The following is a 260,128-nucleotide window of genomic DNA, read 5'->3' on the forward strand; positions in this document are numbered from 1 at the left end:
AAACTTAGTAAATGTCTATGTTGCTGTTTTGTAACAAAAATACTCACTCCTTTCTTCTGAGTAAAGAGGTGCGTGGATTTTTGTTTAAAGAAAACATATTTCTTAGATGAAAAACCTACCCAAAACCAGCAAAAGGAGTCAATTTTCAAAACTGCAGAAATTAATGACAGAAGGATGAGATTAGTATGTTTCAGAATGGTTATTTTCATTAGTCATTCTCTACCCCAATCATAAGTTCAATGCACTAAGTTGTGTGAGAAGCAAGTGAGAAAACAGTACATTAAATAGATGAATATCTAATAAAACTCAGATCTTCTATTTTCTATCTTCTCTGAATCGCCCAAACTGCCAGTTAAGCTCAATACTTTTTGTCCCATCATCCACTCAGGGCATGAAAAACAGCAGCCTTTCATTTCTTGGAAATTTTGAAGTTCCCCTAAGTCTTCTGTCCTAAAGCTTATCTAAAGTGTTTAGCCTCTCCTCATAGCCTGTTTTCTAGAGATCTCACCTGTCAACTTACCCACTGCTATTTTCAGCTGCAATTTTGAAAACTAAACTCATTCTAGCTGTGCATTTACTGGTGTTCATTATTGCCTGACAGTTTTGTAGGACATAGTAATGTTTATGCAACTTATGATAGCAAGGATCCTTTCCATAACCACATGTGCAATTAACATTCATTTTCAGCATAAGAGGCAGTTTGGAGCCTAGATACTGAACTTGGGAATAGATCCATAGTCAGTAGCTAACTTGAATTTCAACATATGATTAAGTAAGCATAGTACTTACTGAATAATATCTCTGTTGAATATCATTCAGTAATTTTAGACCATATCTCTATTTCCTAAAATTAATTTATAACTTTTCTAACATGCTTGTAAGTGCACTCTATACCATCATTCTTAACATTAACGGATGTGCTTGACAACTTCAGCTAAGTTTCATTTGGTAAATCTTTGTTTAGAGAGAAAATCATCCATGTATAGGAAGTAAAACTTTCTGGTTCGTTACTCATGGGTAAATATTACTATTCTACACTAGTTTTCTCTGTAGCCACTGCCCTGGATTACTTAGGAATGTGTTTTTCAATAAGATATGAAAGCCTTCCTAAAGATACTCAATTACCACTTCTCTGTCTACAGAAGCTGATATATGTTGCAGAATTAAATTAGATTTTTCTGGCATGATTTGTTCTTGATAAACCCACATTGACTGCTATTCATTTATTTCTTATCTTCTAGATATTTACAAAAACTTAGCTTATTTCTTTCCCCTGGCTTTCTTGGAATTTCAGTAGACTGATTCACTGCTAAACCTTGGCTCTTCTTCCACTCACACCACCCCACTTTTCTAAAGGGGTATTCTGTTCTTGCTGTTTTCTCATCTTATATAAGAACATACCCAGAAAAGTGATTCCATCACATTTTCTGAACTCATACAACAGCTTACAATAAAATCCACAAGACCACAATAATAAGTAATTTTATCCTTTGTGACTTACAAATAAAGTTAAAGTCACAACTTCAGAGACAATCTTAGCATCTCAATTAAAATACTCCTTCAGCCTACTTTCTAAAGCCCTGTCTTGCTATCATTATATTGCAAGAGCTCTATTGTCATTTTATTACAATGGTTCTATATTGCTAGAGTTTCATACCTCCTTGATGGTTCTTGCAGGCAGCTCCTCCAGGCATTGACTCTTCCTTGTCCTCACAGCAGCCAACAGACTCCAGTTCCCCTCCAGCAACCAATCCACTCTTTTATAACACTCTTCTGATGATTGGCTACAGCTGCGGCCTGTTAACATCAGGCCCGCTCCTAATCCTTAATAATTGGCTCAACTGCAACTCTTTAGGGGATAAGATTACTTTCTATACTAACTTTATTTACTTATATTGTATGCCCCTACACTGTCTATTCAGATAGATACCTTGATCTGAATAAAAACATTAATAGGAAGCATGATCTTGACCTTTTAGAATAAGACAAAGTATAGAATATCTGCAACCACTTCTGAAATTTTTCGCATTCCCATTGCTGAAAAAAAAAGGCAATGGTCCTGTGTAGGTCCTTTTGGGCAACACTGTCTTAGAATGCACAATGGTTTCATATTTTTACATATGATCCCTACTCACCAAAGACAGAGCAAGCACATGTATCATAACCCTGTGAGGCCCATCTGTGGCACTGCTTGCCTGCACCAAACATTCCCGATTTCCTTTAACTTCTCTGGTCTATTCCCTCAAGATCTCAGTATTCTTAGTCACAGTTAAACTCTTACTTGAAAAGGCAGCCCTGATGGAGAATAGAAAATGAAGATTTATGGATGTGCTTGTCACACGTGCAGAAATAACACATTTTGAATCTGATAGCCTCAGTTTTTTCATATAGTTAATAATGTACTTCTTTTTCCCTTTAAAAGAGATCTTAACTCTAAGAGAGACAAAGGCAGCTAAGCTGAATCCCAAAATTCATGAACCGTGTACGCAATTCAAAAATTTAGTTAAACCTTTCTTTCCAAACCATGTACAGCAAAACAGGAGTGAAAACTGACAAATAACATTAAAGAGTTCAGAAAAGACGGGCAAGAGTGACATGGGAATTGGGAATATGTGAGACCTGAGTTCAGAATTTTTTAACCTAATTGGAAAATTGATAAAAGTATGGTTTTGATTTCAATCTTGTCAATTTTTATGTTCACAGGAGACACAGACACTTTAACAGACATTTTGACTTTTGGTTCATTTTCTCTTTGGCACTGTAGCCCCTTGACCATTCAAAGTGTGCACATAGCAGTTTGTAGCCAGCCCCATTATGACTGAACCAAGCTGTTACCTTGACTCAGGAAAAGCAGCTATGGATGAGAAGATAATGCAGGTTGGTCTGCATGGTGAATACAAGTCCTAGCTGGCTTGGATGCCTGGGTTTGTATCCTAACATATAGAATAGAATAGAATAGGATTGATATAAACTGAAATATCTGTTCTTGAGGAAGAGACATTTTGAGGAAAGAGGGAGGAAATTAGAACTAAAATGCAAATTTTGAAAGTTTAAGTTTTGTAAATATTGAAACATTTTACTCATTAATAATAGTGAAACTTAAGTCAATATTGGTTGTATTTCAAAATATGTTCTATTTCAATCTCATGTTCTTGAGCTTGATGCAATTGCTCAAAAGAGATTGATCACATTTGTGATGCAACCAGATCTTAATGGTTCCTCATCTGACTTTAAAATCTACTTAACCACTCTTTCCTCCTCTTACTATGAACTCAGAAAACTTCTTCTGTGGGATTTCAAATATGCAGCCTTTTTCAATTGATCACACACTCTCATATAAGTCATATATGTCACTATCTATGTCCTAATGATAAATTAACAGCCATTTAACTGAAAAGTGAGATATATTTGAAATTAACTGTATGTGAGTACTTTTCACAGCTACTTAAATATTTAGAGGGTAAAAAAGATGTATTGAAAACAAAATAAAGATTGCATTCTACACACGAGGCATATGTTATGTTAATACAATACCACCACCACAAAATTTAAATCTATTTCAAATGCATACTATATAGATATTTTTAAATTATAATTAATTAATAACATTATGTAAAATTTTATGGGGGTTTATGTGCCCATTTTTCTCATGAACTATCCAAACAAATCTCTGTAGTTTGCATAGCTAAAACTATGAGAGTCCTTTTTTAGTTTGCTTAAAATTGTTTCAGCATCTCTGATAATAGCTGTAATACAAATTATGTGATACAATGTAATACAAACAATGCCCTTCCCAAATAAATGCAATATTTTCTCACAACCTGCATTGACTAAAAACAGTAGCACTGCACAAAAGGAAGGGCTACATTTAGTAAGACTATAAAACTACAAAACTACTGAACTTCAGAAGGAGAAATTAGCAAATTCTTCCAAATTATGAGAAAAGAGATCTTTTTACTTTCTGGAGAACTTGCATACAGTGGCTCCTATTGCAGCTCAAAGAAACCACACCTGGTTAGTATATTACTTTAGATAATGGACCTGACTTCTGCAAAGAATATAAGCACTCTAGGCTGACCTATAAAAAGCACAAAAAATTACTACCTAATTAATTACACATAATGTTTCTCATTGCTAATACAATAACACTGGAGAATAACACTGATTTGCAAAATGTTCGCAGAACAGAAAGCAGTGCTAGAAGTACTCTGCCATCTTCCACAGTTCTCAGAAGGAAATAGCAAGCTCTTTTGATTTCAATAAAAAGACATTCTATAAATAAAATGTATTTATATCTTCGCAAATAAGCAGAAGAGTTGCACTGATCATGGCTTTAGAAATCTTGCCTAATTTTTCTAAGAGTCTTCAAAGCTCAGCTTAGCATCTGGATGTGCTGATTTTTATGGCTTTTATAGTGATAACAGGGTTTCACTACTTAAACAAGATCACCTCAGGAATGAAGAACAGCTGGTGCAAGCTGAACAAAAAGTAAATGGGCACAAGAGACCACTTTCTGTATCTCTATTTTGTTGGACATATATATTATCAAACTGTTAAATTAGTCAATTTAGTCAATCAGAATTCAGAATTCTCTTGGAATTCCTCCTGATAATGGCTTACCATACAGCACCTCCAGCAGTTTTCTCCTTTCCTCATTTGCTAGGAAAGGTTGCTATTCATCTTTAATTGTGCCAGTATTTATCAGCTGCCATTATCCTTACCTACCTCACCACAGTAATCCAAAATTCATCAGCAAGAAGCCATCAGCCATTATCACATTCCCTTTAACGTTTTTCCACCATAAGCACTGTGGCCTACTTTTCTACTCTCTGCATTGATTTTTAAGAGAAGAGAGCATTGAGCGGTACATTTCAATTCTTATGTTCAAAATGCTCAGCACCTTGTGTCCAACATGTCCAAGATAAAGATCACGGTCAGCAATTTCCCTCCTCAGGCATAATAATGGTTTTAGTCTATATGAATGGAGACAGAACTTTCCCACAACAATCATCCACTCCTAAACCATTCTGTCTTTTGTTGTAGGTGCAAAGTGCACTGACCTCACCTCTTCTAATATGAACACAAATATACATATTTTAAAAAACCCCCTCCATGTTATAACAAACCCCACTAACTGCACATGAAATTCCTCCCCCAGGGAGAGAATGTGAGAGAACAAATCAAATGTAACAGATGTTAGTCATATCATTTAATGCATGACTGAAAGACTAAAGATATATGTTGATGAGGACAACATAAGAACCTCCGCAGAACAGCATGGGATTAGCACTTCAGTATCTATTGTTAAGATAAGGGAACAGTATAAAATAAAAAACAAAGCCAAATCTCTTTTTCACATTTAATTAAATTGAGAACTACAGAATGAGCAACAAAGGCACATCAGAACTTCTAATTTGCCATAAAGCCTGTCAAAACCCCAGAAGCCTATAATTCAAAATGAACATTAAATCTGCCACAGATGACCACACCACAGCACTGTGGTCAAACTTACTGACACTAATAATACCCTTTGTCTCTTGTTGTTCCTGTGTATAGTTTCAGGATGCAAATGGGTAGACTTCATCATAGGCATTATCTTAATTAGTTACTGAAACAAAAAGTGAATGCCAAAATTCCTATAATTATTGTATCATTAATTACAGATATTATTACAGCAGGTCAAAAAAAATGGAATTTGTTCTGTACATCACTAACAGTAGCTTTGAAAAAGCTATAATAAAAAAAAACATTAAAAGCTATGTCTAAAAAACCTGTATAATAATTATATTTATTGGCAGTTACTTAAAAACCTCAGAACTCAACATGAACACCCATAAAGAGAGTACATAAATTTTAAATGTCTTTAAATATCCTTAAGAATATTTTTAAATGCTAGCCATTTTCCTAAATATTAGTTGAAGTTAAGAGAATTATTAAAGCAGGTGGTCAACTAGCAATTAAAAAAATATGTATGATGTCAAATATCCCTGTGGAATAGCCACAGTAGCCTTTCCTGTTATGAAACTTCAAATAGGCAGGAAATATAAGCTATTTTCTATAAAATGGGCCAGAATAGTAGCATCTGTGATGACACTGTTATAATTAATGTATTTTATCTAAAAATGCCACCTTCATGATAACGCTACAAAAATATATTCTGGTTGGAATGTCAATGACCACTTAAAATTTTTATCGCTCTTTAAATATAAATCAATTTTGGATACTGCAAGTCCTTCTAAAACAAACAAAACACAAATTATCATTCATTCCCCAGGAAAGAAGGGCAAATTCCCTGTAATCATTCCTGGAAGGAATCCTACCCCAGGATTACTAGTCTTGTATACAATTGATAGCTTAGACCTTTTAAGCGCTCAGAGACAAAAATCTTACTGCAAGAGCCTTACACTTTTCAGGTTTCTCATTTAAAAATAACAGCATTATTTTATACGTCTGGTATTTTTTATTCCATCACGGACATATCCATTTGCTGTGGCCATAATACAGACACAGCTATCAGGCAAGCAAATACAAAAGTCTTACACAAGGCAAGGCTAAATCAACCTTCAAGAAACAGAGTTAGAGTTCCAACAAAAAATATTATTTCTCTGCATAATGATATAACATGGAGGCCACAGGCAACTCCTTTCCTCCACTTATATGTTAAAGCCCATAGATACAGCAAAAGACTGCAAATATTTAGGAACATCCCTAACTTCACACAATTATCTGAACAGACAAGGACTAAATAGCAAGACTTAGCACCTATTGTGCTGCACTCTTATGAGGCCTAAAGAGTACCCAAGAAAACCAAATTATGCACTAAGTATAATAAAGGAAGTATCCTCAAAACATAATGCAGACACCCAAAATCCAAAAAATAAGCTTTATGGATCTAACCAGCAGAAAGATAAGGACACTACTCTTCTGAATTTCAGTCTTTTCCATGAATTTGGGTACCTGACTGAGGCCTCTCTACATGTATGAACTTTTAAATTATGTGCAATAGTACCACAGATTATCTCTTCACAGAATATTCTTGTAGAAGTCAATATTTAACTGAACAAATTCATTTGTTTTATAAATATGTTATTGATCCTTTGGCTAATAGCTTCTCTGGCCAGAAATAAAATTAATGGGACAGAAATCCAGATTGTTTTGCCCTCTCAGATGAAGTCTGTACTTGTAGGACTACAGAGCTTGCTTTCCTGTGAGTCTCTGCATTTTCTGCATAATATCATAGGTTCAACACCGGGGAGCATGAAGGTAAGGACATGAAGGCTATCAGACATTCATGGAAGGTTTTGGGACATATCCTGGTGGATGCCATTTCCAAGCACAGGAGCGTGCAAACATGTTTGAATTATCTGACTGCCACCTCTGGCTGTGTGAGGGGACTGCAAAGCCTCGTGACCTGGTCTCCCATAGCATCCTCCTAGACAAACTGGGGACACATGGATTGGACAAGCAGATGAAAAACTGCCAGGCTCAGGGGGTAGTGCACAAAGATTGAAGTCCAACTGGTAGCCCAGAACTAGTGATGTTCCCCCAGGACCTTTTGTTTTCTGGGCTTGTATTCTGGTCACCTTCTTTCATTTCCTTATCAAAATACATTTTATGACAGACTCAAAACCATAGGTTTTCATAAGGTGAGCCTGCTGTATGTCTGATGATACTCAGACAGAGTTTAGGAAATTTTCTGGCTGTTTTTTGATTGTGACAAGCTGAATCTACTTTTTCTTCCTGTTAAGACACATCTGTGCACATGCTAAGGCCCAAACTTAGACATGCAAGGAGCTCTAGAGCAAATACCAGGTTGCATGGTGATAGGTAGGCATAGGTCAGAAGATAAATTGCTTAGACATCCTGATCTTGCAAATATTCCTAAGACTGTGAGTAACCCTAGAAATTTTGAAGATTATTCACTTTTCTCAAGTTAATCATGGCTGTTCAAAGCAAAGTAGTACATTCATTGTTCCCTGCTGGTATAAGCATTGCTTTCTTTCTATTTGAACAGAAATGGCTCATTCCACAAACAAGTATCAGCTCCACTTTTTAAATTACATTTTTTTGTGTCATCATTCATTACACTACCTATCCATTTCCAAATATTATTGCAGTCTATAAAACCAAATACTTGAAGGAGGATTCAAAGAAACTTCTAGAAAAATAAGATTGGCCATTTTTCTAAATTATAGGTAAGTACTAGTGTAAAAAAAAAAAGTTATTGTGCTTTTCATTTAAGTACATACTGTCCAAAAGAAAGAGTTGAAGTATCACCTTTACTTTGTCATCTGAAAAGCTGAAACAGCAAAATCTATGCAAGTTCCTTTTTTTGATTGTTGGAACTTATTACAAAATGTACTAGCTGTAAAAAAATTAAATAGGGTAATGAATATTTGTGCTGAAATGTGCAAACACAGTTCCTGTAATTGTTCTTACCTAAAGCAAAACACATCTAACAAATAACTATATCCAGTAACATGACAGGTGGGTTCTAACAAATGCCACTGATCCTTTTTTGTTTAATACAGAGCAAATTATCACCATGTGACAAAGTGAACATAACACTCCTAAAATCATTTAGGTTGGAAAAGGCCTTTAAAATCATCCAGTACAACCATTAACCTAACACTCTCTAGTCCACCACTAAACCAAATTCCTAACATTTGCTTTGCAAAGGATTCACCATAACTGACAACAAGTGGACTGGCTACTTCCATTTTAAAATTATTTTTATTTTCAAAATCTGCTGTACAAAAAGGATAAATTCATCATCTTGATGTTATGGATATCAAACAGGCACTTCATCTTTGACTGTTCACAGAATGTGTTTCAATTAGTTGATCACAGAAGGTGTTTCAATTAGTTGATATATAAAAGACATCTTCCTTTCTAATAGAAAACAAGAGATTTAGAGCTCCAGCAGTTGTCCCACTCTGAAGAGTTGCTCAAACCTAAGGATTAAAATAAGCAGGCAAATGAAACATGCTCATGCTCAGGAGATCTGGACAAATTTTTAAAGACTATGATGTTTCATGATTTTTTCAATTGACCAAATATGTTTAAAATATGGGCTTACACTAATACCCATTTGGAAGACAAGAGATCCTGTGATGTGTATTCATAAAAGTATAAGTACTGGTCTTTATCAGTATTTCTTTTTAGTTTTACAATGAAAGGACACAAATTTTGCTAATAATCAAAGCACAAAGTTCAGTATCCAAAGAAAGGTGAAGATACAGAAGACTAGCTATATAATTTTTAACTAGTTCTCATAGCCAAAGTTTTTATCACAGACTACTACAAAAATTCTGCAATATGTTATACAGAAGTTAGACCATATGGTCATAATGACACCTCTTTAGGAGGATCTTCTCATAGCTGTAAAATCGATGACCGAACACTTTAACTACAAAATGTTAGGATGCATGCTGAATTAAGTTTACAGCAGCTTGACACTTTTGGGGTAGATCTGACTAGTGACAGCAATTTTGTATTTCTTTCTGAAGAGGAAGCCTAAAGTGTCACATGAAAAAAAACTTAACCCTGTCCAACAATAACTATTGTTTCAATAGTGATTTTTTTTTGATAAAGCACAAAAAATTCAATTCTCTCCTACAATAGAAGTCATTCTTAATTTTTATTATGATTTAGTTATGACACAAAAGGATAATGATCTTTCATTATGAATTTATTATAGGACTGAATTTTGAAGTAATGACACTGATAAGCAGAATGTTTAGAAGTTATCCTAAATAAATCAGTACAACTATTTGCCTCTAAATTTTGTTTGAATTAACTTATTTCTATCAAATGTTTTTATTTCCACTAAAATATATTTATTTTTGTTTTGTAATTTTTCATTAAAAATAATGGAAATCAGCAAAAAAAAAATGAGTCCCACCTTGATTAAGTAATAATTACACTATATATAATTAATTTATACATTATTTTGTTCTTCTTTTATGTTGACTGGTACAAGAATAAAAAGAAGAAACTCTGAAGGATGAAAAAGTTCTGCTTACACCAATGCAAGCATGCAGTTTTCTCTGTCTTGAGTAGAAGGTTTATGTGACAACTGATACAATGACAACTTTAGAGTAAAAAAATACCAAAAAAAATTCTAGGTGTAAGAGTAGTGTACATATGAATCTGACAAGATTTGAAGACCTAAATTTCAATTTCAAATAACTAGTTAGGTTATTGTATTGGGATTGTGCTTCTTGAAGTCTCAGCTGTTCTGTCACTGTGCTTCATTCAATCAACTCAGGACATGAAGATACTGTACAAGAAGGAATCCTACATTTGCAATAAATCATAAGTCTTCCATGTTGAATTACTCTTAAAATTTTAACTGTCTTAGAACAATTGATATTGACAGGAAAAGATACAGTAGGCAGAAAAAGCAAGTTAGCAGCGAAAAGAACTTTTATTTCAAAATATATTTCTATCACCAAAGGACAATGTGTTAATGACACATGGTAAACTAAACAGAAGATCAGAAATTAGCCTTAAATGATGGGAAAATACCAACTGAAGGATGGGCTATGTTGGATTATGTCTTTAGTAAACATTTGCCAGAGGACTATTTGCATCCCTTCATCTCCTGCAACCTACTGACCAAAGCATCAGTAACAAGCATTCATTGGACTGATCCTAAGAAATATCCCAGCCAGTCCAAAATTGTCATAAAAGGCATCTCAAACAGGTGTTCATAAATCACAGAAAAAACTTTGAGGAATGACATATAACCTGTCCATCTCTTCTTTGCCTTTTACTTCCTCTTTCATTTCAGCTCCCATTGGCACCAGGTCAGAAACCTCCTCCAGAGCCCCAGACTCATGACTGGAGCACCCCCATGAGCCAGCACCGAGTACAGCAGCGAGTACCAGATACTCCAGGCCAAGCTGTTGTGCTCTGCTCTGCTGTTAAATTATTTGCTAAACCCATTTATCCCCTCAAAATTGACTGAATATCACTCCTCTATGGCAGCTCAGCTAGTCTATTATTATTAACCTTAGCTATGCCAGCTTCCTGAGTGTTGAATGTTGTATGAAGTATAAGACAGCATGACCCCTCCTACACCAAATCACAATTTTCAATCACTAAACAGAAAAAAAAGACAGGGGAAAGTAATTCAGTGTTCAGTAATTTAGTCATACCATATGAAAACAGGGTGGGTAACCACCATCAGATCAGAAACAAAACTTGCTAACTGAAGAACAAGCAGCAAATTGATTGGTTTCATAATTCTATTTGAGAAAATCGACACAATTTAGTGAACAAAAAAGTGAAATTGAATTTATTCTTCCTAGCAATTACATTGTGATGTAGAAGTTATTGGTTTTCTGTGAAGACAGAAAGGCCCATGAACTAAAGTTATTTAAGGCTTCCATTTTATCAACAACTACAATATTAATAAAGTATTCAAATGATCTATTTTTACACTGATATAAGACAGTGGAAATACAAAATACATAGTATTATTTAATTTTTATATAAATACTACATATACTTCAGAAGGCTAAGTCCTTTAAATAGAAGTTTCCATCTCAAATATACCTTGACACACTGCAAAAACTTTTCAATAAAATTTCAGGATTATTTGGAATATTAGAAAGAAAATCTGGCAATACATTTAGCTGGACATACTGGTTCTTTCTGTGCTTTAAACAGGCCGTGTGCATCACAGGTGAGATACAGCACTGCCCCTCTAACCAGGAGCCATCCATGGGAAGTGACCATTCCTGGTCCACATTCCATAGGGCACATGAGCACATGCCAGGTAAAACAGAACCTCTGTAAGCACAGGCTGCTGTGAGAGTGACACTGATATGTGTCCTAAAAGTAAGAGTCAGCAAGTCAATTATTTTATTCCATGTTTACACCAATGAAGCTAGGTGCTCTTTTAAATTCAAATCTGATTATACCTCCCTCACTTGGCATTCTTTAAAAATCTGGCACACTTTCTTGCTTTGTTCTCCTCAAGAAAATTTTATATAAACATAAATTAATGAATGTAATGCAGACGTTTAAGTGTACTATCTTACCTACTCTCCATAAAAACTTATTTCATTATGCAAAAGGTTTTCTTCAATGCACAATTGAAAACAAATTGTAATTCTTTTTTACAAATGTACATTTCATTTCTGTAATACATAAGGCATACCATGTTTGTAGTATAAGTGTACATTCACAGACAACAACCTCCCAAAAATACATTTACAGTGGGAAAAAAAAAACTTCCTTTACAGTTGTGAGTTGTTCTAGAGTTCTCCCAGTGTTGTCAGAGACCATAAAAATGGCAAATTTTTGTTAATAATGTATAATTTTTTTAAGTTAAAATTGCTGTCTTAATATGTTTTCCCTCTGTTTTTAAGTCACTTTCCTACATTAATAAGTATGTTTTCATGAATTTTTTACCTCCACTAATTTACCCAGCATTGTTCTGACAGTGAAATAAACTCTATTTCAATTTACAGCCTAATTTTTCACTGTGCTATATTTTATAACTGTGCTATATTTTATATATTTTAACCTCTACTCATTTTTAGGAAAATTATTTACTGACATTCCTTTTCCTGATACAGGAATTTTCATATGATAAAGAACATGAGTGAAAAGAGCCATGAGTTTAATTTAAAAATTCCCAGAATTTAAAGTCTAGCAGCTATAAAGCACTAAGATTTTGTTTCAAAGGTTTTGTTTTATCGTTTTTCTGTTTCCTTAAAGACGACAGACTCCACCACACGTACGTGGAACTCCATACTGTCATTTCCACTTAGCCATTTTTCAAACATAACCATGTGATCGGTTGCCTTTAGCCTCTCCTGTTCTCAAACACTCAACAAGAGAGATACTATTTCATACAGAGAACATCAGCCCCTACATCCTACCAAAGGTAAAATTAATCTTATTGAGTTTTCAGAGTGGATCGTGGACTCTTTTTTTTTTAGCAACATCTGTGCCCTGCCCCTAAATTATTTTTCTGTGGTAAGAAACCAAAATTAATACACTATAATTTTAAAGAAAAATATATATATATATATACACATATACGAATTCAGGTGTGTTTAGTTTAGCCAATTAGTTTAACAAATATTCTTCATTATTAATAGACAAGATTGATAATGGACTTCCTGTTATAAAATACTGTTTTCAATTGCATAAAACTTTGTCACTTTTCAACCATTCAACCTGACATTCTACACCACAGGTTTTCATTCACTCTTTCTTTAAATACCTCTATAATGGCCTTTATTTACATAAATAAAGCTGCAAGAGAACAAACTACTTTATTTTTTTAAAAAAAATTTTAAAAAATTTAAATATTATATCATATTGAGCAAAAATCTCTTGTGGAAAGCCTTAATATTTAACAAAGGATGTGCCATTGGACATCATACAGAATCCAGGGGGAAAAAAAAAAGTTACTCTGAGAGTAACTTCAGATCACACATACTAAAGAGAATTCTTATATTTTAGAAGACAAATCCTCCAGACATTTTGTCTGCAAGGAGAGTCTTCTAACCTGGGCTGAACACAACCATATCCATAATGATAGGTCTGAGCTTCTGTGAGTCATATCAGGTTTTGATCCAGACAGTTGAAGTAAGAACAGAAAGACTTTTTCCTGAGCTCCCTGCTGGGTTCAGGCATCTTACAGGAGGTGCATTATAATCCTCTATAAATCCTAATATGTATTACATTTATTTCCCAACTCAGCTAAACCCAGAACCCACAACCCAGAGCATTCCTCTCCTAATACTATTGAGAGTCACTGGCAAAATATCCCATCATATGATTTCTGTGCATTCAGGAGAAATCAAGAATAGTCAATGCTAATTCTTCATTAGCTCCTGTTACAGAGATCAGAGCTGTCATTCTAGAGGTTCCATCCTTATGAGGACCAGTGTAAGGCAGCCTGATGTAGTATCTTTGTACACCTTCACTTTTGTTTATAAAAGGAGGACCTGAAGAGTTAGAAACCATATTAGAAAATTAGTGGTTTTTCTGTGTTCTTAGTGTTTTCATACTAGTCAAGAATTTTTATGTGCTTTACTGTGAGGGTCTTTGTTTGCCTCCAGTTCAGAGACAGAAGGGCAAAATAGTTTTGTTTAATATATATATAAAATGTAAATTATTCTATACAACCCATATGGGAAAGTGACATCCAAGATGTGAAGCCATGTTCCAGTTTTGGAACAATATACAATTTTCAATTATCTTAATTAAACAAACACTTTAGAATTTATCTTGGATCCTTTTCTAAGTGAAATCTTATTGAGAAAAACCTATAGGGATAATCTTCTATAAGACTTTCTACATTTCAGACAAAAATTGCAGCCAAAAACCAAAAAAAAGCAGCACTGGTCCAGAGATGAAAGAATTACTGTATTGCCAGAGAATAAAACACAGTGAGGCACACGGGCACCAAATGAACCCACCATCAGTGATACAATTTATCAATGTCTAAATGGAAGAGAAAGGTCACCTCAGGGTATAGTAAGGAAAAAAGAACTGTTGAGGAACTTGAAGTAGAGCAAAGGATTGTTTCTTCAATCTCCAAACCACCTGAATAGCTGTGTGTCACACGTAAAAGGCACAACTTTGTTCTACACAGCACTAGGGGACTCCAAATAATCCCCTATTCTCCTGCTCCTTTTGTGGAGTTTTTTTAGATAGGATCTCTGCAGGTGTACTGAGTTTGGCAGGATGGAGTAAATTTTCTTCACAGCAGCCTCTATGGCCCTGAAGTTTTTTGCATTTGTGACTAACACTGTTGATAACACACCAGAATTCTGGTTATTGCTGAACAGGGCTTGCACAGTGCTAAGGCTTTTTCCCAGTCTATCACTACAGAAGCAGGCTGGTGTTGGCAAGAAACTGGAAGAACACACAGCTGGAAGAGCTGATCCTATTGATCAAAAGGATGTTCTATACCATATAATATTTTGCTGAGCCATAAAATCCCAAGAGAGGGGCACGGAAGCAGGGAAAGTCATGGTTACACCCTGAGGCCACACTTACCAGAAATCGGTTAAATATCTGGCTGATAGTGGAAAGCAGTGAATAAATTCCTTTACTTTGCTTGCAAATATAGCTTTTGCTTCACCTATTAAACTGCCTTTATCTTGATTCACAAATGTTAATGCCTTTCTTTTATTTTTCCCCTCATTCCACGGGAGAGGGGAAGGAGTGAGCAGCTGTTTTTAGCTGCTGGCCAGGGTCAAACCACCAAAGCAGAAGAGGAAGAGTATCTACTAATGGCTACGTGCAATGGGAAAGAACATGATAACAGGGTCAAAATTATGCTCTAAAGACTAGTTCTGTGGATGAAACACACTAGGTATTAAACTAATCCTGAAAATTCCTCACTTATTCAAGCAAAATTCCAGAGAGAAGCCCATATTCCAATTAATAAATTCATTTCCATTCTGACCTAAGCTGCCGGAGTGGAAAATATCTGCTGAAACTCTCAGACAAGAAGTTTGGAGATTTTTTTGCAGTTCTTTCCTATTTCTGAGCTCAAACATCTGGCAATCACTGAACTCTTCCAAACATGTCTGCTCCCAGACACACATCCAAGAAGGTAAGAATGGCTGTCTGACAGAAGGTTGCTGTACTGAATGCCAAGCAAGGCCAGAAGCCAGAGCACTTTTTTAAGAAGCAGATTTGTGAAGAAAGTAAACTAAAGTCCAGGGAAAAGTTGTCAGAAATTAACTTTCCAGGGAAAAGTTATAAGAAATTAACTTTCCCACTGTTTATGAACAGACAGGAAAGGAAAAAAGAGTAAATAAAACATAAGTAAATAGAGCAAATACAGGGGGGAAAAAGTAATGAAAAAAAAGAAAGAAAAAAATTATCAAAATTAAGATAAATTTTCCAGCTTAAAGACACGACATCCACGATGTGCCTCATTTATTTGGATTTCTGAGGAAAGTATATAAGTCTGAAGAGGAGTATGCTGTACATAAGTCACTAAGGATAACAAAGTTCTTGAGACCATTATCAAAATCACTCATGGCCAGGGACACCTTCCACAAGACCAGGCTGCTCAAAACCCCAAGCAGCCTGGCCTTCAAGTCTTCCAGGTGTGGGGCATTTACAGTTTTGTGGGCAACCTATTCCAGTGTCTAACTGCCCACACACTAAAGAATTTCTTCTTAATATACAATCTAAACCTGCCCTCTTTCAGTTTAGAGCCATTCCCCCTTGTTCTGTCACCACATGTCCTTGTAAAAAGTCCTTCTCCCTCTTTTTTGTGAGCCTCATTCAGATAGTAGAAGGTTCTATAAGGTGTCCCCAGGGCTTTCTCTTCTCCAGTTTGAATTACCCCAAGTCTCTCAGCCTGTCTTCTGGCTCCAGAAGTGCTCCAGTCCTCTAAGCATCTCTGTGGCCATTCTCTGGACTTGGCTCAGCATGTCCATGTCTTTTATATGCTGGGGACTCCAGACTGGTTGCAGTTCTCCAAGTGGGGCCTCACAGGACAGGAGTAGAGGTATTGACCTGCTGGCCACACTTCCTTAGTCACAGCCCAGGATGCATCTGGCTTTCTGCTCTGCAAGAACACATTGCCAGGTTGTGTCCAGCTTTCCATGCAGCAGCACCTCAAAGTTTCCTCACAGTTTCTCTCAATCTACTCCCCGCCCAGTCTGCATCTTTGCATGGGGTTTCCCTGACCCAGGGGCAGGATCTTGCACCTGGACTTGTTGAATTTCATGGGTTTAGGAGCTATAGAATCACAAACTAAAAGGAAGTAATTGTTTCCTCAGTCATCAGTATTATTCTGATGTGGAGCTGCTGGAGCAAGTCCAGAGGAGGGCCACAAAGATGATTAGAGGGATGGAGAACTTCTCCTATGAAGACATGCTGAGAGAGTTTGGATTGTTCAGCCTGAAGAAGAGAAGGGTCCAGGGAGACCCCATTGCAGCCTTTCAGTATTAAAGGAAGTTTGTAAAGCAAGGAGAGCAACTTTTTGCACAGTAAGACAAGGGGAAACAGTTTTAAAGTAAAAGGTGAAATATTTAGATGTTAGGAAAAAGTTTTTTAGTGTATGAGTGGTGAGACACAGCAAAAGGTGAATTACAGAATTATAGGGAAATTATAGATGCCCCTCTCAGAATTGTTCAAGGTGAGGTTTCATGGGGCCTTGGGCAACCCCATGTGGTGGGTGGCACTCCAGCTCTTGGCAAGGGGGTTGGAACAATACACCAATGATTTTGAAGTTCCCTTCCAACCCAAACCATTCATGACTCTATAATCTCTGCTCACAGAGGATCATGTGAGGCACTGTAGTGCTGACCCCCAGCTTTGCTCCTAGGCCTTGCCCTCTACCTGGTGGAGCAGGGAGGTCATGTAATTCATTAACATCAAATATATCTGTGATTAAGTATGCTGCTGGTATAAAAGATCATTTAGTCTCCATGCTCCTAGTTCCTTCTCAAAGTGCTACAGACGGTTGTACCCAGTACAAGATCAAGCCTTTGGAAGCCAATGTACAAAAGTCATTCATACTAGAGAGCAAGCAGAAAGGGCAAATAATTTGCAGAATAGAAGAGGAGAGTAACTGGAGAAAGATAATTAATCCAGCCACTTATGGTAAAGAAAGAAGCGTTAATGCCAACACAGTGGTCCTGTAAAAACTTGAACACCACACACAGTCCTGTTTATCTATCTTCAAGAAAAATGAAATTAACACCTGGAGAGTTAGCAGGATGATTAGGGGATACAGAACATGATTTAAGAAGTAGGAGACATCTGAATTGTAGCAAAATAATAAATAAAAAGTTGGAGTAAAGGTACAGCCAAATATCAGAGAAAGAAGAAAAACAATAAAGAACAGGCATAAATTATCTGGGACTGGTTTAAGCAGGAAATTAGAAGATGGCTTCTAGCTGTAAAGAGAATGGTATACTAATACATCTTCAAGTAAGAATAGTGAGAGCAGAAGACAGTTAAACTAATCAAGTTCTACCTATAAAATAGTTATGAAAGAGGCTATTAAGACTGCTTGACTGAGATCTAGGGTTTGGACCTTATGACCTAAGAATCATCCATCCTGTCTAGGGATTCATCTTCCATTCATTCCATACATACTAAAAGAGGAGAAATAAAGAATAATTATCATGTTTCCTCTTAAAATAAAAAAAAAAAAGAAATTTTTATTTGGTACTAAATATGTGTATACCAGTAGAAACTTGGCATTTCTCCCTTTTTCCTCAAACACTTCCAAATATTTTTAAGTACACATGCACCCACCCACCCACCCCAAAAAAATCTACATTTTCAAGAGTCAGCAATAAAGGTGGCTTGGATATTTAAACATACTGGTGAGACTTAGGGAATAGTCTTCAATAGGTATGTCTGTGTTATGTGGAATCCTCTGGTTGTAGGAGCCTTGTACATTTTGCAAGCACGGCTCTCACAGAATGCAGTGTAACTGCAGCACAGCAAGTACATTATAATCTTCCCAAAACTATCAGAAAGCAGTGTAATGCCAAATTTTCTAAATGTTACCAAAACAAACCAACCAACCAACCAACCAATTAAAAAAAAATCCTTGAAAACCCAGAGATGAAAATGGATATTAAATAAATAAATTTTAAAACCTTAACCTGAAAAGAACAGCACTCCATCTGTTCTGTTATCTAAATTACAGTCACATATATCATTTTAACAGGAATTCCAGCTAAGTAAATAAATCTTGTACTATGACCATATACACATATGTCTATATTCTCTAAATTGTTCCACTTAGTAGAGCTTTGCTCTTTTTAAGGCAAACCAAATACTTGGCAAAAAATTCTAAACAAAAAAAGGGGTAAGTTTTACTGCATAAAGTCATATTTATGTTTAGACCATTTTTTCAGAATTTCCCTTACATTTGCATATATAACTATTAAAGTCTAACACTAATAATAAAATGATGTCTTCTAGTTCTGAGGTACAAAAAGATTTATGTTCAGTAACTGGATCATTAGAAGGCAAGTGAGTAATATTTGTATTCAAATCTACTTCAGGTCGTATCAATTTAATAAAATTATCAAACTACAGGAATTTCTCATCCAGACTGTACATAGGACAAGAAAAATCTGAGAAAACCTTCATTGGGAGCATTACAAAGTTTTTAATTAAATATATGTGTTCAATTCCATATCTAGCGCATTCTCATTTCAAGAGGGCAGTTCTCAAAGCATGAATATTGTCATCCAAACACAAGGCAAATATGAAAATACAAGTTTTGGTAAATGAATTCCCCAATGGTATAGACTTGCTGTAATTTTGTAACTAATGCTAGATAACAGTCAGTGTGGGTACATAAAAAAGTAATGCATGTGACAAAAATAACCCTAGCAACAGATGTAAAGCTCTCTCATAAATTAGCTATTATATTTCAGGAAAAAAAGTCAGTTTCTAGTAGTAATCAAGAAAAGCAAAAGCAATAACTTTGGAGCTTATTATGAAAGACAATATACTACTATATTACTTGATAAATATGTGGTATTCTCATATCTTTAACCTTTCAGATCTAGTTACCACCCCTCAGAAAAAAAAATGTATTTTAAAAAACTTACAAGAAGGACAGTAAGGGTGATCAATGGCAGAGAATTATTTCCACATTGGAAAAATCTATGCTTGGTACTTTTAAGACCCTAAGATCAAACTGAGATAAACTGAAAATATCTAAGCTGTAAAATCAAACAATTCAGGGGACATGTAGAAAATTCTATTTAAACACAATGAATTTGGTCAAGGCAAATTTGTTTTCATATAGAGCAAAAAAGGCTATAAAACTGCGTGGTGAGATATTCTTTCTTATATATTTATGCCTGGCCCCTGTCAAAGATATCACCCTGTATATGAGTGCAGGGGACCAGTTTGGTAGTTTGGACATCTTAATCATTTAGTCTGTCATTGTACATGTTAGTCTTTTAGTCTCTCATTCGCAAATAAAATTATTTTGTCTGTCTTTTGCATTACTGAGAAGGTGAGGCAAAACAAAGCATTTATTACAAAAATTCAATGAGATTTACAATCTACAGGGCTATCCAGATCATTCTCCACTCTGTAATTGACTGTAACACCAGTGTAGATCAGCCTCATTTACAGTCAACATGGACTAAATGATATTTCATTCCAACTCTTACAGAAAAACTAGAAAAACATTGAAAAAATATTTTTATTCCTGTTCTGTGGAGAGGGGGGAAAAGACAGGTCTCCTCTAGTATTTAAAGATTTGTTCCTGAATTCCACTGTAGGCTCTTACTACATCAGAGAAATCAGGGAAATTGGGGTTTCTCTTACTATTTCAACTCCTGATGTCTCTGACCTTTGCAAAATGTACATCAGAAAACTGAGAAAGGCACAGTGCACTCTTTCTTTCCCAGCATATTTATTAATGAATGATCAATAATTACTTAGCACAGGACTTCAGATATTTATCTACATAGTAAATCACATCTGTATTAACCTCATTTTCTTATTGCCCATCCATTATTCTCTCAAGAGAATGGCTAACTTAGCACCTCATATTCCTGCAGAAGTTGACAAATTCTACTTATTTCTTCACCACTATTTGAGGTGAAAATATTAGAAGTCTAAGGATGCACTCACATGACATCCCTCATGTTGAAGGTTGTTTATCTTGGTGCACATGACTGTATCATTTACTGAATTACTGAAAGCCTCCTTTGGCCCCAAGCCAAAACAAAGTCATATCTGATTCTTCTGCAAAACCTTGCTTTCTTCCCCAATACATCTGTTATATTCTATAACATTTCTCTTGAATAAAATATTCCATAGCAAATAGCATCCCACTATGAATACAATATGTGTTTCAAAAATCATAAACAGATATCTATATTCCAGCTTCAATCAAGAGGTTTCACATTATTTTTAATTCTACTTCTCACCAACCAGGGGAACAACTGTTCCCTAACAGGCCTACTGTTACAGGCCTGTTACCAAATGATATTGCAAATGCATGACTCGTGCCCAGAAAAGAGATCTGTTGATAGGCATTACCAAACATAATTGGGTTAGAAACCCCTTCATTTGTAGTGCCAAATTGTAAAGCACTGTAGGAAGTGAAAATAGCAGTCTGGAACAGGCAAACTTTTTCTCAGCATGCATTTACACATCTGTGACTATTTTGCCCCATAAATTAGTGTTTTGAATCTCTCCCATGTTAGCTTCTTCTATCCCCTTTACCATAGCATATCCTACAAAGTTTGAAAGATGTCATAACATTTCTTTGGTGTCATGTTCCTCAAAACAATTACCTATAGCTTTCCCCTTAGATTCTTCAATCTCTAATTTTACTATATCCCTTTTCACATATATTTTCTAACACAGTCCTGGCAATATTAAACCAAATTCCTAGCTGTGACAGCTGTCTTGGGAATGCATACTAGCAAATGTGACTGCTTGCTCTATCATCTTATACCTTTAGCTTGGAAAATAATTACTTATAAAAATTAGAAACTGAAATTCCTGATGTTCCTGAGACACAGGAGCCTCATTAATTGACAATTTTAAATTTATAATTATTTTAGCAACTGAGGAAAAATTAATAGCTTAGTTTTTTACAGGTATTACAAGCCTATGAAAGCAATCCCAACTCCTACATTGTGCATTTGGCAAACAGAAAGGCTTTTCTGGTTCTGTAATCAGACAGAGGTAAAACAACACACCCAATCTGTCAAGGCTAGAACTTACAAGTGAAGCTAGGTCCATAGGGATCCCAGAAGTGGCAAAATAGCATTTAGGAAAGACCCACAGAGTCATTCGAACATGACTGGCAATAATATGCCAGTTGAGCTTTGGATCAATAATGTAACAAAAAGCAAACAGGTGAAAATGGCCTAAATACAGGCATAGCTATAGCAAATAATAAAAAAAAATTATAAAACATGCTTGGTGACTTTACATGGCCATATTACCAGCAGACTTTCTGATCTATGCCACTTCGAAACACAACAAAACAAAACAATCCAAAACCAACAATCTCTCTAAAAATCTATCTTCTGAGAAGTTCTTTAAAATATTTGTGCATAACATAGCACAAAATATTCCTTGTAGGTGGTTATGACCATAACCTTTTGGGTTGCCTCTTTTCTAAATGTTCTGTAGATGAAATAGGAGACACCAGATGAACATAAAATTAAATAGAAATCCTGATTTCAATAGATGTTCTCAAAAAGTTAGCCTATAAAATTTTATTATGCTAACACTTCATAATGATTGGATATCCTCAATTTCTTCATTCTCTTCCTGGAAATGGGCAGAGACTAGACTCTGCAAAGGTTTTGGTGAAAAGCCAGAGATATCCCACTGCTCTTCTGTTACCTTCTAACTTGTACCTGGAGGAAAACCACCTCCTGGAAAGGAGGAATCACAGAATCATTAAAATTGTAAAAGACCTCCAAGATCATCAAGTTCAACCTTAGACTGAATACCTTAGACTGAATATGAGTACCACCAGACCCACAAAACCACATCATGAAAATATCCAAACTGAACCTCCCCTGATGTAACTTGAGGCCATTTTCCCTTGTCCTATCCCTAGCTGCCTGGGAGAAGCGGGACAACCACCACCTCAATACAATCTCCCACCTCATTGCAACAAAAAAGGACACAAGGAAATTTCAAATATTTTACTTATTCAGAATTCTCCAAATGTCTCTTTGTTCAGCCTAATCTTCTGACATTTACCCCTTCAGACTTTTTGGTTGGCATGCCATGTTATAATAGAAACTAAAGAAAAAGGAGGAATTTAAATAACCAAAAACTGTGAAGGACGGAAAGAACATTATTTCAGTTCCATCGCTACATTGTTGTCTAGAGAGAAGCCCTGAAAATCTTCTTGACAGACTTTCCATCACAGAAGACACCATCAGGACACATAGCCCTTCCCAGAAAATCCAACTCTTATTTAGAATAAGCAAGGAATTCCATATGTGAATTCAGTGTCAGGCTGAAAGGTGAAAAGTCCGGTTTGATCCAAAATTTCTTTGTATGTTTTCAGTCTGCTATGGATACAAGGTAAAGAGATTAATGACAAAAACTTTCAGAACATCCAAACTGATCACCACTCCCCAAATTAATTCCAAGATAATAACAAATTCCTCCTGTTTCAAGGATTTCAGACTAAAACCCACTTTTCTTTCCAAGAAAATTGCTTCTATATGAATGAAACAGTCTGGCAACAGCAACACAGCACTCCAACATTTCATGCAGATTTGCATGTGTAGCCTGCAACATAGAATAAACACAATTCTGGAAAAGCACGCCATAAAATCACTCAGGCTTAAAGCAAGAATGGTGAAAAACAGAGGGAATTAGTTATATTCCTCCAAGTGTAGATGAGCACTTCACTTCACCCACAAGTCAAGCTTCAAGATTTCTCACTTGGAATGTTAAATAAACTCAGAGAAAAAAAATGAAAATAAAATCTTCCAGTTTTTTAGGATGTTGTGATCATTTCCTCAATGGAAAGAGTCAGTAGACTGCAATTTATTCTTATCCTATAGATGCAAGACCACACCTTCAGCATCTTCCAAAGCATTTTTCTGACTAGAACGCTTGCTCTTCATCATTTAGAAAAAATTCCAAAGATAGTACAGAAGAATTTTCATTTTTCTCCAAACTGTTTATCTGTGAATACCTCAGAGATCTGCCTCTTATTCTCTTATTCTTTTACCTCTTCTTCTGCAGCTACCTATTCTTTTTTCAGAGATTGACCCCCTGACTAAAAGGGCAGCTGTCTGAGTGTGTGGAATTGCTCCAGTAAAGTAGTCCTGGGAGAATAACCCAACATGAAATTCAGATGGTAGAGGAATTTATAAACCAGGAAACAGAAGGCTGTTGTTCTCTGGCCCCAACCTTTTTTAGTGAAGAAACAAAAGTAAAACCCCTAAACTAAAAAAAAAAAAAAAAGAAACAAAGAACACCCTAAAAAACAGGTGAAAGTGTGAAACTACATACTTTTTATCTTAATATCTTTGCATATCTGATGATAAATGGAAAAAGAAAAAAAAATCTACCATGTGTCTGACTTAGCAGTTTGCCTCCATCATATTTTAAAAAACTGTTTAACATGGATTCACCCTTCAATAAATTTAAAGTTGAAATTTGTGTTAATTTTGTTTACTATTCTCCTTTTACATTTATAAATTTTTATTCTTATCTCTTTGTATGCTTTCCGCATGAGATCTTTTCCAGATTGCCCAAAAATTAATGAAAGCAGAGGCTTATTTAAGATTAAATCCTTTGGGGAATGCCAATCACAGTTATGTTTAAAAAAAAAACCTTAAAGGCAAATGGTTACCACAAATTTAGCATAACCCAGAGTAGCCATGAACATCTAAAATAATAAAAACTCCTGTGAGCTGCCCCCAAATGCTAACAATATAAATTAGACAAGGAAAATAAGGAAAGGCAGGCAATTAAATTTTTTCTCTACTATTCTATAAGGATGGTACTAATTTAGTTTTCTGAGGAGTTAAAGAAGTTTCTTGTTCTAAATTAGACAACAGAAGGCTACTTGTTCAGTAATAACAATAATTAGAAGTATGTTTTGTTTGTTGTCTGTGTTGAATACACAGAAAAGTGTATTTAAATACTATATGGTATAGGAAATATCAAAGTTTTCATAGCAGAGTTTTAGCCCACTACGCTGCCAGATTAATATAAGAATGAACCATTGGTTCATTTTAATCAAATATTGGAACAAAATCAATTTAAAATTTTATGCCTATTCAGGATGAAAACTTAGTTGGTTTATGCAGTTTCAGTGGTTATTTCAGAGACTTCAGTCCCCAGTAAAGAGAGAGGCAGTCAAACTTAATAAGAATCTCTCACTGTATAGACTAACTGGGTTGAAATTTTCATCTTATCTGAAAAACATGTCAGATCATACATTCTTATAATTTCAATACTTCATTTATGAAAGTACTCTTTAACCGTAAACATTGTTCTGCCACCAACAGAAGAGGGAAAGGTAAATGAGAGAAAGGCATTACCTTCATTTGAGATACCAAAAAAATCCAGAGAGAAGAGCATTCAAAATTCACATAAGGAAAGGAATATACAAGCTGCAAGTCTAGCAGTGATTCCTGTTTTATGGAAGAATGAGGACCACATATTTAGAATTTTTTCACAAACTGGAATTACTTTTTTTTTACCCACTTTAATTGGGAGTTCGGGTTTTGCAAAAAGCTGCCTGACATGCTGCCCAGAATTAAGGGTCCTGGAAGCTCCAGCTGTCTCTGTTGCTGGAGAACCAGGAACTGAACAAGTCAAAGGATGCAGAATATGGCTTCCCACCAGCCTGCCAGGGAGGCTGCCAAAGAGCTGGGGAAAGGACCTGGCAGAAATTCAGGTTTCTTCCATCAGAATCCAGATATCAAAACCTGTCTGGCTTTTAGCATCACATGAAAAGTTCTGTCAAAAAAAAATCCTGGCAAAAATTGAAAATAATCTTTCATTACTTCAACGAACATGAAAATTCCCAAAAAAGTTAAGAAGGGGTAATGAAGCTTTGAGTACATCAAGACCTTACTGAGGAGAAAAGATCCCAATGAGCTTAGAACATGCACAATACACTGCAGTAGAAAAATCTGTCGGTAGAATTTGAAGATAAATAAAACCCTGAAAACTCTACAGAAAAGAAAGGTACTTTCTCCTCTTAAAAATTTCCTAATATCACATTTTACCTGGAACTGCCTTTCAGTGGTTCTCCTCCTGCCTTCCCTCCTGCCATCTCCCAAATGCCATATCTGATGCTGAATTCCTCGTCATTTTAGGAGTGGAGTAAGAGCTGCACTAGACAAAACCTACCTGTATCATAAAAAGCTCTTACAAGGAATAAGCACAACAGAGGGAAGAAAAAAATCAATCTGAGAAAGAAAACAAGTGCTAACAAATTCTTTTGAAGTCAAAATAGACATACCCATCTACTCAATCCCTAAATATTACGAATCAAATAAAATCTCGTGTTTATCCTATTTAAAAAGTATACAAGGAATTTTTGTTCCTATTTTAACCAGACAGACTTAGAAAAATAATATATATTGAAATTGAGTGTTAGCCCATAAAAGAAATGGACAAATACATGGAAACTTCCAAGGCTCACTGATGAGATGAGAAAGGAGTAATACTTTGTCACAGATCACTTCTTTAATCACTTCAAATGAAACCTGAGGAATTGATAGCAGCTGAAATTTCTCCTTTCCTTGCCCTTTTTTTCTTTATTTTTTCTGTTTTATTTCCTCCAATGTTATATCACCTTTATTTCTGAACCGAGGAAATTTATGACAGCAAGCTAAATTCATCTATCATAAATGTCCTTGCAACAAATTTCCTGACATATAATAACATTTTTTTCCTGGAATGTAAAAGGCCTGAAAGAACAGGTCAAATAAACCCCACCTAATAGTATTCAACAGCAAAATTGTTGAAACAAGAATAAATGTCATTATTTGCTCTTAGATTACAGCCAGGGGCAGAGCAAGCTGATTGCTTCATTACAATGGACAGATTAGATTATTAAGAGTGAAATGATTATCAAGTGCACTATCATAGATTTATACTGGATTCCTCATTTCTCCTGGTGGCACAGTTGTACTGATGGCAAAATAGTATTTTTAAGACCATAAGTATCCAGGAGGCTGAAATTTCCGTTTTCAAATGAGAACAATGTCACTTTTTTCATGCTTTAATCATTTTCTATGTAGAGTATTTCAACTTTTCCTAAAAATATGAGAAAACATAACTTGTATAAAATTCAGCAACCTCCATGTCCAACAAGAAACAAGAACAACCTGAGAGAACCACATCACCACATACTACAGTTAAAAACATGACTGCAGGGCAAGCTACAGGTTTTGCTGCAATAGATACTGCTATATTACATGGGTAATGGATACTACAATGCCATGCACCCTGCAGGTAATAGAATTTAGGAGGGGACCGAAGGTAAACCTAAACAAATCCTTTGTGATGCATCAGGACTCAGATATCCTCACCTCTGTGATCAGCTATTTTTTATAGTATACTATAACTGTCACAGAGAGGCTTCCTTTTTGTGGAAACCAAGACACAGGAAGCCTGGAGAGACTTGATAGACACTTTAATTTGGTGCTATTATGGAGTAATACCTCAAAGTTGAGTTGCATATCTGAATCCAGAGAACATGGAAGATGCACCACGCTGCAGGTACTGGGAAATGTGTTCTGAGAAGCTCTTGGATTCTCAGTACTCAGTAGAGAATAGTATTCTACCTGAAACACAAGTTTCTCAACTTTATTTTCAATGACTAGACTTCCCAGTGAAAACTTTTGCAATAATAACATCCTTCCTCAAGGACAGAAAATAAAAGAAGCAGAAAGAGAGAGACAAAGATGAGCACGCTAAGATATGAGTCTCGTGGATGATGCGCTTTTGCTCTATTTTTACCAAAAGCCCAGAGAAAGGAACAAAACCTACTTGTGCTGCTTCAGGGGCAACATTTGTTCAAGGCAGTAAAAATGTATTTTGGGAGTGCAAAAGGATAATCTAAGTCAGATTTGTTCTTGCTTCTAATCACCTCCTTCTTTGTGAGAGTGTAGACAATTACAAAACTTGCTAACAAATGTTAAGGTCAATTCCCTCTCCACTTTTGTCCAGGAAACACCCACATAACAGCTGGAGATGGAAAGTAGCAGTCCTCAAAAAAACTTCGCATTCCTCTTCAGTACAGGCAGAAACAGGATTAGGTGATTTCACTGTACCTTCAGCATTTTGGTGTCATTCTTACAAGCACCTTGACTCAATCTATCCACCCTCCAAAGAACGTAGACCAATCTGCACTAATCAAAACTGGAAAAAACAGATTGTTAAAATAAAGAAACATGGGGAAACAAAACTAGGGTAGAAATGTAGACTACAACTTCCTTTAAGTGTATCTGACAGATTGAGAAAGCACAAGTAGGTTGTAGCAAAGCAAGGAAGTGAATAAGCAAATGAACAGAAACTGATAGGAACCAGGCTCGCGCATTTTGACTGGCACGGCTGTCTGTCAGAAGCAAATTAAAAACAGTACTTCAGTTGGAAATGGTGCAGCTGACAGCACAAAAAAAGCTTCAACTATCAGATGCCAGCTCTTAGAAATAACATTAAATAAATTGGCCCTTTTAGGATATTGTTACTTTGATGCTTACTTGACAAAACTGGATAAATTTATCAGGACAGCAGTTAATTTTGTTAGCACCCATTTCTTTGGTAAGAGAAATATAGGGATTTTCCACCAAAAAGAGCTAATAGAAAGCTGTAGGTACAAAGATTATTCTAGGCAATACGACAGCTATATTTACATATTGTCTACTACAGATAAAATAGTGTTAAGACATTTTAAAAGGCAAAGCAAAAAACTTTGGATCAGAAAGATTTTCTTAATGAGACCCCAAAGGATACTGAGTAGCTACTTTTTATTTTTCAAAAATAGCTGTAGTTTTTTATTAAAATTGTGTGTAGAAACATACAGAGGATATTTCAGATTTTTAGTAATAGTCAAGTGCATTCATAACTTCTATTTTGCACTTTATTATTGAAATAACTTTCTTTTAGCTTTAAATCAGAAATGTTCTTCAAATATTTTTTTATTTCCAGAAACATTTGTATAAAAATTGATTCATGTAACTCAAATAGTGTGCGTGCTCTTAAAGGTGAGCTAACTGTAGAGAGACAACAAGAACCACCAAAAGCCCTACTGTCCTCCCTTTATCTGCTGTAAACAAACAAAAACCTAAAGCTGTATCTACATAAAAGCTGATGTCATAAGTGAAAATATCAATTTGCAATTTCCTTCAGCTCCTTCACTTTCTATTACTGTAAGCAGAATACTTGCTACACATCTGATTATTCTTGAACTTTAGCCCAAAGCTTTATCATGTTTGTGAAACACACACTAATTTCAGTTTATTAAATTCTGAACCTTTATACTGTGTGTATTGCACAAATTAATGTTACACAAAAATATCCAGAGGTAGCAGAGTAGTCAAAGATGTATGAGATTAATCAAGTAATTAAGTTTAAAAAAAATAAAGGAGCATGCTCTAGAACCAACAGTGAAAACCACTGAGTGCTGATACTACAAGGCTTGCTAACATCTTCACCTTTTACAGGTACAGTGGATAGCTGGATGAATTTCAACAGTTATAATGGATAACTGTAATTTTACTCTTGCTAGGCTATTTCTGGACTAGGTGGCTCAATTTTCATTTTATCTATTTTATATTCATCATACAAATATTTACATATAAATATATAAAATTATATAATAAAATTATATTATCATATGAATATTCACATATTTTATCTATTTATCTACATTCGGTGAAACACTAGATATTATGATATTTATCCACTTCTTAGAAGGGAAAATAATATCAATCTTAACAGAAATTACCAGAAAACACATTACTGTGTAAGAAAAATAAAGACATCTGCAGAATATTAGGAGTCAATCTACAATCCATGCTTTCACTACATGCACCTCCTGCTCCAGCAATGGTAACAGTAAATGTTAATTTACTGCTAACAGAAACTTCAAAGCCTGTACAGTGAATATGAAAATGAAATAAGTATCCTTTTTATCAAGTAAGAAGGCAAAAGATCTTACAAAACCAAAGAATACAATTCCAATGTGACAGACTGTGTTTTCATTTGTTTCAAGATTTCACTAGGATGGGCACTACACCTCACTTCAGATTTCTGTTCTCTCACTCTTCCTCAGGCAGCAAAGACAGTTCAGGAAGTACAAATTCATGGCTTAAATTCTACAGGGCTGGAACAAGGTGGTCTGCAGTCTCTCACTCCCGCCTGGCCCTTATAGGTTTTGACATAAATGATGAAAATGATGGGTGTAATTACTTTTCTTTCACAGTAAGATTAAATCAGAAGTGATCTAATGAGATTAGTAGACTTCTAACAGAATAAAAGAATTCAAGTTAAACCAAAATTCAGCTCTATTGTTTCATTATGGAAACAAAATTTTCAGGAAAGCAAAACAAGAAAGCCATGAAGTGTTTTATTTGCCAGTGAAAGGGTCTAAACCAAATATTTTCTTACAAGCTTCACTATGTCTCTAGAAAATGAGTTGGAGGAAGTGAACAACTTTAAATAAGTGTATTAAAATACAAAGAACTGGCAGACTTAAATGGTCATCTCCCAGAATTCTTTTACATACAAAATGGATTTTAAATGAAAAAATTTGGAAATCCTATCTTGTATAACTTAAATGAAAGTAAAATAAAAATATTAAACTAGAATTTACTTGATTTAAAACTTATTTGTAGCATTGGAAGAAATATATAACTTCTTCTGTAGAAAAAATTCTTGTTAAACATGTACATGTCTTTCACAATATCTTTCATTTTTCAGAATAATCCCATTATCATCTCAGGTAGATCTCTATAGATGTTCTATTCTCATTTTCTAGAGAGAGAAACATCTAATATAAGTGCTCTTTTTTTACATATAACATTAGGAGGAAAGACCTTTTGGTATTTCACTTTACACTAACACAGACATTCTAGGCACCAGTACTACAAACCAATAATGGAGTCACCGTACAGTCAGACACTAGAAATTTTTAACCAGCCACTGAAACAGTCCAAATATTAACCTGTGAGAAGGTAAAAGCTCACTATATCCTCCAGAAATGTGTGTCTGACATTGATAGGAAGAAGTTCAAAACAAAATTGTAATAAAATTACTGGCTTCTGAATGAATATGACTTTTTTTAAATGTATAATTTATTCAGATTTGGGGGCAGCATATCTTTCCAGAAGAGTGGGCTTTGATTATGAAAGGAGGACCATCACAGTCATTTGGGGATATTACACATGTTAACATATTAAAATATTGCTTTTGTAGTAATTTTTACCAGGACTCTAGAGGGGAGACATAAGAAAGGGGACAGCTGTTTTATTTTTCAATACAATGCAGATCAAAGATGAAAGTTCCAGCAATCCAAGAGAAAAAAAATTCTAACCAATAGTAGAATGTAGGTCCTTATGAATACTGGGCTAATATTAGCAACTAAGTAGTACAAAATATGTGAATATTTAATATTCCTACATAATAGTCCTAGTCCTGATAGATTCATTTCTCTTCTGAAAGAATGAAATGTCCTTCTAAATATAGCATTGCTTAAAAATAAGAATGCTAGGTAGGCATTCAGAAAATTGCTACTAGCATGGCAATATTTTTAATTGCTACATTTCTCAGACATTTTTTTAAATTCAATTAAGCCAATGAGGCTACATCTCAAATGCACAAGTAAGTCTGCAAGCCTGCAACTTAGGAGAATCAATTACTTTTATTGTGATTATAAAAAAAATAAATGCTTTGATGCAAGGTTTATCTTTTTATTATGTGTTGGCATAGACAGCAATGATAAGTTCACACTTTGTATTTCTCTACGTAATCTTAAAAACATTCAGTAGTTAATGAATTCATGACCCTAGCATATTGAAAGTCAATCATAATTTTTGTAATCCACAAGATCTCTATTTAAAATTATGTTTCAGAAACAGATTAAATTAGAACAAAAACTATTTCTGTGTCCTCTTTTTAAAAATATTGATGTAGCCTATATTTCAAGTAAATTGCAAACAAACTTAGAGCCAAAGCCATCACACAGTTTAAATGATCAGAAGATCTTCCCCTACATAATCTGAAATACTAGGGGTGAAGCAGCTCTCCCATTTTACACCACAAAAAGACTGTCCAGTCACCTGTGAAAATACAAGTGTGCATGTGTGCAGCAATTACAACTATGGCCTTTGCTACATATCTGTCATTATTTACGTCCCAGATCGCATTGGAAAATGCAACAGCTCTTTCACTTAACCTGAGTCATCTGAGGTATTTTATCTTGCCTTTTTGTCTTTTTCCTATGAGCTGAACTAACTTATGTCTGAAAATCAGAGCTATAAAAGTGTTAAAGAAGAAAACCTGCTGTTTAATATGGAGATAAAAAACCTAGTTCTATCTAAAGTAACAACACTAATGACTTTCCAACTCCAGTTATTCAGCAGAAAACTTTTAGGAGCATTTTGTTTTCTTCACCAAAAATTTTTTCAACACTAATTTTGGTGGCATTGATTCACAGACCTTAAACAGCAACTTCAAAATCAAAACTTAGTTTGTACATGTTTGTCCACTGGTTTTCTCAATGACAGCAACATAACCAGTCTTTGCAGACTGTGGAAATAGTGGTGGAATAATTTCATTGCTCTCAGAGACTCCAAAAGAACTGGAGCTAATCTCTCTCAGCCCCTCAGCTGTGCTAGCTCAGGATTTTGTAGGACTGTATAGTAAATCAGATGAGTTCCTTTCTGTACCTTAAGAAGATGCTCTGCCAAAGTGATGAAGGGGGAAAATTTTTTTCATTAGTTTAACCTCCCTGAAACAGTTTCACTAGGCAGCTCAACAGATACTTGCACCAGGGCCATGATGGTGTCATGGAGGCAGGAAGGAGCAGCTGGGCTGGCAATGGAGCTGCGGGTGCTGCACTGACAGCACAGAATTGCCTGGGGCTCTGGAGCTGAATTTAGCCTCTCAGATCTGCATTCTAGAGAAGCCTCTCTTTTTCATACTGTATTGATTCCATAGGGACCCAGGAGGAGTAGTATCATCTATGCTCAAGTTAGACTTTGCAAATAAATTTGCTAAATAAATATTGTGGTGGATTAACCTTGGATGGCTGCCAGACACCCAACAAGCTATTCTTCATTCCCCTTCCTCAGCAGGACAGGGCACAGAATAGGATGGAAAAGCTCATAGGTCAAGATAAAGACAGAGAGACCACTCACCAGTTACCAGACTCCAATTTTGGAACATTAATTCAAGTTTTTGTCACTTAATTACAGGGTAGAACAGTGAAAATAAAAAATCTAATAACAATTTCTCCCCCTGCCTCTTCCTTATTTTCAGGCTCAGCTTCACTTATGAATCTTCTACCTCCACACTTGGAGCAGTGCAGGTGGAGGGGGCGGGGACATTGTGGTCAATTGAGTGCTCTTCATCTCTGTGACTCCTTTTTCCTCATACTTGTCCCCTGGTCCAACATGGGGTCCTTCCCATGGGATACAGTCCTTAGTGAACTGCTCCAACATGGTCCTTCCCACAGCCTACAGTTCTTCAAGAACTGCTCCAGGTCTCTTCCACAGGGCACAGTCCTTCAGGAACATCTGCTCCAGCATGGGGCCCCTGGAGAATCAGAAGTCTTGCCCAAAAACCTACTTCAGTGTGGGTGCCTCTCTCCACAGGCTGCAGTACCTGCCAGGAGCCTGCTTCAGAGTGGGCTCTCCATGATGTCCCAACCTCATACAAGGTGCATCCGCCTGCCCTGGCACGAGGTCCCCCACAGGCTACAGGGGCACATCTGCCTCACCATGATCTTGACCATGGGCTGCAGGGCAATCTCTGCTCTGGTGCCTGGAGGCACCTCCTGCCTCTCCTTCCTCACTGACTTTGGCACCTTCAGGGCTGTTTCTCCCATATTTTTCTCACTCCCTCTCTCTCACAGCTGTTGCACAGGATTTTTTATCTTCTCTTACACATTATCCACAGAGTTAATGTATGACTGTCCAGCAGTGTCACTAATGGACAATACAGCCAGTGGCAGATCCATTTTGGAGCTGGCAGAAACCAGTTTTTTCTGACATGAGGGCAGGTCTTGGTGTGTTCTGCAACCCCTGCAGCTTCACCCCAATATCTGGACATGTCAATGCAGCACGAATACTTCCTTCACACCAGAAGTGATACCATTTTTAGTTATTAATCTAGTGAGTTACACGCTTCCATATAAGTTTCTATAAGTTTTGTAAGTTTCCATTTATTATAGCAACATAAAGTTAATTATTAATTAAAAGGCAAAGAATAGTTGGGTTGGTGAGCATCAGTTCAATAACTCCTTTCCTTCCTTTGATTCACATACTGAGAAAATTTTTGAAGAAAATCTTTATATTAAACTGAAACTAAGGGTAGAATATGTTTTCGGCAATGTAATTACAAAAGCTATTATGCAGATGTTCAAACAGTCCCTAAAAAGATATTAACAATGCCCAAACATACCAAGCAGTAGAAAGGCACTTTAGAATTTAAACCTCCTTCCACATCCTAATACCATTCAGGAACTAAATAAAATTTACTTATGTCCAAAATAGAAGATTTTTAATGGCAATTTCCCTCTTTTAACACAAACCAACATCTTTCTTTTGGGCAGCTTTACTGAAAATCCAGCAGTTTCAATGGCAGGCAAGAGCTGTTTTAAAATAGGTCATCATGTTTAGTCTTATTCATGTTAGGACCAGCAGTCCCTTTGAAATACAATTTTTTTGTGGATTACTATAATAAAGCACTCCTAAGCCCTTATCAAAGAAAAACCTTGTGGCTATGAAGTGACAAAACATGTTACCAATTCTAAACTGCTCTTTCTTATTTAACCTAAAAATAAAATTAGGAGCATATGATTAATTACTTTAATAATAACAAGAAAAAATAAACATCAGTGCTTTTACTTATTATAATGACCACACGATCAATACCTATTGAATTGTGACTTAGTTTCCATAGCGAAACTCTAGATTCAGTGAATGATTTTTGATTATTAAAGTTTTATTAGGAAAAATTATAAATCTAAACAAAGGCACTATTTTAACCCATATTCCTTTTAATAAACAAACTTCTTACTTGTAACTAACTGGTCTTACTAATTAAGCAATAGTTATTTATATCTGAGACATTAAGTTAGGACACAGTGTTATCATTGACTAATTCTATCCTTTTTATCACTCTTCTTTGTGCAGAACAAATATGATCATTCATACTAAAAGTTAAAAATGTAACTAAATGTTTATTCTGTCTTTCTCCAAACAAAACCTTCTTCTATACATGAGAATATCTGTGTGATAGAAAGCTTGGGAATACATTACTCAGACCAAATTTTAGACAAGAACACTCCACAAATTCTGCAGAAGACAAGCTCATGTAAACTCTACAAAGTAGCTAAAAACACTTATCTTCCACCTTGTCTAAATAAATTCAGAATACATAAATGTACATTAGTGCTCAGCTATAGCACATGAAATTTCATTCAGCTTTGGCCACCTGCATTTTCAGATATCAAGCAGACAGAATTCAAGGCTTTCAAATAACAAGTACTTTCTCTGTACTCTACCCTGAAAGCACCTTTTCTTGGCCCAGTGCCTTCAGAGCATCCTCTACAGCAATTTTTCAGATGAACCATAAACAGGGCAGGAAAAAAATAGATTTGGATTTTTTATACATATTTTTGGAAGCTACAGTTTTTAAAGAGAAATATGGATACTAGGTAAAAATACAGTTTTCTTTCAATCATATTGGGATTTTGCTTAACTTTAAAATCTGGTGGAATCTTTGGTAAAGTTCCACAAAGAAATTAGAATTACTGCTTCACTTGAAATGTCTTCTGATGTAATATGTATTAGCATGGAAGTAATATCAACACTTCAGAAATATTTACCATTCACTTAAACTTAGCCCATCAGACTTACTACTTATATGTAAATCAGATTATCATCAAAATATCAACAGGCATAACTTTACTACCAATCCAAAAAGCTAATACATTAATAAAAAGCAGAACAAGCTGCTTCATTCTATCCATAGAATAAAATTAAGTTCTTAATTTTAAATAGTTTATAGTGTTTGCTATGTTATTTCATCACTTCATTACTGCAATGTTACAAGTAGTTTGAAAAAATATTATATTTTCCTGAAGCATTTTAACTTTAGTAAAAAATATGTGTTCGATAAAAGCATAATCCTCAGCCTTCTAGAAGTGACAGTGATGTTAGTTTTCTAGCTGTTGGATAATACATAGTTCAGCTGTCATTTACTGTGCAGCAGTCGGTTACACAGAATGAAATGAATCATAATCACAATGACTAGCCAAATTAATGAAAGCATGCTGAATCAAAACTCATGCTCCCAAACTGTCTTAGGGCCTGATTCAGCAAAAATATCTTTGATTTAAATACCATACAGCATATTCCATAGATACCTGTTTATCAAGATTTTCAAAGCAAGTAAATGCTGAATTCAGAATGCATAGCAGGACAACAGTATGTTTTTAACACCCTACCATCAAAAGAGACCTATCAGCTTGTAAATACACAGTAGCTAAACAAATCCCATTAAAACAATACATAGCAAAAGAGAGGTGGTGTGTGACTTAAGGAAAGAAACTGTCAAACTTTATAGAGTTTATAGAGCTTTCTTTGGGTCTTAATGTTACATTGTTTTAATCCTACAAGTAGTAGACAAATCCTGTTTGTGACTTCCCATCTAGCAATCTGACTTGCTTAATCTATGAGATTCTACCTTAAAATATCTGTTAGTCATTCTTATTGGGGAATGGCATTGGAAGGTTTTCTTTGCAATGTTCTTTTGATGATGGGCATGCTTAATCCCACATGCTGGAAAGATTTTATATTCCAAGGTCTTCTTTTAGATCTCATTCTTCAAAGGCTTTCTGAATTCAGTATAAAAAATATACCAAATCCTAAGAATAACCAGGGACTAGAAGGGAGGCATACTCAGGTTCCCAGCAGAGAGTCTCAAATGGTAAAGTTATGGATAAATGAGCATATCCTAATTAATAATTGATAGCAATATAAGCAAAATATGCAGATTCACAAACAGCTTCTAGGGAACCATAAACATCAGTGTCAGCTGGCAGTGTCCATGGCATTCTTACAAGACCAAATATATAATGAAGAGTTACTCTCAAAGGCAGAACTCTGCAAGGCAGACTCAACTTACCTAGCTCCAGAAGTCTGTGAGATAGACCTCTACATCTGACATATTCACTCTATCTTATTTTTAAGTCCACAGCCAGAAATAGCCTCTGCAATTCATCTGCCCATTTGGAATGTCTAATTTAAGATGAGATGGATCACATCCTAAAGGCACCTCTTTATTTCCATTTGCTTCAAATTGAACCTAAGTGATTTCAGAAATGGATGTCTTCCTCTGTAGGTATTCAGATCTGGTCAGAAGAACCCCAAAGAGTTTCTGGGCTCAAATAGTGTAATTCAAGCTTTAAACGATGTAGTGTGGAAATTAAAAAGATACCAAAACTGAGGCAATGATGTTAATTAGCCAAACAGTTCTATGCATGTTGAAGTTAAAGAAGTCTGATTTTGTGGGGACTCACACCTCATGATGGATTTATGTTGATGCCAGTGTTGGTTCTCCCCTGTAAGAACTCCTCGGTATGTAGAATGGTGTGAGTAGACTTTTTCAATCAGGAGTATGGACAATCACTTCCATTACCATCTTCTTATCTTCATTGAACCCCTAATAATTATGTATTTTTGGGACCTCAAATTTTTGTCAAATTTTTTGTAAGTCAACCAACATCTTGCACCTACTGAATAAATATGGCAGCAGATGCAACTGTTTCCCTTAAAATAATATAGCATTTGTGTATTTCCAAGTTGGTGAAAGACCTCCTTTATCAGGAAGAGATTTGAACACAGCTCTCGCTTCCCAAATGAACCAGTTATGGGTTCTGGAAAAGTTTATTCTGCATCCTAACAATGAAGGTATACAAGCGTGCAGTCAGGAATGAGAATGGACAGGCAAGAGGAAGTCAAATATCTCTATGATTAGGATACTCTCTCTCCAGAGGCAAGTCCTCATTCCTGCTCCAAGGGCTGCTGTGCATTTTATTTAAGCAAATTGAATGCAAAATTCATAAGAGGCATCTGATATAGACAGAATACAACTCAATGGCACTAAAGACAAACACTGCATAGCTGAGGTAATCAAATTCAAAATACAAAATGAGGAATGACTGATTCAACAAGAGCTCTGCAAAAAAGCATGGTGAAAGGATAGTAGATCACAAGCTGACCATGAATCCATAAGTGCTGTACCACAACAAAAACCCCAAACACATGTGACATTGTCTATACAAGGAAAGAGTTCCATGCAAGACAGTTTTATCATCATGCTCTCCCCATACTTTTGGAATATGTGTCTGGGTTTGGACACTGTATTAAAAAAAAAAAAAAATCAGTCAAAAAGTATATATAAAGACTAGCAGCAAGAATGGTCAGAAGTCTAGGAAATATGACTTGTTGAATCCACAGAAAGGAGTGATGAAAATACACAGGAGGAGATATTACCACATTTATGAAATACATAAAAGGTTGCTGCAAACCGAAAAATAACAGACTGCATTGCACTTCCATTGTGGACAGAGCAAGCAGCAAATGGCAGGAAAGAAATTTAGGTTTAACAGTAGGGGGGAAATTCTAGTGGTAAGGATAAGGACTTTGAGTAACTGAGACAAATTATCTAGGGAATTCAAGAAATCTCCATCCCTGGTTAAGTAGGTAGTGTAGTCATTCTTCTCACACCTTTCAAGAGTAATCTATCATTTGAAAAATGTAAAATTTTCATACTGTATACAAGAGCTTTACCCTAAGATCTGCTTGGCCCACTGTTCACTCTCTGCTACATAGGCAACACAGCACTTGCAGAGATGATTAGCTTGAATTCAGTGCATTGTCTGCTATGTGCCCTTGCCTCGGCCAGGAAAGCTATTTATTTCACTGGTTAGGTGGGGTCTCACAATTGCTAATCACTACTTTATATAAATAAGTGTCAGAAACTTCTGTCTTGAGAGCCGGTCATGCCTTGAGGCAAAGGATGGACTGGATGACCTGTTGAGGTCACAACCAGCTATGTTTTCTATTATTCCATGTGCTCTCTGGGCTTTAAACAGCTTTAAAATCACTTCTTCTCACTCATCCTTTCTGTAATCAGAAAAATGTATAAATGCACCAAGAGTTAGATAAACACTATATGGAAAAGGATTTCTTGATAGCACACTGGAGTACACATTTATGAAAAGTCATACAAAAGATGGTTGTAAACCATTTTCCAAAACAGGTTAACTTCTTCTAACTCACAATTTTATTTAAAGGTGAAAAAATTTTATGTCCTTCATATGCTTAAGATAGTACACATTCTAAAGTAAGTCAGCCCTCAAAAATACACAGAACCAAAATGCCACGTTATATTGAATACCTAGTAATGTTATGACCTGTTAAATAGTCTGAGAACAAATACAATATCATATTTGCTATAAGAAATGATTCACCTTAAAAATATTAATGTCAAATAAAGAATAGGTCATCAGGTAGTATTTAAGCAACCTCATATGAGATTTAAGAAGAAAAAACCAACCCCATAGAGACAGTAAACAAAGAAAATAATGGGCTTTATGTGTTGTTTAAAGTTTAAAGATTTTTCTTATGAATTTTCAAAATAGAAGCACTCAGACTTGTTTGAAACACGAGTTCAACTCTTGCTAACTCCTGCTAGAACAAACTCACTATATTTTTAATAAAAAGTATATCTCACTATATTTTTAATAAAAAGTTTAAAGTTTAAATCAAAGATATTCTTTATGGCCTCACATCAAAACTTAGAAACTCCTAAAGATACAGATACATAAAGTCAACTATTATGACTATTACTTTTCCTCTATCAAAATGCATGAGTTTGATTTCTTTATCAAAATGCAACTGAGATCACTCTGCAAGCATGTACTGTGATGACAGCCGATACTTAAATTCAAGACTATAAAAATACTGTCTTCCACTTTCAATGACAGAAACCAGCAGAAATTGCTTTGAACTCTTACTATCCAAAAATTACATGCATTTACTTCTTATATGCTCTGCTATTCCCCTATACAATCTCTTTCTGTTTGTCACATTAACTCTTACAGTCTCAGTCCTTACTGACATCTTCACAGCTTCAAGACCATAGCTTGGAAAAACTACATAAGGACACAGCCACCACATGATATCATGCAGAGGCAGCTGTTGAGCACAGCACTGATTTTGCAATTGAATTCAGTGCATTGTCTGCTATGTGCCCTTGCCTCGCCCAGGAAAGGTATTTATTTCACTGGTTACATGGGGTCTCACAATTGCAAATCACTACTTTATACAAATAAGTGTCAGAAACTTCTGTCTTGAGAGCTGGGCATGCCAGCTTTTGGATCACCAGAAGTACAAATAGCTCCTGAGATGAAGTTGTTGGAGTTTACTGAGTTTACAAATGCACCACCAGATTTGGTGTAAACTGTTTTTATTAATAAACTATAACAAACCCTCAACAGAGTTCCTTCAAGGGTGTGACAGCTCCTCCTGTTACACCATGTAGTCCTGCAAAAGAGTCTAAACTCAGTAAGCATTGAAAACAATATAGTTTAATATGAACTTCAGATTTATAATATGAATAGCTTTGTCTGAACAACGACTGCCTTTGAATGCCATTTGTAGACAACTAGTATTTCAAGAGATTCTTCCTGCTTATGAGTTTAAATTAAAACAAAGACTTGGCCACTCCTAGAGAGATGAGGTTTTCTAAGGTAAATTGTAGCAAATAACCTTGATATAGTAAAACATATTATTGAAACAGCCCTTGTGATCTAAACTTAACGTAAAAAATCATCCTCACCTCAAAGCTCATTGTTAATGTATAATGTCTGTTGCAGTAAAATAGGAATAGATGAGACCATAATGTGTTCACTTAATGTGTTCTTGGGATTTTATCTCCCCAGGTTTCTGTCAAAATGCATCATCAGTGAAGACATTGGGGGAGAAGGAAAGATCATACCAAAATAATCCTTCTTGGAAAAAGATGGTCTAATGGTCTTAGAAACTACCCTAGCATTCTGACTGACTGTAAATATGATAAAACTTGAAGGAAGCCACTAAAGCAAAAGGGTGAGGGGTGGCATTAAGCTGCCATTCTTAAAAATCCCATTCCACTGGCTTAAAATTGCAAGTTCAAACTATCAGTTTACTTTTTCCTCCTTATTATGGAACTTTGAATATGTTGCAAGTATTTTAAAACTTCACTGGCAGGGTAAAACCACATTTTACACCAGTTCTGCAGTAACCAATAACTTCTGTGTATTTTGACACTTACAATATATACACTAATTAGCCATTGTTTCAATGGAAAAATCAATTATTTGACATTCTCAGTTATTTAAATGTTACCCAGCTCAGAGATGCATGCAGACAAAATCCAGAATGGACCATTCAGTCTCCTAACCTCACCTCCAGAGACCACTGCATTTCACCCAGTCACTGCTTTCTAGGATACAGTCCCAGCACCTTAAAATTATGATCTTTACTCCTCTCTTTTGGATGTAAAATTAAATGGTTTTTTCTCTTTTTTTTTTTCAAAGAAGTGCAGAAAGATATTTATTTGACAAGACTGCAGAAAGCACATACTATCTGGTGTTGAATGTCTATTTTGGGGTTCTTTTTTAACTAAATCCTGTATCTGTTAGACAGATATTTTTCAGCCCTGTATGATGTCAAGCCTTTCTACATCCAACCAATCCTACTTGTATTTCCTGAATGTGGGAATGTCAGCACTATTGCAGTCTTCTAAAACTTTACTCAACATAAAAATTATCAAGCCAAATAATTAGTGTAACTGGTGCTCTGTATAATCTCCAAATATATTCTGCTTAGTCACTAGGAGGAAGTACTGCTTTAATCATTTGTAGACAGTGTCTAAAAGTGAGTTAGGTTCTTTAGAGAACAATTGAAAACACTGAGTCTTCTTGAAGAGCAAATGGTACCAGCCATAACAAGCTGACAAGTATTATCTACAGTATAAAATCTGTCATCAATCTAAGCATGTGATAAGAGTGAAGAGCAAGGAACAATGACAATTTTGAGAGAGGCCCAAAAAGCAGTACAAATTATTAAAACAAAAGAAAGGGGAGACTATAAAGAATATTACAAGGGAGCAGAATGAGGTGGTTGGAAGGGAAGAGGACCTGGCAGGGCATGAAAGAGGGCAAGTATCCTCCTCAGCTATATATATATATATATATATATATATATATATATATATATATATATATATATATATTTGTGTAACTTCCACTATCACTTATTTTATACTGCATAAAGTTATTACTTTTAATGTCACTTGGACCATATTTGATTTTATAAAACACAGAAACAAGAGCAAAATTATGAGTGGTGTAGCAATGAACCGTTCTAATCAGCACTCCAAATTCAGACAAAATGCGGTGCAAAATTATGGGAGCATAACATAACTAACATTGCCTGAAGTCCTAGTTTACTTTTTAGTCAAAAGCAAATCTTTTTGCCTTTTACTCTAGAAACTTTAGGAATTCCTATACATATCTCCATTTTCCAAAAGCAAAATCAATAATCAACACATATATCTTCTTTCCAGCCCTGAAATCCAAATCCAAAACATACAATACTTTTAAGACAGTGTAAATCAGAGCTGATTATTTATAAAGTAGGATAATTATTTATAAAATAGTACAATAGCTTTGTGAGTCTGATATTTACACTTCTGTGAGTCATGGCCATCGACTTATTGCTTCCTCTTCCCCAGGTGAGCATCCTGCCCCACACCTCACCCACTCACAGTGTCATACAGAGCTCACAAAGCCCAGCTTCCTCGGTTTTGTTTGTCAGAGGTTTTGTTTCATTCAGGGTTGCTACCCCATTTTTATCACATCTGTGCAATCACCGTCACAGTAACTGAGCCTGCAGTCAGTTGTGCCTTCCTAAGTTCACTCTGGACTTGACAGTGGTGGTTCACAGAGAGCCAGCATCCTCTAGCTAGCCCACTGTGTTTCCACCTTTCTTAGGTAAATCAGCTGACAAAGCCACACACTTCTTTTAAAAGAAATCTTTTACAAGGACCTCATGGCAAACCTGTAATGCTTTGCAAATATATGAAAAGTTGGATGATTTCATTAAATATTTTTTTCTTGGGAAAATTTGTCTACTACTGAGCCAGACTCTTGTGAAAAGTTGAAATACATGTCTTTTCATAGCTATGAGTTTGACTTTATGAGGAGAGCATTTTATCTTTAGAATACTTGTGATATTTCAAGTAGGAAAGTGTAGATGCACATCACACAGGCTGAAACAGAAGTCTTAATAAATAATGGCAGCATCCTAGCATCTATTTTTATTCCTGTGTCCATTCTCTCAACGCAGTTCTTTGATACAGAAATGAAGTACAAATTAAAAGTAAAAAAGCACAAGACTGATCCCATAAGTCAGTCTGTATGGAGGAAATGTGCTGTCTAAAATCTGTTAAAAAGCTTACACACACAAAACTGGATTTTATAAGAGGAAGGATGTGCATAATTTAAAGGAAAAGTGATCATCAAAAATTCTATCCTCTATCCAAGACTGTAAAATATCCACAAAGAAAAAAGTTGAAAATATGTAAATATTCTTTAAACAGCAAAGACTTACACCCAGAGTACAGACATAAATTCATTCTGTCACGCATTATGCATATTAAATATTATGCAAAATTTATATTCAATAACCTTGTCAAAAAGACAACTTCTTAGCCCATAACACTCAAAATGCACTCCAAGGGTCCCAAAAATTCCAGAAGAGAGACAGCCAAAGCAGCAGAGTTTGCCACCCATCCTTTTTAAAGCAGAAGCTCCACCTCAGGAACACAGTGCACAACTGTAGCTCAGCGTATTTCACAGACCAAACCAGGCCAAAGGACAGAGCAAATCTGGAAAGCTTCTACTTTCCATGCCATCATGTTCCATCAAATCCTGGCAAGAATTCATGCTGACCCGATCACTATTAGTTGCTACAGATTACAACTCAATACCATCTGTATTCCCTTCCCCAAAAAGAGTAAAACAGGCATAAGGAGAAATTATGTATCTATTTTAAATCCACACATCTTTACCCCAGGGACTGAAAGGAAAAGAATAAATAGTCCACATTACAGATGTGAGTCACACTACTTAATGCTCTTTTGGAAAATGCTCAAATACCACAGTGATGGGAACAGCATAAGAATTTGAAAAACACAAGATAGAAACAGAATGGAGAAAGGAAGTAGAGCCCAGGGAGAAGCCATTCATGCTGACAGTCAATCACCATAAATGATTTAAAAATAAATAGAGGGAATACATGCTTGCTGCTTTCTTCAACATTTGAACAGTTCTTGTGTTAATATCTCTAAATGTCAACTCTTGTTTTCAGCATTTTTTAATCCTGCTATATGTCTCCATGGAATGAAATGACACAATTTTATTGCTGAGGCAAAAATACCTTCCACTTCAAAAGAAGCTTGCCTTCGAGGAGAATTACACTTGAACAAAGACTGCAGGATTTAGCTCTATATTTATCTCTATGCAATAACAGTAGTTCATTCATATAAACATGGGAGGGTTTTTTTATTCTTTCTCAGAAGGAAAATATCTCTAAAGAGAATTAAACTCAGTAATATCTACATAAAGATGCTGGTATGACTGGTGGAGGGTTGTGCTTGATAAATCTGTAGATATTTTTAGAATAAACATGTACCTGATGGTTCAAGGAGACACTTCATATTAAGAAAAATGAAACTGATGAGTTATTCATCTGACACCAGCTCACTTCTCACTACCCTCTAAAATACTGTGCGCCATCTATTCAAATTCCATTGACAACAGCATTTTCCTGATAGCACTGCTTTAGGCTATCCTTTATGTATAAACTTTACACCTTACCATCTCCCTCACAGCTTACACAGAACTCAAGAGGACACGTTTAGTGAGACATAATGAGAAACTAAACCCTACATAAATTTTATCCTTAGATATGATCAAGACCTTTTATTTGCCCATTGTCTGCTTCCAAGATTCTCACTATTACAAATGAAAACAATTCTGCTTCATTTCTTAAGTTAGTTTTACCTTACCATTACTTGAGAACAGTTTATTCTTCATTTGCAAGCTTAACCATTCAAGCTCATCCTGGTATTGTACTGATGTTTTACTTCATATTTGATCATAAATATTATTCTCCACAGCAAAAGTTGACAGGAGCCTTCTTTAAAACTTTAATGTTATTATTATATATTTAATAAAAATAAATGCAACCTTAATTCCTTGAATTCCTGCAGCTTCCAACTCGAACTTCCATTTTTATCAATGATTTTTAAGAGTGCAAAAATTTTAGGCGAAAATTTGCATTTATTTTGGTATATAATGCAACTTAATAAAATAGTCTAAATGGTTTCAAAATAAAGTATTCCAATAGCAAACAAACTGTAGAGCAAGAGACTAAGATGTGGTGACAAAAGAAGGTATGGTACTTTATTTCCAGTGCTCACATTACACTGTCGTGCTTCAGAATGTTCATTCAACAAAAACCTTTTTAAACAGACTTTGAAATGTTTTTAGGAGATCTCCTCAACATTTAGGAGCTGTCACACAAAGTATATTTGAAGTTTTTGGTATGATGCAGTGAATCTTGGAGACAGACTTCCAAAGTCAGCAACTAAAGCCCAGAAGACAGCTTCCAGGTGCTGAGTGTGAAAGACCAGCTGCAATTAACATGTCCAAGACACAATGCTAATTTTGGTATTAAAAAAAACCCACTTAGAGCTTAGAGCTTCAGCTTCACCACACTCATCAAAGTCACATCCACGACAGCAGTAGCTTTGCTTATTTTTAAACCACTAGAAGTCAGCGTGGTTACTCCATCACTAAGGGAGAACAGTTTTCTCGACTTTACTCAGTGTCTGCCAGCCGACTGAGACGGGCGTGACCCACGCCGTGCACAGCAGCGGGACCCCCGGGCCTGCAAGGAGACCGGTGTCACCCCGGGAACGGGGCACGGTGCACGGGGAAAGCTCGCGCTTCCCGGGCCCCGCGCTCCTGCCCGGACACTCCCGGTGCCGAACCGGGCGGCCGAGGACAGCTCCCGGTGCTGAGCTGGGCCGGGTGGCTGTGGACAGCTCCCGGTGCTGAGTTGGGCCGGGCGGCTGTGGACAGCTCCCGGTGCTGAGCTGGGCCGGGCGGCTGTGGACAGCTCCCGGTGCTGAGCTGGGCCGGGCGGCTGTGGACAGCTCCCGGTGCTGAGCTGGGCCGGGTGGCTGAGGACAGCTCCCGGTGCTGAGCTGGGCCGGGGGACTGTGGACGGCTAGCTCCAAATGCTGAGCCGGGTCGCTCCGGACAGCTGCCGGTGCCGGTGCCGGTGCCGGTGCCGGTGCCGGTGCCGGTGCCGGTGCCGGTGCCGGGCTGGTGCTGGGGCCGGGGCCGCCCCCACGCCCGCGCCGGGCAGGCGGAAGGCGTCCCGCTTTCCCCGGCGCCGGGGCTCACGCTTGGAAAGAGCAGCGGGGCGGGGGCGGGCGGCAGACACGTTGTCGGGGGAAGATGGCGGCTGTGGCAAACCCACCCAGCCAGGCGGCCGGAGCCCAGGCCCCGGCGGTGCCGCTCCGCCCGGCAGGGCCGCCGCCGCCAGCACGGAGCCCGCCGCGCCCCCGGCACCGGGCCCGATGCTGCCGGTCCGCCCCCTCCGGCGGCGCCGACCGCCGCCCCGACCCACCCGCGTCCTCCCGATGGAACACGCCGGGTGAGGACGGCACCTGTGCGGCCATGTTGGGCGCCCGGTTCCCGCCGGCGCCGGGGCGTGCGGAGCCGGAGCCGCCTCGCAGAGCTCGACTAAGGCAGGCGCCGAGAGCTGCCGCGTCCCTGGCCGCTCCCGCGGGTCCCTCCCGCCGTGCCCCACACTCGCCCGGCGCCGAGCACCCCTGCCCGACCCCGGCCGCCCGACTCCTCTCTCCCGCCCTGGCCGTGCGGCCCCCGGGGCCAGAGGAGAGACTTTCGCGGCCCCGGGCCCGGGAGGACGAGAAAGGGATGCGCCCGCCCTTACTTGAGCACGGATTGCTCCTTCTCCTCTTCCTTCTTCTGGCGGTCCATGACTGCCAGGATGATCTTCCGCTCTTCCTCCGTGAGGTGGCTGAGGTCCGGCATCTCGGGCTGCGGGGCCGGAGGAGGCTGAGGAGCGGCGGGGCCGCTCCGGGGCCCGGCGGGAGCCGACATGTTTGGTAGGAGCTGCCGCCGCCGCTACGAGAAGCGCTGCCCGAACTCCAGCAGCACCAGCGGGAGCGGCCGGCGCCGGGAGAAGCACATACAAATCAATACCCTGTAATCAACCGGCAGCCTAATGACGGCCCCGCCGGGGAGGGGCGGGGTGCCCGGCAGCCCCGACCTCGCACCCACCCGCCGGGCCGCCGGCGGCAGCGGGAGGACGGGGACGGAGGGGCCCCGGGGGGCGAGCAGGGGGAGCGGGGAGGGGAGAGGGCAGCAGAGGAAGGGCCGGGGGCGGGGTGGGGAGGGAGAGGGGAGAGGGCAGGATTAGCCGCGGGAGCGCTGTGGTTTGGGTGCGAGCGAGATTATCCCAACCCCGAGCGCCAGGCAGGGAGAGGGGGGACGGAGCGAGCGTCGGGGGGTCAGGAGACGGGGGCAGCGGCTGCCGCCGTACGAGAGCGGAGCCCCGGCGCCCCGAGGCGCGCAGCGGGGAAAGCCCCAGCGGGCGAGCGCCAGTCCCGGCCGCCGGCCGCGGCTCATAATTCCTCGCCGCCGTCCATGGAAGGGGCCGCGGGGCGCCGCGCTCGCCTCCCGCCGCCGCCGCCTCCCGCCGCTCTTCTGCCGGACCGCGCCGCTTCCTGCCGCCGCCTCGCTTGGCTGGTGCCCTCTCGGCTGCGGGATGGAGTCCGCCTAACCCATGGCATGGCGGAGAGCCGGAGTCACGGGAGGGGGCTCCGCATCGCCCCGCTGCCTCCCTCTCCTGAGCCGAGCGGCGCGGGGCGATGCGGGGCCCGGCTGCCGCCCCTAGCGGCGCCGCGCGGGCTGGCGGCGGGGGGCGGCGGGCGGCAGCTGCCCTTATTTATTTATTTATCCCCGCACAAAAAATGGACGCGATAAAAATCACGCGAGGAAGGACAAGGAGGAGCCAAGGCGCCGGCGACGCGCTGGGAGGACCGAGCCCGGCGGCCGCGGGGGGGCAAGGGAGAGGGCGGGGAGACGCTGCCCCTGCCGCCGCTCCCGCATCTCCCGCCGCTCCCGCTGCCCATGCCGCCCGCAGGGCGACCGGAGAGGGGCACCCGCTCGGCCGGGCCGGTCCCCAAACGCAGCCCTAGGGAGAAGGATCTGGCGGGGGGGAGTGCCGGCCCCGGGAGGAGGAAATGGAGGCAGAGGGAAAGGCGAGGGCGAGCCGCCCGGGAGGCCAGCAGAGCACCCATATCCCTGTCCCCTCGTAGGCCCCACGGCACGGTCCGCAGATCGGGCAGAGAACCGCAGAGCACCATCAAGGGAGACGCGGGGTGTGCGCCGGACCGGCCTCCGGTTCCCCCGAGCCGGGAACCGCATCGCTGCTCAGCCGTGCCAATCCAGCCCAACAGACCTGCTGCTCCACGATCGCCCACATAAGGTCCTGCTGGAGTGTCCTTCACCCCACGCAAGGCGTGAAATCTACCCCAGCCTCTGTCTGGACAGATTCCTCTAACCCAGAAGAGCAAGAATATGACACCCATTAGAGAAGATTGGAGAAGAAAGTCCTCCTCCCACATGGGCACCAGGTAGTGGTGAAATAAACCTCTCAAAACTCTTTTGCTACCTATAAATCCCCCACCTGAGTAGTCATTTTGTTACAAGAAATAATTTCTGGGAAAAGCATCCTACACTACCCAAAATGCCATTCAGACCAAATAAATGGGAAATACCCTATCCAAGAATGCCAAAGAAACAATTCAATCCAAATCTGTATGTTTTACTCTGTAAGAGACAAGAGTTCTTCTTGCTGTTTTCTCACTTGATGAGACATAACATCAGTGCTGGATAACATGGAAGTGTATACAGCAATAATAAAGTGATTTTAAAAGGTTTCATTTCAGCAGTTTGAAATCTCATCCCAGATCATATAGTCTTGGAGCTGGTGTTGTTATCTGCCATGACATCAATTTATAACCACATGCAAAGACATGGGGGAAAAAGTAATGTTCCAGAACCTATTGTGGTCCTCATTAGCTGTATTTCCATGGAGAATAAACTCTAGGATGTGGGTCCACAAACTAAAGAGTTCTGCCTGCATGTGAAAACACCATTCCTTTGTGGAAACAAATTCTAGAGGAACAGATTGTTGGAAGGACAGGGGAGGTTTGCTGTGGTAAAGCAGGTCTTAAAATAATCTCTACCTATCATCAGGCACATAATTTCATTGAATTTTAATTTTTTCTGAGAAATGTCACTGGCATCCTTAGCTAAAGGAGACCATTCCATTTCTTGATGTAAACTTGTTTATAGTAGACCCTATGATAAAAACCATAAACTATTGCGTAAGACACTGAGTGTAGTATATTTAAGCAGATATCCTTGTAAAATAAACTGTGTAATTTTTCATTCAGTCCTGAAAACATTCTGCTCCTCCAGTTCACATCACCTTCACCTTTCAGACTGGATTCCAGCCAGCTGGCTCTCACCGAATTCCTGGTTTCTTCCAGGCACTAGATAAATCTGGCATCAAAATCAAAAAGAAGAGGAAATTTAGAACCATGTGTCATCAGATTCCCAAAGATAGTACATTCTTTATCAATCTATGAATGTTGAATGGAAGAATTAACTGTAGAGAAGCCTTTGGAAAATACATTTTATCCCAGGGAAGTGAAGAACAAGAGAAATCAGTCAATCACTTCTAAGAACGATTACAAAGAATCAGACCAATTGAAAGTAGTCACTCCTGTCAGGTTACACAGTTGGTTCAAGAATATTTCATGCCATGCCTCAACCATTCAGGCTGTAGTTTTGGTTGCAAGACATCACTACGGTTTTTTGTGCATTGCCTCATTCAGCTGAGATTCCTTCCAATGGATATTTACCTTTGAACTCTCTGGATTTACAGTGCCTGCTTCTTTTCAATGTGCCTGTGATATTTCATCCACAAATGACAAATACTTGCTCTCAGCATTACTGTAGAATTTCAAGAGCTTTCTTTTCTCCTTGGTATTTGCCTTGTTTCCACTAAATCCCCTGCCATTACTGTAAACAAACAAATACAGGGACAGGAACTGTAATCCCCATATGTTATCTAGCTAATTGTTTTGAAAAGAGAGAGAGCAGATTCAGAGTGGAAGACATCCTGTCTTGATGACAACGAAAAAATGGATCAGCTTAACCTTTCTAAGCTTCTACCTTCCTTTCCCATAATCAGTTCCACCTATCATTCCTCACATTTTTCTGCAATTGATAACAAACATTTTTTTGTTCATGTTCCTGTCAGCCTGCACAGCATTGTCTCATGTTGCTACTGTTATTTACATTACTCAGGTGATATATTAATGACAACATACAGCACAGACTTCCCTACCCACTCCAGTGTAATGGGGTCAACAGCAGTTTATAATCGACCAACAAATGATCATACTATAATGAAGTATGATCAAAAATTATTTTTAAGGAGCATTCATTTTGAATTCTGACCTTCCCATTCATGTGTCTCCAGTTTCCCTGCCCTTCCTGTTCTTTTCATTTCTCATTCTGAACTCACTACCACCCTCCAAAAAAACAGATTCCCATTCCTGGTTTACAATCCTCTGCTGAAATTGTTCTTTACTGCAAAATCTGTAAATGAAAATTCACTCTAATTGTATATCAAAGTCATGTGATGCTTTCTTTTAGTGGCTTCTGTAAGTCATCTAAATGTACTGACACCAGCAGTGTTATTAATATATTTTTTCTGATACCCTTTTTTTATCTGTTCCTTTTCAGTTCTGCTAGACATGAGGGGTTCCCAAGGAAACAGTGATATTGTAACCTAGTTTTATATTTCATCACAAAATGTCTTTCTCTAAGGGTCTCATTACACTTACTCCCATTTCCTTCCTCATAGCAACTACAAGAGTAAATGAGTTGGTAGATTCATTGTTTAATCGTGTCAAGTATAAGTCTTCTCTGAAAAGGAAGTGCTAACATCTGCTTTATAATGTTTTGTATAAGGGGAAAAAATCCAGTGTAACTAATTATTTATTATTTCTGTCCCAATTTGAAGCTCAGAAAACATTTTTATGTAGCTGACATGAAGGGAACTTTTAAGCATTCTATTATGGATCAGTGAATGGAGGAAATTAAAGACATATTCTTGGTTGAAAATGACCAGTACTCAGACTCTCAGTGGATCAAGTCAGATGTATAATCAGCAAGAAATGTTTCCTGCAGGACACTTCATGGAATCAATCTGCAGGGAACTCCTCAAAGTCCCATACAGGAAGGAAAAACTACACTGCACCAAATTGTGTTTTCCAGGTCCTGTAATAAATGCTATCCAACCATCATGGACTGGTTTTCTGGTGCAGTCTTGGATCATTCCCAGCTTCCTCCTGTCTAAATTGAGGAAACATATTATATAATATCATCAAATTGTCATTTGATTGCTTTCGGGAGGATTTTGCTACTCTCTATGCAATTTTTTTTATGCTCCAAGCAAAAAATACTTGGATACTTCCCCACAAGTGATTTGGACAATACTAGATATTTATGGGTAGAAGTTAGATTTTTTTAATTTGTTAATCTCATTCCCTATAAAAGAGTGTCATCCATAGTATACACAGTACTGGCCATAACCAACTATATTAGTGAAATACTTCCTCCCAATTTAACTGGTGTTAAGGATCTGTCTGCAGCAGATGGAAAGGTATTGGTCTTTTATCTACAGAACACATTCTTTCCTCCAGACTATGAATATGATCAGCATCTTCACTGAGCCAGAATGGTAAATTTCTTAAGTTGCTCTGAAATGTGTAACTTAATTTTTACCCTCTACCAAACCCTTTCCCTGCTCAAGGAGAACCATTAACAAAACCCTTTTGGATTAGAGGACTGGGGGCTCTCCATGGGCATCATGGGAACTGCTTGAGTTATGGAGGATGTCCAACCTTATTCCTAAATTAGCTTTGCTAGGAAGAGATTTATTTGCCTTCTTTCAGTGGACTGAGGAGCTGGGATCCAGGTTGTATTTTGAAATGCAATATAGTAGAGGCCTTAGCACGTATGTCTTCTGTAAGCACAGCTGGCTGAAAACTGAAGAGAGGTTCAGATCAATTAGATAGTTTTCTGGTTTAAGGTTGGGAGAGTTAGGGCAGCTCAGCCTGGAGAAGAGAAGGCTCTGGTAACCTTAATGTGGCCTGTAAATACCTTAAGAGAGTCCATAAGTTAGATGGGGAAATATATTTTAGCCTGTTGCAGACTAAAGTAGATATATAGAAGGAAGAAATTTTTTTATCATAGGGGTAATAAAACTAGAACATGTTGCTCAGAGGAGTGGTGGATTAGATGACCTTTAAAGGTTCCTTCCAACCTAAACTATTCTGTGAATGGGATACTTGCTAAATATGATTTCTGTAGCTTGAATGTTTTGTCCAGAGCAGTTATACACACACACAGGGTATATAAGTTTGTAAATATGATCAATACTACTAACTTTATTTTGTCTCATTCCTGCAGTTCTGTTTCCATGCTCAGTTTGAAATATTCTGTCATATTTGTGACACAAAACAGGCTGAATTAAAGGTGCAGGTTAAAATCTTTATAGGATCTAGGATCTTAAACTCAGTATTTTCTGTCTGAATTTGACAGTTCAATTTTGATTATTCAGTTAGTTGATTGAAAGACAAAGGAGGAAGTTTTGAAAGAACCTAAAAGTTCCCATGTAATGACAGTTCTTTGGCTATACATTTCTATTTGATTCTCTACATGTACCAGCAATGTTTCTAAGTAACTGGGCAGCAAGTTTATTCTTATAATCTAACAATCCTGATTGTAATAAATCAACAGTGTTGAAATTGTCCAGCTAAAAGAATTGTAGAACCAAGAATCCTAGCAAAACTATACAAATCTATTTTTTTAGTCCCTTACAGATCATTTCTTGATATTTAATACCTTTATTGGTATTAAAAATTGTCCCCAGCTTGAGCACTCTGGTTTCTTTTCCATTGTTCTGAGTTGTCAGATACTACACTGGTTTCTAAATGATGGATATATAGGCATTATTCAACACATAAAGCACAGGCTAACATTAGCACAGTTGGTGCTTAGAACATTATCATATGTTCCTGTAAGTTATGGATGCAGCATTATCTTCCCTCTTTGCTGCCTTCTAATCCCTCTTCCATGACCCCTCCTGCATTTATGAAACTCAAGCTGTTTTAGAAGAAACACCAGTATTCTTAAGTCCCATGTGATTTTTTTTAATTCAGTCATAAGATTGTCCTCCAGAGTTGGTACAGAATATCCTGTTCCAGATCTCAGGAATATATTCATTCCTATTGTAGTGACATCTTGAAAGTCCCCAATCTCCTGATTTTATACAAGATAGAAATGACTGTTTGCCCTTTTTCTTTTCTTCTTTTTTTCTTTCTTTTTTTTTCTTTTTTTTTCTTTTTTTTTTCTTTTGTGGACTGCACTATGTGATTCTGTCTCTCAATTTATTATTCATTATTAAAAGTATTAATAACGTCCTGATTTGTTGTTGTTGTTGTTATTGTTATTATTACAGTCATGCTTAGAAAGCCTAATCGTGTATGAAGAGTCTAGTGCCCTAGAAATCAATAGAAAAAATAGCACAAGAAACAGCCTATTGCCATAGAAAACTCAGAGAGCCACAGACAAAACACAATTCATGGGTAACTCAGACAAATGCAATTGAAATGAGAAGACAGCAGTAAGATAAAGGTAGCAACACTAGAGAAGTGAAAGATTACTATTTTTTCATGGACATTATTACAAGATGGTGTTAAACTGATCTTTGAAGAAAAATGAGACAGAATTTGGGAGACAGAGCATCTTTGCTGGAGTAGAACTGTTTAGAGTTTTCCCAAAGTAGCATTTGAGTGGAAAGTTCTCAAGGTAACATCCATTAATGCAAAACCAGTCCATTACTGAGGTTCCTTTTTTACTGCATCCAGTTTAAGCTCTGACCTCTCTGTTGGCAAGAGATAGGAAATACTGGTTTGACTTTCTGTTTTCCTCAAAATCCAAAGGAAGCAGGGCTTTAGCTGTTTGGATTTTCAACTACAGTATATTCTCACAGACCCAGACTATAGCAGTTTTGATAATGAAAACATGCCTGAAAGGGATGATAATTAAAGTTTAGCATCTGGTATTTTCTATCTAGAAATGTACCTTTCTAGGTTGCACATCTGTCAAATGACCAAAAATTATCAGGAAGTTCAATTAATTCAAATAATAGATAAAGGCAGAAGGAGTAGCATTGTGAAACTGTTCCTAAAAGCACAATGCTACAGGCAACTTAATTTTTTTTTAAATTCAAGTAAGCATACATTACAATTTTAGCTCCAGTACATGAAGAAAGGAGCCAGTATCTTGTGAAAGTTCATTTTACACTCCAGAGACAGAAGGCACTAGAATGGCAAAAGCTAAAGTCTAATTGGAAAACAATTTCTTTCTTGTACATTGAGATCATTAGCACTTATTTGACACTTTCTAGCACTGTTTCCCTGAAAAGGCTCCCCATGAGATCCTAGTTGACATGCCTCAGATAAAATCAAACTGTGCAGCATGAAAAGTTTATGAACAGTCTTAATCAACGTTAATCAACTTTGGCATTTTACTAGGCTAAGGGGAAAATTGCATTAGGCCAAATGAGAGTCAGCAAACGCGTAGTAACATGATGATGGCTGCTTTGTGTTCTGCTCTCCAGACCAGGATTCTGCCATACTTAGAAGTACAAGTATGATTAAAACAAGATTCATTCACTAGCTACATTAGTATAATTACATTCATAATGATTTTCTAATAAGTAGAAAATCAAAACATTCTGAGAAGGGATTCACATGCACAAAAACCTGGCTATTTTTACTAGCAATATTTGTCTCCGAAAATACACAACCTTTGAGTACAATTATTACCTTTCTCATGCTACAGCATCTTACAAATTGATACAAAAACTGTATGTTAGGATTGCTGTCAGACAAAGGTATTTAAAATATAAATGGATTACAAGTTACAATTTTATTTCCAGCTTTCCTGATGATAGTGAAGTATAAGCAGCAGCACTTGAACAAAGTCTGTTTTTATAGTGGACAGGAAAAAATTCTCTGTAAAGAATGGTCTTACAAAGGAAGGATGGAAGGAAAGGAATAATAAAATATGAGATCATTTTTGACATTTGCTCTTGCATTTCAAAGAGGTATATCAAAAAAGAAGGTGCAAGGAATCTCCTACTTTGAATGCAAAAGGAGTTCTTCCACTGCCAGTGTGCAGAGAATCTTCTAGAGAGACAATATTTTAGACTATCAGCTGCTAAAGTCTGCCTTGTTTCTTATAAAAGGGAATACATCCACCATAAAATTAGTAGATGACACTTTCAAAAACAGAGGGTTTATGAGTTGGAAAAGAAAAGAACAAGACCAGTAACTACCCTAATAGCCACAAAGTATGAAACACTGAGTTAACACAGCTGCTTAGCCTAAACGTCATTAACCACTGTACTACAGTTCGGATTAGTGCTACAGAATTTATAAACTACAAAGCCAAAGAGGATACACTTGTGCAGAAAGACTTCCCAGCCTCGTCTCTACTTTTCCATAGGAAATATTTTCACAGCAATTGTTCATGCTCTCCATGGAGCAAACTGAGCAGGTATTGGCAAGTACCCAGCTGCACTAAGGGGCACATGTCTATAGTTGCTTCAGTAAAGCAGCCCTGTCCTTACAATGCTTGTCTCACTACTGCTGTACTTCTTTCCATAACAGTGGGCAGATTAATAACCTTTCTTACTTCCCACTGTATGTCTCAACATTAAATATCCAAATAATTTTTTCTAGTTATCTGGGTGCATTTTTTCCTATATTTCTGTCTTGAATATGACCTGGTCTGATGAGTAGCCATGTTCTGTGTGCAGTCTCCCCTGTGCCAACTATTTCAAAGGATACCAAGCAAAAAAAATCAATAACAGCTGATGGCATTTTGTTGGTGATACTGTGGATTTCATAGGTATTCATCCATCCATCATTCACAGTTGTTTTCAAAAGTATTCATGGCCATCAGGAGTTCAAACCGATTCAAAACTCAGCCATAAAAATACAGAAAACTAAGTTATACACTAAAATAAAGCATTGCTTCTTATGTCCACAAGGTGTGTAGGACAAATCAACATTTGACAATTCTGGATGCAGAGGGAAACAGTGACATAGGATGAGGACAAGGCTGAGGTACTTAATGGCTCCTTTGCTTCAGTCTTTGACAGCAAGACCGATTGTTTTCTGGCTATCCAGTCCTCTGAGCCAGAAGACAGAGATTGGGAGCAGAATGAAGCTCCCATAATTCAAGAGGAAATAGCCAGCAACCTGCTATGTGATTGAAACACCACAAGTCTATGGGGCTAGATGGGATCCACCTAAGTGTACTGATGGAGCTGGCAGAAGAGCTTGCCACACTGCTTTCAGTCATCACCAGTAGTTCTGGGTAACTGTAGAGGTCCCAGTTGACTGGAAATTAGCAAATGTGTACAAGAAAGGCTGGAACAAGGTTTCAATGAGGTTTCAGCCTGACCTCAGTGCCAGAGAAGTCATGGAGTAGATCATCTTGAGTGCCAACATGGGGCATGTACAGGACAAGCAGGAAATCAGGCCTGGCAAGGTTGGTTTTATGAAAGGCAGGTCCTGCTTGACCAACCTGATCTCCTTCTGTGATGGTGTGACCTGCCTTGTGGATGAGGGAAAGGCTGTGGACATTGTCTGCCTGGGCTTCAGTAAAGCCTTTTAGCCTAGCCCCTAACCTGCAGTAGCAGGTGAGTGCAAACAAATCCAGCACTGCTGACTCACATCCTGAGAGCAAACAGGACATGTTGGACACATACCTCTTTGCTTCCCTCACAAGGAACTACTTCTCATTTCTAGTCAGAAAGTTGCTTCCTGTGACTTTGTCCACCTGATGTAACATCTTCGGCTTCCATAGAGTTACCTGCTATTGCCCTACACTGTTACTGTCCATAATTCCATATCCAGCAAGCATTTAATTCCATTGTTTATGTCATGTTTCTTTCTATCAGTTCATAGGATGAGAAGTACATGCAAGGATGTCTCAGCTTTGCTTTATTCTCTCACAGAATATCTTAAAAAGAGGAAAAGGTAAACCTGTTCACTAGCTGAGGAGAAGTACTTTGTCTCCCTAGTAGATGATGTCCACATGTCCTTCAAAAAGACATTTTGTTGTGATCAGACCTTTGAAGCAGGAGAAAGGTAACATGAAGGAAGCAGCACAAATTATTCTGTTCGTGTATACTTTTTTTTTCGTATTTGGTTCTACATCATGTATATACTGATTGCCTCTTGTACTTCTCCAATTTTGGTACAACAAATTCTATACTATTTTTGAAAAAGAAGAAAAATTAGCACAGTATCTTTTCCCCAAAATGGTGAAGTTAGATGAAGTAAAAAATATATGAAAACAGTGTAGGGTGAAACAGAGCTAATCACTCAAGAAAGCAGTATCTGGGGTGATAGGAGACAACATTTGCATGACTCAAGAAGGTATAGAAATTTCTACAGGGCATGAATTCATGAGTCAGAATCACATATTAAAAATAAGGAATGGGCAAAGTAAATACTTTTGATTTATAGAGGTATTATTCCATTGAGAGTTTCTGCTAAGTGGACCATAAATTATCTGAACTTTACTCCTGTGCTTTATAACACCACTGAAACCTCCTCATATAGTCCATTATGTGTCTTTATTTTCCCTTATATTCTCACACACACAAATGCAGCAGTCTGCATAACCTGAAAGATTAAATACTGAAAGAATTTATCAGATTTCTAATCACATGCCATTTAGAAATATTTTACATCATGTGAAGAAAAAAAAATTCAAAAAAAACCCAATCATATAATAGTCCACCAGATAACATGTAACAGTTGTTGTAGGTTCTATGAAATTAGCTGATGGCTGAGAATAGGATTTTCCAAATCCTCTAAGCACCAGATATGAACAAATAGAGGAAAAGCTAAATTAACCTGCTTAATTCTAAGTACAGTAGAATACAAATTGCCAGAATTATGCAAAGTACACACACGCACGCGCATGCACACGCACCCCACACAGAGGTAAACCCACATTTTCCCCCATTTCTGAACCTGGTACCTTGCTCTGTTGGGCTGCTTAGGAGACTCTGATCCAAAGTTATGTCAGCAGGATTATGGAAGCTCCCAACACATCTACCAAGGCTGGGTAAATCAAAGATAGAGGCCAGACAGAAATTTCTCTCTTGATTCTTCAAGCGTGGGAGCTGGATGCAAGGTTGACCACCTTCCTCTTCAGAAATATTACTGGCTAAGCCTTCACTTTGTCTCCATAACAATATCTATCTCAGTTCCTTGGATTAGTGGATAGCCCCAAGTGAATCTGTGCAACAAGCATCAGTCCAATCCCATCTCAGCAAGAAGCTCAAACCTTGAAGTATCTGCTTCTCCATGTTACGTATAAGATCCTGGCATGTACATCCAATGCTGCAAGCTGGAATAATCAGCTCAAGTTATGAGGGAGATGGAAAATTACAGTATTGATATTCTCAGCATGAGTGGGTACAGATGGTCAGGAACAGATTGTATCAAATTGAAGAACAATAATAAAATCATGAACTACTGAGGTTCCCCTGCTGGAGGAAAACAGATAAGTTGCACTGATTGTGAGTGACACCACATAAAAAGCCTTGTGAGACTGATGAGGAACCAATTAGCAGCAAAGCAGCAGGTACACAGTTCAAGTAAGTGAGGATGAAAAGCCTCCAAATGGTACCATGATACAAAACAACTTCTTAAAACATCTTACAGAACCTTATTAACAGTAGCACACCCTCATCGACATGGCTGGGCATAAATGGGAAAGTAGGGAGGACTAATTATGGATAGAACATGACTGGGGATCTGGAATCTGTTCACACAGCAGCACCAATAAAGACATTATCCAACTTTGGTAAGTAAATTATCTCTTGATGGCAAGAGCATGTTCTTCTGCCCACAAAATCACATCAGACTAGTGATAATAAAATACGGGCACAACATGGTTTTAACCTGTATTAATTTTTGTTTGTTCCTCTGAACGTTTGAGTATGTAAGTTTTAGGTGCCAACAGTGATGTGACATATATGCTGCCATTGTGGAAAATAAATAAAATACTTGCAGGAGTAAATAAAAAATAGCCACTCAAATGCATACTGTTTAAATGCTTTTCTTTAAAAAGCTATTTTTCCACTGAAAGGCATAATTTTCAGGTTTCACAAAAACAAAACTTGAGTATCCTCAGCAAAATATGTTAGTAGAACTAAGACTTTTCTGGTATTTTTCAATAAAAATAGGGCTGGGTCACTGCAATGCTGTGGAGTAGCATTGCCAGAAAGGGACCAGCAAAACAGTACTTCCCAAATGGTCAGGACAAAGTCCCATTAAAATGGAAAAAGTGAATAAATGTTTATGAAGAAAAGACATCACATTTGCAGATAGCCAAAAGGGGGCTCCTGATTTTAATAATAGCTAGAATTAGCTAATAAAAAACGAAGGAGGAAATACCACTACCATAAAAGAAACCCTACCCCAAATTAAGGAGGAGACTTCCACTTCATAATGAAACTGCCCTATCAATTGAAAAATAATCTATGTTGCTAATTTAAATAAGACAAAAACTGTGAGAAAATAATCTTCCATTAACACAAAAATAGCTTAAAAGCGAAGAACTGGAAGGCACAACACAGTGTAGGGTAAAACAGATCAGATCAGCTCAAAGGCAGCAAAAAGAATCACAAAATGATGCTCTAAACCTTGAACTGAGAACAAGAGAATGGATCCACTTTAGAAGAAAGTAGAAGAAAAAACTACAAAACTACCTGAAAGACAATTTTAGTGACTGTAAGGCTGACATAGCATCACAGTCCTCTCCAGAAAATTATCCTACATACTTACACTGAATTGGATTTGCAACATCACTGCATCATCAGGTACCTCAAGAACAGCAGATTACTTCTGGCAGCTGCTCTTGTGCTGACTGCATGTTCACTGTCACTGAACAACCAGTGCACTGTGGGACACAGGGCACATTCCAAACATACCTACACTGTGGCCTTTGGTATTGACTTTCAGGAAGCTTTCAAGAGGATCTCTGAAATCTTTTAGTGAATCTGTACAATACCCAGAAAATGTTATGGTTTTCATTAAGACACCAGATAGATGGACCAAGATCTCTAACCAGCTGGCTTGAAGTTAATAGTGAATTTACTGTATTTTGGAGGTAACACGTCATCAAGACAATGAAATTCTGTGGTCATGTCACGCACATGTAGGTCTGGACATTGCTGATGGTATCTGCTTCCTGGAGACATTGATAAAAAACACGCTGCTTGGGAACTGTCAGAACTGAATAAAATGTCCTGAAGTCAGAAAGTTGATAAACAAAGGTGATAAAAACCAGTGTGACCTCAGAGAATTGTATTGCTCCATAAGAGGGAAGTCGAAAGTATCATTACCTCACTAAAACAGCAACTTTTGCACGATTTCGACTGTGAGCAAATGACTCAAGTGGAAAGCTTTGCTTTGCCGTGGCTGGCCTCCAGCAGGGAAATCTAACGCCCTCCATGACAAGCTAAGAGTCTTTTGTAGCTATGCATTAAACATATATCTGCAGGTCAGGAAGGAACAGATGGAAAACTGCTGTCAGCATTGGTATTCCCCTTGGCTACTCAGAAACAGTTGCACAGAATAAAGCAGGCCCTGATCTTGGACTGGACATTGTGGCCCAAAACACCTGACCTCTGGCATCCCCAAAGACAAGAAAACCAGAGACATTTTCAGCACAGTATTCACTAAAGCAGCAGTTTTGCAAGAAAATTTGGGAAACTGTGATGGCGTTGGCTTCTGATAGTACTTCCTCAAGGCAGCTGAAGTCTTATGCTTTTGGTGATATGAAAAGTAGGTTGAATTAAGACAGATAAAATGAGAACCTGACAGATTTGCAGTTTCTTCCTTCAGGTATTTCTCACTGAAATATGTAACTGCTTAGTTTAGCAATCCACTGCGTACTATTTTAGCTTTTCCTATCTTATGAATAAAATCTTTGGTTACTAAACATTTTAACGAAACTCATTTAAATAGGTTTTTTAAGAATTTAGTTCTGATCTGTTCTGCCACATTTTTTCTGTGTCTGCTACTGTGACTCCATCCTTTAGTGTGACCATCCATTTGAATTTTGGCTCTGTCCAAAATTCACTATGACATTTCTTCAACATAGAGAGCTCTGTGAAAATCTCTGTCTAGGGCTGTTCACACAAAAGATTCTCTACAGAGTAAGGGACAAAACACAAAGGTATTTGTCTTTTGAAGCAAATTACTACACATTGTCCATAATTTAAGGAATTGTCACTAAGCCAGATTTCTGGTTTTATTCCTTTATTCCTGGAGGGGAAAAAAACCCTCTTCTGACTAAACCTTAGTTTCAAATCACATTTGGGCACCCAATTACTGAATTAAGTTTATTCCACAGTTTGACATCAGTATCATAATCCAGTTACCTATCCCATGCTGCTTTAACTTGTGATAGTGAACATTTTCTGTTCGAGATATTGTACCACAGCTACTGGACAGCCATAACTGATAGGATTATGTAAAAACAGCAGCTTATCATGAATGTCCTAACGTTTTCTGATGTTAAATACTCACTTGAGAATGATGCAACTGCAAATATTGCCAGTGGTTTTGTTTGCCAAGGTTATATTTTGCCTTAAGTGATGCAAAAGAACACAGGCTCTATTCCTGAAATAGCTGGTCTATAAATATGATACCTTTAGATACCCAGCTGAGCCAATGATTCTTTTGCCTTCAGACTTAAATGCTGGATTATCCCATTTGTGAGGAAAAAAAAATAGGTGTTTTTGATATTTCACCTTACATTCTTATAGCATAAGAGGGATTGAATTTTCCCTTTCATCTTCACTCAAACTGAGCAAGAAAACTGCTGACATGTTCCTTTCTTTTTGATCTGTGCCTCATAGCTCCCCCATCTCCTGCCATGCCAAACTGCACCCCTTTGGCCAGTTTGCAATTACATTTTGGTAATAATCTTTCCCCTTTGGCTCTCCTGGCTTCTCACCCTCCATGAATTTGTGAGTCCAGGTTTCCTTTCCCTTAATGCATCCCAAATACTGCGCACACCATAGTGTAGATTCACAGGCATCTGCAAATGATTAAAGCAACCATAGGTCTTTAAAAGCAAAACTATCCTCATTTTTGGAGGGATTAGAAGTAATATTGCCCCAGATATTATACAGTAGAAATAGCCTCAAAAAAGAAGTATTTCTATTTTCTGATTAGCAAAACCTAAGTCATTCAGCCAAGTCAATGATAACCACAGAGAAAGCAAGAATTTCTGAGGTGCTATTTTGGGAAGCAGGGATGTGAAGAGAACAAAAACAGAAGAGAAAGAAAACCATAACGCTGGAAAATCTGGAATCCTCAGATCAAAAGAGTTTTACAAATAGGAAGAAGTGATTTCATCCTCAGGTACTGTTCGATCTCTACCCTAGATCTCAAAGTGCAGAAAAACAGCAAACAGCTGTTCTCACAGGACAGAGTGAAAGGGAAATGAGTAATGATGAATGCTGCTGCTTAGCTACCCAGGGATGTTTGCCCCAGATAGCAAATGCAGGAGTGCCCAGACTGGGACTCTGCAGCTGTTGATAAGGCTTGGCTCTGTCATGAACTAGTGGAGTTGTTTTAGGCAGTTGTTTGATGCAATGGCCTCTCTTAGCAGGTGTAACAGATCCCCTATCCCTTGCTGCACCCCACAGCCCACTTGTTCTTTACACCACTACAGCTTTCATATATTGCTTTGTAAGTAATTGGCATTTTTCAGGTTGCTGAAAAAAATTGTCATATTCTACAATAAGGCTCTTAGATAAAATCCCACATCTTCAAATAATTCCACTCTGACTGAATACAAGTTAGAGGCTTGGATGTCAGTATTGTAATAAATACATGAACACAATATGTCTACTGAATCTATATTAAATCTGTGGTTTTCTATCATATTATGGTTTTTAATCACATTTTTACAATGACAGTCAAAATACCATCTCCATCCCTTTATCTTCTTAATAATCAGCAATGCTCTTTTGTCTGCTGAAAGATCTTTGGTTTTGCCCACACAAGCCATAAAAGTAGAAAACATGATGCAACATGCTATAAGCTCACACTTTTTGTACCTGCTGACACTGCTCCAGCCCTGGACAAAATGAAATCATTAAATATACTAATATTCATTAATAGAAAAAAAAATTAAACTCAAGATATTCCACTTTATATTCTAAAAACTTCAGAGATAACAGATCAAACTTTGAAGGCACTGGAAAACAGCAGCTCTGCCTTAAGTTAGTCTAACAGTAATTACTCACTACCTTTGAAATTAAGTCCTTAAGGTTGTTTCAAACTATTTATAAAGCACACAATATCCAACTGAGAGAAGTGTATATTTTTTTCATTTATTATAGTAAGCAATGACACTTTCAGCAGTTTCAGTGCTGAAATTGAAGTTTCACTTCAGTTTTTAGTTGGTGGTATTTGAACTGTGATCTTTGATTTTGTGCTAGAATTCTTCGCACACCTTCTAAGGCCCCAGAAGTCTTGGGTGAGCACATCAGTCTTTTCTTTCTAATTAAAGTCCCTCTTCTTCAAACACCTTTCCATCTTTCTCTAGTTTAACACTGAGCTTGTTTCCCACAAACCATTATCCACAGAAATTTCTTTGTCTTCAGTTACAAAACCTCATTCATCTCTCTTCAAACATTTTTAGACTTTTAGGTGCAGAATTGCAGAAGGTGCAAAAGGTGTGCATTTGTCACTGGTTTTGCTCATCTTGAACCTCATTGCCTCTGTGTGCAATTGTGTCCAAACCTAGACAGATAGTCATAAGTTAACTAGTCATATTTCACATCATAATGTTAAGTATAAAAATCAAGTTTTAACTAAAATACAAATGTCTGAAGCACGGGATAAACACCTCTTGAAATAAGCATTTACCCCCACTGAGTACAGATCAGGTATGCAAAGCTGTGCACTAGGCCTGCACTGCATACATCTAAGGTTAAGATGAAATCTACTGCCTCCACCACATTCTTGGTCCAGTCACTGGGAAAGTACTGCAGAGACACTTCCATATAACAGAGCATGTTACCTGACTAAAGGTTACCAATTAAACACAAAGTCACGGCAAGGATCAGAACAATTAGCAAAAACCAAGTGCACAGACCAATCCAAAAAACATGGAAGGGGAACGATACAGATGACTGCTCCTAATGCAAAACCCACTAAACAAGTGTAGGAAACTCCCTAGAAAACTCTGCAAACTGAGGGATTATCTAAAGATTATAAAACTTCAGAGGAATAAGAATATAGGGAGTGTGTAAAATTTATTAGAGGATTATTTTTTTAGTGGATTGCAGCAGTGTGCCAAACTTCCTCTGGGATGTTTAAGGTAACCACAAAAAGTGTGTAAAGGGAGTGACTAAAGTAGACTGGAGAGAAAGAGGCATAGGAAAACCAAGGACAAAGAGGATAAAGGGGACCAGTCCCATGTAGACAGCTTACCAATTACACTGCAGTCCATCCCATATTAGTATTGCACCGTATTTCCAGCTAGTCTTGTGTGCATGTACCTGTCAAGGCTAGCAAACCTCAAGTGAGACTAGCCCACAAGCAGGACAACAGGAGCATGATCCACTGGAGCAGGACCACATGGCCAAGGCACTTGAAGGTCCAGGGGCCTGCAATGGGAAACATGGCAGTCACTCCTGGAGGGTCACCCAGAGGAGCCACCAGAGCCCCACTGCAGCTGTGTGGACACCCAGAGGTGAGGCTCAGCCTGGCCAGCCGGAGAAGGAAGAGGGAGGAGCAGCAACACCCAGCCCAGTCTCTGTTTACACAGGTGCCAATACAGGCACTGCACTCTGCCCCTGGGATTTGTGGCTGGCAGTGTTTATTGTTTGTATTGTGTGTAGGTGTGCACACAGGTATTGTTTTATATTGTTACAAGCTTGATGATACAGGAATCACAACAGCCTGGGGTCCTCTGGCTTGGGAGGGGAAACTAAAAAAAGCCCTCATCCCAAAAGCCAGGGTATTGCTAAGGTATTGCTATCATGAGCAAAGTGAAGAAGGGTCATGCAGACACAGGCAAAAAACCATCCTGTTGAAATTTTCAGTTGGTCTAAAGGTTTATATACTTCCACATACCTGAGTGGTCATTTAGTTTGTTTTAGGTATCTGTAACATATGGAGAGTAAAAGAAATTACTTTATTCAAATATCAGTTTCATTACATAATTTGGCTATGATGAAATAGAAATAAAACATTGATGACTCCATAGCTGCTGTATCATGAAACACCAAGGCTATGAATTCACCAATGCTATGAATACTGTTCTACGTATTTATGCAATAAAGAAATTATTTTTATTTCAAACCACTTCTTAGGTATCTCCCCAAAGAAAGAATATACACAGAAGTCTGGAGGCTTTTTTAATTAGCAGGTCTGTAGGCATTGGTTTAGAAAATAATGTCATTTTCCTTTTTTTCTTTAATCAACAACATCAAAATTTTTAAGGGAAACATTACCAGTTTCCTTTAATTTTCAGTATTTTATGTGGTACTAAGGATTTTATTCTGCATACACTTGGGTACACATACATGCAGATGCATGTATCCATCGTCTTTCTACATACAGTCATTTTGATAAATCTAGGTAGCACCATTAAGGTGATTAAGATGAGGTCTGATTACACCCCTCAAATCACTGAAAGGAAAAAATAATAAAAACCTCTGCCAAATAAGAACTTATTAAGGGCTCCAGCTCCTTTATTTTAATTTCTAAACCATTTCAGCAATGGCCTGTAACAGACCTACATGAGCACTTCTTGCAAGCACAGCTACCACCTGGCAACTACTACATTTAAATAAATGTTTTTGAGTGTTGTTGCATTATGCACTTCAGGTGGATGACCACAAAAAGCACCAAAGACAAACTGTAAGAGTTTCCAAAAGGGATAAATCAACAGCAGATAGCCCAACAGCATATAAATCCATGGCCATGGATCCTCTGAACTGAAAGAGTATCCATGCAAAATTCCAATTAACTGATTTCCAAGCAGAAAGTCCCAGCTCAGAGCTACACTGATTTTACAACTAGCATGTTTCAATAAGTCACAGCAAGACTTGACTCTGGAAAACACTTTTTCCTGGAATGATAAGAGGGTGCGCCACTTGATGCCAAGACAAATCTCTGTGTAAAACTACATCCACAGATTTTGGAGAAGGAATTCATAACTGAATGCACAGACTCTGAGTACTCTCCTAACATTAAAATTCCTTTTTTCAGCATAGTTACAATCTTTCTACTAATTTTTAGCCAACCCCAATCATTTGAGTTGCACCACTCGGATTCTCTCTGAAAGCAACAGTTCACAAAGGTGTTAGAACATGAGGAGATCCTTTGGACATGGCTCACACCCACTGCTCCACACCAATGCCACACCACAACCTAACCAACTCCACAACCAAAAGCTCTCAGTACATTCAGAGTTCTGCAGCAAAGCTAATAAATTCCAAGCAGCAGGGCTTGTTCACACCAGAGGTTACCATGACTCAACAAATCAATAATCAACAGCTTCAACTCACGCAAAACTGACAAGGCTGAAAATTTTTAATCACATTTCAGGAGATTAGTCTGGTTTTGCAAATCGTGCAAGACTTGACTACAGCTGTGTCACAAGCCATATTTTGGACTGCATATTCTCCCTCAATTTTTTCAGTATTTCAGGAAGAAAATAAACTGTATTTGGCACAGAGTGCACTGTATTAGTACAACAGGCACACAGCCAGCATCAGCCTATTTCCTGATCTGTTCCACTTCTTCTCATCATCCTACTTATAGCTCTTCAGATCTGCTTCTCTTCCTGCATCACCCCATAAAGGTAAGTGATCCAGAGAGTCAAAGATACATTATGGCCTCTTATCACTAAAGAGCCATAATTTTGCCATGATGATTCAGGAATCTTGCCCAAACAGTACTGCAAGAGACAAGTTAAAGAGTAAGAACCAGAAATGCATATGGATTAGTGTCAGCAAAAACATTAAACAGGATACTATATGAAGGCAAGTGCTCAAAGTGCTCAATTTCCAGATTTAAAAAAAAAAAAAAATTAAGTTTACTCTAATTGAGTTCACATTTTTTTTGTGCATAAGCTCAGGGTAAGGGGAGTGTCATTACACACTGTAGTGTTAAGACTTAAAAAGAGCTTTTTGTAGAGATGGTGTTAAGCAATTACAGTTATTACATATCTCATATCTCTCTTCAGTCTAGACAGCCTAGTTTAATTCCAGCAGAGTTTTCTCATCACCTTGGCAACTTCAATAAAAGGCTGTTTATTGCATGGGAAGAGAAACAGGGTGTTTTCCCAGGCAAACTGTAAAGGAACTTTGGAATACAAATACCTTTTAAAGTGTGAAACTTCCATTTTTCTTCTATAAATGTAAAATAGAAAGCTTATAATAAATCTCATCCAAAGGAGTTTCGGTGGTTTATAAAATAGATGTAATTTTTAAATCCAGATTTTGCAAGTTTTAAAGAGAAAAAAATTATTCAACTAAGTAATTATAAATATTAGCAACTTAACAGTCTGAAGTTTGGTCAGCTTAGATAACAATAGTTAAAAAGACAGAGCAAAACTATAAATATTTATAGATGTCTGAAAATCCTGTTGAATTTCTTTCTGGATAAAAGAAAAATAATACATTGTACTGTAAGAAGTATAATGCAGACATTAAGAATAATCAGTTGAAATAATCAAAATCCAGTCCATTGCTTAATGTCACTTTATTAAATTTGTTTAAATAAAAATTTTTAAAAAGGACAGCATAAGGACAATAATTTTTGTAACTCTATATGGAGCAGGTTTTTTTGCTTTGGCAAGTATTAACCTTTTTTGTAGTAACAGTACCAAGGAATATAACTGGAATTACAGATATTTTCCACCAAGTTATTTGCTTGTATCAAAAGGGTCAAACTCCACTGCAATATGCAGTGTTGGGCCAGTAACATCAGACAAATGGCAAAAAAATATTACAGGGAAAATTCTCATAACTACTCAAAACAGATGATTTAAGAAGTCAGAGGATGAACAAACTTGGAAGAAAAGTCAGGTTTCTGGAACCACATGCTGTCTTAGCAAAGTCCATCAAATTTTGTACAGTGTATTATTTTAATAGTGACATTTTTCTTTCATTGTGGCATTTTGTACATGTGAAAACAATTATTTCACTACTGCCACAATATGCTTCTTCCTCTCTGGCACGAAGGGCACGGATCCTGGCTTGCTGTGCTTACGACGATTCAGTTCCCTAGAAACAAAACAGAAAAATGAAACTCAGTAGTCAGCACAAATGTTTAAGAAATCCTGTCTTCCTCCTCAAGCTACTGATGAGGTCATCCTACAAAGAAAGCCAAAAAAGTTAAGAATTGCTCTGTTTCTAATAACCAAAAGCCATATACTACCTTGGGAAAAAGGACCATCCCTTTTGAAAATAACTTTAAAGTTGGCTGATTTAGAAAGGTTTCAAATTAGCCTTTCTTTGGGAGCTCAGCTTGGTTTTCATGTCAACACAATCAGCTGCTCAAGTTTGTGGAGTTTATAGCTAATAAATATGACTATTACCCGCCACTTTACTGTTAATTCAACAGCCACAGCAAAGTACACCACCTTCTACCCCTAGAAATTCCAACATAGCAATGATCCAGGTGGTATAAAACACTCATCCTGGAATCTGGCATTATCAAAAAAACCAAAACCAGAAACCCACGAAAAGCCAAACAAAAACCAAAAAACCCTTCACACACCCTGTAACAGTCCATCCTATTTCCACTGCAATGGGGCACCATGTCATGCTTAACTCAGCACTGTGGCTCTTTCCAACATGGCATCTGTTGCCATGTCTTCACTGTACTTCTGGGAAGCAGCCAGCCCTCACTGCCACTGGCACTCATCTGCGTTTTCCTTAGAATCAATCCAGTAGCTCATGATCCCTCATTGAGATGCTCAAAGGAGCTCTATCACTCCCACGGGCCACAGCAGGGATGGGTTTTATTTAGAGGAAGAGAAAGTGCAGGCAAAGAGGAGCACGCACTTGCGGCGCCGAGCCTCCCTCATGATGCGCTGCTCCTTGATCTGGCAGTAGATGCTCTTGGGCAGGTGCCGGTGCTGAGCTATGCGCCGGATCTGGGGGTGGAACTGGAACTTCTCCTTCAGCTTCTGATTGTAATTCATGGCTGCCTTCTCTCGGGGTGCAAGCTGCAGGGAAAATAACACAGACGAGCACGTTATAAAGGAACAGGGATTTAACTGTTAATCTCCTTTACGAAATAAAATTTTAACTTTTCATTCAAATGGCTTCTTTCTAGTAAACTCCTCCAGAATACAGGAAGGTAAGTATTAAAAAACCTAAAATTCCAACAATATCCCAATGCTCAAACACAAAACGTTATCATTTTAAAGCTGAGTGAAGTAACCAAATTTAATTCCAGAGAATCAGATTTTAATGTGCTGTAGAGTGACAAATGAGAACCTAAATAGCTGACAGTAAACACTCTTTGATTAGTCTTTCCTAACCTCGGATGACAACCAACTTTCCCTGTAAAACAAAGATTTTCAGGCATTTTAATCACTAGGCAGTGTAATTAAAAATGCTGTAGAGGAACTGCCCTCATGAACAGCTTTACAGAAAGCTCTTCAGGTGGCCTGAATCTTACCCAGCTTCCCTGATCCCTTGGGAAGCACAAAGCACGGATCAGATTTCAAGTATTAGCTTGACTATATAGCACACAGAGCTCCAACTTTCATCAAGCAGCTAAAAAAAGTCTTGGTATCACAACCACATGAAATACAGGTGAGCTGGTATTGCCATAAAAGACTAATTTTCAATTCATGTTTAAAATTCTGTCCAAGCCACCATCAAAGTAAGAAACATGTTCTCTTGACAGTCAATCTACAGAAGATTTTTTTTTCAACTAGGCTTTTTCCCTCTGGTTCTAATGTCTATTTATCAAAAAGAAAAAAATGTGTTTCCTGTGGTTTTGTTTAAAGCATGAATTGCTTCATGAGCAACCTCTATGTATTTTGGATTTACTTGGATCTTTGGGAATTTCAGCTGCATTTCAGTCTAGTGAGTTTTCATATAAATATAAAATCTGTAAATATAAATTTAATATGATTTTAATCCCATCCGCTTTTTCCTAACCTCCTGCCCAAACTCTGTAACTCCAATACTTCAGACATCTTAAAAACCCTTCATATCTTCCATTAAACCATGGCACCAGTCTTTTGCCATCCCACATTTATGTCACAGTACTATCTCCACCTAAAACATTAAAAGTAAAACAATAGTTCATGCAACTACTAGTTATTCAGCTTTGCAAATGACTTGGTGTCACTAACTTCTCACTTTCCAGAAAGGACAAACTGATTCTAACCAAAAAAAAACAAAAAACAAAACAAAACAAAAAAAAAAAAAAAAAAAAACAACCAGTAACAAAACCAACAACTTTATTACACACACAATTGGAAATTTCACTTACAATATAATGAGACACATGATTCCCCCCCCCCCCTTGAAATCAGAAATTGGCTACTTATTCTCCACTCTGGAGATCACTTTTGTGTGTGCCTTCTGCTAGAATTTTTCATGACTTCCGAATAAATAATTAGCACACTCAGATGATTTTGGTCCAGAATACCATAAATGGTCTGAAAACAAGTATTAAAAAATTACCCCAAAGGAGCTTCTGATTTGGGACATTAAGGAAACCAGGTACCAGATACGGAGTTGCTCATGGCTCAAAAAATTCTTATTCAAACATCAGAGATACATGATGCTCTTAACCTGTTTCTCCACACCCTCTTGTTCATAAAATCCAAATCCTTCTGCTTTACTTACACTCATTGTGGCCTCTGAAATTGAAATTGAGTATATTTTACAGTCTTAGCCCACTAAAGTTACCCTCCCCCTTTTACTGAAATTCCTTCTTGTGAGCCAGCCTGTGAATAGCTGGTTCACTCTCAGTAAATCCCAGGTGTTCCCACTTTGCAGAAAACTGCCAACATAATCCAAATTAAAGAGCTTTATTTTAATTAAATGCAATGATTTTTCTTTAATTTTAGAAGAGCAAATTGCTGCCTATTTAGTATAACCTTGATGATTCTACAGACAAGAGGTGATTCTGTAAATTAAAAGATACATCCAGGACATCTTATTTTAAAAAATAATATAGATTAAGAGATGGTGGAGCCTGACTCCATTTTTATGGGTAATGTGGTATAGAGAAAGGGACACAGCTGGTGACTTTCCACCCAACTACCAGATGCCAGCGGCCAATACACCCTGTGTGCCAAGTGCACCCTCATCCACACAATGGGAAAAGAAAATGTTGCAGTAATGACAAGTTTCCTTCATGAGAGGTAGCAGATAGCCAAGAAAGCACATTGCAATAATGCACTGAATTCCAGCTTTCTCTTGTAAGTCACTTAATGAAGTTCAGTGTGAACAGCTCAAGAGAACTGTGTTACTTCCCATTCTGTTTTGGGCTGGAGAAGATGCACAGCAGGATTAGAGATTTCATTTATAGGGACTAGAACACTCTCCAATTTAATATATGTAATAAATTAGGATTTATGTGACATCATGAGGGGAAGACATAGTTAAAGGTGATATGACTGTTTTTTCCTATGTTCAAATAATGAATGTGCAATTTCTTTCCTACACGAGAAAAATAAAGATTATGTGGCAGAAACACATCTGATTTGTGTCCCTTACACAGGAGGACTTCACAGCAAATACTTAGGGTGAAAAAAGGGAGAAAGAACTCTTAAATGCAACCAAGTTGTCAGCAATAGGAAAATGCCTCTTCGAGTAAACTGCCCATGCCTCTTCTCCTCCCTCCTGATGACATAGACTGCTTATTTTTCCATCTAAGCAGAAGAAAAGTAAGCATTTTTGCAGAGCCCTGATTAGAAGCTAAAACCACCCTTAAAAAATTCTTCTCTTCAAGAGGGCTGTATTTAAAACTCCACACTATTAAGACTTCTGTAATTCAGCATGAGAATATGAAATGAATGTTTATCTGTCCTCTTCAGGTTGCCCTTCTAGGATAGGGCAGGCAAGAGCACAGATGCAATATATTTTTAGAATCCAGATATATCCCAGCAATTTTCTACACCATAGCTTGTCTTTATTTATTTTTCAATTGCTCTGCGGAAAACACCTTCTAAATTTATAGCCATGAAGTTCATTATTCATTCTTTCCTGGACCAAAAATTTTGATCTCTTTACATCTAAATGGATGACAAAAGCAAAAAAACAGAAAGGTAATGTAGGGCAATGTAGATGTTAAGAGCATAAAATCATAGCTACAGGGCTGAAGTTGCAGGTGCACTGAATCAAACTGAAAATCACTATGAAAAGAATGCCATGACCCATAGTGTCTGGTACTGCTTGTTATCAGCATTATCTCAGAAAATGGAACCACATACTAGAAACAGACTGAAAGGATAAACAATTGCTTAAGACAGTTTGGAGTGCTCCTGCTAATGCACTTTGCTAGATCAAAACCAAGACTTCCAACAGCACTTTCTCCTCTCTCTACTAGCCCATACTCAAAATCTGCTATTTCTGCATTTTTTAAGAAAGCAGTAAACCTATGCTCCACTACTGTTCACTCATTCATCAATAGTTTCACTAAAATTCTAAGCATCCTAACCCACTGCTCTGTACTAATTCATAAAAGTAACAGAGACAAAATTTTGCAGCTGTTACTCACAGAAGTTACTAAGAATTCACACTCTAAGAAGTGCAGGTATAGTTTCTTTTTTAATGTGGCAGACTGAAGAGCAATACAGATTCTACAAGTTTAACTGATGGTTCATTACTTTCAGTACAATTTGGAGAACCCAGTCTATCCCTTTCTTTCTGTCAATTACATTAATTGTACACTATTAACTGAAATCCACTATATTACTGCTGCTTTTTCAGCCTTTCCACTCAGACCAGGCTCAATTTTCCTCCTCAAAAGTCAAAATCATTTTCCTTTTCATAAATCCCAAACTTCTTCAAAAGCACAGGTTAAAAAAGCATCAAACATACTTAACAAGCCATATATTATGTATTTGAACAGTCTAGAGTTTCCCAAGTCTTAACTGAGTATTTTGCTTCTGGGCATAGAAGATAGATGCTGAGATAGATGCTCACTGCTTTAAAAATAACACCTGTTACATCCTATTTAATAATACATACTAATCAATTGATGAAAATTTATTAAAAGCTAAATGTAGAAAATTATTTTGAAGCAACCTCTGCAGTAGCTCCAACACAGATATTTGGGTTTTGTTACCCCTACGTAAAATCTGTGCAGACTTAATTCTCAGTGGAGCAGAGACACAAGATGCCTCTGGCTCCTCCAGAAACTTTTCTTCTTTCTTTCATGTTTCACTGATTTTGAATAATGAGTGCAGTGCCAAATACATTAAAACCCAAAAGAAACATGCATGTCAGAACTGATGACTGCTTGGGTACAGCTCAGAAAGTACAACTTTCCAACTGGATAAATGTTCACCAGCCACAACATGAGTATTACATATTCACTATAACTTCCTTTGAACTCAGCAATGTGAAAAAACAACTAAGTACTCACCAAAGGAAAAAAAACAAAGTTTGATTACTATTTTTCTTTCTCAGTCAGGATGTTGATTTTTACCCACTCCTGGCACAAAAAATATCCATCTTAAAATACAATGTATTGCAAGATTTTAGCATTATATCAGAAATACAGTGACCTTTGGATGAGTCATTCAAAAAAATCTTCTCAGCAAAGAAAAATAGCAGACCAAGCAACTAAGCATTTAAGACATATTTTGACACTTCTGACAGAATTACTGAATGTTCAGCTTTGAATATTCAAAACATGCAAAAAATAGCCACAGACTGTGGAATGACTGGACACTTATAAAATAAGCAAGCATATGTCTGTGAAGATAAGAACACCAACACTCTAAAAAAGAAGCAGATACTAAAAAAACATCAGTGGAACCTGCTAAATAGCCATTAACAGTTGCATTCTTAAGAATCACAGGAACTACCAGGCTGGATGAAACAGGGATTCGCACTGAATCCAAGCAACATTCCCAAGATATATCCAAGAGCCTGATAAGCCATGAGGACTCCTGAGTCCTATTAGCTACAATTGCTCTCTAAACATCTGAAAAAATAAAACTTCATAGTGCTTCTAAGAAAATTTTAATCAACTATAGCCACTTCAGACAGCTTCAAATTCTGTGTCTTGCTAAATTCATGGCTTCAACAACACCATGCTTGAACACATTACCACATAAGATACAGAGGTGTGAAATGTTCTTTTCTCATTATAATGTAATTCTTCACAAATTCTTCTCTGTTCTGTGAAGTGAGAGCAATTTTTCTATGCCCCTTTTAAGTTCTTCCTGTATTTCTAAATAGTTTTGCCTCTTAAGATGACTTTTTGATGTTGCGAGGTGTTTTCTCTAAGATAGGATGATAAATTATGGGAGGATTTTCACTTCTGACAGTAAAAAAAACCCCAACCAACACAAAAAAAAAAAAAACCAAAACAAACAAACAAAAAAAAAACAAAAAAAAAAAAAAAGGAAAAAAAAATCCCCCCAAGAATAATTTAAAAAACAGAGAAAAAAAATCAAATAATAAACCACATATCCCTTGACCTGTGTCATAGATAGCTATTGATTTGGTTCTCTTGGGAGCCGACAGCCCAAGTGCTGTGACAGAAACACACACCCTTACAGATGTTACAACAACTTCACTGAAATGATCCCACAAGAGCAGAACCATATTGTGGGTGCAGCCCCCAAGGGCCACATCAAGCAACAACACTGTACTCTGTGTACAAGGGAAAACAGCAAAGGCTGTTTTTTGTAGGACTCCTGTAAGGTGAAGGAACACAAGAGTATTAACGTGCAGACCATATCCAATAGCCAGTAGTCACAACTAAGTACTGTCTTTTTTTAGGCCCATCCATGGCCAGTTTTCACTGAGCAAATACTACAGAAAAGAGCAGAATGTCATTTACCAGTCTGTGTTCTGAACACTTAACAGCTAAGTTGTCCTTTTGGTACGCAACATTTCTGCAATGTAGGAGTAGCTGTGCTTGCCTATTACTTCCCAGAGTCAACTATCCTTACTCTTTCATAACAAAAGCAGCCAATGCCATCTAGTAGTAGTCAGTGCAGTGAACTTTTTGTTCACATCTGAAAATATCAGGAACGCTTCTACACGAAAATGATATTTGTGACATTTTTTTACCCACTTGTCCTTCACACGAAGGGCTCAGAGTAAAGATGAACATCAAAAATACCAGACAATTCTGTTACAGAACAGCATCTTAGAGAAACATCATGATCTCTTGCTAAAAATATAGTGAGCAAATGGAGAAAGCGTCAGTTAATACAATAAAATTAGGTGAAAAGGGTGTTGCCACGGGCATACGGATATAACAGAAGGAACACAGGCAATATTTCTACCCAACACTGCACTATCTAAACAAATTCAACATGAACATTAAATCCAAAAGTAAAGTCTCAAAATAAGCAACTATGGAATTGATAATTGTCTTTGACCAAAGCACCAATGGGAAAATACCAATAATCAATGCAGAAGAGCAGGGGGGGAAAAAAAAAAAAAGAAAAAAAGTATCCATTAAAAAATTAAAATAAAAAAATTCAACATAAACAGTCATTTGTAATCAGAATTACTGCAGAGACCACAAAGCTGTGCGGTTTTTTTATCTACTGCTCTGTAGCAAAACTGGGAATACTAACAGGACTTCCCAATACCTATGGTGGGCCATGGCTAAAGATATACATGTTATTTTAACTGTGCTACTCCACATCCAGTGCTTCAGAGAGCACAGCAGTCCATGAATTATCCTGTGTGCAGTGTAGCCCAAAGTACTCCTCCACTCCCTCCACCTGCCACCTCTCCCAGCTCTGTTTCACTTCCCTCCTACAGATAATTCAAGTTGATAGAGCTTCAGGTAATTACAAGCAGTCCTAGACATCAGTATGCAAGAGATCCAGCATCTCAGCTGTACCGCATTGTTCCCTGAATCACAGCTTCCCTTTCATCTCCCCACAACCTTTCACAAGACCAAGCAGAAACTCCCCCAGACATTATCTGACAGCTCTGCTGATGGGCTAAGAAAAGGCAATCTAAGCACCTCCAAAATACCATAACAATATAAAGCTACATAAAGGGATTACTCCCAGCACACAAAGTGCCAAATTCATTCTCCAAAGTCACTCAATACTTTGACTCAACTGTGCAGATGAACCTATGCAATTGGTAACTGAAAGGGAACATTTGGGTTTTGTCTGTACACAAACATTTGAACAAGTATAACAGAGAAGTCTTCCCTAATGAGGCTGGTGATCGTTCACACTAGGAACACCCCGACCAAACAGACTTACACTGAATTAAGCAGACTTCAGATAGCACCCTAGTTTTCCCACTTCGTATCTGAGAGTTACAAAGCTTAACAAGAATCTCGGTGTCAAACTACACATCAGTGCAAAGCCTACTTTACAATACATATGCTTATCATTGCATGATTTTTTTTAATATACTTTTTTTTTAACAAACTGCATGAATGAATACGAACTAATCACATTCCAGTCAAAATCTTTAAAAGTAGTGACTCTAAACTTCAACAGAATTACTTAAGTATGGCTAAACAGAATTTATTACCTTTTTCCCAGTGGTAAAGGATGAATTCTAACCATTAGCACACATGTAAAAAATTCAATTCTAGTTTAGATAGAACTGATAATTATTGTTAACATTAAACAAGACCAAAAGAAGTCATCTTGTATAGCAATAATGAGGCATCTCATTTTCTTATTATAAGCTGCAGTAAATGCAATGAGCTGTACTGCACATGTCAATGTACAAATTAAACACAAATGTCATAATATTATTTTATCGCTTCCCTTCATAAACAAGTTTTAAAAGTTGAAACGGCTAACTGGTTGTAATAATAACAAAAACCCCCAAGCATCTTGTGATAACAAAAAGCAAAATGCAACTCTTACCACTCCCAGTTTTTCAGAGGCATTAGCTTTCCACAGGCGAATATTCATCTCATCTGAGCCACACAGAATGTATTTGTTATCTGAAGTCCATTTTACAGTGATGACGTGCTGCATTCGTTTGGTATGATAAACCTCCCTAGAGCAGAGACACATTTTTAAATTATCTATCATCACTTTTCTCACCATTACCTTTCAAATAGCACAGAGCATTCTGTTCAAGGCAAAATATTTTTGCATTTTCTTGCTGTTGTTTTTAAAAAAATCTGACCTGTTTAAACACTGCTGATCTTACCTTTCTATAGATAGAGATTCAAAAAAAGTGTGATAGATTGATAAAGGACTACCTAGGATAAGATGCTTTTTAAATAAGTGCTTTCACAGAAATCATAGTACTGAGTTAAATAATAACAACTCTTTTTGCAAACCATGCTAAGGGTATACAGTATGAAATGCATACTGTTCCTGAAATAATTTTGATTAATATGCTTTTACATTCAGAGTATTACAGAATGGGAATGCAGAAAAATAGGTGCCAAAGAATCTAACACCAAACAGCAACAAAACACCTCCTAGCTGTCCATTTATGATATGGCAATGGATTTGCTACTCTTCATTGTGATTTCCCTCCTTTACGCAAAAATGGACTCCATTTCTTTTTTAATTTCTGCTGATTAGACTCCTGCTCAACAAGTGCTGTTGAAAAATGTTTCTGAATGCTGCATTTAAACCAATATTTAGGTTAAACTTTAGTCTAAACTTTTGTTAAATTTTTGTCTAATTTTTAGATGTATCAAACAAGTTTATTCTTTTATTTCTGCTATAAAAATAAAGGACTAAATACACTTTTTTGGGAATTCTAGTTATTTATTAGCATTCTGAATTAGCATTCTGAAAAGAAGGAAGAAGCAAGGTCTATTTATTGTCTACCAATAGTCATTCCTTTGATGCATCAGTCATGCACTACAGCTTATTCTCTTTCTTCCATTCAGTTATTTTTGCAAGGAAGACCCAAGTAATAATGTAAAAGAAACACAGAAGCAACAGCTATTCAAGTGATGTGGAGAAACTTGACTGGGGTTGAGTTGAAATGGTTGCAAGAAAAGTAATCAATATATCAGAATAAATAAGCTTCAATAAGCTTAATCACCTCTTTTCATTCACCAGCAAGCAATACTCTACAAGAACAACTATGTGGAAGACTAAGCACACCTACCATTAGAAAACATTAATACTCACATCGGCTTTTCACTGTTTAATGGCATGTGTGCACATCTGCACTTTCACAAGAACTTCTGTGTTTTACTTTCCTTCTACCACATGACTCAGTAACAAAGCTTTTCTTCACCCACCTTTGGGGAACTAAGTCATTTTCCTTTTCATACTTTGAATTTGCAGCCTTTGCCTATCCTGTGGCTGTCATCACAAGGTATTAAATGTCATTTTTCAGGGACAGGAAAAACAGAAAACATGGCCAACTAACCTGGATCTGTCATTTAGAAGTTTGCACAGAAATACAGTTCTGTCTGCTAAGCATTTACTAAATTTAATCAACTTCATAAAAAACCTTATTTCTTAGGGCTAAACAATTTCACTATTTGAATTTTCATTTAAAAATAAAATAGAAAGCAATTGCAGTTAGGAGTTTTTCAGATTGGGAGGACATCAGAAGTAAAAACTAGAATAGCACCAGGATCCTTATTTACAGTTATTCCTAACTGTCCTCTCAGTTTTCCAAGCAGGATCAGATCTTCTCTTTAGAGACTTTCTCCATTCTGTGAGATTAAAATGAACTGTGCAATTCTAAAGATGCCCAGCTTCTAAAAAAATTTAAGTGTACCAGAACACTCTAATCAGCTTACACGAGGCAAAATTTTTCATTTGTAAAGCTTCTCCTCACTAGATTTATGGCTACAATACAAAAGGGGGAAAAGTGTGGACAAAGAAAAACCCCTTCCACAGGCCTTGGCAGCAATCTGCTAAAATGTGAAATAAAGCCTTTTACTGTTGTGCTATGGGGTCTGAAAACCTCTCTGCAGTGATGTGTGTTAACTTTACATATCACCACTTCTGTGAACATTCTTAATTCATACAAAGAAGCTGCTAACCATATTGTTTAATAATGCAAGTCAGAAAAAACTCCCAAACCTACAAAGAAACTGCACCATCTAATCACATTTAAAGTATTATTGCAAGACAAAAAGAACATGAAAACTATCAGCAAATTAGATATAGAGGGAATGTAAATAGCCCCTCCCACTATTTAATGCAGCATAGGAGCACAAACAGTTACTCAGCATGCACAATTTCATCAATCAATAATAAAAATATACTCCTTCACCAAATCAGTATTTCAACGTTTTCACCCTCAAACCACCTAGAACTTGACTCAGTAACAACCTTCTGGGAGGACAAGGCTGGAGAGAGGAAGTCAAGCAGAAGTAAAATAAAATTAAGAATAAAGAAAAAGGAGGAAGAACTGACAAGAAAGAATAATGAAGGCAGGTTTATGAAGATCAAATGATACCAGAAAGATCAGATAACTTGCCCCAGTTTTCATGAAACTGAAAGAAAACAAAAAAATAATGGAGACACAGTAGATTCAATCTCAACTCAAGCAAAATATTTAATATACTGACTTATGAAACCTTACATGAAAAACGAACTCCATGTGAATTGTATTCAAAGCACTGTATTACAAATCAAAACCAGGTTAACAAAATATGAACAAAAGGTAGTAAATACACTGAAATAGATCACAAAACGGTCCCAAACTGATCCTCAGGAATTCATACAGCAATCTATTTTACATAATGTCTTCAGCAATCATCCACCTAGGATGAAGACAATCCCTAGGAAACCAAATGCTACAATGCTGTAATATATGGCAAACTCAAGTGGTGACAAAAACAGAACAAAGCAACCTAAAATCACTAAAGATGCATCAACAGGGAAATCAAATGGGATTCACCATGGTGAAATACAAATGACACGAACACAGTAATCCACTCTAATTTCACCTCCATATTGTGGAAGAAGTGCTACTTGTTAAATAGTTCTACTCTTGATCCATACTCCAGAACTAAGTCAACTACACAGCCTGTCAGTTTCAAGCTACCGACAGAATAAGATTTCAACACTCACAGGAAGCAAATGCCCCAGTGAAGATGTTAATGAATGAATTAGTAATTTTGAGGATTTGGAAGGAAGTCACTGGAATGAAGAGAGAGAAAGGTGTAAAACTACTCACCTGCTGTGACCTTTGTCTACAGGAAAAATGCGGATGGACTTATCAAAGCTGGCAGACACAAATTCTTTCCCAGTGGGTGAATAATCCACATCAAGGACAGCAGACACATGATCCATGTGCACCATCACAGGTGATTCAAGAAAGCGCATATCAAAAGTATATAAGCTTTAAAATAAATACATCACTAGCTTAGTATCAGAACAAGTCCTAAGTAAAGAGTACATTTTACATAAACCACACTTAAGGATAGAGCCATACTGCAGAGGGAACTCCTTAAAACAGCTCATAATATGTGAAAAGAAAGAAAATGGCTTTGTTTAGGGTTTGAAAGAAGCTTGTTAATCAAAGGATCTAGTTATTGGATCAGGTTTCTTTCTCCCTATCAAAGGACAGATAGGCTCCACTTCATCATCTGTCCATGGGTCAGATTGCAGGCATCACACTGGCCTCCTTTACTCCATCTTCCCATGTAAGTATGCACCCTGAACTTGTAAAAGCACCTCTCAATCATTACAGAAAGCCCATCAGTTCTGAAAGGTTTCCTAATATTCCCCTGCTGTGAACTCCTAGTAATTCAGAGTCTACTGTAAAGTTCCATTTGGTTGGCATCCTTTCTTACTGCCTAATTATCTTAGGTAGACAAGTGCAAGGAAAGCTTGGTGTAGCAAGTCTAGTAGTGCAGGGAAAGCTTGGTCCTTACCCATGGAGATGCTAGTTCAGCAGAGCACACTATCCATAGAAAAACATGGAAGGCAGGTGTTTTATGTTAAAAGTAAACACCTAGCTGCTGGACCACAGCTGGTTTGCTCTCAAGGACTTGAAAGCTCAGATAAAGCCTACCTCTACTCCCTCTGAATAAAGAAGCCAGGCCTAATCGAATATGCAGATCATCAAATAAGCGTATGTGCTTTACAGACAATGCATTTATTGGAACCTGATTAAAATATACCATTTAGTAGGACTATTATGTTAAAAAAGTTTAATTCAACAGATTTCTCACCTTTCTTTCTGCAGATGAATGCATAACTGAAATTAAATATATCTTACTGAATACTATAATGGTGATTATTGCTTTTTCCTTCTAAATTCCCCAAGTATGCAGCATCTTATTCAAAATTGCTACTCCATATAACCAGCAAATACTTGCATATGCATTGTTGATGTGTGCATTTGCCTTTGCATACTAAATGCTTCAGGCTACAAGAGAACAGTTGTCCCTAACAAAAACAGCTATAATTTTTAGTTTAGCAAGAGGAAGAAAAGAAAATTGAAAAAACCCAAACCAGCCAAAAACCAAATTCATAAACAAAAACCTCAAACTTATAAACAAACAGATTAGGTAGTCTAATAGTTTTACCATAACATAAATACTAGAAAAACAGCACATTGAATATAACACCACTTTCAAGGTCTGAGCCAGATTCCATTTCCTTAGAAAAACAGCCTTAAGATAAGTGATAAAATTCCTATGTTCTAGAAGAAAACAGTGATCTATTGTTAGATCACTGACTTCCTGGAAAAAAGGATATGGAGCATATTTGCAATGGCCTAGTTTTGAAGAGACAGCTTTTTCAATATCAGATTAGCTGTTCATATGAATAGTATTGTTGAAAAGTAAAAAACTGCTCCGAGACATTGAAAGGATAAGTACTGCAGTCTCCAGAACTGTCTCACAAAAGATTATTTTTTTTTAAGAAATGTTCTCATGAAAATAACTGATCAGTACAATGTATCAAGCTTCACAAGAGCTGGCAAGAAAATAAACACTTATATTGCCTCAGACTGGACCAATAGTACTTATTTTCCAGGGCCTATCTCAAGTTATACTTGCATTCAGCTGCATTTATTCTAAGTTACACTGCTTTTTACCCCCCAGGTACTGAGACACACAGAAAGTGGCAGTCTACCATCAATTCATATTTCTTAAAATCAGTATTCCTATAATTCTCTAGATTGTAAAGCAATCCAAATTTAGAGTTTGAGTAGTCTTTTAAAAATTTATTTTAGCACAATCATAAATAACCAAGATACAGATGAAAAATATAATCTGTCCAGGATTATCAAAAATCAAGGTTACACTTACTTGTAATCTTCATTGGCTGCAGTAAAAATGAAAGCTTCCATAGGGTTCCAACACAGTGTATTTGTCCTCATGTTCAAGATAACCTGAAATATATTTACACATTGCTACCTTGTTAAAGGCAGTAAAATATTCACTGCAGTTCAAAACTTCCTACATTCCCGAAGACAAGGACTTAGTAGACAGATAATTATGGCAGAGGAATAGTACATGACAGAATGTTTCCTCAGCAGTGTTAGAAGTGAAACCCAAGAACCTCCTGTCCCTCATTACATACTTCTGCTTTGGGCTACACAACAATTAAATCTTCCTCTGTAAATCACCTTAGAATCAAATTCTTCTAAGTGGTCATTTAACATGGCAACCTGTTAGTAGTCAACAAGTAAATCTGGAACTTCCAAAAAACTTCACTTCTCTGTCCTATTTACAGGAACCTTTAGTTAAGTAATCTATAGACACACCTAATTAAATGGTTATTTCAAGGGACATAGTCATTAATTGAAGCTGTGAACTAACATTTGCAAAGCAATTGTAACATGTTTATGTTCTCCCAGTTATTACTCCTTCATTATTTTATGTCTAAAATTGCAGTTCACCAATTCTCCTGGCCAGCTGCCATTTCTTGTGGAAGTGCCAAGCAATGCACACACAAGTTACTGTGTTGTCAGGTACTCAGCACTCTCACTGTACCAGCAGTGAATCATTCCTCACACATTTGTAAGATTTGCTTGCTGCTTGTAAGCATATGGCCAACAAAGAGGCCAGCTGGCCCTGAAGTGGGAGGAAGGCAGCTGATAACAGATTAATAAAACCCTTCTGCTTTCTAACTGCAGACTAGACAAGAGGCACTAGCAAGCTGTATGTTGGATGTCCCCACCTTGGAGGACAGCTGGGCCCCTGTGGGACAAGGCAAGGCAGGGACAAAGTCATCTGACACATCAGACACTGCAGCTTTGGCTTCTGCCGAGTCTGAGGGGAACTTCCAACCATTTACTTGAAAAAAAGACCTATACAGTATGCCTGACACAAAGTGGATGTGTAATTACAGAGCAACTGATTAACAAACTGAACAACTCTATAAACAGGATTTTCTACAATGCTCCAGGCCAGCTATAATCCTACTTAAAAATCCTGAAATTTGTTTAACGGTATGGTATTCAAATCTCATTTTTATTCTTGGCTTACTACACTGAACACCATAAATTTACACACCTATTTCAGACTATAGTTGTACAATTATAACCCTTACGGTAATGAACACAGTCTCAAACCAAGTTAAGTGATGATTTTACTGAACATCCCTCCAAAAGATTGCAATGAATGTGTGTCTATTCCTGTAATTCTCATTCTCCCTAAATCCTCATTCCCTAGGTGACACCATCCTGTTCATTATAAAGTCTGTGCTGCAGAACACTGCTTATTTTCAGGAACTGCATGCAACCAGAAGGGAATGTAACCATCAGATGTCTAAAGTGATCTCTAGTTTAAAAAGCAGACACTGAGATGTCCTCTGTTTACTCTAATGCGACAACTAGAATTTGCTCAGATTTCAGTATTGTTCTAGTTATAAAACTTGCACAAAACTGGGAAGTTAATAATCAAGGACCGTTCTTTATTCCTTCCTGGTTCAAGTTTACCAGCCACTGCAAAATGAGCACACAATCAATGTTAGCCCACCATATCTATAAGTAATTTAAGTCATTTTATAAAATAACTTCAATATTGCTAAAAATCCAGCTCTTTCAAACGGAGTCAAGTCCTGTCATGCTCCAAATCTCTATTTTTACACCAAAATTTACAAGCCTTCAGTTGATTTCAGCAGTGGCTTTTGGAATTAAAATAGTACCTAAGAAATGAGATTGTATCTACAGTTCTAGCATTAGGTTTAGTAACAACTATATAAGGCAACCTGGGCTGGAAGTGATTTAAGTTGCTGTAAATACATTAATAATGGCATTTCAGAACTATCTAAACCCATGCCAGAGCCATTTTTAACTGCTATTTTTAATCTATTGTACATCTTCTTAGAAATGGGTAAGTTTAAGTCCCCATTAAGACAAGTCAAAATTGTGAAGTACCTGAAGACTTGGTTCTCTGGGTTTAATTATTTTAACTGTGAACAGTTGCTTACAAAGAATGTCAGTCTGGAAATGCTGACATTATTTTAGTACAGAAACATTACCCAAATAATTAACCTGTCTTCCCTTACTATCAGCAAGGTTTTTGGTTGATGAACACCTAAGAATGTAACAAGCAAGAGAAAACACAGCTCCTGTCAGCTGTTAAAATGCTAAAGTCTATCTTTACAACACCCTAAGCTTTCCTGATCCCACAGGTTGCACAAGAATGACTTTTAAAGTGTACCAATTCCTATCAAAACATTTTCCTCTTGTCTCTGAACAGAATTGCTTTCATTCATCTTTCCCAGCTTTTTTTAGACTAGTTCTTCTTTTGAACCTAGGTAGCATCTCACTATCTCATCCCTCCCTTTTTAAAACTAAAGGCTTTGAAATCCACACTCAGGACAAACGGGCAACAGTGTGAGAATTGTGTGAATAGGAATGCATGTGTGATGTACTCCTATTTCCATTCATGAAGGGACTGCCACCGAGTTCCAACTGCTCAGCTGATCAAATTCCAGGAATGCAGCAGTGCCAGAAACCAGTGCCCATACATAAGAATGGTAACATTAATAAGCAAAACCAATCCCTTAGGAGTTCCAAAGTTCTTAGCTCTCAATGCAAAAATGGACATTTCACCTCCTCTCCACAGGAGAATTATCCCTATCTCAGGAGGAAACCCAGTACTGTGCCCATGGAAGCAAGGAAGTCCTAACCAGTGTTTTATTCCTACGGCAGGAAATGCATCTCAGCATGCTGCTTACATGAGATACACATACACAAACATGTGCACACAGTCTACAGTAATTCTATATCCACACATATGTACAGTCATATATTTAGCATATATACATAAGTAAAACTCTGTTAGATTCAAACGTAGTTCACAAAGGATCCAACTGCATCTTTTGACCAGATGCTGCAGCTCTACAGCACTGGCTGGGTTAATTTCAACATTCAGGTCTTTAGTTGGCATCACTGACAAGTTTCTATAAGCACTGCCTCAGTGGCCCAAATGAAACTTCACTAACAATTATTGGGGCACGGGGAGAGAAAGAAACACTGTTATGCCAACAACATTCCTTTTTATAACTAAGTACCATTTTAATGTTGTAGTGTGTATCAGCTCAATGACACCGCAGGCAGTATGTAACACTGAGTGCATACTCGCAAGCCAGAATATTGTATTTCAAGAAGAACATAGTTAAAATAGATCTGGGGCTTAGAACTACTGAACTTGATTGAGGTTTGATAGGTGGGTATGAATTACCAGCCTCTTATCTGAATAAATACAAATATTCTGTTAAATAGGAATCTTTAGGTCATCAGTATGTTCCACATACAAATATTATTTTGATTACACTGCAAAGGATTTCTGAATGTTTATGGTGGGTGTATAGGGAAGGGTTTCTCTTTGAAAAGGGGTTTTTTTTTTCTCCCTTTGAAAGAAAAACACCTTTTCAAATACAGAGCAAGGCTCTCCAGTGGTGAAGTTAGCTTGTTTCCTTCTGGTAAGGAAGAGAAAAAAAAAATTAAAAAAAAAAACAAAAAAAAAAAAAAAAAAAAAAAAAAAAAAAAAAAAAAAAAACACACATACATAGACAGAATGCAATACAGGAACATAAAGTTCTTATTGTGAAATTGCTGTCAGGTCAGGCACTTGATCAAGAATTACAACAGAGTGAGCATGACAGCCTGTCTGGATGCAGAAGAAGGCCCTTCTAACTCTGCATTGTTTAAATCCCAACGTTAATTCAAACTCAGAAGACTCAGACAATGAAAACTCAGTTAACTCAGATTTCAGAGCTTCCCATTCTCTACTGTCACCAACAGTTACATGCTATTAACATATTCAGTATGATTATTAGCACCAGTAATTAATCTTAAAAAGAAAAATATTACCTTCTTTAATGGAGTTGATTTTCTGATATCATACAGCACAATATTTCTGTCAGAAGCACAGCTTCCCAAAAGGTAAGTCTGAAAAAAAAAACCAAAAACCCCAAAACCAGTGTGTATGGTCTTCTGAATACTTCTAGAGTGTGGTTAATAGCTTACATCAAATACCTAAGCTGTTTCACAAAGCTGGTCATGAGTTTCTTTTTCAGTCAAGGAAATACCTTCATCAATTTTTCTGTGCAGCTAATTACCCAGCACAAAGATTTTAAATAGCTTTCCCTGTAAGATCCAGAATCCATGCAGCGCCCTCTACTTTAAAACTAACAGACAATTCCTCATAAACACTTTTTCTATGAGCACAGCCCAGTCAAGGGGTATAACAGAAGTGCTGTAAAAGATCAAATGCAATTGTTTTGCTGTGGGAAGAGTGAGAAGTCTCAGTCACAGGGAGTAGAATACTGGAACAGATGAACTGGCAGCTCCTCAGCCACTTAACTGCTACACTGCATGACTGAGGTACAAGGTATGTTGTTGTTGTGGGCAGAATGGAGATTGCTCTGCTTTTGTTTCTCCTCTCCCACACTAGCAGAGACAAAAGATAGGAAGATAAATTTGTATGGTACTACATTCCAAAATAATATAACCATCAAAATCTATATATGCATCTCCTTACATATTCCATTAAAACATAAAATCTAAATTTGGAAGAAAAAAAATCAAGATGGTGTAAACAGAGTTTACATTTCATATTCTTCAAGAAAAATACTAATTTCCAATAAATTACATAATCATTACCTCAATGGGATTAAATTTTACACTGCTTATGCTATCAAAACCCCAAGTCAGAGAACACTTGGGGCTTGTCCTTTGTTCATCCCAAATGTCCACTTGATGGCCACAGGTAGCAAAAACAGGCTCCTTCCAGTGGTGATCAATTCCTGTATACACTGTCTTTAAGGGAAAATAACAAAAAAAAAGCAAAAATTTTAAAACCCAATTGTATGCATAAATATTCAATTATGTTCTGTTAGGAAAAAAAAAAAATCAACAAATCTTTGCATGGGGAGTCTCACATGGTTTTTCTCATTTATATTACTGAAAATTAAGTCACCATTGCTACTAGAAACTAAACCTTATCAGATATACCCCTGCCAGTAGGCAAGCTTTCTTTTCCATTTAAGGTGCATGTATGCATTTTTTGGTAATTTACAATGGAGTTGGCACTAAAGGCATATTTACAAAATCCTGGCTCATTTTAAAGCAAATGAAAAATTTAAGAGCGCAACTGTATTTTCAGTAGGGACTTGAACGGATTTCACAGACATTACAATAACTAAAGAGTTTCAAACCATCAATTTGAAAAAAGCATTTAACATTTTTCTTAACACAAGCTTATCATAAATTCAAAGTGCCAAAATATCTATTTTTAGACTGCTTTTGTCAATAAGGAAGATGTAAAGTTAGTATTTTGTATTGAATGGTTGTGAGATTGGTATGAAAAGTAACTTATTTAATGCAGACTAAGCACTGACAATACACATCTGAAGAGACTACAGAGAAATGTGACCAGTTTGCAGGAAAGGGATAATTAGTACAGACAGAGCTAAGCAGTCTCTGGTGGCATTCAAGGAGTCCTTTCTGGTTACATGTAAAGTAAGTGCAATAAAAACATGAAGATACTTTAAAAATGCCACAATAAAACTTGATGCCAGCAAATTACAACCCATTATGATAATAAGTGATATCAAATTATTTCTCTCTCCTTCAAAAACTAGATAAGAAATTATTCAAACTTAATTCAAAAGAAGAGGTGTGGGAAAATCAAAACTCCTATTTTACTACCTTTCCAAGAATTGTATGAACAGGTTCTTCTTCTTCTCCGTATTCTGGGCTCTCCATTTTCCACTGCTTTATGGTTTTGTCATCACCAACCTGGAAATATTGGAGAATTTATGTACTGTTTTATGTAAATATATTCCCTTTTATTTTGCTAGATGAGCTTTGCAATTAAATACAGGCATCCTTTCAAAAAAATATTCTGTAATATACACACATGCTTCCTCCTGTTTATTTTTTGTTCCATTTTATATCTCCAAGCTACAGATTAGCTCTCCTGGTCATAACATGTCATTAAAACATGTACATGGTCCGGCTGCAGTGAACATTCTTCACAGCAGCCTACCTGGCACTGTGTTTTTGATGAAAAAAACATCAGGGCTGAAAAAAATATTTGCGCTGAAACAGCCCTGATACAGCCCCCAAGCCTTGGCTGTGCATTTCCCCCTGCTCCCACTCTGTCTCCATCATCCCTGCCTCACCCACCAGCAACAGGCTTGGGGTGGGCAGCAGACTGGGAGGGGACACGGGCATGACAGATGTCCTGAACTGGCCAAAGGAGTATTCCATACCCCAGAACAATGCTCTGCAATAAAAGCTGCAGTACTGGGAGCAGAAAGAGGAGGTGGGGGCTGCTCAGAGATTGTCTGGGGATCTGTCGGCTTCTGAGAGCCGGCGATGGATTCCCAGTTTGTTGCTTGTTTCCCACCACCACCTTTCCTTCACCAATTTCATTGTCCATCTTGATTCACAAGGCTTTTCCAATTTCCAATATAGATAGCTGAATAGGAAAAAGGTGAGCTGGAATGATGGCTATTTTGTAAGGCTAAATTTTGTGGTTTTTAAACTGCAAATTATCTTCTGGAAGTGACTTTGGTGAGCCTGTAATCAGTTAAAAGGCACTTTCCACCTCAGTTGCTCTGGTTGCCTGCTCCAAATTTTGTTCTACCTCTTGCACTAATGCCAGCACAAGCTTTTGCAGGGCTGTGCAGTGACCTGGATAATGAAAAAAAAGGCCTAAAAAAATATTAGCTTTACAAGTTTATCCTCTCCTCCCTGACTGCACTATTACTATTTCTCTCCCTCTCTCAATTTTCAGGCAGACATTTCAAAAGGGGAGTAACTAACTTGGAGTCACTTAGGGTTTTTTACTGTGACTTTCCCTATATCCTAACTACTGTCCCTGTGACCTAGTCTATACCTTAGAAAAAATAAATATACTGTAGTGAAAATGGCTCTTTTATGACCAGTTTAAACAAAGCACAACCTCAGGACACTTCCTGTTTTCAAAAACAGTTCTTGTTGTGATATCTCAGAACTGTTTTAATGCCAACAGGAAGACATACTATTTCCAAGCAGTTTACATGCAACTGAATCTGTTGTGGTTTTTTATGAATCAATAAAGCTTTATTCACCTGGAATGGTCTTAACTTAATCAGATTACTTTTAATCATAGTATATGCAAATGGTTACTTTTTTACATGGAATATGTGTATGCAAATGGTTACTTTTTAACTTTTTTAAGTCTTGCAATGAACTACTACTTTACTACTTTAACAAAAACTAGTTTACTGGAGTTTTAATTACAAGACCATCTGTTAGCTCTTTGCTCATATTTATCTCTTCCATGCTCTTGAACGATATCCATATCCCAGCATCAGAAAAAACTTTATCCTAAATAGAACTGTCGGGTTCACCGACACATTTAATAAGTGTATTCATACAATATTTACATGTTCTATGGCAGAGAGCAAGCTTCTCAGTGGAAAACAGATGGTGAGCAGGTACTCTATGCTGCTGCACTGCTAAGGAGCCACATAATACTCACAGTGAAGAATGATGTGCCACAGAAACGGGCACACATGCCTCGAACAAAGCCTTCATGGGCTTGTATCGTGCGGATACACTGTCGTTTGGTCAAGTTCCAAATCTTAACCTGATAAAAACAAAAAGCAAATATTCTGTAAGCTTTCCACAGCTGCAGTTCAGTATTCAAGTACAAGAGACCACACATGTTGTAATGAAATGGCAGAGTTGGCTTGGACACCGGTCAGAATTTATCATGTTAAAAAATAATTATTTCTTTCTTGAAAAATAATTTTAGAAGTGAGGCTCTTTTGTTCCTACACTCCCCCACGACCTAAGCTGTATACTTTCTGCATTTTGCACTCCCATGTTTTTGAACTAGAATTCTTGCTAAAAAACAGCAGCAGTTATAAAATTAGCAAAAAAATACCCTTTTAAAGACAAAAACACAAAGAAATTTGGAATCAACAGAATTTTTTCTGTCCAGTTGCTGTACTACATTGTCTATAGATGTCCACCTCTCACAGAGCTTTCTGTTTAAAAGCTTTTGGGCTCATTTAAAAACCAACAACAAAGAAATGGAGTTCACTTTTTATATTTTTAATTATTTACAGTACCCTGTACTTCACTTGCTCTATCAGTGAATAAGAAATTTGGGTAAGAACTTTCATAGAAATTTGTTCCACTTTCTCTGAAAAGGTTAACCTCCCTTATACTACTGCATGACATGAGCACTTTCTATAAAAAGCAGAAAGCAGCCAACTGCCTAGAAGACCTTTAACCTGCCCTTGATTATCTTTAAAGTATTCAAGTACTATATCAAATGAGCAATGTAAGGGTGAGAAAAGACAGGTAATTCAGAAAAGACAGGTAGTTTTTTCAGCCACTAGTTCCACTAGTCCTTGATTGCTATTTATAATAGTTACATAAAACAATAAAATATATATATATACATAGGGTTAGCCTTTTTTAGGCAATATGAAAGCCTGCTATTCCAAAAATTTTTGGCTGTATGCCCCTTCACCCTAGCTAATCTGGCAGTTTAACTTCTTTAGGGAAAGCCATCCCAATGTGTATTGGGTTTGCGCGGCCAGGTTTTGGTAGTGGGAGTCTACAGGGGTGGCTTCTGTGAGAAGCTGCTGGAATCTTCCTCCACGTCCAACAGAGCCAATGCCAGCCAGCTCCCACACAGACCCACCCCTGGCCAAGGCCAAGCTAATAAGAAATGGTGGTAACAACTCTGTGATAACACATTTAAAAAGGAATAAAAGTAACTGCACTCAGAGAAGAGAGGGGCAAGAATACATGAGAGGAATAACTGCAGACACCAAGGTGAAGGAAGAAGGAGGAGGAAGAATGAGGTTCCTCTGAGCCTCTTGTGAAGACCATGGTGAGGCAGCAGGGCCCCTGGTGCTCATGGAGGAGGTTAATGGGAGTGCAGAGATCCACCTGCAACTGTGGAGAAGACCGAGACCAGATGCACCCAAAGCAGGCTGTGATCCATGGCAAGCCCTTGCTGGAGCAGTCTCCTGGCAGGGACCTCAGAACCCATGGAGAGAGGAGCCTACACTGGAGCAGGTTTCCCAGGACTTGTGACCCTGTGGGGACCCACCCCGGAGCAGCCTCCTCTTGAAGGACTACACAATGTGGAACAGCCACCAACAGCAGCAACTCATGAAAAGCTGCAGTCTGTGGAAAGGACTCACACTGCAGAAGGACATGGAGAACTGTCTCCCATGGGAGGGACCATGGTGGAGCAGCAGAGCATCTCCTCTCCTTGAGTAGAGGCAGGAACAACTTGTAATGAACTGACTGTAACCCCCTCCCCCCGTTTCCTTGTGCTGATAGGGAGAAGGGAGAGCCTGGGGAAGGAGGGAGGGGCTGGGGGGAAGGTAATTTTAAGGTCTTATTTTACTTCTCATTATTTTGTTCTGAGTTTGTTAATATTAAATTCAATTATTAACCCCGTGTTCAGTCTGTTTTGTCCTTGGTGGTAATAGGTGGGTGGTCCCTCCCTGTCCTTATCTTGGCCCATGAACCTTTCACTACAGTCTGTCTCCCAGGTTTATCTCCCAGGTACAGTGACAGAGTTATAGAGCAGCAAAACTGCGTGAGGTTGGAGGTAACATGCTGAACAGAGGCAGAAAAGTAAGGTGTGACCAAACCAACCAAACAACCCAACAAAACGCAAAAGAGAAAAAAGACATGTGTTTGTGGTGGTTTGCAAGCTTACCTCCCCATCACAGGCTCCAGACAGCACAGTAGACAAACTTTTTGGATGTTTGGCCATGCAATTAACTCCATCTCTGTGGCCATCAAGTGAACTAAGAAAGGGTTTTGCAAACACACGTTCTAGCTTTGTGGCATTCAGAGCTCTTACATACTCTCGTGCAACCTCAAATGGATGCAATGCAGGGTCATAGTTCCTTGGAACTGCAACAGAAAGAACACACATTAGAAACCCACGCTGGAGCAGGTCCAGAGGAGAGATGAGCAGAGGGATGAACTACCTCTCCCATGAGGAAAGGCTGAAAGAGCTGGGGTTGTTCAGCCTGGAGAAGAGACAGCTCAGAGCAGACCCCACTGTGGCCTTTCAGTATTTAAAGGGGGCTGTGAGAAAGATGGGGACAGACTTTTTAGATGGTCTATTATGATATGACAATGAGTAACAGTTTTAAACTTAAAGAGGGTAAATTTAGACTAGATTAGAGGGGAAATTTAGACAAGTAAGAAGTGTTTTACAATGAGATGGCACATGCCCCATCAATGTTCTGAGCAGCCTGATCTAGCTGAACATGTCCCTGTTCATCACAGGGCAGGGTGTGGGGGGTTGGACTGGATAACCTTTAGAGCTCCCTTCCAACCGACAAAACTCTATTATTCTATGAGTAAAATCAACACCATTTTTGGCAGTTTAAATAATGATTGTGCAAGAAGCAGAACTCCATATACCAGGAATAGAACAGCATTAAGCGCAAAAAACTGAAAAGGGTAATCTAGGAAATACTAAGCGCAATCTCGGGGTACCAAATCAGTGATTAAACCCCCAGCCCCCACTCCTGCTCTGACGCCGCTTCCAGACCAGGCTCTGGAAGCTCCAGGCTCTGCCGCCCCAATGGGAGCTCCCGGCAGCCGCCGCCCGGGCCACGGCAAGGCAAGTTCAGCCCCCAAGAGGCCCCGCACGCGAATCCCCGCCTGGGAGCGGCACCCGCGGGGAGTGCTCCCGGTGCCCGCAAGGAGGGAAGCCCAAAGCCCCTGCCCGAGCTCTCCGACTCTCGCTGGCTAGCGGTCAGCGGCGGAGGAGAGGGGACCGGAGCGGAGCGCGGACGACGGGCGCTCGAACGCCTTCCCGGGCCGCCGGCCTCATCTCTTCCGGGCGGGCCGGGCCGGGCCGGGGGCCGGGCGGGCCGGGGGCCGAGGGCCGGTGCCGGTGCCGCACTCACCGCGCTGCAGGTCCAGCTTGGTCTCCCTCACGTAGTCATCGGGGTTGCGGCTCAGCACCTTCACCCGCATCGCGCCGCGCCGGCACCGTGCGCCCACGTGACCGGATGCGCCGCGCGGGCCGTTCTCGCGCGAGGCCGCGAGCCCCGTCGAGGCCCTGGCCCCGCCCCCGCTCCTGCGCGCGCGCGGCCGGCGATGGGCGCCGCGGGCCCCGCGTGCGCGGCGCGCGAGCCGCTGTCACGCGAGCCGGCGCTGCGCTCCGTGCTGCGGCACGTGCGGCTGGAGAACCTGGCGGCGGGAATGAGCGGCGGCGTCCTGTCCACCCTGGCGCTGCACCCCCTGGACCTCGTCAAGATCCGCTTCGCAGGTGAGGCCGGAGCGGCCGCCCGCCGCCGTCCCGCCCTAAGCACGCACCGGCGTGCCCGAGCCCGCCGAGCCCGGCCCGGGACCTGCCGGGCTTCTCGCCCACAGCCCGCGCTTGTCTGCCCGCCCCGTGCGCGGCTGCAGCGCCCCGGTGCCGGGGGCAGCCCCACGGCTTGGAATAAACTGGCCGTGAGCCGGGAGGGTCTCCCGTTCTCTTCCCTGCTATCCCCAGGTGCTCCTTGTCCCGTGTAGGGGCTGCAGCGTGTGCGGTGGCCCCGAGCTGTTTGCCGGCAGGTCGGGGAGCTGCCAGCCTCTCCCCCCTGCCGTGGCCGCCAGTGCCAGAGGCACCCGAGCGCTGCCCCTTCAGCAGGCGGGCTGCCCAAGCCCACGTTCAAAGTTCACCTCTATGCCAGAGATTTTTAACACTCAGAGCTAGCGGTGGTTTTGGAATAACCTTGGTTGTTAACAATAGTGGTTTTGTCTTGCAGAAAACTCTGTGACTGGTTTGTTTCTCCACAGGGAAACATGGCAACTTCTCTTGACTTTTCTGCTGATTTGAAAAATTTGTCCACCATTTATCATATTTTCTTTCAGAGAGGTTGAAACATTTTACTGTATCTTTGGATTGTTTTCTTAAATATGGATGTTTATTCTTAAAAATTGATGATCTCAAAACCAAACTATCACAGAGACATTTTTCAGAATGCAAAACGTTGCATGTCCTAGTTGGGCACATCCTGGGCTGCATTATGAGAAGCACAGCCAGCAGAAGGGCTCTCTTCTCTCTTTTTTCCATTTGTAAGACTGTCAGAAGTACTGTGTTTATTTTGGGGCTCTCCAGGACAAGGAAGGAAGACAGTGACACACTGGTGTGACTCCAGTGGAATTCACCAGACTGGTGAAGGGGCTGGAGCACATGGCACAGAACAGGCTGACAGAACAGGATCCCTTTGGCCTCAGAAAGGAAGGGCTGAGGGGAGCTAAAATTGCAATCTATGACAGTGTTCTTGGAAGACACAGAGAAGGTAAAGCTGGATTCTTGGAGATAGTTAGAAGGACCCAAAAAGGAACAGGCACAAGCATGGACAATTCCAGTTATTTTACTGTGAGAATGGTCAAATACTGGAAAAGGTTACCCAGACAGGCTGTAATCTCTTCAGCCATGGAAACATTCAGGAGTCAACTGGTCGTGTCCCTAAGTAACCAGGTCTAATTAGATCTGGTTTGAATACAGGTTTGGATTAGGTGGCTTTTGGAGGTCATGTACTTTCACATGCTTCTTTGGGTTGAAAATAATAATTCCTGTGTTTTGTCTTCAATGAGGGAGCAGGAGCTGATATCAGAAATGAATGTTGTCAAGATTCTTGGCAGCATCATTGACAGAAAGACTTGTGTTTGTGTCTCTGATTTCCAGTGTTGTTTCATATGTTTATAAACTTGACCTAGTGTCTGCATGGTAAAAGATTTCACAAATGTCTTTGGAAAGGTCTAGCAACACTTACTCAGGAAGGAGACAAAAGGTTGTCAAGGTGTAGAGACGTTGTCACACTGTGCTCAGCAAAAGCATTTTGTCTGTAGTGCTGAAGTCTGTCACAGTGTCTATGGGACAAAGAGTTCAAAAGGAATTAGAAATAATGTGGCACTGAACAGAAGATGCCTGTTTACCAGGATTCATTTTGGTGGGGACACAAAAACTACAGTTCTTGTAAAACTTTGAGATCAGTTTTCAGTAGAGTTGCAGTCTAGCCATACATCTGTAGTAAGAATGAAAACTGCTGCTATGTTGGCATCACAGAGTAATTTAGCTTAGAAGAGAGCTGAGGAGTTCACCCCCTACTCAGATAAGCTCTGCTTAGATCAGTTTGTTCAGTCTTGTGCACTGGAGTTCTGAGTAGCTCCAAAGATGCTCTTCAGGCAACTTATTCATGTATTTGGCCATTCTGCTGGATAAAAAGTTCTGGTCAAAATTCCCTGTATTTCAGCTTGTGTCTGTTACCTCTTGTCATCTCACCATGGACTGCATCACATACCCCATCAGTAATCAACTTACTCCTTTGTTGTTATGGTAGGAGCAATAGTAGTCACCACTCCGAGCTTTGTGGACATCCATGTTCTACATGATCTGTCAGACAAAAACTTGTCGTTTTCTGTATTTTTGAAGTGGTATTTTCTGAACATTTGGACAACCAGCTGTTAGGTTATTAGGTGGGAGAAGAAGCCTTTGTGTATCCTGGTAAAAACTGACTTGGGAATCAGTAAGACATGAGCCATTGCTTTATAGAACATTTTAAGGAGAAAATTTGAATTTAAGGGTTGTTACTTAGGACTTGTCTAAACAACTTAGAGAAACATGTCAAGGGTGCCATCCATATCACTTGAAAAATGATGCACAATTGCTGGAGTGCTAAAAAGAAGAGACAGAAAACTTCAGATCTGCTGCTCATCAAAAATGTACAAAAGTGCATTTACTTAGCCTTGTCAGATTAATAGGAACTTTCCTCTTACTGAGCTAAGTAGTTATCTCTGGTTTTTATTTCTTTTTCCCCCCTTATTTTCCCTAAGTTCTTCAACTCTAAGCTTATAAAGCTGTAAACCTCAGCTCTTGCATACTTGTGAAATAACACTCATGTAATACAGTTGATCAATTATGTTTCATGTTCATTTATTGCTTTGGAGGCTGTGGACTCCTGGATTGGCTTGGAGGCAGTTGAACTTTATGCTTCCCGAAATGTTTTCCAGTATCATTTCTCTCTTTTGTAGTAAGTGATGGATTGGAGCTGAGGCCAAAGTACAATGGAATTCTTCACTGTATGAGCACAGTCTGGAAGCATGAGGGGCTTCGAGGCTTGTACCAAGGGGTAACTCCAAACATGGTGGGAGCAGGGGCCTCCTGGGGACTTTACTTCTTCTTGTAAGTAGAGCTGTAAAATGTGTCACTCGCTGCCTGCACAATGTAGTGTTCAGATATACATTGCATCTTCTTTGTGAGGTATAAAAATGTGCTAAGGGACTTACAAACTTGTCATTCTCTTAGCTAGTCCAGGTTTGTTAACGTTTATTATGGTTTGCTGCTTTAGAATTTAAGCAATTTGAGTCAGAGAGTTGTTCTTTTGTCAGGTACAGTGCATTCCCTCGCTGCTGTGAAAATACTAAGGAATTTGAGAGGTGGTGATACTATTCAGAAAGAATTCTCTAAAAGTGCCAATACACTGGTCTTAAACCCCATGAAAAACAAGAATCTAAATTGATTTCTTGAAAATAAAGAGCGTGAAGTTTTCTACTAAAACTAAATGTTTGATTGTTTTTAATCATTTTAGTGACAGTTTTTTCATTGTTTTTGTCAGTTCATGGGCTTTGCTTTTAAAGCCCATTTTGAAATATTCTACTTTATTAACTCTGTTAGTATTTATCCCTATTAATTCAAACATTTTAGGGACTCTGGGGACTTTACAGTTAGCTGGTATGCCTATGCAGAGCTCACTTGTCAGTTGTCTAAACTCTATTATTGTTGTACTTTGTTGTATTGTACTTTGTTGTATTGCTGTTGTATTGTTGTACTCCTTAAGCTTTGCTGTAGATTGCTATTGACACTTCATCTTCTGTTGACAATTCCTTAATTCACAAAGATTGCAAACTGGATCAAGAGAAGAATGCTCAGTGTATTTCTGAGCTAGAGGGTCAATACCTAGCACTGTGGGTCCCACTAAAATTCTTTTAAAAGTTAATTCTGGATATCTGATAATTTTCAAGATGCAGTCCTATTGATACTGACTATTTAATTTTACAATTTAAATATATATTACCATAGTTCACTTTAAAGAGCTGACTGCTCAGAGACAATTAATCAATTAAATAACAGTAGTTTGGATGCCTTTTCTTCAAAGGCTGTGTATCACCATGATCTTAAGTCAGGTATGTCATTCTGGATTGGGTTTTTTTTGATGTAGGTCTGTGTTCACCTTCACTAAACTATGTTGTACATTTTCCAGTTACAATGCCATCAAAGCTTACAAGAAGGAAGGGAAGATGGAAAGTCTCAGTGCGAGCGAACACCTAGTGTCAGCTGCAGAGGCTGGTGAGGTTAAATGCAAAAATTAATGTTCACTTGTAGCCTTTCCATATGCTGTTACTTGCCTTTCTGTGTCAATGCAGCTTTTTCTTACAGATGGCAAGGGTAAGTGTTCCAGCCCAGATGCAATAGTTTGTTGTCTGTAAATAAAACAAAGATGTCTAGCACAAATAGGTGGGTGACTGTGGTCTTCAGTTTTGTGCAGAATTAGCAGTTGTCAAAATGTCTTTTGTCCTAGTTTTCATTCTGTATAGGCACTTTACATATTTAGTACTGTATTGGGTCCCAAAATGTAACTATAGAAATCTGCTGCTATCAGATTGTTAACTTGTTAAATATTTAACACCTGGACCTGGAAAGGAGGTAGCCTGTTGAATCATGGAATGGTTTGGGTTGGAAGAGACCTTAAAAATAATCTAGTTCCAACCCCCTGTCTTTGGCTGGGACACCTCCCACTAGACCAGGTTGCTCAAAGCCCCATCCAGCCTGGTCTTGAACACTTCCAGAGGTGGAGCATCCACAGCATCTCTGGGCAACCTATTCCAGTGCCTCACCACTGTCACAGTAAAGAATTTCTGCCTTGTATCTAATCTAAACCTACTCTCTTTCAGTTTGAATCATTCCCCCTTGTCCTGTCACTACATGCTGTGCAGGCAATTTGGAAAACTTCATTAGGCTTTTGAAGCATTCATTTAAAGTTGAAATGTAAGGCATATTGTTTGAATGAAATGTCATAATGGATTCTGTCACAATGGTATTTTTAATAACTTATAAAGCTATAAGAGGTTCTTGCTATTAACCTGTCAAAATTATTAAGCAAATCTCACATCACTGAGGTGTCCATTAAATTTTGAATTATTGTGTATTGAAGAATAACTTGGATAATCAGTTGTACATTAAGAAACTGCGTTTACTGTCTACTTCAGATTGTTCTACTAACTGTGGAAAGGTGAAGCAAAAGAGGGAATATGCAAAAATACTTGTGCCCTGCAAAAGTACCACAGCAGGAGTGAATTGACTGGACCGTGAGCTTTGAAGGGAGAGGGAGGGAGCAATGGAGGGCATAAACTTCACCTGTTTTGAACAGTATGAGTACTCTGGTAGGAGAAGTAGTTTTGTCATTGTAGAAGCCTGTGTTATACTGGACTGAACAGACTGGGACAATCTGTGGAGTTGGCATAACAACGAGAGTAACTTCTGTGTGTTCTCAGGAGCCATGACCCTGTGCATTACAAACCCAATATGGGTAACCAAGACTCGACTTGTGCTGCAGTATAACGCTGGTGTGGATCCATCCAAGCGGCAGTACAGAGGAATGTTTGATGCTCTCATAAAGATATACAAGACAGAGGGCATCCGTGGCTTATATAAGGTAATCACATTTCAGAAAAATTCCATGATTACCTGGCACCACCCAGTAGCATGGTGAGACTTCTAAATATTTGTCTACAAAAAAAAAATTTAATAGCTCACTTTCATTCTGTGAGTCTTCCCCACTGAAGAACTGCAGCAAAAAGGCTTAGTCAGAAGAAAAACCATTATACTGGTGATAAACTGCTTTGTAATTTTTTTAATCTTCTTATAATTAGAATTTGGATAAGCAGGGCAGCAACTATGTTGCTGGCAGTACTTCCTTGCATTTTATCCCTTATCTCTGTATCTCTAACCTCTTCTGGAAGATAACATGACTAAAGTACTTGCTAATTTTTTCTTCCACAATGCATGGTTTCACAACTGCTTATTTTGCCTCTGGTTATTGATGTCTGTAATCTGTCAGCTCTAGATACATTAAATTTGCAGACTTCTAAATAGGGCCTGCATAGGTGTGGGGTTTTTGTTCCCTTTAATTTAGGGAAACAGATGGCAACAAGATTTGGACTTTTTGCCTCCTCCTCTTTTCAGGTCATGACATCAAGATGCATTCATCAGTGCCTGGAAGTTGTGAAGAAACCTATTTTAGTTCAGGCTGGCTCTTCTCCTGCAAGTCGTGCTGCAGAATCATAGAATGGCTTGGGTTGGAAGGGATCTTCAAGATATTCTTGTTCCAACACCCCTGTGATGGGCAGGTGTACCTTCCACTAGCCCAGGCTGCTCAGAGCCCATCCAGCCTGGCCCTGAACACTGCCAGGAATAGGGAACAAGACCACTTTCTCTTAGTGACTGACTTCTGAACATTAGCTTATTCTATTTTCAGTGAAAAATGTGATCCTTCCTATTCTGTAAGACTTGCATGCTTCATGGCAATGATTGCCAAATTCTAACACCAGGAACAGGGCACCTTACTTATTCCTAAATTGAAATTGTCAGGTTTGCCTGCCTGGATGTCTGCTCTCTTCCATGTAGATAAGTTCTGATTTCTTGGATCTGTTAGGTTTTAAGATGTCCTTCCACCCTTCTTTTCAGATTATTCCTGCCAGTAGCATGTGTTGCCTTTGGCACTAGACACTTCTTTGTAGTGTTAATCTGCAAATGTGGGACTAAAGCAGCTACTTCCTTTGAAAGAGCAAATTACTTGCTTAAATCTGCAAAGAAGGTGACCTAAATAGGTCCTGAGTGACCTACATAAGTATGCACACTGTGCAACTTCCATTTGACGTCAGGACTCTCTCAACCTTGTCTGTACTGGGGAAAAAGGCACCTCTTCAGGTGGCTCTTGGACTTGTACATGGTTTAGCTTCCTCCATTTCAGTGTTTGGGGGAGCTTTTATTTTTCTTGCACTATTTGAAATTGTACAGCTAAAGCTTTGTTAATTGCTCTGAGTCAGGAGTTGTAGTACACACAATTGTCTTTTTTCTCATAATCTTCATTTCAGATAGCATTCCTTGTAGCAGATAAGGGGATCTCAGGTAGTACCACCTTATAGTAAATGAAGGGATCTCAAACAGAGCAACTGTCTCAGATAGAATTGGAAATAAAATCTGGAAGCAGTTTCTTTCTGTTTGAGATTTGTCTCCTTAGACAATAAAGAATGGTATTTCTGACCAAGCAATTCAATATTGCTCTTTACTGCACAGATGCTGTTACTGATCTGAGCAAATCCTTTCAGTCCTTTGAGGTACAAATAGGTTATGTCAGGCTACATCAATCTTTCTAGCAGGGATCAAAGCTGTCTTTATTAGCTCTGCTGGGTATTGATTGTTCATCAAACATAGTTTGTCTGAATCTGGGTTTCTCAGTAAGTTGTTCCTCTTGAACTTGTCCTGGTTCTGAAAAGGCAGGAGGAGTCCCCTTTGCTCATTATCCCAGTCATCATCCAGTCAGTGATCTTCCACACCCTCCATCCACTGGGCTTTGTCTTTTGGCCCCCTGATGACAGAGCTGCTCTGCTGCACACCAGGCTGAATTAAAAAACAGCTTGGGGTTATGTACTTTGAACACACCCATGGATCTGCTGGATATTTGAGCTCTAAAAATTACCTTGCCATTAATGAATGCAAACATCTCCATTTTATGAGTGCCGTGTTGTTCTCTTCAAGCATAAGGTAGGAGTGCCCAAACAAGGTAAAATAGTTTTAAGATTGTAGGATTGGTGCTCTTAGGAAAACCTAAAATATCTCTGAGCTGTTGAGAAACTGTTAGATGTATATTCTAGAGTGACTGGCTACTAAGACATCAGTCAGGAATGCAACTAGCATCCTTCATGGCCTCTGTATTTCTGTATGTGCATTTTTTATTCTCTTTTATTGATGATATAGAAGCAGCAGTTGGAAATAGAACAATGCTTAATAATCAAGAGTAAAATACACAGGAAATGTATAAAATTTAAGGAGATTAAAGTAAAATCCAGGTTCATCAAGACTGAGAATAATAATGTAGCATGCTGACAACAACAAAAGTCATAACAGTAATGTCTGCTCGTTACCAAGTGAAATACGTTTGGGCACTTCTGTGTTGGCATTTCACTTTTGGTAGGCAAGATTCTATGCTCTGAGGATAAAGAACTTTTCCTGGTCCCTCAATGGCTAAGGCACTTAGCTCTCTTTATTTTGCATGCTTTGCTTCTGTTATTTTTCTTCTTGTAAATATGAAGCTTGTAAGCTTTCTATATCTTTGTACTTGTACATAGCAAAATCCATTGAGATTTGGCCATCTTGATTTTAATTTAAGTTGCAGGTTCTACAAAGAGACATAAGCATAAGTGGCTTTCACATAAAAGATGGTAACATTTTTCACCATGAGGGAATCAAGATGATAGTGGCAACTTCAGTGTCTTGTCTGCACAAGTTGTCAGAGCAGGGCACTCAGATGCTGCAGGTCTCTGACACACTGAGAGCCCAAATGAAGGCAGCACTGGAGAGATTACAAGAGGTATTTGCTGCATTCTTTTGAAACAGCAGAGGCTGTTCTGGCTTAAGTGCTGTCAAGCACTTCAGGCAGTGATGTGAGTACCACATCACCAAATGAACCTTGTTCCCTTCTTTACTAAGAAGCACAGGTTTTCCAGTGTGTATATTTGCTTGTGTTTCTTTTTATTGTGATGGGTAACATTTGAAACACTGACCAACAGGACATTTTCTTCTTGTCTGGATTTTCAGCACTTAAAATACTTTAAGCCAAGTTTAAAATATTTCTTTATTCCCACTGTCTGCTACTCAGAATTATATGCATTTAAATTTCTAATTATAGAATATAAATATAGAACTATATTTAATTCCATCTGTTGTTTTAATCCATTGAAAGAGAATTCAAGCAAGACTTCTTTGAGGAACCATTCATCTTGTCATGTTTTCATTGGAAAAATCTTCTAAATATATATTTCAAATATTAAAGTAGAAAATAACAAGAAGTATGTGAAGTTATTATAAAATTTCTTTTTACAGTCATATTATGTATTAAAAAAAACGTTAAATTCTATCAAATTTTGTGGCAAGAAAGAATTTTGAATTCAATTATTCTAAGAATAAGAAAATAGAATATGTTTCAAAAACTTCCCCAGCCAAGATATTTCAGTGCTGCGAAGAAATCAGTTTTGCTTTGAAACATTTTTCCATAAGAGTACATTATTTTCTATGATCAATAAAGGTCTGGGTCAGCTCCTATTTTACTGAGGCACATTGGCTGACAGTTGCCTCACTCCCTTCTTGCATTTTTTAATATTGGCCCAACATTAAAAGTCCCTTAGCCCTTGGAAGCTCAGCACAAGACTTTAAGCCTGCTGGTATTTGTGTACGAAGTACAACCAGTAGATGCTTTAGGACTCAAGGGTGCAAGTTATCCAAATCTTCTGGCTTAAGTTTTAAGAGTTTAGCTCTCTTAAAGGTTGTTTAACATTCTTCTTTTGTTGGCAGGGAAAGTATTACCTCATTTTTCTATGATATAAATACATTGTTCTAATTCTTTCCAAGTAGAGAACAATTACTTCCACTGTCCTTTAGTTGTTTTACTGATTAATCACCAAGAAATGTTTGTGAAGTTTTTCCCTGCTATCACTGTCCATAAGTTTCATACTGTTTTTGGTGGGTTTTTTTGCTGACCCAGATAATTTTTTCTTTGACATTTTTGTATAGGTTTTTTTTCTTCTTCTTCTTCTGTTTTTGTATTGCTTTTATTTTCTTCTCTGATCCAGGATTTCTGAAAACCAAAGGTGTCCTTTTCCCTCTGTTGGGGCCCTTTGGCTTCAACTTCACTTTGTGCTTACAGCTGACAAAATACAGATAAGTGGTTTAATTCCACTTGTTCTCATTTGGGGAAGGTTTCTTTCCTGGGACTTTCACTAGCCTTTAATGCATTTCATTAGTTTGTGATCACTGATGTTGAGTTCATGACCATTATTTCTTACTGTGAGAAGAAGAAATTCTAAAAAATCATTTCCTGAAAGACTGAAAAACTTTAGAAATCTGTATGTAGCTTTTGGAAAGCTGATCCCTGAAGTGGTATTTTGTGTATTATCCGTGCAATTTTTATGCCTGCTGTAGTTTTAGTTGTTGGCGTTTTTTCTGCAATTTAGGAGTTTTGTTATTTTGTCTTGTTAACACTAATTCAGTGGACTCCTTCAGGGATCTCTTCTCCTTTTCACCTTCTCCAGGCTTTTAATCATATTCTGATTAAGTCAGACTAAGTCTTCAACATTTTGGGCTTGACTTTTAGTCTAACACAGACTTTGGCATCTGAACACATTTTTTAATTCCTTTTTCTTGCCTGAATGGATCATGGGAAATAAACTTTGGTTCTTTGAGTCCTTTTACCCACATTTTGAACACTTTACTCTGTTATAATTGTACCCTAATAGTTTGCAGCAAGCTTTTGAGTCCCTTTCTGGCCAAGATGATTAATCATCCATTTATTTGTGTTTTTCAATGCAAGTGACCAACTCTTCAAAAAGAATTAGTGCTTTTCAGAACCCCTGCAGCTGGCAGCTCATTTTAATGGAGCTGCCAGCTGCCGGGGGGAACTCCTGTCTTCTCTTCTCCTGCTCCTAGGGGAACTCCTGTCTTCTCTTTCTTGGGGAGACAGTTCAGAAAATACCTGTTTTCCCCCTTCATTTCAACTTTTTTGAAACTAAACGTTGATGTGTATTTTCATGTGTTTGTGTGTGTATGAAAGACAATGCTGGAGCAGCTCAGTCTCTTCTCCCACAGAGACATGTTATGGTAGTGGACATGGCAGTGTCAGGTTTATAGTTAGATTTGATAATCCTAAAGATCTTTTCCAACCAAAATGATTCTGTGATTCTATATAGGCACAAACATTTTTAGTCTAGAAATATGTATATATATATCTCATAGACACACATTTTTGTAGAGGCACACATGCAAACACATGCATATCTATTTCCCAGGCTCAATCACAATAATGTTTTGTATCTCTGCTCCTGGTGGCTCTTCTCTGAGTTGCCAGCATCTGTCATTGCTTTAGCAGTCTCAGGTGGAACCAGACCCCTCACTGCCAGTCTCTGGAAATGTGCACTGAGCTTGATTTGTGATCCTGCAATCCTAATCTGTGTTACCAGCTTGTGCTCTGTGAGGTGGAGTCCCTGGGCCACTTGTTTTATCTCAGTGGCTCAGGAGGTGACTTTAGGCTGTATGTCAGAAAAGTAGCATTTTTTGAGTGTTGGTGTGATGCCTGCCCTTAAGGATACTGAGTCAGACTGCAACTGCAGTGCAGGCACAGTCTGTACATTAAGGGAGGACAAATGTAGGGGTGTGAGCTGTGCTCTCTCAAGTTGTTTAGATTTTGTGCATTACCTTTTAACCTTGTTTTATCCTTTTTTTAGGGATTTGTGCCTGGTCTGTTCGGAACATCACATGGAGCACTTCAGTTCATGGCCTACGAGGATTTGAAAGAGAGATACAACAAGTATAGAAACAGAGTATCAGATACAAAACTGGTAGGATGCTTGAGAATAAAATTGTGTTGTGGCATGTAAATAATCAGAAGTAGATTCCATTTGTCAGGTTATACAGCAGCCAAATGTGCAAAGTATTGGTACATTCATTAAAGTGCAGAATATATAGAAGGAAATAATACTTTCTCACTTTTTAGGAACAAGCAACTGGTTTTCACTGGTTTTGAAAACCAACTTCTTATTTTGGCAAGTGTTTTGAGAATTTTAGAGGAGGGAATGAGGGTTTTTTCTTACATTGTGGAACCATAGGGGGTGGTATTAAACCCTGGAAAACTGTTTGGATGCAAGTTGGGCAAAGGTAGCTACCATTGGAAGAAGTGTTTGTTTTACAGTCAATTACTTGTAACGCTGCATGTAGTAAAAACTGACATTTCTTTTAATGTGTTGTATCATAAGAGGGAAAAATCTAGAGTATTGTTTGGTTGTACATTTAAAAATCAAATAAGATTTTGGGAACTGGCTAATTTAAACTATACCTAAGGCAAGCCTGACAATTTTTGTTGCTTTCAGAACACTGTGGAATACATAATGATGGCAGCTGTATCCAAAATATTTGCTGTGGTAGCAACATATCCCTATCAAGTTGTGCGAGCTCGTCTTCAAGACCAGCATAACACATACTCTGGGGTGTTTGATGTGATCCACAGGACCTGGAGGTAGGTGTGCAAAATTAAAAGCCTGCATGTTGCAGACTGAGTTTTACAGAATCAGAGCTACCTTTACTGGCTTCTTGCTGACTTGCAGAACCAGTACAGTTCAGAGCAATCAAAGTGTTAGTTGTACAAAGTCATGTTGTGCAAGATGCCACCAACAGCAGTAAGCTAAGGAGAGAGGAGGAGATGGGAGAGAGCCAATGCCCCCTGCAGGTTCCTGTTGTTTATTCTGTCTCCCTTTTCTCTTCTCCAGCAAATTTCACAGGCTTAAAAATAACATTGTCATGGCTGGTTTGGGACACTAAATGAAGTCTCACTTGAACTGCTTTGGCTTATCACATAGGACAGGAGCATTGTGCTGCTGGGAGTTGTGGCTAATCCAAATTCCTGGCAAGGTGAAGTGAGCTAGCCAGAGCTGATTATACTGATGTCCCTGGTTACCCTGGGGCCTGATGGCACTTGTTGTCTGGTCCCACCTTCCTGTAGGACCTTTAGAGACCTGTGACCTCACACCTATTCATATCTTCTCACAAACCTTCCCTGAGCTGCACAGTGCAGGGGAGAGTTTGCACACAGAGCTGTGTGTTTACCAAGGGTGGCCATGTATGTGCATGTGCATCCTTGGCTTTGGGCAGTGCTTCTGGGTTGGGCCATATTGCTGCAGAGGTGGGAATGGGCTCCTGGCTGTGAAGAGGAGCCAGCTCAGTAAGTGCAGTAAGTGCCAGCTCTGTTGTTCCAGGAGCACCCCTGGTTCAGAGGCTGTGCAACCATTTCAACTGGAGGCAATTCAGAGCAAAAGTAGCTCTGATGTGTCTGTGCTGAGCCCTTCAGTGCTGCAGGCTGCAGGAAGGCTTTTTAGTTCTGGTCAAGTGTAGTGCAGCCATTCTGGAGCCACTGCTGAGCTCATGATGAAACAAATGGGACTTAAGGAGGGTTGTGTAAACCACACCCAAGCATTTCTTTGGATCTCTGTTTGCTCCTCCTTCCAGGTGTTCTATGCCTATGAGGTCTGCACCTAAAGAGCTGAGATTTAATGTCTCTAAAACTTTTTAACAGCCCTAGCATGACACACTGATTCAAATTGGGTGAAATTAGGTTCTTATTTATTGGCCAGTAGAATCAAAATTCTGGAAGGGGTGCTTAAAATCTCAAAAAATGAATGGTGAGTTTTCTTCGTTGTTTAGCCAGTTGTTGTAGCATGAAGAAGATGGTAAATTGCCTTACTTAGACAGTACCCACAAAAAACACTCAAAGCCTGGGCTAAATAACTGATCTACTTAATGCTATTATATGTTCAGAAGAAAAAACAATGGGTTAATACTTGATGCACTTAAGCACTGTCTGAAATTGTTATTTCTAACCTGAAGTACATCTCTCAATGGGAGTGTGAGAAATAAAATGCCAGGCTTTGTTTTATGTCTCATTTTTTTCTATTAAAAGACATTAATTAAAACCTTTTCTTTTTTTTTTTGTCTTTAAAGGAAAGAAGGTGTTCATGGATTTTACAAAGGAATTATACCTAATGTAATCAGAGTGACTCCTGCCTGCTGTATTACCTTTGTAGTTTATGAAAATGTGTCTGGCTTTTTACTTGGTTTTAGGAAAGAAAATAATTAAAGGTATGGACTTGTATTCCTAGGAAGGAATCTATCCTTTATTTTTTATATTCATGATCTGGGAGAAATTTACTTCAGCAGTCTTCTTTGACACTGTGAATTGATCTGGTATTTTAAGGAAAGAATGTAGAGACAATAAACCCTGCCAACATCTCTCCTTTTGAACGTTCCTGCATTGCTGCCTTCCTCTCTGAATCAGCTGTGTCTGCTTGAAGCAGATGTCTGCAACCGTGAAATAAGAGTGCTGTGACTGGGTGAAGGCAGCTGCACAGCAATTCCATTCATCCTGGCCTGCCTGGAATAACTCACTAAGCAGTTTCAGCAAGTCTCAAGATAACAGTTGGTGCAATTCTGCTCCTGCACAAGTGGAAAACTTCATATGAAAGCAACCCTGGGGGCTGTCAAAACTTTCTTAAATATCTGAGTCTCATTAAAACAAGGAATGTCATCTGAATCCACCTCTGTGTTATTCATCAGATTTTAGGATGTGGAATGCTCCAGACTCCATTGTTCATCCAACACAAAAATGTGTGTCTCAGTGGGGTGCAGTTTGGAAACAAATTGTTTTTTTAAAACAGCTGTCCATTCTTGGGTTTGAATAATTGCAAGTCTAATGAAGCTCAGTTCTTGTCTCATAGCAGGCCAGGTTTGCACTGTGGCACTGTGGTTTTTGACTTGGTTTTAGCAGCAGACCAACATGCTGAAAGTGCGTACGTTGCTGGCAGCTTAATTCATTTTCTCTCTTTCATTCTCTCTCCATCTCTCTCTGTGCCAGTCTGTCTCCATTACTGATACAGCTGACCACATATTACTAAGTAAATGCATATTTTAAAGTAGGCTTACATTTTAAAGATGAGGATTTTTTTCTAGTAATCCTATAGTGATGCAGTGTTCAAGCCAGGGTAGCAAAAAATAGGACCACACTTACTTTCAGTAATATTCTCTGGGAAAAAAAAATGTTTCTAGTCTAAAAAAAACCCCTGTGCACAGGACTTTATTTAAAAAAACAGAACAATCTGTTAATGTCTTCTGATTTGGTTTAAGGAAAAGATTGTTGATATATTGATTGCTAATTTACTGATAAATTAAATTATAGTACATATCAGTAATTTTTTATAATAGTTATGGGGTTTTTTTCCACACCAATAACTGCCATCAAGGATATGTACTTTTTAGAGTTCTGGGTTTGGTGGTTTTGGGTCTTATTTATTTAATAAAGATATTACTGACCCTAACATCTGCCTCCTGCTGTTGGTAAGAAGATACTAAGAATCTAGTAAGTATCATTTAACTAGGAAATAAGTTAGCAAAGGCTATCAACGGGGGAAAAACATCGGTTTCATAGGGAGCAGAGTAATCACTTAGAGAAGTTTCCTGTTTACCAGGCTAACCTAAAGCAGAAAGAACAATTTTTAATAAAAATTTAGCAGATTAGGGACTTGGTTTAAAGTTTAAGTTAGAAGCCAGAAAGCTACAGAAACTACTCAGTATTTTGAGTCTTCATTTCAGTAATCCACGCTCTTGTTTTTGTAGAAACTGTTGCCAAATACCACATATTGTGTGTAACTAAACTTATTCATAATTTACACTTTCTCTTCCACAATCCCATCCCTCTACTGATAGAGTTGATAATCTCATTGGAAAGAATAATCTCATCTGGGGCCAGCATGGCTCGCTTTGGTTTTTATTACGGAAGGTTCTGTGTGTATTTAGCTGAAGATAAATTTACTGGAAGTTTACCATGTAAATAATGTAGATCCAAAACAGCAGCTTCTGCCTTTGGAGGGTGCTTACTGGGGTTTGTGTGTTTGGTGGTACACAGAATGAATTTAATGGAACACTGAGTTAACTCTACCACCCAGGATCCAAAATATATTGTGAAGACATATGAAAACATGTTAAAAGAGGAAAAGCTGTGCACGTACTAGCCTGGATTAGTGTGCTCTGGGCCAGAACAGCTTACCCATGCTTCAGGATAAATGCAGGGGCAGGCTGTGAGCATGTGCACAATCACTCACTGTGTGTTAGCTGACGTTCTCTAAGTTCACACCACAGCTCAGCTCATAGTAACTTGTTTGTGTTCAGGTACCTTAAAACCATCCTCCAAGCCAGTGAAAACATTGCAGTTCTTCAGAGACAAAATACCAGCTGTGTAACTTGCTGGCTTGCAGCAAATCTCACACACCATCTTGCAGTTGGGCAAGCCCAAGTGCTCCCCTCACTGCAGGTGTCCTACCCAGTATCTGCAACAACAGCTACAGGCAAGGGCTGCCCATCCTGGGGCAAATCTTACAGCTTGTTCATAAAAGAAAATGAGATTTAATTCTAAATAGCTGAAATAAATTCATTATCTCAGATTTAATGGGTTTTTTTCCTTTTAATTTCTGGGAAGAGTGGAGATTTTTGCATGTTGTACATGCTTTTCATGAGTTTTTTTATTAATGTAAAATTGGTTTTGTAATACAAATATGATTGTTGTTTCTCTTTAGAATATGTAAAAATTTAAAAAATGTTTGAATATGCCACTTGCAGCATTTGAAAGAAAATACTTAAAACACTGAAGCTTATGGTCTGTTGGCATGATCAGTGTTGTCACTTGTCAAACAGCTGTGACATCATTTTTTCACTTTACCAGTTCAGTTTTGGAAAGCCTAGGCATTTCAACCTGTCTTATGTCTGTATCTTCTAAACAGTTTAATACATCTAGCTTTTAACTAACACCAAAGTGATTCTGTATAACTGAAAGGCTAAATCCAGGAGAATTATTTTATTGGAGCAATGAAATTAAGTGTTGTAACTGTAAATTTATTTAGTGTCTGCATCTTAGTAGTGGAGACCAGTCATAGATATTACACTGAAATCCAGTCTATCAAGAAGCGAGAGAGGGAAGAAGAGCTTAAATAGTCTGGTTTTGCTCAGTTATTCATAATGAGGTATTTAACACTTACCACATTGTCTGGGTCACAGTTAAGTCACCAGGAGTTCATTGAGACAAGACTGTAACAGCAGAGCATCCAATTCTGCAGTCAGGTTTACAGGAGTGCATTTTATGTATGTTTTCTGAAGGCTAAAGCCAACACCTGATTTTACTTTCTTTGAACTTTATCTATAAAGCCTTCTAAAGAAATCGTGTATCACAACACCATGTAAAATACCTTAAACAGATTAATGTTCAATAAAATAACCCGGATTTCTTTTTTGTAAAAGGTCTTATTTATTTGATACAAAAAGTTATGGTTAATTCTAAAAACAGTGGTGGTATAACATCAAAAAAGAAATTTAAAATGTTAATGAACTTGGTTTTGATATTTGTATTCTAAAATGATTATTATAAAAAGCCTCTGCTGTGTACAAAACAAGACAAAGGCTACAGATGCAAGGCTTTGGTGCCTTTCAGTCCAGAACTTGCGTCCAACTCTATTGAAATAAATTCTGAAAAAATAGTACAAAATTTAAAAAAAAAAAAAAAGGTATTATAAAAAGAGAGGGAAGTTATTTTGGCAGTTCTTCAATGATGATTCGGGAGACTGAATTCCATCCAGTAGAAGCATCTCCCCGTGGATAATCTGAGCATGTCCCCACCCAGATGGCAATATCCACCAAGCCAGCGTTGATCCCTTCACACAGACCTTCCACTGGTTAAAGACAAAAGTCAGGTTACCTCAGCAGACACAATCCCTTTGTATTTCACAACTGAAGGTGGAATCAAGTGCATAAGAACAGCAGCTTGTTGCAAGCTTGTGCTATTAGTTAAATGTGAAAAAGTTTTAGAATTTTAAAACAATTTCAGCAATAAAAACTCTTATGTAGATATGTGGCAAATCAGTTAAAGGCATGCAGTGCCTCTGTCTGTGCTGCTCTTTGACACTCACTGCAGTACCTGAAGCAGATCACCATCCACAGGATGGCAAAATGGGAGGTATAGCTGCTGCTTTAAAACCCAAATTTACACACTGGGGGCTGGAATATGGCTTCATACCCTTCCAGACATCTTTCTAGCAGTGATGGGAGGGGGTGGGGGCACAGCCCAGCTCTGTAAAGGTGATTGCCACCCTGTAAGCTTTTCCAATGTCCGTCACTGCTTCTGCATGAAGTTGCACTCCTGATGCCTCACTAGCACCACTAGATGGAGGTGGGGTAATGAAGACAAGTCAGCTCTACCCCCTATGCTGAAAAAATCCTATAACAACTCTAGACATTAGATTTCATGCAGTCATGCAGTACAGGGAGAAAAATGGAGAAAGGACACGGACATTACGTTCCTTTTTCTTAGTATCACATCCTTTTATCTTGAATGAATTCACTAATTTGCCTCTGCTAAGCAAATGAATAATTGCTCCCAGATTGCTCCCTACGTTGGAGGTACTTTTGCACCCCTCCTGAAATCAGAGTAGAAATTGCAGGAGGAAAGTCTCATTTTTGCACTGATAATGTGCAAATACCAGTATTTTAAGCCAGGATGACACTGTCTACTTGGCAGTAAGGCTGTTTCTCCATGGGTTAATACAGCACAGAATGTCTCTGTAGTCATGTTGTGGCAGAGATCAGTAGACCTGTCTGGACAGAAATCTCTTCCATTTCTAAATCTCAGGATATAGTACCACAAAAAGTACCACAGCAAGAAAGTACCACTTAATAAATAATTATAATACTGTCACTTATCAATAGCCAGCTCTGAGACAGCAGAGTAAGAGAACAAGTGTGAGTTGGCCACTCTCTGTGTTTGCTGCTCCCTCCTTCTGCTCCATCTCTGCTCTCCCGGCATACATACCTGAGGAAGTTCTGTGTATGTTAATGGTAGAGTTCAGCTCTGGGCTTCCTTGATCCAAGTATATTATGGCTTCGATGGGCAGTGGGCCAGCACACTCTGCCCCGTTGAAGGTGAAGTACCAGCGCTGGCAGCAGGCGCTCCTGCACTTGAGCCGCAGCGAGCCGCTGAAGAGCACGCGCAGGGCGCTGTTGGAGCGCATCTTGGTAAACGTGCATTCCTGACAGGAGACAAAGGTGCTTTGGCACAAACCTCTGGGTTTGAGCCCATTTATTTCCTATATATTTATATTTAGGACATTGATTTAGGAATGTATTTATTTCAAAATGTTTTGGCTATTCTCTTTAGGTTCCTCTGGGGGGAAAAAAAAAATTACAGCCTGGGAAATCCCTTGTGGTGCAAAGATGCAAATCAGAACAGCACCTCATAGATGGTAAAGGAGAAATGGATTATGGAAATTCTTAACTTTATTTAGACAACACCTGCTGTTAAATTGCTAGCCTAGTCACCTTCTGGGATTTATGTAAAAGGATATAAGCTCTCTGAAAGCTGCACTCAAGCCATAGGATCACACAATCATAAGGGTTGGAAGGGACCTCTGAAGATTATCTAGTCCAACCCCCAAGTCCTTGCACAACAAGACAGCACAGTTTCTGTTTCTGCTAACAGAAATCCTGGACTTAACGATTATCACAAGACTTCTGAGCAGTTTATACCCAATAAAAGCTCCACAGCTGAAAAATACATACTTTCAGGTTTTTAAGTGGTTGTTAACCTGTCTTCAAAATGCTTGATATCATAGGGGGAAAAAAGACCAAAAAAAGACCAAAAAAAAGAAAAGAAAAAAAAAAAAAGACCAAAAAAGAAAAAAAAAAGACAAAAGACAAAAAAGAGGGGAAAAAAAGGAAAAAAGAAAAAAGAAAAAAAAAAGAAAAAAGCTAGGGACCGTTCTGCAAGTACAAGGCAGGCAGTAAGAAAAGTCTACTGAAAAAGTTGATTCTCTCTCTAGCCACAGCACAGCAGTTAAACTGCTATAATCACTCCGGGCTTTGCTTCATAGCTGGGATTGAGCAGGGATTTTTTCTAAAAGTTTTACACCCAGGGCTGCAGTGAGGACAGACTGTTCGTGTCAGTCTGGGTGACACTGGCAACTCTGCTCCTGAGCAATGCTGATCCTTTGCAGTAGCATCCTGCAACTGCAACTGAGTTTCAGTGAGTAACCACTATGAAGCAAGAGTTATAAAGACGGGTACAAATAGCCGATTAAAGATGTTCATCCCTTCTTAGCATTGAAATGGTGAAAACCTTGCCCTGTTTTGGGCAAGTTAGAGGTACTTTTTTGGTACTGTGACTTTCAGCCTTACAGTTACAGATCTGGTCTACTGAACGTACTCTTACACCAGCTACAAAATTCTTCCGAAACCCTATTCCAGGAATGAAAGAGGCACAGAGCTGAAACACAGCTGAGAGCAATCCAAAGTAGCTAGGCCTTTGAGAAGGTCGCCCTTGCATGCAGAAAAGCAGGAAATCTGTGAGGCTGGAGCAGTGTTAGCCCGCGGTGCAGCGCCGCTTACCGCGATCTTGCCCAGGTCGATGCCGTAGTTGAGCGCGCTCCACGAGCACTGCTTGAAGTTGGGCGTCCAGGACTCCTCGATGCTCTCGCGCATGCACTCGCCCTTCTCCCCCTTCAGCCCGTCCCTTCCCGGAATCCCAGGTGTCCCGGGGATCCCATTGGCTCCCGGGTTTCCATCCCGTCCAGGAACGCCGCTGGGGCCTTGCAAGCACATGCCATTATACTGGAAGAGAGAAGAGATCTTGCTGCTTCCACCCCTCAATTCCGAGGCTAACCAAGTCAAACACAAGTGAATAACAACAAAGCACACACCCCCTGCTGTGCCACAACGGGCTATTTCTGCATCTCCCAGAAAACGGTTCCACTGAAGTAAAAAAAAAAGAAGAATGAGCAGTGCCAGCAGAATTTGCTGTAAAATAAGATGCCTTTTTAAATTAAAAGTTGCATAAATCCTAGCATTAAAAAATTACCTAGTCCAAGAATTAAAACCTGTTGGAAAACCTCACAAGAGTGAAAACAGAAACAAAAAAAGAAGTCACATGTTAATAATTACTTTCTCCTAACCCACCATCACTTGTATAACTGTCTATGCTAATACATGTTCAGTATTATTTTTCCTTTTTTTTTTTTTTAAGAAAATTTTCCATTTCATAGAGAGCAAAGTGTAATGCCACTTTTCTTCTCTCACTGCTCCTCTGGTGAGGAGGTGACAACCACATGGTGATAATCAAGCCCCACAATTCAGTCTCCAATATGCACACAAATGGATAGTGATACGGATGTGGGAAGCTGCATCCTGGAATAAAGCTGAACTCAGGAAGCTGTTTGTAACAGTGGGGAAAGCAGACATGGGAGGAGGGCACACTCACATCCTTCCTAACATCACAGCATTAGGAAAGGTCAAATGTTGCTCTCCCAAACTCCATGTTAACACACATCACCTTCCCACCTTCTGCCCACCTTGGAGAGTAGGTTTGTGAAGCCCAGAGCTCCCTCCCTCAGCAGCCTAAGGGCTGGGATGTGGGAGGAGCACTGGGCATGGGAATGGTGAGCAGAAACCTGCAGGGGCTGGCCAGGGCTTTTACTTCATGTGCTCTGTCCTATCTGGTGACTGACTGCTTCCTCCAGTCTTCATCCCAAATCCTCACAGATAGCTGTATTCTGCTCTTCCACTTTTTCACATTTATTTGTCTTCATCTAGTTTAAACCACTTAATGCCCATCTGTTTCAAAAAGAAGCAGTGCTGCAGCTATTCCCCCTCATGCCAGCCATGCCCCTGTCTGCACTGCAGGAGCTGTAAACTACAGCCTCTGCCCTCTTTCCTTTGTCAAATTGGTGAATTTTCTTCTCTGAGGCTGTGCCTTTTCACAGGTTCTGGTGCAAAACCAGCAGAGCCATCACAGGCTTAGCTGGAGCCACACCAAAAGTAAAATCAGTGACTACATGGAGAGGTCTAGTAAGAAGTCAGATGAGGGTTTGACTAATGGTTGCTAGCTCTCTCTTACTACCTTCACCAAAGAAAACCCTGCTGGCTAAAGGTAGTGGAAATATTGGAATATTTTCACAAAGAAAACCATGTTTCAGAAAAGTTAGCTGAGAGAGGGCTGGTTGGCAAAGCACCAACCCAGGAGAACAATGCAAGGACATTTCTATTTCACACAGCAACAGTTATCTGGTTTTGCTCTTGCTTTCCCACTGGACTCCATTTGTAATAGTGACCGGCTCTGGCTTTTGCATGTGGTTCCTCACCACAGAAATCCTGCATGTGGAAATAGGCAAGAGCTGAGTCAGGCCAAAGCTGTGGCCTATTGCCCCCATCCCCAGAGACACCAGGAAGGGCTGGCCTGTCCCCACACAGGAGCTGCCACTCACAGCCAGACAGGGAGAGCACCTCAGCCATGGCACGTCCCAAAAAATAAATGAGAGCACAAGAATCACCTGGGCTTTGGGCTCTACTCCAACTAAAATGGTCTGTCTTGCCAAGTCAAGTCTTTTTCATGTTTTCTTAAGCTGGAAATGCATAAAACATACTTTAAACATCCACTGAAGGTAGGATCCCCCCTCGGTTCTGCCTCCGCTCTGCCCTGGCAGAGCTTCTGCAGAAGCATCTGTACAGCTGGGCTGTGCATGAGTCAGCTGCCATTGATTTACCCACACTTTGCTGCTCACTCTGCTGCACCCAAAAAGCACCGAGCAATTTCAAAGAAATGAGGGACCCTGAAACACGGCTCAGAAAATATTAGCTCATCCAAGTGTACAGGTTCCTTATTCTCAATGCAATTCAAATTCCACAATAAAAGTGAAAAGGCAATGAAGTAGTGTGAAAGGGAAGAAGCTTTGCTAGCAGTGGTGCTTCCAGCACATTACTTTAGGGGATCTCTCTGGAGATCATGGAAGAAATGGTCATACCACTGACAGTCCAGCAACTCACAGAAATACCTTCACATCTGCTTTCTACATTCCAAGGACTGGAAAATTTCCCTCCTGTCATCTATCCCTGAGATGGGATAGTCCCAATGCATTCAGGTTTCTAGTAGCAGTGGAATTGCAAACAATGGTGTGCAGTCCCTGCCGCCAAAGGAAATAGTGCATTCGCGCAACTCCAAGGAAAAGTGTGCTCGGTGAGCATGCAGATAGTTTTTCTCATTACTATTTATCCACTAGCACTTTAGGAGCGAAACAGCAGTTAACTGCTTACGTTGGAAGGAACTAAGCAGCATTCACTGCTGATGTTGGAAGGGCTGGAAGATTCCGGCGTTGCCCCTGCAGTGCGCGGAGCCAGCCCCGGCACCGGGCACGGCGGGGAGTGCGGGCTGGGCCGGCTCCAGCCGCCATCCCCGCCCGGGGCCCGATGGGGAAGCCCTCAAACACACACCGGGCCGCCGAGACCCCGCGGTTTGTGTCAAAGCCCGTGCAGCGCCTTCTCCGCTTTTTCCTGATTCAGCACAACAAGGGCTCAATTAACTGAACCGAGAGATGCCCAGCGGCGCGGGACCGGCGCTGCTTTGCCTGAAGCGGCCGCCAGGCTTTTCGAAAGCCTCTGATCTATCGCTTTTTTCGTATCTTTGCAATAACAAAGCGGCTGCGTGGCTCGTCCAGCCACCCCCCGCCCGCACCGCTCCCGGCCCCCGGCCCGCCGCTCTCACCACGTCCACCACCTCCCGCTGGCGGAGCGCCTTCTGCTTCCCCCTGGGGCTCTCGGAGCCGCCGTGCGGAGGGGCCGCCGCCAGCAGCAGCGCCAGCAGCAGCAGCAGCGGGGCGGCGGCGGCGGCCGGGCCGCGGGGCATCGTGCGGGGCGGGATGCGCGGGGCCGGCGCGGCAGAGCCCGGCTCCCCGCTCTGGGCGGCAGCGCGGCGATAAATGAGCCTTTCAGAGCGCGCAGCCCGAGCTCCCTCCCCGGGGAGGCCGGGAATTTCCATCCTGTAACCGAGCGAGACAGCCAGGCAGAGCCACCCCCCTCAGCCATTGGCACGGGGCCGGGGGCTCCCGCCCCCTCGGGCCGGCCCCGCCGAGCCTTCCCCGGGCCGCGCCGGAGCCCCCGGCCGCGCCGAGCCGAGCCGAGCCGAGCCGCGCCGAGCCGAGCCTTCCCCGGGCCGCGCCGGAGCCCCCGGCCGCGCCGAGCCGAGCCGAGCCGAGCCGAGCCGAGCCGAGCCGAGCCGAGCCGAGCCGAGCCGCGCCGAGCCGAGCCGAGCCGAGCCGAGCCGAGCCGCGCCGGAGCCCCCGGCCGCGCCGACCCGCGCCGAGCCGAGCCGAGCCGAGCCGAGCCGCGCCGAGCCGAGCCGAGCCGAGCCGAGCCGAGCCGCGCCGAGCCGAGCCGAGCCGAGCCGAACCGAGCCGAGCCGAGCCGAGCCGAGCCGAGCCTAGCCGAGCCGAGCCGAGCCGAGCCGAGCCGAGCGAGCGAGCGGCGGCAGCGCTGCGGGGCCATGCCCGGCGCTCCAGGATCCCCTCCCGGCTCTCCTCCTGCACTCCCGGAGCCCCAGGCAGTTCCACGTCTTCAGGTGCTTGTTCGGCGCTCGGTAGCTCCTTTCCGATGAAGGAGCTGTGTCTCAAGACACCGCCAAACGCCACAGCGAAATGCTGATGCACCCCGAGGGAAACTGTGATAAAGTATCCGCTGGGCATCAGTAACAGATTTCACTTTAACAGAAGTTGAGGTAAGGACGCAAAATCCTTCTGAACAATAGAGGATTTTTGACTTTTTCGAAAAACCTGGTATTGCCAGACTGAACATTGGCAATTTAGTAACGAAGGGAAAGTTTTTGGCTACCCAGTGTAAACCATCCCATACTGCTTTCATTCCGAATCAGACTTTGCTTTTCATCATTCTAGAATAGAAAGCGCTGTAAAATAAAGGATGTGATATGTTCTCAAGAATTCAAAATAGAAATAACAAATGTTTGAGAGGTAGCTCCTGTATACTGCAAACTTCGTGGTATTTGTAGAGGTAGAGTCTCCAGAAGGGGGAGATAAGCTTCAACACTTTTTTTTTTTCCCTGAAGTATTTAACAAAACCACACATTTCTCCTGCAGGAAAGAATGCTACAAGAAGTTGAGTCATTCAAACAGGCTGCATGGAACCATATTTTTGTGTAGGCTGAACCCCTTCATGCGGCTCTTCACTTAAGCCACTTCTCCCCTTTCCATGTCTGTGCCTGTGGAACAAGAGCAGTGAAGTGGGAGCTACACCACAGGTCAGTCACACTGCTGTCATCAACCCCGTCACACGCTGTCCTGAGAGCTGGGACTGACGTCAGCCACATTGCTGAGGTGAGGACTCCTACCTTGTGAAGAAGAGCAGCATTACATCCTGCCAACCTCAAAAAAACAGCTGGTAAATTATAATGGTTCCCTAAACCAGCTGGGAAATTTTATGGAATGATGTAAATCCTTAATTGTAACAATTGCTTTGATGACAGCCTCAGTCAGCATCCACAAACACAGGCAGAGGCTTCAATTGAGCAATGGCTCAGTGCTGTCAGCAAACCCTGCTGCCTCTGGGCTGATGGCCGTGCTGTGAGGGCGGTGATGTTTGATTTCTGTGTCACCTGCATGTTCACACAAGCGTCCTTACCGAGGGCTGGGGATCCTCAGCATCAACACAGGCTGTTGCTAAGGTGTGTCCCTTCACAGGGTGCCAGACTTCTGCATTACAGAATTAATTTCCTCAGGCAAGGTGCAGCAGCTGAAGTACACAGTGCAGCAGCACTGCACGCCTTCCTAAGGCAATCACTCAGGGTTTTAGAGAATAAAATTTCCATGGACGTTCACAATTATTTCCCCACCTGGGTTTGCTCACCATATGTTTGAGTGTGGTTTAGAAGCTTTGAAATTCCAAATGGCTTTGCCAGAGGAAGCAAACTGAGGAGCACTGTAAGAGAAGGTCTTAGCAAACAGCGGTGGGACATCTGCTTTGAGCTCTGGTGAGTGCACTGTGCAGCTCCTAGCCCTTGTTTGACTTGCAGTGTGCATTTCCATCTGGAAAACAGAAATGTCAACATCCTCCTTAGCCTTCTTCAGCCCAAGCAAGCCTTGCCATCTGTTAGGCTTATGTTTTGTGGTCTTCTGATATATTTAAATGCTTCTGAGGGCACAAACCACTGCCAAATGCCGGTGAGATACTCAAATTGAATCAGAACTACTGATCTACTTTGCCTTAACTATTTTGCAGTTCAAGGGAGTGATAATAAACTTGCCTGAGCATCCTCTGACCATGATCCATATTACATCAACTAGTGATTCTTTCATTTTATCCATCCTGCCATATGATATAGGCTTTATCTTTTATATCAGAACATATTAGGAGTTGTTATTAATGTCACTAAAATCTCCCAGATGGCCAGTCTGTTCCTGCACAGCCTGGGCAGGCTCACACAAGGTCACTGTGGCACAGTCAATGCATCTTGCACCACAGATGCTCTTAGATGAGGCTGGTACCATGAGTGCAGTCTCTCTGCTGCAGCTTGAGCTGCTTTCCCCCTCACACAGCCTCTCAGCATCCCAAAAATCCAGACACACAAGTCTGGAGAGAAGGATGTTCCCATACACACATGTGTTTCCATTCACCTCAGCTATAACATATTTAAATTCAAGGGACTGCCCATGGGGTCACTGGGTCTCTCTACCTTTCCTGTCCAAACTATTCCAGTTTATGGATCCTGTTTGTTAGCACACTGGTTTGACTTCATCCACTGAGTATTTGTTATTCAATTTAGTTGTTATTCAGTCCTCAGTCTTTACAGTGTGAAATAACTGCAGGGAACCAGGAGCACCAGACTTAGGTGTCTATAAACATTACAGAATGTTCAAGGCTGAGGATCCTGAGACAAAAGAGGCCCAGTAAGGTAAGTGCCAAGACTTGGACTTTTCATCTGCCTTTAACTCTTATTGCTTCATACATTTCCCTGTTCTGAGGAGTCTGGGGATTTTGACTTTGGCTGGCAGCCTGATCTCTGCATCACTCTGGGGAGCATGTTGTTATACCCTGGGTAACAGCAGAGCACAGAGGTTAGCGCTGCAGTGCTCAGCACCAGAACCATCAGCATCCTTGCCAACTTGTCCTTGGTGCTTTTAACTGTGGAGTTCATAATTTTAGATCTTGTTCACTTTAATACTGACATTTCAGGGTGAGTTATAATAAGTTGGTGTAAAAGGCTGAGATCAGGGAAAACTGTTGAATTTTTCAAATGGCTCTTTGCAGGCTGCCTGTCTGATCAAGGAGACAAAGAGCTGTCTGTACTGCTGTGGAAGAAAACCAAAGTAAGATCTCTCATGTAATTTATTACAAATTTAAGAAATTGATTCCAACTTCCACCAAAGAAGCCTTTGGATCTGCATAAAAATCAATAGGATTGTGGCCTTAGTCCCTTCTAACACCTCTTAATTTAAATATATGATTGATATGAGTAAGATTTTTTTAAAAATCCAAAATTTCTCTCTGTCTATTTTATTGCTTTACTAGCACATATAGACCTATTTAAAAAAATTCCAGTAGCTTCTGCATAAAATTATAAAAGCATTATAGCCCCAGCAGTGCTTTGCAGGTACACATATTAACATTTGAATCTTAAAATCTAATTAGGGGCATGTGCTCACCCTTCAGAGGCTTGTCTGCAGAAGAGAATTCCTGTGTTCACACACATGAGGACAGCATTTTTTGAGTGTGAGAAAAAAAAATTCCGACAGTAAATGTTAATTCTTTTTTTCTGAATAAGCACATGGCAGTTTTAATGTTACTATAGGAAATGTATTTTTACAAATAAAAAAAAACATGAGAGAATCAACACTTTTTGTTATTCATATTAATTATGTTTTCTATGGAGAGAAATATTTAACATTGTCTCTGACAAGTCAAGACCAGGACATAGATCAGATACCAATGAAAACTTATGGAAACAGTTCCTTCCATTGCCTGCTGGGGTTCCAGGCAGATCTGGTTTTTTCTGTCCAAGTCATCAGTTGATTTATAGTTGCATTTGTTTGTAGCTGTGTTTCTACAGTAATAATGGAGGCACCGAATATTTTAAACTAAACACTATTCACAGTCAGAGAGAGATAAACTTTAATAGAACTATTTGGGAGAACTGTCTGCCTCACTGACAAAGGATAAATCAGGACATCCAGATGTTTCCATAGTGCAAACTTTATGATGAAAAGCCCATCCTGCTTCCATTAGCTGCTGGTTGCAAATTTCAGACCCTGAAGGAGTCTGGTCTGTGCCTCTGCAAGGCTGCTCCCAAGAGCAGCTGGCACAATCCCAGCTGCAGTCACGGAAACATTTGGGTCTGCAGGGACATTAGAAGCACATCTGGCTGAAGCAGGTCCACTTGGATTGGGTTGTTCAAGGACTTGTAGAATGGTAAAATTATTTCAGTCCAGTTAAAAATTAAATTCACTGGGTGACCAGTGAATCATCACGTGCAAGGGGAGAGCTGAGTCTCAGGAGGAACATTTGCTCATTAGAGTGGCTGGGAATCAGCCAGTGGTAGAAAAATCACTTGGCTACCTCATGAAATCTCAATGAATAGAAAGGCTTATACAGAACTGAAAAGCTAACTTTCCTTAAATCCTGTGCTAATAAATGGCTATTAGGATGTGAAATACAGTGCTCTATTCAGACAAGAAGGCTTCTTCAAATGAAGGGCACAATCTGCATTTTTCTACACCATTCATCAAATGCACTGCCAGAAGTTTGTTCTTCCAGTTTTGAAAGGTAGTAGCTCGAATTAGTGATAATCCTGAAATTAAAGGAATAGACTTTAACTTTGAAAGTTTTATTTTATTTGTGTCCAGTAAACCCTTTGAAAAGAAGTTCCTCAGGATAAGCAAGCTATGAGCAGGGCTGAGGCAGGGCTCTGCAGCCCTTCAAGGTGGCTTACAGAACCAGAGGTCTATAGCCACCATAACAGACACACACAAAATGCACAGAAGTACATGAAAGATTTGGTCAAAGAAACAAACTAAATTTGCTCAAAGAAACAAACAAATTTTGGCCCATTTGTATAAAACTCAGAAGAGAGACAGATGAGCAGGGCCAAACAACAATGACAGATGGGAACACACGTGATCACTGCAGCTCTGCCTCTTGGATGTAGTGGTGGATCTTGAAGCCTGTGGCATTCCTGTCACCTGGCTCCCCATGCCCACACTGACCTCAGTGAAAAAGTGCCATGGCTTGAGGCAAGCAGGGCAGTGGAGCTTCTGGGCACCACCTCCAGCATGTGCTCACTCATGATCCACTGTCACTGAAAGGGCAATGCATGGACAGGGGCTGCTGGGTCAGGCACAGTGAGGTTCACCACAAGTGGCTCAGTGGGGTCGTCCTTCAGCCCTGCGGATACTGAAATAGGTAAACTCTTGTATTTAAGTTGTTTTATGTGCTAATATAGGAATAATATTTGACTTACATCAACAAGTGACTGGTACAGTAGCACTGAAAAGGATCAAGCACCTGAATCCCTGGCTTATGTGGAGATGAAATGTGTTTGGCCAGAACAGCAAAAGACCCGTCAGGTTCCTGTGAAGAAAAATGTGGTTTTGAGCCCTTCTTTAAATTATATTTTTACAGCAGGTGCACATCTAACTATGCTTTTGTGAGGCATAACTTAGTGCTGGTTTCCTTGCTTCTATCCTTGTAACTTTGCTGTAATTACAGCACCTCTTGGTTGATTACAGATCTTATTTATGAGTCCATCATTTCCCATTGTCAAGTAGAGCAACTTTCAGGATTTGTGCCCTAAAAATGCTGTTGAAGTAATATTAATTTAAAAGGCAAATTCCTCCTTTTTTTTTTCTTTTGTCTGTGTGTGTGTGTGTGTATGCATGTGTGCTTTCTTGGCTTTTCCTGCAGGTTTGGTGACTGTCCATTTCTCTCCATAGAGAACCTCATCACAGCTATCAGCATCTTTAAGTTTTCCTCAGGATAATCTTAGGAAAAATAAATTAATTTGCATGGTGAGCCCTGACTTCAGCCAGCCCAACACATTTGCATCTCATCCACCCACTGGCACATCACACCTATCAGTGCCACATCTCCACATTTCACAGATTCATGTGTCTAGATTATTTATCCCTGCAGTGCATCCACTTGTTCTTTACTTGGAAGTCTGGATCACAGCCATGCCTGTAGGAATCTGGCAGGAGGAGAGCAAGTCCCAGATAGGACTGTGTCCAGTGGGCAACACCAGTGACTCAAACCTAGTGCTCAACTGCTTCAGCTTCCTCAAAGCCTCCATATTCAGTCATTCAAGACTTACCTGCATTCCTGGATAGTAGGTATGATACTACTGGATTTGGGTCTGGAGGGAATGCTTCCCAGAGAGCTTAAGCCTTCAACTGATAAATAATTAACTAATAATTTCTTGTGATCTAGTTTCATGTGGTAAGGTAGAACATCAGGAAGATAACGGGGACACGCATTCTCTTCTTAGTCCTTCATACACAACCAACATGGAACATCCTTTTTCCTGTTAATCCTTTGACGGCCATGTCTAATCATCCCCCCCTCACCTAACAAACCTACTCAATGGCAACAAAATGTCTTCTTGCTGTTTCTCTTCAGCTTGTATGGCAAAAATGAGTCCTAAAATACCTTTCCCCTTAAAATACCTGATGTTCTCTCATGACTATCCTGCTGTACATGAGAGTGCTCTCTGGGAGGGAAGTCAGTGTCCCTCCACATCACCTCCACCCAGTACTGAGTGCCTGTTTAGCACTGCCCTTCCATAAAAAGTGCTTTCTTCCAAACAGCAGGAACTACTCGCCTTTCCAGCTCCTGTCTGTGCTAAGAAACCAGCTCTGACCCGTTTAATGAAGGTAATTTGCTTAAAGAGCTCATTGGCCATTACTTTATTTCGAATAATAAAACTTGAAAGAAAGCAAACTTTTATTTCACATTTTGTTTCAGTGATCAAAGTTTGAAATGCAGGGAATAAACATTAACAACAAAGAGCTCAGATATAAATGTCCTGGCTTGTTTTTAATTATAATTTAAATTATTTTTTAAAATAATTTTAAGATTATACTTTTAATCTCAAGTGCTTTTTAATAGGAACTAAAAGCCAGTCAATAAACAGAAGTGGATTTCATAGACATACATCAGAAATACATTCTGAGCTCTACTTCTAGGTATACAAAGCAGAAAGCTCATGAATGCATGGTATAAGTTGCTTTAATTAAACTCCAGTCCATTAAAAAGTACAAGTATGATAAGTGTAAAGGCATGAAAGAATAAGTGCAAAAAAAAAAAAAAAAGAAACTTGCAGGAAATAACATCTATACTCATGAGACTCTGAAATACCTTTGGTGCCAGCCATGTCAATTACTGCAAATACCACTGGTTAATACTGGCAGTGAGCTTTACCAGTGAATGCAGGCAGAGAGCAGCCAGATGCCTTCAAAGACTGATCCAACAAGTGGCCAGTGTGAAAGGAAGGATGCAGAATCTGTCCTTTGATGTGCAGCCTTCTGAAACAGCACGTTGAGACTGGGTGGTCAAACTCCACAGCAGAACAGGATTTTCATTCTCTTCAGCTACTGCATTTTTCAGCATTTTGCAGAATGCTAAACTTATTCTTATTAAAGAAGTTCAACTTTTCATATTGCTTTTTTTCTATTTTGCTTCTGAATTTCAACTGGATTTGACTGTTTAAACCAAATATATTCTGTATTCTGTAAGGAAAAAGGAGCTACAGTTCTCTGTAAATCAGCTGAACAGTTGTCAAAGAAAATTGTATGATACTTCAGCTTGTTAGTGCTCCATCACTGAATTGTTGGGATTTTTACTCTAAAAAAACCAGTAAGTTTTAAATAACTGCAGGTTTTTGTGGGTTTTTTTTTTCCTTTGGCAATAGCACATTTTAAATGTTACAAACATAATTTTCTTTATATTTTCAAACTTAGACTTATTTTTTCAACTATATGCAGAGATTTACACTCTAGGTAAAGTCTACCCTGGTTTTCACCAAACACATTTAGCAAAACAGAGCAGTAAGATACAGTATAAACAACATGTACCATAAAAGTACCATATTGGTAATTTCAGGTGCTGTTTATTTCACAAATCAAGTATTATTTGATATGCTAATTTTATCTTGTCCTTTGAAAGATTTTCTATGCAACCTGAAAACTCAGTGCAATGCATAATTTGAACAGATTTAAGACATCTTCATTCAGAGAAAGACTATTTGGCACACATAATTCCAGGTTTGGAGAAGCTGTCAGTATCCTGTGATCTAGCTTCTTGCATACAGTGGCAGCAAACAAGACTAAAATGGCTGTATCAGTGTAAATAGCTGGATTTACAGCACATCTTCCAGAAGACTGCTAGCCTCCATTAAACAACTTCAGCTGATGGAGATCAGCTCCCTTCTTCCCAGGGAGAAGTCATTCTCACAGGTTCAGAAATGCCCTTTGAACATGAATGGTTTAACTTCATTCAGATAACAAGAGGAAAGCAAACAAAAAAATACCTTTTGTTAGAGAAGCTGCTTATGATATTCTGCATTGCCCCTCACCATAAGGCAGTCGGTCTTCCAGGCCCTGACTCATCTCTGTGCCCCTTTTCTCTCAGTTTCCTTCTCCTCATCACTGCTGTGAGCATTCAAACAGAACTTTAACTTCCCATTCACTGCTTGAGTACTTGGTTAAAGCACCCAGAGAGGGCACAGCCTCTGCCTGCAAGGATCACCCTGGGAATTCTGTTTTTTCTGGTGCAGCTGCCCTGGAACACAAAGTGCTACAGTCTCAATCTACCACTGATGAGTTTCATTCCCAGTCAATGTTTTGATTATTGCTTTGTATTTCACACTTTGATAATTTACCTATTTTTAAGCCCACAGTATTGCTGTAACTTCAAAATTACTTTACTTTTTGTAGAGCAGAAAAGTTACCACAAAACAAATTTTTTTCCAGAGCTTTGTAAAAAGGGGGAATAGCACTAAAAATTAAAAATCAGTATTTTAAGAAGGTGGCAGCATGAGCAGTCTGGAAATACACATTCTACATAATCTAAAGGAGGTCTTTAGAGGTCATGAAAGAAAAGATGCTGTAAATATTAGGATGAAAGAACTAGGTCAAGTTCCTTACTCCTGCATAAGTCTGTGTTCATGAGAACAATTTCCAGCATTGTTCTGTCTCAGTTTCTCACACAGGAGAACTAAAAGCATTGCAATACTTACTAACTCACACAGCCCTACTAAAAAATACTTGTGTTTTAGGTGCAAAAGTACTACAGTAGTGGGTAGAGCAACAAACATGCCACATCTAGTTACTGAGAAATATCCACTCAGAAGCTCATACTATACAACAGCATATTTTATTACCAACAAATACAGTAATAACAAAACTACTGAACATGTGTATAAAGTTACCTGGTTACAAACAGAACTAGAAAAATGAAGGGTATTTTGTGCACCTTTTCACAGGAGGTTTTTCATATCTTTCCTACTGTCCACTCAGTAGCAAGAATTCTGTGTACTTTTAATGGGAAAATTCTAAAAGAAAGAGCATATCCCATTGATAGCAATAAATTACAAATGCTAAAATGCAGATACTGTAATATAAAGGTAAAAAAACTTCATTTTTAATGCATGATGGATAAAACAAATAACTTTGGTTTATCAGAACATAGTTACTTTTGTTCCAGCATTTACATGTCCTTTGTACCATGCAATTTTCATTGTTCAATGCATCACCATGAATGCTGCCCCAACTCACAGTCATTCTCTGCCTAATACCATAACATTGAGACACATTCTTATTAGTGGTCAAATGCAAGATGCTGGACAGTTTTACAAAATGCACTGACATTTAGGTTTAGAAAACAGCAAAATCTGTCTCCAAATTATCTCAAGTAACAAATCCCATTGGCTCTTAAAAAAAATTGACTCAAATGAAGTCAGACAATGAAATTGTCATCCACATCAGCAGTACTTGCTCCTGAGAACCACCTAGCATAAGAAAGGCTATATGTATTAAGGCCTTTTTGATTTAGAGAAAATATATTGCTGTAGCATAATAGAAAATTAGGCTTTGTAGAAAACTAGATTTTGGAGGAAAAGTACTAAGGCTGTCTTCTCTGTAAATAGATTGTTAAAGAAACCTGCATATTCATAACTCACCAGTTATTCGCAGCAATTATCTGCAAGATATTTCTTTATAGAATTTTTTAAAAAATGAAGTTACTCACTTAGAAACAGCACGAGATGAGCTCTCACTGCAGCTCAGGACAAAAGCCCCAAGCCTGCACGTCAGGCTGTGCCTACTGAGCCCAGGAGTCTGAGGTGTCCCCTTTGTCACCATGCCCTGGAACACCAGGCCAGGAGAGGCTCCAGGAGGCATTTCTCTGAGACAGAGCTGCACCTTCTGCAGCATCCCTAAAGCAGGGCCTGTCTCACCCCAAACATCAGTGCATGATATGGGTAAAGGTCCAGCCTGCTTTTCTCAGAACTGTGTCACGTTGGCTGATCACCAGGGGACTGCTGGCTTCAGCAACACCCTAAGGGAAACACAGGAACTTTCCCAAGTTTGTACATTACATACAAAAGAGCAATTCTAAAGATTTACCTTATGCAGTCACTTATTTACAAAATTCATTTTTATGTACAAAATAAACTGCTATAATTTCAGATTCCTTTTCATATTCAGTGTACAAGCTACCATAAACCAGTGCTATAATTGATACAACATGATGCATCATTTAGAGTATTTAGAAATTTGTGCATCACTTACTTAAGTGATACTGTTGTTTAAGAGACAGTAAAAAAGAGAAAAAATTACAAATTTTGAAAAATATTGAAGAGGCAGATGGAATTTTATACCTTGAGAAGTAACAGTGCTTTTGAAGCATTATTTTAATGCAATTCATTACAAAGTGTTCTTTATATGAGGAATAATATTTGTCTCTCATCTTTTTCTTACATTATTGCCATGTCCTACAGAACTTCAATTTCCATTAGTCCTGGACAGGATTAAATACAGTACATTATTGCTAGCTGTCCCCACAACAAAACATACATTTTTAAGTGCAAAGCAGGATATATGTGTTTTTAATAAGGCACAGAATATCCATTATTTCCAGTGTAACAAAGAACTCATGTCAGTTCTATACAATGCAAATGTTCATATAAATTTTCAGTCTTATGCAATACAAATGTTCATATACATTTTCCATCTTTCAAGGATTAGAACTGTTTCCTGAATCCAACTCTCTTCTCGTGTCTGAAGCTGAGTAGACAAGTAGTGATATGGAAGGTGACTGTGGGACATCAGGTATTTGGGAACAGCTCCTTTGCAGTGAAGGAGATTCACTAAAATCATTTTTAGGAGTTATTCTGTAAGTAAAGAAAAATAAAAGACAGTAACTTTTAAGCACAGTTTAATTTCCATTACACTGGGAAAAAATTGAGTAGTGAAATCATAATATATATTCAGCTGTATTCTTTTCAAAAGAATGCAGTAGAGTTCTGTACACTTTTCCAAGCCTACAATCATCATTGCTCTTTTTCAGACTCATCACCTCTCAAAGTGATTGCAGTGCAGACACAGGTTTCTTGAGGGTCACTGTTCAGCAAGGCAAGAATATCCTACAAGCTGAAGCTCCAGCACACAATGCTTAAAAGAAAAAGAAGAACCCTACAAAAATACAAAACAGCCCAGAAGCCAAACATACATGGCCACAGTCTGCAAGTTCTCTTGACAACTACTGAAGGTCAGGTGCATCCTGAGAGTACCCTGATTCTTCAGAGAGAAGAAACAAAACACCAACAAAACCAGTGGTAATATGTAGAAACAAAGAAAACACTGAGTTCAGGAGCCTTACCTTCCTTCACCTACTCTCTTAATACTCTCAGCCAAAGTACTCATATGGCAGGTGCTGTCTGCTTTGTTTCTCCTTTCCAGCTGATCCACGGTCAGTTTAGCACTGGGGAACATCTGATCTCCGCTGGTTTCACCTTCCTCCACTCTTCGCGCGGATGCTCCATCTGCCTCCATCTCCTTCTCAGATGTCTCTGGAGAGCTTTTAATTTCTGCCACAGTTTCTTGGCTCAAGTAATCATGATTAGTGATTGCTACTGCAGAAGTTCCATGATTTGTTGTGCCACCTGTACTGGTCCCCATTGACTTTGAAATGACTTTCAGTCTGTGTGAAGTTGACTTGTAGTGCTTCTTTTTATGTTTAACTTTGGAATTGTGCCTCAAGAAAAATTCACATGATTCTTGCAGCACTCTTCGACTCTCGCTGATTGGACTGGAAGAGAGTACAAGCACATCACTGAACAAAGAGGATAATGTTAGCTATAATATAATAAAGAGTAGTACACAAAACCTTGAAAGAATAGCAACCAGTGATGCAATCTGAGCTGGGTGTTAATGAACACAGGGAAAAAATTATATGTGAAAAGAGGAGGAAAATCATAACGGCTCCAAAGTAACTGTCTGTGGAACAAATAAATACAGCAGATTTCTACATTTCTTACTTCTGCAAATAGGTCCAATGACTACAGTGAATTAATGATCTACTAGAGAGAAAAGAAGAATTAGCTCATAAGCAGTTGCATTACCAACTCTATATAGAGTCAACCTCCTCCAAATGAAAAAATATTAGCATTGTAAAAATAACTTCATTATTTTTAAATCCTTGTAGCTAAAAGCAATTGACATCTGAAACACAAGCAAAAATTGTACAGGAAATGGAAAAAGAGGGGAGAGGGAAGGGAAGCTATAGATTCACCATTGAGGAATGGAGATGTAAAATAAAAAGACCTTAGAGACTACTGCCTTGGGAAAACCGAAGAAACAAAATTATCTAAAGCCACAATATCATTTATAAGTAACAGATAATCTGAAAAGAAATAATCAAGACATAAAAAAGAATTGAAAAAAGCAACAACTATAAGAAATGGAGACAATATTTATAAGCTATTTAAATCCACAGATATAAATTTGCTTAAATTAGGTAATAAAACGGAATTCTTCTGTTTAATTAAAAAAAAAAGGAACACTAGATTAATGCAATAAAAGTGGTAGTAAGGAGGGTTCAATGAATATTAATTTCAAAAGAAGACAAGCCTGGCAGAGGAGAAAAGAGAATATTATTATTGCATGACAGTAAACATAGTACTAAGTACTGTGTCAAATGAGGTGGTCACAACACCTGAAAAGAACTAAACTGATGGCTGATACTATCTTTCCTCCTTTGACTGTGAACCAGATCTGTATTAGCCAATGCTAAACACAGCAACACACCTTCTGCTCTACAAAAGAGAAATCAGCAGAGGAAAATATTTTCTGTCTTCTTGAGACTGTTGTTAAAGGGTCAGTGCATATTTAAAACTTCCCCAGATTCCAGTGGAATTCTGCTGATGCTCAAAGCAGCATTTATAGTCTGAGGACAACATTTTGATTATCTGAGCTATATATAAAAACACATGTCTGAAAGCCAAATTTAAGTTTACGCTTTAAAAAAACAGAGAAAAAAAAATTCTTACTCTCTTTTGCGGTTTCTGTTGAAGAAATTGGCCCATTCGGAGCAGGTCTTTTTACTTCCCACCCAGAACACTGGAGATATGCCAACAATTAATGTCAGCAAATATTTCATCAGAAACAAAAATATTTCTGGTCTTGCTAGTGCTTTTGCCTAGAAGATAAAAAAAATTAATAAATGCAAAGAAGAAAATATACTCATTGATTTATTTTTTTAAATGAAGAAAACAAATACATTTCTTAAATGAGAGACTTTCTCCTTATGACTGTTGCTCTTTGTTGAGGCTTGTACTGTGGACAAACATCAGACATGTACAGACAAGTCAGATGTGTTAAGCTGAATATACACACAGAAGAGATCTGTCAGAAGGAATTGCTTTTCTTTTAAATTGAAAGGAAACGTAATTTTGGGAGTAATAGTATTAATAAAAATGTTCTCCAGAGGTAAATATGAAAGATTTATCCCTTCAACTTAAAAGAAACAATAAGTGGATCACAGAATGGTTTGGGTTGGAAGGGACCTTAAAGATCATCAACTTCCATCCCAGATGCCACAGGCAGGAACACCTCCCACTAGACCAGGTTGATCAAAGCCCCATTCCAGCCTGGCCTTGAACACTTCAGGGATAAGGTATCCACAACTTCTTTGGCAAACCCGTTTCAGTGCCTCTCCACCTTCAAAGTAAAGGATTTCTTCCTAATATCTTCCTAATCTAAACTTACTCTCTTTTCAGTTCAAAGCTATTCCCCCGTGTCCTGTCACTACATGCCCTTGTAAAAAGTCTCTCTTCCTCTTTCTTGTAGGCTCCCTTCAGGTACTGGAAGGATTAGTTGGGAGTTAATCTGATTAGACAGCATCTTCAAGGAGCTGCAGGGAACTGCACAGTAGCTGTTTATTGCAAATTTAATCCACCTATTTGCAGAGCTGTATCATAGGAGCTGAGACATTTAACCCAGTGAGAGATCATTATCTTCAGCAGTCATGCTGCAAGTTTAATTTATGCCACTTGTCTTATCTGCCAGACCCATCTATGAAAGCCACTATTTTTGTTAGCCAGGCAACATTAGCTACTTCAGTCTGGTTTTATTTGGTTTTCATCTGGCAAATGTAACAAAAGTCTACAAGCCAGCTCAGATAAGCCAAGGCCAAGCACACCACTTTGAGCTATTCCACAATTAGCACACGCTGTCTATCATAGGGACAGATCCCATAAAGTAGATCTTTGTGTAATATTTAATGTTGATATTTCTTCCTTCCAATGGGTTAATTAAAGGCTAAAAATACATGCTCTGTGTTATTATGCCAAGCTGTTATATTTAAGCACCACAAAACAAATTTATTGATTATTTTTAAAGCATAAAAGTCTTGTTTTCAAACTTGTATATTCTGAAGCATTTAGGTTTATACAGAGCTCAGAATAAAACCCACTGAAGTCAAAATACACTTGTTAAGAAACAGCATTGGAAGCCAAAATAACTAAGTAGTCTGTGAGCTGCGCTGCTCTCAGCCTACACTGACTTCAATCCAGAGGATACTAAATGGTGTTTAAGAATGAAAAAGGTCAATCCTGATCATTCAATAATGCCTGTATTTCTATTCCTCATTTTTAATGATAGTTTATTGCAGCAAAAAACATAGATGGGAAGTGTAATGCAATAAAAGATGACACAAGACACTTGCATTTTTAGTGATGCTGTCTTCTTATATATTTGTTCTTAAATAGAAAGAAATAATACGTGTCAGTATACAAAACTCCCTGCAACTGCAGAAAATTTATTCTACTGAACATAGGCAGATTTAATTTAAAAGTCTTTCCAAAGAAGTTGGATCTTAAGAGGCAAATATTAAACACAATCACCTCCACAATTTTAGTTGAGGTTTTTTTCTTTATTTGCTTTTTGTTTTGATTGGTTTTTTTAATAAAGAATTCTTTGCATTTCTGAAAATCAGCCTGCAAACTATAGCTATTGTGGAAAAAAATATATGGGAAATTTGTTCTGTAATTTCACATGGTTTACACTTCTACACTTTAAAGAAAAAAAAAAAGTGATTCTAAATCTGTGGTTATAAGCAGCATTTAAAATCCAATTTAGTCTAAATTTTTAAGAATCCTTATTTCAGCTTCAACCAAAATTGATGAAAATTCAACTTATGTACTTTGATAATGAGCTTGGCACTGAAGTACTAAGCAAATGCTTTCAGAAACAAATATTGTGAAGAACAACCCTCCTCCATCACAATTGTAACATCAAGTTCAAAGATTGCAAAGAGCTATATATTCTGTTAGAGATGCAAGTTGAATTTAATTGCTGAATGCTACCAATTAGATTAAAATTTTCAAAGCAAAAATAATATTCCATTGTTTTTTGACTTGAAAAGGAACTAATCACTCCATGTTTTTGAACTGATTACTCATTGCATGGCAGATATGCATAAGGGTTTTTGCTAATTAACTTTATAAAGGAAAATGTTACTTGCCTGATAAGGGCAAGGAATATGGTACTGGTCACAGTGGTCAAACACCCAAGTAGTTTCCCAGATCTTCCGATTCACCAGTTCATAAACGTAACATCCGAGAAGGGCTACAAGAGGCACCAAGTACAACCCACTGAAAACTCCAATTCGGATCATGAACTTCTTGAGCTTCTCCTGGTTCCTGCCGTCGTGCTGAATGACCTGCCGCACGTGGTTCAGAGAAATGATGCCAGCTAAAAGGAGAGAGAGACCGAAAAACACACAGAGGCACAGCGGCAAAAGCACGAAGTACAGCGAGGCATCCAGGTCGTAGAGACCCACAAAACAAACTCCACTGATATTGTCCCCTTCCACTTTGTTCATTGCAAGGAGCATAATGGTTAGAAAACCAGGTATTCCCCAGGCAACTGCATGGAACCACATGGCCTTCTGTGCAATAGCTTCACAGCTCCATTTTCTTCCTGCTGCAAGGAACCAAGTGATGGTCAGAATCACCCACCATATAGTTCCTGCCATAGTGAAAAAGTACAAAACCATGAAAAGGACAGTACAGGCTTTGTTCTGGGAGCCAAGAACAACTGTTTCACCAATTTCTAACTTCTCATCTGCCTCATTACAGGCAGTTCTGTTCCCAAGTAAAAATCCAATAAAGTACATTAGAGAGACTATGCTGTAACAGACAGAATAATAGATGATTGGCCTCTCTGGGTATCTAAACCTTTTAACATCAATCAGAAAAGTTAGGAACGTGAACAGTGTAGCACAAAGACAAAAGATTGAAACTATTCCAATAAAACTTTTTGCCACATCCAATTCATAATTCTTGAAGTACATATTGGGACATGGGGGTGCACACTGATCAATTCCTAGAAACTTGTAGCCTTGTCCATTGGTAGTGTGTAGGTGTCGGGGACACCAGAATCCATAATCCCTTCGGATCTGGCTTGGGGTCTTCTGAGTTCCATGTATGTTTGTGGTTACAGCAGCAGTGGCAGGAGCAGCCTCATCACAGTTGATTAACCTGAATAAGTAAAGAGAAGAGGAAATATCTCAATAGCCCTCATCCTCAACTAGAATTGATGCCTTAGGTTTTAGCTTTTATATTTTTCAGACTCTGTACTGCTTTAGTGTGTAGTTCTGAGCTTCATATTATGAGATGGTAAGCTCTCTTCACAGAGCAGCTAGACAAAAACAATTCCTTTCCTAGCTTGGAACCAAGGACAACTACCCAAGTTTCAGGCCCCAGAGCATAAACAACGTGGACTGAAGAGAGAAAAACAAGAAGGATGAGACTTCATAACCTAAATCTAAAATTGGACAATTAACTCCAATATGCTAATGGACTAGAACTTATAAAAGTGAGAGACCTCGTGACCAGTTGTCCATTTTGTGACCATTTGGGTTCATCTTGGGTGTAGCCCTGGCTGGGCTCTTGTGCTGCCCAAGGTGTATCCATTGAGGCCTTCTAATAAATACCTGCTTTATTCTTTAACTCTATCTAGCCTCTGTTCTAGGTCAGCCTTGATAAGGCATCAGAATCACTTCTTATAAATATGAGAAAAATCTGATCCTAAGCACTATTAAATTTTATAGATGATGCAAATGTGAAATGATGTGAAAAAAAATCAGATGACATTACAAAATCCAAACTTCAACTATTCTAATTTCAGAAGATTTCAATTGCATTTAACTGTTGCTCTCTAGCTTTATAATTTATGAAACACTACTCAAATTGCAATCATTCTACACTTTAAAATTAAAATTATTATTATGTAAAATTTTACATATGCACATAAAATATTTACAGTATATCTTTTTTAAAAATGTTTGATAACTGACTGTTTGTGACAGCAAAAAATCTTGTGAAAATACAAGCTTCCAATTAAGGAAGAAGACAGACATCACACTTGATGACTAGTACATGATTATTAGAATTTTTTGTGTTGTACTGCTATTTCATTACCAACAATAAACAAACTAACTGAAAAAAAACCTAAGTAGAAAATGCAAGCACTGTCAAAATTATTAGTATTGTCACAATTTTCTAGCACTGTGCTGTTAATTTAAAAACTGCTCCAGGGTTTAACTGGACACAGGATGTGATCTTTTTATAATACTGCCATATTAGTAGTGCTGGATGTATCTTCAAATAAGATTATGTAACTCAAGCAGGTAAGCATTTGCTCAAAATGGGATTGATGGTCACAGGCCTTCCAAGTTTAAATGTACATTAAAAGGAACAAGTTTCGCATTCTAGCTTTTAAAGTGTAATTCTGTTACGTTGACATTCTTTGTCAAACACTATTACAAGAGCCTCTCAATTCAGTGTCCAAGCTCAGCTCCAGCTAAAAACTTCTTCAGTTCTGTGTTTTACTGCCTATCATGCTGTCCAACTAAATCCAGACTAATTGTTAAGAAAACTGATTCTATGGCAGATTCTCTCATTAACCACAGGCTGGAGCAGTGCATGTGGAAAGAGAGTGAACTTCATTCACTCATTGTCTTAATCAGCTTCATGTTCATCTGTAAGAATACAGAAGTGTGGACTTCAGTATTTCAGTTACATGCTCACACCAGCTCTTCTTCCATGGGCTGCAGAAGCAGGATGTCTGCTGCTCTAACAACATCCTGGACTTCTCAGAACATGGACTTTTCAGTACTGGCTACCAGGGAGGTATAACTTCATATATGAACAGGAAAGGTTCATTTCAGTAAACAGTATTAAAATAATTTGAAGTTGCACTAAATCTTGCAAAAAACATAATTTGATTTTAAATGTCATTTTAAAGATATATTGAATAATTGCATTCACTTGTAATTGTCATACTTTTTCAAAATAATCCTTAAAGATATCTGCTGGCTGAGGGGCACTATTGTCACATAGAACCCCACAAAAGACGGGAGAAGTTAATGCCTCCTTGTCTTAAAACTCCACAACTTCTATTTTTCTGAAGAACTATGGGAAATGGCATTAATGTCACTTGTCATATTGACTCCAGTACTGATCTCTACCAGAAGTCATCCCCAGGACAACTGTCCCAGCTCTCCCTCAGCCCCATCACAGATTAGCAACCACTAAAAATTGAGTTTCCAGTCTCTGCTCCTTTCCTGCACCTCTTGACTGGATGCATGTTAACAAAAAAAAAAATCTGGCCTTAATAATTTATAAATATCCACAGTTGGAGGTCATAATCTCAAAAAGATTGCATTGGAGTGTTTCCAGTGGTTTCCATTTAAAATATATAGAAATCTTTTCCCCAAATGAAGTATTAATTGTCCTCTATCTGAAACAGACATGTGAACACCTTTGAGGAAAAGGTGACACTTCAAAAAAGGGAGTTTTGGCAGGCAGTACAGGAAAAGCAACACAAGACTATGTTGGCACACTTAAACAGGGGCAATGGAAAGTTTCTACTATGCAATGTTCTGGGTCTGTTGAAATACAGAATATTCTACATTCCATCATCTTATGAGCAGTTACTTCTAAAACCCCTAATAAAGTAAGCATGATCATATCCCTAGTTTAGAGATCAGAAACCAAAGCAAAATCTCTGCTGTAACATATAATATTTAAAACTTTTAGAAATGTACAGTGAAAAAGCTACCTCTTGCCAGGATGTGATTACTGAAAAGAACTGTCGCAGAGCTTTGTTGCAAAAACTGTCACAGGCAGAAAATGCAGGTGATAATTTGAATAACAAAAAAGTTTTAATAAAGAAATAGTCCCATGCATAAGCACTGCAGGGTCAGCATAGTAAGGAAATTACTGCGAGGTGATATTTAATAGTCTGCCTCAGATTTTCAACTCAGTCTGTGTGAAACATGAAAATACCACTCCCACCACCTGTCAATATGAAAAATACCTGGTACATTCCAGCTCTTCAGGCCATGCAATTCCAAAAGTGTCCATCAACTGCTTGCAGTCAGAATACACTTTCTCACAGAGGCTTCGACAGGGGTGAATCACGTGAATCTGATCTAGGCAGGCTGGGACAAAGGCTCTGCACAGAAATGTGTGGACGTCTGGTGAACAGTGAAGATTCATAAGAATAAGGAAAGGCTACAGGGAAGAAAAAGGCTTTGGTTAGCAATTTTTAAAAGATAATTCAAAGCATCAAAACTAACTTTCATCACTAGGGCTTACATTTAATCCTATATAGGTTTTGAAAAAATACTAGAAAATAGTGTTTGTTCAGCAGTTCTGAAAAAGCAAAACCCACTGGCTTGAGTGGCAAGAGGCTCTGTTGGCACTTCCAGCCCAGCCCTTGTCCCAGGATCTTGGACAAGGATCTTTGGATTTGGCTATCCAAACTTCATGTTTCCTATGTGACAACATTAGAAATCTGAAAGGTATTATGAATGCCCAAGGTATTTAAAAATAAAGTAAAACATTGAGTTTCTTTGTACATCAGTCAGCTTCTAAACAAATGCCCTGAGGTTTTCTAAGGTGTGTCTGTTCCTGTAGTTCCTGTTAGGTTACATTTTCAGTCCTAAGTGGTGTGATATACTCATCTCTCATGCTAATTAAATTTAGAGCTTTTTTTTTTTTTTTGTTAATGAGGTCTAAACTCATTTTTAAACATCTCATTTAAAATCTCTCTCAACATGACTGAGAATTTCTTTGCCTGGATTACCAAGTACCAGGCAGTGAGTAAAGAGAATGCATAGAATGAAGTTTAACTTTTTCTGCTCAATGCATTCAATTGCTTATTCACAGTCAGACAGGCTTTTAAGTAAAAAAACCCCAGCCTTTCTGTTCTACATTTTCTCAGCTTTATTGTTAGGGCAAATTATTTTGCTCAAAATACTACCATGTGTGCAAATGTTATGTGTGATGTTAAACAGGAACAGTGCATGCAATTTTCAAAGTAGGTCAAGCTTTTAGTAAGATTTTTGTTTAGTAAGAATTTTATTTAATTATTTCCCATCAGTATCTATGTCTTTCAAACATTCAACCAATGGCTGTAAAAGGAAAGATTAGATTCTGAGTCCAGAACAGTATCCTTACTTTTTCTAGCTTTTAAGCATTGCATATCTATCTATCTGTCTATCTGTCTATCTATCTATCTATCTATCTATCTATCTATCTATCTATCTATCTATCTATCTATCTATCTATCTATCTATCTCCTTACTCAAGAAGCAAGTATTGCTACTGAACGTGCAGTTTAAAAGAAAAGACATTGCTAAATAAAATTCCCTTACAAAATGAAATACCTACAAGTCCTTAAAGGACCTTGGTAATAAACACAGGAATGTATGGGGAGGAAGGAAGAAGATAAGGCAGAGCAAGAATAACATACAAGTGCTTTATGACAAACCAAAAAATGCTGGCAGTACCCTTCAGAGCACTCCAGCTCTGTGCTGCATCTGCACAAGCCATTACAAGAGGCATACATTAGTCTGACCCCCTCTCTGAATGCCTCCTCTTGAGTTGCCTTTGCTGGAACCCTATATTTGAGTATTTCGTGACAAGGACAGAAATGCAGTTCTGGTATACTGTGTTCCAGTTCCATAAATTGGATTATTTCCTAAAGTCTGCATCGCTTCAGATAAAAAAAGTACTCAGGAGTTTACCTTAAATGAATTAAATTCCCTTTGCATAATTATGATGCTTCCTTTCTTCTCAATTCTTAATTTGTATTTGCTCTGTTCTTCCCGGAACTTAGGATAAACAAAATAGCCTGGGTAGTCATATTCAATTGTTACAGAAATTGAGTTTATTTTTGACATTGTCTTGCAGAATTTGTCTTGATTGTTCTGAATTCTTCCTTTTTGTCACCCACAGTTCATCTCATTCAATAAGAAGTAAAATTAATTTTCTAGAGCAAATTTTGGACTACCAGCCAAAAACTTTTTCATCAATCTTATCTAGAAAAGTAAAGATTTTTTAAAATCTCAGTATTTATATCAATGAAACTGAGTTTACCTACAGTGATATTTTACCAACTATTTTCATAAGCAACTTGACAGTTTCTAAATCGCATTTTCCAATACAGAAAATAGGCTTACATATTTTAAGCCTGTTCCTTTGATACAGAAAATGAGCATAAAGAAAACATCCAGAGAAGAAAGTCAGGACATAAAACTAACCTCTACCACTCTAACAGAGTTTCTGTCATATGAAGCTACCTAAAAGCTAAAATAGCACAAAAATCACAACATGTATAATGGTATTGTATATTAGAGGCAGATAACGAATGACAAGCAAGAATAAAATGCTTGCATTTGCATAAAGAGTTTTACTAAAGCATGTGGTCATTGTCTAAACACTCATTTAAAGAGTATATTTTATTTAAATGCAAAACCACCCCAACAGATAAATTTAAAAATTTTTAGGAAGAATGCCATGTTTAGCCTATATTGTAATCAGAGCAGTATTCCAAGGACTTGGCTGCCAAGAGTAACTGTCCTTACAATATTTCTTTTATTTCTTTCAGCTTGCTAAAAATATTTACCTTCTGACACCTGAAAGTATGAGCACAAGAGCAAGAAGTTTAATGTTCTGAAAACACAAGCTGACCTCCTGAGTCAGACCATCCAGCTGGACACCTCATTCCCCCTGGCTGGTAGCAAGGGGGCTGTAATAAGACAAGCTGACATCTCTTCCAGTTTCCTACTAGCAAGGGTTTAGGAAACATGCTGCACATTGCAACACAACCACTGTGTTGAGAAGAGTGACAAACCTTTCTTCCTAAAATGCATCTTCTCCCTTTTTCAATCATTTATGTTTGAACCCTTTGTAAAATACTACAGCAATAAATTGTCCAGCATAATTTAAACAGACATTGGCAAGAAAATAATGCACTTTATCTGTTTATTGTAACTCCTGGTTTTGCAGCCCAATGTGTGTTTTGACAAACAGGTAACAGATTGCACTATACTTTTTCCTTTCCATTTTGTCTTCCTGCTATAATTTTTATAATATATTTATATATTAGTATAGTAATGCTTTAAATTTTGATTTCTGCTCCTTTTCATAATATACTTTGTCTTCTATTTGCCTTGACTAAATTTGAAGACTGACATCACATTTCCAGTGACAACGAAGACTTTCTGAGTGACAGTAACTGGTAAAATACTGTGCCCACTCACTAGTACAGATAATGGGTGTTACTCTTCCCCCATATTTATTACTCTGGGGGTTATTTTCCCCCAAACTTATTACTCTGCATTTCCCTACCCTAGATCATACCTACCATTTTATTGTCCAGTTGCTTCTAGTACATGATCTCTCTGCAATTCTTTCATCCCATTTTGTTTTCTCAGCACATTCAGTACCTATCCCTCTTCTAGATCCATTTATGAATTAGTTTGTTATCAGAGGTTTCAGTACAAGTAACTAAGGGGAACCACTCCAGTGATTTATTTGGTATAGCATGAAACTATCAGCTCAGGATTTAATACCTCTTATTGGGAAAAAAACATTTATCTATTTATTTATACCTACTTTTCTTCTTGTGCTTTAGGCAGGCATTGGAAAACAAAGTCTACAATGGGTTACCAGCATAGTTTCTTAAAAATATATAGGCTGTGAACATGTTTTTGGAAACTGAAGTATATATAATCTGAATTATCCCTTTCAACAGAAGCATGGAGTCCCTCAAAAAACTAATAGATTTTACAGCCAATGAGTTTTCTCAACCAAAAAAAAAACTCTATAAAACGTAAAACTTTGCCTCAAGCACACACACATGGAATTTGTAAATACAGATTTATTTTCAGCAACTGCTTACTTTTACCATTTAAGAACATCAGAAGTGTTAGTGAATTGTGCCTGGAACTCTGCTAAAATGAAGTATATTTAAATGTGGGCTTCACTTCCAGCTAGCCAAAATGGAAAAGTCTGCTCATAGAAAATAGTATGTCTGTGTTTCCATAAAAGCAAAATCTTACCAAAACCAAAGTATTTGCTCCTCCAGCTTCATAGTCTGGAAGCACAAAGTAAAGCCAAGATCACAAGCTCACTGACAGTAAAATTCAGTTCTTTCAAGGACACTTTATCTGAACCGTGGATGTCCCAACCACAAACCACATTTTACCCACGTGGTCAGCTGGGTAAATTGCATGCATGCACATGCTGGCGTCCTAAGCATGCAAGTCTGGGATTAAACTCACAATCTTATACCATAATCCTCCTCTCTTCAGGAAGTTCAGGGTCTGCATGTGGCACAAACAAACAAAATTCGCTCTTCCAGGAAACCAAGGCACTTGGCATTTTAAGCATTAGCAACCACTGCCCTGTCATATGAAGAAGAGATGAAAATCTGCACACTGGGTGATGAGAATGCTAAAAATAGAGTGAAACTACACTCTTGAAAAAACAGAAAGGGAGCCTCACACAGTCAGTGTATGTTCTAAAATATAAATTCTCATCTTCTTGACAATGGGAAACAAAACTCAGTAAATATAAGACAAACTAGAATACAGTAACAATCTTTTAAAAAAAACAACAACAAAAAAACCCAAACTAACAATCTAATAGCAGCTGTAAAGACAAAGATGATGTAGCCTGTAACAGCAAGAGGGGCATGCCTCAAGCACTATCAGTGAAGAACCAAGGAGTGGGATGCAAACTTTCCACTAACAAACATGAACACCTTATGAAGTCTAGAGTCCTTACAAGGTGTGTCTATGTTAAATTATCTCCAGCAGCAAAGACAAGCTACCTCAGAAATCCAGTTATGGTGTGGTTCTACAAACAGTAACACAACAGAGACAAGTGAAGACAAATGGTGCAAAACACAGAAAGAATGTCTAAGTGCAAACATGTCCTTAAATGTGCTTTGCCAACAAGTAAATTGCAACCTAGAACTATATATGGATCCTGTCTGTGCTCACCATGCTTCTCTGTTTTGTGCTTAGTAGGCTTACAACTGCAAGACACAAGAGAAACAAGTTCACTATTCCATGCAAACATTTCAAATGCTTGTTGTACCTCACCTCAGTCTGATCCTAGAGAGAAGCATTACCAGAGATGAACAGTCTCTGGGGTTCAGATGTATGATAACTACCAGCATATACCAAAACAAGTAAGTGAAAATACTCTCCTGTACTCTGCTGATCAGTGTCACAGAGACACTTTCATAATATAGAAAACTGTGGACTGAAATATCAAAGTCTTTGTTACAATCATCCATTGCAAACCTTCATTGTAAAAGACAGGAAATACCTTGAATTGCACAGAGGACTTGAGCCTTTTTTCAGCCACTGGAGTCAGATACCGTAGACAGTAAGAACCTGCTCTCCTAACCACTGGGCTCTACCTACCATGTGAAAGCATTTAGCTTCATTAATCTAGTTAACATTGAGGTTACCCAAGTTAAACAATGACAGACACTAACTGTTGCAGTGTTAAGCCATGTCAGCTCTTTGATACATATGTTTTGATTAAAGGAACACTACAACCTTGTTGCTTACAGAATTCTGTATTTCAGTCACCGAAGCAAAGGCAGGCTTAAATCTGTATTTCTACAATTTTACTCCACTGTGTACCTCAGATTCCTACCTATACTAAAGATATACATTGCTATTCATGTAACTATGTATCTGCTTTAAAGGAAATAACACCCACCTAAATAATGAATAATTAGAGTCATAGAACATCTCAGATTGGAAGGGGCTCAGAAGGATCACCAACTCCCTTGCTTATTGCAGGGCACTTTCATGATTAATAATTAAAAATTAATTGTTAATAATTTACAGTACCATACAAACAAACCTACTATCCAGTCACTAGAGAATTGAAGTATAGCCTCAAACTCTAAACCAAATATATTTAGAAACATGTAAGTTTTCAGATGTGATAGTCAGGAAATATAGCCACTGTCAATCACAGTGCATATAACCTATCTCAGAAGAGGAGACAGTAATTACTCTTTCTACTCACAGAGCTACACTAACAATCTTCACCGTATCTTTAGCCACTTTTACAATGATAATCTGTTTCCATTAAAAACAGTGGAGCAAGTATGGCACGGCTGATTTAATCCTACACTATTGTTACAATGGAGTTATTCTCAACTGGATGCACACAAGATTAGCATCACACCCTGAGGGATTAATGCCTTCATGCAATTCCTAGACAGACTGGCAAGGGTGGCAATTTGCTGATGGCCATAGTGAATCAGCTGCCAAGAACCTCCGACTTCTAGTTCATGCACAATTAACTAAGTCATGATAAATAAATGTCCCAACACATGAAACTAAATGAAGGATGAAATGTACAAGTCCAATAGATTCAAAGCAAGGTTGAGAAAAGACTAGCTTTTTCCCATTGGAAGTTACATTGAGGAATTTAGATCAAAGGCAAGTTAAATACGCTTAATTTGGTATGTAAGGATTTTGCAGGAAGCTGAGGCAGTTTAAGTGTCAGTGCCTTGTTGCTACATGCCTGTTAAAAGCTGCTACTTAACAGAACTGCAAAACAGGAACATGGGAATGCACAGAAACATTAGTGCAATGTAAACCATCCTTTAAACCAGCAAGGAACATGGTATGAGCTCATCTGAGAGCCCATATACACCATGTCTCTACCTGAGCTCTGAGTAATAATCAACTACTGCTGCCAGCAGCAAGTATCAGCTGTAATCTGTATTTTCTCAATTCAGTTAAAATTACATGGGTAAACCAACAAAAGTTATTCAGGACTAAAAGTCACCATTTATATTTAGCTATAATGGATATAAGATGTATAGTAAATCTGAATACTTTTAAGTTTAATACGCATTATTAGTGCATCTTGATTTGACAGAGGTAAAAAGAAAAGCATCAAACATACATGAATTTGACTTCTATTTTAAAAAGTTGCTTTAAAAAAAACAACATTACTTTCTGCAGCTTCCACAATAAACTAAAAGCACATGAAGTTGTGTTTAATCTAAAAGCTTTTCAAACATTTTAAAAATGTAATCAACTTAACATTTACATAGATAAGAATGAAGTATTTTGTCAGAGTACAAAGTAGGTTGCCCCCGTAGTTTAAAAGACAATAGTTTAAGTTTCCTACTCCAGGAAATCTGAAGTTCAAAGAGCTGGTAGAGGCTAGGGGTGGTGCAGAGAAAGAAATGGGCAGTAAACAAGCAGTGGGACAAACGATGCCGTTCTGCAGAAAGATGTTTGCAAAGATATAAGCTTATTTTTGTCCTTCAACCGAACAGCAAAGGCAACACATGCACTTAGACTGTCAAAGGGCTGTGAACAAAGCCTGGGCACAGCCCCGTGCAGTGGCTGATAAACCCGACCGTGCCCAGCAGCGCTCCTCCCACAGCCGGACGGCCGAGCTGCCTGCAGCGGATCAGCGTTCAGAGGGCAAAGGATGGCAGCTGATCCCAAAAACCCCTGTGCTGTGAAGTGCCCCGGCACCGGCAGAGGGCAGCCAGGTGCCCCTGGGGGCGGGACTGAGCTTCATCATTCATCACCCGTCCAGGCAAGAGTGCAGATGCCGGGCTGGGCAATCGCTCAGGGAGCCCCATCGCTCAGCAGTTCAATGGATCTGCAGCAAGAACGAGACTGACTGCAAACTCTTCACCATCCCTCCTCCAACACAATATAATATACATACATACATCATATATATGCATGCAATATACATACATACATATATATTATATATATATATATATATATATATATACACACACACACATGTGTCTGCATACACATCCTGGTCTGAACTTTCATATTAGCTACTCAAAGGTTATGGGAATATTAATCAAAAATCCTACCAGGGCAAGGAGAAAGCACATAGGGGAATGCTTTCAAAGGTTGATAGGACAGCAAGGCACTCATGCACTTTCAAAAAAAGGTAAGACAAACTCCACAAAACTACTCCAATGCCACACCTTGGCACTAAGGTTGCCATTGACACTATAAATGGGCACAGACACAGAAGGATAAAGCAGGCTATTCTGCTTCTTTACTTTTATACACTCTGAATGGTTTTGTACTAACTATACAGAGCTGCAAGATATTCTGAGTTGGAAGGGAATCACTAGGACCAAGTCCAACTCAAGAGAATGGCCCACACAGGGATCTAGCAACAGAATTTCTTTCTGTAGTAAAACAACTTAATTCCATATTTTCTCTTTAAGTATTTTCACATGCAAAATAAAAATACATATATGCCTATATTTTTAAGTATAGCAAAGGTTATAAACAATACAGACAGGAATTTTACATCTCACTATCTGAAACAAACTAAAGTACAAGTATTTCAAATACTTTTCAAAATAGCTTATGACCAAAATCCACTGCACTTTTTTGTTCTAACCTAAATTATAACTTGACCTAAATTATAGATATTCCAGCCTCTGCAATTTACAGTCTTTAACAAACATGAGAGCTTTTTCCCAAGTGTTACAGAACTGAACTATTTTTACAAAGATTTTCAGTTATACATTGTATCTGATTTAGGTTTTGCGTAAACTAGACAGCATAAAAGACAGAAAACTATGAGTTAACTGAAGGAAGGTATAACGCAGGCCCTCAGACATCTGAAGTCTAGACAAAGCTTCATTACATCTGGACTGCAGTAGCATAAGAATCTCAAATCTTAAATTCTCCTTGTATTTGCCATGTGTTACAAGAGTACATGGATTTATTGCTAAACTTTTGTGCAGCATTCAATGTAAAGCATTACCTGTAATAACGTTGATAGACAGTCTTATCTTTAAAAAAGCCCCCCATTTCTAAGAAATTCCAGCAGAAGTCATTACTGCTCTGGTTCCAAAAGTCATCCAGATTTATGCTTCCCCCTCTCTCTGTGAGCAAGGAGACACACTTCAGCACAACAGCACCGCCCAAGTCACCAGAGTAGTAAACCTGCACCGTTTCTTTCTTCCCTACTGCATTTTTGAGCAGTCTTAAATGAAAACTTTAGTGGTCTTTAAAAAAACAACTTTGTTATGATGTAGGAGATATCAGTCAGGCATGCACAAGTCATTTGACCAAGCTGAAGCCCATGAAGCTGCAGTCACCTACCTCAGCATCTGCAATCATTACCTCTGTCTGCTGCTTTCACTACTTCCAGCTGGTCATACTTTGAGACACTCCCTAGCTTTAAAAGCCTGCATCAGACACTGTTTCCTTATTGTTAGCCCACAGTGCTCATCTTGGTGACACTTCCCTCATTACCCTCCCTATTTCTCCTGTTCTAAAAACCTAAGGCCACCTTTCCTTTCTCCCTGTCACGTTACGATTTGTGGGCCGCGTTAACCTTCGACATTTAATATTCTGTTTGTAGCTCTGTGTATAATCCCCAGCGAGATCCCCCACCCAGCTGGATTCTTAGAATGGTGCACCTTGTACCTTCCTTGCAAGAGCATTAGCTCATGTGAAACAGTATGCAGCAGGGACATGGCATCCTAGCAAACAGGTATTGCTAGGTCACCATGAGCTGGATGGGTACAATCCCTCTCCAGAAAAGAAATGCTTTTAATTTTGCATGCAGGAAAACTGTGTAGAGAGTTTGGCCACTAAGTGCTTTGTGGCAGTAGAATCTGGTTATGCAGGCCCTCTGGGGAATACAGCATGAGACAAACTTGGAAGGATGTGGTTATTCTTTGAAATAACTTGATCTACCAGAAGTTTAAGTACAGGAAAGGTGGATTTTTTTTTCTTCCCAGGAAGCTCTTGTCTAGAGGAAAGGTATCTTCAGTAAGAGGACATCCTTACTGTCCTACAAAGATTGATCATCCAGGCCTCTCTCCCCTCATCTACAGTAGCTTCTCACACAGCTCTTACACACCCCTGCCCGCCTCTCCCAATAGCTATGCAGAAATCCAGCAAGTCTCCACTCGTCTACACTACACAGCTCAGAAAAAGAGGGCAGACATATGCATCTTTTACTCTGGCAGACAAATTACCAACGTGTTACAGCAATCACAGATGCACACAAATACACAGAGAAGACCCAAAAAGGCAACCATGTGACAAAGGAACTATGTTTGCCCCTAGGGGCTGGTGAATCAACAGTCAGCACCGAGAGAGAGAAAAAGGCAGCAAATTTTGTGGTGCAGTTACTCCCACCCCCTCCTCTGGAATACAGTAAAGAACTAAAGAGATGACACAACAGTAGTCTTAGAAATTGTCAGCTTTAATCACTGCATTGTCAAACTAGAAAAGAAACCATGGACATGTGACCACATTCCCCATCCAATGTGGTTATTTTCTGGACCATTTGCTTTTATGGTCTTTATCAAAGAAGGCATAGGTAATATCTTGTAGCCAAGTTATCACTTTGAACATCCATCCTGCAAATGGAAAACTAAGCCTCCATTCCACCTCCACCAGCAAAAAAAGGCGCCTGAGCTCCATCCAGCCTCCTGACCCATGCAGCACTGTGGGCAAAGAGCATCTCACACCCAAACACCACAAAGCTCGCTTCAGAAAGACATCAGGATCCTCTGCCATTCTTAGGCTAGATTCGTAGATGACAAACATCAGGAGCCTTGCAAAGATGTCCCACAATGTACCTTGCTTTACCACATCCTTCAAGACTACCCAGTTGCTGTTGCCAGAGCTGCTGTGGGCCAATGCACTGGGTGTGAGTTGTTACCCAGTTGTTGATCTCACAGTTTGACAGCTCACAGACAGCAAAGGACAAACAGTGTGGACCACCAGCACACAACAATATACAGTTCTGTCCTACTTGCCTACTATTCAAAGAAAGATATGTGAAGATGACCTTCAAAATCATGGTCACCACATTACCCTCAGCAGACCTATCCTACCTAATCTAATGCTCGGTTTTACTAATGACCAGATGAAGTTCACAAGGTTCCACTGGGCAGCAGCCACTTCCACAAAAACACTAAGACAATATGGAAATTGCACCTGTGTCTCAAAGCTTTGTACCCACTGCTGACTCTCCCCACCACCAAGGATTATGTGTTCTCAGCAGACAGCTCAGCTCCCAGGCCATAACTGTCTTCTATCAGTGAAGGCAAAGCAGTCAAACTCAGTAGCTCTGTTCCTGCTTTCATTCTCTATATAAAAAGTTTCAGGGAAGCTGTTCTGTTCATCCACGGGTGTCCTCTAGGAGTAGGCTACAGCCACAGGACTAAGTCCATCACTGCCTTCATTTACCCAGTAATTGCAGATTTGAGTGTGGAGAAGAGGGAATTGGAGACAAGGCTGCACAGCAGGACTAAGAAACCACCTACAGCTTGCAGCTGCACTTAAATATTTACCAGGGCACTGCAGAAGGGACAGACATCCGCAGGAGACAAACAACAAGATACCATGGTATTTCTCAGAAGCTGCCAAAGATCTGCAAGACAGCCTTCCATAGGCCAGCTTCAGACCCCATGCACAGTGAGACTGGCCAAAATCTAACCCAGAGTAGAACTCCTCTGTCTCAGGCAGCAGACAGGTAAGAAGTGTGCTGACAACTTCACCTAGTGATCCACTCCTGTAACACCAAATTATTTGCCAGAGTAAGCATAACCTCTGAAGATGGATAAAGAGGAGGCTCTTGGAATCACACTGTCAACACCATCTTCAAGAACCCCTGCCACCATCTCTTTGCCAAGCAAGCAGTATTTTGGACCCCCATGCATTCTAAACAGTATCCTTGCAGAACAAAGAGCAAGGCAGTGCTATTCACATTATCAAGCAGGCAAGTCCTGCTGCTCAGAGAAAGCAGCAGCAGATTTTGCAGATGACTGATATGCTCAGAGCCAGGATAATGGGATTCACAGATTTGCCTGTCTGCTTTCAGTCAATCTGCACAAGCCAATCACACTTGAAGGGCCTCAGTACTACAGGTAGTAAACACTTTTTTAGTGGCTGTAATTTACTGTACCCATAAGAATCAGCAAAAATGGTTTATGAATGTTGCTATAAGCATCACTCTAAGAACTAAACATGATGTATGTTTCCTTGGAATACCTGAGAGCAAGAGAGTATAAAAAATGAACACACATCCCAAATTTTTATGTTCTTTTACAAAATTACACAGATAATTCACATGTTTTCAAACCCTTAGTCAATGCTTTTCTGCAACTTCCAAGGTGATGCTCAAAAGAATTACTCATGTCCACTATATTTCTTGAGACATAACAAACAGAGAAGTCGGTTGTACTATCTTGTATTTCCTTTGATCCATATGAACTATGTATAAAAAATACTTTGGCATCTGCCAACTTCCATTTAACAAGCATCAATTCAGCTGTTTCATCACCACAATCTTTTGTGACATGCACTACATTCTGAGAAGCTAGAAAAGTTTGTAAACAGTAACACATGATGTTCTAAATTTACCACTTTTTACAAAAGCCTCCCCTGCTCTTTAGTACCATGGTAAAGCGACAACAAAAATGTTACAACCAAAATATGAATTAAAGACTCCTTTGTGCTTGTTCCATTGGGTCAATGTCCACACCTCTGCACACATTTCTCCACTTTAGGGTCTGAGGCAGCACCAGGGACAAAACATAACTCCAAGCAGATCAAGAATACTGACTGTTTTCCTAAAAGATGCTGAGATTTAAGCTGCAAGTTTCAAGTACTAGTGTTTCATGTATTACACTGAGCACTGCTCATGTGGAGCACAAGCAGGAAGCAAAGATGGCTGTCTCTAGAGATTAAGTAAATTCACACCTGTGATACTTTGCAGGCTATCCCAGTAATAACCTTTTCATAAAACAGCACTTATTTGCCCTAAACTCCCAACCTACAGTGGTAGACAGCTTTTTCCTTCCTGTGTGTACACACACACATGTACCAACTTAAGCTTGCAGACACCAGGTTTGCAGGTTTTTATAAGTATTGTTATATTGAATTAACTGTAAATTTGGATTTAGTGGAAGCAAATGAAGCCACTACATTACAAATTTTAACTCACACAACTTCAGTATTAAACTTTGGAAGGTACTTTTTAACCCCCTCTAAATGGCTTTGTTTCAACTGACCCCAGTTCTCACACAATTTCTGCCACTGCTGCAGCCAGCTGCATTTAACCCTCCACAGACACGCACACACATATTCTGGCACATGGCCATGAACTCACAAGTGAGTGGAAAACTCACTACTGAATCATTTTTTCAGTCTCTCTGAGGTACTTCATTGTTCTCTGTGCAACATTTTCCAGTGTTTTCTACAGTCTCCTCTAAAAGCTCACTGGCAAGCCTTTTCCCTTTGTACTTCTACAGACCTGGATCTTGCCCACAACAGGAAGTCTTAAGGGCTTGTCTCCTGTGGACACATTCCAGAACTGCAGCAGAACAGATTAAGAGATACGAATGTAAGTTACAACACAGTAACTCTCTGCCTTGATGGAATAATGCCTTCAGTTGACAACCTATACCAGGATAGTTAAAGTAGGAATTACTTTGGAATTAGAAGTGACTTGTTTTTGTGGACGACCACGAGGGGGAGTTACACCTATTTAAGTACAGCTGTAATGAACCAGATCTTCTGTTATGTCCACTCATTTTCCTCATCAGACAAACCCTACATCTTCCACCTCCCAATCTGAACTAGTAGTAACAAGAACAGTTACTGATAAACTGCTTTGAGATACAGAGATGGTAGGCATCTGCAAATAATCAGATTCCAGAGTCATGTAGCTGTTTAGCAAACATACCCAAAACTTCACACCACAAAACCATGTGGTTTTACTTTCCTAAAGCCACCATTTGTTGTGTAAACAAAATGAATCCAAATATAAAGTAAAACTCAAGAAGCCAAAACTCGGTCTGTCAAGTTGAAAGCTCAAAATTAAACTAAATAATGGAGGAATGTGAAGGGAGGGAGCAACTAGAAATTACATGTTTTTTATTGCAGAAAACAAGATCCCAGAGGGACTATCCTCACTAGCCAGAACATCCATACAGAGGCCCTAGGACTGAGTTAGTCATCTTCCTGTTCTAGTGTTGCAGTATTCTGGTTTATAGCACATCTTTATGAACAGCTGATACATGAGGCAGAATTGTAAAACCATCTATCAGCTGCTTTCCTCAAAGACAACCACTACCTGAGACAGTAGCTCCACATCATCCTCTTCTGGAGGATTACTGTGAAGACACCATCCAGAAATACCAATTTAACACATCCCCAGCACAGCTCTTCTTGCTATGCAACACTCCCTTGCAGCAGAACACACCTGTAGAGCCTTCAGAGTGGGGCATTGTGAGTTACCACTGTTTTGGTGAGTGAACTTCACCTTGTGGTGAGACTTGCCCCCTTGACAAATCATCATCCTTTTGGGGAGCAAACACTCCCCAAAAATTCTTAGAGGGGGTAGAAACATAAACCTGCATTAACGCTAGGGCTCTTTGCACAAAATATTTTTGATTTCTGGAAGAAGGCCCTACCTTGTTCCTTAGGATTGCATGATCCTACTAAAAGTCAGTTATGATACAGGGAGCAAAATACTGCAGGCCTCAACCTCAAAACCCTGTGAGACCTTACATGCAAATATGTAAATCTCATGCCCAATTTTGAGAACAGGGGGAAGGGAGGGGGAAGAGCAAGACAGAATTAAAAAAGAAAGCCTTTAAGCATTCCTACTGAGGATCAAAGGAAAGCACTTCTATAGAGTGAAAACATGCCATTAAAATTCTTTCTTTGGTATGAATGAAGTTTGGACTGAAAATTAGAAAAAAATTTAAGCTCTTAAAACAACAGAAGTCTCCTCCACCTCCTAACACACTGCCTTGTTATGGCTGCAAACTGAAATTAAACACTATTCCAGAAGTGAGTGACTCCTCCTCCCCTGCTGCAACACTGAAAATCCCCTGAAAAGCAGAATCCTTTGACAATCCTGAGAAGGTTCTCAGTTGCAATCAACTATGGACAAATTGGCACCATTACTGAATGATATGAAGAATGACATCAAAACATGTGACACTGGTACACACTGGTCCCTCTCAGAAAGAAGGCCCAGCAATGAACCACGGTAAGCTTTTACCATTTTAATGCCAAATCTAACCACTAGCAGTGGATTCAACATGAACTTCATACAGAATGGAGCAAAGACCCTTTCACCTGTAAAGCAGCTGTCTTAAAAATTCTCTTTGACCAAGTAATCCATCATCACTGCTGGACCACAACAAAGGCAGGCAGCCCACCACGCAAGAGGCAGCTCAGAAATGTCTGCGCAGCACCACAGTAGTTAGGAATATCAAATTAGAGGCCAGGCAGTGGGAATGACAGGAGACTAGGAAGCAAATCAAAGAGGGTAGGCAAATTAAACCCTAATAGACACTGCTGTTCCCTGCAGCCATACAGCCAGTTGGCTGAGTAGTAATCCAACACTAGTAGTCAGGTTATAAGGGTGACAGGATGGAAAAAGAGAGAAAACAAGAAAACTTCTCACTACCACACAATTTTTAATGAACTAGCTATACAAGAAGGTAGGTAGCTATATGTAAGGCAAGCCATGAATACTTTCAGGAGGAACTCCCTCCACACGTGCACTAGACACAAGTTACTGACAGTTGAGAAAAGTCAGCCATAGCAACCTAATAAAAATGGCTCTGTGGTCTTTCTGCCCTAGCAGCAGCATGACTGGAAGGCACAAATACTGACAAGTGCTGGCTCAATGGCTGCAGTTAACACACACCGAGTCAGAAGCAGCAGCATATCTGAGGAGATAAAGTGGCAGACACTGCAGGAAGCATTCCTGAGAAGTGATGGCTAGAGAAGCACTGCACAGCTCACACCTGAAGCCTACAGCCTGCCTTCCAACTAAAAAGCCTTCGATTTGTCAGAGATCTGCAGCAAATTCAGTTGCCTGCATACAGATGGCTTAACATTTGATACCAGAATTTCTCACACATCTACACTGGGTTGACAAAACCAACATGAGACCAAAGCCTGTGCTATTCCAGGCTGGCAGGGAATTGTGGTTATCCCGAGCAACACTAAAAACATGTTTCGGCAGCTGAACCAAGCTCCTCCTCCAAGCTCAGTAAACAGTATGCAAATAAGATTTTAGTAGCAGTACCTTCAACAGCACATATAATTTTTTTTTGAAACAGAAACTTAATATTCACCGTCACTTCTGTTGCACTCTCTGCATAGCACAAGACACTGAGCTTTTCAAGACCTGTGTTAAGTTTTTCCCCCTCCTCTTACCACTGAAAAGCCATTATTAAAACAGGTTTAAAACTTGTTTTACAAGCCTCTCACCCAGAGAGGCTCTCACCCTTCACAGGTATTGCTATGGGCAAAGCCTTTCCACAACGTGGCATATTCTCAGGGGAGCCACACTTAGAGTCAGTTCAGGTAAGAAAAGTGCTTATTTTCAGTTTAAAAGAGTAAAGTTGCTCTTTCAGTCAGAAGTTTCAGCATCCAGTCAGAAGACATCAGAATGCAAAAGCCACAATGGAGAACAGGGCTAAGAATAACTTCAGCTGATCCTCCTTAGTAGATGTAAGGTGACAGAGGAGCAAAGAGCATCTTCTAAATATGATTTTTGCACTGAGTTCAGGCAGGCCAGGATATCATAAACTATTTCTCCTGAGAATTTCAACAATTGTTCTGTATAACAGTAAAGTGCCTGAGCCATATGTGATCAGCTCTGCCAAAATGCTCTGAATAGCCACATTGCTGTGCTACACCCATTCCTCTTCCACTCTAATACAGGATCCAAGGCAGGGCGGAGGGAGGAAGTTGGTAGCTCCCCTTATATAGTGCTTTACCAGGAGCTCTAGAACACTCTGTTTGAAGACACATCTACTCACTAAACATTACCAGTCTTGTCATTCAGTGCAACAGGTATCCCAAATAGTTTCTTAATAACAAATTCGTTACATACAATTTGGGGGGGGGAGACGGGGGTGAGAAACTTACGTCCATTTTGCGAGCAGCCGTGTCCTGATCATAGTGTCCCATGAGGTTTGGGAAAAAAGTCATATTGTAAGGCATTCCTGAACATCTGGAAATAGTAATTGGCTCACAGGTGAATAAGCTGTGCCCTTGCACCAGAGCTAGAAGTAAACTGCAGGTCGCAGAGAACACAAGTGCTCCCATTTTGTCAGGATCTCCAACTTCAGCACATCGCTCTGTTCAGTAGTTAGACAGACGGCGTTGCACAAGGATAAAAACACGCATCTTCCTCTGCTAGCTCCGGCGCGAGGCAGCAAGGCACACAATCAGACTCCTCAGAGCTGCTTTAGCTATTGTCCCATTTTAGCTGAGCGCGACTTTGCTAAATCCCTTCTTCTTCGAGTCTGGACGTGCAAAGACGGGACAGAGAAGTGAACAGCAGAAACAACCCGACCGCGACCACCCGTCCGAAGGCCGAGCTCGGCCTCCCGGCCGGCCTGCAGGCGAGAGGGCGGCTCCGGCCGGGCCGGGTGCCCCCGCGGCGCCTCCCCGACCCCACACACGCCGCCGGGGCCGCGGCTCGCCGCAGCCGCGCTCCGAGAGCGGCGCGTTCGTCCCTCGCTCCCGCCCGGGCCCCGGAGCCGCCGCCGCTCCCAACGCCCCGTTCCCAGCCCCGCCCTGGGAAGCGGCGCCCGCGGGCTCGGCAGTGCAGTCGGCCCAGGACCCGGGGCTCGCCGGGCGCGGCCCCGGCGCCGCATCCCCGCCACGCCCGGGCCGCGCCCCCGCCGCCCCCTCACCGGGACCCGCCTCCCGGCGGCCACCCCGCGGCAACGCTCCGAGTTGGAGTCGCTGCTCCCTGGGACGAGACGGGACGGGGCCCTGACCCGCCCGCTGCACTCACCGGTGGCGGCCCCTCCGCGATGGCCGCCCCGCGGCACCTGCAGGATGTGGCGTCTGGCGGGCGGGGCGGGGCGGCTGCACCTTCCCGCCCCGGCGGGGCTGCGGGCCGGTGGCGGCGGGCGGGGCTCCGGCCGGGGCTCTGAGGAGCAGCGGGGAGCAGCGGGGAGCAGCGGGGAGCAGCGGGGAGCAGCGGGGAGCAGCGGGGAGCAGCGGGGAGCAGCGGGGAGCAGCGGCCCGGCCATGCGGCCACGGCCCCGAAGTCGTCGTGTTGTCCCAGCGCGCCTCACGTGCCGGGGGACCCCCGGCAGAGAAGGGCTCCGGGACTGCAGTATACAGACGGAAACGGCGTGAAAATCCCTTCAAACTGACTCGGCACTGGGGTTTTCCTAAACATGTCTGTAACGCACTGTATAAATTCTGAAGGCAATTTACAGACATTCGAGTGTCGGGCCGTGAACCTGTCCCGCCGTTGGAAGCGATCTCGAGGATTGTTTCCGAACGCACCTCGGCCTCTGCCAGGCGGGAGGCCCCGCGGCAGAGGGCGGCGGGCCCCGCGCTGCCACCTTCACCGCCACCTTCACCGCCACCGTCACCTTCACCGTCACCTGCACTAACATCTTTGCTGCCACCTTCACCGCCACCTTCACCGTCACCTTCACCTTCACCGCCACCTTCACCGCCACCTTCACCGTCACCTTCACCGCCACCTTCACCGTCACCTTCACCGTCACCTTCACCTTCACCGACACCTTCACTAACATCTTTGCTGCCACCTTCACTGCCACCTTCACTGTCACCTTCACTGTCACCTTCACTGACACCCTTGCTGCCACCTTCACTGTCACTCTCTCTGCCAGCCGTGCTGAGACCTTCACTGCCACCCTGGTTGCTACTTTCACTGCTACTTTTGCTGGCACCCAAGCTGCCATCCTGCAAAAGGCCCGAATCCTCAGGACATGATGAGTGCAGACACTCAGTAGATGAGGCTACAGCTGAGGAAGAGATTGATATTAGAAGTCAATGTTCAACAATTTAATTTAATGAAGGAAAGGGAAGTAATCAGAAATATTTGGTGAGGAAAGGGATGCTGTGGTGAGAGCAAAGGGAAAGAGACTGTTCAAGTGAAGGAGGAGCATTGTAGTGACTTTGGTGCTCAGACTACTGCTGTCTTCCAGAAATGCAGCTGGAGGATGTGTGAACTGTCCTCCCACTGCTCCCGCACCTGCTGCTGGCTGAGACCACACATACCAGACAAGTACTGGCCAGTAGTGCTCAACTGTGTTCACAAACACAGACCTGAGCTAATGAGACCTAACTATAGAAATTTGGAATGTTACTAAGCAGAGGTGACCAAATTTCTCAGCATGGAGCCATCCAAGGTCTCATCAGGCTGTTGTTCAGCCATGCAAGTTGCTCCATGCTCCAGGACTGGAACAGGAAACACCAGATGCCGAGACATGCAAACCAGATTTAGGAATGGTTTGATGATGTTCAGGCAGCACTGCTTCTCTTCTAATGAGCCCCTGGATAGTCTGTGCAGTCTGGTACATTCATCCAGAGAATCCCTCCATGGATTGTGTGTGGAGAGCATGAAACCTGCATGTGGTTATTCAAAAGACAATAAGTATCTGGAAGCTCTCTATTCGTGCAGATATTTTGTGTGTCATTGCCTGTGTCACCCTAAAGAAACATAAAACTGCTCCATGTTCCCTTACACCATACCATTTCAGCACCTCTATGAATCATGAGGAGAATTATATCTACCTGCTGCATATCCACATAGTCCTGGCACTTGAGCACATGGAGTAACTTGATACGTGGAATTAAATTTGCTGTACAAACAAGCAAATGATGCTAAATTAAATGTTATTTGCAGGTTGTGGAAGTTAATGTACTTTACTATTTGATAAACCTATCTACATTATCCTTTGTCGTTGCTCCATTTCTCATCTTCCAGCTGTCTTCTGTCCTAGTCTCTCAGTAGCTCTTCCTATCCTGGAAATACTACATATTTCTTTTCATGAGCTCTGAGAGGCCACATACTCTAGGGGTGTGGAAGTGAGAGCCCCAGGAGCATGCAAGGGACAGTTTCCCTGCTCCACTTCTGCAGAAGTTCTTATTGGGAAGTTCTTGATCAGCCCTTGCTGAAGTTCCAGAGTTGCACTCAGCTCTGGGAGCAGCATCAGACACACTGAAACCTTGCAGAGACAAAGCATGTTCAGTGCAGATTCACACTCCACCAGATTTCTAATGAACTCTCCTTTCTAGTTGCATTGACTAAGGCATTATATAAAGTCGTCGCATAGTTTGTTCCATCAGAATGCATTTTTTAACATGAATCTCTGAAAAACAGATATGGTTAAGTAACATTCTTTTCCTTCCCTAAAGACTCTCATGTTTTTATTAGATGACAGGAAAAGGCAGAGAACAGGAAGCATGAACCCTTTCTTTCTTCAGTCACTCTATTAATATACTTTCTTTGCTCAGAACCTAGTTGTTAAGCAAGTTATTCCAGAGGCTGGTTCTCAGAGTGTGATCTAAATATATTTGTTTCTGGCTCTATTAAGGTCTTGACTAACCAGAGGGGGGAGTGTGAGCACTCTCTTTGGTATCTAGCAAAGCACCTTCAAGTATGATTTAGTATTTTAAGCATGTGCTCAGCTGTATTGCTGATTAGGGATGCAGCTACTCAGATGTGTAAATACTTTTCTTACCTGGTACTGGAGATATTGTTAACATTCCAGTTAATATTGATTTGCTGATCTTCCCTGGTACTGCCTCAAATAATTATAGTTTAAATTTTTTACTGCAGAGAGTATAAGTTATGTAAAGCCTTATTTAAATCCTAGGTCATCTTCAGATGTCTTTCAACAAATTTAGCAGAAGGGAATTCAGCAGTCACACACAGCAGATCCCTTCCAAGCTCTGCTTGCTCCCACCATCTTTGCAATGGATGTTCTGGAACAGGCTTTGTGCCATCCCCTCCATGCCCATGCTCCCTCAGCTTGCTTAAACCCACCCTCAGCAGAAACATTCACATCTTGCCTGGGCTATGAGCTAAAACACCATTTTCTCCATCCAATTTTTTTGTGGTGACATCCCTCGAGCCAAGGCAAACAGCAAGGTGACCATGTTTACCTGCTGCATGAACATGTTAGTGCCCCATGTGATTTGTGGAGGAGGGATCTCAAGCGATGGCAGTTGTCAGGAAGAAGCCTTCCTCTCACACACCAGGGGGATGTGTGTGGTGATAATGCTTGGAGTCTGCACACGAGTACTTGTACATGAGCTTTCTCCTCTTGACACATCTAAAAGCTTCATAATTGAATTGCACTGTTGGAACATTGTACTGAAGTTTCACCTAATGTTATTTAAATGTTACAGATTTGCCAATTACATAGCTTGATGTTGGCTGATTCAGTTATAAGGCTCATAATGTTCTTATTATTCTGCATTTAAAACACATTATTCATAATTTTTTGGAATTTAAAAGGACTAAATAGCCAGTAGATGGCACCAGTCAATCCTGTTGTGAGACTTAGAATGGCAAAATGTAGTTCTTGTCTTTTTTACAAATGCATTTTGGAAATGAAAAAAACTAGACAAAACAGCATTACTGACAAAATTTTACTTTTTAATTTACAGTAATAGTTTTTGAACAGAATGTTTGTCTGAAGTCAAAACCCTACCGTGTTATTGAACACATAAACTTGTGAGGAAGAACACAAAAATGTCTTACACTATTTCCCACTTCTTTAGAAAATCCAGTCATTGACGGGTTAGTCCTTTCTGAGTACTTCTGCAGTCTCATTCAGCTGCATCAGCTTAAACCTTGTTTATAACATTTTCTTCCATAAAGCCTTTAAACTCTAACTCACCCCCCTCAACTCATTACAGCAATGAAGACTAGAGAAGGAATCATATAGAGAAAGCCAGAATGTTGGTGCATTGCTCTGTATTAATCTCATTACTGGGTACTTGGAACCCATGTCATGTTCCTCCCCGAACAAAGAATGTTATTTAGACTTTAGTCCTTCAAAATATTACAGCTGTGTGGGTTGTGACACCCACACACAAGAAGATGTTGATTTCTTTGATGTAAGAAAGATCTCAAGAAAGATCTCATCTTTCATTTGTCTGTAAATGACAACACCATGCCTTCACAGCATTGCTTTAATAAAACAGTGATTATGCTAATAGTATTTCTTTCCAAACAGGTTACCTCGCCTAGGCTCAGATATTAAGCACGATGCAAACTAAACAGGAAGTACGCTTGTAAAGAGTAAGCTGTCCTAACAGTTTAAGGCCAAGGACACTTCATTCCTTGTGGACCTTTAGCAGCTGCCTTCACTCCTGATAAATCTGCAGCCCATCTGGGTGGGTGACAGTAATGGTAGCAGCAGCATTGAGTGTTTTTCTTGACAGAGCCTCTCTAGTCCCATTGTTCCTGTTGCTGTAGTGGAACTCACCTTAGACAATGTCACACAGGCTGGGGAAAAAGAAATCTGTGTTTCAGAGCATGAGTGATTTCCTATGGAAAAGACTGATACAAACCAAGTGATCTCTTAGAATGGACAGGCAAGGTATAGGTGATTCTGACAGCAAAGCAGAAAATCCTGGCTTAATGAGGTATATTGTAGCTTTGGGTTTTACTCCCTCCAAAAGATCAACCCATTAATTTGAGGTGAACTGTCCATTTTAATACAACAAATTATCTGTAATTATCAAAGCAGAAGAGTCACACATAGGTAAAACCTTACCAAAAAAGGCCTTGTAAAACCATGGTTCAGGCCTTGTTACTTTGGCTAAGTATAGCTAACAGCTAGCCTGTTCTATGAGAACCTGCAAGCACATCAGCCATTGCTCATGAAAACCTGTGAAAATAAGAAGTCTATCCTGTGAGAATCCATGAAGAATAAACGTGAACATCTGTTGAAGAAGATGGCCTTAACACGTACACACACGAGCACCTATGAACCAATTAATTGAGTGGCAAGAAAGTTACTAACCAATTAGAATTAAACACAAGGCTTTTGAAAACTGTATAAAAATAGGCTGTGAACATTAAAGTGCAGTTTTGGCTGCTTGACTTTGAAAGTATCGTGTCCATCTTTATCTTTCTCACAGCTACACAGGAGTGACTTCAGATACATTTCAAATGCTGTTCTTTAAGTTGGTAGTTCAAGATATTGATTGAAATGTGAGCATGCTAGAGAGATACAAGAAAACAATAGCTTTGGAAGTTCAGAGGCACCTACTACAAGGTGATTCATGTCAGCCTCTTAAAGGCAGACTAATGAGCATCCACAGCAGTGTTCCAGGACATTGATAATTATATCCATCCCTTAACCAGCTACTGTATCATCTCTCCTCCTCATACCACTCCTGTGCTGAAGGGATTTCCCAGGTTCTGGTGAACTACATAACAGAGTACCTTGTAAAAATAAAACAGATCTGCCTGTAAATACATCCTCTCAACACCTTCTCCCAGTGGGAATTCTGGAGTAGCAGATTCACTATTTGCTAAAACGTGAAGAAAGAAGTGCAGATAAGAAGCACAAGTCTTTCATTATTATTGCTTCTCAATTTCTTTACTAGCATTTCTTTTAAATCCTGTGAATAAAGTTGTGTTAATGTGTGGAAAATTAATTGGAAAGTGTCATGATCATTGTATGCATCACCCTTACAAACAGAACAGCAAGTCATTTTCTGTCTTTTTTTAGTCACTGTTTATGACAACAAAAACTTATTTTAATAATGGTTTTAATGCTCAAAAATAGTGTCTTTCCTAGGCTTGCTTGCAGGTGCTCCTAAACCATTATAAATAGAAGCATCATGCAGAAGTATGTTTTCAGCTGAGACATACAGTTTTGCCTGAGATCAATGCACAATACAAAAATGAGTCACACTTTAGATCTTATAGTAAGTATAACCACATAAGAACTTATTTCTCAGGTTAATAAAACCTGCTACACTCCAAGACTTGTGTCAGCACAACTGTTTTAAATTAGGATTTGCAAAATAGGGTTCTGAAACCAGTTACGCCGTGTTCTGGGAGATAGTGCTGACCACTTTTAAGGCTTCCAAATTATATAAACCTAATTTTCTTAGTCTCCTTCCATGTTTTTTCATCCTTGATGTTTAAGATCAACCATCATAGAACCAGTCAATCTCTGGAAACTAAGACTTTCCATCCAGGCATTTGTAGTCAGATGATGGAGACAATTGTGTGAGTGTGAAAGCATCTCAAATACACATTATAGCAGAAAATAAAATCATGGAATTATAGAATGGTTTGGGTTGTAAGTGGATCCTAAAGATCATCTCATTTCAATTTCCCTGACATGGGCAGGGACATCTCCAAATAGACCAGGTTGCTTAGAGCCCCATCCCACCTGGCCTTGAACACCTGCAGGGGAGGAACAAGTGGAACATGGAATATTGTCAGGCAAAAAAATTAAAATAGACAAAGCCAATAAGGAATGAAATAGGAAAGATTTTAGTATGCATCAGCAGTAATCACAGTAGGTCATAAACAGAAAAAAAAAAGCTTCATTAGTGAGGGATTGAGTCTACCATAAAAATGTTTTTCTGACTACATCTAGTTAACATTCAAATTTATCTTCCCACTTGGCATGCCAGAGTTTCAGTAATTCACAGATATCATCAACTGTGACAGCAGACAATTTGGGACACAAGGAGGCAGACAAGGGGCTAACCACTCTCATGTATTTTTACATGACTTTTGTACAAAGTGTACTGATTTCATGTTTGTGCCTTCATTTCCCTTCTCAGACTTTCTGACATATAACTGAGTGTGTTCAACTTGAAGGTGAAATAGGAGGCCAAAAGTCAGAAATTAAAGCTTCAGATAGAGAAGGAAGGCCAGGAGCCAACAGGGACAGAGGGGCACAATTCTTTGATGCCTAAGTATGAGAAGCAGAGGAGGAAGGCCAGGAGGTTCTTCGCTTCTCTGAGAAGAGTGTATGGCATGCTGGGTGAGAGATTACATGCTGGATGGAGATGGAAATTGTAAAGCTCAGCTGTGGGCAATTCCTAAGGATCTTACAAAGCATCTAAAATGGCAAAGCAAAGCAGAAATGTGGCATATAAGCAAGAAGAAAGGGGAAGCCTGAGATACCAGGCGGGATTTATGCTTTTCTGTGACACAGGAATCCTAATCCACCCTTCTCAGAGCCATCAGTTCCTGGATCCTAGACACCTTCTGAGAAAAAGACAGGATCCATGGGAAAGTTCTCAAGGTTTCCTTCCCAACAGCAGCCTAATCATTGCTGTCATCTTTGTCCTGAGAGGACCCAAATTGCCCTTGAATGAGAGAGATGTCCATGTCCTCTTCCATGGAGCATGATGTGATGCCCTTGTCCTGCAACAGAACACAATTCAGAGCCTTCCAGTAGCAGAGGACAATGACTTAGCAATGGATAACTGCTCATTATTGTATTTAACTGTTTTCCAAGTCCAGCTCAGGGCTTTAGTTTTAGTCCTGCACTGCAATAAGTTGCATTCCTACCTGTGCTGGGCCATATGGGCACAAAAGACCACAGTGAGTCACCCTGTGCCACCAATTGCCACCTCATGCACTGATGATCCTTTGCTCAAACTTTCTAGCAGTTTAAGAACCATCCAAAAGGTTCAATTTGATAATGATATGCTGGAAGTACACATTCTTCTGGAGCATTGTTTTTCATGGTCGTATTTAGAGGTAAGTTTGGAACTATTTTCTATGTCTGGTCTAATTTCAGAGTGGTATCATTCTGGAGAGCTGATACTTTCGTGGTGGAAAGTGAAGAAAGGCAAAACAATCCCAGTGTAGTAGCAGAGGCCGTAGGTCTGCTGAGCAATAAGATGGAAAGATTAATCATGGCTGGGAGCCACTCCAGAGCTAAGGATACTGACAACACTTAAGGGAATAGGCCAACCAATCCATGTAAAGAGGAGCATGGACATCCAGAGATGGCAACCCTGTTTACAGAGGTCAGAAAGATATTCCACAGCAAAGGTATTGTAATACACATCCTGGGACCCTTTCAAAATGTCAGTAGAGCAAAATCAATAGAAGTAAAAAATCAGTTTAACTCACCCAATTCAATTTATGATGGAAATTCAATTGGAATAATGTTACTAGAATTTGTCAGTTTGGCTCTTGGATTCATAAATCCTTCATAAATTCAATTGTCCTGTCTCTTCTTTGTGCATCACCACTCAAGCAGTTATTTGCTCTTGAACAAAGGGACTGAAATTAAATAACAGAAAGACAGCATTTTTTTTTCTATTCTCCTCTTTGCACTTGCATTATATGAACATATGCCTCATATTTTGCACCAAATTGATTCAACTTCCTTAGAAAAACTCAGGTGAAGCTGTTTAAGCAAGTGTTGTGCAGTAATTTATCCTAAAAACAGATACTAACAATTTCAATAGAAGTTAATTACAAGTTCTGTTATCATATGAAAAATTTAATGTATTAATTGATTTATGCAGGTATAACTAAAACAACAATTTAATCCAATGGACTGACATTCCTTTAATTTCATAATTTGTATGTTTCCCTTGTTCCATTCTCCTCTCTGGGCCTGTTCTGGCAAGATATACATGTTTCTGCATCTCTGCCAATTGCATTGTGTCTTTTCTTCAGCCACTAGCAAATACAAGGTTTCTACACTCCTGTGAGTAAAGTGAATAATTTAGCTAAGCTTTTGTTTGAGCTTTACAAGGACTGTGTGAGTGAAACTGTTGAATGCCAGGAACAAGTTCTCAAATCTCCACCAATTCAGAAGAATCTAAAGTTGCTTTATATTCAGGAGCTCTAGCTGTGTCAGCTGAAGTGCTGCTTTTAATCTGTATCTGAATTTGAAAGCAATAAAAAGGGCAGAAAATCAAACCTGCATTACTAGGGCTTTCTGCTTTCATACTAATTTGTAGTGAAGTAACATGGTTTCTTCTAGATTGTGGACTATTGTAGGAGAACAGCAGCAGCATAATCCATGTGGAATGAATGAAACCAGAGGCTCACTAATGAACAGAGCAAAGTAATTTTTGGTATAAAAAATGTTTATAAAATATTGTCTAAAATTATAGAAAAAGTTATTTTTATGTTGTATAAAATTATATAAGCAAAACCATAGTAAAAACTACAAATGCACTGATTTGAGCCCACAGTTAAGTCACTGTATGTCACAGTGCCAATAGAAAGTGTATAGAGTGTGCAAGCCATACTCACTTTAAAGTTTTTATGCTAACAAAGTAGACAATGGGGTATGCAATGGCTTTAGTAGTAGTGAAAATCAGTGTCTCTTGAATCAGAACTTACCTTTGCTAAATGCAACCAAAATGGTTAGTTAATGGAAGGAAAAAGATATCACATACACCTATTGCCACAGAGTTTTAGATATATGGAAGAAAATAACAGAGTAGAAAAAATTTATATTAAATTGCACTGGTGTAAGCAAAGCTTAAACTTGCCTGTCATGTGAAGATGGAAATCATTATTTCTTTTGATCTCAAAGACATCCCAAACACCCAGCTGAGTTGGAAGGTGCTATTACTTTTCTAAGAGTACAACAGGCAGTCTGAGAGCACTGTCAAGATATATTTTATTATACTACACATGTCAAAAAAGTGGTCACCTGGAGTTGCTCCAGCAAATCTCCAACAGGTTCTTGAGAGCACAGAAATATATCTGAGTGGCACTGCCTCTTCAAGTATGTGGGATAAACCCCACATGAATTTGAAGAGAAACAGTTCCAAAGAACTGAGCAGATATAAGTGAGGGTATACTAAGCTAATCATAAATTTGCAACTGAAGATGTCCTGGAGCAGCACAGTTTTATTGCAGAGGGAACTGGTTGTTTTCTTCCTGTGTGTTCACCAGAGGTGGACTTGCACATGTACCACGTGTGCACAGATGGTCTGGGACTAGGATCCAGGAGCAGATATTGAAGCTAAGAGATTTGGCAGCATAAATTCACCCTGTGATAAAAATGCATCTGTAACATGAAATACCAGCAAGAGCTTATTAGACAGAAGTTAAAAATACCTATATGGTGAAGGCATAAGAAATTATTTCTCACCATGGATGCAAGTAATCAATACACTGTGAGAAAAGACAGCATGCAGACAGATGAGCAGCAATGATGACACCAATTTTGTGCTGGAAAAAAAAATAAATATATATACCAGTATATATTCTGGAAGTTATTCTGTTATACTTGTTAATTACTCCTCTAAATTGTCAAAAGATATCAGGCACAGACCAGGGACAGAAAATCCTTATCAGGTATGAAATCCCAGCTAGAGCAGGAATAGGTATAAAGTGTTGGCTTCCACCATGATTTTAAACATGTTAGTTCATCTGAAAGATGGTTTTGAGTCAGAAATACGGATAATGAATATCATTTGCATAGGAGACTGTACATGTACATTAATATTGCACTCCCTACATCCCAACAGTTCCCAGAGGTGATGATACTGCTTGGGTGGGGTTGTGGCTGTTCAGTGAGTTAATGAGAATTAATTTTGTCCCTGTGCTTGGCAGTTGTGCTCATGAGCTTTAGTTTTCAGACCCACGTCTGAATTGGTAAAATTATGCTCTCAATAATATAATCATGTGTCTAATAATGTGCTGCAAAAAATATGTCATATTAATAATAAAGAGGAAAATAATAAAGTGGAAAAAATCTTCTAGGAGGGAACTAATTTGAGGGCAAAGGAAATGCAACTGCACTGCAGAAGGGCTGGTTTAGGGACCTGCACAGGCCACATCACCCAATGTTTTAGGTTCAAATCAGTCCTTGAGTCAGGCAAACTGAACATAAAGCCACTTAACAAGTGTGACCTGGAAAGTTCTCCCCCCTTACATGAACAACCCCAATATTTAATTTCCTGGTAAAACCAGATGAACATGACTAATTTCATGCCTTTTGTATCTGACAGCTCTTCATAGCTGATAAAGAATAGGCTGCTGCTTAGCTATGGTGCCTTTTCTTAAGCTGCTTTTTGACTGTGAGCAAACTGTTTTTTCTATCCATGCAGTAATACCCCAGACACGTTTCCCTGTATCCAAACATGTGGGTGTTTTGCGGAGGTTAATGGAAATTAAATTAAAGCTGAATAATACTAATTATAATGCTAAAGTGTCAAGCAAAGCTAATGAATACAACTGGCAGCATAGCTCAGTCTTGCCCTGTGACACCACTCTCTCTCTCTCTTTCTCCCTCAATCCCATTTTTTTTCCTAAGCAGGGACCCACAGCAACCTAAAGCTACTTGTTTTATACAGTCTTGAATGGACAGATACACAGCAGCATCCCACTTTTTGCACTCAGGACTTAAATGACATTCAGTCCTCCAGAAATGAATGAAAAGCTATTATGTTCTCCCTTTTTTCTTCTTGCTTATGAACATCCTAGTTCTACCATTAGGATTTCAGTATTTCCTAGATTTTAGTGTTTGCTGAGATTTTCTGTGCAAGGAGCTGTTGCAAATAAACTTGGATTTTATCTTGATTAAGTGACATATGTCAACAAATGTAATTTCTGGTGGACCACCTCACTTTTTATCTTATATTAATGACCCAACTTTGCCATTAGTTTACCAAAGGGCAGAAGAATGACTTTAAACTATGGATAGTATGCACAGGCTAGCTGAAAAATAAAAAATTGAAAATCAGAAGGAAATATTTGAAAACTAGAGGGTGGTAACAGGGCAGAATGAGATCTTGCATCCCTGCATCTTACAGTACACCTTATTTCTTGCTAGCACCCTTTCCACATGCCTCACAGAGACAGTCTGGAAAGCAGGCACCTGAGAAGGCATTGGTGCAATGAGGGATGCTTGGCCTGAGGACAATGAAAGTTTAGTCTTTCAAAACTAAACAGTGTATTGAGTTCAAAGGCTCCACTTGCAAGGTACTGTCTGATCCCAGATTTTGAAGCATCCTGTTTGTAGGGTTCCCATGGGCTGTTACATGCCTGAGTCTGGACTACAGCTTCCTTGTGTCCCTAAATCCTTCATTTTTGGCACATCTGAAAGCCATTCCTTTGATACTATTCTTCCTTTTCCACAGGAAAAAAACCAGTTGTTGTGTCAGCATCCTGGCCAGGAATCAAAGAGAACAAGCAACTTGTCAGGCAACACCAAGGGCACAGACAATTAGGATGGGGAGAATATTTCAGCAATAGCCTTTCTGCTAGTAAGGAAAAATATAATGAAAATTTCATGCAATTTTGGAAAAAAATAAGAAGCATCATCTGTAAAAGTTATGAGTTTATTTCTATGGCAGAAGTCAAACAACACCACAGCTACTTTTCCATCCTGTGCTCTCCAGTTCAGGCAGGAAAGAGAGCTTTTTTAGCTAGGTATTCTAGTTGCCTCATAGCTGCATCATGGCATCTTAGTAGACAAAGTGTCTCAGATTCCCACTGTCTTCCACTTTAGCCATGACAGCAACCACAAACTCTCCCATTTCTAATTACACAGGTACAACTGGTATTTTGACCTCATAATCCCTCTTCGGCAAATACACCGATTTCTTATTGGAATATATATATTTTGCCTTCTTTCATATGAACAAACAGTCCATGAGCCACAACCTGAGGACATCAGATACAGAAATATTCTGATTCCATGAATAGCAGGTGTGCCATTCATTACACCTTTGCCCTCTTTGATCTCAGCTTTAAAAGCTAACCCAACGACAAACGCAGAAAAGTGAAATAAGTGGAGTAATAAACAGACACTTTAAAAATGTTCTCTATTTTTATTTTCAAATTTAAGGTCAATCTTCATTAATTTGTAGAGAGTACAAAAATGTTCCCGTTAGTCTAGTTTGAATCTAGATGTATTTGTAAATAAAACTAAGCCTGCTTTTTCAAATACCATTTCTGTGCACAAATGATATATCTCATTCTTTTCATAAAGCATGTAAAACAAATTTCAGTTCAAACATTAAAATATTTTACACTTGGGCATCAGAATTACAAACAGAAATTAAAGGTTCTCAAAAAAATGTGCCTGAAGTGCAGAAGTACACACTAAAGACATTACAACATACACATGCAGAGGCATGCACAAATAAATATGTATATGAGCATACTAGGAAGATCAAAACTACCTGTGTCCTGTTTTTTATGAAATCTCAGTAAGTCTACTAACAAGAATGCATGTTTAATGCAGTACTCATATATTGCTTACACAATAATTATAGTTTCCTATTTATGTCAGTAGAAAATCATTTCAGTCACACATTAAAATTGTGTGTCTTCCTTCAGTGTCCTACAGTGATGCTGAAATGAAGAAATATATTAAGGAATCGTAAGGGAGAAGATGAAGGAATAGTGCAAGATAAAGCTGTACTGAGAAGATTAATTTGCCTCATGATGAATTGGTAACTGTAAATCCTCTCTCTTCTTTAGACAATATCCTCTTGATTTTGAATGATTCCATTTGTCACATAGTGAAAGAAAATATATCAAGATATATAGGAAAATTCTATGTATTTATGTATTTATTGTGTTGGAATTGTGGAAATGTGACAAAGTTCCTTTCTGTTTAAAATCTGAACTTAGATAAATCACAAGAACTCACCATCTGTTGGCAAATCCCTCCAGCAAAAAGTGTGTTGTTTCAGTGTACCTGTAGAAATCTTCACGTGCAGCCAAGGGACATCAAATAAACTATGTGGCAATAATGCCTTTTTGGGGAAAATTACATTTAAATAGTCCTGACATATAAGACAGAGATGCCCACAGGTCCTTCATCTGAAAGTTCATGTCTTTTAACATGGTTATTTTATTTGATGTCTTTGAGCCATTTATATTTGAAAGATGATACTCAAAGAACAGACCCTGTAAATAAGACTCCTCATTTCTAGGAAGGCCACCTGGAGTGAAAATGTCCAGATGATTCTTTGGGCTTTCTTCTTCCACTAAAACTAACATGGGAATCCATTATGAGGACTTTAAATTGTCTGAAGTAGTATAGACTAGATTCTGTCACTCTAATTATACAGAGTGGGGTATTATTTTATAAATTGGTTGTTTCTACTTGTGGTTATCTCTAGTCGAAGGAAAGTAAACATAAGTATATCCCAATCTGTGTACAGAAGCAAGATCTACATATCCACAACATGCTCTTAGTTTTGTTAAGGTCATTGGAAGCTTGCACATCAAACACTAAGAAGCCACCTAGGACATAATGTAATTTCTTTTCAGTTACTAATGCCTAATGATAAGAACAGTAATGTATTACATGGGGAGTGTGGATAAAATTGCTTGTTACTAAACATGGCTTTTACCACAGAAGTTGGATCCAATCTTTGAATGTCATAAGGTTAAGTTTCAGGATATAAACAGATTCAGGGGATCTTGGAGTAGCTCAGGAACATTATCATGAGCAGTGCAGGGCAGGCAGCATCCAGCACACTGCAGCTGCTGCCCTGATGGGGGATGTGGTCAGCATGAGCAAGGTCTGTGCTGTTGCCCAGATAATTGTGTACCAAGGCCATCTCCTGCAAGCCATCCTGTCCCAGCTCATGCTGGGAATACAAGGCTCAAGAGCTGCCTCCCTGATGGCTGCTGCCATGAGCCAGGGCAGCTTCATGTGCCATGCAGCTCATGGCCTTCCTTCTGTGGTGTGACCCGAGCTGTGTGACACATCTGCTCAGCACATCATCACTAAATAATTTCTTAGCTAATAAATACTCTCACTGCCAGGACTCCTTTGTTCTTGCATCTACTCACTCTGATGTGGTATCCACCCAAGGCCACAATCTCTGGAACAGCTTCTTACACAACCAACCTTCCATTTAGCCTTCCTTCAAAATCCTGTTTATCCTTAAACACATCAGGATCATTAATCACTTTCTGTAGCTTTCTTGTATCATATAAGTTTATACTGCACTCTCTCTGCCAGCAAATCCTTTTAGAATATGCTATGGTATACAAAATTCTGGCTCTAACTCTGGATTCCAGTTTGCCTTTTTGTTGGAGTAATTAATAAACAATTCCTATTGCATAGACTTGTTGTACAACAAGGAAAGTAACTCACACACCTAAGCAGCAAGCTATTAAAATGATCCTAATACAGAATAAACTAGGGTTCCATTCACAATTCTATTCTTTTATGCTTGTTTGAACAGTTAAATGGCCCTTTAAGGATACTAATATACATCCATATATATATATATATATATATGTATATGTATGTATATTATAGATATATGGATATATGTCTGAAGAAAGAAAGTTAACTTTTTGAACTGACATTAGAATATGACTTTAAAAATTGTGGTTATTTTCTTGTAATGTTAATGGTAACTTTTTTCCTAGTCAGACTGGGCTTCAACATAATCAAAGGGGCATTTATAAAACAACCAAGTAGCCACAACTCTACTTACTAGTTGAGACTAGGACCTTCAAGTAAGGCTGATCAATATGAAAGTTACTATTTTTAAGACCAAAATTATGTCAATACAAACAATAAATTAAAACTAAGTAATTGAACATTTAATATAGAAAAACATTACTGTATGACTTAAATATATATAACCTATATATATAATTGAAAAGAGATTTTGTGGAAGACTAGACTTTAGTCTCACTTTCTTCAGATGTCTGGGTTTGTGTTTTAAAATATGTGAGTGCTTTAAATGAACTCTGGGTTTCAAAACAACTTTATGATTAAAAATTCAGATTCATTTGTTCATTTCCTGGTTTTAATTGTGATGAGCTGTACCCCTTATTATCCAGCCTCATCTTAATAGCAATGTGGAACAGGACATACACAAGGGATAACATGGAAGTTGGTAAAAACCAAATATAATGAATTTCTGTGTATGTCTGTGCAGTGCCACTGCTTTAGACAAATGACTATGTCTGTCTTTAGACAAACACTGTAATGTCTACAGTGCTTGCAGCTGGTTTCCACAAGACCTGCTTCTGGAGGCACTCAGTAGCAGCTGCCTGCTGTATTCAACCTGGAACACCTAGAGATCTTCATGTCTTCAGTGACTGACATTTAAAGTGCAGCGAAGCTTTGTTAAGTCCATCCTCTTCTGCAATTTTCTTCATTAATTGGCACAATTCTTTGTTTTTCTCCTGTCACTTTGTCTGATGCTTTTTGTAACATTAATGGCAACTTCTTGTGTGGACGTTTTCTGTGTGTCCCATTTACTCTGTGAGAGTTTTAAACAGTACAGTGAGTTCCACAAGGACAACAGAGTCACTGATGATTAACCCCTAATTTACAAAAACAGTTCTATGTAATTAACAGAATGTCTCCAGCATCCTTCATACAGCACTGTGGTGCAGAGCAACTGTCTCATTCAGCGTGGACACAAGCTTTTATCTGCTGCAAAGACAGCGGATATCAGTAGGCTTTGGATCAACATTCTTGCCTATAATTATCATCTCTGCATGTGTGTACTGTAAAGGCAGAGCAAATAAATCTGGTTTCAGTCCAGAAGTGAAAATTAGAGGTTCCTTTTCATGTCGCTGTGAATAGTGCATCACTAGCCTGAGCTTGAATTTTCTGTACTTGATTTTATGTTTCTGATGTGAAAATATAGTTTTAAATTAACACTTCTGCCTGCTTACAAAATCCAAGCACAATGTATACCTTTCAGAGATTCATCAGTTTATTTTCAATATTCAAAAAAGTCAGTCTGTCTGAGGCATGCAAGTGCATCCCTAATTTAAATTTGTACTTTTCCATCTCCCAGACTGCTTGTTGCCATAAACAATGCACCATAATGCACAGAAAACTGGACAGGTCTAATAAAGTGTACCCAGATCTGGGCTGATAGAGACACACAGCTGGGTTGGGTGGGTTTGATTATTGCATTGCCAGTGTTCCACGAGACTATTTGTCAGTGTAAGGAATGTTAGGTAAATTAGGCATTATTTACGTGGTAAGAGTGCCAGGTAAAATAATATCTGATAAAGTTCAGCCATTGACATAAGGGAAAAGTTCATATATATCACAGGGAAACACCTGGAGTTAATTTGTTGCTGTGTATTATTTCACATTTCTGCAGCCTGAATACACCATCTCCTTTGCTATTTGCTCCCCCTGTGCCACTGCTCATGCAAGTCCTTGCCAAAAACTACAATGAGAATCAAACCAGATTATTGTCAGTCAGGGACATAATCTGGATACCACCTTTTCTTTGGAGGGATATCTGACCAACCTGTTACCTTCACTGGTATTAGCACTCCTTTCTTTATTACCGTCATCATCATCATCTTTTACTTCTAAATTGTTTTGACATTACAGTCATGAGAGGATAATAAAATTTCTGAGTCAGTCGGTGTCAAACCTTTTCTCCTTCAACAGCACAAGCTGTACCCTGTCATACCCAGGTATCAAGGGATAAGGCAGATGGCTGCTTTAGAGCTTGATGCAGGAGAAAGTGAAAAACAGAGGGGTGACATGATTTATCCCCTGCTAGCCCACAGGCCAATGGCACAACCCAAGCCTTGCAAGGGCACTATGTGCTGCATTGCCCTGTATCCCATAGCATGTCGAGACAAAAGAAAAACTCTAGGCATCTAAACTTAAGTTGTTCACATTATATGCTCACCTTATTGTTCCCTAAAAGTGGAAAAACAGAGATGCAGAATGGCAGACCAGAGCTGGAGCCTAAATTAGCTACTACACTTTCTCTCTAGGCATATATATTTCTTTTTTTACTAAAAGATGTTCAAACAACTTCTTATGTACCTGCATTGGATGTGGAGAATGATGTAAATGCTTTAGTTATTATCAGAAATTGTTTTGCACTGAGCTGCAACAGCAGAGATACATGTTACTGAATGTATCTCAGCTAGAAAATGCAGGAGGGTATCTTCAAAGTCATGGGGCCTCAGGACAGGAACCCACACTTCACTGATTAGTACCATTACAGTCAACATTCACATGATTAATATGTTGTGGGAATCTGCCCATACTTCCTGCTAAGTGCAATACAGAAGTAATTTTCCATTCAATTACAAAATTAGACAATTTTGTCTAACAGTGGGACAGGTGCACAGTGTAATTATAAATTGTGACCAAGTCTTTTTCAAATTGGATTGATAATTATGTAGTTCTGTTTGACCATATCCAACCTCACCAATTAAGATTTCTCTGTGGGCTAGTGGCTAGGACAAGCATTTGGGCTTTTCATTTACAGAAATCCCATGGCTCTAGATGTCATGCTGCTGTGGAATGTGCCCCTGTCCACCTGAAGGTGCAGTATCTCATGAAAAGATACAGCAGTATCTGATGAAAAGATACAGTATCTTTTATGTCACCTGGGAATACCTTTGTACTATAGCAATACAAAAGACAATAATACAGTGGAGCTATAAAATAAATAGACATGTACTGATGTGTTGTGTGTTGGCAAATGCAAGGTGAAGTTCAATCCAAATTTCCTTTTTCATTTGCTCAGACCCCTTGGTTTAAGGATGTGACTCTCAAGATGGGACAGCTTCTGATGGGGTGGGTGTAGCTGTTCTGCCACACACTGTGCTGAGGCACTTTCTGTGGAAAAATGTCAAAAGACTCAGCAAGGAGGAGTGTGCACACTGGCAGTAATTCAACAAACTGTGCACACCTGAGGAGCAGGGACACCAGGGGAGCTTGTTCATGTCTGAGAGAGGCAAGAAACAAAGGATGGAATTGCACAGAGGTGTTGCAGTCATTCTCTGTTTAAAACAAAACATCTAACAGGACTTAGGCTGAGGGAATGACCAAAATGGTGACCAAAAGCTGAAATTTGCCTGAACTTGAAAACACATCTTCCTTTTCATGCCCCATGTAGTATGCTAGCAAAGTAAAACCTGTACAATCTTTACATGTATATAAAGTTACTCAAACTCCATTTAAGTGTGAAATTATGTCAACTGAAACTTTTTCCCCCCATCCTTGAAGAGAACAATATAAATATGATTTAACAGGGGAGGGAGGTCAGAGGAGGCTCTTCCTTTGTGTCCTGGGATGCTCAACAGTTCCCCATGGGAACTCCTGTCAGGTAAGCTTTATTCCAATAGTAAGTAATACTATTGCTTATGCATTCTGATGTCAGTGCATTTATCAACAGCAGTTTGTGGACCTTACTCTGTCCAAGAGGCAAGAAATTGCCCTATTTGTGAATGCGGAGTCCTACTGAGTTTGCCCAGACTTACAGTGCAATGCATGTCAGTTCTGCATCAGAGATTGCACTCCTGACCAGAATTACTGTGCCACCACTCTGTGCCTCTGGCACCTCCCCAGACTCAGAGTGCCAGAGTGCTTACTCTGAAATATTGTCTGTGAAGGTCTCCCAGGATGTCAGACAGGCAGATAATACTGAGTGAGGAAGGGAAGGCCCCCAGGCCCACTACATCTGCAGACAACACAGAAAGCAAGGGGGGGGTCTGCCTTCCCTAATTTTTTATGTGACAGAAGAATTGGTGTAGCCAGCAGGACTGCCATGGATAAACAGTTACAGAAGTATGAACGTGCTCCTTCCCAGGCAGGAAAGAAATGGGCCCAAAAATTCTGAAAAGACGAAGCAATTATTTGTGCAGTATTGGAGGCTCACTTATCTTACATGCAAAAGGGAATCAAAGAGTCCTTCCCTCAAATATATTATATATAGAACATGCTGCTTTGAAATCAGAAAATGGAGTATTAAAGTCATCACTGGCTTTTGAGAGGGAAATAAAAGAAAGATTGGAAACCTAATAACAAGCTTAAAGATAATTTTAAAGTTCTGTTCGCTTCAACAGAGCATAGGGAAAGACAATTATTGTAGAAATTAGGTAGGAAAAAACCATAGCAGTGTGAAACAAAATCTGAGAGAGGAAATAGAGGACAGGAAAACAACTGAATTGTTACTATCTTTGGAAACTGAGCAGCTGCACAAACAGTTGCAGAAAGAAAAGGGGATAAAGCAAAAACTGGAAGAAAAGGTAAAAATTATGTTTAAGAGGGCTGCCAATACAGCCAGCATTGTACAGATAAGAAAAACAATGTATCCCTTGGAGAATGGTGAAAAAGCTGAGGGGATAGTGGCCACTCACCATTGTCTGCAGGAGACTGAATGCCAATATTACACCTTTAACTACTGCTGTGCCAAATTTTGTGGAACTGTAATGCAAATTCAGGGAGCATCCTATTCACAGAGGGTAAAACTCGATGTAAAAGATGTTATTTATGAGTCCACTCTGGGAATACCTCAAGGCTCAATTCATGCTCACCCAGAAGGAAGTGCAGCGTACCTTTGACAGATTCCCACAGGGATGTAAACTTTCACCCATGACTGCACATTCTGTGATTGCCAAAACTTTACAGTCCCCCTCTCCCCAGATGTGAAATTCTATGATATTGTAGCAAGAGGAGACTCCCCTGAAAAAGTAGGGGAAGCAGCAACAGCAGCATGGCAAACACTTCTCAAAGTAGAAACTGAGATTCCCCCAGAAATGCCAAGGACCATGTAAAAGACTTTGTCTGCTACATCTGCAGATAACCCAGAAGACAAGGAAGTCTTCCTTCCCCTAATTTTTAGCTAACACCTTCTCATATGAGAAACCAAGGAAGCAGTAAACCAGCCATAGATTTTGGCTTTCTTTATTCTGCAGCAGCTCAGCAGCTGCTGTGCAAACAGGGCAGCAAGTGGAAGGAAGGCTGTAGGAGGCAGGTGGGTGGGTAGGCAGCTGTGGCAGGAGAAGGCTGGACTTTGGTACAGCCCCAAAGTCTTGTCCTTACAATGTATGCAATGTACACAACACATAAGTGAGGGGGAAAAGGGGGGAGGATCTGATCCAAAGCCTACTGAAGTTATTGAAAAGACACCCATTGACTTTTTCAAGCTTCATGTCCAGCTTTGGATGAGCCAGGGTTCATGCAGTGCACATATTTTAAGCAGAACAGCAGTTAAGGGAAAACATGTTCCTTTTCAGATAATTAATCTAAGTAGTGTATATGATACATGCCACAACTGGCCTGAGTTGGAAAGAAATGAGCATTGGGGCTTTTTTTTACTGTAGCAAGTGTGTGTTACACTGATTGACAAATAAAACATCAATTCTGTGGCTGTTCAGGCATGAAGCATTGCCAGAGGTGCTCAGCTCAATCATGCCATGCCTGTAGTGCAGCCTGGCACCATTTTCTCATGTCTCAAGACATTGAATACAGTTTCACTGCAAAGAGAAAGGCTGTCACAAAAGTAACTTAGATCTGGTTGAAGCTAGTGCTGGGCAATAGGGACCATAATTATACTCATACCTCAGTGGTCCTGAAGCCATTCTGTCTCTGTGTTGTAGCTCCCATGCTGTGGGCTATGGGGTTTGCACACTGAGAGCCACAGTTGCTCCTCTTCTCAGCATTCAGCATTCCAGCTGTGGCTGATGCTGTAGGTACACCTGTGTGAGCCAATTTCCCATCCTCCAGAAGACCTAGCAGGGACACATGGAATTGGGCAGTTAATACTGAGGAGCAATTTGAGCTGGCTCTGCCGTGCCTCTATTTTGTCTCATTTTGAGGTGGTGTCAGTGATGCAAGGTGTGGTACAGTACCCCAGTGAGAGCAGTCTGCCTCCCTGTGGCATCTTCATCCTCGCATTTGACATCATTTGGCCTTTTTCCTATGGTCCACTGGTCTGGGAAACATTGGCTCAGGAAATCTTGGGAAAACAGTCAATGAGTGCAGCATGCCAGTGGATTTTTATCACCTGCAGGTCTCCACTGACTTCTCTACACACACACCTCCTTGCATGAGCAAGAGTTGAACTTAAGATCCAGAGAAGGCCCCCTTAAATCTGTTTCAGTTCTGGGAAATGAAGGAGTTAGATGTGAGCATGACAGATGAGACCAATATGGATGAAAGGTTGCTCTATGCATGGCCTTGCCTTGAATGTTCTTTTCATTTGAAGTTAAGAAATTTAGAAAAAAATTATTTCATGTTGTTTTGCCTATCAGCAATCAAATAAATGAGTAATTTGCTTTCTGCTCTAGCTGTGTGGATACACATGAATTGTATGATATGATATTGGACAGCATAGATCAATTTTCCTATCTTACTGCATTAACAAAAATCAGTTGTCATTTATGGTGGGTGCAGAGCACTCAATATCTGGTTGCAACAATGGGTCAGAAATCCAAATACAGGGGGTAAGTGGGAAGCATGACTGTTGCTCTCAGTTGAGTTTTGGTCAAAGCTTATTTATTAAGAGATTTTCGTTAAAAGAGAAACAAAGAAGGCAAATTTACTAACTGATAATGCAGGTATCAAATCTAGAAAAATTAGGAGTCACAGACACTAAATGAGAAAAAAGTATGTGGAAAAACAATGACAAGCCATGGCTGTATAAAGTTACATTGTGTCATCAAAACCTTCTACATTAATCAGGTAGGAATTCAAGTGCTGTGTTAAAGATATTAAAAATGAAGCAAAGTCGTGAATTCTTTTTCAGGAATCTGTAAGAAAAGATGATTTTTCAGTAGAAAGCAACATTTGTCAGTATTAGCTAGCAAAGGCAATGACTGAATTCAACAAAGTTTCACCCAAATATTCAAAGCCTTGGTCTTGAAAATATATAAAATTTTGTGAATAAAAGGTCTTTAAGTTTTCTTCTGACTCAAGCCATTCTATGATTCTGTGAGGTAATGTCTGACTACAAACTAGTCACTGCATTTCCCTGAGCAGTCAGAAGATGGAGGCAGAGTATTCCAAAGACACTTTAAGACTTTGTAGTGGTGGTAACTAATAATGCTGTCACGTAGGTTTTGATAGAAAAAAATTGAACTGAAAGTTGAAAATATTATAATTTATTTTTTAAAAAAATACTTCTGTCTTTGGAAACTGCCTTTTCTGCTAGATATAAAAACTGATGTCGTTCTTGTGCCCAAGTTTAGATGCAACTTCAGTAAGGCAACAGTAAACTTCACCTCTCCTACATCTCCCAGAATTCTCCTCCTAGTTGTGTTTTAGGTCTTACCTCTCCCTATCACTCCACAGGACCAGAGGAGAGGCAAACAAAGCCTTGGTGCAGAGCAGTGAGTGGCACAGGCTGATGTTGCAGACAAAAGCAGCTGTCAGGAAGGGAGGTGGAGAGGCAGTGAGCCACGTGTGAGTCAGAGCTCCAGCCAGGAGCTCACTGCTTCACCTTGCAGTGGAGCTCTGAGGATGAGCTTGAGCACAGCTTTCAACAGGAAAACTGCACAGGAATTACACACTAATTCCATTAATTGAGTCTTTGACATTTCAAACTTCCAAATGATGAGTTTTTCCTTCTGTGGAGTCATCCTATGAAATTACTTTCCACCATGTATCTCTTTGGCCATCTGGTCTCTGACTAAATTATCTGGTGAAACATCTGTCAGCTAAAAAGCCATTTTGTTATTAAGTCCAATTGTTCATTTATCAGATTGTGTTGCATCTTTTGGTCTTGCACAGAAAACTTTTTCTTACATTAATCCATTTTCAGAGGCAGATGGAAAATCTCAATCCTGAAAATGTGTATCTGTATCATTTTTTTTGTCTCTGTTAGTTTGCAGCCTGAGCATACTTGCTGCATCCTGTGTTGCAGGGGTGTGACTTTTTTTGCAATACTTATCAAATATAAACCAAGGATACTGAGCCTTCTACTATCACTACTATAAGTTTTATATGGATGACCTAGTGGCCACCAATACTAGGCAAAAATTTTTTTATTTTATACTGTAATATGTTTGCTATTCTGAAGTTAAGGAACTATTTTAGAATTCATTTTCATTGGCAAATAGATTATTTAGACAGTGGGCAACAGCTTAGAGGCTTCAGTGACTTGCTCATTATGTATGAACACCAAGAAGAAATTACAGTGAGCATACATAAGCAGTGCTGTTAAGAGCACGAGATTTGTTGGCAATCCATAAAGCAATACCTATTTTATAGGCTAGATACATAACACAGAATGATGATTGCAAAACAGAGATGATGTTTAAAAAGGATTAGGAACGCAGGGTTGCTTTTAAGATAGCAAATATTCTTGCATTGCTATGTAGGATTTGCCACAGTACACAAAAGTGAAGAGTTAACTCTCTTCTGTACTATTGGAATTTAAAAGCCAGCAGGGTGGCAATAGTAAAGGTCTTGCCTCATTGTGGTTTAAAACAAGCAAACTGTTGAGATATTTATGCCATCCTCACAGCAGGGGTTTGGTAAATAATCTCCTTGGTCTTTCATGGTAGAGCTTCAGTTTACATCAGTGTTGTTAAATCACTGTAATATCTAAATGAACGGGTTCAGTAATGCTGTTTTCATTCTCATCTTCTCATTCATGGCACCCCTGCCAAAAGTCTGTGGGCCTCTTTAGGCCAGGGGAAACAGCAGATCCCACCTCAATGCTCTGTCAAGTACACACTTTACTTTCAAATGACCTGGCAAGGCTGCAATATTCTCAAGGTTCCCTTCCCAAAACCTGGGTTTCTGGGTGATTATTAAACGCCCACAAATGTGATGGGGACCCTTCCCTCGGGAATGGCTGCTTGGGGTTTGGGGACTGCCAGGCTGCTCCCTCTGTGGGCAGGAATGGAGGACGAGGGGCAGGTATTTCACTGCTTGCAGTAAGGTTTATTTGGAAGGAACACACACCAGTTCTGTGTCAATGGCCACAGGGAGAACAGCTCTGCAGCAGCTCCATTGCTCATAAATTCATAAATCCAAGTCTACCTTTCCAGCACAAAGTGTGCCTAAAAGAACTTGTCCTCCCATGGCAACGTTTACCACCTTCCTCTTTGCTTGCTGGCCTGCACAGGCACACCAAGAATTGCCTTTCTTACTATGCCAATAGAAATCCCTTAGGCTGGAGCTTGACAAATGCTTTTTTTCAGCAGCATCAGGGGGAAAAAGGGGTTATTTTAAACTGAAATCCATCCTAGACTTTATTCTTCCCCCAATGACGCAAGCAGCCAGACTGGCACAACTTGGGAGGTAGCACAGGAATCAGAACAAGCAGCTGAAAGCAGCTTAGCTTGGTGTGCTCTCCAATAAAACAAAGCAAACATGATAATTTTAAAATTTTGAATGAGTTTTCATAAATTTTCAGATAGCATCACCCCCAATTTTGTGGTTTAGGAGACATTTAAAATTGCAGTCTGAAAGATTGCTCACAGACTTGCAAGCTTATGTCCATTCAAAATGTTTAAGTCATATAGCTCTAAACCTCCCCCCTACATTTACCTGGGGAGGCGCTGTCTAAGAAAGCTTTGAAAATAATTATTTTAGTAAATAAGGTGCTCATCACAGAGAGGTCAGTGAAAATGTAAAATTCAGAATGAAAATTTAAGACATTAGACCTGTATTTCTTATTTTTTTCTGGTTTCTTTTATTATAATGACAACACTGGTGAAAACCAAAGAGAAACATTGCATACATGCTGCTCTAGTTCTTCATACAGCCTAGTTACACCTAAGAAGTCAAATTATTCAATAACAGTATTTCATAAAGAAAAGAGGAAATTTTTACTCTTAACTCTTTCTAACCAGTTTTGTATGAATATTTTTGTATCACCTTTGTACAAAGATGATGTGAAAAGAGGGGAAATCACCTAATTTATTCAGTTTTTGAATGTAAAACTGGTCTGAAAAGCAAAATAATGTCATGGATTGACATCTGGCACAGAGAGACAGAAAAGAGATCTAGCAGGCAAAATTCTGTAGCTCTTAAATATCAGGACCACAGGAAACTTCTCAAACCACAAATAACACATAGGTAGGTCTGCCTGGATCTCCTGCACAGGCTTAATCCAAAGAGTAAATCTTAGCAAGGTTCAAGGTGACCTGAACATTTCTGTGGCTAAGAAAATCAGTGATGCTGCAGTAGCTAATGCTGTTGAGAAGTTTGGGCAGGGTATGAAGCCTTGCAGTAAGGAGACAAAGTTAATCTTAGCCAGAAGAATCAACTGTTTGTAGAGAAAATTATTGCATGTGTGTTTGCCACAGTATTCTCCCACTTCATTTTAAAGCAGGACATGAATTCAGACCCAAACCTGCTCTAGGTCTGACCCAGTAGCCAGGAGACCCTGTGCTATCAGGTGCTCTGTTATGGAACAACAAGCATACATTTGTTTAAAGCAGGTAGCTGTTGATTAGCTAAATTGATACCTTTGGAACTGACTATGAACAAACCAGTGGGGTTCCATTTTCTAGTTCAGCAACACCCTTTTTTATTTATCAGGACTGTTATCTCATGTACAATACATAAGATGCTGGTTTACAAAGTGCCTGCCTAAAAAGATGCTGCACTGTAAAGATGGACTCTGAGAAAGCTCACAGGGAAGAAAAATGGAAAGTATTATCACCACATACAGGTGCTTCCAGAGGAAATATGTGCTTGCAATCATCACCAAGTTTCTTGCATTTCATGTTAGAGTGATAATAAGCACAGAAAGCACTGAAACATTTGCTTTCTCTACCTATTTTCCTGATTTGAAACTATTTATTTTTGGGAAAGCCACGCACCTGCAGGCCTGAGGGCTGGTGCACACTTTGGCTGCAAAAACCAGACATAGCAAGGATCCAATAAAAAATGGAGTGGGGGCTGTGACAAAAGTCAGGTTTAAGTCATTTCCTCCAAAGCAGTAGCCTCGGGGATGAGGCCAGATGCTCAGGAAATATGCAATAGCTCTTTTACCTAACAAGAAACAATTTAGAAACTTTGAGGCACAGCAGAGAGTGGGTTTGTGAGCTAGGATGAAGGATCCAGATTTACAGAGATTTCCTACTGCAGCAGGAAAATATTATCAGAAAAAATGTTTTGTAAATACAATAATGCAATAAATTTTCTTCCCAGACATTCAGAGGATCCAGAATGATTTCTCTGAACTCTAATGTGATATGAATTTTAGACAGTGAAGCAAAATACAACAAATGCATTTTCACTTTCCACACATTTTGGGGGTCTCTCCACAGCTGTCTCCAGGCAGCAGGGCTGAGCCATGCCCAGGCACAGTGCTGGGGTGGGGAGGCAGCCAGGAGCTCTGTGCCTTCCTCCATACTTACAGGAGGAAGCTTATTTCCAGTGAGCTCCTCCTAAAGCACAAACAAACTCTCAAGCTGCAAACCTTGATAGCACTTGCATGGTCTAAATTCATAAGTACATGCTAAATCTTTGCATATTGGTATATTTCAATTTCAAATGGGGATACAGAATCACAGAATAACTGTCTTGTAAACAAATTTAATAGAGTTGTAACCATGTCTGTGAAATAAAGGTGAATATAAAAATTTATATTTATTCCAAATGGGAAAAGCATGCTGCAACACTCTTTAACAAATGTGTGATCATTTCAAAGCTCCAGACAAAAGGTTCTTCATGGCAAATAGACCCCAGAAGATGAATTAAAGGGAATTGGCCTGACCATCAAGGGAAGATACAAAAGGTAAACTTGAGAGAATTGTAATCATGGTGCTAGGCAAGAACTTAACACCAGAAAGATAACAGAGTTTAATGCATGAAGGTACAAATTTTGATAACTGGAACAAGATAGAAGAACCAAATTTTCACTGTATTTTGGAATAAGCATCAGCAACATTTTGGAAGACCTTGACAGCTGAATACATCTTTTGCCTGGGAAAAATAACACAGAATAGATTAAGCAACTAACTAGTGTCACATGATGTGCCAGAAACAGATCACTCCTTCCTCCAACCTGAAAAACCAACACAAAATAGCAAATCTCTGAAGTGCTTTTCATGGTACTGGATTTTAGAAGGATAGAGAGTGGGGGTATTTGCTTTTCCACATGCAAATATACTGGCTGTGTTTCAGTAAAGCCCATAAAAAGTACATGTTAAAAAATATATACTCCATGCACAATACCTTATATCATGGGTCCAAATTATGACAAATCAGCCTGTTTTCCCAAAGTGCTGGCTTTTGGCTCAGTTCCTGTCTAAACCTTTCCTTAAAATGCCAAGAAAGAAGTTTTCCTTACAGGAGAGCACTGTGTGAGATGGAAAACAAGCAGCAGGCAGCTGGCCCTCTCTCAGTCACCCTTCCCACCGCAGTACCCAGCCTGTTCTGTGCAGTGCCTTACAGCTGGAGGTGTCCACAGGCTCTTTGCCTCCCTCCCTCTCCTTTACCTGGGCTTTCCTTCTCCTTTGGGATTGGTAATAAAACATCTCTCATTATGGTCTAGACTAATTTCCAACATGGACATGGAAAGCATTACCATCAGTCTCATTACCTAGCTAAACACACGTGGAGTTTTATGATGAGTGAAATGCATCATTTCACTTAATCACACTGAGGAGCAGCAAAAATATATAGGCAGACTAAATATAAATACAAATCCTCAAGAAAAACATTTAAAGGTATACATGAAACATGAACTGAAATGAATCCTCACTTTTGCTTACCAAGGTTCAGCAGCTGGAATTGAAGTCAAACATTCCAAGTACTACCTTGCACATTTGTCACCAGGATATTTTCTGAAACATCCCTTCACCAGGATTTTTCTCCTGAGAAGCTGAGAAGCCTCAGAAACGAAATGGAAACAATAATTATCTGATTGCTTGGAATGGGGTTTGGAGGTTGCTTACCAACAGGTGCATCTTCGATTGGTTCCATGTGAATTGTTTTTACTTAATGACCAATCCCAGTCCAGCTGTGTTGGACTCTCTGGTCACTCACAGGTTTTATTATCATTCTTGTCTAGCCTTCTGATGTCTCCTTTTTCCTTCTTTAGTATAGTGATATAATAATATAATATAATATAATATAATATAATATAATATAATATAATATAATATAATATAATATAATATAATATAATATAATATAATATAATATAATATAATATAATATAATATAATATAATATATCAGCCTTCTGAGAACTTGGAGTCAATTCTCATCTCTCACCTTGTCCTGGAGACCCACAACACTGCAGCACACATTTATTTTTTAAAATAGTGATTGACTACTGGGATAATTTACAAAGGCTTAGGCAAAATGTCAACCACTGGAAAGCTGTAAGTTCAGTCTCAATATCCCAAAGGTATGTGTGGGAATTAACTCAGGGAAGACCAGTGGGCTGTATGGCCTGGTGCCATTCCCAGCCTTACAGTATAAATATACAGAAGGATATACTGCTGACTTAACCAGTGTAACTATGATCATAAAGTGCTCTGCCTTTAATGTATCTGTATGCCTGTGAAAAAGTCATCACTCACATTTATGTTCACTCCAAAATGAAGGCAGTAGCTACATTAAAACTTCATGCCATCAGCCATCAACCATCTTCTAGATAAATCCATTGCATTTTTCCATCTTTTCCACGCACAGTGTAAACATTCAGAAAGCACTCAGGCATCAGCATTGTGCAAATGTCAGATATTCATGCTTTTAGTACTGCAAGTGCTTGAAACAATTCTGATGGCCCACACGGGAAATGCTAGCAGTTTACAAAAATGAAAAGTGCAAATGAGGACAATATCCAGACAAAATGTACAAAGACAGAAACACATCTATATACACTGTTTGGAAACTGGTAAAAAAACCCACAATAAAAATATTTCAGTCAGTCAATAAAGAATGAGCTGGTTATTTTTCTCTTCAGTAGCTAGCATGTATCTGGACCAGCTAGCCTAAATCTTCCATCTCCCAGGAGGAGATGGAGCCAGGAGGAGGCTCAACATTACTTTGTTTTAATCAGCTGCTTAAAATGAGGCTCAGTTAAGCAAACAGCAATGCAGAGGGGCTCAGTGAACTCAGGAAAAACTTAAAATGTAAAGTCCTGGCTCACAGCCTCCAGCTGTCCATGTTAATTGGTAAAACACCACTCCTTCATCTACCTCTTTCACTTACTTTTAACCTGGTTTTTTCCTAAACAGAACAGAAAAGGCATTGTGGCAGTCTAGGAGAACAGACTGGTGTTTTATTTTCTAATGTATTCATCAGAAGATAAAATTGCCTTATTGCATTATTTCTTTGTGCACAGCAAGGGACCAAGGCCCTTGTTTCATGTGACACAGCTGCTGAAAAATGGACCCACTCACCAGAGCCCCAGAGATCTGGTCCTGTACTCCAGAAAAGAGGGGTGCAGGTCAGAGAGAAAGCCTTACAATAAACTGCTGGCTTTGATCATTCTGATCCTGGGTCTTAAATATTACATATTCAATTGAAGATAAACCCCAGCTTTCAATCCCAGATTTCTTTTAACTGGAATATGTTTTAAACTGCAGGGACATTTGAGGGAAAAAAAGTTGGAACTAGCAGTACCATTTCTGTTTCTATGAAGAGATATATTTAGAGAACTGATTACAGTTAAAGAAAAGAGAGATTTTTGGCCACTTCAATGCTGAATTACTGCCTAGTAATTCAGCATTGAAGTGCTTTATGTGGAAATTTTGGAAATTTTAATCAATGAGCAAGGCAAACTGCACTCTGAACTGTGTTTCCTGTATGCAATACAATTGCTCTTCTGCTTTGAGATTGGCAGGAATCTTTGCTTAAATCTAATTAAATTTTTAATTTTTTGCTGTGAATTCTACATTCCTAAACTGGAAAATGCAGAATTAGAACTGGCTAGAAAGTGTAACATTCCTAAGGAAAAGAAAAAACAATTTTTAAATGTCCTGAATCAGGATATAAAGGCTGGGATGGAGCAAAGAGTGCTGTTTCCACAAAAAGAGTAATTTTGCAGAGCAATTTCCTTCTCAGCAATTTGCTGGCAGGATCTGCCATTGACAAAACCATGACTCAGGTTTCCTGCTCAACCCTTTCAGGCACTCTCCCGCTCTCATCATCCCTCCTCCCCACCACCTGCTGCAGAGACAGAGTAAAACTTCTTCCTTTAGTTAATGACAGACCTTTGGCTCTCAATAACTAGGAATATTTTTGCCTTTAAAGATTTCAGTGCTGCAAAAAAGATGGTTTTTTTTTTTTCACAGGGAAGTAATTTGGAGAGATGGTTCCAGTTCATCTTCCTGCAAATCATCTCTATTGATGCTCAACAGCCTTTCTGCTTTCTGGCACTGGGACAGCTGGGAAAGTCTTTCATGTAATTCAAGTTCTCCTGTATGTGACATTTTCAGTGAATTTACTGTATCATTGGGTAAATTATTATACTGGGGTAAACTGTGGGTGATCAATCCTAGCAGGTCTGCCTTAGACTGCAGGGAGGGTTTATCAAGGCCGTTGGCCACTAACTGAATGGATACTAATCAAAGCCGGAGAGGTTTTGTGGAAAGGTTATCACAGTTTAGGTTGGCTGGCATTACAACTTTTGCAGTGTTTTAAGAAAATCACAGAAGCAGACAGTGCAATGAAGAGGCTGCTGAGGAAGGAGGAAGCATCTGGAGAGCCCTGCCCTGCCCTGCCCTCCCTTCCTGTCCCAGGGCTGGGAGCTGGCTGCTCCCACCTGAGACACAAGGACTGGTCAGGAGGCTTCAAGCATTATCTGAATCACCTACTCTCAAACAAGATTGAAGATTTCCCAACAATTGGGTCTGCTACATCTCACAGAATAGCAAGCTGAAGGGTCGTAGAAAGAAATTTCTCATCTCTCAATTACCTTTGACATTTTTACTTAAGTTCTGCTATCTATGGATGCATCCTTTTTTTTATGGCAGTCAATATTTATTAAAAACCAATTAATTTAAAAATACTTCCAGAGGTGGTGGGGTAGATTGCTTAACATAATCTAATGGGCCAAATAAGTATTGGTGCTATTTTTTAACTGAAATGTGAAATGAAACCATTATTGCACTATCAAATGACAGCAAAGGTGAAATGTATGGAATGGAAGTATTAACAGCTAGGGTTGGGCTGAAAAATATGGTCATTACAAAATTTGCATTTATCATCTGAGTCTGATTTTTTCCAATCATTTCAGTGCTTTCTTGTGGAGCAACAAATAGTGATTTAGGCCAACACTGTAATCCTTGATTGGCTTCTACACTGAGCAAACCCCAAGTATATGATGTACTGTACAAGAAAATCCAAACAAAGGCTATAGTGTAGTGGTAATTTTCCTGCCAGAGAAGAGCAGAGTGAGAATAGGTGAGAGAAAAAACCTTGCAGACACCAAGGTCAGCAGAGAAGGAGGGGAAGGAGGTGCTCCAGGCACTGGAGCAGAGATCCCTCTGCAGCCCTTGGTGCAGCCCACGGTGAAGCAGCTGTGCCCTGCAGCCCACTGAGGCCCAAAGGGATGCCGAGATCCACCTGGAATGGATGGATGCACAGACCCACACTGGAGCTATGGAGCTCACAACATGCCTGGAGGAGGTTGTGACCCTGTGGAAGAGCCAGTGGAGAGAGGGCCCTGCCCCCAGGCTGGAGCAGCTGTCCTTGGAGGGCTGCAGCCATGGCAGAGTGACCCACACTGCAGCAGTGGTGGGAGGACAGTTGTCCATGGGATGGACTCACACTGCAGCTGTTCACACAGAGCTGTTGCTCATGAGATGGACTCACATTGGAGAAGTTCATGGAGAACGGTCTCCTGTGAGAGGGACACCCCCCTTCTCCCTGAGCAGCAGGAGAAGCCTCAGGTGATGAACTGACCATAAACCCCATTCCCTGTCTCCTTGAGCCATTGGGGGAGGAGGTAGAGCTGGGAAAGAGGGCTTATTTTACTTCTCATTATCCTGCTCTGATTTTGTTAGTGCAGTAAATTAATTTCAGATCGCTAAGCTGAGCCTGTTTTGCCAGTGACAGTATTTAACGAGTGATCTCTCTCCCAGTCCTTATCTCAACCCATGAACTCTTTATTCAATTTTCTCTCCTCTGTTCAGCTGGGAGGGGAGCGAGTGAGTGCCTGACAGCTGGCCCAGGTCAACCCACAACAGTGTGTTGAATGGGAAATGGCCAAGGCACTGCTCTCACAAATTCTCTCTCCTCTCTCCAGCTGCTGTTCTGCAGGTTCTTCCCCCCATTACTTCTTAAATATGTTATCCCAGAGGTGTCACCACTACTGCTGATGAGCTAAGCCTTGGCCAGTGGTGGGTCCATCTTGGAGCTGCCTGGCTCCTCAGGACATGGGGAAAGCTTCTGGCAGCTTCTCACAGAAACCAACCCTGTACCCTGCTCCCCACTACAAAACATTGCCACGCAAACACAACACATTATTATACCCAAGGTCTGGACTAACATGGAAAGGGAATGGCTGCAATATGTCTACAGTCCAGAAGAGCTGCATTTATTCACTTTTACTGTAATTCTGAACTGTAATAAGGCTATCTCCTGAAAATATCGCATCAGAATCACTGTTATAGTTGTTTATTAAACACACCAGATTTTGAAACAGCCCATTAATAAAAGAACATAAGGGCATAAGAGCACAAAGAGATCCTGATATACCTAGGTAATGCACTGATCCATCTTTGCCTCTTGACCTAAAACAGATGGTTTATTAAACACTTCTCTGCAGCCCAATTCACGAAAAACACTCTGCTGCACCGGGTTCTTAATTGACCTGATGTTTGCTTATTTATGTCTGTGGAGCTCTTGACTTTGCGTGCACCTGGCGAGGGCGGGAGCGGATGACGGCAGCGCGGTCCGAGCCAGCATCGTCCCGTTGTCACGGCAACCGGAGCTGGCACAGCCCGGCCCGGCTGCGGCTGCTCGCAGCGCCCGCCGCACACCGTGCACATCGGACTGGCCAAAACTTCCCCGCCAAAGGTTACCTCTGAAACGCCGCCTTCGGCATCCTGGGGCCTGACCACAGGCGATGGTGATGAGCCTGGTCCATGAAACGCCCCGGAGCTGTCAGCCAGCGGGGAACAGCGGAGCAGCAGCAGGAGCCAGGCACTCAGCCCCAGAGAGCAGGGCAAGAATCACTCATAAACACACAGGCATGTCAGGGCAATTATGCAAGATTAAACTGTTAGCCAGCCAGATTGCTAGACAGTGATAACATTCCTCCTGTATTCCTCTGATTCTCCCTATTTATTTTACAAAGGACTCGATTGCCCTCCCATTTCATAGCTGTTCTGCAAATGTCTTCACTGATCCTAAATTGCAGGTTTCATTCCTGGCAGACCACTTACTGCAGTTCTGTTTGCTGATGCCATGGGCAAGTTTTCCTTCTGAGTACATCAGGTGAGTCTGTGTGAAATATGGATAATGTTTTCTTTAATATGCTTCAGGAAAAAAAAAACCTACTTCACTAAGGAAAAAGTGTAAAGTTCAAAGAATAAAAAGCCATTTTTTTAGCTGATACTGTGGGTGACATCATGATAAAAAAATCAACAAATAATTTAATAGCTGAGGAACAAGTCAGCCCTGAGGCAATCTGTATTCAGCTTTCCCATTCTGAGACAAGAGAATTATTTTTTACTTGGTTGCTACATCATTTAAAAATTAATTACTTTTATTTGCATTTCAATAACAATCCCTATTAAACACTGGGGTCTTACTGTGCTGGTTGCTGTGGGAAAACAGTAAGGAGAGATCCTGTCTTAAGGCACTTGCAGCCCGTGGGGTAAATGGATTGTAAAATCTCTCTGACCACAAGACAATGAGCCATATCCACTCTGAGGGGCTTTCAGCTATAATAAAGAAAAAATAATTGAATACAGCAGCTAACCTTGTAAGTAAAAATAGAAAGAAGTAGAAATAAGAGATGGCTTTAAACCTGCTTTAAAACAAACAACATTTTTTTTTTTTGTTCATATTGAATGTGTTTATAGAGTACATTTACAGTTCTGGTTTCTGGCAATAAACTATACATCTTAAATTTCTAGGATATACATATACATTTCAGCAAGTTATTCCAATATAACATAACAGGTTGTGCAAGCACGTTCCAAAATACTTGAGAGGTTTTGTGTGCTTTTTGTGAATTCAACCTTTTCTCCGTGGTTTGCGTGCAACCCTTGGTGGCTGCCCTGGGGACTCATCTGTACCCACAGATTATTACTTCCTCCAAAAGTCATTACTTTGCTAACAGTTCCACTCAGCTGAATCAGACCCTCTAAAGAAAAAGCAATTTGTGCAAAGAGTTGCAAGGATCAAGGAACGGTTACTAAGCAGAAATGCAGCCTATTATTTCCCCCAGCTATAGCCTACGCAGTAGCTCAGTCCTGTGAAAAGTTCTTTGCTCACATAGCAATGGATGTTCTTCCAAGAAATGGCTTTATTGTAAGGGCTCATTGTGATTCTTTCCTTTTTTTCTCCCTCACAGAAGCCACTCATCCTATGAACAGTACGTACACTTATTTTCCAGAAAATGCCTTTCAATTCCAGCACCTGCAGTGCTTCATGGAGTTATTACTTTTCTATCCCTCCTCATCCACACCTGGTTGCCCCGTTCCTCATTGCCAAAGCCTCAGCAGTGTACTGCAACGCTATCAAGTTACATAATATACATTGCTATATAAGTTACAACCACCTATATTTGTGTCTGTTGGTGACTTCTCATCCCCTAAGTCACTTCTCATGAACCTAAGACCATCTCTCTTATTTTAGGTATGTTATAGCAACTAATACTGGTCTCTGTGTCTTCCTGTAAAAAATAGGGAGATTACAATACACTTTATAAAAATGGATGTAAAAAATCAAGTAGGGAAATTAACGAATAGTCCAAGAAGGGATCAATTGAAATTGGAAAAATAGAAAAGCAAATTAGAAAATTAAAAAAACTCAATACTTTCCTATTAATTTAATAATATTTAAGCTTTCAAAATGCTTTGGTAAAGGCACAAACATTTGGCTACAGAAATACTTATAATTCCAATGAGAGCAGGCACAAAAAGCTGAATATGCTGGATAAAAAAAGAGAATCATATGATGAAATTTGTGATGGTATGAAATTACTAAGATTAATGTATGGGAGTTACTAACCCTTTCCTCACTGATACACTCTCTGATTCTGTATACACAACATTCTTTCATCCCTGAGTGATTTACTCCTATTTACATTTTGATGTCCAATTCTGCTGTTTTTTCTACAACTGAAACATGTTGGAAATCACAACCACCTCTTACTGCTTTTGTCTTTTCCCAAATTTTTTTTTCCCCAAATATTTCTTTCATCCTATCTCTATGTCTCTCTCTTCACAGAATTTCACCAGTTTATTCCAAATGAAAAATGACAGAGAAGAACTTCAACCTCTTTCCCCAACCTCGTTTGGCTGGTGCCCCCTTGCCTGCCTGCCTCGTCCCTTTCTGTGTCCCAGTTACAGCTCCTTCCTACCTTACCTTGTGCCAGTGCCATCTCCCATTTCCCCATCTCTCCCATCCTGCTCTTGTCCCCTCCCTTACCCTCCCTTTTTGTCTCTCACTCTAAGGTAGTTTCAGTTCTCACAATAAAGTCACCTATTCCTCTTCATGTCTTAAACACATATTTGACCTCATCTGCCCTTCCAATTGCTCCTTCCTCTCCCTTTCATCTGTAAATTCACTTAAAGTACTGTTATTGTCCCTGGAGTACTTCTCCTTATCCCTTTTCCTTCCCTACCTCAAATCTTACCCTACAACAGCTCTCCCTGAAGTACTTTATGACTTTTGAGGCACTAACTGGGAGCAGTGTGTGTTCCTCAGGCTCCTTAAACTGCTGCCACCACAGCTCTGTTGAAGGGTGAATCTCTGTTGAAGAGTGAATTGTTTTTGCTTCTACTCTGTCCTTTCCTCATCACTTTCCTTCTGATTTCTTCTGCAAGGTTGTCTTGTAAAGCGTTTCATGCCCTCATCAGTCTCTGCTGGTCTCAAGTGTTGTTCTCTTCTCCTTATCTCTGGTATTCTCATCTCCAAACACAAAGTATATAACCCCATGTTTCTAGGTAGAATACTAACTGATCTACCTCTTGATTACCTCCTGTTCAGAGTCAGATCTTGAACTGTCTAGCTTCTGTTTATGATTAGGCACAACTCAAAGTAAACATGGCTAAGATAATGGTAAGTGTGGGTAAAAAGCTAACACTCTATTTAGCTTTCACTGCTGGAACACAACACTGTTACCCGTAATTTGAACTTACTGCTCAGCAACATCTTGAGCTTCTTTAAATTTCTTATCTAATCTTCTTTAATATGGTATTTCATAGACCCATTCACCTTCAAATTCTCATGGTTTCCCATGTGACTACTGCAGAGTCTTTCTTTAGCCTTTAGGAGTACAACATAGATCCTTTGTGACTTCTCCCTCCCTGTCTTATTTTGGTCAGCAGAGAGTTTTGGTCTCCCTATTCCAGCTGGCCTGTGATGCCCACCTTTGTGTATTTTCACTCCTGCACTTTCATAATTTCTTCCTCGTGCTTTGTTACTTTCTACAAAAGTCTGTAAAGCTACTTATTTACATCTGAACCTGCCTATAGGCATTTACTGCTTTACACGGAAATTGTAATTATTCTGGGCAGCAACCATTTGTACAGTATCTAGCACAATGAATTTCTGGACTTAAGCTGAGATTTCTAGATACTGCTGCAATACACAATAACTCTTAAATCAATTTAAACTGCACATCAGGTCAGAGCTCCTCAATCCCTCTCTCATATCTGTCACTTCTGTAACACCTCAGGTGCACAACTGGGGATGTAGCATACTGACAAGAACTGGGAAATTCAAACTTGCAGGTCTGCTTCTATCCAACCCACCCTTTGGTCAACTTTCTGTGTATCAGAAGGCATCAGAGGTAGTGTGGAAAAAAGCTGCCTCTTCCCCAATTTCAATTTATTTCCTAAGTTACTTGTCTTGTAAAAGAAAAAGCCACGTATGGGTAGAACCTCAAGAACCTCAAGGACCGAGTTCTCTTCCCTCTGATAACATTGCTCCACAGTTGACGGCGTCTGTACGCTGTCGCTCGTAGACCAGCATCTAGAGGCCGTGAAGGGGCTCTAGAGGCCGAGCCGGCTCTGGTAGCGCAGAGCCCGGAGCGCATGGGGCCGCTCCCGACCCTGCCCGGTCCCGGGGCCGCTCCCGACCCTGCCCGGTCCCGGGGCCGCTCCCGACCCTGCCCGGCCCCGGGGCCGCTCCCGACCCTGCCCGGTCCCGGGGCCGCTCCCGACCCTGCCCGGTCCCGGGGCCGCTCCCGACCCTGCCCGGCCCCGGGGCCGCTCTGGCCGGGCCGGGCCGGGCAGGGCAGAGGCTCCGGGCGCTCCGAGCAGCCTCGGGCCCCTGCATTTCCCGCAGGGGGGGCTGGAGCGGCGGGGTACGTTCTGCTCACAGCCGGAACGCGGGTACATCCCGCTCCATACACACACCGTGCGTGTGTACGGGTATATCCAGCGGGTGTCGGTGCACACGCAGGGTGTGTAGGTGCACACACAGGATGAGTAGATGCACGCACAGGATCTGTAGGTGCACACACAGGATGAGTAGATGCATACACACGGTGTGTAGGTGCACACACAGGATGAGTAGGTGCACACACAGGATGAGTAGGTGCACACACATGGTGTGTAGGTGCGCACACAGGATGTGTAGGTGCACACACAGGATGTGTAGGTGCACACACAGGATGTGTAAATGCACACACACGGTGTGTAGGTGCACACACAGGATGTGTAGGTGCACACACAGGATGTGTAGGGGCACACACACGGTGTGTAGGTGCACACACAGGATGTGTAGGGGCACACACAGGATGAGTAGATGCACACGCAGGATGTATAGGTGCACACACATGGTGTGTAGGTGCACACACAGGATGAGTAGATGCACGCACAGGATCTGTAGGTGCACACACAGGATGAGTAGGTGCACACACACGGTGTATAGGTGCACACACAGGATGTGTAGATGCACACACAGGATGTGTAGATGCACACACACGGTGTGTAGGTGCACACACAGGATGTGTAGGTGCACACACACGGTGTGTAGGTGCACACACAGGATGTGTAGGTGCATACACACGGTGTGTAGGGGCACACACAGGATGTGTAGGTGCATACACACGGTGTGTAGGTGCACACACAGGATGTGTAGGGGCACACACACGGTGTGTAGGTGCACACACAGGGTGTCGCCGCCGCTCCCCTCCCCGCGGTGCCCGCCCGCCTCTCCCGCACTCACCGGGAAGCGGGCCGCCCTGCTCCCGGCCGGGGCCCTCGGCGCTGCCGCCCTCCTGCGGAGGGCTCTCGGAGTCCGTGTTGGTCAGCCAGGTGGACTCGGTCTCCCGCGTCCAGCTCTCGTAGTAGCGGGGCTCGATCGCGTCGGCCCGGCTGCCCCCGCAGCCCATGGCGACGCCCGCTCAGAGCCGCCGCCGCCGCCGCCGCCCGGGCAGCATCGCCCCGCCGGGCACGGCCGCCCCGCCGGCCCCGCTCACGCCCTCGGCCCCATCCCCGCTCGTCCAGCTCTCTCTGGCTCGCCTCTTCCGTCTACCCCTTCTCCCCGACTTTATTATCTCCGCTGTCCCCCCCGCACCCCCCCCAGACTCCTGGCTGTCCCCTCCCCTTCTCCTCCCGCAACCCTCTTCCCTCCCCTCCCGCTTCTCTCCCGTCCCACCGCCTCCCGGCTGTCCCCGATCTTTCCCCAGAAGCGGGGCTGGCGCTGCCTCCGCCGGGGGCCGGCCCTGCCCTGCCCTGCCGAGCCCCTCCGGTGCCCGCGGCCGGGGGCAGACACGGGGGCAGCTCTCTCCTCCCCGGGTTAGGGTCTGCATAGAAAGGATTTACACGTCCATGCCCCCGTGCCACAGCTGGCACCGCACAGCAGCCGCCCGGCCCGGTCCTGCACCCAGATCCTGTGCCCTGGCTGGGTCCTGGGCTCTGTTCCACTGAGCCATCCGTCCCTTCCCTGTTTCAGCCGGGAGAGCCTTGCTCCCACTTTGGTGCTGCAGTTTGCTGCTGCATAATTGGGAACTGAAGCTGCAATACTGAGTGCTCAGCTCCACTCTTTCCTCTTGAATACTCAGTTTGGGAAACAACCAAGAACAAGACTCCAGCAAAACAGACTGTAATTTAAACTGATGCTCGGGTAATCGAAGTGACAGGCACAGATTCTGCACTGAGTCATATTGATGGTGGTTGCAGTTTGTATTGCAAGAGCTGCCTCACAAGGTCCCTGCAGGGTTGGAACCAGCCCCATGAACAGTAGGCACTGTGGGATCATATCCTGAGGGGGAGACTTTATCCCAGGTAAAGTTTCTCTCCTGGAGTAATTTTGCAGTAGAGCAGCAGGAATGACTCTTTCCCCTGTGAGAACTTACAGAGCAATACAGAAGTCATGTTCTGCACTTCATGCCATCACCCAGCATGGCTGTTGGCTATAAAGGATTCATCCACTGAAATCCAAAATCAAGCTGTCCAGTGTTTTGGGAGCTACAAGTAGGAACATGAAGTCTCTGGAGTAAAAGCTCTTGTCCCTAAGGCTGGCTCAAGATCTTTATGAGGATCCCACAGGCCTTAGCTCTGCATCCCAGGCAGTAGGTCCCGTTTCTTGTTCTGAGGGGATTCAGGTCAGACACTGCTTAACAAGCTGCCAAATCACCCCCTGTGCTTCCCAAAACAGATGACCACTGAGGTGCTTCTAAGCAGCTTCCCAGCCAAATACTCACTCCCAGCAATCTTAATCTCTGACTGAGATCTGCTGAGTTCCCTTACCCACACGGGTGCTGCCAGCAGCTCTTGTCCCCATAGCTGTGCTACCAAGGTCCCAGGGTGACTGGGGCAGTGATCTGAGCTACTTTTTCATTGCTGTGGTAATGTTTTGCTGATTGAAAATACATTATTTTTATAAAAAGCATAAAAAAGAGATTGTATTTCAATCAAACTGCTCCCCAGCAAACAATCCCCAGGGCAATGGGATATAGTGGTGTCTGAGGCCAAGAAGGAAGCCCAACACACATCCTGACTCCCTTCCCAGGAGTTGTGGGTGCCCTGGGTGAGCATAGGGCATGGCCCAGGAAAAACTGCCAGACATCCCTGAGTCTTCAAATGAAAACCTGACCTGTAATTGTGCAAAACTTCCTCGACCAAGAGCTCTAAATGAAGAACACACTGGAGCAGAACCTTGGGGGAGCCTTTGTATATTGTTTCATTTTAATTTGAAAGTTTAAGGGGCTCTGGCCGGCTGCTCCCTGCTGGCATGTGTGCTTTCACATCACTTTGATTTCAGTTCTAGCTTTATTTGCAAGAACTTTGTCTTCTGACACTTATTTTTCCTAGCAGTTTTCAAACCCTTGAAAAACCAATGGCAAGAGAGCAACAAAAGGCTTCTCTTTCTTTCCTGTTATTACCACCACCACTAAAGAGGAATTAGACCATAAATGTGGAGTCTTAAAGCATTTTATTGAACCATGTTCATTTTCCTTGCACTAGTATTTCACATCACCTTCCAAATTTCCACTTTTGGTGGAGCATTGAAAAAATTACTGCTGAAAAATAATAATGGAACTATTACAGATTTCATGTTTAAACTTCTGGTGTCATTTTGATTTTGAATTTAAAAACATACTTTCAAATAAGATTTTTTTGTGTGACTAAAATAAAATGTTTGTTAACTCTAGTAAGTAAATGATTTTATTTTCATCAGCTCCTAGTGGAACTGAGAACTACTTTTAGAAACTGTAATTTTTTCCCCATAGCTAAAGGAAGTTTCATTCTTTGGTGTGTTTAAAATAAATTTAAGAGACTAGGAGAAAAAAAAAGATATTTGCATTGTTTTATTGAAAGTGCCAAATACAATTGTGGGTACCCTTTTATCATAATTTATTCTGAATTATTGAAAATGACTCCTCACTGCCAAGAGTGCAGGGCACAATGCTGATGGATCTGCCCCATTCTGACTCCCTCCTGAGCTAAAGGGCAAACTCTGAGACACAAAGGCACAGAGCCATTGTGCAGAGGGCGTGTGCTGTAGCTATAAAATACCACAGCCTAGGGCAGGGAAGTGCATGTTGGCTGGCATGAAACAGAGATGGCATCTTTAATACAGCAAGGTAACAGTACAAGGGTATGAATTCAATGTTAGCTTTGCACTGAGAATTGTATAGGGAAAGGAAGTGGACAGACAAGGAAATCTGCCTCCAGAAACAGAAAATACCCAGGATCAGCTGAATCCTTGGTCTGATTCCATCTCTTCCAGGAGGGTAATCATATGGGATCTACTCAACTGCCCACTACCCCTGTGAAGCTGGGTGGAGATCAATTGATGCAGGGCAGGAAGAGGTTGATGGCAACGTGCAAGTGAAGAATTAAAATCTGCAGAACACTTAAGGGGAAAAACTTTACAATTTGTTTTTCTTCCTTTACTTCAGCACCTGAGGTGGTGTAGCCTAGCAGGAGAGGGATTAAAAATGCAATTTTTTAGATCAAGTTTAATTTGTCATGCTGCTACCCTTACGCTTGGAGATGATTAAGGCATTAAAATCTGACCTCTCTTCATTAATTGCTAAAAAAGGGTGGTCTCCCACAGATCCTATTAGTGGAGCTTGGACTGTGTTTTAGCTGCTCTGGTTTTGTGCTGCCTTGTGCACACTGCAGTGATGTTTTTCCTCCTCATGCTGTCAGTGATGTCTGCTCTGTGTATGCTGGTTTCAAAATATGCTACTTGAAATAATGGGAATAGAAGTAAAAGGGCAGGGTGGGCAGGGGATGAACAAGGGAAGGGAATTTCAGGGAATTTACATTTACATTTACCTCAAAAATATGTTTAAAATAATGAAAAGAAACTCTTACTCATAAAATCATGTGTAATTGTTGTAGGACCCATTATTAATTTTCCCTTTGGTGATACTGGGTCAGTAAATTCCTTTGCATCCCAATGACCATTTCAGTGTTAGGTGCAGAAGAAGCAACAGGAGATTTAGGAGATGTCCTGCCTCCCTTCATTTTTTTGTGTGGCATCTCTGCTTGTTTTATTAGATGGTATTAAATCTGGTTTCAGACCCCACCTTTTCTCACAAATCTGTTCTCTTCACCCCAGAATGTAGATACAGATCAGTTTACTGACCTACTTAGGACCCCTGTGGTTCAAGAACATTATTAGAGGAGGGAGAAGAATTTGAATTTAAAACTTTTTCTTTCTAGTAATGTATTTTGTGTATCTGAGGAGAAATACAATTATTTAGCTGTGTAATACCCATTTGACATCATCACTCCAAGCTTGCAATACGTCTGGAAGCAAGATTTCACACTGTTTATATGAGTAAATGATCAAGCATTCCTCTTTACTGCTGTGAACACATGAAGGATATAATTTGCTTGCCTTGATTTCTCAAATGATTGTCTCAAAAGTTTTAAAATTTATACCATATAATTTCCACATTGCTCTGCATTAATTATGCATTTCTTTCAACAAATAAATAGTAGCCTTTATTTATCTGATATGGCAAATCAAACAAGGAAAGTTTTCAGTTTAGTATTCACAGCTTCCTGGACATGTGTGGGTGATACTCAATATTAACTACATGTGAAGGTTTGGTAAGATAGCTCCAAACAGCTCATAAACAGAGAGAAGTAAATTAACTCACTTGTCCACTGACTCTTTTTCATGTTTGAAAATTACTCTGAAACAGAACCTCAAATTCCAATTTCACAGAGTCAGAGAGCAAGGCCTTGAATTCCCCCATCTGAAACTTTCAATTTAGTTTCAGAATAATAATTTACTAGATTCTCAATTGTGAATAACTGTAGCCTGGCAGCACAGAAGTTTCCTGTGATGGAGTACTATCAAGGAAATTTTGTGGTCATTTCTTTTCAGCTTTCTCAGCCTTTGAACCACACCTGGACTCAAATGCTGACCTGAACTTGCCAGGGTCCAGTCTCCTTCCCTTGTGAATAGTGCATGTTTCCCAGTGAGCAAGCTGTAAGCTTTGCATAAGTGGGAAGTTTAGGATCAGTATAATCATACTCACTTTCCCAGCAAGTAGTGAAAAACCAATACACTGCAGGCATCAAAGTGTCCTCACTGCATGGCATCTCACTGATACCTTATGAAAATTGGGGCAGATGTGCATATCTGTACAATGTGCATCCTGCCCTTTCTGTGAGCTGTGTGAACAGAAATCTTCAAAATCCATATGTGGAAAGACAAAACCTTAGGTTTGCCTCATCTAACTTCTGACACGTTGGAAGTTCAAACATTCCAAAGTTGCATGGGGATCTTTGCTCCATGTGTGAATTGAGCAGCAGTGCCCTTTACTGCTCTCGGAATGCAGAGTTACCCCATTTGCAGTCAAGGATAGAAAGTAGATTGCAGAGACTAGGTGATGGTGATGGAAAAGTGGGATGCTTGGGGGATAGCATGCTTGCTAATTGCTAGCTGTATTTGTCCTCATGGAAAATATCTCCTACTTTCCTGTGATTTCAAATAGTTCAAAGGGATCAAAAGAAAAGGAGGTAGGAAAAAGGTCATAATAGAGAAGTTTTGGCTTGGATGAACTTTGGATAAACTTTGTCACCTTGAGAGCTGCTGGTTGTTCTAAACAGCCCTTGCCTTCACCAGACTGTTTGGAGGGTGCAATGACCACCTATGGAAACACATCCTACACAGTATTGCTAGGCTGTGACAGCCCAGCTGAGATCTCTTTCTTAAAGAAGGTCTAAGGTCTTCCACCAGTCCCTTTGGGTGTCCCAGGCTTGTTCAAATAAACAGGTAGCTAGTGAAATAAAATTATTTTCTGGGAAAAAAACATTTGTCAGCTGTGCACCAGGCCTCATTTGAGAGTGTTTAAATATCTATTGATTAGGGCTCCTGAATAAAGGACATCAAGTGTAATATCCAGCAAGGATAATAAGTGTAAGTAAGAAAGGATAATGCAAAAAGAAGCTCAAAGTACTGGGTGGTGCTCCCCAGCAGAAAGATCCATTGAGTTTGTCCCTAAAAGGTGCAAATCAGTCACTGCTGCCCTGCAGAAGCTGACATGGGCACCAGCCGTGATGTCCCTGGAAAACTTAGACTGCAAACAGAGCTGTAGCACAGAGCAGTGATGGATTTATTCTCATTTACCCAAGTCTCTGCAGAGCTCCTCCACATCAAATCTGTTTATCTTGTACTCTGTTCCAAGACTACACTTTGTTCCTAAATAAGAAGGTAAATCATAAAACCTAGTTATGAAAGCAATATTTTATGTAACTAAGTATCATACTGGGTAAACATTTAGCACTTCAGTTGTTCCTGGCAGAGCAAGCCTGAAATTTTATGGCCCTAATACCCAAGTCTTAATTAAAATATATTTGACTTTTTCCTTTGGATGCATTCTTCTCTCTGTGGGTATTACAAAATTAAGCATGTACTGCCACAGTTTAATTGTTTACAGGTAATTAATTTGTTTTGAAACATACTAGATGCTCTATCAGCCTAATGCAACAGTGCAGGAAAATCTAAATGCAATTAAAAAGGAAGTAGTCAGACACTCCATTAGTTGTGTTCTACATTAGGAAAGCTCTGTAATTTGAAGAGTTTCTAGTTCTACATATACAGGGCCTACTCGGTCAACTATAAACCTGACAAGTACAATTTTTTGCTGTCTTCTTTTCCTAGGCTTTTTTTCTGTTCCCTACAGTGCCAGGAGGACAGGAAAAAGGAGATGGAAACTGGCAGGACTTAATTACATTTGTGTTATAAGTGTATAAGAGTCCAATTAAGAGCAATCATGATGAATTTTAAACCATATTTTGTCATCTAAAAAATAAAATGTTCAAAAAAAAGGAGAAAAAAATCATCTCCATTCAATAAGTACTTGTGAATATTTCTAAGCTTCAGCACAACCTTTTGTACATGCCTTCCTTTGAGCTCCACTGCTTCTGCTGAGCTTATTTGAAAGTGCCACTGAAAGTTTACCTCAGTGCAATTATTCTGAATTCAGTCTCACTCTTTATAAATGCTAATTCTGAAAGATCCTGTCCTGCTATCTGTCCTCTTTTATTCTGTCTAAACACTGTGGAGCCTAGAGCAGCATCTTGCTAAGATTCCTCCAAAGTTTTGACTCCTGGGTTGGATGTGGTCAGTCCCGGGGAAACCAGAATAGCTGTGCACCACCCATGCCCACTCCCAATACCTTTTAGCAATGAGATGTGAAATGCAACTGTAAATATTTTGAGGTTTCCCCCCTTTTAGGTTGGTACACAGCATATGACTCACTGGCTGCTGCACAGAGCCTGTGTTTGCTGTTGCAGAAAGCAGATGATACTGTTATTATGCAAAATCACTTCCACCCACCCTGGTGACTCACCAGCACGTCACCAAACAGGATTTACATCAGTTTCAAAATATATCTCCATTACCATTCCCATCTCAGCAGATTACTGATTTCTTCCTTGCACTCCTTCTCTGGATGACGACAACGCGGCCGCGTTTTCCTTTCGGAAGCAGAGCAGGGCTGGAGGCTGCTCCTGCCTGCTTGAGCTCAGTTTGCCAGAAGGTTTCACTTACAGATGGAGCAGAAACGCTGGCAAGGGCTGCCTCTCCATTGAATGACCAAGCCCTTTTCCTATAAGGGAGGTTTCCCTCTTCAGCTAAGATTTTTCTTGCTCTCTTAAGATCAGTATCATTAATTTGTATCTTAAAGAGTTGATTCACCTGTGAAGTAACATAAGGTAGCACTGATCTCAGCTTGCTGTGATGTGACAGTCTGTAAATGGTGACAACTCATGGGCTGCTTGACTTAAACAGATTAATTTGCCTCAGTCTAAAATTGTTACACTTTTTAACTCCATAGTCAAACAAACTGCAGTGGGAAGTCCATCAATTCAGGAAAGGAAAACGAAGATAATCCTCTTTTAGAAATGTTAGTTATTCTCCTGTGGTAAGACACTACCTTAGTCTTGTGGAAGCACCTGGTGATGATAGTAAATAACTAAATGCATTCCTATTTATTTGAGGAATTCTATTAAATTATGAATTTCATGGTTCTCCACTCTGGCACATTTTGTGTCTCAAAGTGAATAGATAACATTTAAGTGTCATTGAATATTTGGGCTTAAATTTAATTGAGATTGGATGGATTTGCAAACCTGAACATATTTGGAAATCTCCCTCATTTACAAACCTGTAAAAAGGCAATATTCCAGCCCTTGTTTGCTGGAAAAATAAATAAACACGTTGAATGGGACACCATGCCAGTACATCAACTAGGATATATGTATAAAAGCTAGGATATGTATAAAAGAGGTCCCTCAGAAGATCCATCCTGAGGAGTATCCCAGCTGCTTTGAGGAGGCATGGGCTCATTCAGGCTCAGAACATTCTCTGAATTTTTTAATCACCCAGCTGCTCTTTTCAGAAGGAGCTGTTCTGAGGACCAAAACACTGCTGGAGGGTATCATCTCTTTATCCATTAGGTCTATCCATGACATCCTTGCAGTGCCCAGGTGTTCACTCTGCCCCTGCTGTGTGCTGTGGCTGCATTGTGCAAGCAGAGCAGCCTGAGTCAGCTGGCCCCAGCAGAGAGCAGCAGCTGGGAGGGCACCAAGTGTTTGCTCTTTGCACGCCTGATGGTTGAGACCAAGCCACGAGCCTGAAGCTGCTGGGTCTGACCACAGCTGGATCAGTCCCAGTGCACTCCTCAATGCTTGGCTGGCTTCACACTTGGCAGCACCTTTCATGTTCTGTGTGTGATTCACCATAAAGATAGGGGAAAACCCCACAAATTTAAATAGCAAAACAGAGATTTGCAGAGAGCTCCAGGCAAGAACTGCAGCTTGAGGAGGTTGGAGACATCATAGTGTGGAAATGAAGCCCTTGGGATTCAGTATGAGATGAAGACATGTAACCTTATCTATGGCCCACTACATTCCATGGGGATCTAAGGAACAGAGAAGTTCAGCTGCTCAGCCAGAGGGGATTCAGGCAGACAAGCAAAGCATTTCATGATCCAGGCAGGATCCAGGTGGATATGGGCCTCCTACTGGCCCCATGTCTTACCTATCATCCTACCTTTGATGATCTTAAAGGTCTTTTCTAACCTAAAAATTCTGTGATTCTACCAGCAGATCTCAGCTGCCTTATTGTGTTTGAAACAGCACTGGCCACCCCTGCTCACACAGCCCTGACAAACTGCTGCTCAGGCTGTCTGTGGTGAGAGCTGAGCCAGCCAGCTTACATGCAGACATCACCATTTTTGCTGTTTAGAGCTCAATTTCACACTTTGGTTAAGCTGCCTTCTGTTTGCTAACCCCGCTCCTCCCATTCTTTTGCAGGAAATGCTTCACATCCTGGTTCCCTTGCCAAGTTATGCAAGAAGGTTGGCTACTTCAAAATATATTGCTTTTTGATATTGTCCTTTGCCAATATTTGCTTAAGATAAGACAAGGTGTTAGTAATTACATAAAAAAAATAGTTATATAAAGCAGCTGATCTGCTTCCAGAGGTTGTTGTGAAATTCACAACTATCTTCTGAAACTTGAACTTCATTGTTATGGAGGACCACTTGTTGTGGGTTTGTTGCTTTTGGTTTGGGTTTTTTTGGTTGTTTGTGGGTTTTGGGGTTTTTTGTGGAGAGAGTTGTTGTGGGTTTGATTTTTAGGTTTTTTGTTGCTTTTTTGTTTGTTTGTTTGTTTTGATTTTAATTAGGAAATAGTTCAAGATGAACAATGTATCCACAGAGTTATTTTAAACAAAAATGGATTTTGTATTATTATTATTCTCGTTTGACTATTACATTTCTTGGGGTCAGCTGTGTGAGAGCCTGAATTAGGAGTCTGAACTGTCCTCCAGCAAAGCAGAACAACAGGAAAATTACAGGTTTGATTTAGCATTTTGAATGTAATCCAAGTCTGACAGAAACAAGTGGCAAGAGATCATTAACTGAAATGGGGATGGTATGTAACCTGCTCATTTTAGTTCCAAGTTTTGAAGCTTTGAAGTTTGAAGTGCTTGAATGAAAAATGTACTTTTTTATTACAACAGCTTTTTTCACAGAAACAAAAGAGAATCCCTATCTGTCTTAAGCAATACCTTTTAATAAGGCCAACTGAAATATTTAATAACTCTAAACCTGATTTTTAAGAATTAAAAGTGGTGGTTTTTTTAAAGAATGTAAAGTTATTTTAACCTAATTATTGTATTAGTATGTTTTCCATTAGGAAATATACTAAAATAATTTTAAACCACTACTTTACAGCACTAACCACAGTAATTTTTAGAAAAATACCAAGATGCAGGTACCAAAGTCCATTCTGGTATCAGCTGGGCTAATTCTTCCTAAATAGTTTAATTATCAATTTTCCACTGAGTTTGGTCCCACTGAAAAACACTGAGTATTAGGTTTGAAACTGTTATTTGCAGCACTAATGACTGCCACAGCAGTCACAGTGCTGAACACGGTGGCAGTAAATGCCTACTTAGCATCTACAAAAAATACACCCAAGCCCATGAGGTGTGTTGGTGTTTCCACATGGCTTTAGTGCTGTCCCCTCAGAGACACAATTCCAAAAGTTTTGGTTCTTTCATCCATCTTCATTCATCTACAGTGCCATTGGAACACCTCAAATCTTCAGAGAGGAAAACGTCCTTTGCAAAAGAGCCAGCCAAAGCTCCCTCTGCCAAAGCAGGGCAAAGATGTTTTTCTAAACCACAGCATTTCCACAAGATGACAATCCCAGGTGAAGACCAGAGGGAAACTGGATTAAAAGCAACTCTAGCTGGTAACAAAGTTGCTCATAGAGATGTACTTACAAGCATTTTTCTAAATTCTTATGAAAATTTAGCCACTACAGGTGTGTCACACATTTTTAGAAACGAACCATTTTGGACAGTTTAAGTGAAGAATTCTTATTGCACCAGTTTGGTATTTGGGAAGAAACTTGTTATTTCATTCTGATCAAGTGAAATTGATATAAGCTTTATTCTTCAAAGTTATGTACCCCAGTTAAAAATATAATTGATTTACTATTTAGCAGAAAATAGTTCATCATTATTAATTTCAGATTTTGTTGCCAGCACGAATGAAAATCTGCTGTTTTACAGTTTCTCTGTAAGTGCAGACACAACACTCTGTGGACAGAATAGTTTCACTGGTGTAGAGCCAGGATCCTCCAGCACAGCAATGGTGCCAGAACTGATCCTTTTCAGATGGGGAAATACACTCAGCAAGTGCCACAATGGCATGTTAAGGCAGACTCTGCCACTTCACACCAGGCTGTGCAGGTAACAGCAGTGGCAGAGTAACAGCATCCCACTGGTTCAACACTATTTTATATGGAGAATTATCTGCTGGGAGAAGAAGGAAGCCAAAGATTCTTATTAGTTTAGAGCAAATGACAGTAAGAAATTCCTACAGGCTGGGGCTCTGCATGGCAGACATTCCTCTCTGTGCATAGATTATTCATCATGGTCTGAAAAAGTACATTTAAATTTTCCTTACAGTGTCTCTAAAGGTTCTGAGCCCTTCTAAGCCATCTGCACGCCCAGTGTATCAGTGGCAGGCTGGCAAAGCCTCCATGGTGCCACAGTGGCACTGACACCTCTCCCACACAGTCCCACAAGCAGTACAGGTCTGTCAGCTGGGCATGAACTCTCTCTGGCTGCACCTGCTGTCTATTTCCTATTGCATTTATCTAAGCTCATGATGCTTGTTTTCTTGGTTTTTTTCTGACACCTATTTAACTCTGAATTAAGTTGAAAGAACACTGACATAGCTAACTCTGATCCACAGTTTCACAAGGGGTAAGTGGAATTTTTATGGATAGTTTGACTCCAGTAGCTGGTGAAAACAGTGTCTTTTAATCTTCATTAGTTGCTGTAGCATTAGTAGCTGAAAATCCATATGTAATTTAGTATTTTCAGACTCTTAATCAGTGGAGCATAATGAGCAGATTGGCCAAATAATCAGCCTTTCCTTTGCTTCACAATACTTTGGGGCATTGGTGATGGCTGCAGCATGATGGGATTCAAGTCACAGGCTCCAGAGCCTGGTCCAGGTTGGATAAACCCTTATGAGCAGGTTGCAAGTCTCTTGTAACAACACACAACACAGTCAACAAATACATTGTGAAATATAACCAATTCTGAAACACTATTGTCCAAGAAAACAGTTTTAGTAATGACTACAAGCTTTCACAAGGGTGAATGTGGCAAGGTAAACTCTTATTTAGCTATGGGAGATGAAGACAAAAATGCATCTGAATTTAGGGCAACTAAGTGGGAACTGCAGGCACTAAACACTTCTAAGAAAACCAGGCTGTTGAGAAGAGAGGAAAAATATCACTTAGCAACATGAAAACATTCAAAAATGCAGCCTCTGGTAGTGTGGCAATTTATAAATACAAGAGGAACAAGGAAAGGGAGAAGTAGAAGAATGTTAAGAAGTGGGAAAAAAGGGGAAAATGGGAAAGTTGTAGTTGCAGGAGGACAGAGAATTAAGAGATTCAGTAAGAAACGTGCAAGGACCTGTGACAGGGTAATGAAACCAAGGTGATATGAGAGAGCAGAACAGGACTGGGAAGCCAGCAGGGCTGAGTCCCTGCTCCTGGCTGCTCTGCTGTGGGAAAGCAGGGGGCCTTACCATGTGAGATTGTCCCATGTAAGCCAGAGCGACACTTCTTACAGCTGCTTTCTCCATCATGTGTACAGGTGAAAACAGATTTCTGTTTTCCCTTAGCCAAAGGAGGTAACCAGGACATGGGAAAACAGATGGGGTTCAGCTGGACCAGCTGGCAGATCTGCTTTGGAGTGATGCTGTTGCTCACACAAGGCAAAACTAACAGGTGCAAGAGAAAGTAACTGTGTCATGATTCCCACATGTCCCCAGAGACCAGGAATTTCTCCTGAAAAGTCTGAAAGGAAAAGGCCAGGCTCTACTAGAAGTTATCAAAGTCCTCCATTTTGGGTATTTGATTTTAAAAATCTAAGTTCGTTGTGGAAATAAAACTTAGTAGCTCAGGGACTACAGGAATATTTTCACACATCAAAAAACTCACAAATCTATTTAAAAAAAGATTTAAAGGCCTGCATTAAAGTTCTACAGCCTTCATCTGCAGGATCTCTCCTGTTGCCATGGGTGTGGAGCAGGGTTGAACATTGCAAAAGAAGATAGTACAGAAGGTTGGAAGCTGAAGACTTTTGCTTTGATGGAAAGTACATGTGATCCCTCAAATTCCTTCATTTAATATTTGGTAAAATAAGCAGTACTAGTAAACAGTGTAATCAAAGAACTTACTTTTAAAATATTGAAATCTTATAATGTACCTTAAATTAGACATATACCATTTTAAGTATCAATTCTGAGTCCACCAGAATTCTCTTCCACCACTGGGACATGCCAATTGCTTCAGGCTCTTCAGAGAGAAGCTGGATATGTGCTTAGCACCACATGAATCTTTAGGGAGTACAGGGAAGCAAAACATAGTAATTATGGAGAATATTAAAAACTTCCTTGGTACTATGAGACCATGAGACCATTCAAAGACCAAACATTTCAGTTCAAACTCAAATCATTCAGCAAAGGCTCCGTGAGAGCTTTACCCCGGCAGTTATTTGAGAGCAGCTCGAGATTGCTCTCTAGAGGTGGAAAATACAGATTTCACTTCTGCAGATGATGCAACCAAAGCAACTCGTCAAGGACTCGTGACAGCACACACCCGGACAGAGTTAGACAGGAGAGATCCTTGATGAGCCTGCAGAGGACAAAAGCTAAACCCATTTCATTTCCAGAAAAGCGATAGTGAGGCCAAAACCAAACGATCAGTCCTACAATGGTGTGCACACACGCTGCTCTTTGTAACTCTTTAGCATGACAGCGCTGTCATCTGCTCAAAGCTGGCTCTCCACCACCTCCTTTGGCCCAAAGTAGTTTCCCCTGTAGTTTTCTCATTGGCTCTGTCCAATGTAGGACTGTCCAGAAGTGTCCACACAGCCACAGCTTCCCAGGTCCCACCACCACCATCCCACCCAGTGTCTCAGGGAAATACAGCATTGCAACAACCTACTCACAGACTCCAAAGAACCTCAGGAAAACCACATTCCACTCAGTGAAGCTGCAGAAATACAAATATTACACTTGTATTTCCCCAGAACCTTGGGATGTAAGCTTCTTGGTGAAACAGAAACCCCAGACCTCTGCAAGAGGAAACATTGATGATTTAGTGTATCCACAATTCTTACTATCAATGCCACGGTACAGAGAGTGAGAGAGTTCATTTGTTTATACTGAAGCAATATTAAATGATCCCAGGCAGGGATTCTATCCCCATGAAGTCAAGTGTGATACCATTTGCTTCTGACTCATCTCACCAATTGTGCTCTTAAAGATATTTAAGTCAGTATAAGATAAACTACACACTGTCTGCCTGGAAACAAACACTAAGCTGCTGGCAAATACTGGAGTCTTTCACTCTAAGAATCCAGTCCTGGTTGGGCGGAAGACAAACACTGCAATTGTTGACATAAGTGATGGACCACAATTCAAACATCCCTTCTACAGTGGGAATTCTGCCAGAAAACCACAATTAAAGTACAAAGATATCTGGGAAGAAGTTACTTTCTAAACACTTCTGAGAAACCAGACACTGCCTGAACTATATCTAATAGTTCAGCAGATCATAGATACATTTATCATTCAGAAAGCTTCCAAAATCATCAACATCTTTATGAAACCTGAATTAATATAGAGGTTTAAATGCTAAGTATTTCAGACTATTATATATTAAAAAGAAACTGAAACAAAGATCCCACATCTGCTGGTCACTGTGCATTGCTATATCCAAGAGCTATATTCCTTACAATAGAAATAACCCCAGAAGACAAGTGCTTGAACACTGCAGAGGCCTCCAGTACCCTCTGCTCAAGAAAAGAATTCATCTCAAGAGCACCTTATCAATGTTTATTCATACTGGTGGGAGGGTGTAAAGAAGAAGCCTGACTTCTCAGCGGTGCCCAAACAGAGACAATGGGCACAGAGATGCATCTTATCCTGTCTAAACAGAAAACAGGTTTACTACCTGGATGTTTGAACGCCAGGGAAGATTGCACTGAGAGGGTTGTGGAGTATCCAGTCTTGGAGATTTTCAACCCCTCACTGGACACAGTAGTGAGCAATCTGTTTTTCCTGACCTTGCTTCAGGAGGGAGGACTCAATGATGGTCTTCAGGTATTGCCTGCCAACATCAGCCACTGCCAAGTTGTGGTGTCTCCTTAGTGCTGAGGTGAAGGGAATGAACCACCCTCCGCTACCCATTGGCAGTGCTCTTCCTAAGGTGTGCTGCTGGCCTTCTGCACTACAAAGGGTCATTGCTGCCTCATGCTCAGCTTTGGCAAATGGAGCCCTGGGTCCTTTTTCTGCAAAAAACCTTCCTGGCCAGTTGGCTACCAGTGTGTACTGGTATGTGGCCAATCTGGTATTCTTCCTCAGATGTGGGATTGACATTTCCCTCTGTTGAACTTCACAAAGTTCCCATGTTTCAACTTCTGCAGTGTACTGAGTGCCTCTGAACAGGGACCATTTGGCATATGAGCCTCTCCTCTCAGTTTCGTGTTATCAGCAAATTTGGTGAAGGTGCACTGTCCCATCATCCAGGTCACTAATAAAAATGTTTAAAAATACTGGCCGCAGTACTGAACCCTGGTATATACCAGTAGTAGCTGGTGGCTTCTGCATGGACTTTGTGTCAATGATTACAAACCTTTGGCCCCACAAATTCACCTACTTCTCAGTCCACCTCACCATGCATTTACCTAGTCTGTAGTCCATCAGATTGCCAATGATGCTACAGGAGACAGCATCAAGGGCCAAGATACACAAACAGCTACTGCTCTGCTCTCATCCACTGATCCGATCATCTCATTGCAGAAGTCCATCAGGTCAGTAAGGCACAAATCCAGACTGACTACCCTTAATCACCTTCCTATCCTTGGCACAGTTTACTCCTTCATCCTTCCCAGAGATCAAGGCCAAGCTGCCCAGACCTCATCAGTAAATCTGGGTTAGTAGTTCCCCAGATCCTCCTCTTGGACTTCTTCAAGACAGAGAGATGCTTATTTTCTTCCAACAGGTTTGTCGTGGTTCATTTTCCTTAAAGTTCACTGAAGTCCTCTCTGACCTCAGCTATTGTGATGCTCCCCCATACCCTTTCCTGTTCAGTAAGGAATTACTAGGTCTGCTTAACTGCCCCTCCTGCCAGCTCCTGGCTGCACATTCCTACTGCCTCTCCCCAGTTCCCTGCTCATTCTTCTTCCCAGTCCTGGTGATTCCAGAACTCACTGCAGGTATTGCTTTGTCACACAGTTTCATTACTAAGTTTTATTGGTGAGCTTTTAAATGGCATCCATCAGCATTTCAAGATCTATGTTAATTTTACTAAAATACTAGTGCATTGCTATTGTAGATACTTCTGATACACAGGAGAAGAATCTCCCCTTCTCAGACTTTGACTACAGACTGTAAATTGTAACAATCCAGTTATGTCTGCTTTTCCTATTAAGACATAAATCATCTGTTGTTACTTATATTATAAGAAAAATAACATTCCCATACTCCTCACATTCCAGAGTGTACTATGTTTTTCATTTCTTCCACAAATTACTTTCTAACCTAATCACTTGCCATGCTTCTTGGAAACAAAATGAAAAATTTCCATTTCTACACAGTTTTAACTTTGTTTCAGTTGCCAGGAATCTTTGAAGAACCACAGAAATACAATAAACTGTAAAATTATGTGGTTCTGGTTCTAACTTCTCCCTATAAATCATATCTAACAGACTGACTAACTAATCTAACTGACTCCCAGCTCCGGTATCCAGGAATCTCTCTTCATCACTAGAAAGGTCCAACAATATCCAGACATCAGCTATTCCAGGCTGGTTACTAATATTTAATACTCTGCCATTTTCCCTTGTTTTAAACAGCAATTTTGAGTCTACTCAGCCACAAGTAATGCCAGACTAGATACATCACTGAAAGGAAATGCACTACAGGTTATTTATTTACCTGTAGCCCACAGAGGGGACCACAGTGGAGCAGGAACTGTCCTGCAGCCAAATTAGAGGTCTGTGCCAGAGCACAAATCCACACTGCAGCCTCTGGAGGACCCAAATCAGACCAGGGGAACAAGCCCTGAAGGAAATGTGACTCACAGAGGATCTGTGCTAGACTAGGCTTACTCTGAAGGACTGCAGCCTGTGGAAGGAGCCATGCTGGAGCAGGGGAAACGTGTGAGGGGGAAGATAAAGCAGAGAGGAATTATCATGAACATTTGACCATAACCTCTATTCCCCATCCCTCTAAGCTGCTGCACAGAAGGACAAAGGTTAGAAGTAAAGGAGTTAAGCTGAGCCTCAGGAAAAACAAAGGGGATGAGGTGCTTCACTTTTTGTCTGCTTCTCACAAACCAAATCTTGAACTGGCAATAAACTCCTGCAACTCCAACTCTCCCATCTTGCCAAAGCCTAGCCTGTTTTGCCTGTGACAGTAACTGGTAAGCAATCTCTACATCTTTATCTAAAGCAGGAGCTTTAGCAGCCTGTTTTCTCCCCTGTCCCATCAAGCAGTAGTGAGAGAGCAGCTGGTGGGTAACTGGCCACCAGCCAAGGTCAACCCACCACAGCCTCCAGTGAGCATTTCCCACATTCAAACTTGCATCCCTTGCCTCTCCTTATTGCCATGTACCTCTGAGAAGTTTTCAGGCACCTCAGAAGGCTCCATCTTCTCTGTATCCTCTGTTCAGGCAGTTGGAAATATCAGTAAAATCTGCTCTTTGCTTTTCCCATCTCTTCCCCAGCATGGAGAGAGACACGATTGTCCCAGGCAGTGTCACATGCTCCACCTCCCTGACAAGCTTGGGTAGCTTCCACTGGACTTTCCATTGTGGTGCTCCATTTTCTCGCATTATAGAGCCCAGACAGGACTCTACAGGTGCCAAATACTGGGGAAGGATGGCTACCCTCTAGCTAGCAGCCATCCCAGGAGAAGGCTGGCCACAAGCACAACTAGTTTCCCATGAGCAATCCCAGCTCCTTCTCTGCAATGCTGTTTCCTGCCTAGTCCACACCCAGCCCACACTGGGGCATAAGAGTTTCTCATCCCCCAGCACTGAACTTGGCAATTCTCTTTGCTGCAGTCCCTGCAGGGCCTGTCAGCCCATTTCTACAGAATTTCCATATCTCTCTGTTTTTCAGCATATTAACTGCTTCCCTCACTTTGGATGGTGATGTCATTCTATTGTCCACCTGCCCTTTGCCTCCATTCATTTCAGAAGGATCTAAGGCTGATTGAGCAAGCACCAGTATCTTGAGCAGGGTGAAATACACAGCAAAGCATTTCATACAGCACTTACTGAAAACCCAAGCCCTTACCTGCACTTGTTTGTAGAACAGCTTTGAAAACAAAATCAAAAGAGAACTAAGGTGAAAAACAGAGACAACAGTTTAGCCTGATTTCTCCTGTGATTAGAGAGGCAGGACAAAAAACCTCTCTTTACCTTTAAGCAGTGTGTACATGTTATAGTGGGCTCAGAACCAAGGTGACAACCTTTGTGAGCAGCAGTAACAAAAGCCAGTGGAAGAGACAGAGCTGAGTGATAAAAGGGAAAACCTCTTCCACTTGGGCACACTTTTAACAACCTGGACAACAGACTAAACAGCTGTTATCTTCTGTAAGGAATTGAGAAGTGGGAGAAGCAGAAATGTGACCTCGACAGGACACCTGATCTCACTATTTCCCTTTTTGTCTATAAAAACGGGAAGAAAAGCAAACATAACTTTACACAACAAATATTTTCATAGATGTCAAACCCTATCAAAATCAGTAGCTAGATGCAACTCTTGCACTCAAAACCTAGACTTCCCTTTTAATAATTAGAGATATCAATGTAGGCATACAAAGTTAGCCAGTTCCTCCAAGGTGCTGCTGGGTTATGATTAGAGAGTCCACAGCTGAAAGCTCTATAGTGCTTGGAGGTCTGATATTTTCAGTTAAGGACTAAATGAGAAAAGAATCCAGTGGTTACAGTACTTCAAATACTAATTTTGATAAATCAGAACTCCTCCAGTCTCACTCGATTCAAGTCAGTTTTAAACAATACTGCAGCTTTTACTGCGTATTTAGCTACTCAGACAGGTAGAATATTTGTAATAGCTAGTACTGAAATAAACAACTTCTCTCTGTCCACATTAGAAGGAAGCCATCATATTCCCTGTATGGAGAACAGATATTGCAAAAAAAAAAAAAAGTGAGCATCTAATTGTACAGTGCACAAAGCTATAAAATTTCTCAAGCTTCAACTGACTGAAAAGAAAGAAGAATTACCAAAATCCCAGCTCAGCCTAGCTTGTTATTATCCCAGCTTGCCATCATCTTCCCAGTGATTGTCTCACATCTTTTCTTTAGAGTTACAAAGATACAAACACAAAAAACACTCATACATAAATGGGGTGGCCAAACGACTTGAGCCTTTCTGCACAAAGCAGAATTAGTTCCTGCATCTCCTACAAGTACTTGTGCTGAAGCCAATTGTATCTCTGTACCAGTGCGTGCAGGATTGCAGCACTATTAAAGACTTAATGTATTGCTTCAGTTTAGACACAAGTATCTGCAATTTTATGTGGTAGAACAAAGTGACACATTTGCACAGGTATGTTTATTTTCCCTGCGTTTACAGTGCATCAGTTGTAATTTTAAACCATTCAGAAAGCACGATTTCATACCAATTTTACATACTTTACATCACAGTTCAACAACGTTAACACAGTTGTATCTACTAAATCAAATGAACAAAATGGCCATGAACATTTACACTAGTCTTCTGTAAACAAGTTTTTTGTATAAACAACAGTAAATGGAATTAACACAGACCACCATAGGAAAGAGGGATAAGCTTTTCCTTAAATAAATCACTCTGTTTATAAATACTTCAATTCTCTCAATATACATTTACAGACATAGTCGATTAAAAGCTGGTTACCTACACTGCTCTTTAAAAAGAAAATGTCTAGAGATGGACCACAGTGTGTTCAATTCACCTAACATAAGAAGCAAGCATATGATTAGTAGAATGTTAAAAGTATTACTATACTTCAACCTCACTTCTGTTTGTTTACATCAACACTGAGAAGATTGTCATGTTAGGGAACTTTTACTTGAATTCCAGCAAATTACAATCGATCTTGTAGTACACATATGGGTAGTACTCCTGTTGGCTGAGGTTTAAACCTGGAATATCCATAGTTGCCTGCAAATAAAGTTTTGAAACCAGTTATACTCTTACAATTCAGACTCCTATTAAGAAGTGGCTGAAATATTAACATATTTTAGAAGCAAATGGGCCAGGTAAGATTTCAAGGTTAAATTTTCAGATTCAAGTGACTGTTTAAGTAACAGGTAAAGTTAGAACTTTGACAAATGACTAACAGTATTTTTCACAAGTAAATACAAAGTGATTTTTCAAACTCTAAGTAGTTCTGTACCAATAATTCACATCCATTGCTATAGTAAACATATCATCACTATTACATCTAAACACTGCCAGTTTCTGATGAGAATGCTATAGGGTGCTGAATGATCCAGGACATTATATAAGTTCAGCATCTTTAATTTTCACCTAAATTGTCTCACATCCTCTTTCCACAAAAAGGTCTGGAAATACATTACATTCAATATAACATTAAGAATCTTTTTTAATTCAGCTAAACTCATGGTATCTTCAGTTAACCTTTAACTACAAACATCATCACTTTTCAATACAAAGCCAATTAGTAGAATAAGCCTCCCAACAAACCAGCTTTTACACATGAAAATGAGACCTCTACAGATGGAAAGGCTGATTCCATTTTGACAATGATTCAGCCTTCTACAGCAGAGGACTACTATGCTAACTTGTAGTCTGTATCTTTCCATCAGCAGTAGGAAAGAATGCAGTTAAGAAGAAATTACATGTGACTTTTAAATAGCTCTTCAAATATATTGGTTGCAACTTTAAATACCATCTGCCTTGCAAAGGTGTAAAACAGAGGCAGCATTTTTTTAAGGAGACAAAATTCTCTGTACTGTGAGAAAATGAAGAATATGGAGAGGTACAGCTTTTTAATGATGCCAATAGACTTTGTTTAAACATACTAGTAACAGTTAAAAAGTACTTACATCAATGATAGCTGCTGCACTGCTGTCAAGATGTTTGTACAAGTCATACAGAACTTCCCTCAGTTTCTTCATTGTTTTCTTATTAGGCTGAAGCAGCATTGCCTGGAAGTTAACTGGCAAACCATACCTGAGGAAATCAAGTAGAAAACCATGGAAATGCTGAAATAAACCTTCTTTCATAATTCAAAGCAGAATTTTTTTTTGAGAAAGAATCCTATTGCTGAAGAGGAAATTCTGCTAATTTCCAATTTTGCAAAGCCATTCTGTGTCTACAATTCATAAGACATCAAAAAAGAACTTCAAGCTTAAAATAACAAAACGGAAGCCTAAATATTTTAAAAATAATTTAAAATCCTGGAATATTTAGCATAATTCTCAATGTTACCTGAACACAGACTAAATTTTGAATATTCCATTAATTTACTTTGCTTATGACACTTGGTGGACAATGTAGTTTCAACTTAATCTTCCTTTCTAGGAGTGTGGAAACTGCTGCCAACATTTCAGTCAGGTTCAGCTTTCTTCTTTACTCTTTACTCAAGTTTTGTCTTCACAATAAGGCCATAGCAGCAAGAATGCAAGTTCATGTGATTTGTTTTCTTTTTCTCCTCTGCTTTTCTCTTTTATGACAAGTGATCAAAAAGGCTAAAAACACCTTGCCCTTTACTGACCGCAGTAGGAACGTCTTCAACTATTAAAAATAAAGGTCTTTCCTTTGCAGAACAACTACATCTGTTCTTGACTAGTAACAACACTTGTGGATAGTATGAAGAAAAAAAACAGATCAAATTTCTAATTAGAATATTGAGTGGTTTAAAACTGAAAAATTTAGATTACAAAAGGCATGTCTTAAAGAAAAAGCATAGATTTCATGATGCCAAGCTATTGTTATTCTGAACTATTCAAATTTGCCATTTAAATATAAGATGTAGTTAATTCTTGTTACAAGCAGCTCATAAAGTAACCTAAAAATCAGCAAATGTCTCCCTGCTATGTACAGAGTATCTGTAACTCCTAAAGCAATAGTGAAAAGACTATCCAAGGGGAAGATACACAATTACCTACTTCAAATATTTCACAACTGGCAACAAGAGCTATTGCCACCAACTATTCTTACAGCCCTGCTTTTTGCTTCCTCCTTCCCAGAAGAGCAGCATTCAGATGCTTCAATTTGGTAAACCCAAGCTAGATGTGAATTCTTACCAAGTCTAGGAAGGAAATCACTATTCAAATCTGCCTCATTACCTTAAAACAGATTCAACAAAAACACGTAATGCTTTCACATGAATCCATGCAATGAAAGCTTCACTGAAATTAACTTTCAGCCACCGAACCAGAGGCCCCTGTGAAAGAAAAGAGAGGGAAAAAAAATCAGCTATTCAAACATCAGAAAAAGACTCAGCCCATTATGCATGTTTGAGCAGCTACTCAATATCTGTACCATAATAAAAGACAAGCTAAAGACAAAGTTCATTATGGACATAATTGCTCAAGAGTGTTTTGATAGAAAGTAAAGAGACATTTAATGACACTTCCCATTGTCCCTTCAGGTCCCCATCTCAGTTGTCATGATCTAACTATATTAAAGATCCTTTTAGTAATATCTGATTATGCAATTCAAACACTTGTCCATTTTCAAACTTCAAACATTATCAGCTGCAATACCAGCCCTTGGTTCAATGCAGTGAGGAGCACTTGTGCTGCACGAAATTCAATTATCCTGGAGTAGATTAGCTGGGTGGCAGGCTGGCTACATCATGTCATCCCTACAATGCTTTCTCTGAATCACAACTTCATGAAAATTTTATGTAGCAATAACAAGTCTTAGATGTCTCACATTTCTGTAATGACCACTTTATTAAGACTTACAAACTGTTTCTTCTTGTCAGTTGACAGTCTATTCATTTCTTCTTTATCGGCTTTCATCTCTTCTTCATTGTACTGGAAGTCACGGACCATAAATCTGCATTTGGAAGTGAATAAAATCAGAAGTGTCTATCCAGAGATCCTTCAAAGCATGAGAGACAGAATGCACACAAAATAAACCTTACTTATATTCTCTGGCTTTGTGCTTGAAGTCATCCACTGCCTTCCTGAACAAGGTGACATTACAAAGGTAGCTGTCTTGGTCCTCAAAGAGTACACTACACAGAAAGAAAACAGACCAAGTGTCAGAATTAACCAGGATCGAGCCAGCACAGGTCAGTCACACAGTACCATGTGTTGTACTTTATTGCTACAAGGCAAGACATAAATGTAGATAATTATACAAGTTTAGTTCCCAAATTAAGCACCTCCTACAGAATGTCACTGACTGCTCTTAATTGCTCCCTTCATAAATAATGGCAGCTTACACTTCACATTGAGAGACTTCGTCACACAAAACCACTTCATATGATATTTGTTCAAATTAAAACTTACTTAACAAAAAAAGTAACTGAAGCTGGTTTAGTACTGAAACGTTTGGACTACAGTTTTATTAGAAATGTGTGTTTTAAAGAAAAATGAAATGGATATAAAATAGAAAAATACACAAATTAAAAATATACAGGTTGGCAAAACAAAATGTTTCTTAGGCTGCAAAGATGACCCTTAGATTTACTATTTTATAATTCAAAATAATATTGCTTATTTTGAGGATTTACCTTAGGAAAAAAAAGCTTGAATGGATTTAGACTGTTCCTCAATGTCATACTGTCTTCAATACAAGCATTATCCAACAGTTTAACAAGTTGCTTTTTCTTAAGCTAGCCCTAGGCCATGGTTTCCCAATAATTAAATAAGAAGCACTAGCAGGTCTTCCAAATGTGAAGCTATCCAGAGCAAGTTCAGATTTTTTAAGTGGCACAGAACTGGTAGCATCAGATTTTCCTGATCAAAATCTCAGTCTGTCAGTTAAAATTAACCCCAAATAGATGATTTGTGCTACACATGGACTTTATCTTTCAAAGTGGTTACAAGTCTGCTAAAGTGGTTTAATCTTGCCCACCAGAGCACCTAGCACCAGCCTGATACCAAGGACTCAAAGAGACAAGCTACCTTTCTTTGAAAACAACAAATTCACACTTCCAGTTGTCCATTCTTTGGAAGCTTTCACAGTTCATATAACTTGGTTCAAGTCCTGTGAATACAGACCTAAAGCTTACAGGCCAGCAGCCAGCATTTGTTGCTTATCTTCACCACACTCCAGCCAGAGGCTGAATATATCTGACCAGAACTAGATTAACTCTTGAATCCTCTTACTCTTCTCACGTAAGTTTGATAATTTTGGTTAACCCTAGAGTTCTATTTTAATCTTTCCTCAATTATTTGATCAGATAAAGCTAGAAAGTTAGATATATTGACAAGTTTTTTGACCAATCTTTAAAATTCACAGTCTTTGTAGATAAAGACACCCCTGAAACATAGCACATGCAAATATGAGATTTAGCATTTCACAACTTACTTGCTGGAACGTGGTACAACCATCTCTGCTAGTGTTTCATACTGCTTAACCCAGTCATTGTAATTTAACCTAGAGAATACACAGGTTATTGTTAGACTTTTAATCTGAGATTAATGGATCAAGGGTTTTTTTTTAAGGTAAAAACATTTAATCATCACATCTTCCATCTCAGGTATAGGTTTTAAGAAATATGCCAGACTCAAAAAACACTCAGTTCTCCTCATGCTGTTTTTGTAATTATTGATAAATAAACTATAGTGATTGCAAAAGTAACATATTTTCAGTCTTCATGTCAGTTTACAAGTGCAACATTTTTTAAATCAAAGAACTATGAAATTAAATCATCATTAAGTAGAGATCTCAGGGGACCAAATGGAATTAACTGTCAAGGTTAATCAGCAACTCCTCATGCAACTCTGCTCTTTTGAGCAGAGGAATACTTCTTCCACAATTATAAACAGGTTCCCTAGAGTCCTACACTTGCCTGAAGGACTGGGAATTTTGGAAGCCCTACCTTTCTCTAGGTACTTGTGAAGAGGTTCCATCCTTTCAACAGCAAAAACAAGACAAATAACAGCAGAGATATTCTAACCACCCGCTTTCTGCTAAAGCCACCGCAAAATTGGTTTTCCTTCACCAGAGGGAAAACATGTGACAGACTCTAATGGCTCCTGTGGTAAAGAGAGCCAGTGGACTTTTCATAAATTAGGAGCTTTCTGCTTGCAGCTCCAGTCAAGGACCATTTTTTCATTTTACAACAGTTTTGAGGGCATCTGTATCACCACTTTCCTTGGCCAAGGGAAAACACGAGGTTTTTGTTGTTCACACATTTCAAATAAGAACAGCCTGCTCACCCAGCAAGCCTTTGACAGAACATAAGCAGGGTTCCAATGGCACAGACTTAGTTAAGTAAAAAAAACCCCAAAAAACAGTGTTCAGGCAATCTAAAAACGTGCAGAGCAAAGCAGTAAAGAGTTCACTCAGTAAATGATGGAAGTTGGCATAGTCCTAACCAGGATAATTTAATGATTAAGCCTTCTAATGTAAAACTAGTCATGTTTTTACTCAGCACTTATTTTCATAAGGACACCCATTTGGAGCATGTCTAGTCATAGCAAACACTGAATAAGAGATATAAATCTAATTTCCAGTTTCTTCAAGAAATTCATGAGCACCCAGCAGTCCTTAGAAGAAGTTTCTGTGAACAAAGGAACACAGGCACAGATGCTTACTTATCTCTCCTGAGCATCTTAACAGTTCTGTTTGCTCATCCGGGAAAGCCCCAAGTAAACTGAGATGTCATTCTGACAGTATTATAGAGTTGTGAGATCTATTAAATTATTTATATTTCTTATTGTATTCTACTCTTAGGATGAATAGACTTACTTCGGCACAATCACTAATAATGTGACCAAATATTCTGAATCAAGTACAAAGTCCTCTTTCTTTACAATATCAGCAAGACTTCTGGTTAGCAAGCTTCCCCTGCAGAGAAACAAAGCCAGAACAATTACACATTTAAGAACTGAATTTGTCTGGACAACAGTTTCCAGTGCTTGATAATATAGCATTCTCAAAAATACATTTTACCTACACAATTGCTATTAGCAGAGCAAACAAAATGTCCTTATATGCACTTTATATCTCCCTGTCCAAAGTCACTGACGTTTTTATCAGTAGCTCTGCTGCTGTGCGTCATTTCCATATTCCAAATACGTCACACGCTTAAGGGGCCAACTTGTCTTTTAAAAAGTGATTTAAAATTGCAAGAACCATTAAAGCCATTAAGTGTGGATTCTAGCACAAGGAGCCTCAGAGTTATAACTAATGTAGTACGATCTACATGCAGAACAACAATAAAAACTTAAAGCAGTGTATTTCCTTGTATTCATAAAAGGTTTAATGGCGTTCAGCTGACAAACTGCCATGGCTTAGCACAGAACTGATGTCTCACTCCTAAAACAGCTTGTCATGTACTGTCATTGGCATGACCCATGGCTCTGAGTCAGCCAGCAGGCTTGTGCCATTCACTGTAACGGCAGGGCTCAGGCACATTAATCAGCCCCATTTGCACAGAATAACTACTGTACCCCAGCTATACTTCAGATAATCATCACGCATACGTGACAAGACAACACACAGTCCTCATTTAATATCTGTGTGTACCTAGCAGCTGTCTCTGCTGGTAAATTCTGAGGGAAGAAAACCAGTTAAGGTGGTGTGAAGGGAAGACTTTCTTATTTAAACAAGACACCTAAGTAGCAGCACTACCACTAACAGCAAGCTCCCCTCAGAAGTTCCAGCAATTTATGCTATTTGTACATGCTTCTGTGATTTCTTAATTGCTTTTCAGTCACAGGTAAGTTAGCACCAACCAGACAGCTGATAATAAATGTTCTTTTATGACAGCTGCTCTTCAAGACTAATAAACACCTCAAAAATACATTAAGCTTAGAGTTAACATTTTCTTAAGTTTTCATAATTAGATAACGTTCCTGCACTACATTAGAAAAAATAATACAACTTACGCATTCTTTCTTTCCAAATTCTGAAGATTCCCTTTCAGATTATTGTATGCCGAGGCTCTTGCTTTTAGATCATTGTCAATCTGGTTTACTCCCTTAAAAATGAAAAGAAAAGGAGCTGTGTCTAAAGAACTAGAATAGAATTTATGTTCAGCTTGCCACTGCTGCTCAAGTAATCCTGAAGGATGGATTTGCGAAGGATGGCTTAATTAGCATGATTACCAAAAATGATTCATTCCCAGCTAGACAACTTGGCAGCAAGTGGAAGACTACAAAACAAATTAAGCACTTTAATTAATATATGTTAAACTGCCAACCATACTCATATCGGTGTGCACCCTATACAAGGAGGTGTTTTAAAATCAGCACACTCAGTAACAGTTGGGTAACTGCAATGGCACAGTGTTGGTCTGGGATTATAATGCTGCCTACTGCTTCCTTCACTGCCTCCTCACTGTAGTAAGGAAGTACAAGCATGAAAAAATTCCCAGGGAAAAGTTTCTGAACACTGTCAAGGGACTCTCCCTTTATATAGACTTAGAACACTGATAAAACATTTTGTTTGCATAAAACACTTCAGCTTGGAGATCCAGATATGATTTTGTTTCTACAAAATAAATCTCTCTTAAAAGCAAGGTCACTTAATTAAATAGTGACCTTGTTTATGGTAGCACCTAAGTTGGCTTGTCTGTAGCAGGAAGTCATCAAAATCCTGAACATTCTGTTCGTTTCATGTAGCAACACATTAACAGCTTGCACCTTTACAGATACAGAAATCCTTTAGACAAAATACTCTGAAAATGACAAAATTAAACAGATGAGTACTTAAGGCTATTTAAATCCTTTGACTGATACAACCTTTAGCAAAGCAACATGCGGAACTTTTCAGCAGGTGTCACAGAAGGCATATACCTTCATGAAAACTTTTTAATACTACAAGAAGTAACACCAGCACCTTTTTTTTACATCTAGAGGATACCATAAGGGGAAAATTAAACAGAATATATTAAGCTAGTACCTTTGTGCATTTTAGCTCTTCCCCAGACTGACAACCCTTTGCCTTTTCCAAGGATCAAAACTTTCAACAACAGTATAACTATGCATTATTAATGACAAAACCCAAAAACTTTTGATACCATCATTGCCTTTACAAACCAGTTCCATTCAGCATTTCCTACTTGAAAATACTTTTAATTGCTCTCATTTGTAGAGTCAGTAGTCTTTTAAAAAATGACTGCTTAGATAAAAACCTGTTACTGCTGCACTGACTGAAGTTTATTGTGAAAAACAACCAGCTTTGCTTCCTACTGAATGTTAGAGAACCACAAACCTCTATGCCACAACAGAGCTCTTGAAAATAAATGTTTGTAAAATTACCAAATGAAGCAACAATACAAACTTCCTTCTGCGAGTAGAATTGGTGAATAACTCACAAAGGTCACTGCAAAAGGAGGCAGACTCACAATATTGCTAAGGAAAGTGCAGTCTAACACAGGGAGCCTATCTCTACACAGAGCAATCCCAGATATTTAAACCCCTTAGGTAGTCGTTGGCAATACATCAGTGTCTTGTAGCCATACAGCTGAGCTGTTGCACTTTGATGCATGCCTGGGCTGCTGAAAAGGTTGGACATGGGCACTGAAAATATTGAGGCTGTCTCCTTGCATAAGTCTGATCACTAATTTCAAATCCAAAGAATAACTCGATTAAGTGACAGCTCTCAGCACAGATGCCATCTCAAAAGTCTTCTGTATTGACGGTGGGGCTCACAAAATTTCTGTAAGTTGAAAGCTGAAAAAATCTGATGAAGAGTTTCAGCAGATATAATTTTATTTTAAATGTTTCTGACACTGCTGTAATTTCTTCTCAACTGACAAATCCCCACTGCAATTGCCATTACTCATTTTGACAGACATCAGAATCTGTTGCCTGAGTGTGTGAGGATGACATAAAACCACACAGGAAATGTAGTAATTCATTATTTGACAAACTTTTCAAATTATTTAACATCAACCTGTCAAGAGGCTTCACAGATTTTAATTAACGTAGGTCTATCAATTTTCCTATATCTTCACTTTGGCATGTGATTACATGAAGACTTTACCTCTGTCAGGACTCTTTCTGCCTTGGGACAAAACTGTTTCAAGTCCTGTGATATGATCTCCTTGGGGTCATTTCTGTAGGAACCTAAGGCATCTTCAGTCATCTTCCTTCTCTACTTTATGGACATACATCTACGGCTCACAGCTGAAAATATTTTGTAAACTATTTGAAATCAGATTTATTACACATTTATGTCCTAAAGCTGTTCCTGTGGAATACAAGCACAGCTAAACATGAAGCAAAATGGAAACCCCCAAAGGATGACTCAAGCCGAACTCCAGCAGACCTGTTTGTCTACATTTACTATTCAATACAACAGGTCAATGAGGTCCCTAAAGTAGATGAAGAATGTAAGACAGTTGAAGTTCACGTTCTAGAGCTTTGTTGAAGCAGATTATTTATCTAGCAGACTCTGGGACACAGAATAACATGCACTGAATATTTGATAATTTTCAAAAAAGGGCGTATCTCTTCATGTCCTAGGTTTCTTTTTCAACAAATTTAATTTCTGCAAAAACAAGTGCTGTACTATAACTGCTGTAAAAAGTTCAGTGCTTCATTTTGGTACCTTCTTCTGAAGAAGCAAATATGTGCTAGTGTCAGATATTAATATTTTTATTTTATATCTGTAAGATATTCTTAATGTGCAAATCTTCAGAGCCATAAGACAGCCAGTCATCTTCTAACAAAAGGCCACACTGCAGGTGTTTTCCAAGAATACTTACTAAATGTAATTTGTGGAATAAATTCAAGATACAATGATAGTCCCAAAGAAAATGTCAAAAATGAAAGTACTAATTGCATTTTCAGTCAGCTTTGTAGCATATATTAAAATTTTGTAATCTCTGCAAAAAAAATAATGTAATAGTTTCAGGAATCTGCAGTTATAGCAAAGCACAAGTCTGCCAGCACTTACCACCATCCCAACCCCATTATAGTCCCTACACATCCACCACCAAAGACTGTCTCTATAGTACCCAGAAGAGCCTCTTCTTTTTTGCAAGTTATGTACTTCAGTTAGTAACACAGGCAGTTCCAAGAGCCAGTCTGTAGATTACAGAAAACAGGGAAGGGAAAAAAACAACCTGAAGAGGCTGGGAAGATCTTAAAGCAAGGATTGTCTACAGAGAATTCTCTCACTGTCTAAACCAGTCACTGCTGAGGATCCTGTAGAGGCTCACAAGCAAGTAAAAAAATAAAGTCCTTCATGTATGAAACACTTTGCCAAAGTAAAGATGAGGAAAACACATGAAAACTCTACATCTAACAATGAAGGCTTATTTCTCCCCTCACAACTGAGTGCCACAGCTTTCAAAATGTGAATAAGTTCCCTGGTTCACTGCTAACAGCCCACAAGGTTTGAGAACATCAGACAAACAATATGCTAGTAGAGCAAAACTGAAATGGAAGCATCATTTCCTGGCTATTTATTTGGTAGCTCAGTGATCCTAGGAAACAAAAATCAGCAAAGACAGCATGTTGGCCTTCAGGGAGCACTCTCCAAGTCCTAGCCACATCCCATGTATTTCTTTGGTTACTAACTGCTACAAAGTTCATTACTATTGTTTGCTGACTAAAACAGACAAATTGCTTTGAGAGCAAGTTTTGTGCATAAATATCTCAAGTTCAAATAGGGAAGTTTTATAAAACACGTTACCTTACCTTTGCAATAATTTCTGAAATATTCTTCAAGGATTGCTTGATGGGGTATTTGGCCATATCCCACTGGAACCTTGTTATATAGGTGACCAAGTCAACTAAAATTTTAAAGAACTTTGTTAAGATTGACAATAAAAAGACAACTGTATTATATTCTGTGAAGAACTGCTCTAACAGAAGAGAACTGTAACAGACTGGACCTTCCCATGTGTGGACCCTGTTGCTTAAGAAATTTGAAAATAAACAAGCTGTAAATTCTCCATGACCTCTGCCTTCAGATAGTGGTTTCACCACCTCTGTAGACTGTAAATGACATTTATTACTAAGTCAAGGATGGTTGGAGAACTACAGACAAAAGCAACTTCTTTTTGCTCTGTGTGAAAAATGGGTGGGAGAAGGGAAGGTTATTGTGGCAAAAAAGGCAGCAATGATCATGTGGCTCCCCTGAACTGACAGGTTTGTACAGCTATCTACAAAAGACACTACTCCAAGCCCTTACCCACTGATACTAGCCTCTCTTGCTTCAATACAAGCTGTGATAATTCTATTGAATGGCTTTGAAAATAAAATATTGGCTCAGAGAAAAGTGCAGCTCTTTACTGAAATAAAATGCACACTGGCACCTGTAGGCACCCCAAGTCCTTCTCAGCAGGGCTGCTCTTGATCCATTCATGCTCCTGACCCAGAAGCAGCCCCTTGCACTTGGCTTCCTGGTACCTCAGTAAGTTTCAGGATCATTGCCTTCCCTTCTACAGTTTTAGAATACATTAGGATATCATGGTTAACACTTTACCTCCATTGGCCAGAAGATTCTCCTGAACTTTATCTTTACTGTCTTCTAGAACATCAGCCATATATTGGGCCACCTTCTTTACAACACTGAAAATTGGAAGATAAAGATAAAAATATATTTTAAAAAAACAATAAACGCCCAAACCTGCCATTTGAGAAATACCATTCATAAAACTCATTTTAAGTTGCCTGAGATTGGATCAAAAGTGACTGGATCAAACAAGGATGATAACTGCTCTACATCCAAACTTTCTGAGAGCACAAGCTGGGCTCAATATCTGAAGGAGACCAATTTCTCAGTATTCCACACCTTTATTTAAAATCTCTACTGCTGCTACTCACCAGTTCTCAACAAGGTGAGGCTAGCTCCCTCACATTGGTGTTGACTTCAAGTGTAAAGTCACTATATTGCAAAATTTGTTTTAAGTCTGTTGTACTTCCAAAATTCTAACCCCTTTCTAGAAACAGGTAGAGAGGTAGAAGTCAACAGTAATACAAGCTAAACACGGGGTAACCCTGACAATGCAATGTGACACTCAAGACCTGCCTTCCTAACTGAAAAACCATGTATAATATTATTCACATGTGCCAGGCCAAAGAGTTTCCTTTTCTATTTAAAAATGTCTATTTAAGATTGCTCTCCTTGAAACAGAAGATGGCTCCATGAATTCTGGTTATGTGAAATTTTGCTACTTTTGCTTGAAATCACTTTCAAAAGGTCATTAGTTTCTTCAAAATGAGTAAGTTTTGCATTTTAATATTAATACTTTTAAGTATTTCTATGGATTAGGAAATTACATGGTTACTTTCTCAAAGTGTGTAAACAGTATTCCTGCTAGAATTACAAGCTTTTACTTCATTTCCTCACCACTTCCTGCACCTGTCAGGCTCAATTTTTAACAATTCTCCAGGACTCAGCACCACACAGCACTACTGAAGAGAGAATGCATAATGTTCCAGTATTCCGTAAGAAGTTCAGAATTATTTTTCTTTTTTCAAGAACAGATACTGTGAAAAACAGCATCTTAGCTTTCTTAAATCTGAGCTTGCTGACTGGCTGCAGAGGATCACTGTGATACAAAAAAATGCTGAAAATAACCTGTGTATTATTAGAACTCAGCAAACCATCACATCATCATTCTAATACTTTCCATCCTAGTAAAAATGAACTGGTACCTCTCCACAAACGCATCCAGTTTAGCCAGCTCATCAGACAAACCAACCAAAACATCCAGTGTGCCAACCTAGAAGCAAAGATCAAAATGCATTAGCAGATGTATATAAACATAGAAAGAGAAAACCAGCTAACAGTAAAAGATACATCTCCCAAGAGGTATCTCTCCAGAACTACATAAAATGCTGGACTCTTAAGATTTCAGACATCTTGATTTACCAAAGTCACACTCTGTTTCACTTTTTAAGATATCACCCCTGCCTCAAAACACCACAGAATCAGATCTAACTCACTAGTTTGGTGCTCAGTTTCAGTTCTGCAATCCAGACATCCAAAACATGTTAAAACAATGCCTATGCTATAAATTGGCTGCACTTTTCACAAAGCAGTTGCTTGAGCACTTAATTCACTACTTTAGATCAAATGAGAAATTTCACTGATCAGGAATCTCAGCACTGGAGGCAACACGGGCATCGAAAACTTTGACAATACAAGAGTACTGCAGCAGTGAGACCAACAAGAGTCTGGACTTTTTGCATCTTGGGTAATAAAATATCTAGCTTGTCTACAAGCTTTCACTCTTTCTTCCCTTCTCTTCCAGAAAAACACTTTCTTCCCTAATCTCATGTATCTAGAGTACACATTTCTCACTGAAATATTACAGGGCTAGTAACATTTAACATACTTGTAATCTAGCATCTACTTTCTATATATCTGACCACTCAAATTCATATTAGTCCTTTTCTGTTTAGTTCTGAAGCAGAAAGGAGCAGAATTACTTAAGAAATATCACATAAAATGACTTTCCATGCCTCACCTTCTTGTGGGCCACAAGCAGAATAAGGAAGCTCATTTTAACTAGTCACTTAAAAGTCTCAGGACTAGCAAGTCTTTAAGCAATAAGACTGCTGTTCAGCAGAGACTAAACCACTGTTTAAATGAGTTTTAACTAAAGGATCTCACTGCTTTAACAGTCTCACAGAAGCCAGACTATTTCCCACTGTATATAAAGTATATTCAGTTTCTGCCCCTTTTAGGAAACACAGTAGAAGCAAAAAAAATTGCTTCTAACCCTGATGGGCCCCAACAGATTTCAGCAATAACTCTTCTAAATGCTGCAGGCACCCTACAGTTTGAAAGCCATCCTGACTCCTGTCCAAGGATATCCTGGGAGGAGACAGACATTTGTTCTAGTCACTGTTCTAACTCAGGACAGTCCAAATGTGAACACAAGTTATGGCAGTTTGAAGATGTTAAAAGGCACCCTGAAGCACTCTGTGCCCTGGGCTCATTCCTTAGCAGACACAGGAAAAAGGCATTATGCCACCTGACCTTGATGCACTCTGTAGACCAAGACTGATGGCATTTTTCTCCTCAATTTTGTAAGCCTTGATGGGCTTTAACTGAGCTCCAATTCTTGTTCAAGAAACATCCAGGCATCAGGAAAGACCTTTTCTAAATGAATACACTGGCTCATAACTTTTCCGTATCCTGATGATTGTATTAACCCAAGATTAACTACTTTCTTATTTTGTTACTATTTGCTTCTCACAGAATAGTTCGAACAGTTTTTTTTTCATTTTCCACAACACATTGGCAGGTCACACTGGAATGCTCAGCCAGAGATAAACCACTGCTCTAATAGAAGAATGCTACTTCTGGACAGAGAAAAGGCAGAGCAGCTCTTTGATCAACTCCTGTATTTTTAATTTGAACCTTTCACTGTATCTCAGACAGAGAAAAGGAGCAGACAATTCAGAAGGGGAAAAAACTTAAAATAATTTTTAAAAAGGCAAAACAAAACCATCAAAGGAAATTCCCAATAATCAGATCACAAGATCACATTTTTCTTCTCCAAGTAACTGCTACCATCATGAGATCAAGACTACAGTCCTCAGAAAAAACTGCTTTATTCGCTGAAAGAACACAGGCTGCTGAATCTTGAAAACTTACAGTGTGAACAACTAACTTAGAAGTTCAGAAAAAAAGATAACTGTTGTCTGAATTATTTCTTAGATCCACACATACACATCAAGAGAAGTCAGCTACTCTCTCTAAAACATCTGCAGGTTTTAATCTAGAGAAACAAAGATGGTGCAAAACAAACACACTTCTTAGGACTTGACACAGGGCTTACATACCTTCAAGTCCGGAATATTGAACTTTGAATTAGTGGAAAGGTTGTTGTGTTTTGTAGTTGCTGCATGTAGCTTCTCCCATGTCTGCTGACAGGTCTTTTCTCCAGGAGCAGAAATCAGCCAAAACTCTGTCATTTTTGTGCCTTTATCTTGATGGCTGTTGATTCTGAGGATAAAGGCAAGATACTAGCAGAAGAGAAGCAAGAGAAAGAAGAAAAAATATCTGCCATCAATACAGCAGTCAAAGCTTTGCCCAAAGAAAAACATCTCACTCCACATTGCTATAGTGCTGTTACAGCCACTGTAAGAGATTTTACCAGAAGTATCATGTGGTTTCAAATTCATTTTTCCCTATCTTCCAAATCATATTTACACAGTTAGAAAACGTTTTTAAACTGCCCATCCTGTATGGTAAAGTGGGCTGAGTTTGCAACATTAGCACCTTTCATTAGTAACTGCAATTTCATAGAAAGATAACAAGCAAACAATCTAACTGAAAAGAAATCAAATAAAACAGGACCCACATTATATTTTCACAGCTATATACCTTTTCCAGTCTCAGGAGGTTGCAGTTTATTGCAGCCCCAAGACATGTGAAAAGTCTCTGTTTTGGCCCGCACGTTCGAAGAATGAGTCGGAGTTCTTCAGTTCTTGGTCTCAAGGTTGTTTATTGTATCTCATCTATAAAATTCTTTCTCCTGCCCTGCCGAGATCTGTCCAGGAGGACAATTCCAGGCCCTCTGCCTGCCCCCAGGAAGGTGTTATCTCTTTATACTATATACTATGTGTACAATGTTTACAACTACTTTCCAATACCTATCACCTATGTTAGACAGTGAGCTTCTACTCTAAACCAATCTGTAAGTGCCAACAGCACAGCAGAAGATGAAGGTCGAGAAGAAGAAGAAGAAGAAAGGCTGGACACACCCAAGTCCCTCCATCTTGTCCCCAAAACCTCTATTCTAAAACCCCCAAAATCTACTTTAGGTAGTGATAATTTTATTGTTACACTACTTAAACTTCTGTGGCTTTCAGGTCTTCATACAGAGCTGGTAATTTGCTCCATGGGTCATAATCAAACCCACAGGTGTTCTAGGCTGTGTGCCAGGGTCTTTGAACCCCCTGGCAGGGGTCCCGGCAACTCTGGACACCCAGAGGGATGTCCTGAGTTCCGACATTCCAGTGTCTGTATATCAGACAACTTTTTCTGAAAACATCAGAAAAAACAAGCAAAACCAAAAAAATTTCAACTCTGACATCTCTTCTCCAATCACTTTTCAGATTAGGACAGTGTTTTAAAGTAAATAAATGCCTAAAATTATTTAAATGCAATAAACTCTAGTTTATTCTTTCAAGTAAAGAAGCTTCTCCTGGCAGCTAAACATTTCAACAAAAAGGAGAACACTTTCTAGTCTTGATATCTCTGTTGCAACTGCAAACCATCAATAAGATTACACATACTGGCATTAGCCAAGAAAGTGTTGGTACTAAATACAAATGATGCTGGCTTATGTTGCAGACATGCTCAGGAAGTTAAGAGTATGTGTTTTTTTGTCACTAAGAAGCAGAAACAGCTGGTTGAGAGTTACTGGATGTTTTTAATAAGAGAATGAAAAACAAAATCAAAGTGTACCTTGACAGAATCTAAATTTTGATATCTGCAATGTCTTTTGTAGCAGCTTTGAAGGAGTAGAGACTAACCTGTATTTCATGAGCACAGAGTACAGCACTCAATTTTTTTGAGGGAGAATGAATCAAGTGTTGTATTTGCTAGAACTAGTATGTGGTAGCAAACTTTGCCCAAAACAACACATAGGTCCTTCCCCTCTGTATTCATTCAAGGGTGTTGAAAACCCGGGTAAGACACAGGCCTGGTTGCTGATTCTTTTGCTCAGCTCCTCAGGAAGCCTAAAGCTGAAGTTTTCCAGCCATTAAATCACTATCATGAAGCACAGCCTGGCATAGCAGCCATCCATCCCCCTTGGACTTAAGGGGCCTCGTTTCCAGCAGGAGATGACGACACCCAGTTCTGAGGCCCTTGACAGGACACACTCTGTGACATCTGGCACTGCCCACCAGGCCCAGCACAGCAGTGCCAGACAATGCCAAGGCAGGTACAGGTAGCTGATAAATCACAGCATTTACAAGACCAGACACACAACATCAGTTATCATCATGCCACAGGGCTTCTTGGTTTAGCACCAGCTGCAGCATCTCACATAACAGGTCTCCACAGGACGTCTATTAATTACTGATGATATGGAACAAAACATATTTTCCTCTTATTCAGACTACTATGATGCATTATCTTCCTTAATGCATGCCAGACTTGGCTCAAGAGAGGTTTTCCTGCACTCCACTGAACTCTGGCCCTATAAGAGGCACAGCCAAGGCTACAGTAAACTTCACCTACTCAGAGAGACACCACTGTGGCTGACACACACTCTCAAAGTTTGTTAAAGCTTTAAATTGTTTTTGTCTGGATTTGACTAGGCTAGGACTAGAAAAAGTTGTTGGGTAAACTAAGTGGTGGCAGCAGCAACTTACAAATATCCAAGCAAAAGACAGAAAAGCAATAGCACAGAAATCCAGAATCCTACTCAGGAAGACACAAGGTACATTGCATTCTCATGTTTTCCACAAACATCAATACTCTCTACAGAATACTTATAAAAATTCCAGAAGAAACAGTTGTAGCTGCCAGGAATCATTAAGTCACTGGACTTCCCTTTCTCCCTCACCATTTTTTGTCTGTGTGGTTGTTTTTCCTGAAGCTGTGTTCCATCTCTAACAGTCATGGGAAGTAAGATGATTTCACATTTCAGGTAAAATGGAGGTATTATCAAATATACACAAGGGAACAAAAAGCTTGATAGAAGAGTTTTATATGTTTTTTACATGAGGGGCCTTGAAACCAGAACAATGGAGAATACTAAACAAGAAGTGAAGAAAGGAGAAGTGCTACAGAACGGTTTGAAAAACAGATACAAATGCTGGTCAGACAAAAAATACATACACACTGATTGTTAAAATGAAAGCCAAGCAAATTAAAGAAAAGGGCCACAGGATAAAGCTGGAAATACCAAGTGTTCAAAATAAAACCTAGAATAAGCAGTAAGAATGGGTAGCTTATTCACACAATATACCTCTTTAACCAGGACTTTTTTGTAATGTTCACTGCTTCATCCCTATGTTACTAGGAAAATGGATTTCCAAAGAAAAATCTTTCATGCAGTATACTACAATCTAAAATAAAACTTATGAACAAGTGCTGTACCCAGAAAAACATATAGCCACGTCAAAACAGAATCTCAACTACAGCACTGCATTTTTCAAAAAAAAAAAAAAAATCCAGGGCAAGGGGCAGGGGACAATTGCTTCTATTTAGCTCGATAGGAAACCTCCGTTTACTGATGCAGCCCAGCACAGAGTCCCTAAAGTGTCACTTCTTCAAGCTCGTCTTCAGAAATCACGTCTGGTGCTTGGCCTCCACGTTCCCTAAGCAGAAGCGGCCATAGCGAGGCAGCCGAGGACATTGCTCCGTGGGGAGTCCCCATGCTTGAGCGGAGCGACCTGAGGCTGGCCCCGGGAGCGGGGGGCGCTGCCCTCGCTCCCCACGGAGCCGCCGAGCCGGATCTCAGGGATTGGATGTCAGTTCCCACAGCCCGGCACCGCCGGCTCGGGCTCCCCGGGCCGCGCTGTCCCTTCGGCCTCCCCGAGGTAAACACTCCCGGCAGCGGCAGAGCGGCGGCCTGGCGGCCCCGAGGCCCAGCAGAGCCCCCGGGAGCCGCGGTACCGCCGGGCCCGGCCGGCGCTGCCCTTCGTGCCAGGCCTGCGCGGCCCGGAGCCGGGGGAGGCCGTGCGCCGGGGCAGGCCGGGGCGCTGCGGTAGCCGCTCGGGGTAGCCCAGACACTCGTCCTTCCTTCCGTCCTCCCCTCCTTCCCCGCCCCCGCCCGCTCCAGGCCCGGGCCCGCCGTTACCGTCACTGCTCCATCCCCGGCGCCGCCGCCCGCTCACCCGCCGGTGGGTCACGTGACCCGCGGTCAGCTGACGCCGCCGCAGCGCCGGGCACGAGGGGCGGGAGGAGGCGCTGTGCCGCGGCTGCGCAGTGACTGCCGGGTGCGCTGGGACCGCGGGTTCGAGCCCCGCCGTGGCGGTATGGCCGCTCTCCTGCGTAGCCCGCCGTCGTCGCAGGCACCTCAGGGTACCGACTGCCTCAGGCCACTTCTGATTAATCTGGGCCTGATTAGGGAATTGGTGTAAAACTACATGTGGCTCAGGGCGGCCCTGCGTCAAGAAGGCTTTGTACGATTCTGCCCTTTGGGCAGAGAAGAATGGTCGGGTTTGAAAGCCTGTGTGTTTCTTGCTGTGGCCAGTAGATTTTCCTCAGATTACGGAAACACAGGGCCAAGGAGACATTTAGACTGGAGAAGACCTCTAGGATCATCGAATCCACCACGTTGAACACCACCATGTAAACCAGACTCTGCCACTGGGTGCCACATCCAGTCTATCTTTAAGCACCTCCGGGGATGGCGACTCCACCACCTCCCTAGGCATGGACAGTCCATTCCACTGTTTAATCACTCCTCCAGTGAAGAAGTTCCGCCTGATGTCCAACCTAAACCTCCCCTGGCACAGTCTGAGGCCTTGCCCTCTTATTCTACTGCTTGTTATCTGTGAGAAGAGCCCGACCCTCCCCTGGCCTCAGGCTCCTCTCAGGGCTCTGCAGAGAGCGCTCAGGTCACAGCCGAGCCTCCTTTGCTCCAGGCCGAGCACCCCCAGCCCCATCAGCTGCTCCGCTCAGGGCTTGGGCTCCAGAGCCTTCCCCAGCTCCATTGCCCTTCTCTGGACTCACTCCAGCTCCTGAATACCCTTCCTGAATTGAGGGGCCCAGAACTGGACACAGCACTCGAGATGCGTCCTCACGAATCCCCAGTAGAGGGGAAAAGATCAGCTTTGGGAAAACACACAGTGCTGGAAAACAGAGTGTACTTTAGAGATCTTAGCTATGGGAACATGTGCTGAAATGCTTAACTGCTGTCAGTCTGCAGTGAAGGGCTTGAGAAAAGAGGAGGCTTGCATGCAGGTGACAGTGGAAAAACATGCACATGAGATGAAACTGCTGCTGTTTTATTTTGGCACCTAACCCCATTTGTCTTAGCTTAGAGTAGAAATGCTGAGTGAAAAAGAGCAGATTGTAAATTGCTCTATTGCTAGCTAAGTTGTGTGAAAATGCCTGTCATTGTAATTCACAACATTATCTGAAGAAAGCAGAAACTGTACACAAAAGACAAACTATTTTGGTTTGCTGGTTGTAGGGAAACAAATAGTTTGTTCCTATTTTTCTTCAGTTTTTTGTTTTGGTTTTTTTTTCTTTTTCCAAATAAGCAAGAGTTGGAACCATTGTATAGCTGTGGATGGCTTGTGGGGAACTGCAGCAGAGAGAAGGCACAAACGTGACCAGAAATATCAGAAAGGTGACTTCACACAGTTTCAACCCAGCAAAGGATGTGGCTTTGTCACTCTGGGAGCAACTTCAGGCCTCTACTCCTGTGCTCTTCTGCCTTTAAGTATTTAAAGATGCAGAAGCTCTAAACTCTGCTTAGTCAAAGTATGAATGTTGTTAAACAATATCTGATCTGACAGATCAGTTTTCCTTCAGCCATTTATGTTGTCCTTCAACCACCAGAGGCTGCTGAAAATGTTCCCATTGCTGGAGTGGCCATGGCCCTTTAAAATGCTCTTACATGCTCCTACTGGTAAAATTTTGTTAGAGAGGCTTTTCTCATATCAGTATAAAAAGGCTTACCCTAAACTAACACAGCAAAATAGAAACTTGCCTACCTTAAAAGTGGGCAGACTTATTTTTAAATCCCAAATTAACAATTGCAGCAAGAAAAATTTCTTAATAGATGCATTATTGAGTTCTCAGTGAAAAATCCTATAAAATTTCACAATAGGCACATTTTCACATTAGTATTGCAAGCCATTTCCTCAAAATGTGGCAATAAATGCCATATGCAAACACTAACCAGCAAATGCAAGACATTATCTGTGTTATTTTTGGAACAAGATAAGATTTTTTTGAGTGATCCGTAGCTCCAAGCTATCAGAGGGAAACTTGGCATCGACCTCTATAAATAAACAGAGTGGTTAGTAAATGATACTCTAAAAGTCTTTAAGAGATGAACAACAAGCATTTCTAACCTGCAAAATGACAACATGCCTGTAAACTGCAGGAGGGGATTCTGAGAACATGGATCTATGATCTGCTACCTAATGTCCACTGCCTAATGTGGTTGTTTTTATAATGATATTTGCCATTTGATTAGCTGATATCAATGGGGTACAAAGCAAGGCTGTAGGCAATCTATAACTCTTCACTAGAAAACAAAAAATAAAAGGAAAAAGTGATTAGCACAAATCAAACAACCAGGATATTAGCATTCATGGAATAAATGCACAGGACTGGTGAGCTGCAATATGGTCATTAAATGAGCTGTTGGTGAGAAACCCAAGCCAGATGTGCAATCATTATAAATGCTGTTAGGGAGAAATCTGTAAATAGTAGCATTTAAAACCACAGCTGCTACAATAGGAGTGGATATATGGTAGATTAAACAGATATGTTCAATAATATTTTTATAATGCTTCCCTGTACTATTACTCCATCTGGCCTGACAGGATATTTGTATGAAGACTCTGAAGCCTGGAAAAAAATAAATACTTCTTCTTTTCTTATGTCTTGAGAAATCTATTTGTTGAAATTTCATTCAGGGAGGAGGGAACTATTAATGTGTCTTTTTGATCTCAGTTATTTTCTGTTGTAATTTTTGAAAAATAATTATCTCTTTAAATCATTGTATAGAAGTTTTGTTCTATAATAAAACTATATGTCAAAAATTACTTTGTGTCAGGTCTCTGTGTAGGCCTGTATTGAGCTTTGAATATCTGAATGACTCATTTTTGTTAAATACCCTTAATATGCACAGGCTAAACACAGATTGACTTGAGTATGCACTGGGCTGCACAGAGGTATTTGAGATAAAACTACTTAGGATTGAGGAAGCTTCCCTGGGAGTAAGCAAGAAGTGATGGGGGCACAGCTGCCCTTCGACTTGATCTTTTACCAGCTGCATGAAGTGGTTGCTCTTTTAGATCTCTAGAGTGAAAATTAGAACATCTGAGATAGGTTATAAAAGTAGCTGCTGCAGTTTGAAGATGCTGATGATGACAGTAACCCTACTCAGGATTAGGAGGGTCCCACAGGATTTAAATGCCCCCAAGCACGTGTGCTGCAGCAGGCAGCAGTGGGGAGTGCCCAGGGAGGGAACCCAGGGCAGCTGGGCAGGAGCCGCGGCCAAGGAGCAATTGCGGGCAGCTGCCAGAAGCGTCCAGGGCTCTGTCCTGCAGAAACCTCTCAGCCGTGAGTGCGGACTGACATTCCACATGCCCTCACAGCAATGAATGAACAATTAACGTGGTGAAAACATTCTAGCTTTCCATTCTAGTGTGATGGGTCTTGACATCTCTATCTCCCTCATTTTTGAGGGAAATAGAGATTTTATTTGAATTCTGATTATTCACCTGTTCTTAATTTATTTATTTGATTTTTAGCCAAATTTCCTCCAATTATTATTGCAGAGCTGTGTGTTCTTTGATATGTGGATGGATCTAACAGAGATCATCAGAGATGGTACAGATTTCCCTTGCTTTTTGGTGTCCTCTGAGGCTTCTCTGATATACTAAGAAAAGCTGACAAACTGACTTGCTGAAGACAATGGGAATTTAATCATCAGATTTAACATTATCATAATTTTAAATTATTTTTTATTTATATGTCAGTGGGATTATTTTTTTATTCTGGTAATAAAGGTGGTAAAATAAGGATTCTATACAATTTGCAGGACTAAAGCCCTAAAAATTGAAAGTTATGATTTTAAAGCTGAAAAATATCTGTAGATCAAAAGATAGGGAAGAATAATATTGCTATAGTTATATTCCAATATCATGTTGTGCAGTATTCAAATATCTGAAAAATAAATGCCATTAGGTAAGGTCAAAATGTTCTCTGTGACATGGGTAAACTGCAATATAAAGCCCCATCCTGCAGCTTCCATCGGTTTGGCTGATATGAGAATGAGATAAAAAATACTATTGTTTTCCCAAAATTATTCAAAGAAAGCAGAGAAAAAAAATTCCATTACTTTGTTATTTATTTTTCCTGGAGGTGCTCTTTTGAAAGCATTTTAATAAAAAATACCTATCAAAGCACACTGCACTTCAATCTTTCCTGATGTTGCCTGGGAGACACAAGCCTTAAGATTGAAATGTAAGTAAGTCTTTGAAAAAAAGACATTTGCAAACTGTAGAAAATATTTTTTGTCAGGTAAGCTTTGTGCTGGAGACAGAAGGTCACTTTCCTAGCTGCTTCTGTGTTTAAAACTTCATCCCTGACTTTCAGCTTCAGTTCAAGTAGATGAACTTGAGGCAGATAATAAATCTGAATTTTCCAATTTTTTTTAATTCCTAAATTACCACAATTTACACTGAAATCCCCATTTATATGTATTTATGCATATGAACATTTAATTATTCTCTACAATGTGGGCAGCATGTTCAGGACAGGTGCAGAAGGATTTAAACCATCATGCCTGAAAAGCTGTGGGGCAGGCTGTACTCTGACAGAGTTGAAATCCGTGTCCAAAGCCTTGTTCCAAATCAAGCTGAGGGAAGCTATGAACAGCATTTGTGATCCCAATTGCACACTCCACATGGACAGCACTGACCCTGCCTCCCTCCTTCCAAACAGGACAGAGTTCTCAAATATTCTGCTGTTATTTGGGAGAGCACCTGATTTATGGAAGGGGGCACTGGGAAGCTCAGTATTGCCATGGATCTTTGTTTCAGAGCCCCTCATTCAGAGTTCTGGTGTAGAGACAAGCTGATGGGGGCTTCTTGTGGGGCTCCTAACTCCAGGCTTGCATTGATCAGAAGGTGCTGGGAAGGCTGTAGCCCTGTACAGTGTCCCACACCTGGGGACATGTTCAGCCCCATGGCTGTGCAGCACTTCCATCCACACCTGCTGCATCCAGATCTCATGTTAGTCCCATTCCCAAATCACCCAAAGTCAGAGGCAGTTCCCTCTTTGTCCAGTACACCTGTATCTACAGCAGAGCCCAGCTGGCCAGGCTCAGGCAGCAGAACTTCGCAGAGTGCACAGCAGAGCAGTGCCCAGTTACTACTCTGTACAGTGGAAGGAATCTCTAAGTCCAGAGGGGTCTGTCAGCAGAATGGTTGGATGCTTCAGCAGCTGGGGGAGAAGCCATGAACAAGATCTTGGGACACCATTGATGCCAGGTATCGCTTCCCTGGATCCTCCCTACTGTGAGCCTACACTGAATTACGATTCCATTTAGATAATTTCATTATCATAGAGTAGTATTAAGTGAGTTATATGGCTGTATATTCTGAAAAATGGAAACCATATGTAATCACATCAGTAATAGCAATAATGGGTTGGCAATTTATGTTTTATGACAGATTCAGAAGATATGAGTGACAATAAAGTACCAACTGTTAAAATTTGGCACCCAGCTCTAGAAGCACTCATTCAGCCTAGCAGGATGTATGTCCCTTGTGCCTTTGTAGATGACACATTGGAACAGAAGTTGCTGACTAAAGAAGACATAATACAGACTACCACCATGGTAGTTTTGACAGGAAAAGCAAAATCCCTGTATCACTACTGCAAAACTGTCCTAGACAGCTTTCTTTTAAATTATTATTTAAAAACCAATTTGAGTAATTCACTGTATTCTCATAAATTCTCAGTTTCCTCTCATTTAAATCCTTTGGTTATAATCCTGGCCAAATATTTTCCTCATCACAGCATTATGTTAGAAAATGTTTTAGGACATATTTTGATAATGAACTGCTTGATATCAGATTGCAAAGACAGTTTATAATGTCATCATCTCCCTTCTCTGTTCTTGTCTGCTGGTCCTGCCCCACATTTCCTCCCCTTTTGACCAGCATGAGCAATCTGCAACCACATAATTGACTCATGTGGCTGGAAAACAACCTTTTTCCATCCCCTCAGTTATTTTTCAGTGGAATCAGCTCTTTAACCTAATCTACTCAGTAGTTGTAAGTGTGCCAGTGCTTGAAGGACAGAGCTGGTGGGGGAACAAGAGGCTGATCCGTGCAGCACTTCCTTTGAATCTTGTCATCACATAAATAAAATTACGTATGTGTTTGTGATTTATATGGTGTTATATGTTTCTTTTGCTAACTACACGAATAACATCTGCTACATACAGAATTAATAAATCATGTAACTTTTGTCTTTACTTCAAATTTCTGATAGAGGGCAATGTTAGAACAGCTTATCTCCTGTCCTTGTTTTTCACAGTCTATAAAGGATGGTATGTCTGGCTCTTCACAGACGTGCAGCAGAGCTAATAATTCACTCCAGGTTCCTGGGAGCTGAAGTCCCATTTTGTCACAGATACTTCCAAGGCAACCACATGGACTTCGTGAAACTTATCACTGCCAGTTTATTTTTAATTTGCCAAAAGGGTGGTGATTTACCTGCTGGTAAATTTAGATCTTTGAGTATATTCCCCATTTTTTTACCAAAATTAAATTATCTCACAGGAGGCACTGAAGTTTATGGTAGCACTTATTCCTTATTTATGAGAATAAGTGATCACCCGCAGTGGCATTTTGGATGTTTTATCTCTGAGTCTATTCTACAAGTGTATCCCAAAGTTCAGACAAGCAGTACATTTTATTCTGTCTGACACCTGGAATGCAGAAACACAATAAACATTTTTCAGTTAATTCCATCACATCCCTTGCATCTTTTTGTCTTTTGTTTATTTTGGAGCTAAAAACATTGGAAGTCTCTCTTTTTAGCTGGCTCTTCTGGAGCTGGGCTAAATAAAATACTAGATTCTTCCATGTCAAATTCCTTTCAACCACATTTGTTCTGCTTGGGTGGATTAGTAATGAGATCAACAGTGTTTCAATTAAAAAATTAAGATAGCACAATCTTGCACTGAATTCCCTGTATTTGGAAAGTACAATGAGAAACAGCACCTTCTTAAGATAAGGCATACATTGAGAAGAAAAGGGATAGCTGGAAGAACTGTTGACACTTGTTACATGTATTTGAGGCAGCAGTAAGATACAGAGGCACTTTTTCTTGCCTGAAGCACAACCTGGATGGCAAAAAACCAAATTTGGTAGATGCAGTTCCAAGTTTCATGTAAGGTAATGCCCAACACGTTGCAGGTGAGAAAGGATATGTAAAAGTGTGAATAATAATAAAATACAATAGCAAAAATATCTCTTTAACATTACTTTCATTCTTAAATCTCAAATATAGGTCTCTCATATATGTTTATTTTATGAATGAGGAGGATGAAGCATTGGGAAGGGATCTGACTTGCTCTCATTCAAGCAGTGTTTGAGTGAAGATTGAATCCAGGCTTCCAGCCCCTAGCACATGGCCAGAAAGGCCCCACTGTGGAAATTGCTACCTTCTCCAGGCTGTCTTCTCTCATTAACAGCAGAAATCTAGATTTGTATTTGAGGATGCACCTCTACTAATAGGACTGCTGGTTCTTACCATGCAAAGGCTGGCTGAAAGGATGCACTTCTCAATCAGGAAAATGAGCACAGGAGGGCTTCAAAAAGGACAGAAATGGTGCAGTTCAACTTGGGATCATTATATTTGAAATCAACTGTCTAAATGCTGTATTTTACCTGTGTTTCAGGTAAAAATGTATTTAAGAAGGGCATAATTGCCAAAGGAAAGAAATGGCCTTCTCTGGCTATGACAGAGGGGAGGTCATCTAGCTGGACAGAAATTCATGGAAAACCTTATTTCTTCACATTATATATATATTTAAGGAGATATTTTGGCAGACAGTGCTTGTGGCAATGCAGAGCACATGCTGCTCACAGAAGTGTTTGGTGGATCACTTCCTTCCCGTGTAACTGAATAAGATCCCTATGGTAACTTCAGCAACTGCTTTGGTTTATAACTACTATTGGGATAGTAATTTTTTCTTTCTTTAAAGGTGTTTTGCATGTTTTATTTCTTTTTTGAGCAAGTTAATTGATCTTGACTTCTTCACTCTCACATGCTTTTCTTCTCTCAGTGTGTTTTTCCTCTATGCCTATTCTTCCTCACATTTTGCACACTGATCTGCTCCTCCTCTGCATGAGCCCTCCAGGGCAGTGCTGTCCTGCAAGTGAGGGACCACTATGGTTGCTGTGATGTGGTAGCCATGATTTGGAGGTAGCTCTTGAGTTTCTGTCACCCCTCTTCTTTAATAATGACAACTCCTGGGATCTTTTGGCCCAGAGGCTTGTGGGTTTCCAGGCTACCGTGAGCAAGAGTTTATTCTGCTCTGATCTTCTAGTTGCATCACTGGGATTTGAGGAGTCATTGTCTGTTAATACCTGGAGTTACATTATACAGTAGATTGGTAGGAGCTACTGTATGAGGACAGAGTGCCTTGGGAAAGCCTGGATGTGCCTCTAATGCATGCCCAGACTAAATGTCACAGCTGTGGGACCTGTGCATAGCAGTGCAGCTCTGCAGGATGGAGCAGGTTGCTCAGAGAGGTTGTGGATGCCCTCTTCCTGAAAGCGTTCAAGGCCAGGCTGCATGGGGCTTTGAACAACCTGGCTGAGTGAAAGGTGTCTGTGCCTATGGCACAGGGTTGAAACTAGGTGATCATTAACATCCCTTCTAACCCAAATCATCCTGTGATTCTCTGATTCCATTTATATCTCTGTGGTGACGTAGATCTCGTGTCTGTGTGAAGGATACACAGCTGAGCAAGGGCTGGCTGGCAGAAAGAGTAAGTGCCATTTCTGTGCTTCGTTGCTCTGCACCAAAATAGTGATAGTAATGTACAATCTGCAGCATGCCAGCTACAAAAACTACAAAATAAGTAATTTTAAAGACCCCCTTCTGATTACATTTTATTAATATCTGCTATTTTCTGATGCCACTAACAATCTCCTACCTTTGAGTTTTTCTACACAGCCCATGATTTTTTCTTTTAATGAACATGCAGTAAGTGGGTAAAAACCAGTGTAATACTGTATGCTCCTCCAGTCCCTGTTGCAAGCATTGTGACACCGCCTCTGTCTCCCCACATTGGCAGAGAGACCTTTTGCCTTGGTAGCTTGCACATCCCATTGGTCTTAATGGCACACAGCCAGTCTGAAGGATTAATGCAGACTGTGACAACTGATAAGAGCTGGTGCTTGCAGGGAACCCAGGGTATTGGAGATCTAATACTTGAAATGTCCTTTGCTGAGCTGGAGATGTGCACAGACTGCTGGATATTTCTGCTAGTGTGATTATATTTTAAATTTGACTTCTAAGTACTCAAAGTAGGCTATTTTTACAGAGTTATATATATTTAAATAGGTTTCTTTAAAGTGTCCCTTTATGGAAAGGAAGTGTGCAGGGCTAATTATGGTTGAGCACTAGCCTTATATATCCAAGGCCATAACATACCTGTAATCTAACCCATGCATCTGATTTTTAAGGGCAGCACACACAGGCTCCTGGCAGCTTCCACCTCCCATCCAGTCACTAGGTAGCTAATTTTCCAGATTTTACATTTCTGTCATTTTCATTTTCAAGTTCTTAATGAATTTATACAAGGCATAGAATACTCAAATGGGTGAGATACTCCTTAAAAGGAAAGCCACTGCCACCAAGGCCTCTAAGTATTACAAAGTCATGCTGTTTTTAATGCAACATTCATGTGTATGTCACACCAGCTGTTTTGCTGGATTAGCCACATGACTCACATGGCATTATATTCTTTCCCTAACAGTATTCAGCAGAGGAAGGGGCAAGAAATATCCTAATCATGTTTAGCTGAGGATTGAGGTAAACCATGACTGATTTCAAAATTTCAATGTGTTGCAACTCTGAACACTGATGTCAGTGTTCATGCCCTTACCAACTCCTACAGAGTTTTAGCCATTGGTGATATCTATCAGCTGGGAGTCCCACAGTTGAACTGTCTCTCACGAGAAAGAACCTTACTTCACGTCACTCCTAAATGGGTCACATTTTGATTTCTTCAACTCTCCATTCCTCCTTGTATCAGAAGAGATACTAGAAATCCACACTACACATTTTCTGTATTGTCATTATCTGATGCATTTCTGGTACTCGTGTTTCTGTGCTTAAGCAGACTTTTCCATCTTCAGGCTTATTCACCCTGGAAATAAGCTGTTGTTAAAGAAGTTAGAGTGTGAAATTGAAGGTCAATATTATTTTGCACAAACTTTTTGCACAGCTACTCCTTCTCTGCACTCGGAGGGCTTTTAAAAGAGTCTTCCAGATTGCTTCTACTGCATACTGAGAGCATGTTGTGAAGGTGCCAGCTTACTCCCCACAGCTCAGATCCTTTCCCACTATACCTCAACAGGCAGGGCAGATGTGCTGAGCCAGGTGCAGTGCACAGCAACACCATCTGGGCAGGACAGCCATGTCCCCTGGCAAGCTCCACTGCTAGCCCTGTGCAAGCAGCCCCTCCAGAAGGTTGTTGATGACCTCCCCAAAGCCTCCTTTGATCCCCTCTGACTCTATTGTTCCTGAAATAGGGTGAAGTGCTGTCATTGTGTGCATAGACATGGCTGGGCACAGTGCAAAGGAAAGGGCAGAGAGGGTTGTAGGTAAATAACTTGGCTGTGATTTCACAAATTCCGCATAATATGGAAGATTAAAATGATTTAAAAAAGAAGTGGGAAAAAATTAGATAAAAAAAGGAGAAGAAGACATGTCCCTCCATTTTTCATGTCCGCATTTGCTGTGCAATCACAAATGCTTTGGTGCTCTGATTCAAGGAGAATTTTGTCATATGGGTGAGTTTGGAGGTAATCTTTGTATAATTCCTTAGCTTGTAGAGCAATAGTATGTCCCAGGTGGAGCTCTGCAGAGCTGTCAGTTTTATTTGTTAGTTGGGTTTTTTTGGTGGTTTTTTTTTATTATTTACAAAATATCTGAACATTTGAGCTACAAGAGCAATGCAGAAATCATTTATTCTGTAAGGACTTTTGCCTTAAAGGCAAGCTCACAGCCTAAAAGGTCTCCTAGGCTCTGTGGAGGGCTGGCAGGAGTTTCTGAGTGAAGGCCAAAAATATGTTCTTGCAGCAGTGTTTCCAAACTGATGGCACTACAACAGAGGCAGCTCCACTAGAGACGAAGCAAGCAAACCCACGCTTTGGCAGGCTGGGGAGTTCTGCCTGCCTAGACGTAAGGGTAGCTGTCATCTTTTCAGTTTTATTTGTCTTTGCCTAAGGCACTGGGAGGAATTATGTTCATATGGTAAATAAAAATAGTCCAGGTAAAAATATCCTGTGTCTTTATCCTCTCACTTTTATCTTACCCAAGAGTTATCTGCATCACTTGGGAAAGCTGATACTCTCTGAACACAGCACAAGCCCTATATAGTGTTGGGTGCTGTGACTAATTACTGGGTAGTTACAAGTGCTGAAAAGAGCAAAGAAGAAGATAGACCCCCTGAACTTTCCACTGTTTTTGTCTTGCTTTAGCTGCCATGGGCTTAGCACTCCTTTCAGCTGGGGCCAAGAAGAGGTTTCAAATGACTGGTGCAAATGAACTAAAATTTCAGGGTAGCACATTCCTGGGAGGACATTCTCTTCTACCAAGCTAATTCCCAAAATATAATCAGCAGGCATCGGCTGAGCTGAGGGAGCCTCTCACTTGTACAGCGCTTTACCCTGCTGGTTGACCTAGTTGCTGATGCAGAGTTACACACAATGCCAAGCCTGTTAAGTGACTGCAGCTTTCTTCACACAAACAAGCAAACAAGAAATTAAAGAAAAGCTTCAGCAATGCTGATAAGCTTGTAGGAGCACTTAGGGCTTGTTTGTTTGGTTTGGGATTCAGTTTGGCCTTTCTTTGAACCCAGCTAAGATGGAAAGCTGTAGTAAGCTTCAGTGCAGCACACAAGACCAGAGGAGGCCAGAGGTGGCTGCAGCTCCCTGGCCATTTGGGGCTTGCAAGAGCACACACAGCATCAGTCCTGCTCTGTGTGTCAGCTTCCCCAACGCCCTGGAAGTGTTTGCTCTGTCATGCTGGTGTTGAAGAGATAAAAGGAAAGATTGAAACCATCTGTGCTATAACACACCCTAGTCAAAGGTGTCCCAGGGCTTCTGGAAAGGAGCAGTGTCAGTGACGTTGCCATGCCTGCTTACCCATGATTATCACATCACTGAACATTAAAGAGACTTTGAGGAACTTCGAAGGGGCCTGAAAAGTGGAAAAGTGTGTAGCAATTTGTGCACAGTAGCTTGGTAAGGTCTACATCGTCCTTAAAGGATCATTTAACTGCTGGTCTAAATCCTTTTCACTCCTAAAAGTACACAAATATGGAAATGCAAATACATTTAGTACTAGCCACGTGTGTTTTAGACCTATATTTAAGTGCCATGTAAATGTTCTGGGGTAGTAGTTTAAAATAATTTCAGTAATTTTAGAAATATTTTTTTTCAGTAAATAAACTTTTTGTTTTTAGTACCAGGCATTTAGTACCACAAAGTGTAGGAGATTATGGTAAAACATGATGATGGTGGAGAAGTGAAGCTTGTTCCTCTAGGAGGCCCTTATCCCTGTAACACAGATAGGCAGGAACTGTTTTTATGTTCTACTTTGAAAGATTATTTCTGAATAATTTAAGAACTGAAGACAGGATTTATGATGCACAAAGAGAAAATAGTTCTTTGCTCAGTGGTATTACTGCTCAAAGAGCCAGACACTTTACTGGGTCATTTGTTGCTCTGCCTTTTTCAGAATATTTTCATCAGGTGTTATTCTTATTTTTAGTATGTCTTCAGGCAGGAAGAAGTGACCTCATAATTTTGTTTTATTGAAAAGAAGGACCATGAATTTTCCTTCTCAGTTTGACTGCATATATGAGGTGTATGCACTGTGGTACTGGGTAGAAGACTACAACTCATGGATAATATTCAGGGCTGTGATGCTTTAGATATGTAACTGCAATAAGCTGTGGGTAAATGAATCTGATCTGCATATAAAATATTCTCTTAATGAAAAAGCACATGAAAGTAGACAGATCTTGATGGTACATCTACATTTTTAGGATCCTGATGACGATCACAGACTCTTTCAGCAACGTTTTTGTGAGACATGAATGATCTAGAAAACATTCTTCCTACTAAAGATGAAACTGTGGAAAGAATCTTCTCATCACCAGCAGCACAAAGGACCCCCCCAGAACTGCTTTTCATTTATAATATATTACCCTGCATAAACATTAATGGGCCACGTGTGCTAGAGCCAAACCTTCTGAACCAGATCCAACAACCACAGGCATTACCATGGCAGTGTCTCCACCAGCTTCTGAGCAGTCTTCTTGAGCAGCTCCACCGTGCTGGCTCTTGTTCAGAGCCTGAGGCCTAAACTCAGTCCCACAGACCTTCTTTTCCTACCCAGCTAATTACTATCCTCTAGTACCCTTGCTACACAATTGCACAACCACAGCTAAGGTTTGCACTCTCCATGACAGTGCTGTCAACAAAAGGTCTCTTTGCATGGTTTTTGGGCTGAATGCTCAGAGATCTGTACTGCAACAAGGTCCCCAGGGATGTGGTCATGGCCCCAGGCCTGACAGTGGGCAAGAAGACTTTGTACAAAGCTTTTAGATACATGGTTTATATTTTAGTCTGCCCTTTGGCAGGAGTTGGATTGAATGATCTTGAGGCTCTCCCAACTCAGAATACTGTATGATTCTAAGTTTCTAGTGTTTTCTGCTTTTCCCACTTCTTGACATGTGACTACAAGGATATTAGCACAACTCTTTAGTGAAAACTTTTGCGATCACTAGCTGCAATAAATAAGAATAGAAGAGGGCTTAGCTTTCTTAGCTTTTAATTAAACCCAAAACCCCAAATAATGTTGCTTACTTACAATGCAATAGAAGTATCATCTGTTGGAGAAGGACAAACAAAGAAGCTAATATGCAAACTCAAGCTGTCCTTCAGTGCATGTTACTATGGCTGGTAGGATTTTTACAATCTGCCTCCCCTGCTATTGTCACTTTATCCTACCATGGAAGTCTTACTCAGCTGAAAGTGTTAGTAACTTATCAATGCCCTGCTAGAGCCTGGATGTGAGCCTGTTTGCTGGATGAACACAAGTGCCAGGAGTAGCAGCTGGCCAAGGGCTGGCAGCAGGAAGAGGTGTCCCTCCATCTGTAAAGAAAATCCTTAGTCATAAATGAATCAAACCAGAACTATTACACTACCTTATGCAATGTTTTTAGAAGGGCATTTATCCTGATATATTGTGAACCTGGAAATCTCTTTTTCTCTCCTCCCACTCCCCTGAAGATATGTATTAAAACATTAAAAATTGTGGCTGCTCGTACTTTTATATTTGCAGAGTTAATTTCTAAAGCAGAGTGATTCTTTTTACTGCAAGATCTAACTAGAGGGTACTTAACTCTGCACCTCCAGTAATAAAAGAGGCACTGTTTCATTTATGAGAAGAAGCTACTGCAAGGTTTAGGTTTCTTCCTAACATCTCAGCAGCTGCATTACAAAAGACCATCACTTATACTGTCCATATTTCCATATTCTAAATATCACCAAAGCATGTAGACTACAAGAATCTGGACCTAATGTCAGAGAAGCTCCTTTATCTCACTTCTTGCAATGCATAAGAAAAGCCCAGTCATGGTAAAATGCTCATTGCTGCAAATTACATTTTAAGCACAATTGACATTCCAGGCTCAAATCTGGAAAAAAGTTCAAGGAAGGATTCCTTTCCAGGGGTACTTTTAAAGAATTAATTCTTTGTGTATCATTGTAGCTATTAAGTCCTTAGTATTGGTCTTGTATATGTATGAAATTGTGATTACCCTGTGGTGAACCAAAGTACTGTTTTCACACAACACAGAGGATTGAGATGATATCCATTATCACATTGGTACTGATTGTGGGTAACACTGAAGTAGCTTTTATTAAATTGACCACTTCAGGAAACAGGCAATAGGTCACTGAACTTACCAAAATGAGTTATTTCTTCAGGATTTATTTGAAACCTGATTGCTTGCAAGAGATGAAGCTGAAAAATAAGACAAATGTATCTGTAACTAAGACCACATATCTGAAGCATAGTTTGTCCTTGGCCTTCTATTATATCTGGAGTTGTTATGACAAGTTTAAGGGATGTGTGGCCTTCTGGGCCAAATCCTATTTTAGTAATGCTGATGTATCTGAAGCTTCTATAAAATTACTGTGCTGAAATTGAGCAATTAGGACCACCTATGCTTGAGTATGATTTTTTTAATTATTCTTTTGCTTTAGGAGCACAAGTATTCCCATATTCCCACAAAATGTATTTGCAAACTTTCCTGGCTGATATTTTTCTCCCAGTGAGCTGTAATTCTCACCTAACTGAAGGAACAGATCTGTGTTTTCAGAGGTCTGGACACCTCATATGCCATGTTTAGGACTTCTAACTTAAATAATTGAAAAAGAGAAATTTAAATGTTTCTGGTGTCATCACATCCAACTGTAATTTCAGGGTGACTTTGATCTTTCCCAGCCTCCCAAAATACAATATAGTGGCTTGAAACTTGGTGTACTTCTTTCCAAAGAGCCCCCCTGGTGATGGGAGGATATGAATGACTGCTAAAGCATTTTCTGCTTCATATTTTATCCCCTAAAATACTGCATATAATTTGGTTGATTTTGCAATTACTGCAATGGATACTAAACACTGGGAGATGGGGATGTACTATTATTTAAATAATGTTATTTCTAATAGTCTACCAACATATCAAACTTCAAGCATATTCCAGACAAGGAGCCTCTGTAGCCAGTAGCTCCTTGTCTCACAGCTTAGTTGCTTCAGTTGGTGCTGTGACTGCCATTACAGTGACACTTTCAGAGCACCAGTCAAGCACATTAATGCAGCTTTAATTACTGATACAGTTACTCTACAGGTATATAAACCTCACTGTACCAGCCAGTTAATTCTTTGTGGGCATTTATGTTTATGATTTAACCCACAGCTCAAAATCACTAATCCTTTAATAAAGTTTGTTGCTTTATCTCTCTATATCATGCCCTATACAAGTCTTTCAAAATTTATTCCTCACAGGTTTAGAAGTCATCACTTCCACTATATTATTAAGAAAACCTGAACTTCTTATCTGGGGTTCGGGTTGAATTTTTCATTTTTATCTTCCCCCGCAGCTTCTTTGGAATATCAGGTCTCTGATCTGCCTGCAAACCCCAAGCAGTTAAATACTACTTTGGGCAGCTTTTCTACTTAAGGGCATGATTTCAGATTGTTTGCTCTGACAGCCTTGCAGTACCAGTTGTTATCTGGCACGGGTAACTATTTAACTTTGTATTTTCATTGGAATCACACTCATTTATTCTCTGTTCAGTGAGTACTGGAAGTTTAACATGTCATTTGGATTCTCTGTGGTATTTTGAAAAATATCAGCTGAATCATTATGATACAAGGAAAATAGGTGCCTCCCAAATTTGTCTCCAGTTTTCCTCCTCTTAGGGCATGCAAACTATGTGAAAACTTCATTTTTGGCTTGGCACAAAAGCAGTTCCACGTAGAGCTGAACATTAGTGAAAACTAATTACACCATCCTCGGCTTCCCAGCAGTGAAAGAAAAGAGGAGTTATCAGAGGAGGATGAGCCAAGAGAATGACCTGGTTTTCCAACAGTGTGCACAGAGAGACATAAGCTGTGGCTGATGAGGAATGCTAATGGTATCATGCAGCTGGCATCCCGTGCTAAAGCAAGCAGCCACAGTGACAGCTTGGTCTGCCATCAGAGGAAATCAGTGCCTGTCTTGCAGGAAGCAGAGCTGCCTGGTTTCTCATCGGTGTCCTGAGGGATTTCACTGCAGCTCTTTATTATCACCTTTATTTTATCCTTCACTCATGGGGTCATTAAGCATGCCATGTGAATGTGTGATTGGATCTCCCCTATGGGGCTCTGGTGCATGGCAATGGTACATGAACTGCATGGCTTTGTGGTGTCATTGTCCCACAGAGGCTCATCTGAGGTGTGGTAGGAGAAGACAATTTGCCTCATGGACAGCAGCAGTAACCACGTCTTCTTCCCACAATTTGTGCAGAAATCCTATCTCACCTCATCCCATCCTTGTCTCCCTCCTCCTCCACAGCCCCAGGCTCCCTCCATATCTCCTAATATCCTTTGCCCCCAGTAGCCTGCCAAGGACTGGCCAGGGAGAAGACAGTGTATGCTGAGGCTGGTCCAAGCCAGTGCTGTTTGGCTAAACAGAGCAGATGATCACTGAGCTCCTGCTGATACCTCATCTCGGTGCAAGCAGCCACTCGGCTGCAGAAAAAAATGATGAGCAGAATGTGTTTACCCAGTGCCTGCTCCCCAAAAGAAGAGGAGGATTTATTTGCTAAATAAATCCTTTTTACTCAGAAGAAAAAGCTGAAGACAAAACCTTCTGCAGGTGGTTCATTTTAACATGACTTCCTAGAAAAAGATGAGTGCTACTCTGGAGAAATGCAAGGACTTTGGAGTGCCAAAATCACAGAGCTGTATCTGACTGGAGCTGAGTGGAAGGCATAGCAAGTGTGATGGACTGCCTTTGCTGCAATGATAGACTGCTACTATTGGTGCCTGCAGCTTTCCTCAAACTGAAAAAGAAGCAGCTCTCTGCCACTTTCTGATATTTCTGTTGGAAAACCAAAGTTTAGAAGGTATGCATCATCTGTCAAAAATCTTTGTGAATCTTACTAAGATAAAGATGAATAAAGATGATAAATAAAGATGCAGGGGTGATGAATACATACTATGGAGTGTAGGGGCAGAGTTAAGCAGAGCTTGCAGCTTCAGGCAGCCCTAGGCCAGTCATGCAGAATTTGTGGAGGTCTCTTTTATCTAGATGGCGAGCCTCAAGGGAAATGTTATCCCAGCCAAAATGTTGGCAGGATACAGGATGTCATTTGGATGATGTGAACATACATCTGATCAGAATTTAGAGACCAGACAGTTTACAGAGAAAATAATGAGGCAGAGCCTAAAGTAAAGGCTACCAAAAACAGCAGTATATTAGCTTGGTCCTGCAAGTGAAATTTCCCAAGTCAAATCTCCCTGTTGCAGCTGTTTTTATTCAAGATTAACAGATTAATGAAGACATTGTATGGACAACAAAATTGGAAGGATGATTTGAATGTCTAGGGGACTTCTTTTTCTTCTAAGCAAAAATGCCAAGATGCCCTTTTTATTTCTATGTAATCCTTGGCAGAAGGGGTAATCCATGGTTGCTAATTGTTAAGATTTTACTGAGACCAGTATGATATTTGTGATTTTTTTAAGTGTTCATCATGAAACACTGGTATATTTTCTAAGTTTCCCTTCATCCCTAGTGTCAATTCTTCCTATCATCTTCAGGGGGATTGAACTGTTGAGAAGAATAACCCCTGCATACAAGGAGCAAGAACACATGGAGCTCAGAAAATGGGAGAAGGTACTAGAGTGAGAAAAAATCTCTGAGGAATGGCAGAAGAGTGTAAGATTTAGGGATGTGCCTGGAGGGGCTGCAGCCAGGTGTGGGTGGAAGGAAGAACAGGGAGAGCTGGAGGTGTTTGGGAGGAGGCAGATAAGCATGTGCAGGGTGACTGGGGCAGAGCAACCTGGTGTAGGCCTGGCTTGCTATTATTAAGGTAACCACAGAAATAGGAATTAATTGTCCATTTCTGTAACCCATCATGTTATGGAAGTATTTTCTCTAACAACAACCAGAATTTGCGGTCTGCATTATTTTGAAACTTTGAATAATATAAATCAAGATGGGACAGACCTGCCTTTTGAAGATAGAAGAAAATTTGGAAATAAGTGTATAATGGTTTGACACTGGCCAAATGCCAGGCACCGATGAAATCTGCTCACACCTTCCCCTGTGACAGCTGGACAGAGGAGAGTAAAATTTAACAGAGGGTTCATGAGTTAAAGACCAGGAGAAAAGAGCAAAACAGGCTCACTGAGGAGATACAGAGTGAGTTTATTACCAACAAAATCAGAGGAGGATAATGACAAGTAAAAAACTTGTCATTATAAGTAAACTTGTCATCATAAGTAAAAAACACCCTTAAAAACACCTTTTCTTCTCCCAATGCCTCCCTCCTTCCCACTGACAGTGCAGGGAGACAGGGCATGGGGGTTTTGATCAGTTCATCACCTGAGGTTTTCTTCCACTCCTCAGGGAGAGAAGTTATTCCCCTGTGAGACCATGGGGTCCCTTCCCACAGGAGACAGTTCTCCACAAACCAGTCCTCCCAAAACTGCTGCAACGTGAGTCCCTCCCACAGATACACAGTGCTCCCAAAGTTTCTATGGTGTTGGTCACTTCCTTGGGGTGCAGTCCTCCAAGGAAGGCTGCTCCAACCTGGAAGCAAGGGCCCTCTGTCTCTGTTTGGGTCTCCCACTGGATCACAGGCAGAAGTGCATCAGGCGTCTGCCCCACTCCAGCATGGACACCTCCCCCAGGGGCTGTGGGTGGGTCTCTGCATCCCCCTATGGATCCCCATGAGCTGTGGGTGGGTCTCTGCATCCCCTATGGATCCCCATGGGCTGTGGGTGGGTCTCTGCATCCCCTATGGATCCCCATGGGCTGTGGGTGGGTCTCTGCATCCCTATGGATCCCCATGGGCTGTGGGTGGGTCTCTGCATCCCCTATGGATCCCCACGGGCTGTGGGTGGATCTCTGCATCCCCCACGGATCCCCATGAGCTGTGGGTGGGTCTCTGCATCCCCCATGGATTCTCATGGGCTGTGGGTGGATCTCTGCATCCCCCATGGATTCTCATGGGCTGTGGGTGGATCTCTGCATCCCCTATGGATCCCCATGAGCTGTGGGTGGATCTCTGCATCCCCCATGGATCCCCAGGGGCTGTGGGTGGATCTCTGCATCCCCCATGGATCCCCATGGGCTGCAGGGACACAGCTGCTTCACCATGGTCTGCACTATGGTTATCACCATGGCCTGCAGAGGAATCTCAGCTCTGGTACCTGGAACACCTCCTCCCCCTCTTTCTCCACTGACCTTGGTGTCTCTGTGTTGTTTCCCTCATATGTTCTCACCTCCTCCTCTTCTCTGGCTGGAATTAGAACTGCACCTCCCACCTTTGTTTTGATTTCTTCTTAAATCTGTTATCACAGAGGGGTTACCATCACTTCTCATTGGCCCAGCCTTGGCCAGCAGCATGTCCATCTTCTGAGCCACCAGGGATTGACTCTGCTGGACATGGTGGAAGCTTCCAGCAGCTTCTCACAGAAGCCACCTCTGTGGTCCCCCTGCTACCAAAAACCAGGCCATGCAAAACCAACACAAAGTGAAAAATTAGAAATTACTTTTGTCTTCTGAAGTACTACATTCTCTTTGTTAATTTTTCAATTATCACGGTAAGCTCATAATAAATTTCTGGAGGGAAAAAAAAAGTAATAATTTTCTTGTTAACAATTAGAAGATGCATTATGTTAAAAATGCCATAAGAACATTTAAATTTGAACATTTTCCTTAAGATTAAATATCCATTAAGTGATTGCAAATCAACAAGAGGCAGCATAATTATTTTTTTATTTGTGCAGTTATGAGAAATGTATTTAAAACTCTTCCAATTTAAGGTTTTATGACTTGAGCATTGACAAGGATTTATTAAATGAAACTCATTAATGGAATCACTTTTTTCTAGCCTTTAGTATCTAATTTTGAAACTTATCAGTTTTCTACGGTTTAATATACATTAGATTTGTTAAATGCCAGAGTATAACCATTAGCTTTGGATAATAAATGGTCTGTTGTAAGAAATAATTTAGCATATCATCAAAGCAAATAGTAGAACTAATTGCATTCCATTTATCATTGACCATGTCAAATCTGGTGTGGTATTTAAAAGCAAACTTTGTCTGAGAATTAAATGGAAGTCATTGACATTGATTACACTTATGATTGTGTTTACATGTAGTAAAACCTCAGAAACACACTCTGCAGTTATTATTATAATCATTCATTTAAACTCTGGTGCTGTCATAAAAAATGGTAAGCACGCCTTTGGTTTCTCACAACAAACCTAAGCCCAAGGCCCTGCTCCATAACTAACAACATATTGGGATGTTCTGAGTAAAGGGCCATCTGGGAGATGGTAACCTTAAATACACACTGCTTTGGGCATTTTTTTCCAGGGTGGATGACATGGGGGCAGCCATCTCTCCTTCCAGCTCCTGTGGCACCTGAGCTGATGATCCAGCTCAACCATGGGACTACAGCAGCTTCCCAGATGCTGTGCTGGGTCCCTACCCCACATTTCCCATCAGGAGAAAAGAGAGGAACCAAATTCTAAATCATGCAAGAAAATTATACATGACAAGAAAGCTGATGGTGGCTTTGCTTTTTTTTTTTTGTTTTAGTTTCAAGATGAAACAGCAATTATCTGTGCCTTTGGAAAACTGTATCTAATAAAAAGAAACAAACCCCATTGTAAGAGCATCAGGCAAAGCTAATGGCCCAAGTCCAGTTTAGGTGGCATTTTTCATGAGCAGATGCAGAGTAAGTATGCAGGAAGCAGCCACTGCAGTGTGCTTACTGGTACCAGTAATAGCTCCTTAAATCAGACCATCTCCCTGCTCATTGCAGCAGTGGAGCTTGCAGAGGCTGTTCCTTGGCCTGGGAGCTCTCTGCAGGGAGGTAAACAGCAGAGACATGGCAGAGCACCGTGGCAGGGAGAGGGCCAGGAGCCCTGAGGACTGGCTGGGGCTGAAGGCTCAGCTCAGCTCATCTCAGCAGCTCTTTGCCCTCTGCTCTTCCTGCTCTGCAGCCACCCAGTGGGGCTCTGGTTACAGCCCCCACTGTCCTGGGGCTTCCTGGCTGGTGTGACCCCATTGTCCTGCACCATATCCTCTTTAGGTCTTGCCCTGGGGTTTGGGAGATGTTAAAAATAGGTGAGACCTTCTGGCTTTGCACTTACATCTTCTGGTGTGAGTGTGCACAAAAGGCTGCTCACTCTTGCTGATGAAACAGGGCAGGACAAAGGACATCAACACAAGACACTGCTCCAGGCTTGTCTGGGGCTCACTTCAAGTTCAGTTTTCACTTGCATTTCTATCTGGTCAGACTTGGAAGGTACTGAGTACTTTGACCAGCTGCAAGGAAATGGAGTGTAACAAAAATAACCCATCACTGTTTGCCTTGCTTTGCTAACTTTCCTGTTGCTTCTGCAAACCTGGCTGGAAATAGCGAAGCTGGGGAATAGCACTGACACAGTACCCTGAGCAGGTGATTTCCATAGCTACTGTTTCACCTCCAACAATGTATCTGAGCCAGGACATAGCTCCACATTCTTGAGCCAAGGATGTCTCCAGTCCTAAACAAGATCAGGGATCTTAATGGCAACAAAATTAAAAAGGGGTTTCCTTCCTCGATTTTGAGGACCACAAAAAGACTGAGGCTGGGAAAACAAATTGCAAGCTATAAATCTTAGCATTAAGGCCCAGGCCCTAGAGAGAAAGAGTAGAAGGTACACAGACACAAATTCTTGAGGTGAAGATCAAATTTGGTTGAGTAAAATAAGGGACTCAGAAGCATGTTAACAAACAACTTGTTTGAAGACCCTGAGTACCAGCAGCATCACACCTGCAGTGCTCTCACAACCAGACAATGGACATGACAACACCCTGTTCTTTCCTATGTGCAGGTGACACAGATGTGACAGATCCTTCTGTATCTCTGAACTGTGTTAAGGAGGTAACTATTCCATGATGGTCACTATTGCCAACCCATAATCTGTGGCTTTTCTGGTTTTTTATGTGGAAGAAAAAATAATTCTTTTTTTAAACAGCCTTCAATTTCTAAGGGAAAAATGTATATGTCACAGAAAATTCAAATGCAGAGGAAGTGAATAGTGCTACATGCTGCTCATCTTCCTCCTGCTAACATAACAACTCTAATCATGCAAGCAAAGTAAACAAGATTTACAGGATTTATATTAAATATGTCACTTTTTCTTTTCAAATGTGTTGTTACTTGCTTTTAAAATAGCAGAGGAGTTTGCTAGATTTTTGTGTAAGAGTCCTGATCCTTTCATGCTAGTGGGAAAGTCCTCTGCCTTGACTTGCGGTTCTCTCAACCCCAAAATGTGTGAGACAACATTGTCAGTGAGAGAGAAAATGCAGGCACACATTTGGAGGCATCTCCAATGGCACTGGAGTGCAATCTCAAGAGACTACTTCCTTTCTTGCTGCTCTTGGATAACAAGGGGGAGATCATCACCACCTCTCAGAGCTGGGAGGGTGAGGAAAGACATTGACAAGTAGAAAGTTCTTCTCCAGGTGTTAGCTGGAAATCTTTCTTTTGAAGACTGTGAGTCTTCACTCTTGACAAAAGGCCCTAGCAGCCTGGGGAAGCACAGCAAAACTGGAGGCTATCAGGGGACGCTGTTACTAGAAATCATGAGACAAGCATGTGCATGTTCAGAAAGCTGAAATGTGACTGTCACTGAAACTAGCAAGCCAAGCAGCCTGAAAAAAACTCTTAATCATTGCATAAAGCTAGGATCACATTAGAGGAAGACTGCTTACACAAGAAGTACAGGGCTGAGAATAAACATCTGGGAACAAAAACTTCTTGCAAATGCAGCCAATGATGACAGAGAGAGTATTCATTCCAAAAAAAGTTAATAAGAAGAGTCTCCCCATTCAGTAACCATCAGTCACAGCACATGATATGCATACTTTTAACCTCCTTGCATGGTACACAGACCACTTCATCCTGCTTTAGTGTTTGGACTGTTGTGTTTTAAACCTGATTTATTGCTGCTGACCAGTTCACTCTTCTGGGAACCAGCACCTCCTGTTTATCTGCACAGGGGAACTCCATGCCACTTCTCCAAGTCAGAGATATTTGCAATGAGAAATGATAAATTCCACAGAGGCATAACCTTTGGTCTTCAGCTGACCCTTCAGGTATTAGTGATGATCCATTGCACCTGGATAACAGGAACTGGAATGGGTGTCATTAATAGACAACTCAAAATCTATCACACCATGAACCCAATGAACCCTAATTTCTAACCTAATTTCAACCTGGGCACATTTCCTACAGTAAAAAGTCCATATCATGTTGCAGATACTTAAAACTTTCAAGTTTTCTTTACTACTTAAAGTAGGCATGAAGGTGGCTAGACTCTCAAGTAATGCTCATATCTGAATATTCTCTTAAATAGCCCTCATTTAGTAGCTTGGATGGTGCTGTTTTGGCTGGAGTAGTGTTAGTTTTCTTCACCATGGCTGGTATGGGGCTACGATTTGGATTTTTACTGAACACAGGGCTTCAAATACAGTGATGTTTTTGTTATTGCTGAACAGGGCTTACACAGAGCCAAGGGCTTTTCTGCTTTTCATGCTGCCATGGTGGCAGGGAGGCTGGGGGTGCATGGGAGATTGAGAGAAGACACAGCCAGAACAGGTGACTCAAACTGACCAAAGGGATAGTCCAGACCAATGACATCATGCTCAGTAAAAAAACTGGGGGTAAGAAAGAGGGAGGGGGGCATATTTGGAGTGACAGCATTTATCTTCCCAAGTAACTGTTACATCTGATGGAGCCTTGCTGTCCTGGACATGGCTGAACACCTGCCTGCCCCTGGGAAGCAGTGATTCATTCTTTTCTTATTTTGCTTTACTTGTGTGAGTGGCTTTTGCTTTACCTAGTAAACTGTCTTTCTCTCAACCCAGGAGTTCTCCAGCTTTTACCCTTCTGATTCTCTCCCAGTCCCACTGGTGAGGGAATGAGTGATGTGATGTGATGTGATGTGATGTGATGTGATGATGTGATGTGATGATGTAATGTGATACTTGGTTTCTGGCTGGCTCTTATCTCTTAGTTTCTGCCCATCCAGTCTAGATTTTTTGGTGCTGACATTGTTCTAGCATTGAACTGCAATCAGCTTATGGTAAATCACTGAATATTTATAAACTGGGACTGACTTTTCTCTTGTTCTTTCCCTCTTTTTATTTGACCTTGTAAAACAACCCAAATTTAATTTTAATTACTTGTGATGTCTTTATGTAGTGCTTTGAGCTGATATTTCCATTAACTTTGTGTAAACTACTTGGTTTGAGTATGAGATCTATTCTGTAGCTATTCTCCATGGAAATTACACTCTTCTGAAACCAATAGAAAGGTGGAACCCTATTTTTGCCCCAGTTGTTTTGATTCAGAAAAACAGTCATTAAATATAGGTGAAAGGTGACTGTCCCTGTGAGTGAAGGCAGAGATGTCTTTCCTCCCATTGCCTCTGAGCTTTTAATAATTATGAATCATCCTCCAACTGGTTATCAGCATTTCTGTCAACTGGCTGGAACACTAATAGTTCCAAAGAATGCAGCAATAAAAAAGGTCTGAAGATCAGAGTATCAATTGATACTACTTCTACAAGGTCCTATTTATACAGATTATTTTACTAAAAAGAGGAACTACTGAAGTTCTAGTATTTCTATGTCATTGTTGGTGTGAGGGATCCAGAGCTATCACAGCCTTCATTTTCTTTTTCTTGTAACTCTTCCCTTTGCACAGGCGTTCCTGCCCTGAGCAGCTCAGACAAAAATGCACTTTAGACTGATTCTTTCCTCCCACCCCAAGAGCTGAGTGCTCCAGCTGGATGGTTACAGATTTTTAACTATACCGTGTCAACTCTACCGAGTGCCACCACATGTAAAAGGAGATGGAACAGGGAACAGACTCTCAAGTCCAAGCATTCAGAAATTGAAGCAACCTTTTCCCTAGTTTGGGAGGTGGATCATTATTTGTATTGTCTTCTGTTGCACTGAGTTTGCAGTAGCTAGGAACATTTTATTTTCAATGGAAGATGAAATTCCTGCATAATCACGTAATTCCTGCACCTGAGGCTTTAAGAAAAAACACTGACCGCTGCAGGAGTTGGCAGCAGTGGGGGAAGAGGAAGAGGAGATGGAGGAGGAAATAATCTCATTCTCTCACTGCAGGAGTGGAATCCGACCCTGCTGCTGATGAGGGGTGATAGAGGGAGAGGAAATGGGAGAACCAGAGGAGAAAAGAGCCCTTAGGAAGACATCCTTAAGAGAAGGAAATACTTGGGATTAGCAGGGAAGGTCATCAGGCTGGGCAGCCCTCAGACATCTGTCCAAACCAATCCAGAGCTCCTGGCCACTGGGGTGCCTCATTAGTGAGTATTTTTTGCACTCCAAAAGATGGGGTGGGGAAGGATGTCTTTCCTGCTCCGGTTTATCTGCGTCATAGGGACAACACCTGATTTTGTCTATATCCAACTGTGAACCATACTCAAAAGAAGGTGTGGAGGTAAAAAAAAAAAAAAAAAACAAAATGGTAGATGTGCCTCACAGTTGGAAGTAAGGGAAGCTCAGAGCTGGAGATGCATTTTGTGCTTTGTTCACTTTCTCTCTTTGGAGCAGAAAATGTAAATTTTTACTCTACTAACCTATGAAATGTGGATATGGAGCCATACAATGTTAGGAATCCAAGTATTAAAACTGAGTGCAGAGAAATGAGGCAGAAGGAAATTTTATATAAGCTTTTTTTTATATTTTGCCTCTCCAGACAAAACAGGACTGCTAAAATATGTACATATACATTGAGCTGTGGCATCAGTTTTCTAGTTCTGCATTAATATAATCTGTAGTAGCAGAAACACTGTATAAAGCATTCATCCATCGTTTTTTTCTAATTTTGTGTAAAGTGACTACACAGTTCAGTCTTGTACTCTCCCTAATAGTGTGCCACTCTTCTTTGTCCTGTAGATTTGAGAGGATGAAGTTTATGTTTCTGTTTTCAAGTGTTGCTTCCTTCATAAGCAGGAAATCCTCCCTCCCTCCATGCATTTTTAAAATAGTTGACAGATCCCCCAATTAATTGCATATCAAACTGAAGTTCTTTTCCTGTCCTATGTGACTATGCACTCCTCTTAAATAGTCCATCTGTTTTCCTACTCCCAATAAGAATATTAAAAACATCCCCTACCTACCAAAACAAAAACTCTCCTGGGAAGATGAATGTGGCAGTAACATGTGCCAATGAGATCACTCATATATCACTGGGATATCTTTGAGTATTACCAACAGGAGACCTCTAAGAACATATATAAAATACATAGTAACATCTCCAGAATAGTCA

At 39.9% G+C, this 260,128-nt stretch overlaps 7 protein-coding genes across 36 annotated transcripts in view; 1 reads left to right on the plus strand and 6 right to left on the minus strand.

The window, feature by feature from the left end:
• RIMS2 (regulating synaptic membrane exocytosis 2) overlaps positions 1 to 47,799 on the minus strand; it is a 448,046-nt gene extending 400,247 nt beyond the window's left edge. For 12 of the 26 annotated variants that reach the window (XM_054515979.1, XM_036406574.2, XM_036406552.2 and 9 more), the window contains exon 1: positions 46,809 to 47,797. In XM_054515979.1, coding sequence (XP_054371954.1) covers positions 46,809 to 46,978 — 170 coding nt within the window. In that variant the 5' untranslated portion in view covers positions 46,979 to 47,797. Of the gene's footprint in view, positions 1 to 46,808 lie in introns of all 26 variants that reach the window. The other 14 variants (XM_054515962.1, XM_054515958.1, XM_054515961.1 and 11 more) reach the window with 4 other exon arrangements.
• Positions 47,800 to 67,840: 20,041 nt separating this feature from the next.
• DCAF13 (DDB1 and CUL4 associated factor 13) lies at positions 67,841 to 93,715 on the minus strand. The gene is made up of 11 exons (XM_036407047.2): positions 93,596 to 93,715; positions 92,386 to 92,585; positions 90,175 to 90,282; positions 88,353 to 88,442; positions 87,306 to 87,461; positions 86,514 to 86,591; positions 82,495 to 82,577; positions 80,412 to 80,576; positions 77,165 to 77,300; positions 69,165 to 69,328; positions 67,841 to 68,381 (listed from the first exon to the last, which is right to left on the minus strand). The coding sequence occupies exons 1-11, from the start codon at positions 93,663 to 93,665 to the stop codon at positions 68,294 to 68,296; spliced, it is 1,338 nt and encodes a 445-aa protein (XP_036262940.1). The 5' UTR covers positions 93,666 to 93,715; the 3' UTR covers positions 67,841 to 68,293.
• A 73-nt stretch (positions 93,716 to 93,788) lies between these two features.
• On the plus strand, positions 93,789 to 110,846 carry SLC25A32 (solute carrier family 25 member 32). Its single transcript, XM_036406258.1, has 7 exons — positions 93,789 to 93,960; positions 96,717 to 96,867; positions 97,946 to 98,031; positions 99,237 to 99,397; positions 105,240 to 105,353; positions 105,882 to 106,027; positions 107,506 to 110,846. Exons 1-7 carry the CDS (start codon positions 93,789 to 93,791, stop codon positions 107,639 to 107,641), a joined length of 966 nt encoding a protein of 321 aa, XP_036262151.1. The 3' UTR covers positions 107,642 to 110,846.
• CTHRC1 (collagen triple helix repeat containing 1) lies at positions 110,831 to 117,416 on the minus strand. The gene is made up of 4 exons (XM_036406259.1): positions 117,128 to 117,416; positions 113,983 to 114,204; positions 112,412 to 112,628; positions 110,831 to 111,275 (listed from the first exon to the last, which is right to left on the minus strand). Exons 1-4 carry the CDS (start codon positions 117,398 to 117,400, stop codon positions 111,133 to 111,135), a joined length of 855 nt encoding a protein of 284 aa, XP_036262152.1. The 5' UTR covers positions 117,401 to 117,416; the 3' UTR covers positions 110,831 to 111,132.
• A 9,357-nt stretch (positions 117,417 to 126,773) lies between these two features.
• FZD6 (frizzled class receptor 6) lies at positions 126,774 to 194,156 on the minus strand. Of its 4 annotated transcripts, XM_036406413.2 has the most exons (7): positions 155,114 to 155,264; positions 154,237 to 154,616; positions 137,301 to 137,497; positions 133,441 to 134,458; positions 130,967 to 131,115; positions 129,298 to 129,726; positions 126,774 to 128,809 (listed from the first exon to the last, which is right to left on the minus strand). In XM_036406413.2, exons 2-7 carry the CDS (start codon positions 154,414 to 154,416, stop codon positions 128,653 to 128,655), a joined length of 2,130 nt encoding a protein of 709 aa, XP_036262306.1. In that variant the 5' UTR covers positions 154,417 to 154,616; positions 155,114 to 155,264; the 3' UTR covers positions 126,774 to 128,652. The 4 variants fall into 4 exon arrangements, with proteins under 4 accessions (XP_036262306.1, XP_036262307.1, XP_036262308.1 ...); XM_036406414.2 differs by lacking the exons at positions 154,237 to 154,616; positions 155,114 to 155,264 and adding an exon at positions 194,090 to 194,156; XM_036406415.2 differs by lacking the exons at positions 154,237 to 154,616; positions 155,114 to 155,264 and adding an exon at positions 163,214 to 163,288.
• On the minus strand, positions 161,589 to 194,377 carry BAALC (BAALC binder of MAP3K1 and KLF4). 2 transcript variants are annotated; one of them, XR_004982568.2, is made up of 4 exons: positions 194,090 to 194,377; positions 176,382 to 176,551; positions 163,214 to 163,366; positions 161,589 to 162,496 (listed from the first exon to the last, which is right to left on the minus strand). XR_004982568.2 is itself a non-coding variant. In XM_036406416.2 (3 exons), the coding sequence occupies exons 1-3, from the start codon at positions 194,253 to 194,255 to the stop codon at positions 171,199 to 171,201; spliced, it is 441 nt and encodes a 146-aa protein (XP_036262309.1). In that variant the 5' UTR covers positions 194,256 to 194,364; the 3' UTR covers positions 167,870 to 171,198. The 2 variants fall into 2 exon arrangements, 1 of the variants encoding a protein (XP_036262309.1); XM_036406416.2 differs by lacking the exons at positions 161,589 to 162,496; positions 163,214 to 163,366 and adding an exon at positions 167,870 to 171,303 and having other exon boundaries at positions 194,090 to 194,364.
• A 19,129-nt stretch (positions 194,378 to 213,506) lies between these two features.
• Positions 213,507 to 232,926, minus strand: ATP6V1C1 (ATPase H+ transporting V1 subunit C1). The gene is made up of 13 exons (XM_036403086.2): positions 232,841 to 232,926; positions 228,864 to 229,046; positions 226,725 to 226,792; positions 225,550 to 225,635; positions 224,760 to 224,854; positions 220,998 to 221,089; positions 219,856 to 219,954; positions 218,470 to 218,538; positions 217,076 to 217,168; positions 216,894 to 216,987; positions 216,270 to 216,367; positions 215,025 to 215,151; positions 213,507 to 214,116 (listed from the first exon to the last, which is right to left on the minus strand). Exons 2-13 carry the CDS (start codon positions 228,993 to 228,995, stop codon positions 214,021 to 214,023), a joined length of 1,149 nt encoding a protein of 382 aa, XP_036258979.1. The 5' UTR covers positions 228,996 to 229,046; positions 232,841 to 232,926; the 3' UTR covers positions 213,507 to 214,020.
• Positions 232,927 to 260,128: the final 27,202 nt, after the last annotated feature.

The sequence above is a fragment of the Molothrus ater genome, chromosome 1 (genome assembly GCF_012460135.2).
Source record: "Molothrus ater isolate BHLD 08-10-18 breed brown headed cowbird chromosome 1, BPBGC_Mater_1.1, whole genome shotgun sequence".
NCBI classification, from domain to species: Eukaryota; Metazoa; Chordata; class Aves; order Passeriformes; family Icteridae; genus Molothrus; species Molothrus ater.

What these genes read in the sequence shown, in the direction of transcription:
- CTHRC1 (XM_036406259.1), bottom strand. Translation starts at nt 117,400, where the DNA reads ATGGAAATTCCCGGCCTCCCCGGGGAGGGAGCTCGGGCTGCGCGCTCT. An exon ending in AGCGGGAGGTGGTGGACGTG is followed by an intron (nt 114,205 to 117,127) that starts GTGAGAGCGGCG and finishes TCTCTCTTCCAG; the next exon opens with TATAATGGCATGTGCTTGCA. An exon ending in CATACACAGAACTTCCTCAG is followed by an intron (nt 111,276 to 112,411) that starts GTATGTATGCCG and finishes GTCTTTAACCAG; the next exon opens with TGGAAGGTCTGTGTGAAGGG.
- FZD6 (XM_036406413.2), bottom strand. Translation starts at nt 154,416, where the DNA reads ATGGGAGCACTTGTGTTCTCTGCGACCTGCAGTTTACTTCTAGCTCTG. An exon ending in CGGCTGCTCGCAAAATGGAC is followed by an intron (nt 137,498 to 154,236) that starts GTAAGTTTCTCA and finishes TCTTCCCTGTAG; the next exon opens with CCTTTCCTTATTCTTATGAA. An exon ending in ATATTCCTTGCCCTTATCAG is followed by an intron (nt 131,116 to 133,440) that starts GCAAGTAACATT and finishes TTTATCTTCTAG; the next exon opens with GCAAAAGCACTAGCAAGACC.
- DCAF13 (XM_036407047.2), bottom strand. Translation starts at nt 93,665, where the DNA reads ATGCGGGTGAAGGTGCTGAGCCGCAACCCCGATGACTACGTGAGGGAG. An exon ending in GCAGCCAATGAAGATTACAA is followed by an intron (nt 80,577 to 82,494) that starts GTAAGTGTAACC and finishes TTTATTTTAAAG; the next exon opens with CTTATATACTTTTGATATGC. An exon ending in AGGGAGGCTCGGCGCCGCAA is followed by an intron (nt 68,382 to 69,164) that starts GTGCGTGCTCCT and finishes TTTTGTTTCTAG; the next exon opens with GGAACTGAATCGTCGTAAGC.
- BAALC (XM_036406416.2), bottom strand. Translation starts at nt 194,255, where the DNA reads ATGGGCTGCGGGGGCAGCCGGGCCGACGCGATCGAGCCCCGCTACTAC. An exon ending in GCAGGGCGGCCCGCTTCCCG is followed by an intron (nt 176,552 to 194,089) that starts GTGAGTGCGGGA and finishes TGTCCCTGCTAG; the next exon opens with GTCTTCTGGAGGATGGGAAA. An exon ending in ATGGCTTCAGGACCACTGAG is followed by an intron (nt 171,304 to 176,381) that starts GTATGAGTATAA and finishes AAACTCTCACAG; the next exon opens with AGTAAATGGGACACACAGAA.
- ATP6V1C1 (XM_036403086.2), bottom strand. Translation starts at nt 228,995, where the DNA reads ATGACAGAGTTTTGGCTGATTTCTGCTCCTGGAGAAAAGACCTGTCAG. An exon ending in TCAATATTCCGGACTTGAAG is followed by an intron (nt 226,793 to 228,863) that starts GTATGTAAGCCC and finishes CTTTGCTTCTAG; the next exon opens with GTTGGCACACTGGATGTTTT. An exon ending in TTATTAGTGATTGTGCCGAA is followed by an intron (nt 218,539 to 219,855) that starts GTAAGTCTATTC and finishes TGTATTCTCTAG; the next exon opens with GTTAAATTACAATGACTGGG.
- SLC25A32 (XM_036406258.1), top strand. Translation starts at nt 93,789, where the DNA reads ATGGGCGCCGCGGGCCCCGCGTGCGCGGCGCGCGAGCCGCTGTCACGC. An exon ending in AGTGTCAGCTGCAGAGGCTG is followed by an intron (nt 98,032 to 99,236) that starts GTGAGGTTAAAT and finishes GTGTGTTCTCAG; the next exon opens with GAGCCATGACCCTGTGCATT. An exon ending in GAGTATCAGATACAAAACTG is followed by an intron (nt 105,354 to 105,881) that starts GTAGGATGCTTG and finishes TGTTGCTTTCAG; the next exon opens with AACACTGTGGAATACATAAT.